We start from the raw sequence: 243,793 nt of genomic DNA, 5'->3' as shown, positions 1-243,793 counted from the left end.
TGCAAATTTCAAAGATGGCTATGTCTCTGATCACATATTGTTTTGGAGAGTGTGAACTAGGGAGGATTGCCTTTAAAGGATTAAGGATTGGATTTCTTCTCCTTCCCTAATGGGTGGCAAACAAGTCTTGAAAGTCCCTGATTCATAGGGGAAGCGAGCGACTCAGTTGGACTTGCCTCCTTGAATATGAATGATGATCAGAGGCACTTCTCTGTGCAACAGGCAGAGGGAGCTCTTCCCCATTGCTGAGTCTTCTCGCCAAGGTTTAATTTGAGTTCAGCTGAGCTGGCAAAACTACCCAGGAAAAAAGGTCTATTGATCATTTTAGCATTTCGCCATCCATTTTACCACACATCAGGTGCCAATGTGCGGTAAAATGTATGGCAAAATGCAAACAAGGGTAAGGGTACACATGGTGTGGAATGTCGTGATTAGTAGGGACCTGGGTTCAAATCCCCACTCCACCAAGAAGTTCACCACATGAAATTAATTCACATCCTAACCTACCTCACAAGCTTGTTGTGAAGATTAAAAGGAACTGAGATGAGTCATGTGGGCCACCCTAAGCCTCCTGATGTTTGTTGGACTACAACTCCCATCATCCCTGGCCATTCAACATGTTGGCTGAGGCTGATGGGAGTTGGAGTCCAACAGCATTGAGAGGGCCACAGGCTCCCCCTCTCTGCCTTATAACAATGAAAAGCTGATTGGTTTGCCCCCAAGCCTTGCTGCCCTGAAAACTCTGGGGTGCAATGCATCTTTGCATATCCATTATTCTTTGTCACTTGTGTGAATGATGCAAAGCAGGGTCAGGAGGCGCCATGCATTGGAACCAGAGACTGCCACTTATTCCCCCTTCAGTTCTGTGTCATATTAGCCAACCCAATCAGATTAGCAGTCCCCCTCCTTTGTATGGCTCATATCATTTCAGGTTAGTATTCATGAGCAGTAATATTATTGGAAAGTGACTTTCATAGCATATTAGCTAACGCGAATGCTAATGCAGACTGATGGAGGGGAGCTAATGTGAATGGGCTGTCAGGCTGCATTAGCCCTGCTAATGCCATGCCTAACTCAGGTTAGATGGGCCATGAGTGATGAGCAACTGGCCACATTTCAGTGTAAGCTTCACCTGTACAAAAAGGATGGTCAGGGAGGGTCAATGGTGAGTTTCCCTTCTCAAAGAAAAATCCATTGAGAATTCTCTGCGTGTTTCTCTTTTTTTTCAAATCAGTGCTTCAGGAGGAGGTGCTCTCTTCTCTTCACTGACTTCTGTGGTTTTCAGACTTTTTGCTTTCAGGGAATGCTTTCTACTAGGGCTGTTTCAAGCCTCCAGCCCCAGTACTGCAAATCCCTTTCTCTCCTCCACTTATGCACCAGACAGGCACTGTCTCTGTTGTCTTTTTGGCTCCTATCAAAAAACTTCTTTTTCCAACAAGCCTTTTCAATGGTGATCTTTAGTCTCGTCCATATATGTATTCGGGATATATACGGAATTGTTTTAAATTGTTAAAGAGAAGGGCGCATACATTGAAAATAGAATTGCTACCGAATTTCACTTGACTGAAAATTCAAGATGACTTTGGTAGGTGTTACTAAACACACACACACACACACACACACACACAACCATGACAATTTTGAATGAAGCTAAAATAACCCCATTCAGATCAGAGCAATTTCTCAGGCGGCCGAGTTTGTATATCTCAAATTGAGCTAAATTTCACCTAAAGTGAACAGGTTTGTTGGATTTGCTTTGCCCGAAACATCAGTAGGGATTTCAAAGGAAGGGATTTTGTAGAGTGGATTGCTTAATCCAATCAAAATAAATGTAGCTTTTAAACCTTTTGAATCAAGCTTCCATGCTCAGTTGCTAATGTTACCCTTGGACAAAGGTTCTGCTTCCCTCCAATTTGTTCTGTGACCTTTTGCATCCATTTTTAAAAGAGCGGACAGCAAAGAATCTGTTGAAAGGACTGAGCAACGAAATAAATAAAACAGATCAAATCTTTTTTTTTACCAGACAGAAATGGCTTTTCTCCCTCCCTCTCCCCATTAGCTGCTGATCATATGCACAGATCACGCATATACAACTTATGTGTGCACTGGTCCTGCACAAAAGTGAGAATGCATGTTTGACCATTCTCCTTCTGCCTCTCCACTAATTCACAATTGTCTTAGGCTGCATAAACCTTTAGAATAAGTGTATGTTAATCTGTAGAATTCTTTGTGAGGTGAAAGCAGGCAAGGTTGACAGGGAGAAAAGAAGCAAAGAACATCCCTGTTGTAGACTAGTGGGATTCCTTCGCTTTATATTGTACAGTAAAGTAGACTCAGAATGGATGGTTCCATACACAATCAGTGTTTCCTTCCATTTTGCCAGAATAGTTCTTGCATGTCATGAACAGAAGATAGTTACACTCAACTTTCCAACAATGGAAAGTTGGGCTTACCCTGAAGTTTTAGTCTAGTATACAGGCAGGAGACCATCCTCTGGTTGGAGAAGGTCCAGTAAGCTGTGCATCCTTTCTGAGGAGGTGTTTCCCATAATAAGGACATGACTTCAAGCATGCTAGAAGACGAGCCACAGACCCAGAGCAGGGAGACAGCTGAGAACAAGTGGCTCTCCAGATCTTGTTGGACTACAGCTCCCATCCTCTGTGATCAATGGCCATGATGGCTGGGGCATATGGGAATTGGACACAAGTATCCATCCCTATAGGGATGCGGGTGGCACTGTGGGTTAAACCACAGAGCCTAGGACTTGCCAATCAGAAGGTCGGCGGTTTGAATCCCCATGACGGGATGAGCTCCCATTGCTCGGCCCCTGCTCCTGCCAACCTAGCAGTTTGAAAGCACATCAAAGTGCAAGTAGATAAATAGGTAGCGCTCTGGCGGGAAGGTAAACGGCGTTTCCATGCGCTGCTCTGGTTCGCCAGAAGTGGCTTAGTCATGCTGGCCACATGACCCGGAAGCTGTACGCCGGCTCCCTCGGCCAATAAAGTGAGATGAGCACCGCAACCCCAGAGTTGGTCATGACTGGACCTAATGGTCAGGGGTCCCTTTACCTCTACCTTTATCCATCCCTATCCTTGAGTATGACATACAACAGTTAAGTCATTGCTTGAAGAGGGCTAATGAAAAAATACCAGAGGAGGGAAAATACAGTCAGATATGTAGTTATAGCCACCAATGTGGATGAAGTGGAAAGAAGTTTAGACAAATCCATAGAGGGTATAAATGTCTAGTGGCTGTGGTGATTATGTTATACCTCCATTGTCCAGGGCAGTATGCCTCTAACTACCAGGTGCTGGTGGGAATCACTAATGGGGAGAGTGAGGTTGCATTCAGTTCCTTATGTGGTATGGCTCACTGTGGTCTGGTTTTTGTAGGTTACTGTGGGAAGCTGGGGAACTGATTTATAACCAAGTCTCTTAACGAATAAGTTAGACTAGATAGCTTTTTGCTGCACCACTTTCCAGCTCTGTGATTCTGTGGCCTCCCTGTAGCGCTCACTGAAGGAAACTCGGCCTCTTCTGCAGTGACTTATCTCTAAAATTGTTTGCACACATGGAGAACTGAGTCCAGTGCTAAATTATAGCAATGGCTTGTGAGCTCTCTTCTCCAGATAAGGTTCGTTATCATTTGAGTTGAGACTATGGATCTCACGCAGCAGAAATACTTTCTCCCAGGACCATTGAGTTGGTGCAAAGGCAACCTGTGCTCTCTCTCACTCTTGCTCTCTTTTAATTTGCAGAGTATACTAATATCACATCTCACAATACAGTGGACAAATAAGCAGAGGTACCACATACAAAAACATTTTTATTAGTATATTTTGCTTCTTAATGCAATGCTCAAACTAGGAATACAACTTGGCAGAAGTACATACACATATATTGCATGTAGATTTTTGTGTGTGTGTCTCCAAAATATTTCAGATTCTCTTCACTTCAGCCCTACATGAGGTTTCTTATGTTGAAGCCCTGGCCTCTGAATGGGTTACAGCTCCACATGTCCTGCATAATGCATCGTAATGTCACTAATGCTGAATCCTGTGATCTTTCCTCCCATACCCTCCACCTTGGATGGATGGCAACGTTATGTACAGATTCTCAGAGGTATCTCTCTCCATCATGCTTCACTTTCTCTGCATGAATACTGTGTAAATTATATGTATATCTATACAGATTATATAAATATATATCTATAATATATATATGTATATTACGATGGTTGGGCTTTGCAAAGTCAACCATAACATTTGTGCTTATCTTATTTCTATGAGATCAAAGATACGGCATCATCAAGAATGCAGCCCGGACCCAGCAGCCTTGCCAATAATGATCTTAATTCAGCTCATTATCTTCCTTGCCGTCAGTGTCCACACATCCTTTATGAGTAATGCACTCTCTCATTCTTACAGTAGTTTTTAAGACAAGAATTCTAGCCTTTGTAAAGGAACAACAGGATTCTTAAAAAAGAAAAGGAAAGGAAAAGTGAAAACCCAAAACACAACCCAAAAGATCTCAGGAAGGATTGCACCCTTCCTCGTACATATAGTTTGAAGAGTAATCAGACATTCATTGTAGCTTTATTTACATTGTAACTCAAAAGTTCAACAATATTACAGGTGCTGTATTATATCTGTACATAGCCAAGTGATGGTTGGGTCATGTCAAAACACGTCACTGGTAGGTATTTACAGATGGTATTTAGCCTCTAGCTCACTCAACACTGTCCTCCTCAATATGGCACCAGTAGTTACAGATAAATTGTTGAAAGTCCATTTATTAATGACCCTTGACAGCCCCTTACTAACACTATTATGCAGTTCGGTACAGGATGGCCAATCTTTGGGGTGCAACTGTAAAGATGACATGGAATCACCTGTGGCATCCAGACATCCTGTATCCTCCCAGAAGATACGATAGGAGGGCATAAAGGAGTTTGTCTGCAGTCACTCTCAAGTTTGTCCCTTTGGCAGGGCTGGGGAAACACAGTTGGATCCCCCATTTCTCAGCTTTCTATTTCCAGTAATTAAACATCATTTGGTCAAAGTGTGAGTACATCAAACACATGATAAGATACATTTCTCCACAATGGATACTGGGACCAGAACTTTTCCAACATGTAAGGTTTTTCATACCACATTCTTGCCTGTGATCATATGACACAACATCCCTTTTTTTGTCTTGAGGATGGTGAGCACCTGCAGTTACTTATTGCTGGCCATGGAGAAGGGTGGGGAGGGAAGAACCCACTCTGGAGCATGGTTCTTTCCGTAATCAGCAATAGGAAACCATGTGTTAACTCTGTTCATGCTTGCTTCATTATTCCACCAGGATACTGGCTGCCAGGAGGTCCCCCCCCCCCAATGTGATTTGGAAGGCTGTCTCCATGATTAGGAGAGCATCTCACATTGTCCAGCTGAGCCATAATCATGCCAGAGAAGCCTTTTACTATAGGGAGTACCATGCAAGTATCCCTTCATGTGAATCGTGCAGCTTCTAGCTGCCCAGATGTTCTGTCTTCCCAATGCCCATCCAACCAACAGGATGACACAAAAACTGGGCCTTTGTCGCATTGAATCCAGTAGAATTAAACTGCTTTAGGTAGAAGTGAATAATTTTGCACAAAATGCCGATTCCTTTAGCAACTTGAGGGGCATGCAAGATGCTGGGCACACCCAGTGGGGTTTGGAGTTGTATCTAGAGTTGATCCACTGAAATAACTGGGCGTAAGTTAGCCATGTTCATTAATTTCAATGGGGCTATTCTGAATAGGCCCAGTATTGGAGACAATTTCTTTTCTTGAAGAAGTAGAGCCTTCAAGAGCCTCCTTCTCCCAATTCATAACCACACAAGCACCACCCTAGTGGCTGGTCACCCACCCACCACCACAGAAAGTTTGGGGACATGGTGGTGAGAGAAGGACTGGGCTGTGTGGCTGCAATGTTGCCCTCTTAATGCCCCCACAGTGCCTCTGGGCCCTGTTGCAAGTGTGTCCACACATTACATTCAACAAGCGTACAGTCTGTACACAGATGTGTACACAAACAGTTTGGCTGTCACAACACTCTTCACTTCTGATGGTTCATGAGTGTGCAGCCCGTGTACACAACCAGTGAGCTGTACAAATCAAAAAGAGTACACTCTCACACAAACACTTGTGCATGGGTAGAGACAGCTTATATTTGTGTTCATTGTATTGCCTGAACAAGCCTAGAGGAATGATGTGTCAGGGACTAGACCCAAAGCCAATGAAAGGAAGAAAATGGCTGCTACTATAGCCCTCAGCTGCAGTGGCCCCAGGCCTTGCCCAAACATGTTATGTGCCAATGCCAGCCCTGTCCTCGAGACAAGTGTTTCTCCACATCTTCAATATGCTTTCTGTTTTAGAAATGGCAGCTATGTGAACACTCAACCTGAAACGGATTTTACTATCTTGCTACATATATAAATATGAGACTGACTTCAGGTACAGTTGAAAGCTCTTGGCTTCTTGAATAGGGCCAACCTTGCCACATAGTAATGTCCCAGCTAAGTTCAGAGGTGTACACTCCAGCTCCCACGAGGCTGAGACCTTCAAACATTACAAGAATGAAATGCCTAAAGGATGCCTCACACGAGAGAGGCCTAAATTTGGTAAGCTGCCATAAGATTGCTTCCATCCACACCAAGTCCAGATTTGTTTCAATGCAGGTAGATGTTTTGTCATTCCACGCTGCAAAGCCTTTTAGGAATGAATCTACAATGTTTTGGTAAAATGTCCACTTGCCAGAAAATGGGTTTTCACATGATACAATTCAGACACATTGAAACAATATATGGAAACTGGAAAGAAGGTTATTGCTAGGGGAAACAGGCTGGGGAATCTATTTCAATTGCTTCCTCTTTCCTCAAAACGTTTCAAAGAGGGAAGCAATTGTAGGGGTTGTGTTGATGGCTTTGGATGTGACACTGAAGTAGGCAAAGGGGCTGAGGACAGGAAGCACAATTGTGTCACATTTCTACTTTTGTCTCACTCCCTTTATAGCATCTGAATCAGAAACTTGCACATATATCCCTCAGGGGAAAGACTCATTGTTTTTGCAGCTCCTCACAGATTTATATAGCTATTGCCTGGGAGTTAAAAAGAAGAAAAATGGGACTAGGAGCTGCCGACTTTTGAATTTCCCTGTTGCCATTCATTAAACATCAGTTTGATCTGTAGAAGTTTACAGGTGACCCCATTTATCTCCATCCAATGAAAAGCTTCAGCTTGATTTCTGGTATATGTCTTATGTGGCCACCTTGTCTCATTAATGCCGTTACTTTATCCCACGAAACACTTTTGATTTACAAATAGAATCATCAGAGAAACAGATGGGTGGAAGGCATAAGCTATAGATTGGTGTTCTTCAACACTGAGGCTCCAGGTGTTGTTGGACTACAACTCCCATCACTTCCAGCCAGCTCAGCCAATAGTCAAGCATGATGGGACCTATAGTCCAACAACATCTGAGGACCCAAGGTTGTGGCCAATGGGAAGTACTGAATGGGAAACATTCTTGCAAGTGACCCTTTAGAGTGATTTAGATGCTCACAAATTATTCCTGAATTATTTTTGGTGACAGCAGCAATAGGTGCAGTGGGAGCACTTATTTGACCTCCCATCACCAGTGTCACTGCACTGTACTGGGAAGGAGAGGCAAGAGATAGGGGTGAGGTTAGTGCAATGCAAACACACCAGCAGGAATGTCATTTGGATGTATCAGTGTATCGGCAGCACACTGACCTCACCCCTACTCCTCTTGATGATGGGAGCTCAGGTAAATTCCACCTTCCCACTGACCACAGCTGGTTGGTGATCAGTCACCATTCACGAATGATTGGTAGAGAACATCAATAGTGCATCCTCTCTTGGCAACATAGCCTAGAAATAACCTACTTCTTTTCTCCATACAAATCTCATTTGGGAAAATCATAGGCCTGGTCATCCTTCCTTCAATGAGTAAGGATAATTGATAGCTTAACCTTCCAATTTTGCCTTGTTTGCATGCAAGGAAAAGGATCCCAAGTAAAGGGGTGTGTATATTCTGCAAACAGAGGTAGGGTTTATTATTGCTGTCAATGATTCTATCGTCTCTTTCACTGCAGTGCCCAGTCAAAAGCTGCAGCAAGTTGGGAACACGTAATTGGCTTTGTCAACCTGCTAAGCAGTCAGGAGTCAAGTGACAAGCTCAAAGGCACCATTTTTTTAAAAAAAAGAGAAAAGAAATTGCATTTACATCCAACAGAAGCAGATTTCAAAAGGGGAGATGTCATGATGTGAATGCCAAGGGGCCATGTAGGCCTGAGACAACAAGGAAAGCCATGAGAAATTGAGCAATCCCCTTAGAGATTCCCAATGACTTAATCTTTACTTGAAAGGTGAAATCATTAAGTAGCCAGGAGGGATTTGTTTCAATGGTTCTGCTCTTATTGATTCCCAGCCCCAGCCCCACCCACCAGAATGAATTAAAAATCTATCAGTTTTTGAAGACGGAGGGAGAGAAGCATGAATCCTTAAAGGGTGAATAGTTTTGATTGTCAGACAAGGGAAGAGAGTTGGATTAGTATTGTACAAATATATGATACATCTATTCATTGTGTATATCTGCAGTTATTCTGTCTCATGTGAGCAGTGTGTAATGGAGGGGGAATACAGAAGAGCATAGCTTGAGATTGTTTTCAGAACAGGAGTGATGGTGTCATTTATCAGAGTGAAATTGACAGACCCTCCTTGCTCTGTTAAGTGAATGAAGTGATAACACTTTCAGATCCTTCTGCAGTTTCTACATGCTCAAACTTAAAAGGTAATATGTCTAACTCAGATCCATTGATTTTCAATGGGTCTACTCTGAGTATGATTTAGTTAGAAACAACTCAATAGTCTTAAGTAAATCCATTGATTTTAGTGAGTCTACTCTCACTATGACTAAAGTTGGAGACAAACCTATGACTGACAAGGATATGATGGGATATGTATGAAAATATAATTTATTTTCTGAATCACAGAAAATAACCTCCCTCTGGGATATATATATATATGGCATAGGGATGATAAGAACAAAGCAAGGGAAGAGAAAAATAAGGCAAAGTAAGATGCTGTTAGAACTTTAATTCAACAATTTTCCTTGTAAAGACGGACCTCACAGCCCTTAGTTTCTTATCTTTTAGGCATCAGCTTCCAAGCATTTTGGTTCTCCCAGGCATCTCCCATTGTTTGTACTTCAAAGCAGGATTGGGGAGAATTGAAGTACTGAGGCATTTGCTCTGTTGTTTTGGTTGCTATTTCAGCAATTGCCAGGAGGAAGAGGGATAAGGTAGTAGGGAGGTTGGTGCGGTGCGAACACACTGGCAGAGCCAATCTGGTGCTCCTGCCAATAGATTTGCACCACACCTACCTCACTGCTGCCTTGCTCCTCTCCCTGATGGTAAGCAATAGCAACCCACCTTCTGGGGATGCATCTTCAAAAAAGAATACAAATTAGGACTCTAATCTACATAAAATTTGCATGTGTTAATTTATATGCATAGGTACAAATGTAGAAAGAATCACTATAATTTAAATAGAAATATACTACATCTCACCATAGCAGGGAAGACTATAAACATGTGACTCGTGTGCCTGCTCAGTCTGCTGCCCCAGTGGCTACCTAGTGGCCTTTGCTGCTCTCCCTTTTTGTGATCCAACAGCAATTGATGCAAATGGAACTTCTGTGAATTTCACAGCACATTTTATAAGATGTGTGTAATAAATCAAAATTCTCTCTCTCTCTCTCTCTGGCTTGGAAAAAAAAATCTGAACCACTGCTGAATGCTTGCAGAACAAACCTATCATAGCTTTAAACTGATCTGGTCCCCAAATAACACCCACTGAATATGGATTTTTTGTGTTCCGTTTTCTCTTGCCTACTGAGCATTCTACAAGTCTTATTGCAATGCAACAAAGGCCTAGTTTGGGCTGAGGTGGTAAATGTTAATTCAGGGTGTACTGTTTTAGATGTTTGGGGTTTATGTGATTGAATACTCCTCTGTATAAAGCTGAATTCCTTCTACTTATAACATTAGATGGAAGACGATGCTAGAATCCTTTTTGACATGTCAGTTTTCTACAACTGCATTCAGAAGCCACATCCAAATAATTGTTTGCAGGAAGAGGAGCAAGCCTTGTCTTCAAGTGTTCCCTCCTGCCTCCCTGTATGCCCATCTTTGTCAAGTCACAGGATATCTGAAGTGATAAGATGTGGTTTGAATTATTCTTCCAAATCAGGGTTTGCATACAATATTTTGAATATTGTTTGCAGTCCTGGTACGGAGGAATCTTTCATACTACAGTTTGCTGTTTCAGATGTCACAGGCAATGTTTGTTTCACAAAATCTATTAAGTGGTGAATGCAAGGGGAACAGGAGGGAATTAATTTCTAAGCGTCCTAATTAGATGTAGTCAATGTGGTACCTCCAGATGTTGCTGGACTCCATCATCCCCAGCCAGTATGATCAATGGTCAAGAATGATGGGAGTTGCAGTCCAACAATATCTGGAGGACACCATGATTGCTGGGTACATGGCTCCAAACCATGGTTTGGAGAATCAGTGAATGTTTCATCTGAATACAACCTATGTGTAGGGATTCCCCCCCCCCCCCGAATGGATGACCTACTCACCCCACAACTTGGGATCTAAAGTGATACAGCACAGTCTCAGGTATACCACATCTGTTACTGAGAACTTGGGCTTGTAAACAAAGCCTACAAGGTGTGGTGCCTTAATGAAAAAGCTACTATTTTGAAATCTTACTTTGGAAGACTACATACTGAGATAACTAATCAATTTATTTGTTTAATGAACTTCAAACAGTTGGTGTTTTGTATCTCCCAAGTTTGGGAGTGGGCAGGGAGAAGAACCTGCACAAAGGTAGTTTTTGAGCAGGAAACAGAAAATTAAGAGGTGAGATGGATGGGCAAAATTCAATGGGGACCATTTTCCTTTCTGAAATGCACAGCCTAAAGAGACTCATTGGGATGTTTTGCCATTTCACAGACCAAACTGACTGGGCTGCAAATGCCCCCAATGCTTCATTTTCAAAAGCCTTTAGCTAGTCACTGTGGCTTGCCAAATGATAAAGGGGCCACTTGGTTCCATTTTCCTACTCCATTGAACTGCCCATCAGTGCTATGCGACTCCTGACCCAGTTAAAAAGGAAGAATCAATTACCATGTGGCACCCGTTAACCAATCACGGCTTCCAGTGGTTGCAACCTAGCCAAATCCCAGCACTTTTAAGTCTTCTTGACTTAAGATGGAGCAAGTGTAGCATGTGCTTAAAAGCCTGGCTGAAACCATGCCCGTTATGAGGTAATATACTATTTTTTTTCTGATGCAGATTCAAGCAGCAGGAGAGAGGTAAATAATTAATAGTAACATCCATCAAATCCCACCACTTTTTAAAATTATGGAATCTGTTGAGCTGATTGGATTGTTCCGTGTCTCTCTCTTCCAGTCATTGAAGCATTCCATATAGGAAGGATATTGTTGAACGATTCCCCCACCACCACTGTTTTCAAATGAACAGAAGAACTGACAAAGACACAACCCTCAGTGGAGTTGTCCTTCTCACTGAAATGCCAGTGCTTTTGTGCAGATCCCTTTCAGATGAAGCAAACCTAAACGGGCTTCACACAAGAGAACACTTCCCCAAAGAAGAATGGATTCAAAAGCCCTTCTGCATGAGACTACCAGAGATCTGGGCATGTTGCCTCAAGTTCATATCCTCAGCTGGCCTGCCCACCCTTTCCTGCCTCCTAGTGATTCACTGACAGAAAAGTGGTGATCTCTGAAGTGTAGTTGTCGGAGATGGAGCACATGTCGTCCCCCCCTCCACCCCATCAGTATGTGTCCTATAGCCTTCTTGGTTTCATTCTAGAGCATAAAGTGCTGTGGCATAGTTTTATAAAACTTTGAACTTCCTTCTCCCTTCCCCACACCCCACTTATTACTGTTTTACCTTGTAGCTCCTATGTTCTTGTAATGACACATAAGGAGGTGCTTAAAGGTTTTCTTGAAGGTAGCATTGCAGAGCGCATAGCAGGCAGGATTGATGGTGCTATTGATATAGCACAGCCAGTAACCAATGGTCCATACTGTGTTGGGGATGCAAGATGCACAGAAGCTGTTGATGAGGACCATGACATTGTATGGTGTCCAGGTAATGATGAAGGCCAGGAGAATAGCCAATATAGTCCTGGTTACCTTTTTCTCCCTGGAAGGAGGTGTCTTCTTTTTGGCAGGCTGCTTAGTCATCTTGACAATCTTACGTGCTACAATGTTCTGCTTCTCATCTCCATTTTGCCCATCGGGACCTACAATCTCCACGGTCGTGTTGGTAGAACCAGAACAGTCACCTTTTGGGGACTTTGTGAGTATCCTAATACATGTCAATTTGGAGTTCTCCACTTTGGCATTGACTTGGGAGGCAGAAGCCCTGGTGTCCTCTTTGATGGGTTCATCATCTTTCACATTGGAAGCCACAGCGCTGACAGAGGTGGAGTCATTAGAACTTTCCTTCTCCTCTGCAGTAACACAATTTTCCATCACTGATTCCCCTGTGGCTTTACCATTCTGAATTTTACCATGTTCTACCCCATCTTCATTAGTTGGAACATTGTTATTGTTTGGTTTTACTATTTTACCTTGGACCAAGCTTGGAGAAACTGGATCCTGGTTTTGCCCACTCCCCTTTTTGTCTTTTTTAATCCTGCTCTTACTGGCACGAGATATTTGCCAGTAAAGAATAGTCATGATGATAACAGGCAGGTAGAAAGCGGCAATCGCTGTGCCAAAGGTGACGGCTGCATTGGACAGGAACTGAATGTAGCATTCCCCATCGGGGACAGTCCTCTCCCCTACAATGAACTGCCAAAAAAGAATTGCGGGTGCCCACAAGATGAACGACAGCACCCAGGCTGCAGCGATCATCATACCTGCCATCTTAGTGGTCCGCTTGACAGGGTAGGTCAGAGGCTTGGTGACACAAAAATATCGGTCAAAACTGATAATGAGAAGGTTCATGACGGAGGCATTGCTGACCACATAGTCGAGCGCCAACCACAAGTCACAAACCACAGGTCCAAGCGGCCAATAGCCAATCACAGTGTAAAGTGTGTACAGGTTCATGGAAAAGACACCGATTATCAAGTCCGCACATGCCAAGCTGAAAAGAAAGTAATTGTTGACAGTCTGCAGGTGCCTGTTGACTTTAATGGACACCATCACCAGGATGTTCCCAATGATGGTCACGAGACTGAGGGAGCCAGCCACCAGGACGATGAATACTACCTCAACCGTTTTATAAGGACTCCCCAGAGGCATCACATCCTCCAAATAGCTTATGTTCGTCGAGTTATTCATGTCTGCGTCTAGCAAACTGGCAGATAAATATCACTTAAGCCTGCAGAGGAAAGAAAAAGAAAACAAAGATGGTGAGGCATTTCAGTTTATGCAATTTCTGGCAAATGGAGCTCAAGGAAAGGTGAGATGCAAAGGAATGAAAATCCCAAGGAAAATTCAGGAGTTTCATCAATCAACGTTCAAGTTAAAATGTTTCATCTTACATTGATTATAATGGGACTTTGGCCTGTTTAGTTTCCCCTGGATTATGCCTCAAGATGCTAAATATGAATTAAGTTATTTAGGGGAAAGAACAAAAGGGATAATGTTAAAATGAAACACACACATGGAATCGTATTATTTATTATTAAAAGGATGTACACTCAAAACTCTGAAGTGTGGCCTCTTCCTTGTAATGGTGTAGCTGTAGGGGAAGTTTGATAATGGCATGTGGAGGAAGGTTGCTCAGTTAAAGACCAAATTTAAGACACCTGCTGCCCTCTTACTGTATCAGGTAAGACTCCTTCTGGAGATATGCAAAACTCTTGAGAGACATGTTGGAGGAAAATCCTTTTATCCCTCTGCAAATTTTCATTGAAATACCCTGAACTGTCCCTTGACCCTGTCTTGTTTTGCTATTGCTGGCAGGCTCTCCTTCCATTGGGATGGTGTTTCCTACACGCTTTGGAAGATATCACTTCTGCCTGTCTGACCAAAATGTAGAAGCACTACTCTGCCAGTGCATCTGTGCAGCTGGAGTCTCCCCACTGTCTAAGGGTGTTTTTTATTTTTTACAAAAACACCAAATAAATACGATTTTTCAATTGACTTGCCTAAGATCCAGGACAAAGCACCACCTTTCAGAAATTCCTGGCAATGTCCAAGGAAATCAGCACATCTGGCAGCCCTACATTGTCTCAACCCTTCTAGTGACACTGCTGCCAAAAGGCTGTTGCTGTGACTCCACCCTGCAGGGTAAGCTGGACCTGATGAGAACTCTTCTTCTGTTCTATACTTGCTGACTTCTGCCTGCCTTGCAGAAGGTAGAGATCCTCGTCTACATCTAAAAAAACAAATCCAATATAGCACCTTAGGGGACAGGCTGGCCCAAGACATGTTGCTAATGACCACTCACCCTACCCCATCAAACATAGTACCCAAGAGTAGCTAAATTATTTTAACACCTGAAGTAGAAAATCTGGCAAGTGCCTCTCCCACTCCCTGGCAGAAAACATACAGTAATAATAAATCACATAGCCAGTTGCTGTTGGGTTTCTATTCCTCTCACTGTGCAGATATGTAGGATTGGTTCATCATATGTCTGTGTTATGCATTCCAGCACTGACTGTTGGAATCACGGGAGCTGATGTTTACCGTACTCTGTTTCCGTTCGTTTTTGCTTTCACTTCCGTCTTCTCTCCGAGGAAGACCAGAAAGAGGAGACATGTTTTCTTTTGTTCTGCCTTATGCTTAATAAAGTAGCTTTAGTGCTTACAACCCCAACCTAGCTCTGTGTGCGTTTATCTCTGCTGGACTCTGAATATGTGCTCAGGGTCTCCAAGACATGAGTCATTATAAATCGTCGGGGAAGGTGATTCGGAACTTCCTAGAGCTGAACGCTGATGGGAGAGACAGACTGGAATCATTCCTGTCCTATGCCTGAGGGTCATCCTAGCACCCAGATGACCCAACAGTTGCTGCCCTTTCCTCAACACTCAAAATCAACTGCCTGAGGTGGTCACCTCACTTTGCCTAATGATAGGGATGGCGCTGGAGGATGCAAGCAATAAAAATGTGTCACTGGAATATTTCTATGAAGTAGCCATCCTTTGCTTCTGACCTGATTTCTCGCCAACCACACTCCCATTCCTGACTAGTACATGACAAAAGGAAAGGAAAAACTCATCTGTCTGGGCGTAAGCACAGCAAAGTGACTTCATTTTGCATACCACGGGAGTGAGAAAATTGTATTGTGCTCCTAACCTGATGACAAGCACATTCCATCCCGCACCACATGAATCATACATTTTCACTGCCTATTTTGCCTTTTTAAGATAGTGGTAACAAAGGAGAAAGACAAAATGACACACACAGAGAGAGATAGGCAAGGGGGAAATAATGTGTGATTCTCAAGGAAGTAGATGGATCAGGCCAATGGTCTATCTAGTCCATCATCCTGCTTTTACAGTGACCAGCCAGATGCCTCTGGGAAACCCAAAAGCAGGACCTGAGCACAACAGCACTCTCCTGTCTTGCAGTTTACTGAAGCTAGTATTCAAAGGCATACCTGCCTGTGAAAGTGGAGGTAGAACATAGCCATCATGGCTAGTAGCCATTGAAAGCCTTCTCTTCCCTAAATTTGACTCATCCTCTTTTAAGCCCATCCAAGCTGGTGGCCATCACTACTTCTCATGGCAGCAAATTCTATAGCTTAATTTTCCACTATGCGAAGAAGTCCTTTCTTTTGACTCTCCATAACTCTCCAGCATCCAGCTTCATTGGATCCCTCAAAGTTCCAGTGTTATGAAGGGGAAATACGTGTGCAGATTATTCAACATACAGGGTGTGGGGAAATGTACTCTATGGCCCTGTAAATTGCATGGAAAGTTTGATATTTGAAATGTATATTTAGTGATGCTACCAGGGCAAGACTTGGGGGCAGATGTCCACTAAGCAGAAGGGGCATTAGGGCTTACAACTGCAGCAGGGCTGGCTAATTCATTACCATCTAAAGATAAGGGAGTGTAAGTTCATTGGGAGTGTAAGTTCATTAAGTCCATAGTAGGGATTGGGGAGAAATTTGGCTCTGTTTGCCTTTTAATGAGTAACGAGCTTAATTTGTACTTCTCAAATCAATACGCTAAACTGAAACACAGGTACCTTTCAAAATTCACACTTCTTTGACTTTTGCAATGCAGTTCTCCAACTAAATGTATACCAAAATACATGTATTAAGAAAAAGTTGGTATATAAATGCATGTATTAATGAAAATACAAAAAAATGTACTGTATTAAGGAATATTGCTAGTAAAATATCTATATTAGGTGAAAAATCTTGACATTGAGGCAGCAACCCATATCTACTTACCAAGGAGAAAACCCACTGATCTCAATAGGACATCATTCTGAGTATACATACTAGGATTGGGTCACAATACAATCCCAGTAATGTGTATTCATAATTCTTTTCGAGCTTTGCTAAGAATGCATTCTACATGTCTCAATGGGTTTCCCAGAATAAGTTCACTGAAATCTCAACTGTCACAAAATTTAACAAGGACTTGAAGGTTCTCCACAGGAGAAACATTTGAGGAATTTCAAAGAAAAGACAGATAACAATTCTGATGCTTATTTTTAAGTCCATGGGGTTAAGACTGGGCTCCTGCAAGAGTCAGCTGCTAAGAACATGGTAGGGAGGGAAAGACCTACCCCTAATCTGGGATCGAAATGGAGTGATCGCTGTGATCTCCTCTAAGGCCTGCAAGCAGGATGAAAGCACTACAGCACTCTCAGAAACATGACTGTCTCCAACATTCTGTATATCTATGGACAGGTGTATAGCTGTAACTGCCCTTTGTGCTCCTTCAGATTCCTACCCTGTTTTCCTAGCTTCCTGTCACCTAGAATTTCCTGCAGGATCCATAACACCAATGGCATTTACAACCCTGGCATTTTCTGACTACCCTAATGATAGGATTTTTTAAGAGCACAGCAAAGAAACTTTTGTGCATGCTTTGAAGCAGCAAATGATGATTCACAGTTGTGTAACATTAGCTGAACAAATGTACATTATGCCTCTGGTGAGAACGGAAATAATGCCAAATAAAAATATTCCCCTGAGAGCAACAGAAGCTAGTTTATTAATGGAAGGCTGTGGTCTGCCTCCCTATTACCTGCCTTTACTCCAGCCTGAGGAATTGCACGGCACTTAATTACTGCTGGCTCACCGCTGTTCTAATTGTCTGGAACTGGTTAAAAGAATGACTTAAGCACAAATTACTCTAGATCAAAGCTGCCCTTCTGAGCAATTTCAACATCACTAGCCTGACAATCAGCTATTTATCCATATAGTGGTGGGAAATGTGCTTTGAAACAGGGATTGAGGCTGCTCTGGTGTTTGTTAAGGGTTGTGGGACTGGATGCTCACAATACCTCATAGTATATGCTAGGGCAGTATATTCCAAACTTGGGTATACGGCTGTTGTTGAACTACAACTCCCATCATCCCTAGCTAGCAGAACCAGTGGTCAGGGATGATGGGAACTGTAGTCCAAAAACATCTGGGGACCCACAGGTTGAGAACCGCTGCTCTAGATGGTAGAACCCAAGGCAACGGGTTCAAATTGTGAGATAATTTGAGCTCAACTCTAGAAGGAACTTCCTGAGGGAGTGAGCTGCTTCACAATGGAGCAGACTACCTTGGAAGGTTGGTGGGCTCTCTCTCATTAGCAGGTTTTGAACAGAGGCTAGATAGCCCACTAACTTTGAGGTTGCTTCCAACTCCCAGCTCTGCAAGCCTGATTCTCCACTCCCCTTCCCTCCCTGCTTTTTAGCCCTCTTTCACAAGTTTGGGGAACACTGTCTAGGGAAGGGGAGCATCAGGCCCAGGAGTTAAATGTAGCCATCAGGGCCTCTTCATCTGGACTTTGGGCCATGCTGCCTCTCCCAGTACACCATAGTAACTCACCTGTCAGCAGGGTATCCCAGTGGCTCTGCTGTACCTGGTGAGCCATTTCTGATTGTCACATCTTGTAAGCCAGCACATTGGGGGGGGGGGGGGAGAGAGAATTCTGTCTCTCTGGTAGTACCAATTTCCTACCTGGAGGGCACCAGCTGTTTGTTTTAATGGAGCAATTCAATACTGTTGCCTCTCCTGCAGTCTGACGTGATACAGGCCACATTCACACAATACAGTTAAAGCACTAAGATATGATTTTAAACAGTCATGGTTTGCCCAAAAGGATCCTGGGAGCTATAGTTCGTTAAGGGGGCGAGAGTTGATAGAAGCAGTGCTTCCCCCAAAAAAAAATATGTTTAGGGGTACCTTCATTTTCCTACTCATATTGAAATAATGCCCCTCAATGAGGCCAGACTTAGATTCACAAAATGTTTAGGGGTACCCCTGCGTCCCTCCTAGAAAAAAAGTACTGATTAGGAGACCCCCATTTGCTTCACAGAGGTGCAATTCCTCGAGTTTCCTGGGAAGAGGGATCGAATGTTAAACCAGCGTGAGAATTGGAGCTGTGTGAGAAGTATAGGAATCTCCTAACAACTCTCAGCACCCTTAACAAACTTCAGCTTCCAGAATTCTTTGGGAGGAAGCCATGCCTGTTTAATGTGGTATCATAGCACTTTCAATGCATGGTGTGAATGTGGCTATAGTCTATGTCAGTCTGCATGTGTAAAACAGTTCAGCGGTTGGCAAGTGGGAAAGAGGCAAGCGACATACGCTGCTGGAAGTGACTAAATGCCGGAAGATTCAGGAGAGCTCCTTCCCACGGCACATGGTTAAACAATGAAATTTGCTTTCCCAAGATGGCCACTGACTTGGGTGGCCTTGACAATATATAGGAGACAATACAGGGAAGATAAGTTTATCAATGGATGCTAGCCACGGGGGCTATGTTCTGTCTCTACTGTTGGAGGCAGTATGCCTCTGAATGCAAGTAGCTGGAAAACACAAGTGGGGAAAAGCTATTGCACTCAGGTCCTGCTTGTAGTCTTCCCATGGGCATCTGTTTGGCCACTGTGAAATCAGGATGCTGGACTGGATTGACTCTTGGCCTGATCCAACAGGGCTGTTCTTATGTTAAATGAATGATAATTCAGAAAAAAAATATTCCAGGAGGATCAGAATTCTGAAACAGGAAGAGGCTGTGCAACTGTAGATTTGTGATTATAGATCTGGAAGCAACTGGAGCTGTCACTTAAAACAGAAGGGAGAAGCCTTTGTTCTCCTCCTCATGTCCTCTGCTCATTTTCTGTGTAGCATTTCACCTGACACTTCCTTCAGCTGCTAATGCAAGAGCCAGCAAAAGGAAAGGGCAAGTTAACTGCCTTCCAAGAGAAGCTCTGTCCATTTTCCCATTTGCATCTCAAAGAGAAGAGTGACAGGGAAATGCTCGAGAACTAATGATAAGAACAACCAAGAAGCAGAAAATGCTACTGTACCTGCTGGGATCATTTGAGGATAAATTCTGGATCAGAAAGTCCACAGTTATTGTAAGTCCAAGCTAGCTTGAACTTGGAAACATGGTTTACATATATTTTAAGTATAGCAACAATCAAGGCATTCTGTCACTAGACTTGGGAAGGCAGAAGGGATGGTGAGCATGGAGAACTTGGGGTTTGGTTTAGTTTGTTATTCCCAACTTTAAAGCTGGGACACAACTGAACTTAATTCTGATAAAGCATCCACTGGATTCGGCTGCTCTTCTGAATCAAACTATTAACAGCTTTTTAAAACACCAAAGTGGAAGAACATAAAGTTCTGGGCAGCAGTTGGGAGGAAAGTGGACCAGAAAAAAATCATAGAGTAGAGGAAGCATCCAGGGGTCACTTGAGGTCCTCCAGGCCTCTTTATCTGCCGCTTGGAACTCTCTCTAGGCCACACCCTCTATCATCATCCTGCTGCATAAACTCATGGAATGCTTTTGCCTGGCTGGAAAGTGCCTTTGAGCCTCTTGCCTGCCTAGATGGAAAGATGGGTGGGGATGGGTGGTTGAGTAGAAACCTCTGGCTTGTGTGTAGCAGGAGCACAGGGTATTGAGCAAAGATCATCACATCAATTGCACATTTTTGCCTGTGACCCCACTCCTCATTGGCATGAGGCCCCCATAGAAGGAAATGCAACCCTCAGGCTGAAAAATGCACACACCCCCATTCCTTGCCATAGAGTCTTACAAATGAAAGAGGCAAAATCATATTTGATTGCCAGACAGGTGTGGATTGGCTCTCTGCAGGGGGAAAATGGTGAGGCAAATCAGATGATTAAGGAACTCCCTCCCTGCCGAAGTGCAATGTCAACAGTCCACACCCCAAGCAGCAGCAGATGGCCTGGTGAGGCTGCAGCGCTCACTTGACCTCTGTCCACCTGACCTCTGAGTCACTGCAGTCAATGTCAGGACTTTGAACAGGAGGGGCACAACAGTGGTGAGGACAGGACACTGCAAATGTGCTGACAGGGGCACCAGATTGCAATGACTAGTGTCAGCCTCCATGTGCTGCTGGTGGGTGCCCATGATGGGCTGTTTCTTGCTATGCTTCAAGGCACTATCTGCTTGTGTGTGTGTGTACATGTTTGTGTGTGTTGATGGGTGTTTCAGAGTTCCAGACTTAGGCTCTGAAATCCGTCACCAATGGCAAACTTTCCTTAAGCACCCTTACCATGCATATGTGTGGTTAAAAGAAGGTTCTCTGTAAGCATTCAGATGGAACAATTCCAGATTCCAAGGATAGCATGCCTGAATAATCAGTCTCTTCATAGTCAACGTTCTTTTGCTGCCAAATGGGAAATTGATCCCAAATACCCCATTACCTCTGAGCTATTTATTCCTATGATTTAAGGAATAGGGGAATTACTTAAACTACCCACAAACTCCCAGGGACAGGCTGAAAAAGCAAAAAAACAAAAAACAAAAAAAGCAAAAGCAAATTTGGATTGCTGACTCAAGCTGATAGCTATTTCAGTTTTCAATGCATGCCTCATTCACACAATGGAAGGTATATTTAACAGCTGAAGGAGCTATAGATCACTAGTTATTTTCCTTGATTTTCTTTTAAAGCACAACCTTTCAATGGCTTCAAGGCTGTTTTGCAAAAAATAGCTGTTCCAAGGAATGACAAACGAAGGCAAGTGAGAGCTACAACTAAATGCTGCATTGCAGAGTGGAACCACTTATTTTAGTTTCTCCCCCAATTGCTGCAGGAATGAGGAGAACTGAACTGAAGGTAGGATACATGAAAAACCGAGTTAAATGAAATTAACAAATCCTTCCATCCCTCTCCCAGAATTTTCCTTTCCATACTCCCCTCCTTTATGATTTTCCATCCTGCAAATGTCTCTCATGTTTCCCCAACCACTCTATCAATGAATGAAACTGCCTTTATCAAATGAGAGATAAAATTCCAGTGAAATTCTCATGGTTGGCCTATAGACTGAGTTCACCCTACCTTCAAGATGGCTGGGAGATTTTGTGAGTGCCCTTTCTTTCATCCTGCAGGTCCTATTTCTGGTGATCTGCACTTTATAGCCTTCCTGGGTGTCCACACTTCCTGAATGACACACACACTTAGGCTTTTTTGTAAGTTTCAGAAGCAGGGAAGGCTATCTTTCATGCTCTTGACAGCTGTTAGGTTTTTTTTTTTTAGTGAAGTCTTATTTTACTTTTACATAAATCAAAGTGGGAATATTTGAAGAATCTCCTTTAACAACAAAATCAGCAACTGCGCCAATCTCAGGTGCTTAGCATTCAGCTTCCTCCATTTCAGTTAAAGCTTAGGAGAAGACCTAATGAAGTAGCAAACCATCCGAGTGTCCCTATTTTCCAGGGACTGTTCTGGATTTACAGAAGCCATCCCATTTTCTCATTTGATCCCAGAATGTTCCCCTTTTCCTTATGACATCCCTATTTTCATCAGAGCAATGTTGGAGGGTATGAGGTAATTCCTCCTAGGGGTCTTTTTGAGATCAGGAAAAGCAGACAGCTGCAGAAGAAGAGTAGAAGAGTTTGGATTTGATATCCTGCTTTATCACTACCCTAAGGAGTCTCAAAGCGGCTAACATTCTCCTTTTCCCTTCCTCCCCCACAACACTCTGTGAGGTGAGTGGGGTTGAGAGACTTCAAAGAAGTGTGACTGGCCCAAGGTCACCCAGCAGCTGCATGTGGAGGAGCGGAGACGCAAACCCGGTTCACCAGATCACGAGTCTACCGCTCTTAACCACTACACCACACTGGATCAGAAGTTTCAGAGTGTTGAATAGGAAGAAAAACACACCCATCACCCTCAATCATAATGTCAGCTCAAACCCATGCCCACAGAAATTCTATAGTCTCTCCCGTATATAAGACAGAAAAGCAGAAGTCTATTTAGCAGAGGAAGAAAACTTTCAAGAAACTGGAGATCGCATGTCAGTCTAGTACTAGTTGGAACCTCATGGCCATTACAACTGAAACTTCCTCTAGACAGTGCTTTCCCCCCTAAAAATATGTTTAGGGGTACTCTCATTTTCCTACTCATATTGAAATACCTCCCCCTCAATGAGGCCAAACTTAGATTCACAAAATGTTTAGGGGTATGTGTCCCCCTTCATCCCCCCAGAAAAAAGCACTGCCTCTAGCAAACCTTTTATCAGTCAAATTTGCCCCACTCTCATCTCCATTGACACCCTAGTGCTGCCCTACACAATCTTCATTAGGTATCCCTGACACTCCACTCCACCCCGCCCCTATCTCCTCTGTCTTGATTATGAAATGCAGGACTAATTCACACCTACACGATGTCTTATTACTTGATGGCTTACAGGGAAATAATATATGCAAGCTTCCTCTATTGCATAAATATTGTACCTGAGTTGTCACTGGATGAAATGAAAGCTCTAGCTGTGAAGGCTGATTCGCACATGCAAATCATTCCCCAGTGCAACACTCGGTAAGTGAATATACGAGACACCCTACCCATTACAAATAATCTAGGCTAGGACTGTGTGATTTTTGAGTGCTCTACAAAGCAGCAGTCATTGGAATAAATGTGCCTGAGAGTAGAAATAGCTAACAACTGTTTTAATTTTACCATGAATTTTCATTACTGACATCTCATCACTCAGACTTATCACTCAGCTTTGCTCAGCTGGTTGTGTGAAATGACTCCATCAAAAAACTCGGCATTAGTCTATCTTTGCTCCATGTCAGTTTTACATGTGTGAATTTGTAACTCCGTTATGTTCCGTTTCCAAATTAATATACAGTTAACTCACAACTTATGCTTATTTAACATATGCGGTCACAGCTTTATGTATGTTGCAAAAAAATAATAATTGTTAAATTTAAAATGATGCAGAAATGATGTACACAGGGGCAGTGGCCAAAAAATGGCATTTTAAAAGGTGGAGGTGGGAGAATAGGGGAGATTGGGGAGGAGGGGAACAGCCAGCAACCTTCATAAGAGTGCTTTGGTACAGAAGAGTCAGTTGGAGAGGTTGACTGGAGAATGGACATATCTAAAAAAAAGTAGCATAAACACCAACAACTGGGAAACACTGGGCTGTGAGCACTCCAATTGGAGAATGGCAAAGGCGTTGTGGACTTTGAAGAAGCACTAACTCCAGACAAAAGGGAGAAACAAGCTAAGAGGAAGGCATGTTTGGCAAATCCTCACCGTGATCAACTCCCGCCCAGAAACCTATGTCCCAACTGTGGAAGGATGTATGGAGCCAGAAGTGGCCTCCACAGTTGCTTACGGACTCACTGTTAAGACAGTATTCATGGAAGACAATATTACTCAGCTACGAGTGATCGCCGAAGAAGAAGAAGAAGAAGAAGAAGAAGAAGAAGAAGAAGAAGAGATGTGCAGAATAGTTTGGAGAGACATCAAAGGAGGTTGGAGCATAGGAGAGGTGGTTATACCAGTAAGTGCCGTTTTTTATGGTTTTCAGGGGATTTCTGGCTTTACGTGATTTTGCTTATATGTGCAATGACCAGGAAAATAATCCCCATGTAAATTGTGAGTTACTTATATTATTTTTAAAAAATCCCAAACCAGAAATATTCATATTTGAAGACTATTAACATATGTATTTTATCTCAATGCACACATTTCTAGATGTGTTTCCTCCCAAAACCACACATTTTTATGCATTTGGTAGATGGTTTTGATCCAAGAAATGCATTGCAAAATTCAGATAAATACAAAAACCTAAAGGATAATTACATTTCAATCCATGTTATTAGTTGAAGAGGTGCTTAGAAATGCAGACCCAAGAAAATACTTCTCCATCCCTATCAAGAACTATTGGGTTGATATGAAGTCCTTAGGGTGGTTGATCTGTAATAGCCATGAATTTCACACATAATTCTTCGGTTGATGTTGCCTGTATTCACTGAGTAAGAGAGCATATATGAGTGAATTCAGTCTAAATTTTTCTGCTGACTCCTTAGACTAGAAGGCTATTGGAGGCATGACTTTGCCAATTTTTAAGAAAGACACTCAGTGGGCTTTCTGAGTTTCATTAAAGGGCCTCTATCTTTCCTCCAAAACCTGAGCAATGTCCATAACTACAGATCCTCCAGAACGAAACTTAGTACTTGCCCATTGGACCAGGAATAGGGAACCTGTGTCCTCCCAGATTTTGTTGGACTCCCATTTCTCATGAGTCCCAAGCAGCCTGACCAATGACCGGCAATGACCTTACTGAGGCCCTATACTCTTCTCCTGCCATAAATCTACCTTTTCCTGGGATCGCTATAGTCTGAAACACCACAGGCCCACAGAGGCACATGAATATTCATATCACAATGTATCTGTGCATATAGCTTTTAAAATTCACAACAGTGACTCCATTATTAATAAATCCCTAAAACACCATGGGTATGTCACATTTCATAAGCAATCTGTACCTGTTTTAATTACAGAGGCTGCGGCTGCAATCAAATTGAATTTTAACTTCACCACATATTTAAAACATCCCAGCAGGACTAATGCTGAGCATGACACAAGCATGGGATCATTAGCCTTTGAATTTGGGCTAGCAAGCCTAACGATACCATTGGTCTGTTGGTGACTCATTCAATATGTTTTCTCTATGAACCAGACAGTCACAGCCTTCTGAATGAAGTAGCTGTAGAGGATGTAGATGGCGGCGTGCACAGGTATAAAAAAATCGAGACATTTCTCCCCATGAGCAGCTAGCCTCAGGCACTTCCTGCTACAGTTGTGTATATTTAAGAGAGGCGTTCCAGGGGTTAATAAAATCAATAATTGGCTGGCCCACCTTGTATCTTGTTTGTCTGCAGTAATAACTTGTATGTACTTATTAGCACCGAGGAACGGGCTAGCAATGGCTCACTTGAGAATTGCTGCCAAAACGAAATCTGATTTTTCCAATGGGTTTTTTCTCCGATCTGTTCCATCAAAATAGGCCAGCCATTCATTTCCCTTTTGACAGATCCCTCCCCCCTCCAATATTTAGGACATGCCTGCATTATTATTTTTTAAGCTCTTTGTTTTGTTTAATAGCATATTTCAGATGTCCTGGTTTAACATATGCAATGTTTGTGGATCTGAAATGCAAAGCACAAGACAGGACAGAGTTGGAAAATAGGCACACTACGAAAAGCATCACCAGTGACCAAGGCTGCATTCACATGGCAGTTTGTTCCACTTCCCCAACATTTCCATAACTGTTAACTTTCTTACCATTTTCACAGGTGTATCAAGGAGAACAGAAGTACACCTGTGCAGGTGTATGTGTGAGGGGAGTAGGGACCTTTCCAATGACATTCACTGTTGTGCTGCACCACACAACCACTGGTGTGAATGAAATCTAGCGTGACCCGATGGTATATTGAACAAAAAGCCAAAGATCCATAATGTCAGAAAATGAGACAGAAATGCTAGCACTATAATCCAGAATGCTCCCACAATACCTCCCACCCACATCTGAATGCACACCCACTGTGCATTATGGCCTTAGAGGTAATGGACAACCTTACACATCATCATCATTTTTGCAGGATGTTAACAGGACCTGGTCAGTGGCAGACTTTGGGCTTTCAAATTTCAGCGGTGCCCTGTGTGATGCTCAATTTTTGTGCCCCCCCCCCCACTTCTTGCCTTCCATCCTAAATCATTGTTGCAGTGTCCCGCTGGGCTTGGTACCAAATGCAAGTGAACTGCAGCAGTTCAAGATGCTCAATGTGGAAAGACTTGTCCAATGTGGTACTTATTTATTTTCCCTCAGGTGTCACTCTGCACATCCAGTTCTGTGCTAGGGCATCTAGCTACTTGGGCTACAGCAAGCAATGCCATTTTTTTTCGGGGGGGGGAGATAAAATTATGTGTTTTCCCATCCCCCAGAGAAAAAATGGATTGGGAGCACAACATGCAGGAATGGGGGGGGGGGAGGGTTCAATATTTCCACTCCAGTGTGATCCAAAAGAATGAGAATAATAATATTAAAAATCTCCCCCAAGGCAAGTGGATCCAGTGAGGATCCACTACATCACTAATTGCATGGGGAGAGGGGAGTGATGATGATGATGATAATTTATTATTTATACCCTGCCCATCTGGCTGGGTTTCACCAGCCACTCTGGGCGGCTTCCAACAAAATATTAAAATACAATAGTGCGTCAAACATTAAAAGCTTCCCTAAATAAGGCTGCCTTCAGATGTGTTCTAAAAGTATGGTAGTTGTTTTTCTCTTTGACATCTGGTAGGAGGTCATTCCACAGGGCGGGTGCCACTACTGAGAAGGCCCTCTGCCTGGTTCCCTGTAACTTGGTTTCTTGCAGTGAGGGAACCGCCAGAAGGCCCTCAGAGTTGGACCTCAGTGTCCAGGCTGAATGATGGGGGTGGAGATGCTCCTTTAGGTATACTGGACCGAGGCCGTTTAGGGCTTTAAAGGTCAGCACCAACATTTTGAATTGTGCCCGGAAACGTACTGGGAGCCAATGTAGGCCTTTCAAGATTGGTGTTATGTGGTCTCGGCAGCCACTCCCAGTTACCATTCTAGCTGCTGCATTCTTGATTAGTTGTAGTTTCCGGGTCACCTTCAAAGGTAGCCCCACGTAGAGCGCGTTGCAGTAGTCCAAGTGAGAGATAACCAGAGCATGCACCACTCCGGCACCCCTCCCTGCATGCTACGTTCCCAATCCAAGTTACCCCTGAACTTGGACTTTATTTACACAAATAACCCGGATGTTGCTGTGTACGTGACACTGAAATTGGGCTTGCTCGAAGCCTAGGTCTGAGCATGTCCTTAAACGGTCCCTTTGAACTACTTTTACTTTTATAATGTAAAAAGACCCATTCATTATATGTAACTGTAGGCCTGCTGAGATAACATCCTCCACAGCTACATCTTGTTAAAAAGAGAGAGAGAAAAGCTCTAGCTCGAAAGAACAACGGTTGCTCCTCATTCATATTTAACCACTGCAATTCTCTTTTCAAAATGTGTTGGAAAGCTGTGCGATTCCTTAAACTGGAAGCATGCCAAGTAGTTAACAGGCAAAGCTTTGCTTAGTTTGGGAAAGATGTGAATTGCTTAAAATAAGAAGAAATGGCTATGGAGATTCACGTGGGTTGTAAAGCTCTCTGTCTGTGGCTGAGTACACTCTATACATTTAAAGCACATGATCCCTTCCAAAGAACCCTGGGAACTGTAGCTTGTTGAGGGTGCTGGGAATTATAGCTCTGTGAGAGGTAAAATAAAGATCCCAGGATTCTCTGGGGGGAGAAATGCACTTGAGATGTGCTTTCATATGTACAGTGCATATGCAGGTCTACTCTCCTGTTTTCTCTGACCTTGCGGTGACCTAAGAACAAGACTGCAGTACTAATTCCTGATTTCTAGAAGGAGTTGTTTGCTGAATTGCTAACTTATTTCCACCAGGAGAGATGATGATGATGATTAAATTTATTTTAAATAATACAAATAATACAATAAAACAAAGGAATACCAAAAAAGAGAAAGGACAAAAGGGGGGGGGAGAGAATATAAATAAAATTACATATATAATCCCACCATCTGCCTTTGACTCCCCTCTGCCACATACTGATTTCTGTTATCTATTATATTAAATCTTAACATTGCATTCCTTATCTTAATTATCTTCGTATCACATTTTAGACATTATTCTTCTTATAAACTCTACAATCTTAATCTATACATATCAACATATTATTTTGTGAACAGTGTTTATCTATATAATCTTCAAAGCATTTCCATTGTAGTCTTAACTTTTGGTTTGTTTGTAACCTTACGGCTGCTGTTAGTTTTGCCAATTGTATATAATCACTTATTTTACATATCTGCTCCTCTTTGGAGGGAATTATTTCACTTTTCCATTTACTGGCTAATACTGTTCTGGCAGCTGCTGTAGAGTATAGAAAAATGACTTTCTTTTCTTGTGGAATATATTTCCCCAATAGAATCAGTAGGTAAGCCTCGGGTTTCTTCTCTATGGGGCTCCTAGGCATATATATTTTTAATTCCTTCTTTTAAAAAATTTCTTCATATTCCAGAACTGTTTTACCTTTTTGCAGCCCCACCAGACATGAAACATTGTCCCTTCCAATTTTTGACACTTCCAACATAGGTTGGATTTTAATTTGTAAATTTTAGCTAATTTAGATGATGTCAAATACCATCTGAAAAACATTTTCATAAAATTCTCTTTAATCATATAACAGGTGGTAAACTTTATGTCCACCCGCCAGAGTTTTTCTCACTGTTCCAGATATATTGTATGCCCGATGTCCTGAGCCCATCTGACCATAGTTTCCTCAGGAGATATTATTTTAAGGGTGTAAGTTCTATGAGGCACAAGCCTGACGCTTTTGCCTTTGCAAAAGCATAAAGCACCAATCAACAGCAAACAGTTGTGATGGAACAATGGCTGAAGCTACTGAGCTGATGACAAAATGCTACCAGTATTTGTTTTATTTCATGTAAGAAAACCACCTAAGAAAACCTAAGAAAAACAAATAGTTGTGTAGTGCCCCATCTGCCATGGTTCAGTCCAGAATTTTGACACCTCTTTCTACATCTCATTCTGTACATGTAGAACATCTGTATGCTCTAGGTAGATAGACCTCGGGGTAGAGGGACCTTAGCTTAGTGGTAGACACCTACTTTGCATGCAAAAGGTCCCAACTTCAATCCCTGGCATCTTCAGGTAAGTTACCTAAAACCTTGAACAGGTGCTGTCCATCAGCAACACTGAACTACGTGGATCAATGGCTCGACTTGGTTTATGGCAGCTTCCTTTGCTCCGAGAAGAGGCAGTGCCCCCTTTTTTGTGTCCAAAGTTGCACCACCACCCAGGAGAAAAACATGGGCATGTTTACTGTGATCTCACAACCCTCTGCATCTGAAACTGAACAAAGCCTTGACGATGCTGCATCCATTTGCAAGCTGTCATGGATCTCGGCAAGGGGTGCAATGCCATTGATGAAGCCTGTGACTGATTTTGCTGCTCCCTGCTTTCAAGCACCCTTGCCCTGCGCCGAGGACTTCAAAGAAGCACTTGAAAAGAAAATATTTGCAAAAAGATAGCACGTGTGCTCCATTTTCCCCCTTCCTCTCATGATAAAATCAGCTTCCAAAACATTGACATAGAATCATAGAATCATAGAATCATAGAGTTGGAAGAGACCACAAGGGCCATCGAGTCCAACCCCCTGCCAAGCAGGAAACACCATCAGAGCACTCCTGACATATGGTTGTCAAGCCTCTGCTTAAAGACCTCCAAAGAAGGAGACTCCACCACACTCCTTGGCAGCAAATTCCACTGTCGAACAGCTCTTACTGTCAGGAAGTTCTTCCTAATGTTTAGGTGGAATCCTTTTTTCTTGTAGTTTGGAACCATTGCTCCGTGTCCGCTTCTCTGGAGCAGCAGAAAACAACCTTTCTCCCTCTTCTATGTGACATCCTTTTATATATTTGAACATGGCTATCATATCACCCCTTAACCTCCTCTTCTCCAGGTTAAACATGCCCAGCTCCCTTAGCCGTTCTTCATAAGACATCGTTTCCAGGCCTTTGACCATTTTGGTTGCCCTCCTCTGGACACATTCCAGTTTGTCAGTGTCCTTCTTGAACTGTGGTGCCCAGAACTGGACACAGTACTCCAGGTGAGGTCTGACCAGAGCAGAATACAGTGACACTATTACTTCCTTTGATCTAGATGCTATACTCCTATTGATGCCGCCCAGAATTGCATTGGCTTTTTTAGCTGCCGCGTCACACTGTTGGCTCATGTCAAGTTTGTGGTCAACCAAGACTCCTAGATCCTTTTCACATGTACTGCTCTCAAGCCAGGTGTCACCCATCTTGTATTTGTGCCTCTCATTTTTTTTGCCCAAGTGCAATACTTTACATTTCTCCCTATTAAAATTCATCTCGTTTGTTTTGGCCCAGTTCTCTAATATGTCAAGGTCGTTTTGAAGTGTGATCCTGTCCTCTGGGGTGTTAGCCACCCCTCCCAGTTTGGTGTCATCTGCAAATTTGATCAGGATGCCCTTGAGTCCATCATCCAAGTCATTGATAAAGATGTTGAATAAGATCGGGCCCAAGACAGAACCCTGTGGCACCCCACTAGTCACTCTTCTCCAGGATGAAGAGGAACCATTGATGAGCACCCTTTGGGTTCGGTCAGTCAGCCAGTTACAAATCCACTGAGTGGTAGCATAGTCAAGTCCGCATTTTACCAGCTTCTTTACAAGAATATCATGGGGCACCTTGTCAAATGCCTTGCTGAAATCAAGGTAGGCTACATCCACTGCGTTCCCTTCATCTACCAGGCTTGTAATTCTGTCAAAAAATGAGATCAGGTTAGTCTGACATGACTTATTTTTCAGAAATCCATGCTGACTATTGGTGATCACAGTATTCCTTTCTAGGTGCTCACAGACTGTTTGCTTAATGATCTGCTCCAGAATCTTCCCTGGTATTGATGTCAGACTGACTGGGCGGTAATTAGTTGGGTCCTCTCTTTTCCCCTTTTTGAAAATAGGGACAACATTTGCCCTCCTCCAGTCTGCCGGGACTTCGCCTGTTCTGCAGGAATTCTCAAAGATGACTGCCAGTGGTTCTGAGATCACATCTGCCAGTTCTTTTAATACTCTTGGATGCAGTTCATCTGGCCCTGGAGACTTGAATACATCTAAACTAGCCAAGTATTCTTGTACTATCTCCTTAGTTATTCTGGGCTGTGTTTCCTCTGCTGAATCATTTGCTCCAAATTCTTCAGGTCGGGCATTGTTTTCTTTATTGGAGAAGACTGAGGCAAAGAAGGCATTGAGGAGTTCAGCCCTTTCTGTGTCCCCTGTTTGCATTTCACCATCTTCTCCTCTGAGTGACCCCACTGTTTCTTTCTTCTTCCTTTTGCTACGAACATACCCATAAAAGCCTTTTTTGTTGCTTTTAACCTCTCTAGCAAGCCTGAGTTCATTCTGTGCTTTAGCTTTTCTGACTTTGTGTCTACACGTGCTGGCTATTTGTTTGAATTCCTCTTTGGTGGTTTCCCCCCTTTTCCATTTTTTGTACACATCCTTTTAAAATCTTAACTCAGTTAAAAGTTCTTTAGATAGCCACCATGGCTTCTTTAGGCACCTTCCATGTTTCTGTCTCATTGGTATTGCCTGAAGTTGTGCTTTTACTATCTCCCTCTTAACAAACCTAAGAGACTTGCCATTGGAAGAAAGTGAAAAAGAATTTGGCAGGGGGGCAGGGTGAGAGAAACCACTTTCAGACATCTTAAAATGATGTATTTTAAAAAGAGCTCCCAATCCAAACGTGCAGACATCCCTTTGCTACTCTGGTGACCCACTGACACAGTAGTTTTCAACATTTTCAGGTCACGATCCACCTTTTACCTAAACATTTGAGGACCTATTCCTTTTTTTCATGATACCTTAGACTGGGCTGTGATTTGGTGCATCTGCAGCGGCAAAACCTAACTCTTTTATCTGCCCCACCTGCAATGAAACATGTCCCTCCACAACCATAGCAGGCACTCTAACCCTCCAATGGTTTGATTTTTACCCCTGAAGGCACACTCTTCCATTGTCTCCCAAGACAGACAGATGCCACAAATAGCAACAAAGGTTTGGTTGTAGGTCCTAACTCACCAATTGAAAATCAATGCACTGATATACAGATACAGTGGTGCCTCGGATTAAGAACTTAATTCGTTCTGGAGGTCCGTTCTTAACCTGAAACTGTTCTTAACCTGAGGTACCACTTTAGCTAATGGGGCCTCCCGCCGCCACGTGATTTCTGTTCTCATCCTGAAGCAAATTTCTGAACCCAAGAACTTCTGGGCTAGCGGTGTCTGTAACCTGAAGTGTCTGTAACTCAAGGTACCACTGTACTGTGAAGTTTGGCTGATCATTTCCCCTTTGATATATCTTTCCCTGGTTATATGCCCAATATGTGAAAGGACAGCATGAGTGATCTTGTGACTCACAGGTAAGAGTGAGCTGCAATTCTCACAATTGCAGAGGCGGAATCAATGGAGACTGTTGACATGCGAATTGCTGCTCACAAGATCCAGAATTTTTCACATGGTACGTTTCTCCCAAGTCTGAGGAACATTAGAGAGAAAACGGATTGTGTGAACGAGCCATAAGGAAAATGAGAATATGATTAAATGAACAATTTAATTCCGCTTGCTTTACAATTTGTCATTGTCAAAGCACAAAGAAGATAGAGCCGGTGTTCCCGCAGGGAAATGAATATACCAACTTAGTTGATTTTGTGTCTGCTCCCGGCAGTGCCAGGGCATCACAGATGTTACAGAATTGTTATAGCAGCTCTTGCTTTGATTGAGAATTTTGTGGGGCCTCTTTGGCTTCTGGTACAAAGTGACATAAAACCAAAATGCTAGAAAGCGACCAAAGGTTGTCCAAGTCCAATCCTTACCCCTGAGCCAGATGCAAACTAAAGCTAGTGTAAATATGGGATATCGTTTCCTAGCAAGTAACTTCTACTAGAGATCTAAGGTGGTGGCTGCTGACAGGATCCAAGCTAAGACAGGACAGATGCTGATACAAGGTGAATCTTGTGCCCAAGATTGTGGAGTGTATCCTAAGCCCAGGGTCTTAGGGGAGCTGGAAGGAGCTGGAGCTGTTGGACTCAGGTTCTGCTTATGGGCATCACACAGGCATGCAGTTGACCAGATGGTCCTTCGGCCTAATCCAGCAAGAATTTCTTATGCCTTTTAAATAAATAAATAAACTTGTTCCCACTTTTGAAAAGTGCCTCCTTTTATTAGTTTTCACGGGGGAGCAGTGCTACAGAGCATAGGCACCAGGTCACCCGCAAAGCTTTAATCAGTAGCTCCATGTTGAGACTCATTTCAGCCTCAGTTGGCCTCATCTCCAGAGCCATTCCACTCCACCCTCCTCCAGAGATCCCCTCTCTTTCCTAGAAACACTGAAATGACAAGCTGAACATGAGCGGTTGCTTGTTAACATCACTTTTAGGGTGTCCCCCCCCCAGTAGTTTCCTCACATTATTTATTTAAAAGCGTTTCTATAAATAATTCAGTAATGACAACATGGTGGGTGGCAGTGCTTGCCTGACCAGAGTGGCTCCACCAAAGGTCAGGTGAGTACCATCACCCTACGCCACCATACATTACTGCACTTTAAAAAAATATATATCCCTAAACAATATAGCAAAATAACATAAAAAATTAGAATTGTATAATAAAAAGTTAAGGTAAATGGACCCCTGACCATTAGGTCCAGTCGCGGACAACTCTGGGGTTGCGGTGCTCATCTCGCTTTACTGGCCAAGGGAGCCAGCGTACAGCTTCCGGGTCATGTGGCCAGCATGACTAAGCCGCTTCTGGCGAACCAGAGCAGCGCACGGAAATGCCATTTACCTTCCCGCCGGAGTGGTACCTATTTATCTACTTGCACTTTGACATGCTTTCGAACTGCTAAAAAAAAAAGGAAGAGGCAAAAAGAGGAAATTAGAAATAACAGGGTCCTATCATGGCCTGGACATCTTCACAAGGCACCTGAATCAACTGAGAGATGATGTTTCACATCCGTATGTAATGGAAGTCCGCTCACCTTTTCCCAGTGGGCGGCAATGCGGCTGGGCAGCAGGGTCCCAATAGCATTCCAAGTCAGGTTGCTGCCTCCCCCCTGTGTCAGGCCATCTGCATCATCTTGGCTGGGGGACTGGTCATGGGCTAGGACCATATCACAGCCCCTATTTGATGTAAGTCATAGGGCACCCCTATTGGGGGTTTACCCTTAAGTGGACTTCCTGCAGATGGGCAGGAGTAAAGATATAGCCTGACTTTACCACAATGCCTAAGCCAAACTACTCACATCTGTAAGCAATAAAATTGTGGTCTATTTGAATCCATAAGCCAAAATACTTCGTGCCTGGGTGTTTATTGTTCTCCCGGGAACTTTGGGGCAGGAGGGCCTTGGCACGCAATTACTTTTTGAAGGCTGAGAAAAGCAGTGTGGCCTATACCTTCCTTCCCCTAACTGCTAGGATTTCTGAATGATGATTCCCACAGAGCTCCATTACAATGATCCAGAAACTCTGCAAGTGTTTGTAGGCATAAAATTCAAATTGACCAGCTGTGTTTTGATTGCTGACTCCATTGTTTGAGGCTAGATACTCAATGAAGTATCAGAAGGGGAGTTCTGTTCTATGACAGCACTACAAATTTGGGATTGGGGGTTTTCAATAGCCCATCTGGGTTTTTTGAATGAAATGGAGAGAATGCAGACTGAGAGAGGTGCAAGAATATGTAAGACTGCAGTCAAGAAAGAACTCACTGTTCTTGCTAGGTTTATAACCAGAAAAGTTTTCCAAGCTGCTGTTAGTGCCGAATTCAACGCAGCAGGGATGTGACAGCTATATCCAAATCAAGTGGGAAGCAATATTTTTATCTTCTGTGTGAAGATTATATATAACACCTAACAAGGCCTGATGCTACTCATGCTAAACGCTGTTCCCATATTAGTGTCTATCATGGCTGAAATGTCCATAACTTCTATTACGGAATAGTGATTGGATGTCCAGTTCTATCACAGGAACATGGGAAGCAAGTCAGATAATTGGTCTGTCTAGCTTAGTACTATCAAAACTCACTGGCAGCAACCTGTTCTTGTGTTGCCATCCTCTAGACCTCTCATAGGGCCTCTGAAGATGATTACAGGGTCTGGGTTGCTTCGTATGAGGAGAGGCAGATCTGAGGAGGAGTGGAAGATGACTGGATAGCATCTTATACGACTCCTTCTGGCAACTCCTGCAGCCAAGCTGGTGTTAAATGTATTGCTCTGATTTCCATTGGATCACATCAGTGAGGCTGAGAATGGGGTCTTGTCATCTGGGCAGCCTGGGACCTCCATGCACACTGCCCAGGTTTGCACCCCAGGGAGGTCACTTTGGTGCTGCTAACCCAGTAAAAACAACACAGGAGGCAGCAGTTATGAGTTACCAGTTTCTGCAGCCACAGCACGTGCTGTGATTCTCCAGCAGTCTGACTTCACCCCTAGAGGCACACTCCATTGTCTCTCAAGACAGACGGATGCCAACAACAAAATGGTATGCACTTTTGTCTTTGCATATTGTAAACCGCCCTGCGATCCAAAGATTAAGGGTGGTATAGAAATTTAATTAATAAGGATAACAACAATAATAAAAGGTCCTGCAAATGTTTCTTTAGCATTGACAAATAGAGGCCATAGAATTCAGTGCAGCTCTGCCAGGTAAGTGGACCATGTCAACACAGAGGAGGAAATGAGCATGTTAGCAACATTGGAAGCTATCTGAATCCTTCTACTTCAGTCTTCTCTGCAATGACTGGCAGTGGCTATCCAGGTTTTCAGACAGTGGCTCTCTCAGCTGTACCTGCAGAGGCTGAGAATTGGATCTGGGACCTTCTGCATGCCAAGCGGGTGTTCTCCCATAATATTATGCTTCATGACTGGGTCTCTCATGTGTTGCCTTCCTTCTTAGGCTGAGTTATATTAAGCAAGGGGTATAATAACCCACCCCCAAGAGGCACCCACATTCCAGTAATGGATGAGGCAATGTCTCTGTATGTAATTGGGGCAGCACATTTTACATTTGCAAAGTCATTTGCCATTCTCAGTGAAGAAAGGCACTAAATGAGTATCTTTGTAAATAATAAAGAACCGGATAATTAGACTGTAAACAATATTATTATTCACACACGCACGAGGAAGAGACGGAGCCAAGGATTAATACTCAGACATTTTAATTTGCCTAATATTACGAACTAGCATAGCACAATCACAGCAAGCCAGAAAGTTCCCAGTTCAGATTGGCACCAATTATATCCAAAGGCTTCACTTCATCCATTAGATGCCTCTTGGGGGTGAGCTGTTATACCAGTTGCTTAATAACTCAGAGGCCGTAAGAATATGAATGAACTGGTCTTAAAGTGATGCATATCTTCAGCTAGGTAGCATAATCTGATCTTGTCTTTGCCAACTGCTCTGGGAACCTTGCAATAAAAGGATTGCATAAAATGAAGCTGCGCCATTTGCACAAGGACATCTGCTTGTGCAAAGGAACTTCCCCTTCCTCTCTTCCTTCACCCCCCCCCCCAAATCTGCTCTGGGTCCTCTCCCAGCCCTCTGGAGCAGATTTTTCTTCTTCCTTTTGGGGTGGGGTGGGGTAACAGGGAATGCACAGGAAAAAGTTCCACTGCATCAGCAGTTTCTGAAATGTTCTGTGTCTTTCCAAATTGACTCATTATTTGGGAAGGTATTAGATCTGTTAAAACAAGACTCTGTGCCATCCCTGTTCACTATAAGGGGGAACCTTAAAACAGCACTAACTTTCCCCTTTGTGCAGAAGTGGGTGATATTTGCAGGCATAGTATGGCTTAAGCCTGCCAAATTTTGGGCAGTTACAGTCAGGGGTTTTCATACAGGGTATCTTTAAATACAATTCTAATATTACCATATAGTGTAATAATCTATAAAACACAATAATACCAAATATAGGTAAAGGTAAAGGGACCCCTGACCGTTAGGTCCAGTCGTGACCGACTCTGGGGTTTCGGCGCTCATCTCGCTTTATTGGCCAAGGGAGCCGGCATACAGCTTCCGGGTCATGTGGCCAGCATGACTAAGCCACTTCTGGCGAACCAGAGCAGCACACGGAAACGCCGTTTACCTTCCCGCCAGGGCGGTACCTATTGATCTACTTGCACTTTGACGTGCTTTGAAACTGCTAGGTTGGCAGGAGCAGGGACCGAGCAACGGGAGCTCACTCTGTCGTGGGGATTCGAACCGCCGACCTTCTGATCGGCAAGTCCTAGGCTCTGTGGTTTAACCCACAGCGCCACCCGCGTTCCAAATATATCTTTCTCTAAACACTAACTTTCAATTCTTAGCATACTGCTTCTCAGCTAACTTTGTACCTCTTTTTTTGTATCTAGAATTGTCTGTCAAAATAAAATATCCTCCCCTGCACACGAAGACACACACATGCACACACACCTCCTCTACAGCTCAGGGTTTTTCCTAGTCAGCTCAGTTTCACTTTTTTTAAAAAAAACCCATCAGTGACTGCTTACCAAAAATACCAGTTATTTTTTTACCATTTAAGTCTGCAGCGTGACTTGGGACTTTAGAGAGTCCAATGAGTCTAGACTAATCTCTTGGTGTTGTTTAGCTAATTTTTAAAAAACATTTTATTTTGAGTACCACCAGAAGGATCTCAAGGTGGGTGCAACTTTTGAGTATAATACAAAGGTCACTAATTAAACATGCTGTGTTCCAAAGCAGTGCCATATAAAAGATCCTGGAATATGCATGCAAATTTGTCACTCCAAAATCAATGAAGCCCTGCAGCGTCTCTATAGCACGCCAGCGTTATGAGTCTCATCTTAAGAGCTGTGCAGCAGGAAAGAACTAATACAAAAAATCCCTGCGTTCCTATCAAAACTTTGCTGAAGCCTGCCCAACTATCTAACGCAGGGATGGGGAATGCAGCCCTCCAAGCCTCTGGCCCCTGGGACTCTCCCCCAGGCCACCCCCCCTCACTGGTCCAGACTCACAAGCTGGGTGGTTTTGCCTGGCTCAGAGCGTCCTAGAATTCTTATAATTCCTCTTCCTTTTCTGGATGGAGGATAAAGAGGGACACATGTAGAAACTATACAAAACCCCTCCAAGTGGTTCAACAATAAACCGCCAGCATATTTGCAATGCCAAGCAGGTTGCGGTATGCTTTCAAATTGGAGGGGGGACCATGTTTTCAGATTCCTGCATTGCAGGGTGTTGAACCAGAAGACCCTTGAGGTCTTTCCCAACGCTATGATTCTATGAAAGATAAGATTTGCATTTGTTTCTCTACCTGCTTTTGTTTTTGGCTATGCATCTGGAGAGCGTTTTCAGTCCTTTATTGGCAACCTTTTGGGGGATGCACACTAATAGTAGGTATGGCCAGAGGCAAAAATGGGTGTGGCAATGGATGTGATCTTATCTCAATATATGGCTATATTCCAGCCATATAAAAGCCAGAGGTATAAAAATATGCACACCTTCATCTTCCCTCCAGCAAGCCAGAGGCTCTATCTATTTGCAAGGACACATTCCAGCCAGGCAAAAGCAAGCACTCAAGGATGGTGCAGAGCAGGGCTGTTGAGTGGGGTGGCCTGGTGAGGGGGCATGGTCTGGGAAAATTCCAAGGGCCAAATAGGGAGATGCACCTGTCCCCTAGAGCAGAGGTTTCCCATCTCTGCATTTGACATGGTCAATGAAACCAACCCAAGGTGGGCCATGAAGATAATGACCAGCACCTGTATGCATCCCTCAGCATCCCTCTTGGGTAAGCAGCAGCCACTTCATTGCCACCCCTTTCCCACCGACCACTCCTGAACATGACATAAGAACGTAAGTAGGTCCATTTCGTCCAGCTCCTGTTCTCACTGCAGCCAAGCAGATGACCACGGGAAGCCAGCAAACAGGATATCAACGCACATTACAGAGGAAGGAGGTTGCGGAGGGTGAACGCAAGCCTGAGAAATGGCCCGGTGGCCAAACTTGTAGCATCGGAACCTGGTCCTTGTGAAAATACACTTCCACACATTAAAGGTGCAATCCTATGCAAGCTTCATTGTAAATGCATCCCATTGGACACAGCAGACGCAACTCCCACATGAGTGTGTAGCTGAAAAGAGATTTCAGGAAAGACAGAATTTCCACCTCACATAATATGACAACTCCAGGAATTTTTTTTTTTGGGGGGGGGTCATCAGGCCTGGCACCCTCAGCCTGCATTCGCCTGCCCAACCTGGTTACATGGAAGAGGCAGGACAGAGAAAGAGAATTGTCTTAGATTGCAGATGATCTTCTTGGATTCTCTCTGCAAAGAGGATATGGTAGCAGTGTCAGGGCAATAGGCCCTCTGCTGGTTTTGGGGAGCTGGCAAATGCCCGACCTTGCCACCTTCTGCAAGTGTCTCCCAGGTAGACAAATATTTAAGGGAAATACCTAGGCTTCTAAATTAGAAGTGCATGCCCTTTATTTTTAAATGGTGCTCCAGAACAAACCCGCTCCCAGGCCCCACCTCTATATTTAGAAATGTGCAGCAATTCTGCAACGGCAATCGGCGTTTCGAAGCACACAGGGAGATACCATTTCTTAAAATGCATTAGGGCCATTCTGAAAGATAAAGGAGAAAACAGGCGCTGAGAAAGGCATAAGGAAAGATAAGAGGATTCATTTAATACAGCAGCACTGGTCTAAAACCCGGATCAAAGTCTTCAAGCTATACAGTAATGTCGGCGTGAGTCTCATGGTACGGGGCCAAGGATGGCATTAAATAAAAGGTGATTCATTCCTAGCATCCCTCCTGTCTTTCATCTTTATGAGCCGAACAGTAAGGGACTCTTTATTCCCTGTATCTTTGTTCAATGAAACTGTAAATAAGCAGGAGCTAAACTCCAGCTGTAATAACAAAAGCTGGCAAGAATTTAACAAGCCAGCGCTGGCTTTTTGGTTTAAAACAAACAAACAAACAAAATCAAGAACGATTTGCTTTTTTATTATTTCTTGCAAAGATCTAAATGCTCATTCTTTGTGTGGGTCTCATGAAAATAGTACAGGTCCTGGCTTCCAGGTCGGGTCTTTAAGCACTGCCTTGGAAAGCAGCTTTGGGTAGCCATTAAGCCTGTGATTGTGACTGTCCAGAAAGGGGAAAGGCTGCAGATGAATGGTAGAGCACTGAATTTTTCTCTTCCCTTTGATAGTTTTCTCTCTCATACTAATTGATGGAAAGTGATCTAAACATTAAGCCGGTCCCAATCAAGGTCATTTAGTGAACTGGCCATGCAGGGATGTGAATCAACATCTCCCCAGCTTGCTAATAGCTGCACCAACTTTTGACATTTCACTATTTTAGGATTGCCAACTGGGTATTATGCAATGCTTTTCACTGCTGCATTTGTGTGTATTATTATTATATTACATTATTAAAAAATAAAGGCACCGCCTCTATTGGGCTGCACCAATGGGGTCTATTTGAAGCATTCCCACACTCCAGAATTTACTGCTATGCCCGTGGCATTTTATTATTACAACCTGTAAGCTGCTGCTTTGAGAATCATTGGCGTGAAAGGCAAGTCATAAATCTTCCACATATGTACATACATAAATAATATCTCCAGATATTGCCATTACACTTTACATTAGGGAGCAATTGAACTTTTGCTGTTGGACCTTCCTTGCTGAAGTAGTTTAGTACCAATACCGACCTTCACTCCAACTTTCCTCATATTTTAAAATATACTGCAATCAGAAAATAACTTTCTAGTTCTCCACCAGGTTTTATGGGATCCACTGTGAATAATCAAAGCATCAAACAAACAGATTTCTTTGAAAAGGAAAATATAATCTACTCTTTTTCCTTTTAGTTTTAAACAGTTTAAGTGTGGTGGCTCTGAACTGTATTATCCCAGATGAAAGAGGAAGCTACTTAAGTCAGGCTACTTCTAGATGACCTGTTTGTTGAGCATTCATCCTGATAGGTTTGCACCAGGTTTGCAGGTGATGCAGTTAGATGATGCTGGCTGTTTATTGAGCAGCCATTCTGAAACCTGGGAGAACAGTTGTCAGTCAGTGTCAGTAACACCAATCTAGTCTGACTCCCCTAGAAGGCAGTTCTTTGTGTTCCTAAGATCTACCAGAACGCGCTTTCCCAAGGACCTCCTCCAACCTGGAACCACTGAGAACGATTTAAGCAAGGGGCTCATGCAAAGTTATTCAGTCCCCTAATCCCTGAGAACAAATTCCCTTTCCATTCTACTCATCTTAAGGGCTGCCCTTTGTCCACTTCCATTGCTCATTATGTAGAACTAGGAAGGGAGAGAGAGAGAGAGAGAGAAATGACAATCTAGCAAATCTTACACATACGTATATACAGAAATGAGTGGAATAAACTGCATGGTAATAGCATTTCATAAAGCTGCCCAGCCAGCCAGCTCCCCTGGTGAGATGCTTTTTATTATGTTCAGCTCCAAGTGTCATTTCCCTAATGCTGCCCATACATCTTGCGCTGGGTTACAATTCTAATCTATATTCACCTGCTCTCCTCTCCTCGGTAAAGAGGCACGGAGGTGGCCCAGCTACTTGCAAATGAAGTGTGTCATAAAACTGCATGGGCTCCTTTGCAATTTACTCTCCTGGCTTTTGTCCTGTTGTTCTCCGGGGCTGCGGTGGACAGCAGGCAGCTGCAATAATGCATCCTTCATCTCCGCTGCTTGCTTAGCTCCATTCAGTGTTTGTGTGGTTTCGGCTTGCTTCTCCTAAATGTACCTGCGGGAAAGATGCCAGTCTTTGGAGATCCCACTGTGTGCCACTAGACAAGGCTTCCTTTCAGCAGAAAGCTGAGCGCTCCACTTTGGGGTGCGCAAGCAGAGAAGGAAAAATAAGCAAATTGAGCCAGCCCACTCAAACTCCGAGGAATGTGGATGGTTAGGGTTTTGGTCACAGGGATGTCTCACAAAGCAAGGTTGGGGCTAAAGAAGAAGAGTTTGGATTTGATATTCCAATTTATCACTACCTGAAGGAGTCTCAAAGCGGCTAACATTCTCCTTTCCCCTCCTCCCCCACAACAAACACTCTGTGAGGTGAGTGAGGCTGAGAGACTTCAGAGAAGTGTGACTGGCCCAAGGTCACCCAGCTGCTGCATGTGGAGGAGCGGAGACGCGAACCCGGTTCACCAGATTATGAGTCCACCACTCTTAACCACTGCACCACACTGGCTCTCAGTGTCACTGCAGTTTCTAGTGTCAGTGCGCTAGAAGTAACTAATAAATAATAATTCTTATTCTTATTCTTATTCTTATTCTTATTCTTATTCTTATTCTTATTCTTATTCTTATTCTTATTCTTATTCTAGAATGCCCTATACCTGTAGATCTCAGTGTTGGGATTTCATTCCTCCCGTTGCTGGATATGTGATTGTTTTCATCACATGTCTGTATTGACATTCCATACTGTTGGAGTCATGAGAACGGAAGTTCAGTAACCCTGTTCCGTTATGTTGTACCATTGCTTTTCTGCTCTCTCAGAGATGAAGGAGGAGAGAGGAGCCATGATTTCCTTTGTTCTGTTTTGTACATAATAAAGTAGCTTAGAAATCCACACCTCGAATGCCTAGCTTCTGCTTGGACTCTCTTTTTGTATTGCATGCATAAATCCTCGGATATATGTCATAGAAGCGCATCAGGAACGAAGAGTGATGAATCATCCTGAGGGTCGCTTGTGGGGGAGAACGCAGCTGCCTGGCATTTTCTAAATTGGTGCAAGAAGCCCAGTGAGGTCCAGCTTTGTGTATCCAGGCACCAACACTCAGGGTGGTTCACAACATAAAAAATTCAAAATACATAATAAAAATTAAAAGACAAATTCAATAACACACACACCACTTTCACAACATATTTTAAAGCGGCCTCAGATGTCAATCAGCCAAAGGCCTGGTTAAAGAGGACATGGCTGATTCAGTAGGTCCTTCTTACTCTCTTAAGACTTCTTGGTGCTTCTTTTTCTTCTTCCTGCCTCTCCTTCCTGCCCAGTGCCATGCCCCTAACAACTCTGGGTCAGTCTGCAGCTATCTCCACCCAACTCAGGCTAAGCCGGGCTGTCCTTGAATTGGCCTGATTCAGTTCAGGATTTAGATTTTGGCCAAATCTGGGCACAGTCCTAGTTATGGAGACTATTCTACTGTCTTAAATAAGAACGTTTGTAGTCCATCTATCTCACTATTGTCTACACTGACTGGCAGCAGGGTCTGAGGCTTTCAGACAGGAGGTTTCTGGATGTTCTGTATGCAAAGCAAATGCTCTCCTACTGAGATACAGACTTTATGAGTTTTGGCTCCTTCCCTAGGCATAGGGGTGGCATATCTCTCCCTCCCACACACACAACCCCAGTATCACATGTGTATAGGATTGCTTTGCCCATGGATCATAATTGATGTTTTCTCCCCATGGAGTTCCAGATCATTTGCTAGCATTAAACCCCACAACGCAAAATCCTTCCGACACAAAGTGGAAAGCGGGTGGGTGGAACAGTCAATTATACTTCAGATCTCATGATGGGCAGAAGGAACAAGCCAGCCACCATGAAAATGCTTTAATTATATACTTAATCTGGGAGATGGCACAGGTGATGAACAAAAATAAAAAGCATTTCTTCTTTTGCTGGATAAAATGATTAGAGACAGGGTGTGCCTAAATGTCAGCTGTCCAGGTGTCAGCATAAAGAGTGATCTTCCAAGTATATATTCAAACACCAAACCAGACAAGATGCTGTTTGTCCAATTCATGAAATGGTGAGAGCGGCATTTAGAAAGCCACTTGCAGATGTGATGTGCGCATGTGTGCTCATCCAGATGGGAACCTTGTGGACTTTAAACACTTATCCCTCCTTTAGTTTCAGTATGGATTGGGGTTCCTGCACCTGCTATTTGCACCTGAAGAAAAGGTCTCCATTGGTGCCCATGGAAGTTTTACTTCTAATGTAAATAGCAGGTGCGAGGGCCTCCATCTGGATTGGAACCACAGGGGCAGCGGGGAGGAAATGAGAAAGTCGCCCTGTTCCTTGATCTCTTTGTAGATCAGGTCCCCTGCGCCTGCTATTTACTTTTTAAAATCCATGCACACCAATGCTTCTAGGCCCATGCATGAGCTTCCTGATGATCACTGCTAGAAACAGAATGTTCAGCCAGACACAGCATGACACCTGGTCTGCACAAATATTTCATCACAACTTGTATGGCTTTCATAAGAGGATTGCATGGAAGAGGAAGCTATCATTAGGTCCCCAGCCATGAAGACTATGCTCTCTTGCCACTGTCGGAGGTAGTGTGCCTCTGAATACCAGTTGCTGGGAATCACAAGTGCACCAACATTTCCCTGTGGGTTTTACTTGTATTCCAGAGAGAGAAAAGAACCCAATGGAATGCCTATGGAAACATGGAGGGGGTCACCCACCCACCAAAATAAACATTGTTCAAGTCTTAAGAAATAAAAGGATTAAAATGCATTCCACAGAAATGTTCTCATAAGCCTGGTTTGACAAATCTCAATACAGATAACACAATAGGCGCTTTAAAAAAAAAAAAAATGCCTTGGCTGCTTAGTTTGATAGCTGTTAGGTTATGGCAGCATAATCTCAAATTGTTGCCTTCCAGCTGTTTTGGACTATAACTCCCATCAGCCCCAGCCAACATGGTTGAGGTGTCTGTGGCCAAGGCAGTTGTACTCCAAAACAGCTGGAGAACAATAGGTTGGAGAAGGCTGTCATAACCCTGTGGTCCTTGAGACCACAAGTCCCACCATCCCTGCCACTGGCCATGCTATTGGGGAATTGACAATAATGTGGAGGGTCACATTATTAATAATAGTGATGATGTTGATGATTATGATTTTATTTAAGGCAGCTAACCAGAAGTTCAGGGACGCGGGTGGCACTGTGGGTTAAACCACGGAGCCTAGGACCTGCCGATCGAAAGGTCGGCGGTTCGAATCCCCGAGGCGGGGTGAGCTCCCGTCATTCGGTCCCAGCTCCTGCCTACCTAGCAGTTCGAAAGCACCCTAAGTGCAAGTAGATAAATAGGGACCGCTTTCTAGCGGGAAGGTAAACAGCGTTTCTGTGTGCTGCGCTGGTGCCGGCTCGCCAGATGCAGCTTAGTCACACTGGCCACGTGACCCAGAAGTGTCTTTGGACAGCGCTGGCTCCCGACCTCTTGAGCAAGATGAGCGCACAACCCTAGAGTCGGACACGACTGGCCCTGATGGGCAGGGGTACCTTTAACCAGAAGATCATCATGGAATCAGCAGGGTTATCAAACAAAACAACAGATCCACCTGCAGCAAGAATCCATCCACAAGGTCTGAAGTGCATTCAGCATTAGCCCCATGTTATCTCAAATGGTTATTGATCCAAGAGGTCGCAAAAGCATAGACTAAGTGCTTACTCTCCAAGATAGGGAGCAGGCATATTAGTTGCAAACTAATCTAGAAAATGGCTTCCACACCATGGCAGAACATTTTTGTAGATTAATCAAAAGAGTTTTAATAAATGCATTAAGTCTATCAGATACAGTTGTGATGGAAACAATGGACTGCATCTAGGTTAAGGAACTTGAAATTAGGTCCCACTGAAAATAATTTGGGCATTCGTCATAAATTAATTCCCACTGCAGTGTGTGTATCCAACTCAACTGTTTTGAAAAGGGTTTGTTTTGGAATGGTGTCAGTATAGGCAAATTCATACCACAGATTTAAAGCATATTCAATGCACATTTTAAAAGCACCTGACTTTCCCCAACGAATCATGGGATCTCTGGTTGGTTATTGTAGCTCTGTGAGGGAGAAACTACAGTTCCCAGGATTCTTTGGGGGCAAGTCATGTGATTTAAAGGTGTGCTGGGTGTGCTTTTCAATCTATGGTCTGGATCTGCTTTCATAGTATGCAGCGTTTTAAAAGAGGTATCCCCTTGTGTGTGAGAGTGAAGCAGAGATGCCTCTTCTAAGACGGTGTTTGTCATCTGCAGTATTTATAAGCTCTTTAATTTTTTTTTTAAAAAAGAGGTTACCCTACGTGGTAAAGGTAGCCCAACATAAAATTTAAAAAGGGGAAATACATTCTAGGTGATTCTTTCTTTACCATCTTCAAAAATCACTTTTGTCTTTGGTGTTTCAATCTGCTGAGGGCTTTCACACTTATCAAGTAAGCTGGCCTATTTATGTTGATTGCTAATACTGCAACAATTATAAGCAGAGTCACTGGGCTGGTTGCACACAGGTGTCCTGCAGCTAGGGCATCAGAGGAGATGGGAAAGGGATTTTTATTTGATTTGGTTTTCCAAATGCAACATTAAGATGTCAAGGCTGGGTCAATCAGGCTACAAGTGCCGGAACCACCTGTCTGGAGAGCACAATGAACTGTACTCCAAGATTTATTTTTTGCTTAGGCTTTCAGCCGACATACTTTCCTGATGTTATCGAGGCACATGGAGAAATAACCACACAGAGACATCTTCTTTTCTAAATTGGAATTGACCTTGCAATCAGCAATATGACCCCGAACATCAGTCTAGTGTATTAGCCGCTGTGAGCCAGTTTGGTGCAATGCCAGAAGGTGGACTTTGATGTGTGAATCCCACGGGCAACTTGTTGCTCAGCTATGTAGCTTACTGGAGAGCTGCAAAAGGAATCAGGGGTCAGCATTGTTGGGAAGAATGGGAATGAGAAAGAGCCTTTGTGGTGCTTGTGCACTGGAACTCTCCTCTCTGTATAGACACAACATTTTAGTCTAGAAACAATGCAGAATGAAGTCTTAATTTTTCTACACAGTCTAGATCTATTGCTTTCTCTCTGTCTCTCTCTTGCCTCTGAAAAGCACTTCTTGAGAAATGGGATTCATCCTGAACATAGAAGCTCATTAATTCTGCATTACTCCACAGTATGCCCATTTGAAAACAGATGTATCATCTGTAGCTTGGATAGCTCACTTAGTTAGAATGTGCTGCTGATAACGCCAAGGTTGCAGGTTCGATCCCCGCATGGGACAGCTGAATATTCCAACTTTACAGTTCTATGGCAAGTGGTCCTGGTGGAACCTACACCTGCCCTATGACATTGTGGGTGGGCATATATCAAGATCGCAATCCCCGCTTCCTCCTACACTCACCTGGGGCATATGAAGGGAGGCAAAGATGTGGCTAACCTAATCCTGGGTATGATTTTGAACTGTGTATTAAGTAACCACACCCACTTTTGTGACCAGCAGAATTTAGAATCAATCTAGATGGGAAGCTGTATGTTGAAGATCAGCACGAATGAGTCCTGGTTGTAGCACCAAAATTGTCATTTTTAAATCAGACAAAGTATGTTGCCTGAGATTCATTTGGCCCTCTCTTTGTTGCCCTTCTGGTGCAAGGCAAAGACATTTTCATTCAGATAAAAATTCAGGTTATCAGGAGAGTCATAAAAACCCACCTTTCTCACTGCATGAAATTGCTCTTTGCTTTGTAGGACTGTGGATAATTTTTTGTCTGCATTTGAACAATTTTATTTGGGCTCAGCTGAACATTCTTTTAAATTGACTAGCTTTTATTAGGAGCATTTATTGTGATTACATTACACTTTGACCATGCAAGCTGCCCTGAGAGGGCTTTTGTTCTGAAAGGTGGTCTAAACATATTCTAAATAATGAAATATTCCCATGTTCTTCTTCCCCAGATGAGGTTGAACTATGACTCCCATCATCTCCAGCCAGTTTAGCCAGATGTAATTCAAAAACATCTGGGGACCCAAATCTGAAGATAGCTGAAATGATCAATAATGAGTCTTGTTTCCTGGTGATCATGTATAGGATTGAAGGCTGATTTATTTATATTTAAGTACTCATGCTATTATAACCATTTCCTGCATTTTGGGGGAAAAAATGCCCAGGGCTTTTGATTGTTTTTAAAAATCTTCTCTTTTATGCTTACATTTTAATGTTGCTGTGTTGCTGTTGTTGTTTGTTGTTGTTGTTGTTGTTGTTGTTGTTGTTGTTGTACAGTTACAGGTAGATGCCTTGAGTGTCACAGGCAAAAAAAGAGGGGGAAAGACTTTATTTATTTATTTATTTATTTATTTATTTATTTATTTATGTGTGGTGTTTTTATCCCACCCTTCTTCAAAGGCACTCAGGGTGGCACACATGAGTCCCCTGTCCAGTTTATTTTCACAGCAACCCTGGAAGGTAGGTTAGGATAAAAGAGAGGTGTGGGAGGGAGTGGCTGAAAGTCACCCAGTGAGGAGGAGGAGGAGGAGGAGGAGGAGGAGGAGGAGGAAGATGCCTCAGTCAACAGCTCTCTTGTCCTCCCACTTCTCCCAACATGAAACCATTTCAAGTTAGCTTGTCTCAACAAAGATGGGAATTCAGGACTCTCTGTGACAAAGTGAGAAGCTGTGAAGGCTTAAGGGTTTCTGTGATGGTCCTGGCATTTTCAGGGCGGTTGGAGATTATGCAATAGCCTTCCCGGCCACTGGTTCCCCACATTCCCCCCCAGCTCGCACCGGATGTCAGCCTACGGCTTAGCTCTGGCAGCTGTCCCTCAAACTCTAAGCATCAGAGGATATGTATAAGAGGACTCAACATAAGCAAGCTTTCCCGAGCATAACAGCAGGATTCAGTACTCATTTCTCTGTGCACTCTAACCACTATGCCACTTGTATATGAAAGGTATGGAGACGCCTTTTGCCTCTGAGAAACATTGCTGGCCAGATTCAGAACTGGTTTCGCCTCCATCAAAACATCACTGTAGGCAACATCGAGTCACCACTCAATTTGCCCTAAATTTCAGCAGCTCAAACGGCACAGAAAAGACTGTCATCAATGTCCCGGGTATGCCACAGTCTTGAGCTCCTTTGCCCTCTGAGCTGCCCAGATGCCCTAATTCATTCAGATGCCGACGTTCTGCACCACTTCCCAAACTAATGGCCGAGGGAGGTGGGCTGTCAACAAAGAGTCATTAAACCTATACCATCTAATTGAATTGCTAAAAATCAAATTAGGGAGGCCTAGTCGATATACTTCATCTCACTTCAACCCTACTACCCGTTCTCTGTGTTGTTGATCTTTTTTGGTGAAGTGTTTTCATTTTCGCAGACGCACTTCTAATCTCTGACCCTATTAACATGGTTTCTCTTGAGCAGTTATTTGCATTAGACTGAAAATCAACCAAGTAAGTTTGATTAAAAAAAAAAACCCAAACACCCACAGCTTAGCTTCTGAGCAACCAAATACATACTAAGCAGTAAAGGAACATGCAATAACACTCCCCCCCCCCAAGCTCTTCTATTTTTCTGGAAATAAAAGGGAAGGGACTTTCTTTGTTTTGTTTTGTTTTGTTAACCACTCAGGCTGGTTAATTGTAATGCTATGTTATCACTCAACCTAAAATTTAAAAAGGGGGGATTAATTTATTTTAAGCGTAACAGGTGGCAGATCAGAATAGAAAAACCAAGGCTATTCGAGAGTGCAAAATTTTACTGTGGATCCTTGCAGAACATTTCTGTAACTAGTGGAATAGTTAGGCATTTCTTGTTCGTTTGCTAAAAAGTTATAGATGGCTTCACATGAAACAAACAAACAATCTAAGTGGTATATAATAAAACCCATACAGCCTCCTAATTGAATTGCTAAAAATCAAATTAGAGAAGCCTGGTTGCTATACTTCATCTCACTTCAATCCTATTACCCATTCTCCAGACAAGAATTTTCCCCAGACACCAGGAATTGACCCTGGGACCTTTTGCAATGAACCAGATGTTCCACCACTGAGCTATGGTTCTCACTGGCACTTATTTCTGGGTGATAATTACTTCTGATTAATATGTATTATTGCACTGTAAATCTCTATCGCTCTTGACACACACACCGATACAGTTCAGCCACATACATTTATTCACTGCTGGTGTTACAAAATTTGCTTTCTTTTAAGTCAAACCCAATTACACCATATCTATATATATTCACCGCAATAATTACAGGGGTGAGAATTTCAGGTGCTATTCATTCCATTTGAAATTTCCTGTTGCACCTGGGGAAACACTGGGAATACCAGCTTTAGCTTTTTTAAAAACAACAACCCTGACAAAAATCTTCCCCTGAGGAGTGGGCAGTGGAGAGTTAAATAATGTCAAACAAATAGTTAAATGACATTTTTTTAAAAAAAGAGCTAGGCATTGTCTGACTCTCTCAGCTATATTCGCAGTCAGGTTTGTTTGTTTTTCAAAAATAAAAAATAAAAAAAATCAGATAGTGTAGGTGGGTGTCGCTATGACTAGTCTGATGGCCCAGCCCTGCACTACAAACATGTTACACTGATAGATGCTGGCATATAGTCAGGTGCTTAGGCTGCTGGAATTTTTTCACATCACTGTTTCAATTAGAATGCACTAGCAGATCTTTAACTAGGCACAGGACACCATTACTTCCGCTAAGGGCAAACTTGGTGCTGCTCTCAGGACAGATGGAATATAGATGTATTATTGTTGCTGTTACTGTTATTATCATTATCTAGGAGGAGGAGAAACAGAGTGTCACACAATGCTTCTTTGAATACATCCCCAGGGCTGATTTGGTGCATGAGTTCTTCCAAGGAACCCCAAGAGAGGCAAGTTTGTGGAAGAGGTTTGCAACGTTATTTGGCCAAAAAGGGTGAGCATTAGATTCGAGTAAATATGGTAAGTTGGGCGGGGGGGCGGGGGGGGGGGTTATAAACTAACTAAAACTCTATGGAGAGATATTGTTTAAAATCCAGGTGAATATTAATCTTGCTTCTCGTGGTAGGTTCCTTCCTTACATGGGTTCCTACAAATAGGAAAATAAAACCTTTGCTTTGGAAGGTTCCCCTATTAAGTGCTTCTAAATTTTGTTGGGGAAATGAACCAAATTTCATTAGCATTCCACCCCAAAATGGAATGAGTTCAGGGTCCTGCGAGTTTCAATTACTTTCCAGTAACTCAGTTCATGACCTCTCAACAGCTTTAAATGGAAAGTTTTTAACCTTGAGCTGGAAAATCACGGGTGGCTCTCATAGCAAATTTCTGCAGAAAGTCAAACAGGTGAATGGAGAAAGACAGGTGATGGTTTCACCTATAAGCCACCTGACTGTCTCAGGAAGGCTATTAACTTTTCGCCATCTGATAGGAAGCAACAAGGTGAGGACAAGCCAAATGATTAAGGAAGACAATATTAAACACATCATAAACCTGGACAGCACTGAGCAGACAATGTGTGGCGATATGAAGAGTCATCCTGCCTCTCTGAATCTATCACAGTGATTTCCCCAAACTGCCTAGTTTTGTCATCCTGTTCTGTTCTGTTTTTCATATCAATGATCAGGAGAGAGGAAAAGGAATGCAGGATTTTCACGCCTAGTGCTAAGTCAAAGTATTTGACCTAGCTTTAGGGAAGGGGATACTTTCGAGGTTGTGGGAGGTTGTAAGGTAAAGGTAAAGAGACCTCTGACCATTAGGTCCAGTCGTGGCCGACTCTGGGGTTGCAGCGCTCATCTCGCTTTATTGGCTGAGGGAGCCGGCGTACAGCTTCCGGGCCATGTGGCCAGCATGACTAAGCCACTTCTGGCAAACCAGAGCAGCGCACGGAAACGCCGTTTACCTTCCCACCGGAGTGGTACCTATTTATCTACTTGCACTTTGACGTGCTTTCGAACTGCTAGATTGGCAGGAGCAGGGAATGAGCAACGGGAGCTCACCCCATCACAGGGATTCAAACCACCGACCATCTGATCAGCAAGTCCTAGGCTCTGTGGTTTAACCCACAGCGCCACCCGCGTCCCTTGTAGAAGGTTGTAGCTCTCCCCAAATATTGTATTATTTGGGGGTACTCTGGGGCAGGGGGAAGTGTACTTACTTTTTGACATGGATTCTAAGAGTCCTTGAGGAGCTGAATGATATAGGGAAGATCTTGGTATGTGAACTAACCTTTACAGGAAGGGAGTCTGAGGAACTGAGGCAGATATTGGTGATGAAAGAAGAAGTTCTGGACATAATAGACAAAATAATGGACAAATTGCCAGGTCTGGAGGGCATCCACCTGAGAGCTCTCAAAGAACTCAGATGTGAAATTGCTGACCTTCTAGCTACAGTATGTGACCTGTCCTTAAGATTAGCCTCCATACCTGGGGATTGCCCTGGCCTGGGAAAAGCTGTGGAAAACAGTGTTAGAGATAAAATAACAAAGCATATAGATGGACAAGTGTTGCCGAAACAGAGTTTATAAAGTCAACATTGCACGGTTAAAGTTGAAAGAGAAAAGTTTTTTCCCCTCCCTCGTAGGATGAGAACTCATGGACGTTTAAATGAATTGGAATGCTGGAAGATTCAGGAGAGGTAAAAGAAAGTACTTATTCATGCAGAACATTGATAAACAGGAGGCAGTGATGGCCGCTGATTTGGATGGCTTTAAAAGAGGATTGGACAAATTCATGGAGGGCAAGATTATCCACTGCTACTAGCCATGATGGCTATGTTGCACCTCCACCAGCAGGGGCAGTATGACTCTGAATACTAGTTGGGAATCATAGGTAGGAAGGGTGCTGTTGTGCTCAGGGCCTGCTTATGGGCTTCCCATAGGCATCTGGCTAGTCACGGTGAGAAGAGGATTCTTATGTTCTTATATCTCTGGGTAGCGATGGATAAACCTGTCAATTTCCATTATTCTCAGTTTCTCATTTTCCCAATAATAAATTTAGTTCTCGCAAAAATTAAAAAAGTCATCATGAAAATAAACCAGCATTTTAGTGCAACTGTTTCCTGATCTGCACACTATTGCAGGTAAATTCCCCATATATAATGCATTATTATGTTAATTTTTTGAGAATATATGCATTTCCATGCACATTTCCCCCTAATATACATATTCTGCACACATGGTTTTGTTGGAGAGTTTTGCATTGCAAAACTGGAAATGTGCCAATTTCAAAGTGTGGTTTTGTTATGGTAATGTTTCGGGAGGTGCAAGTCAGGGAGTTTTGTATTAAAATGAGAAGCAATCTCTGGTGGTGGTGGTAGAATTTTGAGGGAAACCCAGCCTGATGTCTTTGGAGGAAGGGCTAGATGAAGAATTAAAAGAGCCGTCTTAACCATAGGCGCCAGGGGTGTGGGGCACCTGGGAGCCGGGCTCTCAAGGGCGCCAGGCTGAGAGTCCGGGGCCTGAGTTGGAGTCTGGGGAAGAGCCCGTCCGTCGGTTGGAGTGCTGTGGCGGGCTCTTCTACTGTGGGCAGCTCTGTGCCATGAGTTTGGGGGCAAGCGAGCCAGTGAGGCACTGAGGCGGCCAGCTGGCTCCGACCTCCTGTGTGCCTGGGATTGGTGTAGGGCCATGGCAAGGCTGCCCAGTGCATGCTGCTTAGATCACGAGGTGCCTGGCTTCACTCAGTCATTGACACCAACGCCTCGGGCTGGTTTGTTGTGCTGGGCTCCTTATGTTTCCTGTTTTCTTTTCCTGAGCAGAGATAAGCATGGTGTCAGCTCCCTAAAAAACGGTCAACAACTCTGGGCAACCTGGAGGGGGGACACAGGGCGGATCTTTGCACACAGGCACCACATATGCTTAAGACAGCCCTGAGAATTAATGTGTGCAATCTATGGAGACTGGCTTTTATTATGTACTGACTCCCAAACCACCCTCCTAGTGACAAGAAATCAGTAGAATACGCACACTATGCTGCATCTGATTTACACGGCATCTCCACGGGAGCAACCTAATCAGGGAAGGTTGCTTCTTAAGGAAATGACAGAGTATCACTTCGGTCCTCTGTGTATTCTCATGAAACTTCAAAGAAAACAACTAAGCTGGCTTTGGGTACAGTGAGCTGCTCCCTCCTGAGGCAGTGACGAAGAACATCCTAACTGTTTGAAACAAGGCAGCTGCCAGCCACGCTCCAAGAAGCAATAAGCATTGCACTGTATCCATGACTTAGTTTAATGTTCTAGGTCACAGCCTGCTTTCACAGGCAAGGTTGTGTGTTTAAAGATCTAATTATACTCTCTTTCTCTTGGAATATTTGCTCTAACCTGATAACAGAACTCTAATTTGTTTCTAAAAGCTAGAGATGGCTGTTCCAGCTAATTTATATTTGAGAAAGATCGGGAAATGGTTTTGTTGTGGTGGTGGTTTTTTAAAAAATGGGTACCCTTTTGAGGAGATCTGTGGTGTTGTCTTCTTGTTGGAGGCTGGTGGGTGTGATGTGACTTGAGTGACAGTGTGGAGAACTGAACCAGAGGCAAGAATGAGGCTAAAACTTTGGGTCTACATTGTCTTATCTAAGTTTATCTTAATCTACATTTTCCTTCACCAACCTGGCTCCCCTGTGATGTTTTGTTCTACAATTACCATCAGCTCCAGCCAACAGTGGAGCTTTCCACATTTACAAGAGACCTCTGGATCAGAAGGACGTGATGTTTGTTTCAGAGATCAGATGTGCTTTTGCATTAAATCCATATTATAGGGATCTGGTTCACTCCTGTTCTTTGTCATCCAGTTGTTGATAGTTTTACTTCCTGGATTTTCAAAGCAATTTGAAAATTGTTGCATCATAGCAACACAGAATGCAAAACTTGTCACAGAATCAAAGAATTGTAGAGCTGGAAGGAACCACAATGATGACCTAGTCCAGCCCCCTACAATGCAGGAATCATTCACCCAATGTGGGGCTTGAACCCACAACCCTGAGATTAATGAATGATTACTGAATACTTCACACATGATGATTACTGAATACTTCACACATGGCAGAAGCTGCTAGACTTTCCAAGCCTTAAGCAGGGCATTTTGACAGCCTACATGAAAGTTAATCTGCTTCCCCACTCCTCTCCATTTCATGTACAGAAGCCAAATGAATTGGAAATTAAATCTTGCATCAATACTACCAGTGAGATAGAGTCCCTTGCCACACCTGAGGGCAGCAGGGTGGTTACGGGGAATGCATAGGAAACATCCCTCTGTCTTCCCAACTGAAGGGCATGACTAGGAGACTCAAGAAGCATAGCTGGGGGGGGGGGCTCTAATCACTGTCTACACCCATCAGCTTTCACCTGCGGCTGTTTCCTCACTCTGCCTATGGGTAGAGCTGGCCATGCTTACACACATCACATACCTCCTGGTTCTTCTTTCTTGCCTTAAAATTCCATCCACTCCTTCAAGAACAGAAATAACAAAGTCAATGACAAGAACAATTCAACAGCGACCTGTGCTTTTGAGGACAACACTGGAATCACATCCCAGAGTGGCTATACAGCACCCCTCCGAAATCAAAGGTCACTGTTGAAAACCTTGCTCCTCGGCTCCCCTGCCCGCTAGCAAGGATACAACAGAGGATATTTCTAATCTAGACAGGCAACTCAATTAAAATCCTCTTCCCTTGATAAATGTACATGTGATTAGGGCTCGTTGGGAAAGCCGTCCTTCAGGCTGCACTAAAAGAGACGTTGTCTGGATATTGATGGGGAGGACACGCAGCATAGCTAATGAATGTCTTGTCTCTTCTCCTTTGGAAAGAGATCTGAAAGAGGGCTAAAAAGCAGGGAGGGAAGGGGAGTGGAGAATCAGGCTTGCAGAGCTGGGAGTTGGAAGCAACCTCAAAGTTAGTGGGCTATCTAGCCTCTGTTCAAAACCTGCTAATGAGAGAAAGTCCACCAACCTTCCAAGGTAGTCTGCTCCATTGTGAAGCAGCTCACTCCCTCAGGAAGTTCCTTCTAGAGTTGAGCTCAAATTATCTCACAATTCGAACCCATTGCCTTGGGTTCTACCCTCTAGAGCAGCGGTTCTCGACCTGTGGGTCCCCAGATGTTGTTGGACTTCAACTCCCATCATCCCTGAGCTCTGGCCTTGCTAGCTAGGGGTGATGGGAATTGTAGTTCAACAACATCTGGGGACCCACAGGTTGAGAATCGCTGCTCTAGAGCATTAGAAAACAAATTCGCTTCATCGCCCTTGATGATTAAATGGGATTCAAGACATACCACCTGATTTGGTTTTTTGTTTTGTTTCTGTTTTCTGATCTCATACAATGGCTCCTCCTGTGGCTTCCTGATTTGGTCAAAGTGGGATGATGCAAAACAAGCTGAATCACCACCTGACAGCCTCAGGACCTGCTGTGGGCTGGAGTCCTGACCTCATGACATCATTTTCAAAAGTTATGCAGACAGTTCTGTAGACAGTTCTGCATTTTGAAACTGGTGGCCTTTATGCTTTCTAAAAAGACATAATCTTTTTAAATACAAAAAACCACCCACCTTGTTTTCATTTCCTCCCATACCTGTTAAGAGGCAATCAATGTCTGTCAGCTGAAGTTGTCATCTTTCAGAGACACAAACAGTGCAGCCCAGCCAGGCATTCTTACACGGCTTGACCTCATTCATCACACGCCTTATTATGTCAGACCAATGGTCCTACTTGTTAACCGATGAATACAAATCAGTTTATTCTGTGATAGCATTCTCCTTGGGAAACCTTTGAGAGGCTGAGGGATGTCCAAAACCCATAACCTGATTGTTCTCTGCATAATAGTACCACTCCTTTTCTGCAGCTGCTATATATTTACAGGTAGCTCAAGCTATATCTTCCTAGGCAGCATTTCATTGAGCAGCCAAGTAAAATATTCTGGCACAGGTCTTTGAGTAAATGGAAGTATCAGCCAAATGTGCAAGCAGGAGGTCAAGAACTAGCAACCTCTGGCCAAAAAGAAGCTCTTTTTCCACACAGTGCATAAACTGTGGAATTTGTTCCCGCAAGATTTGGTGATGGCCACCAACCTGGATAGCATTAAAAGAGGGTTAGGCAAATTCATGGCAGATAAATTTATTAGTGACTGCTACCCAGTGGTGATGTATGGAAGTGAGAGCTAGACCATCACCGAAGAATGGATGCTTTTGAATTATGGTGCTGGAGGAGACTCTTGAGAGTCCCATGGACTGCAAGAAGATCAAACCTCTCCATTCTTAAGGAAATCAGCCCTGAGTGCTCACTGGAAGGACAGAACCTGAAGCCGAGGCTCCAATACTTTGGCCACCTCATGAGAAGAGAAGACTCCCTGGAAAAGACCCTGAGGTTGGGAAGGATTGAGGGCACAAGGAGAAGGGGACGACAGAGGACGAGATGGTTGGACAATGTTCTTGAAGCTACCAGCATGAGTTTGACCAAACTGCGGGAGGCAGTGGAAGACAGGAGTGCCTGGCGTGCTCTGGTCCATGGGGTCACGAAGAGTCGGACATGACTAAACCACTAAACAACAACAACAACAAACCCATGATGGCTATGTTGCACCCTCACTGTTGGCAGGGCAAACTTTGGTAATATGGCACCCTGATAAGGGCAAAATTTGCCACCCCCTCCAATATTTCTTATTTTCATGCCCTCTCCCCTCTCGCCTTCTGTTCTGTGCCCCCTTAGCTCAGTGCCCTGTGCGGGGGAACCACCTGCACTGCCCTCATTCTGGTGTTGCTGTCAGAGACAGTGCGCCTCTGAACACCAGTTGCCATTCAACACAAGTAGGAAGAGTGCTGTTGCACTGATGTCCTGCTTGCTTGCTCCCCACAGGTTGGTCACTGTGAAAACAGATGGTTGAAGTGATGGACCGCTGGCTTAATCCACTGGTGTCCTCCTTGTGTTCAGATGCACTCCTGTCTCATTTGCCAATTGGAAAACTGTATCATGAAAGGAATAGGAGTTGTGGTTAATATGTGCATGGGCTGGGAAGGGGTGGGGTCATCATATGTCAGGAGTACTCTGATGGTGTTTCCTGCTTGGCAGGGGGTTGGACTCGATGGCCCTTGTGGTCTCTTCCAACTCTATGATTCTATGATTCTATCCCCTTCCCAAAAATGGCCTCCAGCTAATGTGATTGCTGTCCAGGTAACGTAGAGTTAGACACAGCTGCTATTCCCCAGGATTTCTGTAAATCCCTGCCAGTGATGGGCCACAGCTTAGTGGCAGAGCATTCGCCTTGTACATAGAAGGTCCCAGGTTCAATCCCCAGCACCTCCAGGTATTTATGTGAAAATACTGCTGCCAGGCAGTGCAGTCCACACTGCTATGGTCTGATCTGGTGTAAGACACCTTCCAGTTCTCCAGCATTTTGCTTACTTGATTAAGCAAAGGATATAAAAAGACAAACATAACCAGATCTAGAAAAGTGTGTGTGTAAAGAGAGAGGGGAAGAGCAAACCTCAGCATGCATAGGTTAGTAAATAAGTTAACTAGCCCTGCAGATAAGCGAGAAATCTGCATCACTGTGAGTCCTTGCAGCTGCATTTTTATTGGAACACTTTGTATTCCAGACACATCTCTGAATCTTTTGCCAACCAGAAAGACACAGCTTAAAAGCCTCTCCTTTAATGACATCTCATTTGGGGAAGGGGGGGGGGACTTCTTCAACAGAGATGGATTCGCCCATGCATAAGGTCCAATAAAGTGCTGTTGGGTTTGTTGGTTTGTTTGCTGTTGTTGTTTTGAATTATAATTTCCCCATAACAAAATAATACAAAAGATGAACAGCAATGTTCTGTTAGCAGATACATGGCAACAAGCACACTCAAATATGCTGAATGCCAACTAGTGTATCATGGGTTCACTTGAACATACAGACAGGGTGATTGTGGGGTAGTTGTGGTGCATGAGTTGAGCCCTGTGCTGTGAGAGGGGGAGCTGTGTACAGCCCTAGGCAACCACAGTCAGCATTCTTGCTGCCTGGCCATCCCTGACATCTCCTATCCAACCAGCATGACTCTTCATCTCCAGCCTTCTTGGAGAGTGAAAGGCCTTTGCTGGTGCCACTGCTACAAAAGGAAAAATAATTAGATAAGGGTCGAGACAATGAACAAAGCAGGGTGGCGGCGGCATCCTTGAGGTTTGTAAAGTACAATACATAAACACTAAGGAAAAGCCTCATTAAAATATTTATTTTATTTTATTTTATTTTATGATGGAAGGAATGTTCGTTGCAATTTACGAAATGCAATTTTCATCCAACTATTACATTTTGTATCAGCATAAGCAGATTACTCTAATGCTCACAACCACTTAGAAACAGTTAATGGCTCGGGGATGAGGCTGATCAGTTCCTGCCTGACCCTCTATGCTGTTGCTGCTCAGGTATTCAATCCCAGGTTTGTCCGCAGATGGCATAAAACAGTGCTCTTCAACCTTGGCTCCCCATAAGTTGTTGGGCTACAGGTTCCATCATCCCCAACCAACTGAACCAATGGTGAGGGATGGTGGGAGTTGTAGTATATATAATAACACTTTGGGACCAAGGTTGCAGAACAATGACATAAAACTATAGCCAAAATGCATGTAAAGGAAACAATCATTTTCTCTTTAATACTGTCACTGTCCCAAATCCCTGCATCATTCATGTGACCTGCAAATGTTCTGACAGACCTCAGCAGACACCATCACAGCCATCATAATCTACAAGTATCATCTGAAAATATAGGTAGCGGGAGGCTAGAAGAAGGAGCCTTGGGAGGTGGATACAAAAAATGAGGAGGAAGAGGGAAAGGGAGCAAAAGAAACAGAAGGGATTGAGAAAAATGTACGTCCACCAGCAGTACCCTTGGCAAGCGACACAATAAAGTTTTTCCCTGAAGAGCTGCTCTAGTGGTTATAACTGGAAAAATATCAAATCTTTAAAACTTCTGAAGTTTCGATTCACTTTTTGATTACACTCTAGCCAGAAGCACTGCGGCTCTTTGCTTTTTTTCTTATTCAGGAAGAAAGACTGAAGTTGTTTTGCACTGAATGTGTGAGCGGAGAATCACTAATTACTCACCCCAACTGACTTTTAAAAAACACCACATTTTCATTGTTCATTTAAAGCTGATGAAAGTATAAAAGCAAGACATTGGATACTAAAGAGGACCCAGTGAAATGGAATTGAAGTTGGAATAATCTAATTCTGTTCTTCACCTAATTCTGAGAGCCAGTGTGGTGTAGTGGTTAGAGTGTTGGACTAGGACCTGGGAGACCTGGACTAGGACCTGGGAGACTAGGACCTGGGACCTTAGTTCAAATCCCCTCTTGGCTTTGCGCCAGTCACCAACTCTCAGCCTAGCCTACCTCACAAGGTTGTTGTGAGGATTATATAGAGAAGGGGAGAAACATGCATGACACCTTGAAGTCCTTGAAAAAAGGTTGGGGGGGGATGTGATAAATAGATAAAGAATTCGGTTCCCACTGGGCCATCATGAAAAGGGGAGTGTGCTACACTGAAATAAATATTTCCCAAGAATCAACAGTATCTCTTCCACACAAATACTAAATAAAAAGAACAATAGTAGCTAAGATATGTGTGCATCCTACCCCTGCCCTCCAGGTCTTGTTCATATATACAAAAAAAGATGGAAAGTAATATTGGCCACAATTTGGCAGCACAATTTGAATTGTGGTCCAGCAATAGTAATGGAGAAGTTCTGTTTTTGTTCCTAATTTAATCAGATCCTACCTAAACTGCACTTTCCAAAACAAAATGCAGCTATCATTCCAAAAAAATTCCTTCCAGTAGCACCTTAAAAACCAACTAAGTTAGTTCTTGGTATGAGCTTTCGTGTGCATGCACACTTCTTCAGATACAAATTCGCTTCAGATATAAATTCGCTTTTGTCTGAATTTTGCAATGCAGTTCTCCAACTCAAATATATATACAAATGTGTGCATAAAGTGCATATTTAAATAAAATATAGCATACAAAAATACAGTTTATTCCAGAATAATGACTCTCAAAACTGTGTATATTAGAAGAAATTACACTAAAATTGTGATGAATTTCCATGAGGAATTTTTAACTGCAAAAATATGCAAACTGATGTAGAAATGAGATAGATGGAACTGAAGATTTGGAAGCGGGGAGAGGAGAAATGGAGAGAACTGACAGATTTGTTTGACCCGCCTGAATAATGGTGATTTGTGTAATATGGAGTGGGGAAGACTTAAAACTCATCTACATTCTGAATGAAACTTGAAAGAAAGAAACTTGATCTAAACTCTTTCCAGTTCACGTTTCCACAAGTTAGCTTGTGCATGAGGAGGTGAGATTTGGAGCTAACCAAATATGATTCCATTTGCAAGATTAAGACCTCTGAGAAATATAATCGGAAGCAACCATTACTCAACAGGAAGCTTGAAAAGAGGCGAGGCAGAATGGAGACCTGCGAGCAATAGTGGACATTAATTGGATATAGGTTTTTCTGTGTGCTAGAGTGGCATCGGAAGAACGGCGCAATTGTCAACTACAATGCAGAGAAACATTTTATCATGGAGAAGAAAGGCGATTGCACATCTTGCCATAATCACACTGATGAGGCACCGTAGAGAGAAGCACATTCATTCCGAGGTGCCTCACACAAAGGTGTAGACAAAGATAGGGCATTTAAAAGAGAAGTGGGGGATAAGATAAATGGATGGCTGGATGATGGAGCCAAAGGGACATGGTGCACCATCTGCAATTACCAAATGTGGCAATATTAAGGAAGCAGGAGGATTTGCTTTTGCCTGGCTAAAAGGGCATACAAATGAGATGAAATTAAGATGGGGAAATGTAGCTTGAGTGCCTACTTGCAGTTGTAGTAATAGCGAAGGTATTTTTCTCCAAGGGAAGGGAGGGAACTCCACTTCCCACAGACATTTAGAACCAGAGTTTATAAAGGAATGAATTGAGGGGGGAGAAATGTGCAAAGAGAGACATAGTCTAATAAGTGTCTCCCTGCCTTTTCGTCATTATGATCCTCATGGTGAATTTTACAGCACTTTCATAGAATCATAGAATTGAGGGTTATCTAGTCGGACTCCCTGTAATTCAAGAATATCTATTTACTTGGTGCTCAAAAGCAGCTTAGTGGTTGTGCATCTTTTAAGCATGCAGAAACTCCCTGGTTCAGTCCCCAGGAAGAGAAGATGAATTCCCTGCCTCAGACCCTGGAGAGCTACTGGCCGTCAGTGTAAACAATACTGAGATATATGGACCAATGATCTGACTTGGTATAAATCAGTTGTGGAGTCTACTGTTTAGGACTTATTTTCTTCTTCTTCTTGAATATATTGTAAGGAGAATTGGACAGGGACAGCAACCCTGTGACCTTACAGACAGTGTTGGACTGCAGCTCCCATCATCTCTGACCAAGGCTGGCTGGGGTTGATGGGAATTGGAATCCAACAACATCGGGAGAGCCACAGCACACTCCTCACCCCGGTCTCAGATAAGAATTTGTGCCAAGTGGTAACTCAGTTTTAAGGGTTCAGTATCTGACTTCAATATGGGAGGATGAGCTATGCAGATTATTCTCTCTCTCTCTCTCTACACACACACACACACACACACTTACGTTATTATAGAAATAACATACTTAAACACACATATATATCATGAAACATTCTGTCATATTCTTAGGCCATGATCTTCAATCCAGCTCAGAGAAAGAGAAGGCAGTGCCCTTGAAACCATCACTTCCCAGTCCTAGACCATCCAGGCCAGAGGGTGTGTCCATGCCCAACTCACGTCAGAGTTTTCCAAACTTTTCATATTGGTGACTCCCTTTTTAGACATGCATCATTTCACGACACAGTAATTCAGTTTTACTAGCAAGCTGGAGGTTGAACTAACCTTTTTCCAACCCTGGGAGGAGAGCGGGGAGACTACATGCGACACACCCACACACTGCAGTTGACACGCTAACATGTTGCGACGCATGGTTTGGAAAGCTCTGCCTCGCCTAGACAGCTTTCACTATCCCCATGCTGTAGGAGCCAGCAGGTGCAGAATAAGATAGGCCTTGAAAGAACAAATAGTTTCTTAAAGGCGGTGGGAATAACAGGAAGTATCAGGTTGGCCAGGCTTTATAAAACCTCAGAAGGCCTCAGCACCCTGCTTGCAATGCCATTAAGGTTACATTGGGTGCAGGCTGCTGAGGCAACAGCACCGTCTGAGAGAGGCTTTGCAGGCCCTGAGTCACAAGGAGCTCTCTGGGACCTGGGCTCCTAGACTCTTATTTGGTCGACACTGTTCAAGTCTTAACAGCTTTGCTTGAAATGTGAGTGCCCTGGATTCTCCCTGACACATGCGCTCGCACACAGAGGGTGGCAGCCAAGGGATAGACAGAACCCTCTCTTAATGGGAGTTCTCAAAAGCCTAATACCACAGCGACAAAGAGAATAATTTCAGAAAGGAAAATGTCTTGTTATTGTGATGTAGATGGTCTGCTGCTTTTAGGCTTTAGGGTGTTGCTGTAATCTGCTCTGCAATTTTTATTTTTATTTAAAAAAACAGAGAGTGGAATGTAAATGTTTAAAATAAACGATTGGCTTATTTATTGGTAAATCAAGCATGTGCCAACACTTATAATAAACAACTCAGATAAAGCACCAGTTTACTCCTTTTCTAAAGCTTAGCTCATAACAACTTATTTCTTACCCAAAGAATCCTGAATTGTAACACCACAATAGCAACTCAGCAGCTCAGCAACAGAGCATCTTCTTGGCATGCACAAGGTCCTAGGCTCATTCCCTGGCATCAAGTAAGGATGGGAGATACCCCTGCCTGAACCTTTGGAGAGCTGCTGCCAGCCAGTGTTGACCGTGCTGTGTTGGATGGACAAGTGCTCTGATCCAGTATAAGGCAGCTTCCTATGTTCCCAGCACAGTACAAGATGGATGGCAGCATCTTCTTCCAAGTCTAGGATGTTAATTGTTGATTTATTTGAACAATTAATGTACCAGTTAACTACAATAGCCTCCACAAGTGGTTGCAAAGATACAATATACAAAATATAAAAAAACACTTTAAACTATAAAATCAACATCAATTTAAAACGCTTGTTGGAATAATAAAAGAAGCGTTCAGTAGGCGCTGGAAGTTCTGTATGGAGCAAGGTCTGTCTGACCCTCAGCTGAAAGGGAATTCCATAAAACTGGGGCCATAATACTTAACAGAGTGCTGCTGGCATATACAAGTTATGCATCTGAGCCCTGGGAGACCATAAACAATGACTCCCCAAAGGACCTGTGATTGAGCAGGGATATAAGGTATTAGGTGGTGCTAATAGTAACAGTATTACTATGACCTGATAGACTGCGGTAGGTGAGATTCACCATGGCTGCAAAGGCCCAGTTTCCTTGTGCTGCCAAGTTCTTTTCCCCAGTCCCCTTTGAGAAAAAGTTCTTTTCTCTCAGCCAGAGCCTAGTTTGCCACCTGCCTCTCTCCCTTCCTCCCCACCCCTCACGTTCACCTCCTCTGCCTCTTATCTTTTATCCCATTTCCTGATTTAACACTAGAAAAGAAAGGAGTGTTAAGACAGACATTCAATGTGAGGAAATCAGTTCAGGATGGATTTATTTTAAAATAGATTTAACCTTACAGCTGGTTCAAGTTTAAAAATTCACTTTGACATATTTGCTCACAGTTGCTGACAAAAGGAAAAAAGGACGACTTTGTGCTTGGGTATTTCTGGAAGGAAGAGATGGGCACTTTTTGATTCTGCGTCTCTGCCTCCCCCACCAAAGATGCTTGAAGGATTTGAGCAAACCCAAGCTCAAGTAGGGGATGGGAGGCAGAGCATGGTAGAGAACACACCTTTGCATGCAGAAGGTCACAGGTTCAATCTCTGTCATCTTCCTGCCTGAAACCATGGAGATCTGCTGCTAGTCAATGTGGGCCATACTGAGCAGTGGCTTAGCATGGGGGAGGCAGAGGGACAGTGGTGCCGGGTGCAAAATTATTAGGGAGTGCAAAATGTCAAAAGAAAAATTGCTGGCACTTCCCAGCTTACTGCTGTCCTCTTCCATACTGTGATTTCCAACTCCTCAGATTCAGAAAGTGCCCCTTTTAAAAGAAACAAGTCATTGCATGGACTCGCTACAAACAAACAAAGAAGCAAGCAGAAAGTTTGCTTTGCTTTCCCACCCGCTTCCAATTTTAGGGTTCTTATGGACCAAGTTTGGGAACTGTAAACTTGGTCCATTTAAGTGCCATGTGGGATCACCAAGCCCCACCTAGCAAAACTTCTAGTTCAGCATCCCGTTCTCGGTAGACAATTGGATGTCTATGCAAAGCCCACAAGCAGGACCTGAGTGATCTCCCTACCAGTGATTCCCAGAGACTGGAATCCAGAGATATGCTGCCTTTAACACTGGAGGTAGAATAGAACCATGATGGCCAGTAGCTATTCGTAGCCTTATCCTCTATGAATTTCTCAAATCCTCTTTTCAAATGACCAAATTGCTTTACTTTGTTTTAACTTTGGATTTTAGGTGACTTTGGTATCTGTGGGCTATTTCGTGTCACTCTTGAAATGTTCTTGTTCTCTTCTATAACTAACAAATAATAAACAAAACAGTCCTGTTCAGGCACTCAGAATATATAACAGTGGCCGCTGGTGCCCATTAGAAGTGGTAAGCTGGAAGGCAAGGATACAGTGCAACCTTGGTTCTTGAACCGTTCTGTTCCTGAACATTTCGGCTCCTGAACGCCGAAAACCTGGAAGTAAGTGTTATGGTTTTCAAATGTTCCTCGGAACCCAAACATCCAACATGGCTTCTGATATGCAAAAAGCCTAGCTGTCAGCCAATTGGAAGCCGTGCCTCGGAATTTGAATGTTTCGGAAGTCAACCGTCCTTCCAGAATGGATTACGTTCGACTTTCAAAGTTCCACCTGTAACAACATTCAGCGGCACCAGAGTCAATTGAAAAGCTGAGCCAACTGGTTCCAGTTTTGTCCCCATCTTTCTCCCTGCTTAGTTCCCAAAAGTGAAACACCAAGACTAGGGAGGAGAAAACTGACAGAGTGCTACCCCCAGGATTAGTTGTAAGTAAGAAGTCAGAGAGCATGGGGTGGTTAAGGTCAGTGGGGCAGCATCCCATTTGCCCTAATGGACCAGCGTGAATCAGGCTGGTCTGATTCAGGTTTTGTGTTCTTATCCCTCCCTACCCATAGGATTGCTTTGGCTATATGTCTTTTTTTCAGGGGAAGGGGATCATATAAAGAGAATGAAAAGCAAAGAGGGGGTTCAACTCATTTTACTCCCCGTTTTGAAACCACTCCACTTTGCTGCTGTAAGAGGTGTGTATATATGTGGAAGCAGGAAATCTTAGGATGGGAAGCAGATACTTTAAAGGGCTCTCTTGAAAAAAATTATTAGCAATTGAAAGAAAGATCATATATACCCTTCCTGTGCGCATCTTGGCTATTGAAACATAATCAGAGTCACTATAAAATGCAGTGGTATGATACGAAGCCCATTGTACATTAGCCCTACAGATTGAACACCAGGCTTCACGCTTATTGCAAAAGCAATTTCTTTCTGGAGATTTAAAATCTTGAGTTAAACTGTGGGGGCAGAGGTTACAATGGCTTGTCTCTTTGTGCAGCTTTCAACACAATGGAGCACTGATTGTGGCTTTTTGGAACACTACCATAATACAGATAAGAATAAGAAGAAACTGGGTTTTAGAGGATTGTAATGTTTGCTAGAAAGGAAGGAAGGAGCTTGGTCTATTTTGACATGACGGAGATTGCAAAGACTGTTGCAAAAGCAATCCAAGTTATCAATCATGAATGAAACATCAAAACTTCCAATTACTTCAACAAGGACCCAAATCACCCTGGTGATTTTTGCTTACATTTCATTCTACCAACAGAGATGGTATTTGTAATGCTTGCTAATTTTTGAATAAGGTACTGCAGTTATAGGCACATCAACACAACAACAAAACAGTGGAACTTTGTTCGGAAGGAGAAAAACAAACAAACCAATGGCAGCTTCAGTCCCTATAAAAAGGAGAATATGTAGTAATAAATTCAATGACCATGCAGGTTGTTCACACCAATGTCCAGGTGGGATTTTAGTTATGCTTGGCAATGTGCAGTGTGCATCTCCATACTTAGAATGAGAGGAAGGTGTGCATCACTGCAGAACCAATGCAATGAAAGGATGCACTGAAAGGTTAACTGGATTTGACCAGTGGTGGTCAGTGTCCTTTGGGACTGGTAAAGCATAAGGCAGGAGGCCAACACTAGGTGGCATCAACAACAAGCTGAACCAACTTGTTCTAGTTTCATCCTTGGTCTCCTCACTGCTGAATTCCAAAAATGCAACACTGAGCCTAAGAAGGAGGAAGCTGATAACCAGGTCAGGGTGGCAGGAACTATGTAAAAAGGAAGGCAGGTGGAGGCCTGATGGACCAGCCTTTGCTGGATTTGATTTGGCCCACTGCCCAACGCAAAGCTGCAACTCGTCTTCGATTAAGCAAAGAAGTAAATTCAATCTGTACTATCTCAGATAACTGCTCTGATGAACCAATGGCAGAGTCAAAATGTATTCGGCTAAATATCAAATTTCCAAGACATAAGAAAAGCCCTGCTGGATTAAGCCAAAAGCCCATCCAGTCTAGCATCCTGTTTTCACAGTGGTCAATGAGATACCCATGGGAAGTCTGCAAGCAGAATGCAGCTCTTCTAATGGAAAAAGGGGAGGCAATGTTTCCTGATTTCTCCCTCTACTTTGCAGTCCCCAGTGCCCTCTGGGAATTGACTCCCATGCCTCCCAGCACAAGGTGGAAGGAGGGGTGCTGCAGAGAGAATGGTGTGCTGGCAGAAATTGCTTCCTCTTCTCTTTCATCAGTGGAGGATTCTGCTGGATCCACAAGGACCAGGAAACCAAGTGAATTCCACCCATAGCTGAGCACAAGACGTGCCTGAGATGAAGGACCAGGTGATGCATCTTCTCCAGGGCTAGCAGTTGAGACTAATTTCAACAAACGGTAGCAGGGTAGTATTTTCCACTGCATTGAAGCAGCAGGCTAGTTTACAAAGTCCAGAGGGCCAGCCATGTAGGAGAACTGGAACCTAAATTATACTGAGTCAGACCATTGGACCATATAGCTCAGTATTGTCTATGCTGACCAGCAATGGTTCTCTGGGGTTTCAGGCAGGGGTCTCTCCCAGCCGTACCTGGAAATGCCAGGAAGTCCGTTCAGCTTTTATCTGGTGTATGGCATTGCAGCCAGTTAGCTGAGCCTCAACAGTTTTCCAGCATAGGGGGAGGTACACTGCCTCCCAACCCCCTACATTATGGCCAGCCGTGTCATCTGTGCTGGGGACAGTCCCAGCCAATCTGCTCCCAGGGTGGGTGTGGTCATAGGCCATTTAATCTCGGCATGGCTGGCTCCCTCTTCCTTGCCTACCTAGTAGCAATCGTCACAACTTTTGTGAGGTTAGGCACTGGGTAAGCCTTTGTTTGGTTGGAGGGGAGGTTGTTCTTTTCTCCTGCCCCTTCTCAGTAAGGGTATCCTGTTAAAGGGACCCAGGGTGTGAATACTGTCTGAAGCCAGGGCACAGGCTAGGGCCATGTCACAGCCCCTATGGGGACCCCTCGGGGTGGTGCCACTATCTGATGTAAGTTATAGGGCACACGCTATTGGTGGTTTACCCTTCCGTGGACTCCCTGCAGACAGGCAGGAGTCAAGATATAGCCTGGCTTCACCCCAATGCCTAAGCCAAACCGCTCACATCTGTAACCAATAAAGTTGTGGCCTATTTGAACCCATAAACCAAAATACTCCATGTCAGTGTGATTTACTGTTCTCCTGGGAACTTTGTGGCTCGGGTGTCTTGGCATGCAATTGAACCTGGGGCCTTCTGCATATAGCACACACAGCTTTATCTTCCACCTGAAGGAAATGGTCACTGGGTTTGGCAGAAACTGGGACTCCTGCTGCTATTTCCCCCTGCTGCCATCTGCCACCTGAGACAATCGCCTTGCTTTGTAATATGGTGGGGTAGGCCCTGATGAAACACACTGAGGGGTTTGCTCTCCTGCTTTTAAACTGCTAATGATATCCATCACTTTCTTTATTTGAAGTGTGGGGACCTGGTGGAGCTTGTGGGGAAAATCTGTTAGACAGCGGCATCCTGGGGATGATGTATTGGAAGCGTACAAGGATTTTCTCCTCTCCCAGGCTTGCGATTTTTCATGTCCACATCAAGATGCCCCAGGCAAGCAGACCAATAATCTCAGAACACAAGGGGCTACCAAGCTGCTATATACACCACAAACTTCTGAGGGCTTAGAGGAGGCCTAGAAATTTGTGTAGCTCAATCAAGATGGCTCTCTCCCCATTTTCCCCACCACAGCAACTGTCAGCTACAAGATCATGATGGATTTTCTGGCCTGGGTAGTTGGCAGCATAGCTGGGTTATTAATAACATCTGTCTTTGCAGCTGCAATGCAATAATAGCTCTTCTGTCGCTAAAATGGTCTTGCCACCACTACCTTCCTTCATATCTCATCATAAAAATGATATCAAGCATTATCAGGATGTGTCACTTTCGAGAAAAACAAACATTAATTACGTTAGTGGGTTGAGTTAGAAGAACAAGACAACACGGCCAGAATGATCTCCCTATTTTCATTAGGGAAAAGCCAACGGCACCAACCAAATTTGGAAAATTAAGGACAGATAAAAGGAAGTACTTCTTCATGCAGCGCACAGCTAAACCATGGAACTTGCTCCTGCAGGAAGCAACGAAGGACAACATCTGGGGTGTCTTTAAGAGAGGATTAGGCAAAATCATGGAGGATAAGGCTTTCAATAGCTGCCAGCCATGATGGCTCTGCTCGGCCTCCACAGCTGGAGGTATTAATGCTTCTGAATACCACTTGCTCCAAACTGCAGGAGGGGACACTTGAGGCTTTCCCACAGGCATCTGGTTGGCCTCTGTGAGAGGGCAGAGTCTGCAAAGTCTGGCATGTGACTCACAGAAAAGAGAACCAGTCAAGCCCTGCCAGATATGCTTTTACTTGTGTAGTGATGATGATTTGTGCTGATGTTGGTATAGGGGTGCTTATACGCAGATCCTGCTTTCAAAACTACATGCATCTGCAAAAGGTTTTCGGTGGTCATACTGCTTCCTTCCCAAGCAGCGCACGCCTTGTAACTTCCCAGTGAAGTCCTGCAACATTTCATACCACTGATGTTCTGGCATTGCTGTTTCTGTCTATATTTTGCGACACTACAGGGCAAGACGGCAAAAATGTGAAAAGCATCATGCAGCAACTAGTAACGTGGGGTGGGCAAAGGATTCCTGCATGGGGGGGGTTCACTAGATGACCCACATGGTCCCTTCCAACTCTACAACTCTATATCCATTATAAATCCACCACTAACATGCTATCATTGCGTCAGTGGTATGTCACAGAAGGCACCCACACAAAACCAGACTAGAGGTACCCACTGTGATCTCAAAGTACAGTGGTGCCTCGCAAGACGAAATTAATCCGTTCCGCGAGTCTCTTCGTCTAGCGGTTTTTTCATCTTGTGAAGCAAGCCCATTGACGGATTAGCGGATTAGCGCTATTAGCGGCTTAGCGGCTTTTAGCGGCGTTTAGCGGCTTAGCGGCTTAGCGGATCAGCTGATAAGCAGCTTAGCGGCTTAGAAAAAGGGGGGGAGGAAAAAAAACCCGCAGGAACTCGCAAGACATTTTCGTCTTGCGAAGCAAGCCCATAGGGAAATTCGTTTTGCGAAGCACCTCCAAAACGGAAAACCCTTTCGTCTAGCGGGTTTTCCGTCTTGCGAGGCATTCATCTTGTGGGGCACCACTGTACTGCCAGTGCCAAGCCTGAATCTTGCATAATTGCAGCAGCTCATGGCAGGATGGCTGGGAGACTGAACTGAGCAAAGGAGGGTGCGAAGAGGCCCTCCGTGTCTCAGAGCAAAATGTGGCGATGCAGCATGTTTCTGGCCCAATGTCACCGCAGCTTCCTCCATCAGCACCACCATTGTGATGATTGCAGCAAAATGTTAAAGCTCTCTTTCTCTCTCTCTTTACCTGCCCATCTTTGCAAGCCCAGCCGGGTGGCTGAAAACAGAAGCTTTTGGCTTTCCCTCTCCGTTCGTCAACACAAACAATAAAGCCCCAGTGATTAGAATTTAGCTAGCAATTGCGCTGATGGCATCAGAATAATACCCAGCTCATTCTTTTGGAGAGTATAATAGCTCTGCATTGCTAACAATAGTAAAAAAATTGGGTTTGGTCAGTCAATGGAGTGAAAATCTCTCAAGGACATGCAGAGCCTGTGTAGTAAGAAAAAACTGGCTCCGTCCCCCTCTTTATACCCCCCTCTTTTTTGCTTGGCTCTGATTTTCAACCAGATGCTAATATTTGAGGACAAGAAGGGTTGTCAAATTGGCTCTATTTAAGATTATGAGAGGCTCTTAACCATAATTGGCAGAGCTCTTGGAATCCCTTGGTTCAGAGCGGGATGGTGGGAATACCACTCTGAGAATGCTACACGCCTCTCCCAAAGGCCACTGACTGGGGTTCCCTCTCCGCTGACCCTGCCCTTATTCTGTTGCTAAATTGGCAGATGAGGCAAACTGTGGCTTCTCCCAACCCATTTTCTCTAATGATTGGGAAAGGACTGACAAATAATCGGGATTTTCCCTCCCCCAGTTTGAAATCTCATACAGCATTATGAACTTGACTGCAGATGCCTCTGCATTTGGGTTCAGCTGTTGATACTGTTCCTGCTGCTTCTGCTAGCCTGCTCTCCCTGCCAATTCCACAGCAAGCTTACGCTTGTGAAACACAACCACCAGCACGGAGGGCTCACAGGAGACAGCGGAAGCATGGTAGGCCTTTCCTAGTCTAGATGTTTTTCAGAATTTGATAGGAGTGTCACCTCCTATCAAAGTGCTTGGAAGCAATCCTATGCCATGCGTCCTACTTTACAAAGGGCAATTCTCTGCTTGAAGGACTGTGTGGTCCAAGTTTGGTTTGAAGATAAAGCAGCAATAAGAAGAGAGAGCAGCAGGAGCTCATTTGGATGGAAATATGCATGCCTATTTGGTACGTTAAAGCAGAGACATCACCATGCCAACAAAGGTCAGTATAGTTAAAGCTATGGTTTTCCCAGTAGTGATGTATGGAAGTGAAAGCTGGACCATAAAGAAGGCTGATCACCAAAGAATGGATGCTTTTGAATTATGGTGCTGGAGGAGACTCTTGAGAGTCCCATGGACTGCAAGAAGATCAAACCTATCCATTCCTAAGGAAATCAGCCCTGAATGCTCACTGGAAGGACAGATCGTGAAGTTGAGGCTCCAATACTTTGGCCACCTCATGAGAAGAGAAGACTCCCTGGAAAAGACCCTGATGTTGGGAAAGATTGAGGGCACAAGGAGAAGAGGACGACAGAGGACATGATGGTTGGACAGTGTTCTTGAAGCTACCAGCATGAGTTTGACCAAACTGCGGGAGGCAGTGGAGTGCCTGGCGTGCTCTGGTCCATGGGGTCACGAAGAGTTGGACATGACTAAACGATTAAACAATAACAAATTTGGTACCTTTTCATATTTTCCACTTTTCTCCTGCTAGTAATTTCTCTCTAGTTTTGTTGCATTGTTTCATTAAGATGAGCAATTGCGTTTCATAATGGGATGAGAAGCAACAGCAGTGATACTGTTGAACACAAAAGGAGCTCTCCTGGATCAGGGCCAAGGCCAATGCAGCCCAGCATTCTGCTCCCAAAGTGGCTAGCCAGATGTCCCTATGGGTAGTCCAATAGCAGGACATGGAGCCACCAGCACTCTCCGACCCGTGTCCCCCGTGGTAATCATAGGCATTCTGCATCCAATACTAGAATACTATAAGCCAGGATGGCAGGTAGCCATTGATAGCTTTACCCTCTTATCATCTAGCATGGACAGAGCCTTCTGGTCATATGGATGAAGTGCCCCTAAAAGGAACTGAACTCATCAGCTGTTAAGCGCATGGGTTAAGCTTATCACTTGCTAAATGCTGCTTCTGCTGCCCATGTGAATGGGCCCAGAAAGGGACGGAATGACAAGGATGAATGGCACCAGAGGTTACATTACATGAGTTACTACCATCGTGCCAACTCTGGCTTAGTAGCTTACAATCTACTCTTCACTGCTGGTATGTTTGTGAGAGGAAGGAAGGGAAAGCAACAAAGAGACAGAAGAACACAGCAATGTGTTGTTTCACATTTGTAGGGATGTTTAGCAAATATACTGAGCATGCAAAGCATAGTGCCCAACCACCCAGGATAGGAAGCTGATGGATAGTTTCTCATGGGAGATCTGGGACTCAGCTACATTAGTAAAGAAACAACGATTTGAATGGGCTATAAACATGCAACACCAAATGGTGCCAGAGAGCAGGAAATATTTTAACACCATTTTCCATAGGATTCTTTTCTCTCTCTTTTGTTATAATGATCTAATTTCAGACTTATTTATAGCATGTCCCCCCCCCCCCGTGTGTAGATCCACCCCTGGAGATGCAGAGAAGACTGGCTAAGGTCTATAAGGAAGAGGAAGTGCTGGGTGAAACTCAAATAGGAGTGGGACCTCTATGTAGAGAGACCAGAGGCAGGGCTGGGCTAGATTTAGGGAGCCAATCCGGATGATATCCCAGGCCTGTGATCTTGTGATCTGTGAATTTTAAAATCTAGGAATGCCCTTAGCCTTAGACAACAAGGTTGCCTTACATCCAGCAGTTCCTTTCTCCTACAACAACTTCTGATATTCCCAACAGAATTACCTAAGTGCAGTTAGGTCATTTTAGACTCTGGGCTTAATGGTCTCACGAGGGACCCCCTTTTCTGTGCAGTCCTGCTGCATTTGTGAACCCTCCTGCTCATCCTTACGACTGGGGCCCCAAAGTCCCACCCTGATGGCTTGGCTGAACATGATACAAGGGTTCCTAAGATTATGTATTGAGGAGGAGCTTCTCTGAAAGGCACAAGGTCTCTCAACAATCCGGCATTTTGCATGGAACAGGTTTGTTCTTGACTATATGCTGTCCTGGGCTCCTTCAAGGAATAAAGATAGTCACCATAATATATATGCCATGCTGTTTGCTAAGCCCTCGTGGCCACAAAGCAGTAGAATGTTGAAAGGAGCCATTTGATCAGTCCATTATGGCACATAATGTTTATATCACAACTCATCAGGCACCAGCTGCAATGAATTACCCTGCAAAGCAAGATCCATATGCTGCAAAATGCTATAAACAATGTTCGTGTGTGTGTGTGTGTGTGTGTGTGTACACACACTGTTAGCTTAACTGGCAGACAGAAGGGAGATATAGGAACCTATACAAATTGTTATTTTAGTACTAAGCCTAATCCAAATGGAGAAGGGGGGGGGGATAAGAAAAAAATAAAATATTTAAAGTTGCCCTTCCAGACTGAGGGTTTTTGGTTTTTGTTTTGTTTTGTGGTGTATACGGTATATTCTGCAACATGTTAAAAAACAGCCCAATCAGAACAGCCCCCACAATATTCCACAAGCACTTGCAGGAGTTATTTGATGCTAATCAGAAGGAGGATTTCCAGGTTTTAAAGAAGAAACTTTTGGCCCCTCTAGACTTTCATGTGTGCACCTAGTATATTCTGCAACATGTAATTGAGGGAATAATAGTGTATGAGTGGTGGATTTATATTGGACTGCCCATATATCATTCTGCTTTATTGTTCTATGAACACTATTACTCTATTGTTATCTGGTTTCAAATGTGCCATCCCCATCCCAGGTTAGTTCCTACAACATAACTGGTGTGCCTGTTCCATGAAAGCAGTAGCTTTTATGTCATCACTTTGTAATCACTGAATAACATGAAGGAAATTATTTGCAAATCCCTGCCCCCATCAAAGCTAATTTTTAAATGTATTAATAATAATGATAATGATAATGATGATAATCATCATCATCATCATCATCATCATCTTTATTGTCATTGCCCCCTCTCGGGGACAACGGAAATTACTTGGCTGCTCCATCCACCCAGGTAGGGCACTCCGCACAAAATCAGAACAACTATAAAAACACTAATTAAAACAATACAGTATAATACAGTTGGGGTTTTTTAGGTTGCTTTTCTGGGCAGATGACTATCCAGCTTACAATTAAAAATAATAAAAGGACACACACACACACACACACACACACATTTAAGTAAACACGTGTTGTTGCTTTTAACAGAGCAGGAGAGAATATAATTCAACCAGACCCATCATCTATTATTGTGCATGAGTAAGGTGGCACACGTACTTTACTCATTCTGGGCCCCATTGAACGCCAAGCAATTTTGAGGTGGCACAAGGCAAAGAGGACTCCTGGTATGCCCACTCCCTGAATATTTGTGAAGTGCCAATTGCTTCAGCATGGGCTCTTACCACTGCAAGCATCAGCTCAGCAGTATGCTAATAAAGGACTCCAGAGTGACTAATACACTAACACCACTCTGTGTGGTTAGCACCCTCTCTCCTTTCCCAGTCATTACAGGCAATTTGAAGAGCTCAGAGAAACAAATGGCCACTCAGCTGCCCGTCCTTTATGGATTTTCGCAGTGCATGGAATGTCACTCACAAAATATTGAGCCAGCGACCATGTAATTCTAAGTAATTGCACAATCCTGTCACAATGAATACAGGAGTATACAAACATATTGTCTACAGGAGTCAGAGTCTAACCCCATCCATCCATTATCCTGCCCGTTCTTCAAGGGATAAAAAAGAAAGAAAGAAATGAAAATCTCGGGGAAGGAAAAAGATGCAGAAGTTCCTCCATCTTAAATGGAATGCTGGTGTCAGGCTGGTCCTAGGAGGACAACAGTTTAGTGCACAGAGATGGGACATGTGTCTTTTAATTTCAGATGGCTCTTCCTCACATTTATCCTTCTTCCCAGAATCAAACAAACAGGTATCAGACCCCAAAGAAAAAGCTAACCAAACGTTCTACCCGAGGATTCATCCTGCACACTTAATAGCTGCAAGAATGAAACAACAGCTTTTTCCTAGGGCTAGAGGAGGGTTTCAATCAGTGCAAATTTTGTTCACTCCAACCTAATTTGCACCTCCTGGGGGAGGGAATACATGGGTCAGAACAAAATTATCCTTTGGATTTTGTACTTCTCCAAATTTTGTGAAACGGTGCTGGGTTAAAAAGAAAAAAAAAATAGTACAAGATAAAATGCATTCAAAGACTGAGATTAAAAAATATATAATTATTATGTGTTTTGTGATAAACTACATATTTAAACAAATGTTGTTACCAAAATCAAGCAATTTCCAAAAAATGGAACTCATGCCATAGACAATTCAGCGTTTCTTACTGCCTCTGTTTTGTCACGGGCAGCAGCTCTGGGAAAACTCAGTTTCTTATCCAGGATGAACCAGAATGCAAGTACATGGGTCTGTGTGTCTGGCTGTTAACCAGGCGGTTGGTGGTTTGAGCCCACCAAGGGACAGCTATGGGCAGGACTCCCGCGTTGCAGCGGGTTGGACCAGATGACCCTCATGATCCCTTCCAACTCTACAATTCTATGATTCTAAGATGCCAGCTAGTAAGCAGGTCACTCCATCACTGTCCTCCCCAAATATCCAAGGCTCACAGTGGCTACATCCAACACTGAGTTAGAGAGTATTGAAACCCTTTGGCGCCAGTTTCTTTACAAACATCATCCCACTCTGACCAAACAAAATGGCTTCGGCCTAGTATACCTGAAAAAACGTCCCCACCCCCATCGTTCTGCCTGGACACTGATGAGGTCCAGCTCCAAGGGCCTTCTGGCGGTTCCCTCAATGTGAGAAGCAAAGCTACAGGGAACCAGGCAGAGAGGCTTCTCGGTAGGGGCACCCACCCTGTGGAATGCCCTCCCATCAGATGTCAAGGAAATAAACAACTATCCTACTTTTAAAAGACATCTGAAGGCAGCTCTGTTTTTTAATGTTTGATGTTTTATTGTGCTTGTAACTCTGTTGGGAGCCAACCAGAGTGGCTGAGGAAACCCAGGCAGGTGGGCAGGGTAGGTATATATCTCTATCTCTATCTCTATCTATCTGTTTATATATATATATATAATATTATATCTCACATAGCAGCTAATAACTTATATTTAAAACAACAAAATACATTAATTAATTACAAGTGGGAAATGACGTTACATATGGAAAATATCACCCTTTTTCATTTTCATCTTCATTGCTCTTATTCAGAACAATCTGATACACAAGTTGCAAATACATTTCAGTTGTTTAACTGCTGTCCTTCTCAATACCATTTTTCTTCCATTTTTGGCCTTGTTGTTTTCATTTTCCCTCACTGTTGATCAATATGCATCCAAGTAAGTTCTGCTCAGGGTAGACCCACTGACCCTAAGCTAGTTTCAATGGGTATACTCTGAGTATGACTATTAATATTATTTATAAAAAAAATTATCCCACCCTTCATCTGAAGATCCCAGGGCGGTTTGCAAGAGAAAAATACAAAATAAGAATCTAAAATACACAATAAAACAAAAACAAAGCTAACATTGGATACAACCTGGTGATTTTTGTAATAACCCATGTGATTTCATGGATGTCACCTCTGTCAAAATGACATCACCATGAACCCAAACAACATTGGCTGTGTTGTCATCACCATGATTTGGACATGCTAATGACTGGTAACAGTAGAAGTGGGTGAATCTGCCAATTTCACTCTCTCATTTTTTCCAATCTTAAGTCCAGTTCACCACTTATCTGCATCAATTTGCATTTTTAAAAGTCCAAATTCAACGTATTTATATGTCTTTAGTAACAAATTAACAAAGTCAGCAAATTCAAGTGTAAAGCCCCAACTGGAAAATGGCAATCAGGAGATTAAAAGCCCCCACATCTGGATGAGAATATAACCTTTTTGAGACACTTCCACCAACAAGTCATTTCAGCTCTATCTATATCCCACATTTCAGTTAAACTGGTAATGGTATCAAAGCATTGTAATTATTGTGGGGAACTGGGAGAGGAAACTGTCACCTAAGTAGACAAACTCAATGGTCTAGTTCTCATTGACATGCTAAAGCTGTCTCTGGGCCTTACTACTTCCAACTGCAGGGTGGGCAGAGCTAATTAAATGCTCTTCCATACCATAAAAAACAAAGAAACCAACCCATCTACACAGAAAACTAGATGTCTGGGCTGCATTCCCCAATCTGTAGTCCTCCAGATGTTTGGATTTCAACCCCCATTAACCCTTACCATTGACCATGTTGGCAGGGGCTGATGGGAGTTGCAGGTTGGAGAAGACTGTGTTAGAGAGAAGGGTTCTAGTTTAGTCTTTCTCCCGATAGTTTTCTACATGCAATAGTTTATTTATGTAATGTTTAAGATTGCATGAGCCTCATCATTGAATTCTGATGTGATGGTACCCATACACACTTTCCCCCACCAGTGAGAACTAGACCACTGATTTACAGACCAACATTCTGGTAATAGCAAATATCATGAAGGAACATCACATGCTACAGTGATAACCCTTGTCCTTCTGTTGTCCTCTTCTAGTTGAGAGAATATGGATGCTTTGCACGATGACAGTCTGAAGACTTGTTTTGCTCCTTTGACTCTCAGCAATGTGGACAGAAAGAACAGAATCCCAATAGCTTCAGTACAGAGCAGAGAAATTACCTGGAGGTAGGCAGGTGCCGAGGGCCAGTTTGGTTTCTGCTGCTCGTGAACAGCTCAACAGCATGGAGTCCTCCAGGTTGGTGTTTCTCTATAATCTTGACCCACCTGGAGATCCATGGTGTCGAGTCATGAACGTATCACACCATTGTTGACTTCCAAGGCGACCTGGGACTGTTGAGTTCCTCTTCACACCAAAGAAATGAAGATTTGACAGTTTGACTCCCAGTCTTCTGAATCCACGCTGGCTTTCACACAAACACTGCAATCTTATGCACACTTAACTGAGAGTAAGTCCCATTGAACTAAGTGGGATCTACTTCAGTGTAAACATGGCTAAGATCAGGATGACAGAAACTCAACAAGAGGAGTCCTAATCAGGGTTGTAGAGCGCACCAGTTATTTAAATATGTCCAGAAACATGATATGATATAGATTATACCTTTAAAAACAAACACTGTAGTTGGGTGGGTGGTTAGTTTCAAAATGACACCAACGAAATGACACTTATTGGACTTTTTTGTATATTGGTGTTTCCCATTTTCTTTTATTTGCACCTGCCTGTTAATTATTTTCATAATTATGCCCAGTACAGCAGTTGACAATGTGGCACCTATGAAAGATCTCAGCAAATATTCCCTTAAAAACCCACAGTTCATGAGAGACTGCTTGCTCTTCCTCCGCAATTCCTGTTTGCACTGACTCAGGCTCTGTTACATTGAACACACACACCAAAACATGACCAGGAACAAGACTAAAAGGAGGGACCCTCAATGAGAAACACACCCTAAAATATGCCTTGCCCTAAACTTGTAGTATGGACTTGAACGGACAGACTGCAGGTCAAAGAGGACTGTGAGTGGGTGGGGGATTGGCTGGCACTATGAACCTCCCCTACCCTGCAAATGTCCCATCTAGAAATATGGCTGCACCACCTAACACTGATGTCCAGCTCCGAGGACCTTCTTGTGGTTACCTCACTGTGAGAAGTGAGGTTACAGGGAACCAGGCAGAGGGCCTTCTTGGTAGTGGCGCCCACCCTATGGAACACCCTCCCATCAGATGTCAAGGAAATAAACAACTATCTGACTTTTAGAAGACATCTGAAGGCAACCCTGTTTAGGGAAGTTTTTAATGTTTGATCTTTTATTGTGTTTTTAATATTCTGTTGGGACCTGCCCAAGTGGCTGGGGAAACCCAGCCAGATGGGCAGGGTATTTATTATTATTATTATTATTATTATTATTATTATTATTATTATTACAAGGAACGCTGTCTACTTCCAACTCTCACCCTCCATTTAGTCTGGCTATTTGCACACATTACATTCTTCTGATATGGTATTTTTCTCAATGAGATGGGTTTCCCCATTCCTACAGTAAGCTTGTGGCTGTTCGTGTGTGTGATGTGGCCACCAACACTGTGCTATGCAACCACACATTTTCATTCTATCCTTGTCATCGATGCTATACATGGTACCCTCAACAACATAGGAACATCTGCAGATAACATGCAAACTGGGCCTCAGAGTTTGTGCTCTAGGAAAACGGCAGCACCCTAAATGGATTTTTTGTACTTGAGCTTCGACTTACAAATATAAAGGTCAGTGCAAGAGATACAATGTTTTTAATGAGAAATCATTCAAGAGAATATGGCTTAGTTGAACACCTTCCATTTTGTGGCCATGTCCCTTGAATACGCAATGACTGAAACCACTTTTCCTTTACAGCACCAAAATGCACAGCGCAGTCGTTTTATCCATCTCACAGAAGATTATGCCAGGACACACACAAAAAGCTTAACGTCACATTATATCTCTACATGCTTATAAGCACTCAGATGAAACGATGCAATGTAATGGGATCTTGGTGGTTGCCTTTGGAGTGGGATCCTTGATGACAGAATGTATTTCTGTGAATGGGCATTATCCCCAGGTGAACACATTTACCCCGTGGAACAGTTCTGTTTAACCTTCAGGGTACAGCGCTCATAAGAAGAATTGGATTCTTCTTTTAGGTGAGGCCTCAAGAACAGCGGAATTGCATTTAATTCACTGGAAACAACCCCTAGAGACATGGTTCATTGCAATGGTCTCCTGGAGGCATACATTTCTCCTTGCTTCCTCCTTGCTCCAGGATTAGGCAGTTACAGTTTGCTTCTTAATCCACCCATTAAATGAATGTCACTGCATTTTAGAGGAAGACCGATGATGCCTCACAGAAAATGCTAAAAATATTTCATTTCCTAAAGGGAAATTCTGCTCCTCTTATCAGATATTTTTAGATAACTTCTCTCCCTTGGTATTGTATTGCTACGGACATTTGCTCAAAGGCAGCTTATGGGTTGAAGTTTGGGGGTATAAGGCATCCATATGTGAATACCTTATTAGGATCCTCATGACTGATCAGTGGGTATAGCATCTGCTTTGCATGCAGAACAACCTTGGTTTTATCCCTGGGATCTCCTAGAAGGACTGGGAATGCTCCCTGAGGAGCCATGGCCAGTTAGTGTGGACAATGCTGAGTTAGGTGGACCAGTGATCTGATTCAGTATAAGGCAGCTTCCTATATTCTTACAACGGAATTAGCATTTCTTATACGATTGTTTGGGTCACAAAGATGGCACTGAATAGAGCATCCTGATCCAGTTGAGATTTGGGGACTGATCTGCACATGCTCAAAACTGGAAACACCGAAAGGAGGATCGTGCTAATAACACAAATAAATGGAGCAGGATCAGGATGACACTCTATTCATCTGATGAATCAGACTCCAGCCCACAAAAGCTTATACCACAATAAATTTTGTTAGCATTTATAGGGTCACATGACTCTTTGGTACATTTATCAGATGATTCCAAATGCTTTTTTTTTTTTTCCAAAATGCCTTCTCTGGGGGATATTATGCAACAGTTAAATGAACATGACACTGCATTCCTTTTAAATTATCCACTTGTGGAAAGGCACCCATGTTTGGAGACAGATGCCTATGTGTTGCACATCATTGGTTTAAAAAAAACATTGACAGTGCCTGTTGCATTCAGCTTAGGGTGACAAAAAAGAGGAAATCCATCACTGGGGGGGGGGAGGACAAAAGATGAAATGGATTTGCATAGAATTTGCATGATGCAAATTTAGAAATAATTACTATAATTTAGATAGAAATGCATCTTAGCAGAAGAAGACCATGACCAGGTGACCTGTGTGCTTGCTCAGCCTGCTGTCTAGGTGCCAAGTGTTGGTGGGCAATTTCAAGGTGCCTGCTACTCTTCTTTCTCTCTCTCTTTCTTTTTTTCTTTCTTTCAATCTGGATTTGGACAGCCCTTCAACAGAGGATGTACTCAAAAAGAGAAATGTCCTCTATAAAGCACAACACAACCGCACCCTATCTGGGAACCTCTATCTATCCATCTGTCAATCACACAATTGTTTCTCACCTTTCCACCAATACAGATCTCCAAAGGTAGCTCACAAAAGTTAGCTAACTTGACCATGAAGATTGCAGTTGCAGGAGGTGTGGGGCTTCTCCTCTCCTGGACCCATCTCTCTTAACATAAAGCTGCTATCTCTCCCACTCCACAGTGATCTCCAGAAAACCCTGGGGTTGGGGCTACTCTTGGTCTCTCACACTTCTCATGCTGTCCATTAAGGATATTTGAGAAATCAGCACCGGTCCTATCATTAGGCAGAGTGAGGCTACCATCTCAGACATTCAGCGGTAGTGGCAGCTTCCTTCCAACCAATCCTTCCCAAGCCCTCTGGCCATTTCACTTTGCCTGGGACCAGTGTGTACCTTGTAGCCTCTAAGTCAGTGGTTCTCATAGGATGTAGCATGCCAGACTGGTGTGGCAGGAGAGGATGGCTAGTGCGGCAGTTCAATGTGTTCAATGTTACAAAAATGTCTTGGGCCATACCTGTGAGAAATGATTCCTTGATCCTGTTATGATCCTCTGTAATCATAAAACCGGGGCATGTAATGGCTTCTTTAGATCTACTGCATGGCTGCTCCCAGCACACACTAAGTAATTCATCAGCTGCCAAAAGGAGCATTGATTGATTTGCTTGCCCGTTGCCACAAAGCCGTCCAGATGTGTTTGGTTTGGTCTATAGCACATGCTTCACTCAAACAACATAAGTACATTCAAACATAATCTCCTTTTCTGCATTGGCCAACACTCTCTTTATCAGTAAATGCCAGACATTACCTGCTGGCACTGAAAGTCTCAACATTTGCCAACCACAGCCACATCAGAGTGGTCAATATTGGACTAGACAGGCAAATGGTGTATAACTGTGTGTCCCAAAACTGGGTTCAAATGCTGAATAATGTCTAGGAGAAGAGAAATGCTATTGATTTCCTTGCAACTTATGTAGGTTTATCACAAAAAGCTGCCCCCCATCAAACATGTATATTTTGACACAAAAATCAAAACATATTAATGTTTGGCTCAACTCTAGTGAAAAATCCATTGTACAGCCTCTTTGAATAAACCCTTAGCTTCTCTGAAGCTTTATGGCTTACAATAGGAGTCTTGCTTCATTTCTGTATCACTGAACCCTACACCTGAGTCTCTACACCTCTTTTTTATGCCAAGCGCCACATCCCTTTGGGGGTTAGCCTGTTGGAGGCTGCATACTGGTGGCAGTGGGTGGGGTTGGAGCCAGGGCTGGGAGGGGTTAAGACCAGTAGTGGGCAGGGCAGAAGGCAAAGGTGAGTTTGACTTCTTTGTTTTTTCATCTCTTGTTTTGCAGCACCTTCCATGTCCCTGTGCTCTCCACCTCTCATCCCCCCCCCCATCAAATGAATAAGAATAAGCCACGAGTGCCTGCCTCAGGTTTAGATGACACAGGTGGCATCTCTGTAGAGCAGAGATGGGGAACCCATGGCTTCCAGATGTTGACGGACTGTAGTTCCCATCTGTCAGGACTGAAGAATTCCCCCACTCCCCTGCCGATGGTTTCAAGGAGCCAGCAGAAAACAAGATGGCTTTAATTATGATGTATTCAGTCTCTTATGATAACAGACAAGAATTCATGTCTTGCCGCCATAATGATATTGCTCACTCTGACTCTTCCTCCTTCCCTCTTTGCCAGCAACACCTGCTTCTACGGAGTCTTCCCTTGGACAAATTCCTCTGCACACACTGCTCTTGTATCCTTACAAGACCTTTGCATCTGAGGGGAAGGCGTATCGCCTATTCTTTCTAATGAAGTGTCCGCAACCTTCCCCATTTCTGTTCCTGCTTATGTTAAATCCTCATAACTAGGCTGTTCGCCAGTTTATCTTGCTCCTGGCTTGGCTGTAAACCAACACTCCCTCCCTCTTCCCTGTTAGCTGCAGGAGAAGGGGGAGATGTTCTCACTCCAGTCTGCATTCCAGTCCCTGACACCATCCTTCATGACCCTTGGCCAGGCTGGTTATGGATGATGGGAGTGGGAGTCCAACAGCATCTGGGATTTCAGTACATGGAAAATCAAAAGCAGAAGACAAGTAGTCTTTGACATTACATCACTTCCCTACAATCTCTATTAAAAGGGAGCACTTTTGAAACTCCAGTCTAAGGGTCTGATGATAAACGCAGAAGAAGCATGCAGGCAGCCCAACCTAGATTTCACCTGAGAAAAAGAAATAGGCATGCCAAAAATTCTGCATGGGATTTTGTAACATGTGAAGACCCTCTTAAATTCAGCAACATGGATATCTGGTGAACCCAATGTCCTGTCTGTGCATGAAGATCTTCAACTGAGACCCTTATATGAGTGTTGTCACTGTTGGGATCTCTATTCGAACGAGCTGATAAAGCTCATCTTCCGGAATCGCCCTCTGACGTTATTGATGACCTGAGCCTCTGATAAGGCTCCAGGCACATCCCATTCAGCAGATAATCCAAAACAGCAAACGGAAGTGATGAGATTTATGGCTACATGCTATGCTCTATTACTAAGCTACGCAGAGAGCAAAGAAAAATACATCCTCTCCCTGTGAGAGCAAAGAGCAACTGAAACAACAAAGGAACAGGAAAACACTAATGTCACATCCGTCTCCCGTCTCCCGTGAGACTTCCAACAGCCTGGAAGGTCTCTGGAATGTAAACAGAGTCCTGTGACTCCAAAAGCACTGCTCAGTGGCAACACACAGAAACTAACAGTCACTTCCTGGAATTGCTTTATGTTTGCACAAAGGGCTCAGTGGAGGAGCATCTGGTTTGCATGCAGAAGGTCCCAGGTTCAATCCCTAGCATTTCTTAAGCAGGTCTGGGAGAAAAACCAGACCATCATGCTGGAGAGCCACTGCCAGTCTGTGTAGGCAATACAGACAGAGCAATGGTCTAACTCAGCATAAAGCAGCTTCCTATGTTTCTAAAGAAGAGGGCCTTTTCTGTGGTGGTGCCCCGTTTCGTGGCAAAGGATGTTTTTTTGCATTTTGTTGTTGAAGTTGTACACCACTCTGGAGTCTGTAAAGACCTCCTCGGTGTAAAGAAGGTCATGTACACTGGGAGAAGGAAATGCATATCCTAGATATGGAAATGGTTTTCGAAAGCTCTAAGGATGCAAGAATTGCCGTATTGGATCAGATGAAGTGATCCGTCTTGCTCTGTCATCCTGCCTCCCAGGAGCAGGCAGAGAGATGCTTCAGGAAGATCCGCAAACCAATCATGATGGCACAATCGATTCTCCGCCACTAACTGCCAGCTTCTGGCTATCAGAGGTATTTATATCCAAGTCATCTTGGCTGAAATAATGGAGCTATTTTGAAGAGTGCCCAGTGAACAGTTGCCTAATGAACGGTGACAAGAGTAGCCGAAGCAGACCCGTGGGAGAAATGAAGAATAAATAATAAAGCAGTGTCCAATCCATCAGCTAAATTGTACCTAAAGTGAGCGGTTTTTAACATTTTTCCCCCCATGAAGCATCAGCAAGAACCTGATGGATTTATTGAATCGCAGCAGAATGGATTGATTGCCTTCCATCCATTTCCAAGAGGCAAAACAGCATCTGGGAAACGCTGTCAGAGTTCAACGCCAGCACATTTGGAACTGGAGTTCCTACTATCAGATAGCAGCCGAAAGATTTTATTTTACTTTTTAAGGCTGAAATGCATGTGCTGTTCCCTTCGTCCGCATCCCTTTTTATTTCCCTTGGACTCCCCTATCTCCCTTCCTAGCCTGCGAGGAGCTGCAAGCGAGCACTTCAAATATTGCTGCAACAAGATTCCCTATCGCAGAAGAAAGGTAATTTGTGCTACTTTCAGTCACTTTCACTTAGATCTTGTCACTGTAATAGTATATTAGCCTCAAATGCACCAGCTGAGGCATATTGCTCAGAATTCCCTGCCTAGGGATGACACAGCAAAACGGAGAGAGAGAAAGAGAGACTCGCCACTGAAAAACCACAGAGCTTCCTTCCTTTGCCAATGGAACTTGTATCACGGTGTTTCTTTTCCTTGGTTCCGGTGGTATTAAATAACTTCAAGACTGTGGCTGGGGTGTCTCCCCACTTCTCCCCTCCCCCACATATGTGTACATATGTGTTCATGTGTGCCCGCATGCACACACAAGTTTACATAGAAAGCCACACAATTCCATGGTAGCCAACTGAAGTTTATGCAGCAGCATAATAGCTTAACAGATTTGGTTTAATAATAAATAATGGTTTAACTGAATTGTTCACTTTGGCCTGTTTGGATAGCCATCAGGTGTATCTTGCCCAATGCTCCGTGGCTTCCTTCTCAAAAAGAAATGGAAATATCGTAGTAACCCAGGGGATCACATATGCGATGTAGGCTTCTGTAGAACAACTACAGGTGTTTATTTAATCAACAGTAATAGCTAGAAAGTAGCACTGGTGGCTGAATATGGCTGGTGACTACAACGGACGCAATTGACTTCTCCTCTTTATGTTTGTATCAGTCACTAATTGTCACAAAGAAAGCCACACAATAAAAGGCTGGTCCAACCCCACCCCCGAACCTTCAAGGCAGACTATGAACTATTTCGTGGTGCAGTTTTGATGTGCAAAAAGTGTGTGTGTGTGTGTGTGTGCGTGCGTGTGTGCGTGCACACACACACACACAAACTCTTGTTTTGCATCAAGAATGCTGAGAAAATTCATACAATTTAAATTTCTTTGGGAAAGCTGCACAAAATGGGACATAATTGACCTGTGATTGAGCACCAGTAACACTGAAGTGGGATTGCAGAGTTCATCCTTTCACTCGGGAAGGTGAGGACAGCAAGAGAAGCACAAAACAATCCAATATTTAGAACACTTCCTATGTGCCTATCCCCACCCAACTGGTCATAGAAAACCAATGGACCCACACATCTTTGAACTTTAAGAATCTGTTTACTTGTTTTGTTTTCAAAAGTTTGCAGTATCTATGTCTCAGCTTTAGGTTCTTATATCTGCTGAAGGCCAAGCCAACTCCAATTGTATTCCAGCTCTTTGTTTCTGAGGAATATTGTACTAATGAGAAGTCAGTGTGACTTGAAGGGATTTTCGTTGTGCTGAGTCGCCTTCATTGTCTCCTCCTGTCAAAACCTGTGACGATTTCTCTAAGGGCGAGCCTTGGTTTTGAAGGCCAGCAAGAGACAGAGCTGCTCCAAGTCCTAAAGGAGATAGCAGATAGTACTGTTCATTTTAAGCACTGCCCAACTGGCTACCTTGTCATTTTACAAAATCTGTGTCAAATGCTATTATTCAAAGTACATTGTGATGGAATATTACTTGGCACTGATCACTGGTCTGTATAGTCTTTTCTCAATGCAGGCAGGTAGATAGGATCATGATAGGAACAAAATGTTAGCAGGGAAGGCGGATGCAAAGGTTGATGATCATTTGCACATGCTAACATTGCAAAAAGACTTTAATCCAAGAGCCTCCGGGAATATTTGGGCACTTCCAGATGGAGAGTTTTGGAAGTGTCAAATATGCTGAATCAGAATATATCAGAGCTTCTGGCTATGTGAGGCCTCTGCCAGTCTCCTTGCTCACTGATGCCAGTCCAAACCGACTAGTAGGAAGCAGTCAAATCAGCCACTGTGGTCCCAAAATGCTGTGATACTCAGTGCCTCTTCCAGGGTAGCCCCACCAGCTCTCGCTCACACTTTGAGCCATCGTAGATGGTATATCAAATGTGTGATGGGGACGGGGGGGGGGGGATAGAAATTCAGTGTGGTCCACATTGAAATGCAAATGTAATGAATTTGAAATTCCTGAAGCACTAAACTGACTGCAATGCAGCTATCCTTCAAAATTCATTTTCGTGATGCAGTTCTCCATCAAAAAGCTGCACAAATTAAACGTGTTTATTAGGGGAATGAGAGCACCAAAATGCATATATTGATGGAAAGAACATTTTAAATGTAATTATATTAGGTAAAATTACATACAGAATGAGGGGAAATGCTGATAATTTTCAAGAGAACTTAAAAAAAAAAAAGCAAACTGATGTTGAGATGTCGCAAACTAAACTTAAAATTTGGGAAATGAGAAACTGAGACAAACCAAAACTGGGGGATTTGACCATCAGTGTGTGTGATTCCATTTCATATATCTGATGGTGGTTATAGTAGGGATTATTATTATTATTATTATTATTAATATTTATTAAAGTTTTTGAATATGAATGCACAAATAATAAACAATCTTACTTCTGTCACAAACATAGTTTCATCACTTCTTTGGACTCCCTCGCATCTCCCGCTCCCATTTACATCGTTAAAAGGTTTTTCCAAACAAATTATCAACTTGTTTACAATCTCGTGTCCACTCATTCAAATATAATCTAGCAATTCTTCCAAAAAAATTTATATTTTCTTTAGTCTCACTTATCATCAAATTTAAATCTAATTTAGTGGTGGCCAATTTTTTATAATCTAGCATCCTTCTTAACATTCAACCAAATTACAATGTTTTTGTAGATACATCTTAAATTTCTTCCAGTCTTCCTCAATCCTCTCTTCTCCCAGGTCTCGGATTCTGCCAGTCATCTCGGCCAGTTGCATATAGTCCATCAGCTGCATCTGCCACTCTTCCAGTGTGGGTAGATCTTGAGTTTTCCAGTTTTTTGCGATGAGTATCCTTGCTGCCGTTGTTGCATACATAAAGAATGTTCGGTCCTTCTTTAGCACCTTCTGGCCGACCATACCCAGAAGGAAGGCCTCTGGTTTCTTAGTGAAGGTATACTTAAATACCTTTTTCAGCTCATTATATATCATTTCCCAGAAGGCCTTCACCTTAGGGCATGTCCACCAGAGGTGAAAGAATGTTCCTTCATTTTCTTTACATTTCCAACATTTATTATCAGACAGATGGTATATTTTGGCAAGTTTAACTGGGGTCATGTACCATCTATATATCATTTTCATTACATTTTCCTTCAAAGCATTACATGCGGTGAAGTTCAGCCCAGTGGTCCACAACCTTTCCCAATCCTGGGATTATTATTTTTTTAAGACAGTCAAGAGATCTGATCAAGACGAGATGTGCAAGGGTGTAATTACCACTTTCTACGTGCACTGTGGTCCTGATGAAAATTTTGCCCAAGCTCCTTCCTTAAATTCCCTTAGCTGCAAATGAAGCTACACCCAGGAGCTATTTTGCCTTCAAGGGAACCTTTCACCTGCCTTGGCTTCTTCAAAACTAAGGTTGCTTGGCTTTGGGGGAGGTCGTAACAGGTGGCATTGCGGAAGCAGGGCGTGAGCCCCAATTTGACATGGTCTCAGCTTGCAGAGAACTGGACGCGGCTCAAATTGGGGCTGGTTTATTTGAATGGGGGGGGGTTCATTTTGCACTCCCACCTCCTGAAGACTCTTGGGGACTAAAATTGAAAAACATGCACATGCGCGCACATGCACGCGCGCGCACACACACAAAGGATTCTTATGAATCTGACAGCTGCAAGATACCTGTGCTGGAAGTTTGATCCTATGGCCCACGATACACAAGATGATGCAAAGGAACTCAATCAATACATCACATCCTACGTTCCGTGGTTAGGACATTGCAAATACACACTGACCGCAGGGAATCAGCAGATGATGCAAAGTTTGAATAGGTTGTTGAAGGAATAAGTGCTTGTTAGCCATTGGGTACACAGCAGTTCACTATCTCTAGCTCTCTGGAGCAATTTGCTTGTTCCCTGCAAAATACCAGTTTTCTAGAGTAAACAAGATCTCTGGCTGTTAGGGTGGCAAAGGATCCTTTGGCTATGTGAACTGTGTGAGCCGCTACTAAAAACTGACTTCTTGGGGGAGGGGTTGAGGAGAGATGTAGACAATAGCTGGGACATTTTCTTACTTGTTCCAATCATCTCAGCAAGAGCTGGGCTCAGGTGTTGCAAGATGACAATTCGGATGCTGCTCTATTTAACTATTTCACTCTTCGCACCGAATGTGGGGTTTTGTTGCTAGCATCAAGAAATCATTTGATGATTCATGTGCAATCACTAAAGAACTTCCGATGGGAAAAAAATATATGGTTACATGCCTGGCAATGTTGTTGTTTAGTCGTTTAGTCATGTCCGACTCTTCGTGACCCCATGGACCAGAGAACGCCAGGCACTCCTGTCCTCCACTGCCTCCCGCAGTTTGTTCAAACTCATGCTGGTAACCTCGAAAACACTATCCAACCATCTCGTCCTCTGTCGCCCCCTTCTCCTTGTGCCCTCCATGTGCCTGGCAATAATGCTATATAAAAGCTCTAAGTGTGTTGAAAAATGGGATGAATACAGAGAGGGAATTCTAGCCACATGTTACACAATGTGCATGGCACACAGCTCAAGGATGCTGTTATGCAGACGTGAGGGAACTGTGCTGCAGGTAATCTGATGTGTGAGGAAGGAAGAAAATAATGTGGGGGAGAGCAAGAAATTGTGGGAGCAGAATGGGAGAGAGAGAGAGAGAGAAGACAGCAATTCTCCAGTTGTTGCAAGCTGTGCCCACTTTTGTCGCTGCCCACCTTCGATCTGGGTCTGACCACCACCAGATGAGTTTCACCCCCCCCCTTGGTCAATGGCCCCTTAAAGAGTAAAATGTTCTGCACCCCTGCTCTTTAGGTTTTGTGTTGAGCCATAACTCTGTATGCACTTACAAGGCAGTAAGTCCCACTGACTATATTGGGACTTCTGAGAAAGGACATGTGGGATCGAGCCACAAGATCATTAGTAATAGAAAACAGTAGGCACCTTGTTCTCGATTTGTCTGAGCCTCACAAAGCTGATTCACACCTGCACTGACATTGCTGGATGCCTCATTAAAGATGTGCAAGCTCTCCTTTCGGCTCTTTTCTTAAATGGGATGAATGTGTAAGGATTTCAAATCAAGGGAGTTCGACTCACAACGGCTGCAACTATTTTGAGCCGGGGAGAGGGGGGAAACCCCACCTTATTCCAAGCTATTATTTTTGGCTATTGGCAGCATTGGTGCTCATCACTCAATGAATTGCACCTGTGCAAGCGAATGGCCTCTGTTGAAAAGCGAGGAGACAAAAGCTCAGTCTGTTGTGACCAGGATGTGATGGCTATTTTGCAAACAATGCAGCAGCAATTGAGTGATGACTTGTAAAGGCTGAGAAGTTCCCTACTGCCTTCGCATTCTGCCCAGCAATGTCAAATGGTCTCCCTTTATGGATCCACCTTGTTCCACGTTTACTGACAATTGGGAATCTGGTGAACACCTGCCTGTTCTGCTAGGCTACCTGAAGAAGTTTATTATTTACTTGTAGATTGAGAACAGGGCCATACACCACTTGAGCTTCCAGTTTCAGGTCAAAGGCTCCCGCTTTCTGGTGGTTTGTTCTATATTTTATTTTATTTACTTATTCTCTACCCTTTAGGCAAAGCCACCGACCCTCTCTCAGGCAGAATGGATATCCGCCCTCCCCAATTTGCTATCTACAGTCACATGTGGGATATTGAACATGCCATTTTGTTTGGGGAAGGAGGGCAATAGAGATTGAAATCAGGGCTGTTTTCCAGCCGGAACTCACTGGAACTCAGTTCCGGCACCTCTCAGGTGGGGGCCATTGCCATTATAAGAAAACGAGGGAGCAGTTCATGGTGAGTTCCAATATGTATTTTTCTAGAAAAATGGGTTGAAACAATTTTAGGGAGGCTGCTTAATATGACAACTGGTGGCTTCCTGTCTTTCCTGTTGTGCAATTAAAAATAATAATTGGGGCAACCCCTTTTCTTTCTTCACCTTTCTTTTATACATTTTAAAAGCTACTGCACAAGCCATGACTGGTGACCAGAGGCATATCCCAGCTGCTGTCATACGTGCTTCTCCAAATGCCTCTGGAACAATGCTAGTGTGGCACAGTAATGAGAGTGTCAGACTATGACCTGGGAGACCAGGGTTCAAGTCCCCACTCAGCCATGAAGCTTGCTGGGTGACCTTGACCTCAGTCCAACCTACTTTGCAGGGTTGCTGTCAGGATAAAATGGGGAGAACTATGTGAGCCACCTTGAGCTCCTTGGAAGAGGGAGACAAATGTAATTAATAGTAAATAACAACAATAATTTTATTTTCTGGCATCTACAGCCCACCTTTCTTCTGCCTTTCAACCCAATGCAGACCACGTGTGGTTCTCAAGGGGTCTACCATCCCATCCTGGCCCAGACCTGTTTAGCTTCAGCAAAGTGGTGGCCACCTCATATCCATCCTCTGGGATGGATAATGTCATTCTAGGGACACTTGGAGGAGAAACCAGGTGGTGCTTGGAACTCTGTTCCAGCTGTCAGTGCTGGGGGATATGGCAGCTTTAACACCATAAAGAGAGAGAGAAATTGCTGCTGCCAAGACTGGAAGAGGCACTATTTTTAAAACTGTAAAAAAGAAACAGGAGGGGGTGGGTGGGTGGGAGGACACAGTCAGCTGCCATGGTAAGCACTCCCTTCACCAAGAAACAATTTGCAACATTTTGGCCTCCGTCTCAAAACACACACACACCCTCCTCCTCCTCCTCCTCCTCCCCCCCCTCCTCCTCCTCCTCCTCCTCCTCCTCCTCCTCCTTCTTCTTCTTCTTCTTCTTCTTCTTCTTCTTCGGCTGAAATGAATGTCACAGTTTGTAAAATCCACAAAACTGGGCAAACACAGCCCAGCACTAATGCAGAATGGCATTATTCCGTCCCTGTACAGTTTTCGCTAGGGGATCTCAGGAAACTGCCTTACACCAAGTCAGACCAATTGGTCCATCCAGCTCACGAATGTTTCTGCTGACCGACAGAAGGGCTCCCCTGACTGGGAGGAGATCTTTGCCAGTCCTACCTGGGCTGAACCTGCAGGGATCAACTTCTTCTCTACCACTTGGCTGTGGTCCTTCCACTCCTGCAATGGGACTGGCCCTCCTTGACTGCTTATGCTGTTTATTATAAATAGAGACTTTACTCTGATTGTTTTGTTTTCATTATTGAGAAGGGGTGGGAAAAGTGGAAGTGATAGATATATAATAGATGATACAGACAGACGGCTGATCCATTGGTGCAAATAGCTCACTGCTCTATCAATCTGCCCCCAGCTTCCTGTTTGCCTTCTTACATCTAGTCCAGGCATTAGCTGTCAGTTTACTTCTTCTTGGGCTGCGTTCACACATCAGCTTATTCAACTTCTCCAGTGTTTTGCTAACTGCTGTTATTTGCATTGCATTTGAGCTTTCAAATTATGTTAAAACCATTTCTGGAAAACTCATGGAATATAGTGCAGGTTTGCTGCTCGTTTCTGTGTTATCTGATCCTTTGCTATTTGATCCCAGAAAAATCCACTTGTAGCCCCCTGAACCTCCAAAATAGTGGGGGTGAAAGTTTGGGGTGGTATACTAGCATGTAGTTCTTTCCTGCCATTTTCATGAACAGAAGCACATGTGTATAGAAAGCATGGTAGGGGAGTAGCAAAGTTATCCAATGACACTCATTGTATCACATCGTACTCACTAGTGTGGATGAAATTTAGCACGACAAGCCAGTGTATTGGTTTAAAAACCACAGTTCCATAACACAGCAGGTACTGTAGTTTGAAAGGAATTTCAGAAAATACCAGGAAAATGAATGCAATACTCCACATGTCTGAATGCCCCTGTCGTGGACTGGCAGGACGCTGATGAGTGTGCACTGAGGGAGTTGGGGCCGGCGTTTGACTCGGGAGAGAGGGGCAGTGGTGGGGCCCCTGTACGAACAACAAAGCATTCCTTTGGCTGGGGAGCACCCTTGACAGCACCCTTAGTCAGGGTTGCCAGTCTATAACTCAGCATGGAGCAGGATTAGTCATCTCTGCCTGCCATTGGCTCTGGGTCCACTCCCTGTTGCGCTCTCTGCCTTCTGCCCTACCAGTGCCAGCTTGCAGCAGCCAACACTGCACACACAGAGAGATCCAGTTATAGCTTTGTTGAGCCAGCAGGCACGCTGCTCAGATCTGCTCAACGGAAATGCATGCCAAAAGGTCACAGCAGCATCGCCACAGTCGGAGTCTTATTTAGTGCCTGTGGTGAGATAAACATGTTGCATGGCATAGCAATGGCACAGTCCTTGCTCATAGGTCTTGCAATCTACCGTGGAGCTCATTTGCATTTTTCTTCTCTGCGCACCATCTGTCGCTGCATGGCATCCTACTCTGGTGACTCAGATGGGCAAAGCTGGTTTGGGAGGCGGAGCTTGGAACATCATCATTCTCTCTCCCTCCCCCCCCCCCCCCGTTCCTCCTGTTCTGAGTCAGGATCTAGTTGAAAGCCATCAGCCCCTTGTGCAATGAGGTGGGCATCGAGAGACCTGAATATATCTAGGTGTGATCATATGGTGAGGGGGTGGGTGGAATTCTCCTGTGGCAACATGACCCTCTAACAGGTACAGCCTGTTTAGTGTCGATCGAGGGGGAAGATCCATGTGCCCTCAGTATCTTTATAGGAAAATGCTTTATTTTATTTTTATTTTTTTACATGAAGCCTCTAGCTCTTCCCTCTCCATCTGCTCCTTACCCTTATTACAAGATGTCAGATTGCTTGGGCAGCAGGACACAGAGTGCATCTCAAGCACTGCTTGTAACATGGAAATGGGGAGAAGCCTCTCCAAATGAAAGACACACATCACAGAGAGGTCTGTGCACAGAAAGAACACAGCCCCCCACACCTGTCGTTCTATTAATATGAGGTAACTGATTCCCAGAAGGGAGCACAGATTAGTTTTTATGCAGATGAGCATTTAAAATGTTTGCTTCTCCCACTATGTGCATCTGCACCTTAATATGGTACGGTCTTGGAATAACTGTACCACATGGAGGAGGACCAGGGGCGCCGACTTATAAAAAATATTGGGGGGGCGGGGGCCCATACCGACTTATAAAAAATATTGGGGGGGCCCAAGACCTCAAAACCGCTGCTGCTGGGGGAACGAAAGGGGCGAGCCCCGGGCTGCCCCGACCTTAAGTGAACCTGTGAGGGCCCGCCCTTTGCGGCAGCCGATTGGCTGCCGCCGTGGGCGGTGAATATTAATGAGCTAGGGGGAATCCCCACTTCTCGCGGGGCTGACGCCAGCCCCGTGAGATTGTTGATGGGTCGAGAGCCCGCAACCCCACCCCCTCTCTAGATCGGGAGTGGCTTTGTTTTAACTCATTACTGAATGTATTTTAAAAGGTAACTATCGTCAAACAAGGAAAATAAAAAATACCAACATAATTTTGTGATTTTACAAAGCATAATATAACTAATAATTTTCTTAAATTATTGGGGGGGCGGAGCCCCCCAAACGAATTTTTGAGGGGGCTCGGGCCCCCTCAGGCCCCATGGAGTCGGCGCCTATGTGGAGGACTGTAACACAGGAGTGGGACAGCTGAGGCCAGCAATCCAAACATGACCCTCCATGCTTCCCTACCCAGTGTTCAGGACTCCTCCCAGGCCATGTCCCCTCCCCACCCACACCCTCCTGGCTGGAATGAGTCAAGGAACTCAACGCTTCCTGTGAGTGAGTGCAGACACTGGCCAATTATACTAAGGTCCAATTCACATTCCTGCTTCCAATGTCTCTGTCCCTACGCTCCACTTGAATGTGGCCCTCAAAAGATTTCCCAGAAGGGAATGTGTCCCCCGGGCTGAAAAAATGTTCCTCCTCTCTTCTCAAACTCTTCCCGTCTTTAATACTATTGTATGTGATGCCAACAGAATGAAGGGAGAACAGCGAACAGAAATAAACATTTAAGTATTGTTAACCATCACAGAGAAATGTTGTAAATGTTCAAAAAAAAATCAGAGCTATACTTGCAAATGCTGGTAGTCATCTAACTGTGAATGTCAGCATCTAGCTATGTTTGTCTGCCCCCAAAATGGGAATAATATCTAGCTATCTAGCTATCTATCATCTATCTATCTATCATCTATCTATATATCATCTATCATCTATCATCTATCATCTATCATCTATCATCTATCATCTATCATCTATCTATCTATCTATCTATCTATCATCTATCTATCTATCTATCATCTATCTATCTATCTATCATCTATCTATCTATCATCTATCATCTATCTATCATCTATCTATCTATCAGCTATCTATCTATCATCTATCTGTTTGGGGAATTTGGGAGTGTCATTACACACTGGTGGTGATGGTGTTGGAAATCAATATGCACCTAATTTTATATGCTGCAACATATATAATTGAAGATACAATCGCTATGGAAAGTGTTGAGAAAATACTCTCATTTTTTAATCTGTGCTGTGCAATTACCATTCTCAAGCTATATTAAAAACCTAAGCAACCTAAAGAGACTGCAGACTTAAGCACATTTATATGAATACAAATGGCAATGAAATCAATGGGATGCACTTCTATTTTTTAAAAAATGTGGTTAGGATTGGATTGCGTATCTTTCTTCAACACCCCTGCAAACCTACAGAAATAGCTTACTATCTGTAGTGTCACACATAAATTATTATGCACTCCCCAGTTCATATTTTATGAAGGAGTGTTTTTTTTTCTTTCTTCTATTTTAAGCAGGTGTTAATGCTAGCTTATCTTCACACTTGGCTGTATCATATGCTGAGAAAAAAATGTAGCTGTAAAGACATTGAAGACAGTAGAGCAGCAAGCAAATTCACAAGACGGTTGCAATGGTATGCTATATGGAATAGCTAACCCTAAGTCATGGGTTTTCTAACTGTGTTTCCACCCCTTGCAAACTTCTCAGGAGTTCCAGAAGCATCCTCTGCCCCCATCTCAGGCTACACTTGCAGTGGAGTGTGGGATGTCTTGTAGGAGGCAATGGGGAGGTGAAAGTGAGAGTGAATCCCAATAGGCTTAGTCAGTGTCCTGCAGAGCTGAGTAAGTGCTGAAGAACAAGTGGAGGCTGGTCCATTAGAAGAAAGAGGTCATTGCCCCATCAACCTCAGTTCATACTCAGCTGATTCCTCTCAGTCTCAGTAAAGGCTTCTTTTCAGAGGAAACTTACAGGAACTCAGTTCTGGCACCTCTCAGGTGGGCGCCATTACCATTCTAAGAGAATGAGGGAGGTGTTCATGGTGAGTTCCAGCACCTCTTTTTCTAGAAAAATAGCACTGGTCCCATCTGGAACTCAGCAGAGGAGAAGTTGGAGACCGATCTAGAATCAGTTGGCTCTGCTTTTCATTGACTCGGGCTCCACTTATGACTGGCTTCTCTGCCTTTCTGCCTTATCCACCCTAATGGGCAGCAGCCACTACTGCCTTGAGAATGTTCCACAGAATCTTCTACAACATATTTTGGTGAACCTGGAAGATGTTCAGAGGACAAGTCACATGAAAAGATTTATCTGAAGGCAGATGCAAGGAAACAGATGTGCATAGGCTTCCTTAATCACGATCCACAACTGAGCACTGCGTCGAGTTACCGGAAAGACAACCGAACCGACCTCACAGCAGCATAATTCCAAAAGCATCATATCAGCCTCAGCTAGTGTTATTCTAATACCGTGTTCTCTTGGAGTGCTGCATTGCAGAGATTCCAACAGTGGAATGAGAAACTTAGCAGGAGCCTCAATACATGGAACATGTTCAGCAAGGGGTCTACCATGGAGGAGCCAAGATACTGCACATGTCATACTCTCCATGCTTTACTTCCCAATGAAATGCAGTCATGATTCCCATAATATGTCAGGGGACAGGCTATAGGTCAGTGGCAGAGACATGCACTGCATGCAGAGGGTTCCCCTGGAATCACCCTGGCATCTCCAAGTAGGACTGGGAAACACCTCTCTGTGAAATCCCACTTGTCAATGCAGACAATATTCAACTAGATGGACCAAGGATCTGACATAGCATGAGGAAGCTTCGGCTGTGGCCCTGATTTGGTGGAACGCTCTGTCACAAGAGACTAGGGCCCTGCGGGACTTGACATCTTTCTGCAGGGCCTGCAAGACAGAGCTGTTCCACCAGGCCTTTGCCCAAGGCACAGTCTGACCCCCTCTTTCGTTCTGTAATCTTCATAGAACTCTAGCCCAAAAATTGTCATTAATTTGATTCTGAACTGATTTTAGAATGTATTTCAATTAATTGACTGTGATTTTATGTAAACGGTGCTATTTTTACTGTTGTTAGCTGCTCTGAGCCCAGCTTTGGCTGGGGAGGGTGGGATATAAATAAATTATTATTATTATTATTATTATTATTATTATTATTATTATGACACACTGGATACTTCTTGTAGCATCAAGATACAGCATTGGCTTCCTCTATGATGACATCATCTACCTGCTTCAACACAGACATTGACTTGGAAATAATCTCCATTCTTTTCAATGGAGCTTAACATACCATAGTTAAAACTGTAGCATCTGGCAAATGATCACCTGAACCTTGAATTAACAAATAGTTAAAAGCAGCACTCAAAGCAACGGAACACTGAGAGCAGCTGGGATTTTTGCTGCTCTCCCCTCATGGCTCTGTAGCTCTGTAGCAGTGACAGCTCTTTAACCCTGCTTAAGAAGAAGATTTGACCTGCATGTATACTAAGCAATGGTTAATATTAACTAATGTCTGGAAACCAACTGGAAACCTTGGCTTATGAGCAACCTTTAACTAAAATTAATAAATCCTACATAATGCTAAACCATGGGTTCATACATAATGCTAAACCACCATTTAGCATTATGTGCAATCCAGGCCACTATGTGTTTTCATTAAAACATAATTGCTTGGTCTGTAGTTGGAACTGTTGTTATTTCTCTGTACTTCTTCCCATTAGTCTTCTCTGCCAGTATAAATATGTGCACTGAGTTTGGAAATTATCCAAAGTTACTCTTGCCACAGTGAGACAGTCATGAACATGTGCACCTCTCAGAACATAGATGTACAACACTTCCTCAGAAGAAGTTTTATTGAAAATCCTTCCCTTAACACCCCTCCAGATGTTTTACCTGGTCCTTCAAATTCCCTTGGAATTTCATCCTGGGCAAAAATCCAAGAGCAAGTTAGAAACGCATCTATACCCCTGAGAAATTTTGCCAATCACACTGAAATTATTTTATTAACTTCCTCTCACTGATGTTTCACTGGAGCAATTCCTTCCAAATTAGCTTTGGATGGGATTCAGACACAACTCGATTTCACATTGCTCCCCCCCCCCACCCTTGCTCACCAAGGGAAGAGATGACCTTTTCTCTCATCTTTTTACAAGCAAACAGCTAAAGATGTTTCCTCAGTGGCCACCAATGGTTGGAAGACGTTTCTTCAAAGGCTTTTAAAGTCTGGCGGTTACTGCTATTTAAAAGTACTGCACACAAAAGGAAAATATCAGCAGGCTTAGGGGAACCCCACGTTTTGCAGAAAGGTTTGCAAAAGATATATTGGGGACCTTTTTTCAGAGGTGTAGATGAAAAAACAACATAGAATTGAGTTGCTCTTCTGGTACTTGTACCATGTATGAATATTGTTGGTGTGAGACAGAATGTTAAAGAGAAACTCAATATAAAGAGAAACTTGTACCATGTATGAATATTGTTGGTGTGAGACAGAATGTTAAAGAGAAACTCAATATACATTCTACATGATGTAGAGTCTTATGCACGTGCATTATGCATTTGAAGCACTATCACAACAGTCACAGCTTCCCCTAAAGAATCAGGGGAACTGGAGTTTGTAAAGGGGGCTGAGAGTTGTTAGGAGAGCCCTTTTCTGCTCCAAGAGCTACAATTTATAGTTCCCGGGGGGGGGGGAGGATCGACTGTTAAACCACTCTGGGAATTGTAGCGCTGTTAGGGGAATAAGGGTCTCCTAACCACTCTTAGAACCCTTAACAAATTAGGCATTTGCTGGTGAGTCCCCAATGGATTTATTGGATTGCAAGTCTCTTTTGCTTTATCACATTTGTCTTCCCAAATCACTAGGCTCAGTGGGAAATTAACGTCACATCTTAATGATGTACCCGAAGAGGCTTAGCAAACAGCTTCTGTATCCCTGCCTTGGATGTATATGTATGAGTTGATTTTGATTCATTGGCTGGTGCATTGATTGTAAGCTTACTTGGGTTTTCTTGATTTGTTTTGAAATGAATTCTTATAAAAGAGATCTTACATTGTGCTTCATGCCATTTATTACCTTGTTGTTGAGTCTGGGTCAATATTAAATATGCTTGTGGACCTGATCTGCACCTCTCAATTTAGTCTGTGGATTGGGATTTAGCTGTTCCCTGGATGTTACACTCCTTTGAATGCTGTGATGCAGTCCTTGACTATTCAGAAATGTTGGAAATGATGGGAAAATGTGTATTTTGAAATAAAATAGTTTTAGAAATTGGTATGAAAATCTGTACAGCGCTGTTCTTTAAACAACAGAACAAAACACAAATTAATGTGGAAGCAGGGCAGAATGGCCTTAGCATACATATTCAAAATTATCAAGAACATCAGCAGACTGATTAATGAATCCTTAGTTCAAGACTGTGTACAGATTTCAAGCTTGTGGGATCTACTTTGGTTTTTAAAGGTAAAAAAACAGTTAAATCCAGTTGCAGACATCTCTGGGGTTGGGGCACTCATCTCGCTTTACAGGCCGAGGGAGCCAGTGTTTGTCCACAGACAGTTTTTCCGGGTCATGTGGCCAGCATGACTAAGCCACTTCTGGCAAAACCAGAGCAGCACACAGAAATGTCGTTTACCTTCCCACCAGAGTGGTACCTATTTATCTACTTGCACTTTTTTTGCATGCTTTTGAACTGCTAGGTTGGCAGGAGCAGGGACCGAGCAACGGGAGCTCACCCCGTCGCAGGGATTTGAACTGCCGACCTTCTGATCAACAAGCCCAAGAGGCTCAGTGGTTTAGACCACAGTGTCACCCGCGTTCCACTTTGGTTTTTACTGGAGCCCAACGATCCACCAACCAGATAATGGTATCAGAGACATAGAAATAAAAAATTCTGAACCCAGGAATATTTCTTGAGTGTCAGAACTGAACTGAATTTGCATCCGCTCCATGCACAAATCCATTCCTTGTTATCCATTCTCCTTCCACATTTTCATTTTGTTGTTGCTGTGGTTAAACAGTCAAAAGTCAGAAATCAGCTAGAGGACTATCAGTATATCCAGATTTACATTTTGCCTACCCCTCTCTTCGGTGATATCTAACTTTACTAGTAATTTAGATTTTGTCATGTTATTTCTGTTGCTATGCTTTAATATGATGGATTGTCCAGTCTGATGATGTCTACTCAGAAGTAAGTCTCACCAAATTTAATGAACACACTTCCAGTTAAGTGCATGCAGGGAATTATCACCTTAGTGTAGTCTTGACTTGACCAAATGTGTTAATATGGGATGTGTTGATGGGACAATGAAAATAATAATTCCTCCTTGATTTAAGTTTTGATGACCTGAACTGCCTTGTTAATGAACTGCCTTGGAACACTGTTACATTTTATTAAGCATTGTTTTCTTCTCATACATCATTCTGATGTTGTGAGCCAGTTTGGACATTCTTTAGATTGAAAAAGTGCAATTCTAACAAACCAATCAGTGTGGGCAACTGACATTACCCTTTCGCTACCTAAAGAGTGAAAGAGGTAAACCTGCAACGCAGATTGCAATGCAATGCATTTCTGCTCAGAGGTTTGATGCCTATGCACCTCTGCACAGAAGTAAATCTCACTCAGAGCTTTCTTTGTGGTGGCTCCCAGGTTGTGGACTGACCACCCCTCTGAGGTGTGTCTTCCATCACCACTGTATGGTTCTCATTGCTTTGCCTCTGGTTGAATGAGTTGTCTTCCCTCCTCCTGCAATGCTGTTCTTTATTGCCTGTGTGTGTGTGTGTGTGTGTGTGTGTGTGTTAATTTGGCCACCCCCACCCAAGGTTTTATTTCATGATTTGAATGTAAATTGTGTTTGGTTTAATTGTAACATTTTTGTATCTCACCTTGTGGCCATTCAGTTAAGTATAAAATATAACTAAATACTCCCAGGTAAGCATGCAGGATTGTGGCTTCAAATTTCCTGGGGGAAATACTGCTTTTGGAGAAGTGTTGAGCTATTTTGAAAACTAAACAAGCACTAACCCTAGAGGGGTGGATGGATGTTGCCCTGATTCCAGCAGCTTATTTACCAACATCTCAATGAAATTTTGCATATTCATTTGAGAGGGGAAGAAGACGTGAAAGGAGGCAGGGAAAGAAAAGATACAGACAGAAGGTTTTGTGCATTTCACATCGGGGAAAAGAATAGCATTTTTTATAGGTGGCAACTGCAATAACTTGTCGGACTGAAACATATATATTTTGGATCTGGACTGCGTTTCTCAGCTTTCATTTCCCTGCTCTAAAAAGAAAAGAAGGAGGGGGGACAGCTTGAGAATGCAGAATAGCAGTTCTTACTACTGTTAACGTGGAGAGGCTTTTCTTGCCCACGCACAGCTGATGGCGTCAGTACTGACTTGCAGAAACTCCCCTGCAATTTATTGCTGCCATCCACCATCAGCAATTGTAATGAATGCCAAATGTGGATTAGTTTGCAAAGTGATTTACTGTCCTCGGGCTGCTCTTCTGCAAAACAGGTGGGGCTTGAAGGAAAGGTAGCTAACAGTGCCATCTGGTCCATGCTTACACAGAATTAGATCCCACGGGGTCTAGTAGAGCTAGAGAGGATGCTTTTTTAATATAATGACCACCCATCAGGGATGCTATAGCAGCAGATTTCCTGCATCAGTAGGTGCTTGGATTAGGTGACCTCTGAGGTCTTGTCCAGCTGTCTGGTTCTATTCAGTTATGCCTAATATATGTGCTGTGTGTGTGATGGATCAGGCCAAAGGCCCATCTAGTCCAGCACCTTGCTCTCACATTTGCCAAGGAGATACTTATTAGAAAGCGCACAACAGCACTCTCACACCCAGCCACCCTGGAAAACACAGGACATCCCGTTTTCTCTCATGAGAGAAAATGGCTGCCATGATCTTGTGTGATTTCAGGCTGGATTTTTTCCCCTGAGCTTGGCATGCAAAAAAAGAAGAAAAAATGAAAAAGTGAGTTTGGGGGAGGGCATTATTTTGTGTAGGTCATGTGACTCATGTGGGAGTGCAGACCCAGAAAACGGTGTCCCAGATTTGGACCGTGTCATGTTGGAAGGTATTTCCCCTCCCCTCTTGTGGTTTCTATTCTGAAGTATGCTGTCTCCATCAGTGGGAGCAGAGCACAGCATGCCCTCCAACATTTCTCCAATAAAAATAGGAATGTCCCATTCTGTAATGATAATTTTATTATTTATACCCCACACATCTGACTGGGTTGCTCCAGTCACTGTGGGCAGCTTCCAATGTATATAAAAACACAATAAAACATTAAACATTTTTAAAAATTCCTATACAGAATTGCCTTCAGATGGCTTGGGGGTTGGATAACTCCATATCATTCCTTGCTTGAATATATATACCAGCCCTATTCCCGGGGGTCTCAGGGCAGCTCACACAATAAAATCAAAATTTAAAACCACAAAATACATAATCAAAATAAAAAGAACAACAACCAGGCTGGGGAAAGCTAGTTTAATAGCAGTGTATTTTCAGATGTAGTCACATACTAAAAAGGTCAGTGTCACAAAATATGGAACTATTACCAGACTGCAAAAAAATTACGCTGGTCACACTAAGATTTGGTATTCAAAAAAACCTGGGGACACATTAGCATCGTCAGTGGATACTAACTAGCAGCTGCTCTCCAGAATTTCAGGTGGGAATATTTCCCAGACTTAACTGTAAATGCCAGGGATATTACTTGGGGCCTTTTGCATGCAACGCATATGCTTCACCATACCGTCCAACATTTCTCCAATGAAAATAGGGACATCCTAACCTAAGGAAAAGTGGGATATTCCAGGCTTGAAACCAGAACAGCTTCTCTAGATCAGGGACGTCCCTGGAAAATAGGAACACTTGGAGGGTCTGGTGCAGTCATCAGGGCAGATCGCCGCTGATGGCTTTATCTCTCGTGAATAAGTGGTACCTCCCTTTCTGACCTTGATGCCTGACCCTGTTGTGGCAGCATCCCATACTGGCATCTCTATATAGGGCTTGAGAATGATCCTGCCTGGAAGCCTGGAGAACTGCTGCCAGTTTGAATTGGATGGACGAATGGTCTGATTCAGTTCAAGGCAGTTTCTGAGGTTTCTTGACTTGATCCCCATTTATCATCCGATAAGGGGAATCTGGGTGGTTGGAACTACACTGGTACCTGGAAAGATATCAAAGGGCAGAGGCTCCCTGCTGGACCAGAACATAGGAAACAGAAGGCCAGAAGAGACATCTGTCAGCAATCAAAAAACTGGTAGTGAGAATGAGCAGAGGAAAGAGAGGCAAATTGCCAGGAGCTGCAGAAGAGAGAAGAAGTGAAGTTCACATATTGATCTGAATTAACTAGCAAGCCTTTGGCTGTAGGCCCCTAGTCAGGAGATTAATACCTATGAGTTATTAGCTGTAGTATTGATAACTCTTGGGGTGGCTGGGCAGTTGTAAATTTCTACAGCGCAAGAATAGCCCAGCTTGATTACTAGACATGAATCTTTCCAGGCAGCTCCATTTCGCTCTGTCCAGGAATTAATTAATTGTGGCAAGCTTCAGTGGGATGTCCTTTGGGAACAATGGGTTGCATTCAAAGCTAGCCCTACTCAGAGTAGACTCGTTGAAATTAATGACCCTGGAGAACTTCATTCCATTAAGTTAACTAGGTCTACACTGAGCAAAAATAAGTTGGCTACTTTCCTCTCCCCCTTAGTTTTGTATAGTACTGTTTTATTTCTGTGATGGACATTGCTCTCTCTACCATGTGTTAAATTCAGTTGCCTTGTTTGTATTGTTTAGTATAATGTTCCCTATAACCTTGTATGGATTTATTGTCTGCATTTATTGGAATTATGATTATTTTAATTGTTCTCAGTATGGTTCCCAACCCCAAATTGTTACATTTATCACTGTTCAATGGGTATATTATGAGTAGGGATGGGGGAAGAGATTCAATTCAGTTTGCATGTAAGACCCATTCTGTGCCCAATAAGCACAAAACGCCTTTGCCTGGTGGTGCTGTAGCCCATAGATTGCAGCAAAATACTGGGCAAGGTTTTGCCCAGTATCTTCTCTGTGTGATGGGCTCATGGGAAAAAGCTGTCCCATGAGCCCTTGCTGAAGAGGGGAGGGGAAAGTCTATACAAGACTGCATCCCCTGGAACTCACAGCCATTTTGCTTTGAGAGCTGCCCACCCGTCCATACTTAGGTTAGAGCCTTCACTGAGCAATTTTGGGTCATTGGTTGACAGAGCCAGAAATGATTTTTTTCTCTCTCTCAAAATGATTGACACTCAGTTGGGGGTTTTTTCCTGCCTTTCCCTCAGTGAAATTATGGCTTTCCTCTGTTAGGTGGAAGAACATTGTTTGTATGAGGGCGGAAATGGCATTGGTCAGGATCAACACAGTTTAGAGGGCCCCCATAAGGGGCCTGAGGGAAGGATTGACTATGGCAAACTCGAGTGTGGGCTCAGTATCTGCCTTGTTGGAATCTGGCTTGCACCACAGCAAGGTTCAACACTGCTGACTCCCGTTGAATAGGTTTGGAGTGATCCAAACCCAGGGGATCCATTCCATCAACCTAGGGCTTGTGGAATAATGGACTGATCCTGGGACCCAATGCCATGCCAACCCCAGCCCTGACTGCTGCTGTCAATAAAGATTTGGCCTGATTTTTCCCATCACCATTGTACAGTCTGGCTATTTTGCTGCTCTCATGAGTCACACAATGTGTCTGCCTGGGCAAAAGAGAGCCTACTTTAATTTGCACTTTCTGAAACCAGATGTGAAATACAGCCATCCTTCAAAATTCACACTTGCATAATGCAAGTTATGCAAGTCTAGCCAAATAATGCATACACACAAACTCAAAAATCTATTGGGGGGGTGAGTTTGCATAAAACGCATAGATTAGTGGAAAAAGCATACGAAATGCATTCTATTGGGTAGAATAGTTTTGCAAAAATGTGTCTATTGGAGGAAACTGCATTGAAAAATATATACAGTAGGAAAATTTGATACCAAAATGCTGATGAAATTTCATGAGAACTTGTTCTTAAAACTCTACACACAAACTGATATGAAAATCCAGAGAACCAAGAAATGACATATTTGACCCTCCCTACTTGTGAGCCACTTTCGGCTCAGTTTTGTGGGAAAGTGGCAAATAAATAGACTGATGATGACGATGATGATGAATTCTCTCTGTGCAGGAGGCAAAATTAAGCCCGGGAGAAGAGAAGTGAGGTGGAAGGAATGCTTGACAATGAATACAATTGGAACCGAGTCTTGTTTTCTAAATATAGGGACAGACAAATCTGTAATGGAGAGGAAAACAAAATAAACATTGACAGAGCTGGCTCTAGGCTTGCCTTAGGCTCAGGGTTTTGCTCAGGGGTGTTTAGACCTCTGAGGATTTGAACAGTGGAGAAGTAAAAAAAAATAAAGAAAAAAAGCTTTGGGTCCTCCTGATGCTCAATATCTTAAGTGGGAAGGCAGCACCCACTGTAAATAGAGGTCTTATTTTCCAAGGAAAGGCACTGAAGACCTGAGCGTTGAAATAGTAGTGCCTACATTCTACTCTTTTAAATAGTGATCAGTGTCAATACGTCCCTGGTGATCAGGTTGCAAAAAGCTCAAATGACAGCACCAAAAATGGAAAGGGGAAGCAGAAGAAAGAAGAAAGTGTGCATGCAAAAAGCCACGGCTTCTGGTGAACAAAATAAAGGGAACGAAGGGAACTGTCAACATTTACATGGTAAAGATTAGTCAATTGTAGCAAACAGGAGAACAAAGATAACCTCTAGCCTTTATAGGGACTGCTCAAAGAAGTACAGAGAGAGAGAGAGACATGATCCGAGAAGCATGAAATCACAGAGATGGAAACAAGCAGTGAACAGGAGGATGCCAGATGTACAGAGGACACTGGCCTTCTTTGGTGGAGCCCAAGAGCCATATTCTACTCCCACACAAAAAAGTTTTGATAGAGAGGGAAATAAATGAGTCTGCTCCACTAAAACTCCAAAGACAATGCTGGCAACCAGAATAGCACCCTCATGTATGTTGAGGGGCCTAGATTCTTTATATAGCCCAAAGCAGCTTGACAAGATCTCCACCATCTTATGATTTGTGGCTTCTGAAATGTTATGGAAGTGGCAACTGCAGAGCATGGACATCCCAGGGAACTCTAGTCCTGGGCCATTTCCAGAATGGACCCAGGACCTAACAGGGGCTTCTGGGTCCACTCCAATTGAAATGCTGGTGTGAATATGGTTTGTGGATCTGGACTCCTGTCTCCTGACACTAAGCTGTTTGTAGTGTCCACAAATCCAGTACAGTGGTACCTCGGGTTAAGTATTTAATTCATTCCAGAGGTCCATTCTTAACCTGAAACTGTTCTTAACCTGAAGCACCACTTTAGCTAATGGGGCCTCCTGCTGCTGTGCTGCTGGAGCACGATTTCTGTTCTCATCCTGAAGCAAAGTTCTTAACCAGAAGCACTATTTCTGGGTTAGCGAAGCCTGTAACCTGAAGCGTATGTAACCTGAAGGTAATAAAGCGAGAAGAGCGCCACAACCCCAGAGTCGGTCACGACTGGACCTAACGGTCAGGGGTCCTTTACCTTTATATTGAAGATTAGAAAGAACTGAGAAACCAAATTGACAGATTTGTTCATGTGGCGCTGTGGGTAAAACCTCAGCGCCTAGGGCTTGCCGATCGCATGGTCGGCGGTTCAAATCCCTGCGGTGGGGTGAGCTCCCGTCTTTTCGGTCCCAGCTCCTGCCCACCTAGCAGTTCGAAAGCACCCCTAAGTGCAAGTAGATAAATAGGTACCGCTTTATAGCGGGAAGGTAAACAGCGTTTCCGTGTGCTGCGCTGGTGCTGGCACGCCAGAGCAGCTTCGTCACGCTGGCCATGTGACCTGGAAGTGTCTCTGGACAGTGCTGGCCCCCGGCCTCTTAAGTGAGATGGGCGCACAACCCTAGAGTCGGACACGACTGGCCCGTACGGGCAGGGGTACCTTTACCTTTTGAGCCATAAATGCCACCTAAGTACTTCCTGCAACTCAAGGTAGGAGATTGTGGAAAAGGTTATAACTGTGGAAACACTGGGGGGGGGGGGTGATCAAGTCTCTTGGCACCTCCTGATATCCTCCTTTTGTACTCCCAATGTTGGGTGCCAATTCCTCAGCTCCCTCCTATGCATGGGCAGTAGGGCAAGAGGAGCTTCGCAGGTGGTATGTCTCATTTAGATCTCTCTTTTCCAATCATGCCTGTTGTTCTCTTCACTACAGCCAAGGTGGTACAGTGAGAGGACAGCTGGAGATGTTTTAAAATTACAGGAAAAGGGCAACAATCAAGAGGCTCATGGCTGCTCTTTGTATCACCGAGTGGGTTTTTGGCAGGCATATTGAGCTGGCCTGAACCCAAAAGGAAAAACAGAGTAAAGAAGATTGCTTGTGTAGGAGTGTAAGCCATGGTGTGTGTGTGTGTGTGTGTGTGTGTGTGTGTGTGTGTGTAATGCATCCTCCCAGAGACCCTATGATGATTTCCCTTCAGCTGATCCCAGAAAAAATAGACTGCAAGAATAAGCTGCTGCTTTGAGAAGCAAGGCATTCTTTTCAGAACTTTATCTCCCCTCTAGTAGGGGTGTGCCAGATTCCACCTCCTCCCCGCATTTAGTTATGCCATTCATTTTCATCATTGTAAAGTTCGTTAGTCATTTCTTCGCTTTGCATCGCATTCGTTTTCAAAACAGATTTGGAATTCAGTCGTTCCTTTTTCATGACTTCCATTCATTCATTATTTCCCATGGCTTTCAAGGTGAGACTCAGACCATCTTCTGCTGCCTATAAGTGTTGCCATCCAACTGGCATGACATTCCCAGGCATTCTAGTATTCCTTCATAAGGTCAGGACGGCCAAATTTGAGACAGTTTGGCAGAGGAGGCCCCATTTTAGAGGCAATTAAAATGGTACAATATACCGTATTTTTCGCCCTATAGGACGCACCGGCCCATAGGACACACCTAGTTTTTTTGAGGGGAAATAAAGGGGGGGAATCCCCACCCCAGCCGCGGATATCTGCCCGAAGCGTGGGGTTCTCTGCTTTGGCGCGCCCCATGCTCTGGGCAGCAGGCTGCTATCCGCAACCTAGGGAGCCCTGCGGCAACTCCCGCAGGGCTCCCTAGGCTGCGGGTGTCTGCCCGAAGCACAGGGCACTCTGCTTCGGTGCGCCCCGCGCTCTGGGCAAACGGGCTGCTATCCGCAACCTAGGGAGCCCTGCGGGAACCAACCCCTCTCGCTCTCCACGCTTCAGTGAAAGCCTGCATTCGCCCCATAGGACGCACACAGATTTCCCCTTCATTTTTGGAGGGGAAAAGGTGCGTCCTATAGGGTGAAAAATACGGTACATCCTAAAAGCTCACCATTGCTATATATTTTTTAAGTGTGAGACCTAGCTGATCTCATCCTGCTTGTGCACTCCAGCTGACACTCATTAAGTAACATTAGCTGCATTGCTACCTGTGGTACAACCCTGGCAGAGGCAATCACAACCTGTAGGAGATTATACTATTTGTTCCTACTCACTGAACACATCAACTGCTGGTCCGTGAAAAATGACATCCATATTTAAGAGAATCTCCGGCTGATCATCACAAAATATGAATGCAAATAAATCAATAAGTGGCGTTCTTTCTTCTCTGGTTATTTTTTCTTCCTCCCTCGTTAAATTAGTGTATGCCTTAGAAAATGATTCCCCTTCCTACCTAGAATCAACTGATATTTGGCTTCTCCTCTCCCAGAAATGCCTCCATCAGCAGTCATGTCACCTGATCATTCTCTAGCCATTATGAAGAATGATGAAAATGCTGGTCACTGATTTGCTTAGCTGTGATTCCTGCATTGCAAGGGGGTTAGACTAGATGACCCTTGGAGTTCCTTTCAGCTCTACAGTTCTACGGTTGTATGCTCCTTTGATTCTGTTCTTTTCTTCCTCCTCTCACACATGCTTTTCTTCATTTTATATCATGTTCTTTAGTCTATAAGTCATCATTATAGAATGTCAAGCAGATTGAGGCCTTTGACAGGGAAGCAAATGTATTGTATCAATTTGGATTTTTTATATCTAGAGAGAGAGAGCTCACTTTTCTATTAAAATAAGACTCAAGGTGGCTTACAGCACAAAACAAAAATCCAATACACAACAGCTATATAAAATACTGATTGCAATATAAAACACTGTATTACATATCCAATGCAAAACATGTGAAGTGCACTAAGATATTGCAGTTGCTGTTTCTCTTGCTATCCTCTGCAGAACCAAGGCTCCAGGAATCTGACCCAGATCCTGCACAAGACCCCCCTAAAATGCCCTTTTCCCTCCAGTATCCACCCAAAGGCACTAGCCCTCGGCAGCCATGGAGACTAGCTACCTGTATCTGTAGTGATATCATGCATGCACAGATACCACTATCTGCCTGTTTTCTTATTTTATGCAGATATCATTGCTTCTGGGTCTTGATGTATGAGATGGGACATATGGGGAGGTTGGACCACTTTTGCTCACTTGATAAACCTTGTTTATGTTGACTTTGCCTCTCTCTCCCTCTTCTGTCTCACACCTGAAATTGAAACCAGAGGATCTTTGCAAGTGATAAAATACAGGAACACACACACACACACACACACACACACACACACACACACACCCTGTTATAAAAGAATTAGGGACTGCTGGGAGGATAGCAACAGAACAGCAAGACAGATTGAAGAACAAACGGTTGTACTCATTATTTCTAGACGACGACCTGAAGAAAACCAACTGTTTACGAAGACTGCCTGATTCGTTAAATGGGAATGTAATCATGGGTGCTCCCTGACTTTACAGAGAAAGTGGGAAAAGAAATAAACAAAGCTTACTCATTACTATAAGGGAGAAGTTGGGAGGAGAAATATGCTTCTGATATATCGATGGCTTTCGGTAAGAACTGAATCAGTCCACACTGGGATGACTTGGATCTTAGATCTAAATCCTGGATCCTTCACAAATCAGATTCGAGAAACCATGCAATCCTTCTCCCCCCAAAAACAAAATCCACTCAGGTGTTCAAAAACATGTGTAGAGGTTCAAATCGTGCAATGCACCTGAAAATAGTCAAAGGAAAGATTGTGGTCACATTCAGCTAAACAAGGTCAGACTGTCCCTGCAGACCTTCATGCTCAATGTACAAATATGTAGGAGAGAAAGAGAGGCAGTACATCTGGGGACATTACGGACAAGGGTCTGGATACAAGCTCTGGTGCCTCTACACGGTAGCCCTCACAAGTTATGCCGCATGATTGAACAGGCCTGTCCTCTGCCTGTTATACATTCTGCTACTACTGGCACTCTCTCCATGCTCCCACCATGCAGTGCACAAGAAATGACTATGGTTCAAAGAGACAAGGTGGCGAGTGATATGCTAAGAACCAGAGGGAAAGCAGGGAGTTGGCAGAGTGTAGTAGCAGACCTCTGGTCCTCAGTGGGGGCTGAAGTGGGAATGTGGGAATGAAACCCCTACCACCAGAGCTACCCTGGGGTCAGAATCGCAAACTTCATGTCTATCCTGTGATAAGTGCAGTACCCAATGGTGGCTTGTACATGTAAATGAGCCATCATAAATCTAACCTAGGGATAGAGTGGTCATAGCTCCTCCAGCACAATGGGCTTTCTGTGGAAATAGTTCACCTATTTGGATATGAGATATTAAGTGGTGAAAGCAATAATGCACCAAACTCTTTCCACCCGTGAGCATCCAAAGTTGCCACTTCCACTTTCCACTTGACCCCAGGTACATTTCCAGTGGTGCTTCACCAGGCACTTGAGAACAGAACCCAGGTGGATCAGGCCAATGGCCCATCTAGTCCAGAACCTTTCTTCACAGTGGCCAACCAGATGCCTACAGGAACTCCACGGGCAGGACCTGAGTCCTAGCACATTCTCCCCATTAGTGATACCCAGCCACTGGTTTACAGAGGCATATTGCCTTCAACAGTAGAGGGAGTAGAGGGAGAACATAGCCAGTGTTGCTAATAGCCACTGGGCCGGCCCCAGAAATGTTGCTGTCGGATGCAAAGGACAAGGTGGTACCACAGTGGAACTGGCAGTTGAAGCTAACACTGCCACCCCTCACTGACCCTGAGGCAGGATGGGGGAGGGGGCATTATAGGCCATGTAGCAACAGATGGAAATGGATGGGAGGTTCAAGAGGAATCGCCATAGACTGCTGTTGCCCCAGGCAGTCACCTCACTCTCCCTAATGGTAGGGCCAGTCAAACTCACAAAGGCTCAACCCCTTTCAGAGAAAGAAGAGCCGCTCGTGTATCCTTAGGTAAGTCATCAAGGCTGTATGCATTTAGGTGTGTGAACCGGAATATTCATAGCTCAGAAGTACCATGAGTGAATTTTGTATTTCTGTGATTCACATATTAGCTCATTAGTGGAAAAGGCACTAGAGCCCTGAAGAAAATTCTTATTTCTGCTCTTTTTGCTCATAATGTAACATCTGAATTGGCCCCAAGCCAATAGCCTGGAGAGCAAATCTAAATCCCAGTATAATTATGAGAACATAAGAAATTGCCTTTTCTGAACCTAATGTAGGCCCATTTAGCCAATATTCTGTTTCAAACAATGGACAGCCAGAAGCCTCTGGCACACTCACTCTGGGACTTCCTTCAGATTATAGCTGCTTCTGAACTTCTTCTCATCTGAATTCAGAGTTATGAATTGCTTCCGGAGCACAATGATGCTTTTGGAATCCTCTATTCTTTCTTTCTTTTTTAATTTCTGAATTTTGTATGTACACAGGAACTGCAGGCAGTTTACAGCAAAGATGGGGAACCTGTGGCCCTGGGTATGTTTTTGGACTCCAGTTCCCACCATCCCCATCCAGCATGGCCAATGGCCAAGGATTATAGGAATTTCAGCCCGACTACATCTTGAAGGTCACAAGTCCCCCTTCTCTGGTTCCCAGTTCTTTCCTATCTCCCTCTTCCACATTACTGGCACACAAATGGGCATGTATAAAACATGTGCCGCCGCCACACCAGTGTTGATGTGATATAGCTGAACCAAACTTCTCTTGGTGTTTGATGCTTTACCACCAAATAGAAGCACATGTGTAAACGGTACAATAACCTTGATGCAATCACTCCCATCTTGAAAGAGGGGGAAGGAGGAGAAAGAGAACACCAATTCAAGAATGCAGGTTAGACACTTTCCTAGTGGAATGGTGTTGCAGGACCTTCATATTGCTGGCTCCCCCTTTATGGAACTCCCAGCTGAGATCAGATTGTCCCCACAACCACCTTAAAACATTCTCATTTCATCAGGCACCCAGTTGTTTGTGGCATACTGCTACGAAGGAAACATGTTGCTTGATGCTGCATTTTTGAAGTTGGGTTATTTTTTTAGATTGAATTTTAAAGACAGTCATTACCTGCCCTGGGAGGAGAGACAGGGTATAAGCACTTCTAATAAACAGCTAATCTAAAATTTCTTTTGTACTTGCTACTTTGGAATTTGATCTGTTCAGGATCACTCATGCTGTGGCTGAAGAGTACAGTGCTGTACCCATGAAGTCACCCACCTTTTTGGATCCATGAGCACATTTGCAAAGTGAGTAAACGGACACAGACCCCACCCAAACCTTGTAGCCATATGCATGCCACAACCTATTCCATGGGCCAAAACAGAATATTTCTTGCAAGGATTGCAGGAGTGGGCAGCAGGGACCCTGCAGGCACCAGGGAAGGCCACAGTGGGTACACATGTGCCCATGGGCACCATGTTGGTGACCACTGCCTTATACTGTCTGCATAGCTTAGAACACAATGCTAATGCAGCACAGTAGGCAGACCTGGAGGAAACAGTCATGATCTTCTGGCTCACCCCATCTTCTTTTGTATAACAGAGAGACAGGGAGAGAAGCTGAACTGGGGTGGGAAAATGCACAAGACTCTATCAACCCTGAGCAGAGGAAGAATGATGAGATTTTTTAAAAATAAAAAACCTAAAAAGATGGTGGGGGGAAGGATGGATTGCTTTTATTTTCAGGACAAGACCTGCACCAGCCAGCAGCTAGAAAATAAAAACAACTTGTGACAGGCAATAACCTGTTTCAGCAACAAAGCAGCCATTGTAATGAAGCCACAATCACTCTTCAGATCTCTCGTGGTCTCACGTCTTTCTTCTCTTCTCTGAGAAACTGACACTTCCAATCTATTGTAGATCTCTTGTTCCTGAGCAGGGAGTTATGCTCCTGAAGCTTTTGTGTGTGTGTGTTTTCTAGACGAGGAGTCAAATCAGGGTGGCCATTTAAGCATTGTTGGGGGGAAAGAGGACAAAAACTGACATTGATTTGCAGGAAAGGTGCACACAACAATTTAGACACAGAGTGACAAATTTAGGAATCATTACTACAGGCAGGATCCAGCAAAGTGCTTCCCCAGTGCAAGAATTTCTGTTTGTTCACCATAACGTCCCCTCCTTCTTTTCCCCATGTGTGCCCCCTTGCTTTTCCCAAAGCTGCTCTGGGGTGGTGGGACACTCAGAGCAGCTTTAGGAGGCATGTGGAGAGAGGAGAGAGTGGGGAAGGTTCATTGTGCAGTCAAAAGTCGTTGCACTAGTAGAATCACTATAATTTTCAAAAGAAATATAATACATCTCCCCATAGTGGCCAAGGCTGTGATCTGGTGAGTCATGGCAACTTCAAGTCTCCCTTTGGCTCTCCCTTCTAGGGGAACCTCATCATTAGATAGAGTTGCCATTTCCCAGACATAGCCAGGATTCAGCCACCGTAAACAGCATCCGAGCGGGAATCACTGAAATGTCCGGGAAAATCTGGACGTATGGCAACCAATGTTGGAAGTGTATATTTTGGCAAATGTCCTTAAAAATAGCTCTAAAACTTCACTTTTTGAAATATGGCAACCCTACATAAGAGTTGACTTGAATGGGACAGCCCTTCAAATAGAGGACTCCTTCAAACAGAAGACTGTCCTGCGTAAAGTAAGACACACAGCCAACCTAAGTCAAGCTTTGACTCACACATGGGCAACATTGAAAAATGGAGGACACCTTGGAATAAACACCAGCCAGGCTTTGGTGCAGCAGCCATCAAAAGCAACAAGTTACTTGTGCCAGTTGCAAAAATGGCCTCTTTTCAGCCGCCCACAAAGACTTCAAGCATATTTCATCCACAGAGATAGGTCAGACACATAGCAGTAAGCTGACTGAGCCACTGATGTTGCAATCCATATCCAAACTTACATGGGAGTAAGTCTCACTAAATGGAACGGGACTTCTGAGTAGGTATGCACAAGTTGACATTATGAGTCTTGAAAATGTGCCCCCTGGGTCTTGTGCACACTTGTGTGATTCAGCGTGTGAACCTTCAAAATGGGGCAATATTGATGTACACTGCAATATTGTATTATTCTGAAAGCTCTTAGAAGAAGCAACAGTGGACTATGTGATTTTGCGCTCGCCCATGAAAATGACACCCTCCTCCCATCATAGCTTGGACAAGAGATTCTTAAAAGAAAAAAGAAAAAAAGCCATGTGTCTTTTCATTAATCAGGCAGAGATATGCCAAGATTCTCAACACACCATTGTTCAGTTTTCAGGTAGACATTTTGAAAACAATCTTTCTGTGCAGCACTTTTCTTTTTTCTTTTTAATTCCCAGAAATGGTACAGCAAATGAAAACTGCAACTTGGGGACATCACACACCCTTTTTTTGTTCTCAGAACAATCAGTTGACAAGCCAAGAAGTCTGTATGTTCAGGAAGGTAAATCGATTTTATCTGATTTCTGTACCAAACACCTGGGCCACAGAGAAAGCTTTGTGTATTTCAACACTTCAAACAACTAAGTTAGCCTGGTAAAAAGCTATAACCATTGCTTATTTTATTCTAGCAGAGTAGATGTGTTATTCTGCAGCCCTCAGACAATAGAGTCTTACAGCACTTTTAAAAAATACATGAAGTGTCACAGGCAAGCATCTACCTTATCAGATCTCAGAAAGCTCATAGATCTTAGAACGAATATTAATTTTGAATATTTCAGTTGAATAATAATGCTGTTCTATATTCTACATTTTATATCTGTAGTAATACAGTGGTGCCTCGCAAGACGAAAAGAATCCGTTCCGCGAGTCTCTTCGTCTAGCGGTTTTTTTGTCTTGCGAAGCAAGCCCATTGATGGCTTAGTGGATTAGCGCTATTAGCGGTTTAGCGGCTTTTAGCGGCTTTTAGCGGCTTATCGGCTTATCGGATAAGTGGCTTAGCGGCTTAGAAAAAGGGGGGGAAGGGGGAAAAACCGCAGGAACTCGCAAGACATTTTCGTCTTGCGAAGCAAGCCCATAGGAAATTCGTTTTGCGAAGCACCTCCAAAATGGAAAACTCTTTCGTCTAGCGAGTTTTCCGTCTTGCGAGGCATTCGTCTTGCGAGGCACCACTGTGTGTATATATATACACACACACACACACACACACACACATATACATATACATATACATATACATATATATATATATATATATATATATATATATATATATATATATATACACATTCCATCAAATTTACAAATCTTCAAACTAACTACATAGCTACATAGTTCGTTACAAAACATCATTTTTAAAAGACCTCTGAAACAAAACTGATAACGCTTTAAGTATTTCAGCTTATGTAAATGTAAGCAAGGGATGAAATTAATGATAATGATATAACCAAATACCTTGCACAGGATTAAGCCTATCAAGCATATGAGCTTATTGAAGCCGGGTTTATTATATTCCTCCCCTTTAGGATTAAAAGAAAAGCCTTTTGTTTGACAGAAGAGTGAAAGTGCATACACATTTATTCATGCACCAGAAAGAATGGAAAGCAGAAGTTAACACGGCTGTCTTAATGTAAGCCAGGTATGTGGACCAGTGCTGGTGCTTCAGATGTTGCTTGACTGCAACTCGTATCAGACCCAGTTAGCATGGTCAGTGGTCAGAGATGAAGAGACACTTGGAGGTCCACAGATATAAGCTTACAATATGGGCCTCATCTTCACTATACCTTAAAAGCAGTATTGTGCCTCTATCTATCTATCACCTATCTATCTATCTATCTATCTATCTATCTATCTATCTATCTATCAATCATCTATCATCTATCTAATATATTAGTTTTTATATATATTTTCCAAACAAAACATAACATCTCCTCTCATCTTATACAACATTTTGGCTATAAGCCTAGGACTTCCATCAACCACATCTAATGATTTTCAACCTTCATCACTTAGCCTTGCATTTCATTATTTCCACTATTACTTTCAACAGCCCATAACTTAAAATCCATTCTCATAAATTTTCCCTGCAATATTTCATATAGTTCTCCTTACAAAACTTCTTGTAATCCTACAAGTGTAGTCAATTGATTGCAATTGACGCTCATGGCTCCCCACAAAAAAATCCTGGGAACTGTTGTTTATTGAAAGTACAGTGGTACCTCTAGTTATGAACTTAATTCATTCCAGAGGTCCGTTCTTAACCTGAAACTGTTCTTAACTAGAGGTGTGCTTTCGCTAATGGGGCCTCTTGTTGCCACTGTGCCACCGGCACACGATTTCCATTCTCATCCTGGGGCAAAATTCTCAACTTGAAAAAACTCTTTTAGGTTAGCGGAGTTTGTAACCTGAGGCGTTTGTAAACTGAGGCATTTGTAACTCAAGGTACCACTGCACTGAGAGAAACCCATTTCCCTCGCAGAGATACAATTCCCTGGGAAGAGGGCATGACTGTTTAACCACTTGAGAGCCCACCTCCAGGCCCCCAGATTCTGGTAAATGGAATAGCTGGCCTTGGAAGGAATCCTATAGGTCCCACCACCCTGAGCAACAAACCTAAGGCCCTCCCCATCACCTTAAAAGTGCCTGTGAGTGATCACCACATCCCTATCTGTCTTACACACACACACACACACACACACACACACACACACACGTATGGTGGCCAACCTAAAGCTGTTTAGATGCCCTCAACACAGCACTCACAACCAGTTACAAGCCCCTATTAAGCGACAATGTAGACACCTAGAGAAAAGTCACACTGGTCTGCTTGTCAGGCAAAGTGAAATGAAATCCTACTCATTCCAGTGCAACTGGTTCACCTACAATATTACAGTTGTACCTTGGGTTACATACACTTCAGGTTACAGATGCTTCAGGTTACAGACTCCGCTAACCCAGAAATAGTACCTCAGGTTAAGAACTTTGCTTCAGGATGAGAACAGAAATTGTGCTCAGGCCACGCGGCTGCAGCGGGAGGCCCCATTAGCTAAAGTGGTGCTTCAGGTTAAGAACAGTTTTGGGTTAAGAAAAGACCTCCAGAACAAATTAAGTACTTAACCCGAGGTACCACTGTAATCCTTTGTCAGCAGCCTGACATCACAATAACATCAGGCAACTTGGTTTTCCCCACACAGACAATCAGCTGATCGTCAGGACTTGCAAGTCTCTTTTAACCTAGCTGCATCTTTACCTGCTTCACACCTGTCCTCTTATATGAGGGCTGTGGCTTAGCCAAAACAACTACATGGGTCAAATAAGGGCACCTGGCAGGCTTCAATCAGCCTCTGGTCCAGAGGTTTCCCCACTTCTGGTCTAGCATAAATCAAAACTAGTGGCAACCAGAAAATGTAATATTATTTCATGCAGGTTTACTGGCACCACACTTTGCATATAATTAAGTACCAAACAAACTAATACATGCAATCATGGGCTGAGTTTGAAGTTTTTCCTGTTGAATTTTTCATTTTCAATGAGAGGTCCAAGAAGTGTGAAAATTATGTGCAAACTGATTATGTGAACACCCTCTGTCCTGGACACGACACACTGCAAAGGAGGGGTGGTGTCACAATTTTGTAAGCTCCCAAGTCTCCAGGGGAAAGTAATTTAGCCCCTGAGATAGCCCCCCAAAGGCTATCAGAGCCGCTCTCCAAACCTCCAAATCAAAAGTTCAGGCAGCCTCATTTTATATAAATTGTGTGAGTCAGCCCACCCATGTGAAGTGGAAACAGCAACACCCACCCACCATCACATGTGCATGGAGGGCTTACAAAAGCCTTCTCCACTGCTAGATCAAAAAAGATAGAAAGCAAGAGATGATTGCACATAATGCAGAGTATCTGAATCCTGCTGGAGCCTAAGAAAATGGGTGGGGTATGTTAAGAACATAATCGGAGCTTGTTGGACCAGGCCAAAGGCCCACCCAGGCTAGCACTCCTGATCTCACAGTGCTCTGCCAGATACATTGAAATACTTTATTGTCACTTGTACAACTTGTATACAGTGAGATTACACGAGCACCCCCCACTCAGCTCTCTTAGTCTTAATTCTCCTCGTTTACTGACGCACACCCACCAAACCCGGAAGTCAGTTGCCCTGTTGTTATCTTTTCATTCAGCAGCCTAACAGCCCATGGATAGAAGCTGTTCTTTACCCTGTTGGTGTGACTAATCATGCTTCTATCTTCTGCCCAAGGGCAGGAGATCAAGAAAGTGCCGGCCAGGGTGTGAATCATCCCTGAGAATTTTCCTCACTCTCCTGAGGCAATGTTCTTCCGCGATGTCATCCAGCGGATTCACGGGACAACCCATAATATCTTGTGCTGTATTCACCACCCTCTGTAGGCACTTCCTATCAGTTGATGTCAAACCAGCATACAACACCGTGATGCAGTATGAAAGGACACTTTCTATTGTGGACCAGTAGAAGGAGATCATCAAATGTTGATTGACATCATTATTTCACAATACTCTGAGGAGATGGAGATACTGGTAGGAATCCCAAGCACCAGAGCAGCCCCCCACCCCAACCCATGCTTTGCTGCTACTAGTATCCAGATGCATTACTGTCTCCAGCCATGGATCAGTTTGCTATGGAAAAATATGAGGAAGGAAAGGAGCTCCAAGCCATAAATGAGGTCAAGGAGTCAGCAGCAACGAACCTCTAGGTACACATGCACCCACAAAGGTATTGGCCAGTGCCCACAGCTGTAGTCCCTTCTGCCGCTCCTCTCACTGAAATTAGGCATGCAAGAAGCATTCATTCTTTTGTAGCCGGTAGAAAAGGTTCTGGTATGTGTTGACTTGGTGTGTGGGTGGGTGTCTGCTAGCCACAGAAGTTTCTCCACTTTGCAAATGTGTCTGTATGCTAAGAAAGGTTGGCAACCTCTGAAGTTAACATTGCATGATCTGGCTGCAAGGAACCATTATTTGCTCAGATCTGAATACAAAATACATTGCTAAATAAATTTTTGACTACTTTTAAACTCATCGCCCTCACCTCCACTCCTCGCTGCCAGATTTGTGAGGAAAACTCACTGACCCTTGCTAATTGGCTAAAATACATTTTTTACTTAATAGGCTTTCCATAACGCAGAGGCTTTTATTGAGTTTTCTGTTGTTAAATATCCCTTCCTTTCTTTCTCTTTGGGAGGGAGAAGTATTAGCTTCTGATTTCTGAGTCCATAAAGGAAAGATTAAAGTCCAATGGTGGCTTATAGGTCAGTCTGGCTGACATACAGATATGCAGATATTGTGAGTTATTAACTGGATAGTAAGTTAGGGCAGGAAATGGGTGAGCTAATCAGATCTCTGCTGTTGACCTCCTTTGTAACTCTGATCAAACTTTGCACTTCTTCAGCATAAAACTTTTAAGGTACTGTGGCAGCGGGAAGTATGAGATAGACAAATTGCTCAGCTTTCAGACTAGGTATAGACATTTATTTGTGTTTACATTGCAGCATGGCATAACATCCTGTCCTGACTGAATCCTTTATCTGGCCTTCCCAAACCTGATGCCCTCGAGATGCTTTGGACTACAACTCCCATCATCCCTGACCATTGGTTATGCTTGGACTGATGGAATTTGTAGTCCAATAATATTTGGAGGGCACCAGCTTGGAGAAAACTGCCTTAATGTGTTAGAAACACTTCATGGCGAACAAGTCAGATATAAAGAATGCTTAGTATCCTAGATGTACACACACATCAAGAATGAACAGGGAATACCTAGGCTGCCTTGTCAGTGAATTTTTCAAAGAAGTCGGCACAGAAATGGAAGACAAACATGAATGGTTACAGAAGATACCCACCAATATTTTGAGAGAATAAAGCTTAATCAATGGCCATCTTGGCTGAAGAGCAAGGGAGTGACCATAACCTTAAACATATTTTTTGGGGGGGGGGTGGAGAAATCCCCTGAAACACAGTTATCTTCCTCAATTTACATTTGCAATTTAACCAAGATACTCTACCAGAAGAAAGCTAACCAACTGGTCTGGACTCAGACCCACAAGGCCTATGCTTGGGATGTTACGTAGAGCACCACCACCCAGCTCTGGCCAAAGAAGGGTACTACAGGGTAACCAGCCAGGCAATAAAGGAAGTCTCTTGAACATCAATAGGCCAGAGCAGATTATTTATACGTTAAAGCCAATCCACAGCAAAACTTCTGGGTTAGAGCTGCTGTCTTAATCTGAACAAGGTGACTCTGCTACTGTTCCCCATCTCACCTTCTTTCAGCCTAACTACACCAAGTCCTGTCTTGTTCTCACACTTCCAGAACGTTGGACTAGATGAGCCTTGTGGTCCCTTCCAACGCTATGTTGGAATTCTATGTTGTCAGGCACATGGATGTTGAGAAAGGAACAGGTTTGAAGCACTTGCTCAGAGAGGGGAAAGAGCCATGCTTGGAGTGGGAGAAGTGATGCATTGAAAAGAGATGAGGAAGTGGGGTTTCCCCACAAGGGCCAAATCTGTGTTGCCCAGTACAGGAAGTTAGCTAAAATCATTAGATGATTCTTTAAAAATGTAATCTCTTAATATTGCAGGCACAGCGATGGCACTTTGCAGCAGTGCTCAGTGGGAGGAAGAAAGCTCATTAATTAGCAAAACAACCAAAAACAAATATATGGGGCAACCTGTGAAGGGGGTAAAAATGAGCCATCAAAATAAGTAATTGATTTTTGCCTTATTTACTTTCATCATTTTCCATTGCTGCTTAATCATCCATTTTCCTTCCTTCCTTCCTTGGCTATGGGAAAGAAATGTGACATAACGAGAGAAAATGCTGTCCCCGAGACTGCTGCAGTGAGATGTTCTTTTAAAAGCCAGGAACGCACTCCTGGGATATCCCAGCTACGTTTGCTGCCACCTTGTATTAACCCCTCCCCCATAACAACGCACCAAGCCAGCCAGCCCTCAAAGAAGGGCAGCAAGAATTCAAGCGAATGGGGAAGCATTTCATCTTTATTCATCCCGCTTGCCTAGTTAGAATCAAAGAGGAACTGAAACCTTCCTTTACCTTTGGAGACTTGGGTTCAATGTTCGGTGCTCTGGCTGCTTGTCAGGCGTAACATTGGCGTCTTCTAAGCCAACCGGAGGCATGAAGGGAATGCTTCTCTCCTGCAATGCTGCGTCGCCTGTTTTCCTGATGCCATCACCTGTAGCAAAGGTGGGAAATGTAGAATCTAAGATCCCCTCCAGATGGATTATGTTTGTGTGTGCGTATTCTGCAACATGCCATTGATAAAATAATTTGAGGCTTTTTAGTTTAGAGAAAAGGCAAGGAAGAGATGGATGACATGGTAGAAGTTTATAAAATTCTGTGTGGCATGGAGAAAGTGGGCGGATTCCCCCCTCCCTCTCTCATTAGACAAGAATTTGGGGACATCCAATGAAGCCAAATAGATGAAGATTCAGGAGAGACAAAATAAAATACTTCTTCACACAGTGCATAGCCGAACGATGGAACTTGCTCTCAGAAGAGGCAGTGATGGCCACCATCGTGGATTTCCTGTTAGGCCCATTATCAGTGATGGCAGGGTTGGAGGTTTCTAAGCAAAGGTTGCATGGCCATCTGTCATAGATTCATAGAACTGCAAAGGACTAAATGATCCACAAAGGTCATTTAGTCCAACCCCCTGCAGAACAGGGGCTCATTTGCCCAATGTGGGGCTCAAAGACATCACCCTGAGATTAAGGACTCAGCTGCAAATAAAACATTTTAAATGTGTTGCAAAGTGCAATATGCAAAGGTGACACTAGATGGCAACAGTGAGCTATGCAAAAGCCAATGTCTTTTTCAAAACTTTTTTTTTTAAAGCATTTTCACAGCACTTTTTATATGTGTGTAGATTCCTCCTAAGAGTCTCGTACTGTACCGACTGAACTATCCAGCTGTTCATGGATGCTTAAATTGAGATTCCTGCCTGAACTTGGACTAGACCACCCCCGGGGTTCCTTCCAACTCTACAATTCTATGATTCTGTGAAAAGCAGGACAATGCACATGTACATTTGTCATATAAAAATTGCAGAGATTCAACAGGTAGCTATCGTTCATGCACCGACTGGGAATGTCCACTCCACAACTCTTGTCTCTCTGTCTCACCCATAGGGCTCTCCCCTCGCCCTACCCACAGACCCTCTGCCCAGGCGCCCCTTGGCAGCACCTCAGAGAGTTTTTGCCTGGCTGGAATATGTTAGTGAACTCTGTTAATGCCTCTTGCTCACCTGGACAAAAGATAAAGAGGGAAGAGTGTAGAAACTAGCATACCGTACAAAGGTTACATCTACATCTGTCCACTTTTGCCTCTGACCCCACTCACCACTGGCATGTGGCCCTCAGAAAGTTGCCCAGGAGGAACTCTGGCCCTTCAGCTGGCAAAGGTTACCGAACCCGGCAAAAGAACGCTTGACAAGTTTCCCAATTAAAATATTTCACATTCTTTTTTTTTAAAAAAATGAATATTTATTGGCATTTTCAGGAAAAAACCCACAAAACAACAATTAAACAAAAATTAACAAAAATACAAAATCCAAATTTTAAAAGTAAAAAAAACAGTTAAAAACACATATAATTCCAATTACTTATTTTCATTTAACTTATTTCTCAGACCTCCTCACACCTCCCCTTCTTGTATTCCAATTTAAATTATTAATTCAGCAAATCCTTATTATCCAAATTTAAACATCAATACTTAAACATCATAGCTCATTCTTAAACATTTTTCCTAAAGTCGACCAAAATTTCCCTTCCACGACTTTCCCCAGTTCCAAACTAGTAGCAAAGCAAAATAAAAACAAAGCAAGTTATAGTTATATACCCTTTGGATTCCCAGACTCCACCCACCCCTTTCCTGGTTTCAGTCCCCAGAAGTGTTCATCAATTCAATATCTTGTCTAGCCTGGAGATCTCACGTCCGAGGCTTTTAAATCTCTTTCAGTTCCTCTCTGCCGGCCTTTTTGATAGTCCTTAATGTTGAACCCCAGATTTCGAAGAGGCTTCGGCCCAACAGAATCCATATTTTTTTCCAGCCAGCCCTCCATACTTGAAAAAAGATCCTATGGGGTACTCCAACATACTCCTTTCAAGTCCAAATGTCCCCAAAGCTCCGACTTCCACCTTGATCAAATTTGTAATCCTTCGGTCTTCAGATCTCCACATTAGGGGATCTCTCAGATTTAGACTCACCAATTCAGGCCAGGCTTTCCACATCAGATTGTTATTCTCCTTTATTACCTTCATGTCAGGCCACAAATTGCAACTAAAAATATTTCACATTCACCGAGAATAACTATTATATCATTTTTACAAGCCAGCGACATGACTTTTTGGCTGCACTGCTGTTCCCTTTTGTTCATTCCAATGCTGTAAGAATCATACCCAAGTTATGGTAAAACAAGGTCTTGTTCCTTTCCTCCCCCACCCCCTAAGGAGAAAGATGTTAACCTTTGCCAGCCGCTGAAGTGCAGTCCCGTAAGTTATACATCCATTCGTCTCCACAGGGCGATTTGAAAAATCACACCATTTTTCACTCCTGGGTTCAGCTCTTCAATTTGCTCAAGATGGAAAACGGAGAAACTTGTTTTAGGAAATAATGAATAAATCACACAGCTCAACTTTTTGTCCCCTCTCCAACGCTCCAGTTCAGCTTCTCAATATAGTTTTGAGAAAACTGCCAAGACCTTCCAAAAGAACCGTTTATTTCTATTCTACTTCGCAATGGCCTGTGATGGCATTTTTGCCGACCTTCTGGGAAATCTCTGACTTGTCTGTGAAACCCACCCAAAGCATTACAAGTGGGGATATTATATTGACCTAAGCATGGTGGCCCTGATCCTGGACCATATTCCACATTTTGAGGATGAAACAGAGCTAACCCCCCCCCCCCCAAAAAAAGGAGGGATATGCAAAGTCTCATCAGTTTTATTTGGAAGCAGCTCAGGAATATTTTTACATTAAAAAATAAAAATAAACCTCCCGCTGCCAAACAAGCTCTGATTCCCAACCCCCCAATCATTTTAAATTGATTCCTAAATTTCCCATCTGTTAGGGCCAATAGAACACTGAACAGGGGTGGTTCCCATTGTGGTGTAGCTCTTAGAACATTGGACTAGGATCTGGGAACTCGGGGTTTGAATCCCTATTCAGCCATGATGCTCACATGGTGATCTTGCTGTCTCTTAGCCTAACCTACCTCACAGGGTTCTTATAAAGATAAAATGGTAGGGGAGGGGGAAGAAGTCTGTATGCCACCCTGAGCTTCTTGGAAGAAAGGTGTGATATAAAAGTAATAAATAAAGACTGCTCTGTGAAGAAATAACTTAAGTCAGCATCATTCTCCCATTCTGCAAAGTGCACTGCCCCACTATAAATACCGGCAAATAAGCAGCATAATACAGAGCGTCTATACAGATTGTATATATTGGCTTTGGCATCCCCCCACCCCATTTTTTAATTATGCAATGTTAATCAGGCTTCAGGCGCTGAGTTACATGGCCTTCGATCCAAAGGTGAGAACAAAAAGCTGAGCAACTGCCAAAAAGCAAAGAAATGACACCGAGAAACTGTTCCAGAGGAACACACGGTCTCTCCCACACAAATGCGATTGCTGGGCGTACACATTCCCACAATCTGCATGAAGGGGTGACACATGGCAGCAGAAGAAAAGACATTTGTTGACTCAAACACGCAGCATAAACAGGCAGGGGGACAAGGAGGAGAAGGGATTAAATCTCCCAAGGTGAATTGCAACCTTCTAATCTGCATGTTGCTGTTGAACCAATGAAGGGTCTTTCCAGACGGTTGCCTCTAATGCAGCAGTTCTCAGATGTTGTTGGACTACAACTCCCATCATCCCTGAGCTCTGGCCTTGCTAGCTAGTTGTGATGGAAATTGTAGTCCAACAACATCTGGGGACCCACAGGTTGAGAACCGCTGCTCTAGAGCAATAGAAAACAAATACGCTTCATCACCTCTGATGATTAAATGGGATTCAAGGCATACCACCTGATTCTGTGTAGCAAACCTTAGAAATTTGATTCTGTGTAGGAAACCTTAGCAATTTGTACTTCTCCACATTTTGAGATGCAGTTCTCAACCCCCTAGAAATGCATTAAACTGTGTATAGTAGTGGGAAAGGTGCATAAAAACACATTAAAAAGAGAATTTTTTTAAAGTACTTAATTCGTTCCAGAGGTCCGTACTTAACCTGAAACTGTTCTTAACCTGAAGCACCACTTTACCTAATTGGGTCTCCTGCTGCTGCCGCGCCGCCGGAGCACAATTTCTGTTCTCATCCTGAAGCAAAGTTCTTAACCTGAAGCACTATTTCTGGGTTAGCAAAGTCTGTAACCTGAAGCATATGTAACCTGAAGCGTATGTAACCCGAGCTACCACTGTATATAAAAATCTGAAGCTGCATTTCACACCACATCCTCTTTCTGCAAGTATCCTCCTGTTGTGTTCATTTGGCAGCAGTTGCCCTGATCTCTTGACCTTCCAACTGATAGCAAGAAAATTGAGCATTAGCAACAAAAATGTGTCCTTACTTCTTCTGACAATGTCCCCATCATGCCGTGAACCTTTTTCTTTCCTATTATTTTATTTGAAAGGCTGTATTTCCCCCCTGTGATTGTGCAATGCACACCTCTTCTGGACATTTGTGGGGTATTTTGGGGGGTGGGGGTGGGGGTGGGGGGAAGCTTCATCAGTTTCAAAAAATCTGCTCTCTCTTAGCAACTCTGCCACCACCAGCTGCCTGTAGGTCTCCTACACAAAAGGCTGCCTTCTGCTGAGTCAGAACATTGGTCTGTCTAGCTCAGTATCGTCTCCTTGTCTATTCTGACTGGCACCAGGTTTCTAAGGTCCAAACCCTGTCATGTTGTTCCAATAATAGGGATAGGTGAATTTCACCCTCCCTTTCTCCTTTGCCTACCTAGTCTTAAGTTCAGTTCACCAAATTCAGCAGCATTTCAGTGCAATTTTCGCCTAATATTCATCATTTACTATGCAGTTTTCACTAATCTGCACCTCTTTGCAAACCTCTTTTCCTTGCTGTGGTGCACATTTGCATGTTACCTTCATGCATGCGTGAATTTTATTAAACGCTTCAAAGAATGGCTACATCTTCACACTCATTACTTGGCTGGACTACTGCATTGCAATAATTCACAGGAACAAAAATTGCAAAGAATGACTGTGTTTTGGTTCCTATATTTTATTTTAATTTTGTAAAGTGTGAATTAGGAAGATTGCCTTTCAATGCAAACTCAGTTGAATTCAAGGGTTAGGATACAAGACCTGATTCATTTGGAGCCTACAAATGAGATGCAGACCGTCTTGCTACCTTAAAGAAATCAAGTTTTCCTTGCTGGGAACATAGGAAGCTGGCTTACACTGAATCAGACCAAATGGTCGATCTAGCTCAGTATAACTTACACTGACTGACAGAGGCTCTCCAGGGTTTCAGGCAGGTTTTCCCTCAGTCCTACCTGGACTTGCCAGGGATTGAATTGACATACAAAGCAGATGCTCTACTGCTGAGCTTTTGCTTGAGACTCCCAACCCAACACCCACACAGTACCACTTCTCTCTTCCTCCCAAACCCTCCTGAAAATCCATTTTTTTTCTGTGAAGCCTTTGGCCAAAGGCCAGAACTAAAGCTGATGGACGGAAATGGTAAGAAAACAGATTTCATTTAAACATTAGGAGAACTTCCTTTTGGTCAGAGCTGTGTGACAATGGCTGACTGCCTTGTAGCAATTGTGTGTGTGCAGGGCTATCTTAAGCATATCCGGTGCCATGGTGCAAAGATCCCTCTGGCGCCCCCCCCCTTCCCAGAGTTTTCAACCTTTTTTAGGGCTGGAGGAGGTGGGCAGCCAAGTTCTGGAGGGCATCAGGCAAGAGTCCTGGGAACACCGAATGAGTGTGCTGAGTGAGCGTTGGTGTGTGCGCCGTTCCCGCTGAGAGTTGGCTTGGTTTTTTCCCTTTTAGCTTTCTGGCATCCCACAGAATTTGGCATCTGCTGGCTAAAAGGGAAAAAACCGAGCTGGCGCTCGGCGGGAGCAGCGCACGCACCTTCTCTCACTCAGCGCACTCGTTCGGTGTTCCCCAGACTCTCTCCTGGAACCCTCCAGAACTTGGTGCCATGGCACCCCGTGCCACTAGTCTCTATGGGTAAGATGGCCCTGTGTGTTTCTGTGTGTGTTGAACACAGAACCTGCCTTATCCCAAGTCAGACCATTGGTCCATGTAGCTCAGTATTGTCTACACTGACTGTAGTTCTTTGGGATTTCCTACAGGAGTCTCCCCAATCCCAACTAGAGATGTAAGGAATTGGACACAACTTTTTGTACAGGTTTCTTTCAAAAACAGATGAATATGGAAATGAGACAGAAGAGGCTTAGGCACAAACACATGACATCGACCAGAGACCGATGGTTCTATTAATTAACTCCATGAGAAATGTCCTTTCTGTTTTCGAAAGAGGTGATTTTCAAAAGAGGTCTATTCTGTTTTTTTCCTGGTTGCTTCAATATGACATTGCCACCTCTTGCTGCATGTTGATGGATTTGAGGTCACAGGGCAGATAAAACATTTGGACATTCTTCTTGAAGGAGCTTTCTTCTCTCATGCTATGACTTCTCTGCTAGAGTCCTCTAAGTTCCCTCCCAGTGGATGAGCCTTGGTAAATTACGTTTGCTTTAATGAGAACTGAATGGAGAGCCCTTCCAGTTCTCTCCCTCCCTAATGACAGCTAAACAGGTCAGTTATCATTAATGTCAGAAGCACACTGGACGCCCAGCTCTGGTGTTACCTATAAGCTTCTCCTCTCTGTCTTCCCTGTTCCCATGCAAAAAGAAGAGAAAAGGACTTCTAAGTGTTTGTGAAGATAGGGAGGATGATCACAAGTGAGGTGCCCGGTTTATTTTCTTGCCACAGAGGCTCAAGTGCCGGCCCTCAGCTGACAGTGTCAGGTTAAATATAGCGCACAGATTGACTTCGGCCTCCCCTTTAATGTCACTCTGACAGCTTTTGCCAGCTCTGAATGCATCATTAAAGCCATAAAAGCGGACATACTGGTAGCAAAGGATTCCGCTGGGACAGAGACAGGGAATTGCCAGGCAATGAGTAAGGGAAGTGGGAGAGCAAAAAAAACCTCAGACCCCCTTTTTTGCATCCCCGCCCCCAAATACTCACCCCCCCCAGCCCCGTTTGATTGAAGTATAGTCTAGCGATGTCATCAAATGCTGTCTTTCCTGGCTCAGAAATAAGATGTCTCGGTGGCTCCATAAAGCTTGCCCCAAATAAAAGGCAACCATCACAACCCTGAAAATTCTTCTCCGGCTTAGATTTCAACCCAACCCAAAGAAGACGTCATTTCCTCCCCAGTGGAGGCTGGCCCAATATGGCAGATATGACACTGCCCCAGCAACCTCTGTCTTCCCTCACCAAGACCCCAATTGCCTGCCTTTTTATTTACCTAAAATTATAGGGAGTGGCACTGCTTGCTAATTTCCTCCTCCATAGTTTCAGGATTGGCCTTTGTAGAGGAGAAAGGTGGGGACAAAACTAGAATCAGCTGACACTACCTGTCATTGGCTGTACCTCTGCCTGTCATTGGCCCTGGCTCCACTTTGATTCACTCCAGCTCCACCTGCTATTAGATTCTATTGGCTCCACCTCTACCTGCTGTTTAGCCCTACATACTGCTGACTTCCCTGCCTTCCAGCCCATCATTCCCAATAAGCACCGGCCACTACTGGTTCTCCCTCCAGTCTGCCTCCAAACCTTTCCCACCCCATCTCAATTACTTTCCTTGGTGCTGGAGAAGTAACAGGATGGTGGGGGGGGGGGGAGAAGAGATGCTTCTCTTTCCTCTTATCTCAGGCTTTTGTTTGAAATAAGAATCTCAAGGACTACATGAGGAAGTGCGAGAGAGAGCCATTGCAGGCAGATGGGTGAGAGGGAGAGGAGACAGATGTTTGGAAACTTGGTAGCTGGAAGGATTAGACACTGCTGCATCCCCAATATCCATCATCTGACGTGCAACTGAGTCATATGCAGCTTTGAATTGGGCTTTGTCTGTTTTGGTGGGAAGCAGTACAGGTTTCCAAGCATGACTGGTAAACAAGCAAGACAAGGCTCCCACTCTATGATAAAACCCTTTTGAATTCTGCACCCTAAATTATAAACTAAGACAAGAATACTTCTTTAGCCTGATCAGTTGTACACATAGAACCCATGTGCAAATATCCTTTTAAAGGTAAAGGTAAAGGGACCCCTGACCATAAGGTCCAGTCATGGCTTACTCTGGGGTTGCGGCGCTCATCTCACTTTATTGGCCGAGGGAGCCGGCGTACAGATTCCGGGTCATGTGGCCAGCATGACTAAGCCGCTTCTGGCGAACTAGAGCAGCGCGCGGAAACACCGTTTACCTTCCCGCCAGAACGGTACCTATTTATCTACTTGCACTTTGATGTGCTTTCAAACTGCTAGGTGGGCAGGAGCAGGGACTGAGCAACGAGAGCTCACCCCGTCGCGGGGATTCAAACCACCGACATTCTGATCGGCAAGTCCTAGGCTCTGTGGTTTAACCCACAGTGCCACCCGCGTCCCTAAATACCCTCTTAGTTGTGCATTATTAATTCTCCTTCTAGCTACAGCAAAGGGCAAGTAGATATGGAGAGCATTCTCTCTCTCTCTCTCTCTCTCTCTCTCTCTCTCTCTCTCTCTCTCTCACACACACACACACACACACACAGGTACACTAAGCTCAGTCTCCCCCAGCTTTGGAAATTTCACCAGACATTATCTACATAGATTCAAGCATATGTTTGCAACCATAAGCAATAGAAATTTTGTGGTGGTTGTTTTAAACACCTCTGGGAGTCTCTAATACAAGATGAAGCCCTATGGAATCAGACCAAAGATCTAGCTAGCCCAACACTCTAGTTTCTAGGCAATGAAGGCATGAGCAATGTTGTGTGTCCCCCACCTCACAGCATTATATACTGTCTCTGAATATGGAGGTTCCATTTAGCTGTCAGGGCAAAAAATAGTCATGTCAAGGATGCTCAAGTCTGTACAAAATAGTCTTTTGGAGGTCTAGTCACAGAATTACAAAGTTGTTCGACCTCCAGTTTAACAGGCTGTAAAGCAAATTGCCATATGCCTTGCCTTCTCCCAAGGACATTAAGGAAGCACAGGATATAATTATTATTCTTATTAACTCTGAAACCTTGGATGAAAAGTAGATGCTTGGAAAGGATGCTAGCAGACATCATTGGGGGGGGACGGACATACTTCTACTTCCCTGGTACCCAGTGAGAAGCATGATATGTCAAGTACCTTGTGCTCACGGAAAGCAAACATAAGTCTAATAAATGGGAGCTGCTGATTTCTGCTCTATATTTAAGTTCACGGAGCCAGAGAAGATGTCAAAGCAGAATAAGAGGCTCAGGTTGTTCATATGGCTGCTTTTGAGAAAGGGGAGTTCAACAACATACACACAGAGTTACAATTCTTGCAGCTAAGGGTGAATGTGCATCTTGGAGGGTGATTGCGAGCCTATCAAATGATGTAAACTGTTCTACAATTCATTCATTATTATATCACCCACATCTCTCTAAGAGGGTGAAAGAGAAGGTCAGTTCTGGAGGTCAGAGAGGCATGAAGGAATCTGTCCATTTCAGGTTTTCATTTTCCCAACCTTAGGTTTGGCACCAGGTGTCTCTGCATCAGTTTGTTATTTCCTTTCTCTTTTGAAAGCCTGCCCCAGAATTCATACACACTGGGGCCAGCCATACTCTCTCATCAGCCTACCTTACCTCACAGGGTTATTCTAAGGTTAAACTGGTGGGGGGAGATGGAGTGGATAATCAGTATCAAATGTGGATCTGCGATAAATTAAGCTGGTATGATGAGCTTGGCCTTGGGCAATGCCTAAGGCAACTGCCCAGGTTCATACGTTGACATCACCTCAACATACTGCATAACATTGGTACTTTCAGGACAATTGAGACCATAAATATGTTGCTGCATTTCTATTTTATTTTATTTTTTATTTTTTATTTTATTTTATTTTATTTATAAGAAAGATATTGACAAGCTGGAACGAGTGCAGAGGAGGGCAACCAAGATGATCAAGGGTCTGGAAACTGAGCTTTATGAGGAAGCCTTGAAGGAACTGAGTATGTTTAGCCTGGAAAAGAGGAGACTGAGAGGAGATATGATAGCCATCTTCAAATATCTTAAGGGCTATCACATGGAAGAGGGAGCATGCTTGATTTCTCCTGCTCTTGAGGGTCAGACTCAAGGCAATGGCTTCAGGTTGCAAGAAAGGAGATTCCAACTTAATATTCAGAAGAAGAAGAAAGAACTTTCTGACATTAAGAACTGTTGGCCGTGGAACAGACTTCCACAAGAGGTGGTAGACTCTCCTTCCTTGGAGGTTTGTGCTATCTGTCACGAATGCTTTAGCTGAGATTCCTGCATTGCTGGGGGTTGGACTAGATGACCCTTGGGTCCCTTCCAACTCTAAGATTCTATTATTCTATTATTTATATCCTACCTTTTCCTCCAGACTGGAACTCAAAGTATATTGCACCAATTAAAGCAATGCAGATAACATACAAAAAGCTGATAGCATGCAGAAGGTCACCATTAAAAAGCAAATAGAATTAAAACAATATAACAAAGAAATCTATTAAAATACAGATAATAAAAGTAGCACAGCACTATACTTTCCTTTTAAAAAAAAAGGCCTGTCAGAAAAAAACACTCTTCACCCACCAGTGGAAGGACAAGGAAGCAGCCCATCTAGCTTCTCTAGGGAGGGAGTACCAAAGTCTAGGGGCAGCCACCGAGAAGGCCCTCTCCTGCTTCCTTACCAAGCCTGCCTCTAAGGGGGTCAGAGAGAGAGAAAGTCCTTCCCTGAAGATCCCAGAGCCTGGGCAGTTTTGCATGGGATAATATGGTCTTTCAGATAGCCTGGGCCTAAGCTGTATAGGGTTGATCGGACGTAGTAATAATGCATGAAAGGAAGGAAGGGAAAAAACGAAGAAGAAAAATATGAGCATGCTTAAGGAGGTAAAGAAACAGAAAGAAAACGAAGGATTATTTGCATCTTGGCACAGAGCAGAGGATGTGGAACGGCTATCTATACCCTTCCGCCTTCTTTTAAAAATACACTCACTGATAGCTGTTGAGGTGTCCAAGAGGAGGTGATGGAAAAATCTGGGAAACTAAACAGGCAACCATGTCACAAGTCCTAGATGGGACAGCCAAGAATGCCAAAGGAATTCAGAAATGAAGTGGCCAGGCCTGATAAGAAAGCTGTGCTGTCTAGATCATTTGGAACAGACTCGGATGGCTGGGACCGGGTAGTTTTCAAAAAAAGAAAAGAAAAAGCCATCAGCTATTTAGCCTGAGGAATTGCCAGGGAGGATCAAAATGCCTTATACAAAGTCAGATCAATTGGTCCATCTAGGTTAGTACAGCCCCCACTGACCGGCAGCAACTGTCCAGGATTCAGGGCAGACTTTTTCCAGCCCTATCTGGAGATGCTAAGGTTTGAACCTGGGACCTTCTGCATGCAAAGCAGCTGTTCTATCACTGAGCTATGCTCTGGTTCACAGGTTCAACCAGCCGCACATTCTTTCAGGAGACCAAAGTGGGATTTTTGTTGTTGTTCTGCTATTGTTGAGCTTCCCCAAGCCAGCTTATACTTTCTGCTGGTGCATCAATTGTGTCACTTCGGCTACATAAAGCTCAGCAAACAGAGAAAGAGCTCATAGTATACAGGATATCTTTGTTGAAGACCTGCCTACCTAAAGTGGCTGATATAGCGAAGAATGTGAGAAGAGTCAATTTAATGTGTTTTATTCATTGCACTGGTACACTGTCATTTCTAAAGGTGCTTATGAAATTCTCACCATCCAAATATCTCTCTGATTTTGGGGCTTTGATTTACCTGAACTTGGTGTAAAATATGCGGCATTCAAATGACTGATGACTCAGAGGGAGATGCCTCCTGCTCTTATTGTGATGGTCCTCATATTGGTTGATTTAGAAGGTATGATTTGACTAAATGGGGGGGAGGCGCAAGCAGAAGACAAGGTTACTGAGTTTCATTAAGCGGTCCCTACCTCTACCCCAATAACTGGAGACTTTACAGCACAATCTTAACTATGTCTGCTTAAATCCTGCTACTCTGAAGCTTACTCTCAGGGTTTAGGATAACAGCCTTAAACAACCATTTGAGCAGTTGTTGTCCCATAATTAGGCTCTGAAGTAGGAAGGATCTTAACCAGGAACTTTTCAAGCATCCTCTTCTGTCAGGAGTAAGGGCACCTCTGACCTTCTAGATCAGGCACAGGCAAACTCCGGCCCTCCAGATATTTGGGACTAAAATTCCCATCATCCCTGACCACTGGACCTGTTAGCTAGGGATGATGGGAATTTTAGTCCCAAACATCTGGACGGCTGGAGTTTCCCTATGCGTGTTCTAGATGTTGTTGGGCTCCAGTTCCCATCAACCCCAGGCAGCATGGAAAATACTGAGGGATTTTGGCTGGAAATTGACATTTCCAGACGGAAATTCGCACTTCCAGATACCCCAACTTCTTGCCTCTCCCAGGATACTCTGCATGAGGCTGCTTTCCTAGCTTTTTTATTTCTTTATTTGGCGTGTGTATGTTGCCCACGTTTTGGATTTTTAAAAAGCGTTGTCTTTTGCTTGCTTATTTTCCTTTGGAGGGATTGTCCAATCTTTTGGGGGAGGCAGTTTTTGGGGGCCATTTACATATTTAGGCTTTGATTAGGGGTGTTTTGCCCATGGGGGGGAGCATTGCCTAATTTTGTCCATTCTTCACTTGTTTTTTGGGGGGGGTTGGTGTTATGTCTATTGTTTTAGGGGGGCACTATGAGCATCACCAGGTTTTCTTGTGTGAGATGGGTATTCTGTGGTGCCTACAGGGATTTCTCAAATTCCCCAATGCACCTCTGGGCCTAAAAAGTTGGGGACCACATGGTCACATTATCAGGGGGGTAGTTCAAGAATATGTGACAAAAAAGATGAAAGGCACTGAGGGTATGTAGAGGGGAAAGAGAATGCACCCTCATGAAAATAAAACGTGAGCAGACTTGTGGGTTGCAGAATCTCCAATAAAGCAATACAAGGGATGGCCAAGTCTGTCAATTTTAATTCTCTCGGTTTCATTAAGGAGCTTTAGAAAAAAGGTGGAATAAAGTTATATGGCTTTGGCAGAAATGTTAGAAGGAACTAGGTATAGATAGATTGTTAATGCATTAAAAGGGGAAAAACTAGGTTACAATATGTTAAAATTAACTATAAGACAGAAAATAGATGAAGATGGAAAGGACTTGCTGAAATAGTTAATTGAAGTGGAATACAAAAAGGGAGGCGTTGAGGAAGTCAATGAAACAAGTGTATGTTTTTGTTTTGTTTGGTTAATTTAATGTTTTATGTAGTGTTTTTGTTTTTGTTTCTGTTTTTCTATGTTTAACTTTTCTTTTTTCTTTTTGTAATTTCCAAAATCTTAATAAATATTATTTTTTTAAAAAAATAATTCTCTTGGTTTCTTATTTTCCCATCCTTGAGATTCAGCGGGTTTTACTCCTAGGCGAGTGACGTTGGCATTGCAGCCTTATCTATTTATTTCAATCATGTATCTTCTACCCATCTGCCGAAAGGCACACAGCCCAATATAACCACATAAAATTTTAAATGCACAATAAAAAAACAAAACAATTAACAACATTAGAGGACGTTACAGCAACACCAACAAAAGGGGGAGAAGATAATTGTTATCACAATGGGGAAGCAATAAAACTTGCAATATGGGAAGGACAAAGATATTAAAGCAGGAGAACTAATTAAAAGTCTGGGTAAATAAAAGTTGTACACTTCATTTGAAAAGTCTGCAAGGATGGGTTTAGATTGGCTCTTCAGGGATCACCTTTCCGATACCAGAAAGGGTGTCATCTCAGTTTTCAGCATGGTGACAAGAATTTTGACAAGAGTTAAAGAGTGTTTGTGTGGTGCCTTAGGAGCTAACTTATTCTAGTTATGTTGAATTACAACTATTATTTATTTATTGCCCACCCTTCACCTTAAACTCCCAGGGACAACAGAGCAAAACTGCAATATTAATTGCAGCAACATTATAAAAAGACACACTTCAATGGAATTAGTGACTTTGGGATGCAAACTACTACAGAGGTCTACTTACCGTAATTGTTTGCAACATTAGACGTTCAGCCCGTAGAAGCAGTGAACAGGTGAGAGTTATAATAGCTCCCATTTTGAAAGGGAGAAATGCGCTTTGAGGAAGACACATTTGGCAAATCCACACCGTGATCAACTCCCACCCAGAAACCTATGTCCCCACTGTGGAAAGACGTGTGGATCCAGAATTAGCCTCCACAATCACTCACAGTCTCAATTTTAAAACCATGTTTATGGAAGACAATCTTATTCTGCTCTGAGTGATCGCCACAGAAGAAGATGTCATTCCAAATCACAGCTGATGCACCCCAAGATCAGGATTAGTGTGTGAATGGGCAGCACCCTTCCTAGGAGGAGGGGTTGGGGGCAAATCACAGCGTGTGGGTCTCCCATTGTCTTGATGTTTTCCCTGACTCTCCTCCTCCTCTTTGTGGTGACAGTGGTTTACTTTCTGTTGTTGCTTTGCCGTCATTTTAGTGGCGGCAGCCTGTATCTACTTCCTCTCTGTGATACTGGCGGTGAGAAGCCCTCTGATTTCTCCTCCCTCCTTAACATTTTCTAGGGAGGGAGGAGGTTGGGATCCTGCTTGTTTATGGCTGCTTATGGCTGTCATTGCCAGACATGGTGGCCCCCAAAATATGGGGGCCAAGGTTATCACAGCTATTTCATTCCCCCACCCCTATGTTTTGGTGATTCAGACTTTAATAGATTGGCCCTTAAGACCTGTCAAAACAAATGAATAGCAAAGAAGAAGGAAGAACTAATATTTCATGCTAGCTAACAATGGTGGGAAAACTTGAGATTCAGGAAGCATACCAATATATTGACTTTTTTTGTATTACTCCGAAGGTCTTGTAATTAAAATGAGTTATTGTGCTGCAAATAACACTGCAATAAACTTGTTCTGTGGGATTCTTTAAATATTTTACACTGTCCTTTTACACGTTTTGAGGTCCTAAGAATGACTAATCCTGCTCTTGCCTAACCCAGTTGTGAATAGAAGGAGAATGATCCTGCACTGACTCCAATTGTGAAGCAACCAGCCAGCCATTTTTGGAATCTCTTTTATTTTTGTTTCCATGGTAGGGTCTCACCCTTTGAACTCCTTGCAGAATTAGTAAAGAGCTCAGGTGATTCCTAGTTCTCTCAGACATGACCGGGATGTAGTAAAGAGAGGCAGACATTAACCAACACACTTCTCATTACTCAGTTCTGCTACCCAATTCATTTTGCTTCAGCCAACTTATTATTCTGTAGCAAGAGGGTCAGAGGCCTCAAGCCCACCAACCAAATACAGCCATCCAGACACCTCTCTCTCTCTGCCTTTGGCCCTCAGAAATCTCCTCAGGCCACACCCTTTCCTAAGTCACACCTAAGAATGTAAGAATAGCACCGGCTAGCTCAGTTGGATAGAGTGTGGTGCTGATAATGCTGTTATAAGAATTCTAAGGTTTCAAATATAAATTAAATGTTCATAAATGCACAAGGCAAACACATACATACATAAGTATATAAATGGCTTCAATCCTGAAGCCATTTTGACTCTCCCAAATTGACCTCAATATATTTCTCTGAAAGGAGGGTGGGAATGGGGAAAGCCTTCCCTTTGTCTTTTTGCTTACAAATCCTCTCTTAAGGGCGTATTTGTGTATGAATTGGGTGAGCCTGTGACCTGCATTCAGGAACTAAAGTATTAACCAACACAAAAGAATGCCCAGGCTGCCCAAGTAATGCAATCAGTGACCATTATCAGGTATCCTGGCAAACAGGATTTCTGCTGTAGACCGCCTCCTCTAATGCAGACCACCTCCTTCTGTGATGGGTATGATGTTTTGGGGTTGGTTTTGGGCTACAGGGTGGACAACTTCAAAAGTTATATAAAGGGTTTGCACACCATGGTTCTGGGTTCCTCCTCCCTTCTGCATGTGGTGAGTGGGGACCCTGTTGCAACAGTTAATAAAGATAGGCTTACTAGCCGCTTTGCTTCTCAATATACTCTGGCTGGCCTCTGTTATTTTCTCCTACCAATAGGGGACCCACTCTATACAGACTCTTGAATACCCCATAAGGGGGAAAGGGCAGGTTTCTTTTCTTAAAACAATGCCAAGGTTATGGTTTGAACCCCATTTGGGTGCAGATGCTTGCATTACAGGGGGTTGGAATAGATGACCCATGGGGTCCCTTACAACACTATAATTCGATGATTTGTTGCTGGATCAGACTTCCTGGATGCTTCCTGAATTCTCCTCCTATGAATTGCTCTCTGGATCACGGGTTTCCAAATTACTTGGTTGTGTGTGTCCATTTTTTCTTTATTGGGATACTCGCTGAAATTGCTTCTAGTAACCAATTATAAAGTAACCAATTCTTTTTAAAAAATAGAGTCACACATAATGGCATATAGAGTGCTGGGCCCACTGTTTGCCACAGATTTCAATTCACGTATTTTCCTATTGCAAACATATATTTGTAGTTATGTGCATTGATAATACACCCCCCTGCCGCCACCCACCCCCCAAAAAGAGAGATTATCTCAATGAGATTCTGCATACTTATGCTGAGATTGCTTTCGTGAGGTATTTTACCTCACAATGGGAAGCAGGACATGGGCGCATCAGTAAAAGGACAAAATGTACCGGTATATGCTGTAATTCTGGATTGAATGTAAAAAGAAGCCAAAGTGGGAAACCATTTCAGATGCAAAACTGATATTTTAGTAATCTCAATCAAAATAAATCTAAGGAAATATGGAGTGAGATATAATAATTCCATCTGTGAAAATGTGGAATGTGGGATTGATATTATATCATTATATTTCATGCTGTGCTTTCGGAGATATTTTCTGCTTGAGAATAGTCAGGTATTCTGCACCTGTGTGGTTTTCCATCTTTTTTTCTGCTAGGTGGTACTGAATGGTAAAACATCTCCTATGTAGTTAAACTGAAATTGGGGAAGAGTAGAATTTCAGGAAGAGGAAACCCACAGAACACTTAAATATCAAATGAAGGATGTCCTAAGGAGGTAAGAAGAAGAAGAGTTTGGATTTGATATCCTGCTTTATCACTACCCAAAGGAGTCTCAAAGCGGCTAACAATCTCCTTTCCCTTCCTCCCCCACAACAAACACTCTGTGAGGTGAGTGGGGCTGAGAGACTTCAGAGAAGTGTGACTAGCCCAAGGTCACCCAGCAGCTGCATGTGGAGGAGCGGAGATAAGAACCCGGTTCCCCAGATTACGAGTCTACCACTCTTAACCACTACACCACACTGGCTCTCCACCACACTGGTAAGTATCTGATTTACATTGTGTCAGACCATGGGATTATCTAGATTAGTGTTGTCTCTAGCTACATTCAAGCCATACATGCCACTTTAAACAGTCATGGCTCACCCCAAAGAATTATGGGAGCTGCGGTTTGTTAAGGGTGCTGAGAGTTGTTAGACCACCTCAGATCCCCTCTCAGAGCTACAGAACTTTGAGTGGTTTAACAGTCAAGCCTTCCTCACAGGGAATTCTGAGAACTGTTGCTCTGGAAGGGGAATAAGGTAGGGTTGCCATATTTCTGAAAGTAAAAACCAGGATGCACCAAAAGCTGTTGAACTTTTTTTTTTAAGGAAACCCCTAAAGTTGTTGAGCATTTCTGCCTTTGGAATCCCAATAACATCTGGGAAAATCCAGAAAAATAGGGCCACCAAACAACTCTCAGCACGCTTAACAAACTACAGCACGCTTAACAAACTACAGCTCCCATAATTCTTTGAGAAAAGCCATTCACCCCTACTGGAAACCATTGTCCATTTGGAGTCTACTTTTTTTCTCCATCTCACAATCAAAAGAAAACATTCCTAGCAGGTGTATACATGCAGGGGGAAGTGAGGGGATCTTAAGACCCAGCTTTCATATCTTTTGTTGTAACTGAGCTTTTTGGTAACAGTGCATGTGTGTGTGTTCTCTCTCTCTCTCTCTCACACACACACACACACACACGAATACTGCATATGTGGGTCATCATATAAAGGAAGATAAAAATGTTTTGGTGGGTGACTTCAGTCAAGCTAACATGCTTGGGATTAATCAATAGCATTAAGAGGTTCCCGTCAGGCATTTTTAAAGGGGGGAAAAAAGGCAAAGGAAACACAAAGCTGGAAAAAAAATGAGTCAGAGGGATAAAAAAAGAACTCAGTGGTCAAGTTCATTGAAAGGGAACGGATGTGCAAGACTGAAGAGCAGTTGCCAAAGGAGGTTGATGTTCTTGAAAAGCTCTTATAGGATATAAGGTGATTTATCCAAGGGTAGTAAATGCATTTCCATAATTACAAATTCTGATGAGCAGTAGTTATGCTTGCAGATTTCTACTTTTTTGGAGGTTTTTAAACAGAAGTTAGACAGCCATCTTCCATGGATGCTTCAGTAGAGATTCCTGCATTGCAGGGGGTTGGACTAGAATGAACCTTTCCAGCTCTGCAAGTCTATGATTCTATTACTTGTACCAATCAAAGGGATTTGAGGTGCATTTATTCTAGAAAACCAATTAGTTGCAGGAGATCTACCAATACAGCACACCTGGACAACCTAGGCATCATCAAGCAAGCCTTCCCCAACCTGATGCCTCCAGATGTTTTGAGCTGTCATTCCCATTATCCCTATGCACTATAGAATGAGCTGTTAGTGCATAGGTATTTATGGTTGGGGTGGTTACAAATTTGTCCAGAAAACATCAGGTACAAAAATCACAACACCCGCTTGATGCTTACAGTTCCAGAGAAATTTTGGAAAGTACATCTGGACTTCCCTGTTTCGACAGATTAACAACCCATGTGTGCTATGTGCACAGAATGTGGCTATCTGGTTATGAAAAAGCGATACTCAAAATGTATGAACTGGCAGAATGGGTAGGTTATCCCTCCTATTGTCTCCAAAAATGACTGACTTCCTTGCAAATCTCTCTCTCTCTCTCTCTCTCTCTCTCTCTCTCACACACACACACACACACACACACACACTGAAATCAGTGGTGTGCTTATGGCAATTTAGACTCCAGATTTTTAAATGGTCTTGCGTTGGCTTATCTTTTTCAGCAGTAGTGTGTCTCACTTCACTTCAAAACGCGATAAACCAACCCTTCTGCTGAACTACATCCTGGATGTCTCCCTGCCAAAATCCTGCTATGAGTGCAACACAACAAGCATGATCAACAGAGGCTGTTGAGTCGAAGCTCTAATGCTGGGGAATGTAAAAGTAAAGGAACCCCTGACCATTAGGGTCATCTCGCTTTATTAGCCGGCGTACAGCTTCTGGGTCATGTGGCCAGCATGACTAAGCCACTTCTGGCGAACCAGAGCAGCGCATGGAAACGCCATTTACCTTCCCGCCAGAGCGGCACCTATTTATCTACTTGCACTTTGACGTGCTTTCGAACTGCTAGGTTGACAGGAGCAGGGACCGAGCGACGGGAGCTCACCCTGTTGTGGGGATTTGAACCGCCGACCTTCTGATCAGCAAGTCCTAGGCTCTGTGGTTTAGACCACAGCGCTAAATGCTGGGGAATGAATCAGGGCCAATAAACTGAGCTTTAATCCTGGGAAGATGAGGGCTCTCTGGGTAGGTGGTTCTTGTGTCCAGAAGATAGGCCAGTTGGCTTTTCTCAGTGGGGCTGCACTCCCTCCAAAGGAGCATGCACATAGCTGGTGTGTACTCCTGGACCCATCTGTCATTAGAGGCCCAAGTAACCTCTGTGGCTAGGATCATGAGGATCATGAGTCCACACAGTGGTAACCTTGTGGCTGAATTACTGCAATGCACTCTATGTGAGGCTGCCCCTGGACATGGCCTGGAGGCTCCAGCAGTTGATGGGGACAGATGTTCAGCAGCTCTGTTAAAACATCTGCACTGGCTGCCCATAGATTACTAGGCCACATTTGAAGCCCTTGCATTGATATGCAAATCCCTGAACAACTTGGGCCCAGATTACCTGCCTGAACCCTTATATCCCAGCCGAGTCAACTGGCCTCAACCAGAAGTCTGCTATTTAGTGTCACTGGTACCATACTGTGGACGACTCTTCCGTCAGAGATTCAGCAGGCATCCTTGCTTTAGACTTCCAGGCGTCTCTTGAAGACTTTATGGTGGCAGACTTATGCAGTTGTTTAATTTTTTCTTGAGGAGCCAGTCATTTTAATGATTTTTTGGTACTGTTTTTAATGGTTGTTTTTGTGTTGCTAGACAGTTACCCGATATTTTATGAGAGGACAGTATATAAAGACTTCTACAGGTCAATAAAAGCAAATAAATCCTACACATATCTGCTCAGAAGAAAATCCAACTGAGATTTTACTCAGTTTGACTTGAGAGTAAATCCCCTTTGTTCTCTAGTCAGTGCATATAGGAATGCAGTCTTACAGTCCAACTGCAACCTTATCCACTTGCTAACTGGAGTATAAATTTTTATCTATGTATTAAATAATTACATTAGGGCTGCAATGTTCGATCAACTGATCGATCAGATCAATCAGTTAAAAACTTTTAATTGACAGTGGTGTTCCTTGCTAATTGGGCAGCAGGTTTGAATACACACACACACACATTTGGTGAAAGTGCTTTTACAAACTGCAGATAGTGATCTCCCCCAGCACTTTTTCTGACAAAGAATATTTCTTCTAAAGTATACCTTCCTGACTCATGAATATATCATTTACAGTCCTATCCTATACATGTATGCTCAGAAATAAGCATCATGGAGTTCAATGGGACTTATTCCTATATAAGTATGAAGAGGGCAGCAGCGTTGAACACTTCCTGTTTCAGAAATATTGCTTTTACCCATATAGTAATGTATGTCAATTGAACTATCTGTTTAAATCCATCAACTAAAAGTCATGTAATCAATAGTGTGAAGTGTAATTCAGTGGGCAACAGCCTTAAATTCTATAACAACTTTGGGTGTTGCTACATAAAAACATTGGATTGTTTCCAATGCTGGATTTACTCAGAGTAGACCTTCATTTAATTTAATGAAACTAAGTTAGAGCCATATCCACTAACTTCAATGGGTCTAGAACAGACTTCCTCAACCTCGGCCCTCCAGATGTTTTTTGGCCTACAACTCCCATGATCCCTAGCTAGCAGGACCAGTGGTCAGGGATGATGGGAATTGTAGTCTCAAAAGATCTGGAGGGCCAAGGTTGAGGAAGCCTGGTCTAGAAGAACCGTGGATACAACCCATCAGTTCCCTGTTGTTGTTTTTACTTACTGCCATATCAGGGTATCATTGGCGTGTGTAATTGTTAGCAAAAGGTGATTTATAAATAGATAGCTAGATTCATAGTTAAAATGTTCCACATCTCAGGATTCCTTACAACAACTCTGTGCAGCAGGCCAGTGTTTATGTCCTGCAAATGGAGTTAATGAGTAAAGAGTTCTGAGCTGTTGGCTTATCTAAGGCAGACTACTGAGTTCAAGGACTGGGTGGAATTTGAAATATGGGCTTCCTGGATCACTCGCAACTCAATGCTCTTTGCAATTACATGCCAGCCACTAATTTATTTCAGATATTTATAGACCTATCTCTCTGCCAAATGGCACCCGGAGAGGCACGCAACATTAAACAGCATAATTTTATTTTATTTGTATTTAAAAAAACCCCACACATAAACAATCCTAGAAGCAGAAAGATCCAGCTGGACTAAAGCTACCATAAATACATCTGTGATGAGCTAAAAACATGGCCTGATCCCATGTCATCCCAAGAGACATTTTTCACCTGTCAAAGAGGGAGGGGAAGAAGCCAAGCAGATATGGCCAGGATTCACATTCTGTGATGTGGGCACTAGCTCTGAGAAAGCGGAGGTGTGTGTCCTCACGAACCTCACTTGGACAAAGGACCAGATGCAAAGCAGCACATCTCTAGATGGAAGAATCGGAGCCGGCATCAGAAATCGGCATTGTTGGGCCCCTGCCAAGAACTGCTACTTGGTAGAAGGTCCAATACTAGCATCCAGAGCTTCCTTCCTGCTTCTCCTTCTCCTTGTTGCTGCCTGTTCACTTGCTCTCTCCAGGTGAGCGACGGGAAGAGCTGTAGCCTCCCACAAGCTTAGTCCTCTACCCTTGGAGAGGTGGTACAAGTGTGTGTGTGTGTGTGTGTGTGTGTGTGTGTGTGTGTGTGCATTATGCCCTCCAAAGGACTCACTTAAAGCAGCTGAAAAATATAGACAAAATTGTGAAAATCACAGCAATTCCAATGTTAAATCGATTCCCAAATCCAAGCAAGGACTAAAAAATCAGTGTCAACGGAGGAGCACAGGAAGTTATACCGAGTCAGAACACTGCTCCATTTATTAGCATCATCGACTCCAGGGTTTCAGGCCAGGATCAGTCCTAGCTCTATCTGGAGATGCCAGGGATTGAACCTGGAACGTGTTCCGCATGCAAAATAGCTCAGTTGGTTAGAGCGTGATGCTGATAAAGCCAAGGTTGCAGGTTCGATTCCTGTATGGGTCAGCTGCATATTCCTGCATTGCAGGGGGTTGGACTAGATGATACTCAGGGGCCCTCCAACTCTACAATCTATGATTCTATGATTAATAATAATAATAAATTTTATTTATACCCCACCCTCCCCAGCCAAGGCCGGGCTCAGGGCAGCTAACAACCATTAATAAAAACAAGTTGAATGAATACAACTTAAAAACAAGATTAAATTAAAACATTAAAATGCAGCCTCATCACAGGAGGAGATAGGAAAAAAGAAAAAGGGGGAGGGAATCAAATTGACTCCAAGCCAAAGGCCAGGCGGAACAACTCTGTCTTACAGGCCCTGCGGAAAGAAATCAGATCCTGCAGGGCCCTGGTCTCATGAGACAGAGCGTTCCACCAGGCTGGAGCCAGTGTTGAAAAAGCCCTGGCTCTGGTTGAGGCTAATCTAACTTCCTTAGGGCCTGGGACCTCTATGGGGTTGCTATTTATGGACCTTAATGTCCTCCGTGGGGCATTCTAAGTGCTCTTCCATTGAGCTTTGGTCCCTTCTTTCAGCCCCTAAGAAAAGAGGGGGCAATAGTAAAAAGTGACCCATGGCACTCTCTCAAAAATCCAGATGAGCCAGTGGGCCTGCAAAGGTGAGCAACCCTTGATTTGGGGCCCTTAACAGCAATAAACATCCCATTGGGTCGCTCTTGGAATGGGGTCCAAAAGGGAAGGCAAGTGGAGTGGAAGTCACAAGAGTAGCGAGGAGGAGAATGTGAGCACACATAGGGACGGGAGAAAGCATCTTGTACAAGAGAACCCCAGAACCTAGAACTGGCATTTGTAGAGCATCCGGTACCCTCGGGGACTGCAAAGCAGACATTCCCATTAGCCCTGCCCACACTGCAGAACAGAAGTCGCTTCCCTGAAATGACACTTGCCGAGTGGCCTAGGTAATCCAATCTCACCGGGCCGCTAAATCCCATGGGGCACTTAGGTGGTTACGTGGAGCAAGAGCACTAAAAGCCAGAATGCAGTCATCGTAACTGAAAGGATAGTGAAGCTGATGTTCTCGGAACAGCAAGCCCAAAGGTTGTAGATGTGTCATTGAAAGGAAGGGGAGCGATGTCGCCATAAACCATGAGATGGAGGCATTCAGGTACTTAAGGAGGAAGAGATCGTGGGATACGTAGCTCCATAAAAGAAGAGCAAGGGACCTGCATTGTTACATCACTCTCCCCACTAATAGACTCAGTGCCGACAGGACTGGAGATTAAACAGGGCCACCGAGAACTAATAAGGAGAAATCAGCATGTTGAGGGAATGCTGGCTTTTTTGAAGCAGTACAGTAAAACACACACACAAAAACAAAACAAACAAACAAAAAACAAGGAGGAATCCTCCACCCACCGCAGAGCAGCCCAGTGAGGATTAAGCATATTTGGTCCAGAAGCAATGGAACACTATGTCCATTGCAAATGAATGATGTAAAACTGAAGGAGGGAGTGGGGGCGGAAAAGGATTTGGCCTGTCTGAACCCTTAACAGCTTATAATCAGTGCTGGCTGGTTCCTTTTGGGACTGGTAGGGTGGGAGTGCTAAAGGTATTAGTTTAATATGCATAAAATGTAATTGTTTCAATGTTCGAATTTAAAATGCTATGCAGAGAGGTGTCCATCCGGCAAGAGGTTTGTCTCTGGCGAATGCGGCTGGATATTTCCATTTTAGTCTTTAGACTAATTGATGACTCATCACCGGAAACCGGAGCTGCAATCTCTCTTCAGGAAAGTGAAACGGGAGTGATGAACAAGCATAGCGTCTCCCTCTGGGACCCGAAAGAGGAAAGTTTATTGAACTGCACCAAGGACTAAAAAGAAGATGGGACCACATTGCTTGTTTAAGAGCAATGAGCTATTTTGTATTTTGCAAAGTTTATTTGTAACCATCTTGAGACTGTTTCCAGTAAAGCTTTGAAAATCTTTATTGTGGTGGAAAGCAAATTCATTTTGTACTCTACACAAGGTCCAAATCAAGGAACCCACTTGCAGCAACTTTAACAGACAGGCCCACAGTAGGTGGAGCCAGAGCCAACGGCAGACAGATCTTCCACCTCAACTGGCAGTAAGCAAGGTGTCAAGCAGATGGGTGCAAACTAAGGTTGGTGGGGTTGCTTATAAGATTGCTTTCTTTCATTTATACCCCCACCTTTTCTCCAAAGAGCTCAAGACGGTGTACATGCTTCTGTCCCTCCTCATTTAATCCCTGCAACAACCCTACGAGGCTGGTTAGACTGAGAGGCAGTGACTGGCCCAGTGAGCTTCACCATGGCCATGTGGGTATTTGAACCCTGGTCTCCCAGGCCCTAGTCCATCCCTCTAACCACCACACCACACTGAAGGCATTGGTGGCTGGTCACAACCCTGAACAGGACCACTCCTATGAGTGGGCAAAGATTTTCTGCCGCATTTTGTTGTGGGTCCCACCTTGTTATATTCCTCTAGCATGAGGCTCTGGCTGTCCATTGCAGCGGTGCCATGTTTCATTTGCAGTTTTGAGTGTTCTCCCGTGGGAAAGCTGGAGAAACAGAACGGCTGCCCATTTCTCCCTATGCAACCATCAAGGTGTGTTTCATTAGCAGCCAAAATGGTGCCCTTCTTATCTGCTATCTGGATTTCTGTCTTATTCTGTGTCTTTGAGCTGTCTCGGTACATTGAGCGTTGCACAGCAGCAGCAAGTTTTATTTGGAAAACCTCTTTTACCCAGATGAGGACGAGTGTCTCCAAAAGTCTCAGATGCTTCTGTTGCATCTCCTCAAAGAGTGAAATTAAAAAGGAAACCAACTGTATTTTCTCCCCTTAAAAGGCCTCTTATTATTTGAGAGAGGGCTTGGATGCAGTTTTACTATGCATGCAGAGAGAAAGAGAGAGGTTTTAAGCTGCCTGCAGTTTTTGCATGCCAAGCTATGAAAAAACAAAAAAACTATTTCTGATGCAAATCTGCAATCACATTGGCCACTAAATACCCACTCACATACCAAACTTCTCTCTCTTTTCCACCTGCTTATTATTGAGGAACTCAAAAAGTGATTGAAGTCTGCCCCAAATTACATGGGCACCCCAATGTCCTAGGGTGTGTTCACATTACTGCTTTTGAGACATCAAAGTTTTTGTTTTCAGTGCATTTCACAGCCCTTTCTCCCCTAGCAGTTCACATCAGCATAGCTTCATTAGTGTCAGATTCATTTCTGTTGGTGTGCAGACCAGGGACATTGACAGGGTGGCATGTCTTGACCCTATACTAAGGTGTCCACACCTTGACTAGGGAGGAATTAGGAATGGCTCAAGGACTCCAGCTGGTGTGAAACTGGTTTGAGAAACAATGCATGAAACGGTGGTATTTTATAATGTAACGCAGGATCCATATGCATTTTGGATAACTGCCACATGAATGCAGATTTTAAAAACCAGCACTGTGAGTGCACATTAAAGGAACTGTGACCACGGGCTTGGAGTTTTGTGCTTTTCAGCAGCAAAAAAGGAAGAAGAAGACCAAGGGAGAGACAAACAGAAACATTTCAGAATAAAGCTGAAAGCCACAGTAGCCAAACATAAATAAAATGTGTTTCACACTGAAGAGCTTTCCCCCCCTGATGTCTCTTGGAGACCTCGCTGTGATCCACATGCTAGTTTCAAAGGTTCCATTAGGAAGAAAGCGTTGTTTCACTACAGTGGGATGCTGATTAATTAGGCTCCAAATGAGTGAATCTTTGATTTACTGCAACCAGGTTCCCCATTAAGCAGGGAGAGGGGGGTGGAAGCTCCACAGCAGCATTTAATTTGAGGGCTACCCCCACCCCCACACCTCAAGACATCTTCAGTGGGAACCAGCTTTCTGATGACGAACAGAGGATAAATAAAACTTCTTTGCAGTGATGAGGAGCATTCCCCCCCCCCATTATTATTTTAAGAACCAGCCACTCCTTCTTCCAACACATACAACAGCTTCCTGGGCTGGGGGCTGCTTTGGCATTTGGAACAAATGGACTATTTTTTTCTCCCCCGTCTTGCAAATGTGCTGAAGGTTTTCAGTTTGTGCAACAGCAGCTGCAGCGTGGAAAAAGTGGGAGGATTTCTCTAACATGAAGGGGACAGGGGATGAAATACTAACCGGTGACAGCCCCACTGCCCCATAGCAGAATTCCCTAAGTGTGGGAGTGGCCAAATGGTAGAAACTGGGACCTATTGGTAGGTCTTCAAATGGTCAGCAGTAGATCTGCAAGGGGGGTAGTAGGAGATCTACTGGGAGATCTCTGAGTGGTTTGCTGTGAGAGCTTCAAGGATGATAGATTGGGATCTATGGGTAGACCTAAGATTAGTTTGCAGTAGATATGCAACAACAACAACAACAACACACACACACACACACACACACACACACACCTATACTAGGCTGATGAGATTAAGGAATCTTGTGATGCGGAAAACCAGGAGTGAGCTTTCTGTGAGCTCTGCACTGCTACTCATGAGTGGACAAGCAGAACAGTACATTCCTGGTTGGAACATTTGCCATTTTCCATCAACATCCCAAAATTTCACCAAAGATAATTTTTAAAAACAAAACTCTTTGCATCAGGAGAAGTGGACTGGATCACCCACGGTCTCGGAATGGGCATGGATTAAAGGATTAAAGGATTTTCATCTACCACATTTAAACGATACATGCCTTCAAAACTGCATGCACACTGGGGCAGAGGAAATGTACTCTAGGCAAGAAGACTCTCTCTAAGAAATCATTCTTAAGGAAATATAGGAGAAACCTGCAAATGACATAGCTGCTCAACATTAACCAATGCTTCACTGGCAAGGAACCAAAAAAGAAATAGAAATAATTTCCTTGGCTGAATTTCCTTGGCTCTGGAAGACACTCTAGTCCTTTGCCCCCTCTCCTCAGCTCTGTGCTGATGGTGCATCATAAGAGGAAGCACATGATTACAGTCCTCAAGCCTATTATCCCAGAGCAAGCGCCTTTAAAATTGGTATGCAAGTGGGATGCTTGCAAGCTAGTGCTGTTCACCTGAACGGAGCAATACCCATGCACCATATGCTTGAGGAAGCCCTGGCGGGTGATCTACTGTATATTGGGGTGGGTAAGGCCCATAGCCCAGTATCAGAACATCAGCTTTGCATGCAGAAGGTCCCTGGTCCAAACCCTGGCAGCTCCAGAAAGGTCTGGGAAAAGACCCCTGGGAAACCACTGCCAGCCAGTGTAGATAATATTGTGCTAGGTGGTCCAGCAGTCTTAGTGGATACTGGGCAGTATCCTACGGAATGAGCATTACAAAGGCAGATGAGGTAGGATGGGAGAAAGGAGTCAAGTTTCCTCTAGACACAGAATCCCATCTCTTTCCAGTCTCCCGCCTGCAATTTCCCCAGATACCTGTTCTTAGAACCTGAGAAGCTCCCCCCACCAAACCACACAGTGGTTCAGTAGATTACAGACAGGCAGGGACTAAGCGCCACCACTTCTTTAAGAGCAGAGACAATGACGAAGTCTCTTGGGCTGCTAATCACCAACCCCCTGCATGCCAAAGCAAGTCGCCCCCCCCCCAAAGTGAAATGCACCAAACAGAGGGAAACGTAGATTACGCTAGCATGCATGGCTACATGTTTAAACCACTACTGTTGCTTTGAAAGATTCCAAGATCTCTTTATAAGGACCAACTAAAAGTGTCCCAAAATAGTAAGCAACCTTTTGAGCTTCTTGCAACTCTTCATTGGGCTGAACGTTAGGCAAAGTGGGAGCAGGGGAAGAAGAAATAAAACTGCCTTAGCATTGAAACCATAATGTCAGCATTTAGGCAAAAGTTTGTTTTTGTCCTAATATCTTAGAAGGGACATGGGTGCAGGAGCTCGGTCATGGGGATTGCTACACTTCAGAATTTACCACTGCTAAATATTAGGAAGCGCTAAAGCTGCCTTAGCAGGTGGTGGGTCTCTCCTTTGCTTATCTAAGCAAAGGCTGGATGGTCATCTGTCAAGGATGCTGTAGTAACACCCTGCATTGCAGATCCTGCATTGAGCTGGGGTTGGGGTAGATGACCTCTGAGGTCCCTTCAACCTCAAAGATTGTACAGGATGAGATTCACATGCCACTAATGGAGTTTAAGAGAAGATACCTCTCTGCGGGGGGGGGGGGGAGAGAGAGAGTGGGTGACAGTCAATAGGACCAGAGATGTATCAGTAGGACCAGAGATGTATCACTCCTATTGACTGTCACCCACTCTCTCTCCCCCCCCCCCCCCCGCAGAGAGGTATCTTCTCTTAAACTCCATTAGTGGCATGTGAATCTCATCCTGTACAATCTTTCTGCTAAATATTAGGAAGCGCTAAAGCTGCCTTAGCAGGTGGTGGGTCTCTCCTTTGCTTATCTAAGCAAAGGCTGGATGGTCATCTGTCAAGGATGCTGTAGTAACACCCTGCATTGCAGATCCTGCATTGAGCTGGGGTTGGGGGAGATGACCTCTGAGGTCCCTTCAACCTAGGCTTCTCCCTATTTGTTTCACAAGCAAAATGACTTACATGGGCAAATTCAACCCGGACGGAAAATTGGCTTGCTTAAAAAGTGATTACAAGTGGGAAAGGGGGAACCCACTACTACACAAATTATATTTTTCTGAAAATGCAGTGATAGCACAAGCTCCTGTGGTTGGCTACTCTTCCTCCACTCCACTGAATTCTGACCTGAATTTCCTACTGGGAACATCTGAAGCTGCCTTAGAGTGACTCTAACCATTGGTTCACCTACCCTTGTGCTGTCTACTTGAACTGGAGATGGATGTTCGGGAACTGGGACTGAGGCCTTTCCCAGCCCTTCTGTAACTGATGGTACTAAGAACTGGACCGGGGATCTTCTGCATGCAAAATATATACTCTAGCATGGACCTTTCCTACAAACAGTGGCGTAGCGTGGGTTGTCAGCACCCGGGGCAAGGCAAGTAATTTGCGCCCCCTAACCCATGCATTTGTGCCCCCTAACCAGTGGATTTGTGCCCCCTAACCCTAACTCCCAGATGTTGCACCCGGTGCGGTCGGCCCCCCCTGCACCCCCCACGCTACGCCACTGCCTACAAATACTACAATCCTAAATAGATCTGCTCAGAAGCAAGTGAAGCTTAGTCTCATATAAGCCCTTGGTGAGGCTTAGTCTCATATAAGGAAGTATACGACCACATCCTCATTTGTGCTCATCTAGAACTCAAGAGCCCTTGCTTAGAATGCCAGGCAAACTATGAGTACAATTTTTCTGACATGAAGTGCTTTTAATGCAGTGGTCCTAAAATGCACGAACTAAACTTGCTAGTAGGAAGCAAACTCCAGCACTTACTTCCAAATACTGTATTCGCAAACTGGATCTGGCTGAACAGTCTTAGCAATGGGATCAAGGAAGTTGAAAAGTGTTTAATACCAGCCAGGCTGCATTGTCCCCATTCCATCATCCTGTTCTTCCCCCATCTTCAGTCCTGTAATCTTCCTGATAAGGGATCACCCCTCCTTTTTTCAGACCGCCCTGATCCCAAACTTTGCTCTTTCAGCAATCCATTTTTTGAAATAAAATACACAAAGCATATTCCTTGGCCTTCCTGCCTGCGTCTGTGAGACAGGACTCAATGGGGCAAGCCCCTTGAGTTAACTGACACTGACTCCCGAGTAAGTAGATACAGGATTGCAACGTAAGTCCTACAAGCCAAAAGAACTTGGCGGAGATGGCGCAAACTCTAGTCCACAAAGTTTATGCCATAATAAATCTGCTGGTCTTTAAAATGCTACAACTATTTACTGCCACCCTTCCTATTTTGGAGCTACTCCAGCCTACCGTTCATAAGGAATGCATTCTTTTGAGGAGATTCGAACTGCTCTTGTTTCATGTAGAAATAGCCCTGTTTCACCAGACGATTGAACCTGGAAAGATTTCTAAAGTCAAGCCTCCAGTCCTCATGAATTTGGAAACAGGAAGAGGTTGGGGAGTAAAGGGTTTAGGAGATAAATGCAAGATAAACAGTAGATAAATCGCAAGAACTTTTTTTCAGGGGGGAATCTCCTCCTACCTGTAATCCAGTTTCAAGAAGTTTCATTCCTTTTCCACACTGTTGCAGATTTTTAGCAAATCGGGAAGTCCACAGAAAGCTGGGAGCGAGACGGTGAAGGAAGGCGACGGCGGAAGAGTCAGAATCCAGCGGTAGCCTCAGTATCTTGTTCTTCCATATCTTTCCAAAAAGGGGTGGGGGGAGGAGGAGGAGGATGAAAAACACATTAGTTGGGGCTGTAGAGGAGGTGGAGAGAGACGAGCGCTGGCTGCAGTCCTAGGCATGCCGGCTTGCGTGAGTAAACCTAAATGAACTCAGTGGCTCTTTCCCTGAGAGTAAGCCGTACGTGCACAGGATCTTGCTGCACAGCTAGAAAGCGAGGAAAGCCGCTAGCTCATCATGCCACAGACAACCACCACCGCTCGATCCTCAGCTTACCTGAGCCAATATTTAAACCCCCACAAACGCTGGAAACCTGTCTGCAATAAGCATCTATATAGGACTCGCCCTCGAATCCCTCGTCTTAGTTTAAGCAACGGTCTCGGATTCCCACCCCGCTTCACGAACTCGAACTCACAGCTCGGTGCTCACGCCAGCTTCGCCCGAAGACTCTGCTCCCAGTCCCGATCGATTCCAAGAGAAGCCCTCGCCTTTACACCAGGCTTGTGGATCGCTCTGTGTGTGCGCGCGCCAAGACAAGCCACCCGAGGTCCTGTCTTCCTCAAACCCGAGGCATCACGCCTTGCCATCAGCCAAAAAATACCCCGTCGGCCGCGGGGCAGCAGCTACCCACGCACCCCGCTCCGGAATTGGTGCCGCTCCTTGCAGCCCCACTGCGAATTGAAACCGCTTTCCAAAGGCACACAAGCCACATAAACATCACCACCACCCCTAGCTAGGAGAGACTTAGAAAATTCAGGCATGATCAACCCAAATAGCAGGAGTCCCTTATGCAGAAATGATGATGATGATGACAAATGACAAATAAATGGCTATTATGATGCTTGTCTCCCGGATTCTTCCCCTTCCCTTCCCCCCAAAGTTCCCCACGAACAGGAGACGCGCTTCCACCTTGGCAGGAGAGCGAGCGCCCAGGCGGTGACCCCGTCGAGGATCTCGCCTCCTCGGCATGGGAGTTGCGGGCGGAGCTCCGGAGCGGCGGCTGCCGGCTGGCCAGCTTCGCCCGGGCTTGGCTGTTTTCGACTGCGCGCCAGTCGCGACGCTCGGAGGCGGAGTGCGAAGGGGAAGGGGACTGAGACCGGGAGCGAGCAAGCAGCCGGCAGGCGCTGGCGTGCGGGGCGCTTTTCTCTCCCGCGGACGGGATTAGACGCGGCTCCTCCAATGGCCGTGGCGCTGCTCGCTGATTCGGCGCCACTTCCGAAGGGAAGCGGGGGGGGGGGAGCAGGTTGGCTTTCCAACCCCCATTTAAACACCCAAACAAAAACAGGGGAAGCGCGCGCGCGCGGGCGGTTGGGAAAGAATCTCAGATTTTCACATCGGAGATCCATTTTGTTTCTCTTTGCTTCTTTGGCCCTGTTCACCGCCTCCCCAATAAAGTGCTCCTTCTTCAGATTTCCTGACACCTTGGCTTCAAGGGGTGCATGATAGAGGTGTATGAAATGTTGTACAGTTTGCGGAGAAAGTAGATAGAGAGAAGTTTTCCTACCTCTCTCAGAACGCCAGAACTCCTGTAGCTGAATGAGGAGAGATTCACAGCAGGGAAAAGGAATTATTCACCCTAAGGTAGTTAAACTATGGAACTCACTCCCGCAGGAGCAGTGATGGCCACGGACTTGGGTGGCTTAAACAGAAGATTGGAGAAATGAATGGAGGGGGGCAGTTTCACTCAAGTCCTCCTTGAGGGCTTCCCATAGGCATCAGTGAGAACAGGATGCTGGACCAGATGGACCTCGGACCTGATCCAGCAGGGCTTTTCTTACGTTCTTACATTCTGAGCATGTGCAGAGTTCTTATTCATTTCTTTTAAAATATTTATAAACTGGCCCTTCGTGCATGCAGATACAAGGACCGGGTGTTAGAAATAAAACACTCATGCAGCAGCAACAGAAACAGAAACCGAGGCAGAGGAAAACAATAAGCAGATGAGGTTCAGAATTCACCACCAAAACTCTAAAAAAAAGTATCCTGGCAAACAAACCTGGTGCCAAAATGACAACAGTGTCATTTGGGGGACGGGGGACGGGTATAGAGCATTGCACAACCCAGATAGTGCTACAGAGAAGACTTGTTCCAGTAGATTAAATCTTCCACAGCCTGGTGTTCTTCTGCATTGAGGGGCTTCAACTCCCATCAGCCTCTGCCAGTGTGGTTGGGGAAGTCTGCCTTAGATGATGGAAACTTGGAAAAGGCCCCCTCTGAGGACCTTAAGGCATGGGCAGGCTGCTTTTCCGGTCAGGTATTTGGGTCCCAAGCCATTTGAGGTTTAAATGAGAGCTTGAATTGTGTCCCAGCCCCTATGCCATTCAGATAGATAGATAGATAGATAGATAGATAGATAGATGCAACCCTGTTCTTACTGTACCTTTCACATAGATGCTCTGGTTGGTACCTTCCTCAACTCCAGTGCCTTCAGCTACAGGAAGCCCTAGCTCACAAAGTGTCTCTGTCCTACCCTACAAAGTATCCGGGTGAGTTAAATACCAAGCTAGTGCAGCAGCAGCGGCGGCAGCCAAGGCACACTATTGTAACCCTCAGTTCCTTGACCTAAACCAAACCTAAGTTATTCAATAAGCTACAAAAAACCCACACAACAGTTATGCAAGTAGAAAGCCAGCAGTGTACGTCACATCTGTGACTATCTCCATGTTGGACAGAAGTTGTAGGTTTGTCCTCAGCGCAAAGAGCTTCTGACTCTACAGGAACAAGTGAGTTCCCTGGGGGCCAGAGGGCAGACCTGTAGAAGCTGAGAGAGGCAAAGAGGTTGGTGGGTGAGACCTTCATAGACACAGCAGTGTCCCACTTCTACAGTGATGGCTTCCTTGCTGTCAGGGAGAAGAGGAGACTCAGAGAAGGAGGGTGTCACTCTGAGGTAGAGGGAAATGGTTCCTTAGAAGGGACTCATTCCATGAGGGATGAGCAGCCATCATCTTGTGCTGAGGATTCTTCTCCAGCGTGTGAAGGAATCTGGTGGCAGGAGATTTGATCAGTAGGAACATAGATGGGTGTGTGATGGCCATGCAGACTGCAGGGTGAATTGCCTATCTGGTGCAAAAGTTATGGATGTTGTCCTGATAGTGGAGGACTCAGTGGTCATGATGTATGTTGGCATCAACGTCATGGGGAAATATAGTTGTGATATCTTGGAAGCAAAATGTAGGTTGCTGCATAGTGTGCTTAAAGCCAGGGCTTCCGAGGTAGCTTTCTCTGATATGCTACCAGTTCCACCTACAAGGCCAGCTAAACAGTGCAGCTTGAGGTCTTAGTGGGTGGATGAGAAGACAGTGTCAGGAGGGATTTGGATTTGCTGGCACCAAAGAACATTTGGGAACAAGCTGGACCTGTACAGGCTCTAGTTGAACTGTGATAGAACCAGACTGCTGGTGCTTAAAATTATTATTTTTTTCTTTTAAGTGGCAGAGAAGCTTTTAAACTGATTACAGGGGGGAAGGGGAAGCTGAGAGGAGCTGAGTAAGGATCGGTTCAGAACAAATCTTCTCCCTGGGATGAAGATGGGGGGGGGGAGTGAAGAATTAAATGTGGGAGGTGGGTGTAGAGCTAAGCACTGTGAGTTCAGCAACTTAGAGAGGCCAAAGTACTGCAGGTCAAAACACAAGCTCCAGAAACACTTGGAAAGAGACACTGTATATTTGTCCATATGTTAATGCTAGAAGCCTCTGAGCCAATATACCGTATTTTTCTGTCTATAAGATGCCCCCATGTATGACGCCCCCTATTTTGGGGGGACTCTGGTTTAAGAAAATGGGAAGAGATCTGTCTGTGTATAAGATGCCCCCAAATTTTGGATATTATTTTTTAGGGGGGAAACCTAGTCTTATACACAGAAAAATACGGTAGGTGAACTGGAATTCTCGGTCTCAGAGGATTGCATTGAGGTAGAGGGCATACCATATTTATTCGAGTTTAATGCACCACCAAACCTAATGCACACCTCAATTTTCAGAGCCTTGAAAATAATAATAATAATAATAATAATAATAATAATAATAATAATAATAATACCTTTATTGTCATTGTACAACCTGTGTACAATGAAACAACAAAAAAAGTATTTGCTGGTGAATGTAAATGTGCCATTGAATCTAATGTGCACCTTAATTTTCGCAATGTAATTTGGCCAAATAAGGTGAGCATTAGATTTGAGTAAAGACGGTAACAAAAAAATAATAATGGTGGACTAGAGAGAACCATTGGAGCAGCTTTATCTCTGGATAGTAACTCTATAGGAGGGGCAGGGCAGGGTGTCCTGGAGGTGGTGTCACTCTGCATGTCACAGAGGACACTGAGTCCAGCAAGCTAGAAATCCCCAAAGGGGTAGACTTCTCCATAGAATTGTTGTGGGTGGTGATACCAGGACCCAAGATGGATGTGCTATCCTTCCCCTAATCTTAAATGCTCAGAGATCTTGAGATTAAGAATGAAATCAACGATGCATCCAAAACAGGAAAGTTTGTAGTAATGGGTGAACTACCCTCACATAACCTATGATGGTTCTGATAATGAGTTTTTAACCTTGAATATTGAACTTAGAATATTTACATAGTGGGCAAATGCAATGTCTTTATTTAATTGATCAAGTTGGCAAACTTTGATAGAAAATCATGGTAGACTGTAGGTGTAAATCTGCTTTGGGGAAATGAAAGCGTTGGACTTTCCAGTTCCAAGCAATTTAACACCTCTTTACACATGATATATAACAATCACATTTCAACACACAAATGAATCTGATGGTCTGCCCCTTTGCAATTCTCTTTTGTTTCTTTTAATCAGGAAATCTATTCAAATACAGAATCCTTTGAATTTTGTTGCTGCAGGATGGCACAATGTGGAGATTCTGAACAATGATTAATTAAATTCCCAGGAATATATACAGAGTCAACATTTCTTTGAATCCTAGCTGGTGATGTCCAACAATCAAATATCATGCATTGTTTGTGGGTACCCAGAGCCACAGGTCACCGACCAAATAATTTTTGCTGGTTCCTCTGCCCTGAACATGCATAGAATTAGTTCTGAAGCAGCATTTTAAGTAAGATGATTAAGTAGAACAAACACAATCCCCATTACTATGCCTGCTCTTCTCATAGGGCTGAAGATATCCTGCCCCCTCCATAATCTCAAATAATTTAGGTGAAGCCAAAGATAAATATTTTCTTAGTTGACAGTATGTTCCATGGGCTTGTAATGCTTTGGCCCCCTCTTGGTTACTAGGGGTGGGGGAGAAATTCACTTCACTTCATGTTTAAAGGCAGGTCTATCATATCCATACTTTCTGAAATAATATGAAAACTACAACACAGCCATCCTTCAAAATTTGAAGTTATCTGAATTTTATGATGCAGTTCTCAAGCCAATGTTCTAAAAATAACAATCACATATTAGAGTGGGCATAAAATAAATATATTAGAGGAAATAGCATACAAAATATACCACTGCTTGCAAAATGTGTGTCAAAACTGCATACAAAAATGTGTTCGTTGGGAGAAATTTGCACTAAAACGCTGGAGAATTTTCACAAAGATTAAAAATAAACAAACCACAAATTGCTGTAGAATTGTGGAGAACTGAGTTTAAGATTGGGAAAAATGAGGAACTGGGGGAACTCAAACTCAAAGATCCTTCCACCTCAATTTGTTATATTTACCCATGGGGAATTATGTTGCCTGATCTTATCCATGTGTGTGTGGAGAGAGAGGCTGCTATTGTCTCTGTCTCTCAGCATTCAATGCTTGAAGCAGCTGGTTCACTTTACCTAGAAGACTCTCTGGAAAAGACCCTGATGTTGGGAAAGATGGAGGGCACAAGGAGAAGGGGACGACAGAGGACGAGATGGCTGGATAGTGTTTGCGAAGCTACCAACATGAGTTTGACCAAACTGCGGGAGGCAGTGGAAGACAGGAGGGCCTGGCGTGCTCTGGTCCATGGGGTCACGAAGAGTCAGACACAACTAAACAACTAAACAACAACAACAAAGGGCCAGCCAAATGAATGGGCTGCTGCTGGTATTTTCAGTAAACCTATTGTCAATTTCTTCTCCATACAGTATTGTCCATCACAAACTTGTGCATAAGTGGTTGCGTTTAGTGGAGACCATGTTGAAGGCAGCATGAAAAAAAAAAGAGTTCATCAAGTTAGAAATTCCAAAAGGGGCAGGATCCTCCACAGAATTATTTTGAGTGGCGTTACTGGTCCTCATGAGTAATTAACTCCTTGGGACATGCTATTATCTCCCTGATCAAAATATCTGGGGGTATATTGAAATGTACAAGATACATAAGTATTTATGTGAAAGACTATACACTAATTGATTTATACAGCTCAGCTCTTGTACACAGATTGTACATTTGCTGAACGGTGCATGTGAATGGCTGTATGAGTGTACAGTTCAACTCTTTGTGTGCACGGGTAACATGTGAACAGCCCTTCTGCCTCTAACAGTAGCCTCTAACAGTAGCCCTCTCCCATAATTTCTCCCCTGCCCTTCAGAAGCACAAAGCCTCCAAAAATATGCAGCTACATATTGCTGACTATTATCACTACCATGATCCCTTGACACACCTGCCCTCTAAGTCTTTGCCTAGTCTCCTTTCAAAGTCATTTAAGCTGGTGGCTTAAATAAATAAATAAATATTATTTATACCCAACACATCTGGCTGGGTTTCCCAAGCCACTCTGGGCAGCTCCCAACAGAATATTAAAAACACAATAAAACATCAACCATTAAAAACTCCCCTAAACAGGGCTGCCTTCAGATGTCTTCTAAAAGTCAGATAGTTATTTATTTCTTTGACATCTGATGGGAGGGTGCCACTACTGAGAAGGCCCTCTGCCTGGTTCCCTGTAACCTCACTTCTTGCAGGGAGGGAACCACCAGAAGGCCCTTGGAACTGGACCTCAATGTCCAGGCTAAATGATGGGGGTGGAGACACTCCTTCAAGTGTACTAGCCGAGGCAGTTTTTTTTCTTGTGTCTGTGGTTTCCATTGAGTATATTATGTGGAAAATCGTACTCTGTTCAGTTTATCCTGAATCATCTCCCAATCAATTTTATTCATTTACTTAATACATTTCTGTTAAACAATGCTTTCTCATAGCAGCTTGCAAGCATAATTAAAGCAATATAACACTTAAAAAACCCAATTACAAAACCAAAAGCAGCTACAGTTTAAAAGCCCAACGCACACACACTTAACGATGGACTGAAACACACACAAAAGTTTGTAATATTATTTTAAAAGCTAAAAGAGAGGTCGTACATATTTCACTTTGGAATGAGTGCCAGAGATATGGGGCCACCACTGAAAAGAGTCTGTGTCTGATGAACTTTTGCCCTTGTCAGTCATTTGGTCTTGGAAAGTGTGAGATATAAGGATGAGTGTAAGGCAGAAAAATGAATCTAAAAACAAGAACATCTTCCTAATTTGGTGGGAAATACCTGTTTTGATCAAGAAATGCAAAATTCAAAGAGCAGATGCCAAGTGACATTTTAAGACATGATGGGTCATAGCTTTGCCTGGAAACCAATCCTAAAAATGCTTACTCAAAAGTAACTCTGAGTTCACTAGTACCTAGTGTAGTGGTGATGGAAGAGGAGAACTTAACATTGAAGGTGCTCCCATGTTACCTTCAATGCATATATAATCTGTGAACCTGTATGCACAAATAGCTGAGGTGTCTAAATCAATCAGTGTCCACTTTTCCACACAAGCACTTGTATGTGTGTTCATTGCAATGTGTGAATAAGCCAAGAACTAGACCAGGACTGAGGACCCTGTGGCCCTCTAGCTGCTATCGAACACCATGTCCCATCAGCTGCAGCCAGCATGACCAAGGATGGTCAAGGATGATGGGGTCCAACAACATCTGGAGGGCCATGGGTTGCTAGATAAGCAATGGCTTCATGGGAGGGGACATTGGGCTAGATGCCCTTAATAGCCCCCCATCATGAGTGGACTGATGTACTTACTACTGTCACCACAGTGATGGGAGAAAGAGTGATATGGGGGGGGTGTCAGATGTGCCCCCCATGTGGGCTTTGGTCCTAGACCTTTGATCTGATTCAGCAGGGTTTTTCCTATAGAATATTTGACCCCTCTAGGTAGAGAGAAGTGTGGGGAATAATATGTTATTGCTCCTTAATCCAGTGGAGGCTTTTCTGAAAACCCTTCCTCGTGCTGAAATATTCATGAAGCCTGCCTTCTTGGCACCCCGACAAACGAATTAGGGTGAGGAGATCCATTTTGGCAAACAACAGTTAATTCTCCTTGGGTGAAAACCATTCCGTTTTAATTAATAGTCATTAGACTGAAAGAAGCTTTTACTTGGCTTTAGGGAATTGGCCATTTTGGCGGAGGAGTGAGCTAGATATAAACATAAAGCATTTGTTGTGTTGGTTTGGTCTACTCTCCCTTTTTTATGGCATGTTATTTGAAATAAAACTGACTCCCAAGAATCCCCTCCATTGAATGGCATTTATTTAGAGCACACAGGGGCTGTGGAGACCCTGCATAGCTTCACAGCTTGAATGAAGCCTCCGTTTGAAGGGGAAACATGAGGAGGCATGCAGCTAGATAAAGAAATAGTAACCTTTATTTGAATCGGAGATGGCCAGCAAGTTGCCTGTGAACTTCTTGCCTCCGTCTTTTGATAGAAATCACCAACTTACATCAGCGAAAGGGTACCTGGTGGTGGTGTGACATGCTACTCTTGAGTAGACCACCACTATGGTGGCAATGCAATATATCTATGTCACAGATGGGATAAAATGAATTTAGTTTGTCCAGTGTGTTAGATCAGGGATGGCGAAATGCTGGCTCATGGGCCAAATGTGGTCCTCTTCTGAGTTTCCTCAGAATTGTCACCAGACCACCTCCACTCTGTCCCCAGGTCACATGCCTCACTTTCACACCTACCCACCCCATGTCCTTAAACTCTGATAATGCTTATTGCTTGTCTGCATAAAGGGGGTGTGGGTGTGGAAAATAGCCTACTGCACAAAGGTAAAAAAATACATTCATTGCTCTGCCTTCTTTTGTCTCTTGCCTCACTCATCTCTTGTAAGGTTGCCTCAGAGGGAAGGCATCCCTTGAGTTGCACACCAACAATCCCATCCAAAACTTACCTTCTCTGAAGCAAGTCTTCTCAAGCTGGATGGCAATAGCCCAAGTAAACATGCTAGAGGAGCTGCAGATTTATTTTAATCCAGCTGATTAATTGTACCTGGAAATAATGCTATATAGATTTTTTTTCCTCCAGGGAGGCAAGCTTGTTTCACTTGTTAGGCTTACTTCTGAGCACCCACACATAAGATTACAATGCAGATGTCTCAAATGAGAGGTGTCGCAAGACATTGCCTCTCCCAACCCATGAAGCTGCACGCTTTATGACTTATTACTTTGGAAAGCTATCCTTCCCCAGATACAAGCAGTGGAAACTTGTATCATGAACTGGCAGGAGGATGGGGAGGAGGAAGAGGATCCTGGCGAGGGGTGTAGCCGGGACTGGGACACACCGGGTCAAGCAGGGGTGGGGAAGGAAGTATTCACAGGGTGACGGAGGGTGGCAAAGGAATGAGGGTCAGGATGGACTGTTTCAAGAAGTGGCAGAAAGATATTTCTAGATTTGTCTGGCAGGGCAAAAAGCCCAGAATAAAATTTAAGATTTTAACTGATGTAAAGGAAAGGGGGGGGTTTTGCCCTGCTGGACTTTAAACTTTACTATGAATCAGCAGTGTTTTGCTGGTTGAAAGACTGGCTGCTCCTTGAGAACACTGACATTTTGGATTTGGAAGGTTTTAATAATGCCTTTGGGTGGCATGCATATTTGTGGTACGACAAGGTTAAGGTACATAAAGCATTTAAAAATCATATTGTCAGGAAAGCATTGTTTAATGTTTGGATAAGATATAAAGATTTGTTGGAAAACAAAACCCCAAGGTGGTTGTCACCAATGGAAGCTAAAGCTTTTAAAAGACTTAATATGGAGTCCAAATGGCCAAAATATTGTGAGATTTTGGAACAAGAGGGAGACGAATTGACATTGCAGAGTTTTGAGAAACTAAAAAACAAAGTACGAGATTGGCTTCATTATTATCAGATAATGGAGGTTTACAAATTGGATAAAAAAATCGGATTCCAGGTGGAAAAATCAAAATTAGAAACAGAACTGTTAGAACCTAAATCTAAGATTTTGTCAAAGATGTATAACTTGCTGTTGAAATGGAACACTCAGGATGAAACGGTGAAGTCTGCTATGATCAAATGGGCACAAGATGTTGGACATAACATTATGTTTGCTGACTGGGAACAGTTATGGACCACCGGTTTGAAATTTACGGCATGTAATGCCTTAAGAGAGAATATTATGAAAATGATTTACAGGTGGTACATGACCCCAGTCAAGCTTGCAAAAATTTATCATTTGCCCGATAACAAATGTTGGAAATGTAAAGAGACTGAAGGTACATTCTTTCACCTTTGGTGGACATGCCCAAGGATTAAGGCCTTCTGGGAAATGATTTATAATGAATTGAAAAAGGTACTTAAGTATACCTTCTTGAAAAAACCAGAGGCCTTTCTCCTGGGCATGGTTGGCCAATTGGTGCCAAAGAAGGACAGAACTTTATTTATGTACACGACAACTGCAGCAAGAATTCTCATCGCAAAATACTGGAAGACACAAGATTTACCCACTCTGGAGGAATGGCAGATGAAGATGATCGATTACATGGGATTGGCAGAAATGACCGGCAGAATCCGAGACCAGGGAAAAGAGTCGGCGGAAGAGGATTGGAGGAAATTTAAAGACTATTTACAGAAATATTGCAAAATTAATGAATGTTAGAATGATGTTGGACAGAATTTAAGTGGTTACCAGCTGTAATGCAAAGGTTGAGCAACAAGCTAAAATAAGTTATATTAAGTTATAATAAGGATTTGCTGAATTAAGAATTTGAATTGGAATACAAAAGGGGGAGGTGAGAGGAGGTCTGGGATATAAGGTAATGGAAATAAGAAATGGGAATTATATTTGTTTTGTTTAGTTTTAACTGTGTATTTTTGCTTTTTTGTCTGTTGTTTTTCTTTTTGTATTAAATTGGAAAATTTTAATAAATATCATTTTTTAAAAAAAGGAATGGGGGTCAGGGCACAGGAACCAGAGCAGCAGGACCCATCACCAGAGCTGAGGGGTCCTGGTATCCTTGAATACGGTGGGCTCTGAGGCATAGGAAGCAGCGGGAGACTGAGGCAAGGAAGGGCCCATAGCCCAGCTCCCTAGATGGCCAGGTGAAGCTCACTAGCTCTGGGAGGAGGTGTGTGATTCCTTAGCTGCAGTAGGCTTGGAACAGGTGAGGATCACATGCTTCATCAAGCCCAGATGTGGCAATCAGCATGCAAAGTACAAAAGGGAAGCAGAGCTGAGGTGCTGTCTGCTCAACTGCCCATGTTGATGGAGCTCTGCTTGGATGCTCCAGGACCTCTACAGGACTATGTTTTGGGTTTGACTATGTTTCATGGCTGTTGGACATAAGACTTGGCTTTACCCTGGATTGCATTTCCTGACCTTTGGATTTTGGACTTGGCTTGAGTGGATTGACCATTGGACATTGGACTTGGCATTCTACTGACTTGCCGCAAGGTAGGCCAGGGGTTCAGGACAACTTGGGACTCGAGGAAGAATATTTTGTATGGGCTCAGATACAAACTCTTCTAGGGCTGAGATGCAGTACTGAGATGCTGTCATCTTTAAGGCACAGCCTTCCAACAATGCAGGGATATAGGAAACTGCCTTCTCTCACTAGTCCATCTAGCTCAGCATTCCCTGCACTGAGTGGCAGCACCTTTCTAGGTTTTCAGATAGGGGTCTTTCCTTGCCCTAACTGGAGATGCCAGGGACTGACCCAGGGGCCTTCCTCATGCAAAAGATGTACTGCACTGCTGAGCTGCCATCCGTTGCCAAAATGCCACATCATCCCTCATCTGCACCAAATTCCAGACTTTTGCCTGTGCCGTATTACTGTGTAGGTACAAAGCAACAACCACTTTGGATTTAATTATGCTCATCGCTGCAGAGCATTTTCACACATGAATCATAAAAGCACTTCAGTGATGATCTGGAATAGTTTGGTTACTTGCAGTATTTTTGTTCGCCGTAGCTCAGTGGCACAGCCCCTGCTTTGCATGCCGGAGGTGCAAATCCAGCATTACCAGTTAGAGCTGGGAACCAGCCTAGAACCCTGGAGGGCCAAGGGCAGTCAGTGTAGACCAGGGGTGGGCTAACTTCAGGTTTGTTGGATTTAGCTAGTTTTTTCACTAGAACTCTGAGATCTACCAACTGGAACCAGGTACAGATACAGTGGTACCTCTGGTTACATACTTAATTCGTTCCAGAGGTCCGTTCTTAACCTGAAACTGTTCTTAACCTGAAGCACCACTTTAGCCAATGGGGCCTCCTGCTGCTGCCGCGCCGCCAGAGCACGATTTCTGTTCTCATCCTGAAGCAAAGTTCTTAACCTGAGGTACTATTTCTGGGTTAGCAGAGTCTGTAACCTGAAGCGTATGTAAACCAAGGTACCACTGTACAGTTAAAATGAAATAACAGGGTATGGCTGGCAATAGATTAGTAAGGGATTCTGGTTCTCAATGCCAACAGCAAAATAAAGGACATTTCTCCCCTTTAGTTAGGCTGCTGAAATGAAGAAAGCTTGGATTAAACCAGGAGTATTTGTGTGAAACTTCAGTTCTGGTACACAAAAGTTCCTAGGCTTAATAAGCCGGAAGAGCCACCCTGTTCTTTCATTTTAACTGCATGTATTTTGTGGATCCCTATCTACCTTTTGCTCACTGCTGATGTAGTTAATACTGAGCCACATTGACCAATTGTCTGACCTGGTGCAGTATATGGCAGCTTCCAATGTTCTCAAGTTTTTCCTGACTCAAGCTGTCTCCCCACAGCCAGCATGATGTAATCATGGTTAGAGTATCAGACTAGGACCTGTGAGGCCACGGTTCAAAATCTCACTCAGCCATGATGTGCAAAGGGCCAGTCCCAGCCTCTCTACCTAACCTACCTCAGAGGGTTATTGTGAATTGGAGGAAAAGAACAAGTTGTGCCATCTTGAATTCCTTTGGGGTGGGGAAGATAGGATATAAACGCAATTAGAAATGCATAAGAGAAAGCACACACACCTGTCTAGCTGGGATGCTTGGGGAAAAGTTCTATGGTAATAATAGCACACTTTTTAGTACAGTACATCTGTTCACAGGTGACATGTAAAGCACAATATGTTCACAATGGAAGCTAAATCTATTTCCCTCTCGAACCTTCAAACATTTTTTTTAAAAAATATATGCTTTAGAACATTCAGAACGCCACTGCAGTTCATCCAAATAGTGGAAGACTTTCCCTTTCCTGTATCTTTTCTAGATCTGTGATATGATATCCTTTCTCCCCCCCCCCACACTATTTTTTTATAGATGGGACGTCCAGAACTGTAGCAGGCAGGCAGAATGAGAAGTACAGCTCCAAATGTACATTGGCAGCTGTAGTGTTTTGTGTAAGGAGACACAAGGATGTGATCAATAAGACTAGACAGCCCAATCTTATGCTCCACTGTGCCGTAGGCACACTGCCTAAGATGTCTTGCTAGCTTCCCACTCACTCTGGCACTGGAAGCCAACTATAGCTAGGTACCAGTAGCCATTGGTGCTTCTGGAGTAGCATAAAAGGTTGAGGATGGAGAGGAGGTGGAGGGGAGTGGCTGTGATGCTTTTAGCTGCATCAAGAAGCTTTGGGTGAAGAGGCAACGATCAGCATATTCATTCCAGCTTGTAAGCTTCTCAGGCAAACCTCCTTGCTGGAGACTGGAATGGTTAACTAGACATTGGTCTGATCTCACAAGAGGGTTGGTGTACTCTTATCCCACACTCCCCTTTTACAACCCTGAGACTAGGCACCAGTGTGGTGTAGTGGTTAAAGTGCTGGACTAGGAATTGGGAGACCAGGGTTCAAATCTCCACTCAGCCATGAAACTAACTTGGGTGGGTCATTGACTCTCAGCCTAACCTCCCTCACCAGATTGTTGTGAAGGGAAAAGCTATGTATGCCACACTGAGCTCTTTGGAAAGAAGGGGGGATAGTATATGAATGAATGAATGAATGACTGAATGAGTACACAGGCTTCCTCCCCAACCCAATGCATTCCAATGGTCATTTGTGGAGACGATGGCAAAGAATGAGGCCGGGGAGAGGCTGGCGCTGCAGCAAAAGGCTGGTTGGATGCCTACAGAGGGGCGTGGGCACCAGCCAGGTGAGGTGGAGGCAGGGGGCTAACGCCCCCTGCTAGGGGCGGTGCTCGGGCTCCCGCCCACAACCACTCCCCTCTCTTCCAGGGAGGAGAGTCTTTAGATGTCTCTCTGTGTGTCTTGTCTTTTGTGGAGAGTCCTGAAGAAACATAATAGAAGCAATTTCAAGTATCTGAAGAAGTGTTGCATGCACATGAAAGCTCATACCAATGAAAAACTTAGTTGGCCTCTAAGGTGCTACTGGAAGGAAATATTTTATTTTGTTTTGACTACAGCAGACCAACACGGCTACCTACCTGTAACTAGAAGCAATCAATTACTGTACTTTGTGTTTAATGCATTCCAGTGGCCATTGGGAGAGCCATTGTATACTGGTGGCCTTTTGGAAGAAAGCAAGGACAGTTCATTTATTTTAGTATGTCCGCTATAACAGTTCTAATTATATTGAAACAGAGGGAGCTGCCTTTATATGAGCCAGGTCTGAGACCACTGATCCATTTATCTTGGTGCTTTTTACACCAGAGGTAGCTGATGTGGTGCCCTCCAGATTTTGGTGGAGTAATTCTGGCCATGATGCTTGGTGCTGATGGGAGTTGTGGTCCAACAACACTGGACCCTGGTCAACAGGCAATGCATGTGTTTTAATGCTGAACTACAGTCCTTCCCCAGTGGCCAAAAGCTGCAAAAAAATAAGCAGCTTTTGCAGAGACAAAATATGAGAGAAAAGAGGGGTAGACGTGGGTAGCTCTTCCCCATATGCCAATGAAAAACAGGTTGCTGTGTTTGGTTATGTAAGACTCCATCTAAAACATAGGAGAGGATCAGGCTCTAAGTATTTTCTTTTCCTGGTAGAGCTCTGAAAACACCTATACATTTGTGCTATCACAGCTGGTCCGATGGACAGGCTAGATGGCGACAAGTTGATTTTTATATGTTTCAATCGTTCCTCCTCTTGTCAAAGCTCTTTATTCAAGGTCATCATTAAGTTGCTAAGGGGGCAGCAGTGGGGGAAACCACACTCACACTTCTGCTCTCTCCAGTGAGCACTGTGAATATTTGATTATGCACCTTGATTCCTGTAGAATTAATCATGCCTTAATAATCAGATGCGCAAATCAGTGTTTTCAACTGCAAGGTGGATTAAGAGCTACGGCAGGCCTACTCTGTTTATGTGCTCAGCTTCCCTTTCTCTCCGATGCCCCTGCGTCTTTTCTTGAGGGTGACTGACCTCTCTGCAGAAGTCCTCCTGTCCATACGAAATAGAGAAAGCACAACAAAGCAAAAGTCTGGTAGCACCTTAAAGAATGTGGCAAGATCCAGAGCATGACTATTTATTAAAATACATAGCTTGATGGTAAAAAAAAAAAACCCTCAAAGCAGTTTGAAAAAGCAAACAGTGAAATTAAGAAAGATTTACAACCCTACTTTAAAACATCCAAGAGTTAAAATACTAAATCAATCAATCAATCAATTAAATTTTATACCCTGCCCATCCGGCTGGGTTTCCCCAGCCACTCTGGGTGGCTCCCAATGGATTAAAAACAGAATAAAATATCAAATATTAAAAACTTCCCTAAGTTGCCTTCAGGGCTGCCTTCAGATGTCTTCTAAAAGTCTGATAGTTGTTTATTTCCTTGACATCTGGTGGGAGGGCGTTCCACAGGGCAGGCGTCACTGCCAAGAAGGCCCTCTGCCTGGTTTCCTGTAACCTCATATCTCGCATTGAGGGAACTGCCAGAAGGCCCTTGGAGCTGGACCACATCATTAAATGGGGTTTAATTTCAAGTAGGGATGGGGCAGAATTTCAACTCGGTTAGCATTGGAACGCAAACCAAATTCACACTTTCTTTCTTTTTTAAAAAAAGATGTTTTTACTAATTCACACTTTCTGAAACAATATGTGAACTGAAACACAGCCTCCTTCAAAATTTGCATTTTTCCAGATGTTGCAGTGAAGTTCTTTAGCTAAGTAATGTGTCCAAAAATGTGCCTTTTGGGTCAAAGTGTGCATATAAATGTGGAAATGACCTTTTTTAAAAAAGGATGATGATAGGGCAAATGGCATTGCAAAAAGTGTATATTAGGCAAAAATACATTATGTATATTAGGAGAAATCTGCACCAAAATGCTGATAGATTTCCATTAAGACTCGTTTTAAAAATAAATAAATTGCAATCTGATGTGGAGAACTGGATTAAAGGCTGGGGACATGAGAATCTGAAAGTGACAGGAGTACTCATTCACCCTCCAAAGTAAATCTGTTTATGATCAGTCAGGATTGCAATCCTACACATGTCTCACTCCTAGGTAAACATTTTGTAGCCTTGTAATCCTGTGTGTGTTTACTTAGAAGCAAGTTTCTCTGTGTTCAATGTTGCTTACTCACTAACAGGTGTGTAACCTTCACAGACAGCAGCTTTAGAGTAGGATCCCATCCATGCATATTTAGAAGGAAATCTCACTGTGCTCCATGATGATAGCGATGATGATTTCTCAAATTTATATATTGCCCTTCACCCAACAGTCACGGGGAGTTTTACAACATAAAAACACAGAATGCGTAACACAATAAAAATGAAACAATACCCCCCCCAATAAACTTTGCTTCCCCATGCGATTGCAGTCTCAGATTTTGAAATTTAGCAGAGAAGGAATAAATGTTTGCTGCTCTGTCATCCTTTGGGAGAGACTGGCTGGTCAGTGTGAGTAAAGAGTAGACCACCGTTCACCAGTGTGAAGCCCCTCAGATGATGTTGGACTACAACTCCCATCAGGCACAGCCAGCACATCTGATGGCAGTTGCGATCCAACAACATCTGGAGGGCACCAGGTTGGCAAAGGCTGGAGTAGACCTTGCGGACACAGAGTTGATACTTTGTGGTGTCTCTGTACCTGCCAGTCCAGCTCTTGTTCCACTACCATCTCCCAGCAATAGACTGCAGTCTTCCTCTTGGAAGAGTCACCACTCTGGCAATCGTTCAGGGATAGGTTCTCAGCTATCTAGAAGTTAACAGAACCACAGGCCTTGCTAGCAAGTGGGTCAAATCAGCCATGGTATTCTTGTGGGAAAGGAGTACGACAAGGCTGTATATTGTCTCCCTGCTTATTTAACTTATATGCAGAATTCATCATGCGAAAGGCTGGGCTGGATGAATCCCTAGCTGGAATTAAGATTGCCGGAAGAAATATCAACAACCTCAGATATGCAGATGACACAACCTTGATGGCAGAAAGTGAGGAGGAATTAAAAAACCTTTTATTGAGGGTGAAAGAGGAGAGCGCAAAATATGGTCTGAAGCTCAACATCAAAAAAACAAAGATCATGGCCACTGGTCCCATCACCTCCTGGCAAATAGAAGGGGAAGAAATGGAAGCAGTGAGAGATTTTACTTTCTTGGGCTCCATGATCACTGCAGATGGTGACAGCAGTCACGAAATTAAAAGACGCCTGCTTCTTGGGAGAAAAGCAATGACAAACCTAGGCAGCATCTTAAAAAGTAGAGACATCACCTTGCCAACAAAGTCTGTATAGTTAAAGCCATGGTTTTCCCAGTAGTGATGTATGGAAGTGAAAGCTGGACCATAAAGGCGGCTGATTGCCTATTATTATTATTATTATTATTATTATTATTATTATTATTATTATTATTAATTTTATTTATACCCCGCCCATCTGCCTGGGCTTCCCCAGCCACTCTGATGCTTTTGAATTATGGTGCTGGAGGAGACTCTTGAGAGTCCCATGGACTGCAAGAAGATCAAACCTTTCCATTTTGAAGGAAATCAGCCCTGAGTGCTCACTGGAAGGACAGATCATGAAGCTGAGGCTCCAATACTTTGGCCACCTCATGAGAAGATAAGACCCTGATGTTGGGAAAGATGGAGGGCACAAGGAGAAGGGGACGATAGAGGATGAGATGGTTGGATAGTGTTCTCGAAGCTACCAGCATGAGTTTGACCAAACTGCAAGAGGCAGTGGAAGACAGAAGTGCCTGGCGTGCTCTGGTCCACGGGGTCACGAAGAGTCAGACACGACTAAATGACTAAACAACAATTCTTGTGGAGCAGCTGTCCAAGTTAGGGATGGGTGGCACTACTTTGTCCTACTTGGATGGTCATTTCCAGAAGGTGATGTTTGGCGTGTTCTCTTCAGCCCCATGGAGTTTTGATTTTATCCCCCCCCCATGCTGTTTAACATCTACATGAAACTGCTGAGTGGGGTCATCTGGAGGTCTGGAGTACACTGTCAGCAATTTGCTGATGACACACAGCTCTACTTCTCCTTTGCATAGGCACATGAGGCAGTAGATGTGCTGAACCATTGTCTTGCCCTGGTAATGAGAGCCAATATCTGAAGTTCAATGCAGGTAAGACTGGGTGGCGCTGTGGCACTGTGGTCTAAACCACAGAGCCTCTTGGGCTTGCCGATCAGAAGGTCGGCGGTTCGAATCCTCACGATGGGGTGAGCTCCCGTTGCTTGGTCCCTGCTCCTGCTAACCTAGCAGTTCGAAAGTACGTCAAAGTGCAAGTAGAGAAATAGGTACTGCTCCGGCAGGAAGGTAAACAGCATTTCCGTGCGCTGCTGTGGTTCGCCGGAAGCGGCTGGCCACATGACCCGGAAAAACTGTCTGCGGACAAACACCGGCTCCCACGGCCAGTAAAGCGAGATGAGCGCCGCAACACCAGAGTCATCTGCGACTGGACCTAATGGTCAGGGGTGCCTTTACCCTTTACCTTACTGTTAGTGGGTGGTTTCCTAGGCCAGATGGATGGGAGGTTGCCTACTCATCATGGGGTTATACTCTCTCTGAAGAAGCTGGTACACAGTGTGGGGATGCATCTGGATCCATTGCTGTCATTTGAGGCTTGAGTGGCCTTGTTGGTGTGGAGTGCCTTCCATCAGCTGTGCCACTATCTGGACAGGGATAGCCAAACTTCTGTTGTCTATGTTCTGGTAACCGCTAGGTTAGAATTCTGCTAAACATTATATGTGAGGCTGCCTCTGAAGACAGTTGGAAGCTTAAGCTGGTTCAGAATTCAGTGACCAGGTTGCTCACCAGTACAAGTTTGTTTGAGCATATAATGCCAATCCTGGCCCAACTCCACTGCCAATTAGTTTCTGGCCCCAATTCAATATGCTGGTTTTGACCTATAAAGCCTTGAAGCAGCCTGGACCCTGCATTCATCACCTGAGGCTCTTCATGGGCTTCTTCTGTGAGAGGTTGGCAACATGAGAAAAGGCCTTTTCTGCAGTGACTCTCCACTTGTGGAATGCCTTCCTAAGGGAGGCTCGCCTGGTACCTTTGTTAAATGCTTTTGCCTGGTGTCTAAAGATATATCTACTCCCAGGTCTTTGGTTAAGTAAATAATCTATCCCCTAGATTGTGTGTGTGACAGGGTACTGATTTTGTTTGCTATTGTGGCATGTATTTATGTGGATAGATAGATAGATGATAGATAGATGATAGATAGATAGATAGATAGATAGATAGATAGATAGATAGATAGATAGATATAGATGATAGATATAGGAGACATGGTTGGTATAACTGAAGCATCAGAACTGAAATCGGAAGAGAACAATTGTGGTGTCCTGGCTGGAGTGAAAAATGAGACATGCAAAAAGCTGCATGCTGTAGTAAGGAAATTGCCGTTTTTTTTGGGGGGGGGATTCTTAATGTGCTTCCTAGAGCTACGTTTAGCATTGCATCTAGCTTGAAACATATTGATAGACCTTAAAGATTCTAGTTTTAAAAGGAAAAGAAATATGAGACCACAGACTTTTAAAGCCATCTAACTCTTGACTTCATAGTCCAATTTCTGGACTTTGCAGTACTTTTGTTTGTTTTTCATTAGAACACACATGAGCTCCTTTGCTGCCTTCTTTGCTGCAGCATTCATATCAGAAGCAATTAGGAATTATGTTGTATTAGTAAGCCATTTCTGCAGATCTCTCTCTCTCCCTCTTTTTCTTTCTCTGACATCCTGTGGCTCTATGGTAAACAACGTTCTTTTAAATCTGGTATAACATCTGTCATCATCAAACTCTTTTTTTTATTTTTTATTTTTTTAAGAACAGAAAGTGCTCAGGACTCTTGAAAGCTCTCCTGGAGCTGATACAGGGGAGTAGCTAAAGCTGCAATCCTATGTATGCTAATTTGGGAGTGAATCCCACTGAACTAACTTCTGAATATACAGGCATGAGGATTGCACTACAAGTCTGATCTATGAATCAGGTAATACCTGGTTTTTGTCCACCCCTGCATGCATTAAGAGGCTTTAGGCAAGCTACTCTCTCTTAACCTCAGTTTTCTATCTTCAATAAGGAGATAATTGCAGCATACACGCCATACATTTAAATCGCAGTTAAAGCACATGCCTTCTCTCAACGAATTTTGGGAACTGTAGTTCACATGCACAGAGTGTAATAATTAATAATAATAATAAATCATCATTCTGTGCAAGCCCCAGCCAAATGGATGTAAGTGTGATATTATCCTTGCACAGCATTCCTAGATTCTGGTGATGCTTGTTCTGGAGAAATTCCCAGGAAAGTGCAACCCTAGGGTCACCTGGGACCATGGGCCCAATGGCACCCCTAAGAGCTTTCCCTGGGGTCCTCACAGCTTCTTTACCGCATCACCACTCACTGCTCCCTTTATCATGAGATGGCAAAACTAACTATGTCCATCCCCCTCCGTCCCTGCTCCTGGAAAGCACATAGAGCAGAATAAGGAAGTTGAAAGAGTGACACGCTTTCTCACATCTTTCAACTCTATGTGCTTTTGAAGAGTCAGTTTGGCATCTGAGTAGCTGGGCAGAAAGCAAAATGACTGAGAGGGAAGTAGGGGTGGGAGGGGAAAGGAGGCAATTTGGGAGACTAGGGGAGGTAAATGGAGTGACTAGGGATAGGGAGAGAAAGTGGAATGGGAGGAACATGCATTCATGGATCCAACACAGGCTGGATCCAGTAAAATGGAGCCTCTTGAAATTTCATATATTTTTTTCCTAGGGTTGTCCACTCTTACGAAGTTCACCAAATTATAGATTACATTGATCTCCATTTACTGAACCATAAAAACTACAAGATGTTGGCAAGCATAAGATCTGGGACTTTTTATGGTGCAATGTAAGGTTTAATTGGATGACCTTTTGCCGGGGGCCAAGTAAAATTTATTCAAATGCAAAAGGATCTGTTTTAATTACACCGGACCCCACTTTTACCCTGACCCTATGGGAAAGCAAATAATCTGTGGTGCCCACCTCACTCTCAAAATATCCAAATGTGCTCCACAAGATTGGTGGCTCCTGGTGTAGGGTTACCTTTCTATAGACCAGGCATACCCAAACTCGGCCCTCCAGATGTTTTGGGACTACAACTCCAGTGGTCAGGGATAATGGGAATTGTTGTCCCAAAACATCTGGAGGGCCGAGTTTGGGGATGCCTGCTATAGACACTTGATTGAGTGTATACACAACAGGACATTCTTCTGCATAAATGTCAAAGATTCTGTGTTATGTAAGCCAAAGAAGGTGAAGGAAAGGGATGGTTTGGATCCAAGGAGCTATGAGTGGAAGGAAAATAATTGCCAGTGGTGTTCCATAAGTTCTTGCACCAGAACTTACACCAGAGTAATTTCAAGCAGTGCTATAAAATTATCTAGAATATCTAGAATCTGATGTTTCCATGGGCACAGGTAGTTGCACAAGATAGAAGAACATTTCTGGATCTGGTTTCATTCTTTTGTAGCCTACGCAGCTTCCAGACATCCTGTTTACTCAGCATTTATCCTGATTTGTCTGCCCAAATCAATGTTTGTGGGGAGAGTCCCAAGGGCCAGATGGAGAGGCTTAGAGAGCCACATTCAGCCCCAAGACTTGAGTTTCTTCACCCCTCTTCTAAACTTAAGTGAACTTAAAATGCCAAACCGCACATGCTCAGTGTATGATTAGGGTTGGCAAGCTGTGTTTTTGTCTTGCGTATCAGGATTACAGAAGCAGTTGTAAAGCATGGAATGAGGGGGTATGAGGGGAAGAGAAATGTCAGTTGTGTGCTTTGCAATTGCAATAATACTCATGGCAATCTAAATCCCTTATAAGACTCTTAAGTCCAGGGTCTAGAATTACCTAGTAACACCACTCTGCCTTCTGCATGCAGCAGAATTATTATTATTATTATTATTATTATTATTATTATTATTATTATTATATAGTATACCTTTGTCTCAAACCACTTGACTCTGCTAGTTTAAAAAACCAGAGCTTGTGCTAGAACACTGAAATGGGAATGGGGTATTATGGTATGTGGGTGAGAACTCAGATTTAGAAATATATGACCAGCACACAAACAGTCAGAAGGCAAAGCCCACATTTGAACATGGAGCATGGAAGACACAATCTTGGGCACACTTGCTTGGAGATAAGCTCTCATGAACAAAGTGGGATTTGCTTCTGAGTAAACATGGTTATGGTTGGGCAGTAATGCATTGTGCTGAAACACTTGTCTGCCGAGCCTATGCATATCTGAGCAGGAGTCATTTTCACTGACTCCAATAGAACACAGAACTGCTGTCTAGACATGCTTACTGGGGTTTTAGTTTCCCTGTCAACAGAACTCAATTGGAGTCATTTCCAAGAAAAATTGTATTGTATCGTGCAGCATGACTAAACCCCTTACTAGTCCTAAACCCCTTACTTAGAAGAAAGTTCTTTTGCAGGTATTCTATTTGCAGGTATTCTTTTGCAGCTTGTGGACCATTAGACATAAGGATGCCACCCACCAAGAGACATTTTTTTATGGTGACACATAAGGGGCACAATAAGCCTATTTGTTTGGTTGCTGTCTCAGACAGGCAGGTGATAATATTTGGTGGATGTTCAGACTTTGCTGGGTACCAAATTATGCATTGTGTATTTTAAGACTAGCCTTAAAGGATGCCTCTCCGTTCCCTGTTAAGGAACTGGTCAAATAAGGAAACAGCAGTGACAAAATGTTAGACGATGGGCCCGTAGGTGACGTTAATTCATGTGAGGATCATCATTACAGAATTGTTTTCAGTGCTGTTATCATCGTTATTAGTATAATAGCACAGCACCATTCATCGGAATGCTCCAGGGGACATCCAAGACACTCAGATAATTGAATGCTCAGTTAAATGAGGAAGGTTCTTTTCCTTACACATGCATTGGCCCTAGTCTAAAGCATGAAGAGTTCAAGATGGGTTTTAATAACTCTGCACCCAAAAAATTATGGACACTTTTGCACAGTGCTAGTTCAATTATAAGAGCAGTTTTTAGACCGGCAACTGTAACTCGTGAATGTCTTTTCATGCAGTATAGAAGCCAATTTCAAACTGAATGCACATTCTAGGCTGCCTGAAGATTTTCATTTGAATCCCCGATGCAAGAAATGAAAAAAGCCAATGTAAGCATCATTTGTGGGAATGGCCTGAAAGTTCCAGGCAAGAGACATTTGGATAACTGGGCAATTTCTGCAGTGTATTACCATTTAAACACTATTTTGTGGCAGTATCTTCAACAGCAGCAAAGCAACTTAGTCTCGTTTAGAAACACATCAGGAGCTTCAGACCACCGAATTTCTCACCTGAAAGGTAGTAGCCACGGCATTTGAAGGCTTATCCATGGTGTGGACTTAAACTAATTTAACAGTTACCCCTTTTGACTAGGGAACTTGGTGAACTGTAATACTGTTAGGGCATGGAGAGGAAACCTATAGCTCTCCAGATTTTGCTAGGCTAAAACTTCCATTGGTTATCTGGTTGATGCTGATGAAATCCAGTAAAATATGAAGGACCACTGGTCCCTATTCCTCTGTTTTAGAAGGAGCTGAGCTCTCCTGCAGAGAATTATGGATGTCCTTACCAAATGACTAGTCCAAAAAGTCTTTAGTGAGATGCTGATATATGTGTGTGTGGTATGTGCACTTTTGAAGTGCAGATATGTCATTCCTATATTCCCTAGAAAAACATGAGAGTTCAGTGAAAAGGTCTGGTGGATTTGGAGAGATTTGGAACGTGACTAGGATGGTACTGAAAAAAATCCTCTTCCATAGTGGGTCTTGCCTTTGTTGTAGGAGTACCTACCACAGAAACTATGACTCTGCTGGCAGAAATGACTGGCAGAATCCGAGACCAGGGAAAAGAGGTGGCGGAAAAAGATTGGAAGAAGTTTAAAGACTATTTGCAGAAATATTGTAAAATTAAGGAATGTTAGAATGATATTGGATAGAAATTAAGCGGTTTTCAGCTGTAATGTATAAAAGAGATGGAAAATAAGGTTTTGAAATAACTAAAAGAATCAGTGGTGAGGATTTGCTAAACAAACAAATTGAATTGGAATATAAGAAAGGGAGGTATGAGGAGGTCTGGAAAATAAGTTAAATGAAAATAAGTAAATGGAAACTTTATGTGTTTTTAAATTGTTTTTATTTTTTGTATTTTTGTATTTTTGTTTTTTTGTTTTTCTTTTCTTTTTGTTTTACTATGTATTATCTTTGAAAACCTTAATAAATATTTTTTTTAAAAAAATAAAAATAAACTATGACTCTGCAACTTGCCTCGGGGCTGTTGGGAAGTGGATCTGGGTAAAAGAAGTGGAACTGCTGAGCTATTGTCATGGATCGCAGGTCAGTAGTACATAGCATGCTTTCATTGGTGCAGAAAAGGGTCTAGGGGTCTTAGCAGACCACAAGCTTAACATGAGTCAACATTCTGATGCAGCAGCAAAAGAAAAAACTGGTGCTATTCTAGGCTGCATCAAGAGAAGTATAGTGTTCTGATCAATGGAAGTAATAGTCCCGGTCTATTCTTCCTTGATCAGAACACACCTGGAGCACTGTGTCCAGATCTGGGTGCCACAATTTAAGAATGATATTGACAGAGTGGAATGTGTGCAGAGGAGGGCAACCAAGATGACAAAGGGTCTGGAAACCAAGGTTTATGAGGAACAGTTGAGGGGGAATGGGTATCTTTAGCCTGGTAAAGAGGAGACTAAGGGAAGATGTGATAGCCAAATATCTAATGGGCTGTCAAATGTAAGATGGAGCAAGCTTGTTTTCCCCTGCTCTGGATGGTAGGACCTGAGCCAATGATTTCAAGTTACAAGAAAGGCGACTCCCAAGTAAGCATCAGGAAGATCTTTCTGATGGTGGGCTCTGCTTCCTTGGAGGTTTTTAAGCAGAGGTTGGATGGTCATCTGTCATGGGTGCGTTAGCTGTGATTACTGCATTGCAGGGGTTGGACCAGATGATCCTCAGGGTCCCTTCCAACTCTACAATTCTATGATTCTAAGAACATATTGAAAGCTAACCTTGCTGCATCTGGGGACCTTCCTGCTTAGCAGGACCTGGGCATCTGCCCTAAAGTTCTACTTGGATGATACCACACCATGCTTAATATGCAGGAACACCCAGCTGTTACGATTCAATGGGACTTACTCACAGGTAAATGTTTTCAGGACTTGAGCCTAGTAGACTCGTGATGGTTCTAACTCACTTAAACAGGAATAGTCAGACTGGCTCCTCCGGTTTGGTTTCAGGCTTGGGAGACCCTGGAGGGAGAGCCATGGCCCCTTGAATTAGACACAACCAAAGATCTGACTTAGTATAAGATAACTTCATATGCTCGTGTGTGTGCATAGCCTTGATAAACCTCTGTGTCTATCCAAGGTAAGAAATAGCTTCTGATTTTGAATTGGCAATGCTGGCTGATTCCATTTCCCCAGCCTTGGAAATCAAACCAATCCGTTTATAAATGCGACCTGAGATTTCCTTAAAAAACAACAACTTTGCTACCAAAGAAAATCAGAGGTATGTATAAAAAGGGAAGCGCAGCAGGGGCAAAAATGTAGCTGATTCAAGGGCATCCGAATGACCATAAAACTCTGGAAATGGTCCCTTGATCTGAATGCCTGGAGCTCTTGACTGCAAAACCCCAGAGCAGCCAAGGCAGCACTATTAAGGCTATCTAACCGGAACGTAAGCACGATCTATTGGAGGGAGAGATATTTAATAGAGTTTCTGACTAGAGCTTAGCCAGGGAATGACAGTCACCATCTCTCTTCCCCCCCAAGAGCTGTCCCATCTGACCTTCCCAGAAGTGTTTTCTCAAGACCTCTGCAATAACTGTTCTGAAGGCATCCCTGATAGGCACCCACAGGGGCACAGAGATGCGTTTCTGGAGCATTGCTGCACTAGGGAGGCTGTTCAGAAAACATTTTCCTATGTTATGGTGGCGGGGCTGGAGCTTGTCGGTTCATATTTTGTCTGCCCACATTAACTCTGCCATGTTTCTATCTCCCCTGTCCAGTCCCACCCTCCAAATTTTACTTTATAGCTGTAACTAAATCTCAATGCCTGATCCCATCAGTACACAGAACCCCAGCATTGGTTTTAACTTATTTGTTGCATCTAATTCCAGCCCCTGCCAGTTTCCATCTTTCATGCTTTGGCTGCACTTTACTCCACTCCTCCTATGCATAATAATCCCCTCCTGCAAGGCTGAAAAAAAAATGCTATATAGAAGTTAACTAAGCTATTTTTTGCATTATTTTTCCTATCACTGCATTGAAGGCTGCAATCCTATGCACACTTAACTGGGAATAACCTTCACTGAACACAGTGAAATTTACTTCCGAGTAAATGTGGAAAGGATTGCATTGTCCATAAACATCTTCCTTACATCAACTGTGGTGCTTTTTGCACCTGTGTTGCACTTGCTTTGCATCTGGATCCATACTCCATGCTTAGAATAGACCCATCAAAATCAGTGTGGACTTAACAGACTTGTTTCCCCAGAATTTCAGAATTCCCACTGAATTCAATGGGATTTGCTCTCAGATAAATGGGTATTGCAGCCTAGGTTATTCATGACTATCTTAAAGTCCCATTGATTTCAATGGGTCTGCTATAAACATAACTAAGGCTATGTACACACTGCTGTTTACTGCACACCCAGTACACTCCCAACGATGGTTTAGGAAGTTGTGTGTGCACATAGGACAATCTACACCTGTGGCCACAATCTACACCTATCCTGTTGTTTCTTATGAAATACTGTATTCTGATGCATTTCCCCCCAAACCAGCTTCAATCCAAATGGAGAAAAAGAATGACTTAGCTGTGTTTTAAATTGGTAATGTCTACACAGCCTAAGATTGCCATCCTAACCCCATACTTGGGAGTAAGTATCATTGCATTCAACGAGGATTACATCTGAGTAGAAATGTTTAAGGTTGCCCTGTAAATCTTGATCCAATCCTTGGTACTGGCTTTGGAATCTAGCACTCCCTTTTCCTTCCTTTACTATACATAACTCGTTCGAAGCACCAAACTCCCACTTTGATTTAAACTTCTGCATCTATTTTATTGTACTCCCCTTCATGAATAAACATCAGCAATGACAAACTTCTTTGCGATCCGTTCTCCTCTCTACCTTCACTGCCTTCCAACCTTCATGCATCTCAGTACCTCCACTGCCTCTCGCTCTCCCGGCGCCAACCCTCCTTGGGAAAGATGCTTCTGTGGGCTCCTCCACACATGCACTTCAACAAGTTCAGCATGTGTGAAAGAGCCTTCTCGGAGTACACATCTGGATGGAGAGACTTTCCATATTTATTTGCCGTATCTACCTACTTATTTAAAGAATGTGTACCCTGCTTTTCACTATATGTCCCAAATGGCTGACAGAAAGATAAAGAGAATGTAAATTAATCAGAAAATAGAGCCATTAGAAATACTACAAAATAACCCCCCTTGCGTCCCTGCAGCCTAGCTAACTCACACGTCTGGCTGCCTCCAGTACTGAGTGCATCAATTGACTGGAAAATTAAGTCAGGGTTAGGGACCCAAGAGGAGTGGGCCCCCTTGATGTTGCACACCTCCCATGTTCCCTGACCATTGGCCATGCTGGCTCTGTGAGCTGATGGAAATTGGCAACCAGCTGCAATGGAATTAAGCGATTTACATGGAAGGTAGCCAGATGCAGAAGAGCTTCTACACCTTCAATAGCCGTGTCGCAGAAGAGGGTCTTTCACCGGCGGGACAAGCCATCCCTGGGAACTCCCCTCTTTCCCTAGGAGACGACTAAAGGTGTAGGACCCCCGTCCTCTTCTCCCACCCCTGGTCAATGCGTGGCCATCCAGAGCCTGCACTACCAAAGTGTGAAGTTCAAGGGGGCAGAGACGAGATTAGTCGCGCAATGTGCGCAGTGAAAATAATCTACATTAACGCGGATGGGAACAAAAGACGAGCGAGCCAGACGTTCTTTGAAAAGCAGCGGGTGAAACGGCGAAATGCCCTACCTTGGAAAGACAGAGGCGCGCGCTGGGCTAGCTGCGGGTCCATATCAGGCTGTCCGTTGCAGAAGCAGAAAGTGCTCGACCCCCAACCTGGAAGGGGCCCTAGACCATCGTCGGAGGGGGAAGTGGGGTGCGCTCAATCAGGGGCTGCGTTCAGTCAAGCCGCTGTTCAGAAAAGCGCCCCACCAGCCTCTTTCGCTGCCCAGCCGAGAGCCGCTCAGGGCGCCCCCCAAACCTGCTCCTCGCTGGTGGAGACGCGGCGTTGTTTTCCTCCAAATCTTTCCAGAGGCGTTCAACGCGGCATTAGTACTCGAGAGCCAGGCGCTCTTCTCCACACCCCCTACTCCACCCCCACCCCGATGACGGCTGTTGGCGAGACCCTTGAGTGCCTAGCAGCCCCCAACGCGCCAGCAGAACGATCGGAACCAGATTGTTAGTGATGCAAGTGACAAGCCGGTCGCAGCTTTCGGAGAGGAAGACTGCGCGAATGTCTCGGATTTCTTTGGGAAATCTTTTGCTTTGCAGAACCCAAACATAAGCAAACACACACACGCGGTTCAGGGGTGACATAAAAACAATAGCTCTGGGTGAGATCGCCCCATAGTGTAAAACGAGACCATTCCAATGTGGTCAAGCGATCTGGCCATAGGGGAAGTCCGCTAGGCTGCAATCCTATGCACGTTTACCTACGAGTAAGCACAGCGGAATGCAGGGGGGACTTGATTCCGAATAAACGTGCCCGAGACGAGGTTTTGCTCAACTGCCACCCCATCTCCATTTACTTGGTAGGAGTGACTAGGACTAAATGGACTAAGCGAGGCTGATTTCCGTGTTATGCATGCACACGTTCTCTTAAATTGTGGATCTGGTTGTTAACATGCATGCAGTTCTCCCCCCCCCAAAAAAAAAGCAAAATGGGCGTGGGGGGAGTAGGCAGGTGGGTTGGAAGCCCAAGGGAAGAGGTTTCCCCTTCACAGGTCACTCGAGAGTGGGGCGTGAAGGTTTTGGTTAGACATAGCTCTGTGAGCAAGCAAGGTGTTTGTGTAGCCTGACAGATCGTGGCCGGCTGCCTCGGTACACTCGGTATTTGATGACATACTCAAACATCACGGGGACTTAAGTGAGCGCGAAAGGTCGCAAACGCTGAGAATGACCCCGAGGACCCTTACAGATTTAGCCTCAAAGCATATTTACAGAGGCTGAGATAGCAGCCCTTTCGATAAACAGAATTTTCCATGGATGTACTGCGAGCGGGGCTGGAAGTTCTCTTAGCAAGAGGCTATGCCCTCTCCAAAATCCTCCGATGAATATACAGCTGGGGGAAGGGGTGTGTGTGTGTGTGTGTGGCCAAGGAACACATTTACGACATGCATTTGCAAGAGTTTAATACACAATCAGTTTCCCGCGGTTGTTGTAACTCCAGTTGCACCTAAATGCCTTGCTTTTGGAAAGGGGCCAGCAGTTTAACAGTGTAATAATTACCGGATTTATTGAGCAGGTTACTGCGTGTAGAAGCGCAGCCGCATATGACCTAAACTCCGGCGAATGTGAATGCCAAGGCTCAAAGTCAAACAGAGGCAATGAACGTAAAACGTCTTCCTATCGCCCCCGGGATCGGGACAACTTTCACGGAGCAATTTCAGCACGCTGGACAGCTCCATGCCTCCCTCCCTTGCCTTCTATAGCTTGGAAGGTGCCCCAAAAGGACAGCTCCTCAAGGAGTTTAGCAGGATGTATCTTTCAAAGTCTTTATCTTGCTCGTCATTATTGTTTATAGGGGACAAACTATGGTTTCCCTGTGAGTTGTTTCTACATAAATATGAGCTTATTTTTTTTTCTTTAGGGTTGATAAACTTGGATCCCATCTCCCTTTTCTCCTCCCTCGCACCATCTATATCCAAAGGTGGGGGGGGGGGAGTAGTCCTATTAGTTTGTGATCCTCAAAACTGTGAGTCTTGTAGCGCCTTAAAGATTAACAAATTTTATTACAGCATAAGCATTTGTCGTTTAGAGGCCACTTCATCAGATCAGTACTAGTTCTGGAAAGCATATTCCTTTTCAAATTCTCCAAACCCTTCTTAACTTCGGAAGCTCTATCTATAAATATTTGTCTATGGGAAAAGGATAAATAAGTTAATTTGGTCAGACATGCTGAATTAGGGATCAGGCAGTGTTTGCAGTTTACCCTCTCAGGACATGGATGTGTGTGTGTGGAGAGAGAGAGAGAGAGAGAGAGAGAGAGAGAGAGAGAGAGAATCAACAGGAACAGTCATTTCAGCATCCCCAGGAATCATCTAAGTACCTGGTGTACATGCTTGAGATATTTTAAGAGAAATTACTCACCAATTTTGTCCCATTGTGCTCAAAATCAGAGCAGCCATTTCCCATCCTTTCAATGTTGGCATAAAGGGAGTGAGGATTCTACTCTGCATTAATGGTTTTATCAGAAATAGAGAGAGGATGGTAGTTCATCTAGATAACTTCATACTGGATACTCAGATCATTTGGTGTGTGGCACTGGATGCCAGAATGGTTAAGAATTGCTTTGATGGTTGTAGGGTTATCGGAGTGCACTAGTAATTTGAGATAACCAGTAATTTCAAATATCATGATTGAGATGCTTAGCATTCCTTTCCCCTTCCACTCTCTCAGCATATTTATAGCTGTGTATGTGTGTGTGTACACACACACACACACACCAATTAGTCATGATTGGAAAATTGGTACTGTGGACTTTCACTGGAAATGCTATTCTTTTTCTTGAAGTACCATTACATTTCCTTTATTCTTATTTCTTTCTTTGCTTTCCATCTCTGTTACCATATACAATTTCTCCTTTATTTTCCACAAAGCAGAGCACTTAAATGAGCAGTAATTATGGTGGTTATTAAATCAGATTTTTGTTGTTGTTGAAGAAGAATGCTCTCTTAATGCATGGGGAGAGGTGTGTTCTAGACCCTAATAACCTGGGAAAACATAGTTAAGACTAAAAGAGGAAGTATCAAGGATACTTAGCTTGCAAAAACCTCACCTCATAAACCAAATATAGGCTGCGGGTCAGCTGGGGGGGGGATATAGTAACTTAAATGGGAAGATCCATTGACAGCTTTGAAGCACTAACAATGACTATTTCCCTTTACATTCATACCTCTAGACTTTTTCTCTTTGGACACCGCTGCATATAGCCTTTAATGAAAAATCAGTACCGTTTCTTTTTAAATGGTTTACTGAAATAAAGGATCTGCTCTGCTCCTAGAATACTGGTTGTTTGCACAGTGCAAGGATTAAAAAGGCTTACCTGCCCATGCTTGTTGATCCCTTTCAAGGAAGGGGCAATGTTGATTTATAGAGCATGCATAGCTCAGTTGGTTGAAGCACGGTGCTGATAATGCCAAGGCTGCAGGTTCGATCCTTGTATAGTACAACTGCATATTCCTGCACTGCAGGGGGTTGGACTAGATGATCCTCAGGGTCTCTTTGCAATTCTATGGTTATATCACTTGGGGATGTTAGACTTACTGAAGGCCTAGTGTGCAAGGTTGATGCTAATTACAGATGAATTGCACTGGGTCTGGTGGAATAGTAGAATATTGGTCAGCAGAATATTGGTCACTCACCTCTCCTATTAGTAAGTGGGTATACCATGTGCTGGGGTGGGGTGGGAAGATATCAAATGTAAGATGGGGGAGCTTCTAGGTGCACAGAAATAAATTTCTTAAGCCTAATACATTCTTCAAGTGCATTCTCAGATAGGAATGGGCAAATCTGTCAATTGCAGTTCTCTTGGTTCCTCATTCCCCCCAGGCCTAAATTGAGTTGTCCACATTTTCAAATCAGCTTGCAATTTTCCTCATGAAAATTTGCCAGCATTTTGGTGCAAATTTATCTGAATAAACACATTTTCGTGTGCAGTTTTGCCTAATTTACACATTCATGCAAGCAATTCCCCCCAATATACACTGGACGCTCGGGTTGCGAACATGATCTGTGCGGGAGGCATGTTCGCAACCCGCAGCGCTGCATCTGCGCACATGCAAAGCGCCAAAACCCGGAAGTAATCTGTTCCAGTACTTCCGGGTTTGGTGTGGTGCGCAACCTGAAAATGCACAACCTGAAGCATCTGTAACCCGAGGTATGACTGCAATGTGTTTTTGAATGTTATTTTCAACAATAAATGCATTTTATGCACAATTTATCCTGACATATGCATTTGTGTACACATTGCTTGGCTGCACTGCAAAATTTGAAGAAGTGCAAATTTCGATCTGTGCTTGTCTTTCATTTCACTGTTCGCATTTTTGGCTCCAAAAGTGCAAATTTGGTAGATCCACCTTGAAATGCAAACTGAATATAATCACCCCACCCCCATGTATCCCTGCTCTCAGACACAACCAACTATGCTGCAAAAGAATCTTCACTGGTGTAAAACATGTCATACCGGCAACACATTCTTCCCATCTTATCATCCATTGCATCACAGACCACTCCACCATGCTGGGTGAATCAGTAGTGCTTTGCCAGTTCTCATTTAAATGGCTGGCACTGGAATTGCATTGAAAGTCCAAAGAAATGGAATAAAATATGCCTTTCAAAATAGATGGAAGGATACCAAAGAAAACACTAGAATGCCACTGTTTTGGCAGCAACATTGCATGGATTTTCCATAGTACCCAAGTATGTGGGAAATGTCACCTCTGGTGCAAATGACTAGAGTGGAGATAAAACGACAGAGACTTTATCACACAATCAGCTGTGTAAATGAAGGTAACTTACATACGAAAAGCAAGACTATTTTAAAAGTCTGGGAAATGGCCAATGTAACGTAGGGACACATCCACACCAAAGTGTGTGCCGGCAAAAGCCTTGACTGAATAGAACGGGGTGGCATTGCAAAAGAAATCAGATTCATTGTGGAAATGAGAACAAGGCACACGCTGAACAGAATTCACGTTCATCAAGTAGAAATCATAATGTAAAAAAACAAACAAACCCAAAGCAGCATGACAGTTTAATAGCTGAGCATGAGCAAGCAATACTCCTTTATTTATTTATTTTATCCCTCCAAAGGGAGAGGATCCCTACAGAGTACAAAATACATCATCAAGTTTGATATAGGTCAGTACTGTTCAGACAAATGTCTCGGAAGTGTGACGATCATTATATAAACTGCTCTCATAATGGAGAGATTCCTGTATAATAGAGTGTTCAAGAGGGTTTTTTTTGTTTCTGTTTTCAACAAAGTGTCTAAACTGGCGAGTATCATTTTCTAGAATGTTTTCAAGATAGCATTTTTCAGTGTAACAGTCTGCTTTCTTTCATATCAATTTACAAAGCTCTCCTTGGACATGGTGTATATTGTTTTCAAATGCATGGAATAGTGTATCAGGACAGGAATACTATAGCCTGTGGACAGATGTGTGTTTTAGATAACAGCTGTAGCTGGAGATAGCTGAGAAGTGAAAACACATTCACAGTCCAATACAAGACATAGCTACTTAGAAGCCAATCCCATTCAGTTCCATGGGAATAAATCCCAGGTAAGTAGATGATTGCAGCTCTAAGTCTTGACCATCCATGCTGGGTCCATTGTTTACTACTACTGCCTCCTCCTCTCACTCTGGGGTGCTCTGTTATATTTCACCTGTCAGAGCCAGCAGAAGTCAGCAGATGCAGTAGTGTACAGGAGGAGGCAGCTATGGTACTGATCAGTGGAGCCACGAATAGGACTAATATCAAGTGTACGGTAGCCTCTGACCACAGTGAATGGTTCTGGGCACCTGTTAGCCATTTTAATTCCCCACAATGCTATGGAGCTACCATTTGACAGTCAAGGAAAATGTCAGTGCAATACATGATTTAGGGAAACAGGCTAGCTATCCCTGTAAAATAAAAAGAGAGGTAGATTGCATTAAACAATAAAATTCATCTTTTGGGGGGGGGCAGGGAGTTATGCTAATCCACTGGATGTTCTGCTCTGCAGAGCTCAGAGAGAATCATTAAGGACAAGGGCACATTGTACAGGTTTCTCAGTTTCATTGAGGAACCTATGCATCAGGGGTGGGCAACCTTTTTGAAGCTGAGGACAGTAACACAGGGAAGTTCATAGCTGTCTAAGCATAGCACGCCATTCACTGTTTCTATTGCCTACCAGGACAGATCCAGATTCAGCGAGCAGATCCAGCAAATAACAATTCCCCTGCTCCCTGTTCAACTGTTTAGTGACCATGTCTTGGAAGTAAAAGTAGGGCTGCTTGTTTTTCTGACCAAGTTTCACCTATAAATCTTGCCCTTCTCTCCACTGACAAAAAGAGGAAAACTAGAAAGACCAATCTTGGAAATGCAATCTATAACCCCTTTTCACCCAGTCCATAAATACTACTGTTGATATTAGCTTACCTTATACAGTTGTAAGCATTGCTTGCATTGCTGATAAAACTGTGTTTTATCAATATTTTTCATTACAGCGCGCGCGCACACACACACACACTGCTTAGAAAGTTTTGTAATTAAGCAACTACTAAATCTTTCTAAATAAAATAAACAGCCCACATGGACTACTTTGAACGAAGCTTATCATATCTTGAGCAATTTCAAGTCTCCGTCTGAATCCAAGTCTTCTTTTTTTTTCTTTTCAGTTTGAAAAATAGCATTTCACACACATTCTTTTTTAAAAAAATCAATCTTCTTTAATATGATTATTACAGAAATGATTTGAAATGCCCTGAAGAGATCTAATGGCTTTGCAAATTCCCCACCTTTATTGAAATCTAGCCTGTTTCTTTCCAGAAGAGCAGAAATCTATCTCAAACAGGAGTTTCACAACTCATTTCCCCCCTATCTCCTTTTCGCTTTCCACAGTTTTGTGTAATTAGGCTGCATTAAAAGTACATTGCTGATGCAGGTAACCCTTCAGGCATAAGATATATGCAACCTTTCTGGTATTGCTTGATGAAACTGTCTCTAAAATGCTACCTAAATTCTGAACTCCCCCTCCAGCAATACATCACCTGAATTACTTTACAAAGCTAGGAAGGGCCTCCCTTGAAGAGGCTGGCAACAGCTTACAGGATCCAAAATTGGGTAAGGGAACTCTGAAGGGAATTGGTAAACAGAAATAAGCTATGGAACACTTAAACACCAAATGGCTTGAATATGCCAATGTGGTGGACATGCATGTGCCAGTCTTTAATATGGGCTGCTGGTGGTGATTGTCTACTGTATTTAATGGTTGTTGTTGTTTTTTAATTCTAGGCAATTTTGGGCTTTTATTGAAATGATTATATATTTATTAGCTGTTTTGTTAATTATTATGATTAAGAGGCAGGATGCAAATATACAAAACAAAGAACCCAATCAACCTTTGACGCCAGATCTGAGCATTCACAAAAAGTCATAGAGCCAGCCTTGTTTATATTCCACATTTCAACTGGGAATGGGCTCTCATGGCGATCTGTATATAAATATTGTAAAATAAACGCCACCAGAAGATCACTGAAGCATAATGTGAAACATGACAATAACGATGACCCTGGGTTGCCTAATTATGTGCAGACAGGATATTGAGTGATTGTCAATGAAAAGCCATTCGGATTCGAGCATGCTTATGGCACATTTTTCATTATATTGTAGAAAGATAATGAAAGTGAAACCCTATACATTAGCGGTTCTCAACCTGTGGGTCCCCAGATGTTGTTGGACTACAACTCCCATCCTCCCTGACAACTGGTCATGCTGGCTAGGAATGATAGGAGTTGTAGTCCAACAACATTGGGGATCCACGGGTTGAGAAACACTGTTATACATGTCTACCTGATTTCAGTAGCATAAATCCTAATTGATTTCATTCAGCTTAGTCCCAGGTAAGGTAAGAAGGCACAGGGCTGCAACCTGAGACATAGACCCTGTTAAGCCTTTCTCCATCCTGCCAAGTTATCAGAACAAGTCATACTGTGCAACATGCCATGAACCAGAGATAGGCTTTGGATATTCCCAATGAGGGAAAGGAAGTTTCCATTGTCCACACTGCTGCAAAATTCAGAGAGGGACTTGTGTCTATGTAAAATGGCCAGTGGGGGGGGATGCAAACTCATGGTACAGATACTGGAGTTGGACTGAAACCCCATCACTTCTGACCATTTGCCATCCTGCCAGGGGCTGCCCAGCAACATCTGGAAACCACAGCCTGTGCATCGTTTCATCCTAATTCCTTTTTGACGTTGCAGAGGAAGTGAGAAAAAATTAGTTAAAAACCTTTTAACTAGGTATTATCACTTGATAATCAACTTACCAATTACATGTAGATTTGTGCATATTAGCAAACCCCCTTGTATAAGTGTATTGGGAAGGGGATTCTTCAAATTTAAGGCAGGCAGCATTTATTGATGATAAGGGGGCGGGGACCCTGCTCATTGTTAGAAGGAAAGATCATGAGTGGCTTTTAGAAAAATTATTGTCTTTTTAATTTGTGTTGTTGGGCTGTTGACCCATATTTCATATACTGAATATGCGAAGCTTTCTGCCTTGTGTTTAACACCAATACAAAAAGGTAATTTTAAATATTTTCCTTTGTGGTCTATGAGTGTAACATACCAGAACAAAAAAGCTGTGCAAAAAAGTAGTGCATTCTTAATTTGGTGATAATTGAAGCAGGACAGGTTTTGTGCATCATTGACTTGGGATCCACCTGCAGTCAACATGTGGCCCTCAAGAGCTTACTCAGGAGATAATGTGGCCCTTGGTTGAATAAATGTTACCAAATGTTTTAAGGAGGTAGCAAAGATGTAAAGACAGAATTCTAATGTTAGCTTTGCAATAATACCTATACCAGTATTTACAGAGATACCATGGCAGAAGGACCTCTTGCAGGAGAGAATCAGTTGGTGAGATCAAGCTGGTAAAGGCCAGTCAAAGCTGGCAAAGTCATTGGAGGCCAAGTTAGGTAAAGGTCTGTTCAAAAGCTTTCCTATGTGAAGGGCAGAAGGAAAGAGCCCTTGGACAGCTCCAATATGAGCCTTATTGTCTCCTACTATGGTAGTTAGAGAAAGAGCATAAGACATTGAGAACGTGGGGAGCTGAACCCAACCGAGGGACGCGGGTGGTGCTGTGGGTTAAACCACTGAGCCTAGGGCTTGTTGATCAGAAGGTTGGCGGTTCGAATCCCCTCGATGGGGTGAGCTCCCGTCGCTCGGTCCCAGCTCCTGCCAACCTAGCAGTTCAAAAGCACGTCAAAGTGCAAGTAGATAAATAGGTACCGCTCCGGCGGGAAGGTAAACGGCGTTTCCGTGTGCTGCTCTTGTTCGCCAGAAGCGGCTTAGTCATGCTGGCCACATGACCCGGAAGCTGTACACCGGCTCCCTCAGCCAATAAAGCGAGATGAGCACCGCAACCCCAGAGTTGGCCACGACTGGACCTAATGGTCAGGGGTCCCTTTACCTTTACCTAAACCCAACTGAAGATTTATGCAAGCTGGCAAGATGTGTAGTGTGTTTGATTTCATCACCATCAACCCAATGGTGCTGACTGGCTTCACTACCATCAACTCAATGAAGAGTCATTACCTGCTTTCATACATGGCCAACTTTTACAAAGTTGGGAATATGGAGGTATGTCTGCATCTGTGTCCCCTCCCCATCAACGAAGAGAAGGAAGGTTAAATCCTGCAGGGAAGACACTTGCAAATGAGAGCCCTGAACCCTGAAGGATTGAATCCTCTTCTCAGCTGCTGGGATCTGCCTCCTCAGGGCATTCTCTGCAGAGAACATGCAGGTAAAGCAGACCCTGCAGTTTTCATACCCAATGCCATGCCCCCTGACAAATCATTCAGGGCTGCCCAAACCAGGGCGATCCAGAGCTGTCTCAACCCAAATTGGATCAAGCCAGGATTCCTCTGCACCATCTCAGCTCAGTTTGGAATTCAAGCTTTGGCCAAATCAGATGCAAAGCCCCAATAAGAACATAAGAAGATTGCTGCTGGAGGTCCACCTAGTACAGCATCATAATCTTGCACTGGCCAACCAGATCTCTATGGGACACATGCAAACAGGACCTGACTGTATTCTCCCCACTTGAGATTCCTAGCATGCTACCTGGCATGACACCAGAGAGAGATGGCTCTTGTGGTTGGTGGCTTTTTCCTCCTTGGATAAGTTGGTGGCTATTACTACATTTTGTGGGAGGCAAGTCTGAAGTCTAATTATGTGCTATGTAACCCCCCTCCCCCCCTCTCAAGCTTACCTCTGGTTGCAGCAATGTTTAAAGCAACTCTACTGGCACAGAGTTCTTCTATACAGCCAGTTCTTTTTATTTATTATATTCATATCCCTACCTTTGTTCCATCAGACTCAAGGCAGGATTCCCAGGTGGTCTCCCATCCAAGAACTGACTGGCCCCAGACCTGCTTAGCTTAGGAGAGATTGCTGAATTATGTGCCTTGAGACCATGCCCTGGGACCATTCTTAATTTGCTTTGCTTTGCTGCCCTTTTTTACAGCGCTGGGCTCTACACTTTTTATTCAGCTTCAGAATACTGAAGCAATAACTGAGAACATGGATAATTGAGGAAGAAGTGTAGCTGGTGCCTTTGTTCCACTCTTGTCAGTGGGTATTTCCCCCACAGAAATGCTTCCTTTGTACATATTTTATACACACATCTTTCACTCCAATTAATTTGTTCCTGAGCTTGAGCATCTTTCCAAACTTTGTATATTATACTCAAGGCTTCATTGATGACAGGCCCTTCAGCTTCTTATTGACATTAAAGGAAGATATTTGAAAAGATTCTGACAAGCCCTAAGCAATAAGAAATAATCCCTGGAGGTGGGGTGGGGAGAGGAAGTCCAATTACTAGTCCCAGGTAATTTTTCCAAGCTTTTTTCATAACCATGCCAGTGGGGGGAAACATCAGTGTGACAGAGCAAAAGGTTAAGGGTGCTATTCAACTAGGTTTTACTGAGAAATGAATGGTCCTAAATTAGCTTTCTTCATTAATTTCAACTGTTAAAGCTTAGCTGAATACCATCATTAATCTGTTGCTTTCTGCTGTAGGATGTTCCACAACAAATGGCTTCTACATCCACCCATGAGGTCCTAATACACTTGCTAAGAAACTCCATGCAAGCAGGGGGTTCTCTGGGTTACTTCAGTGCCTACATGCAAGTTGAAGATTTATTAGACTGTAAACATGGAAACAAAATCTGCCTGCCCTAGTTCTTTGGCAGAATGGTTCTCATGCTACTTTCTCTGTGTGGATACATCTGATTGGCCACTGGGAAAACAGGATTCTAGAATAGATACACCATTGAACTGATCTAGCAGGCTTTTTTTTTCGTTCTGGCATATATCCAGACACAAGATATAAGCAGATTGTTTTGAGGGCGCAGGAAGCTGTAAAATCTATCAGGAGATCATGTGTGCCTCAGGTGAGAAGGCACAGGACTCTCAGAAGCCCAGTTTAGAATGCTGGCAGGGTTAGGTTCTCAGCAGCTAGAGAAGCTGCAGAAGGTAGGAAAGACTATTTGGACTAAAATCTGTAGCCCTGAGAAAAGGCCACCTCAGAGCCACAGTTCGGGGGGTGGGAAGGAAAAACAGTGGGCCAGGAAATCAGTCAGGAGGCAGATGTGGAGGGCAGCAGGAAGACACCAAAGAATCAGATCCAGAAGCTGTTTGGAATCACAGAGGCTTTCCCACCCACAATTGCATAGTGACATATACCCACTGCATAATAACATAGGAAATTACCTTATACTGTGTCAGATCATTGGTCCATCTCTCTCAGTATTACCTACATGGACTGGCAGTGGAATAAGGAGTAAAGCTTACACAGTGAAAAAACAAAACCCCTACATTAAGTTCCACCGGGTTGCTACTGAGCAAAATCAAACCTTTCACTGGAATCTGATAAGTGCTGGTACATTGGGCAGGTTTTTCAGCATGGCGTGGACTAACGTTGCTCACCAGATTAACACAGGCATCCATATCTGCCCACCCCCAAAAAACATGTATAGTATAGGTCTACAAGAACATGAGCACAAAAAATGGCTTGTGAAGAAGCTATTAAATTCATCATATTAAAAAGTGGCAGTGAATATTCATCATAAAATGTACTCCATTTGAAAATAAATGAGAGGTTTGGGTTGTTTTATTCTCATTAGTAGTAGCCTTCAGCTCTTCCTGATGAAGGTGTTTGTATCATCACCATCCTTGATTGTGCTGAGAGTGGTCCCCCTGCCATTGTCCAGTTAATAAAGCCCCTTTGAGTGTGAGGATGCGCAGGAGCAGCAAGGCGTTTCATGGCTCCAAATGTAGATGGGGAGATCAGAATCCAGCTTGCAACAGGAGACTTCTCCATGCCTACCTGCTCCAGTCTCCCTGTGAGCTGAGCCAGCTGACTGAACTGCATTTGCTTTAGGGCTCTAACTGTAAAAACGACTCTCCCTTGCCACTGGAAACCATTCCAGCGCCATCAGCTGCATGAGTGCTTTATTGGCCACACAGAGATTTCAGAGCCATTAGCACAGAATAAGACCTCACTAACTTTGTTTAATCACTCCCAGGCTCCTCTCAGTTCATGCCAAGAAAAGGAGAGTAATGAATCACTGCTATTTATGTAATGTTTATTACCGGGAGAAATAAATCAGTGAATCTGGTTCTGGATCTGGTTTGGGTGGGGGTGAGTGGATCCAGAAAATGGGGTGGAGGCATTCAGCCATTAGATTATCCCCAGCCACATTGGATGATATCCAGATTCCTGCAAGGTCCAGAAGAAATCTGAAGTGGGTGTTTTCTACAGCTGATGTTCCCAGAATCACTTACTTGGTTTTATGCATTTATTATGGCATTTACCTTTCCTCCAATGAACTCAAGGTGGTGTACAGGATTATCCCCCAAATTTATCAGAACAGCAGCCCTGTTCTGATCTGACTCTCAATAGACAAGACTTCAGAGCACTAGAGTGTTTCCTTAAACATTTCACCCTTCAGTGCCTGAACCAAAGGCATCTCAAATTATGGGGGGGGGGGGGAATGACCAGACTAAAGTTGGGTAGACTCCCCTCACCTCAAACGTGAATTTGGGTTGATCTAATGAAAATTTAGTGATGGTCAGTGGCCATTCAGAGTTAATCCAATCTGAAATCAAACACATTCTGACTTGCTAGGTCCTCTAGGTCTTGCTGTACTGCTGATGACCTCATCAGCTGCTATACCCAAAAGCCACTCTTTGCCTTTTTTCCACTGAAAGCTCTCTCTGCTATACCCCCTTTCTAAATACTCAGAGGAGAGGAGAGAGATTGGAGCAATAGTATGACTTCTGACACTGCTATCCATGCCTGTAGCCGTGTCCAGGGCCTGAATCCTAATTCTAATTCATGCTTAGAGAAGGCTCCCCATTGAATGCAATAACCGAAACATCATGGCCATAGAGATGGGGCCCGGAGGAGGAGCTTTGTGACTTTGGGGGCAGGGCTAAGTGTTCAGCCTTCTACACATGAGTGATGCATGAACAGGGCTTATATACTATTTGCCTCTAGGATTGCTGGCTTTTGAACTAGCACCTGAAACTGTTCTTTTAACGTATGTTTGATCTGCAGACATTAACAGTGTTTCTATGCCAGGAAACACTGCTGCTCAAAGCACAAGAGCAGGACAGACTCGTCAGTTTTCTCATCAGTTGGCAACCCTATTTACTCTGGAGCCTTGCTCCTGCCTCCTCCAGCAACAAGTCAGTTTGCAACTCTAAAAGTTGTAAGCATCAGTTTCTTTTCTTTTTACAAAACCAACTCTGTACTAATATTTACTAATTAATCTTTCATTGGGATTAAGTAAAGTATTTAGCAAGCTGGTATGCTTTAGTTTATCCTACTTTGTAGATAACAGGGGGAAACAGATAAAATATGTTAACTAAGGCATCCTGACTTGCACATTAGTCCCTATTTTCTTGCTAGATAACAGTTAGCTACACATAGTGCTGAATCTCCATTAAAGGCCTCTTCTACCAGAAAACCTTTCACCCAAACAGATCACACTAACAGATTGCTAAGGTTTCTGTGACACTCCTGTTTAATGTTTAGTTAAAGGGTCGTTCCACTAGGCAACCAACTGGCTGCTCAGGCAGGTAGCTGAAAGGCCATCCAACATCATATTAGCCAACAGCTGCTGAAAGAACTAATGCCAACTGAAGTCTAAAGCCCTGTAAAAGCCATGCTAGGCTGTTCTCGGAAATGTTGCCTTTATCGGGGGTTACAGACACATTAGGGAAACTTAGCAGGAGAAAAGTACAAAAGGAGAGAAATGGGTTCTCCAACCCAGACGGTAGCACATCAGCTCTGTGCTGAACCTTGGCAATATAGATCGTTTCCAAAGAATATGGATCTCCCATGGCAAGCCAGAGAGGTTCAGATTGTCCTTAGAATCCTGGCAACCTGGAGAGCTGCCAGTCAGAGTAGGTAATACTGGGCTGGAGAGGCATATTGTCTGACCTAGGATAAGGAAGCTTCTTGTGCACCTTTGGGACAAAATCCTGTAAAGGGCTGTCAGGTGTTCAAAATGCCATTCATAAAGAGTCAGAATAAGTAGTGGATAGAGCCAGGGATGTTGCGTGGCGAGTTCCTGCCTCCCCCCATAGAAATAAAGACACAGGACACAAGAATTTGAGTTAATGGGTCAAATTAGGCCACAACTTTATTAATTACAGGATTTGAGCAGTATTGGCTTAGGCATTGGTCCTACAACTAATGGCCTGGCCGGTGAGGGTTAACCACCAGTAGAAGGAGTCCTGCTGAGGCACGTCAACTAGGACCTCCCCTGGGTTCACCGCGTGGGGGGGTGCCGTGGGCCCACACCTCCATAGGCTTAGGACGAGACCACTCCCCCCCCCGAAATCCTTTACCGGTGTACCCTTTATTTGGGGGAAGGTGATGGCGCTCCTTCCCCCCTTCATCTGCATAACAATAAAACAGTACCCCCACCAATGCCTAACTGCCAACACCGTGGAGTTGTGACGGTTTGCTACGAGGTAGGCGAAAACTAAATGGCTGGTGCCAATCTGCCAGTTGGAAAAATTCCTACCAGGCCCCTTGACGGCGACCAACCGAGGTTCATAGCAACGTCAGAGAACCTAGCTTAACGGGTGGGAGGGGAGGAAAAACCAGGTCAGCTGCGGCGCGGGAAAGAAGGAGACCCTCGCCGCGCCAGACCTAAGTAGACGAGGCCATGCCCCCCATGCCAGCCGATTGGCTGGCTCGGGGTATGATGCGTCTGAGGATTCCCTGCTATCGTGTGGGGCTGGAGCCAGCCCCCGCAAGTGTGGGAGGGGCGTGAAGCCCGCAACCCCACCTCCTCCCTAGCTTGGAAGTGGATTTCTGAAAAATTGATATTGTCTCTACTGAAATAGACCACTGTCCCAGTAGACAGTGTCTTATTGCCCCAGGTTCCTTATCACTCAGCTGATTCCCACTTGCATGCCCCTCCTCCAATGTATTCATTATGAAATAGCAAATGCACTTCAGAAGGCACGAGAGATTCAAAATACTGTCTTGTTTATAGGGATTATTTTCAGATGTTGTTGACCATCCATGTGTAGAAGATGTCTGTAGGAATGAAATGTCAAGATCTGCTTCAACTGACAGGAAAAACAACAACTCTTAAGTCTCTCCACGTACTGCAGAAGCTCTCAGATTGGGAGCAAGAACGAGGAGGGTTTTGGTCCCCGCCCCTTTTGTATCATAATTGCTATATAACTTTGGGATTCAGTGAAACCTGTTTGATTCCTGTAACCTGTACTCCTCTTAAAAACATTCTCTTTATGCCATATCTATGGATCTGAAGGCAATGCAGCTCCTACAGACAAAAGCAAAGGAAGAAATGCTACAATTACTAAGTCATCTTTTTCAGGTTGGCTCAGGGCTAAAGTGAAATATAGGCTTTGGAGACAAAGAGGGTCTCGTTGTGCTGATGTGAGTGTATCCACGAATAGAAACAAGAAATGTGTACCTTTGTTCTTGAGGATCTAATTCATATTTCCTAAAAGAGGAAATGGATTAAAATTCCATAGAAATTAAGTCAGATTTTCCAAAAGTGTGCTTGGTTTAGGCTGCAATTCATAGAGTTGCGTGCACCCCAATCTCCAAGCACTGAGAAATCCCGGGGGTGCCAGCACTTATCCAAGGGTCGGTTTCATGAAAATAAATGTCATTGGAGACTGTGATGTCTTTAGGATATATGATTTTATTTACACATGTATACAACTTGAGCATTAACACTCCTGGCCACTAATTAGCAGATAAACAAAACCTCCACCCCCTCCCTAGCCCAATACCATTCACAGCAATCTAAAACCTGCCCCTTTAACCTCCCAAAGGCAACCAAAAGTCTGGCATCAGGCCAGCTGCTGCAAATCAGTGGTGGTTAGATGTCTTATCTTATCAAAGCAACATAGGATATGCTCCACCTAAGGCTGCACAGTTGCCCATCAAATGGGGGGAAAGGGAGCACATACTTAACTTTCTAAGTGAAACTGATGAGATTTTAAAGGGCTTAGCTTTGAATGTGAGAAGGAAATTGGGGGCGGGGAGTGCTTTGTAATTGTCTGTTTAAAGTTTAACTTTCTATGTAACGTCAGAGTAAAGGTTGCTAGCTTGTCTTGCAAGCAATCAAGGACATTGTGCCATGTGTGCAGTTGGAAACCTTGCATTTGAACAAAGATTGTTAGATTGGACTTTGTGCCACATGTATGGTTGGTGCCAGTTGTCAAATGCAAAGAGAATCGATGGGCACATGTACCTTATTTTGATTGGTTTGTTGGTTAGGATCATAGAATTGGAAGGGATCTCAAGGGTCATCTAGTCCAATTGCCTGCAATGTAGGCAAGTTATAGAGATGCATAAAAGTATGTTGTTGTTGTTGTTTAGTCGTTTAGTCATGTCCGACTGGACCAGAGCACGCCAGGCACTCCTGTCTTTCACTGCCTCCCACAGTTTGGTCAAACTCATGCTGGTAGCTTCAAGAACACTGTCCAACCATCTCATCCTCTGTCATACCCTTCTCCTGGTGCCCTCAATCTTTCCCAACATCAGGGTCTTTTCCAGAGAGTCTTCTCTTCTCATGAGGTGACCAAAGTATTGGAGCCTCAACTTCAGGATCTGTCTTTCCAGTGAGCACTCAGGGCTGATTTCCTTAAAAAAGGATAGGTTTGATCTTCTTGCAGTCCATAGGACTCTCAAGAGTCTCCTCCAGCACCATAATTCAAAAGGCGATCAGCCTTCTTTATGGTTCAGCTCTCACTTCCATACATCACTACAGGGAACACCATCACTTTAACATATAAAAGTATAGAGATATATAAAAGTTGTGGAGACCCTTTGCTCAGTGCGGTTCCCTTCAGACTTGCTTCAGTCTTACTGCGCAGTCTAAAATAAATCAGGGTGCTTGCCAGGTGCTTTGCTTTAGATTCCTTGTTCTTGTCTTTTATTCAAGATTCCTACCTGGGAAACGAACCGCTTGAATGGTTTCTCATGACAGATGGATTATGCCCACACTTGTTAAAAAAGAAACGTACCTGGGTGGCCCATTCCTATGCATGTTTCTTTGAAAGCCCAAATGAGTGCAGGAGGGCTTGCTCCCAAGTAACTGCAGCCGTAATTGTACCACTGCTCTCTATTTAGCAGGTCTTTGAAAGATGCTTAGTATTTTCTGTCTAGCCTTGAGAACAAAAACTTGAAATGAAAAGCAGACACTGTCATTAATTGGATTAACTTCTGAGAAACTCAGAAGCAGAAGGTCCAGTTCCTCATCTTTAGCATTACACAAGAACGGCTCTATGGACTGCAAAGAAGTGAATTAAAAAAAGAAGAAGTTTAGAGTGTTCTATTATTAGATCAAAAGATTATTATAATTAATGCTGGGTAATTACTGTAAAAAATGTTTATATTCAGCTATTTAGACATATTCCTGAACCTCTCTTTGAAAAGATTATTTGAAAGGATTCGTTTCCTGTTTTATTCATCCCCGCCCCCCATGAGTAATTTATTTTTTGTAAGGGTATTTGCAGAACATAAAAATTGCGGCAATGAAAGTCCACACAATGTAGGACTAGAATTATTTATACTGGTATATTGAAATCTCTTTAATCACAGGTTCACAGGTTCTAACCCCCTTTTAAATCCATCCAGTTTTTCAACCACATAAACGGAAAGCAGCAAAAATAACACAGAGCAGGATGTATCTTAAACTGCAATAGAACCAACAATTGTTGAAAAAGAGAGGAAAAGGACACAAGGAAAGAGGCCGCTCTAAACTCTTGGAGCAGTGAGTTCCATAAATGGGGTGGACCATAGATTAAATCCTTTCACTCATTCCCACCAACTATCGACCCAATGGCAACAATATATGCCAGAGGACTGTGTAAATGCATCTGAATGGATGATCAGATTCACATGGGAGGGGACAACCCCTTTGGACAGCTTGGTGCTAAGCCAGAAAGGGTTTTAAAGGTAAGGTGATGAAGGACAAGGTCGAAAGATGGTGATTTACCTGTCGTCTAGCACAGATATAGCCAACATGGCATTGTCAATATCCGTGCTCTGGGATGTCAGGAAGTATGGCAATGGGAGAGAGAATCTGAGTAAAGGGGGCTTGTAGCTTTACTAATATTTTGAAAATGATCCTCAGCAGCAGAGCAAAAATAAATCATGTTGTTTCCATACCCTCAAAACAAATAATTTCCATTCCCCTTCTGAGCTGTTCAGTAATAGTACATAATTATTCTCTTGATTGCTCACTTCAGAAATTGTCACTGCTTGGAATATAGCAAATATTCCCCCAGGTAATGGGATTAAGCCTGAAATGATTTTCTTAACCGTGTCACACATATACTTCCTTAAATTCTGTATTTGTTCAGGGTGTTTTTTCAGATCTTTCTGCAGAACCAGAGTACATTCCCAGGAATAAAACACTTTCAACTATTACATGCTGCTCAAAAAAGAAGGAAAAAAAATGCTTGAATTACAGGTATTATTATTATTATTATTATTATTATTATTATTATTATTATTACAACCCTTTACAGCCAGATACTGTGAATGATTATTCAGAAGCAAATTCAAGAGAGATTAAAGGGACATACTCCCCAGGAAGTGTGCAACAGGTCACAGCTTTAATCTGAGAATTCCCTTCCTTCAACTCCATATTTGAAAAAACATTTTAAAGCTTTTGTAAATGCACACACATTATTAGGAGCAATGATACAAGATCTAGTCTTTCCAAAGGGGTGTGGAGATTGAGTGGGTAGAAGGGAAAAGGAGCCCAGAGAAAGAGTGCTGAGATCGGGTAAGTGAGTGGGAGAAAGGGTGTGGAGCAAAAAAAGAGATTTGGTGGTCAGGATGGTGTGGTGTGTGTGTCCCAATCTGCCCTCCCAAAATGTTGGAAGACATGTGAAGGGAATTCTAGTGCACTGATGTCTGAAGGACCATGAGTGCCCCACTTCTGCTCCAGATTCTTGTGGTCTACAAACAGTGGTGACTAAGGCCCATTGGAACTGGTAGGGCAGAAGGCAGGGAACCCAAGACTAGGTGGAACCACAGCCAATGACAGGCAGAGCCAACATATACTAACTTTGTCCCAATCCCCCTACAAGGGTAACACTGAGACGAAGGAGGAGGTCACTGATGAGTAGGTCTACTGATGAGTAGGTCTACTCACTGGAGGGCAGATGTGTGACAGCATGCTGAGGAGAAGCTGAAGTTGGTGGAGCTGTGTCCCATTTCCCTAATGGGTCAATTTCCTCTGGGGAGAGAGAAAGAAAGAAAGAGAGGGAAGGAAACCCAGACCTTCTTTACTAGTTGCTGGGAACCACAGGAGAAGAGAGTGCTCTTCTGCTCAAATCCTGCTTGGAGGTTTTCCACAGGCATCTAGTTGGCCACTGTGAAGAAGAGGAGGAGTTTGGATTTGATATCCTGCTTCATCACTACCCGAAGGAGTCTCAAAGCGGCTAACCATCTCCTTTCCCTTCCTCCCCCACAACAAACACTCTGTGAGGTGAGTGGGGCTGAGAGACTTCAAAGAAGTGTGACTAGCCCAAGGTCACCCAGCAGCTGCAAGTGGAGGAGCGGGGAAGCGAACCCGGTTCCCCAGATTACGAGTCCACCGCTCTTAACCACTACACCACACTGGCTTTCTTCTCACCACACTGAGAAGAGGGTGCTAGACTAGATGGGCCATTGGTCTGACTCATCAGGTTCGTCTTATGTTCACACTTTTTGAAATTCTGTAAGACAGCACTGTGGGAGAGCATCTCTCATGTGGCTGAGTTTGATTATAGAGGGGGTTTCCATTATTTTTCCATTCCTCCAAGCAATTAGTGCTTTCAACTCTGGCATATTTCAAACTCTGCCTAACTTTATATGGAGATATTGATGAGCCCAGTATGGGTGGAAGCATATCCACCACACACAGATACCATATAGTTGGAGGTGGGATTTCACATCCAGGAGGGCCCTTGCCCATTCTCCACTTAAGGTATTGGTAGCTAGCCATTTCTCGACATCCTGGCAGGCTTATCTCTGCTTTGCAGTTTCTTGCTCCACACACAGTTTTATTTTCAGCCTGAATTAATTGAGTTTTTTAAAGAAAAAAATAAATAAAAACCAGGCACTCTCCTATATTAGAAAGCACCCAACAGCGTGTCCACGGCAACAACAAATAAATAAATATATACGGCAGCAGGCATTTGCAGAGTTGGGTCTGCATCTTCTGTTTGTTTGTTTTAGAAACAACTTTTTTCTATGAAAACAGGGCAGATTAATAATGCCACCCTTTTCCCCGCCATACAAACAGCACCAAGAAGTCCATAGAAGAAAAGTTTGCAAGCAATTAAATGCGTGCCTCAGGGAAGTCGACATGCAGGTCCTTGAGTAACGGAGCTGGAGGGTGAATGTAGAGGAGCAAATAATTAAAACTGAGAATTGTTATTTTTGCAAGGTAATAAATGGAGATGCCGGCAGCAGGAGAGGCATGGGGAAAACATGGGGGAGCTTCCTCTATTTTGCAGTTGGCCCTTCATTATCAACCAACCTGTATTTCACTCTGCATTTTACCAGATGCTGGAAGCCACAGGAAGAGAGACTGCTCTGGTTCTTGGGTCCTGCTTGCCAGTTTCTCACAGGCATCTGGTTGGCCACTGTAAGAACAGGATGCTGGACTAAGATGGGCCACTGATCCAGCAGGCTCCTCTTACATTCTGATGCTCCCTCATGCTATGTGGCATTTCATGGTAGCACATGTTTACAAGATGGAGATGAATTAGGACGCCCATCGGACACTTAACTAGAAAGTGGAGCAAAAATTTCCTCTAATGTTGAAGCAAAGCAGTTTGAGGAATATCAAAATGGTTGGGTCAAATGTTAGCATTGGACTATTGTCCTTCCGTTTTGAACACCCAAATGGAAATTATGCTGAAGTGCAGTCATCCATGTAATGGATGACTGCAACAATTTCAGGGCATTGTTGGGTATGAGTAATTAGGACATGGTAATTGATTGAAAATGTCCACTTCTCTGCATCTGCCAGGAACATGTTTTCCCTAAAAAGAAGATTCTCTGCTTTGCATGCAGAGGGGCTCCAAGTTCCATTCTGAGCATCTCCTGTTGGAGCTGGACCCCTTTCTAAAACTCTGGAAAGCCGGTGCCAGTCAGATGATACTGAGCTAGATGGACCAATAGTCTGACTCAGCTTAAGATAGTTTCCTATGTTCCTAAACTCTGAGCAATCCACATTATATGTATGTATTCAATACATTTATATACCGCTTAATGATTAGCATTTCTACATAAGACGTGGGTGGCGCTGTGGGTTAAACCACAGAGCCTAGGCCTTGCCGATCAGAAGGTCAGCAGTTCGAATCCCCATGACGGGGTGAGCTCCCGTTGCTCAGTCCCTGCTCCTGCCAACCTAGCAGTTCGAAAGCACGTCAAAGTGCAAGTAGATAAACAGCGGGAAGGTAAACGGCATTTCCGTGTGCTGCTCTGGTTCGCCAGAAGCGGCTTTGTCATGCTGGCCACATGACCCAGAAGCTGTACGCTGGCTACCTCGGCCAGTAAAGTGAGATGAGCGCCGCAACCCTAGAGTCAGTCACGACTGGACCTAATGGTCAGGGGTCCCTTTACCTTTACCTTTTACTGGTGAAACACTACATAAAAAGAATCTAAATCCACTTGGATAATATGATCATATCATGTCTGCTTTTTTCCCCTTAGTGTTGCAGCAACACATAGATGTACAGGTATGTGTGGGTGTGTGGGTGTGGGTGTGTGAGTGAGTGAGTGAGTGAGTGAGAGCAAAACAGCACCAAAGAACTGAAGGAACCAAAATCTGTGGTAAACTCTGCATGTACAAAGTTTGGAAATAACAAGGAAGAGGATTCCAAACTTTGGGTGACATCTGGCTAAGCGATATTCAGAGCTGACTCATTGGGTTGTATCTAATGTTAGACTCAGAGCTGAGCCTTTGGAATCAATGAACATGACTAATTTAGGACCATTAATTTTAATGGGTCTACTCTGAGTAGGATTTAGTTGTACACAATCAACTAAAGTTAATGTCGTTGATTTCAGTGGGTCTACTCTGAATGTGATTAACATTAGATATTCCCTATTGTTTCTACTTTGGCAACAAGTTCTCATTATTTGGAAGATCCCAATTCCAGGGGAAAATTCATATTAAAGTGGTACCTCGGGTTAAGAACTTAATTCGTTCCGGAGGTCCATTCTTAACCTGAAACTGTTCTTAACCTGAAGCACCACTTTAGCTAATGGGGCCGCCCGCTGCCGCCGCACCACCAGAGCACGATTTCTGTTCTCATCCTGAAGCAAAGTTCTTAACCTGAGGTACTATTTCTGGGTTAGTGGAGTCTGTAACCTGAAGCGTCTGTAACCCGAGGTATCACTGTACTGGAATTTCAAACACAACTGTAATTTAAATAGTAAGACTAAAATCCCACTTATTTGGGAGAAAGTCCCATTGAACTTAGTAGGCGTGTATAGGATTACACTTTATTATGACAACTTGCAGCATTTGCTTATCATAGAATCATGGAATTGTAGAGTTGGAAGTGACCCAAAGAATCATCTAGTCCAGCTTCTTGCAATTCAGGAATCTCAACTATGGAATCATCCATGACCGATGGCCACCCAGGCTCTGCTTAAAAACCTCCAAGGAAGGAGAGTCCAACGCCTCTCATGGGACACTGTTGAACAGTGTCAGAGAGTTCTTCCTGATGTTCAGCTGGAATCTCCCATCCTGCAACCCGAATCCATTGGCTCAGGTCCTAGCCTCAGAGCAGGAGGAAGCAAGCTTGCTCCATCTTCCATTTGACAACCCTCTTAACACTCAAAAGTGTTCTAAGATTAACATGATATCCCCCCCAAAAGACATACCTCCAACAATACTTCCCTGATGAATAACATGTAACTGATAACCATTCCCTTCCAGTAGCACCTTCTTTCTCTTTCTCATTCCCTTCCAGTAGCACCTTCTTTCTCTAAGAAACCATTACCTGTTAATGTTTAATAGTGTATACTAGATTGTTCCTTTTTTCAAATTATTGGTACACGTGCATCATACCCATTCTTTTTTACAAGGTTCTGTGCAATGACAAAAGGTTCTTGATTCTTACCAATTTAAGTCAGCCCCATTCATTTAAACAGATTCATTAGAATTTCTGTGCTCTCCCTAACAATAAGAGATGTTCAGCCACTCTCTGAACTTATGCTGTGAAGACCTTTTTTCTTTCCCTCAAAATTGCTCCAACATTTCACCTTCAAATGTCACTTTAGGTAACATTCAGTGGGAACTTTATTAAAAGAGACTTTTTTTAGCTTTTTTAATTAAAAATATATATATATTAAACCCAGTTTTATTTCATCTGGTTGGTATGTAACCACATTTGAAATAAAACAATAATCAGTAACTGATTATGCCCAGGCCCTGCCTATGTTTACACAGGAAGTGCCATTTGATTCGATCTTTAAGTATTTCACCCCAGTTGCTATAGTATCTATTCATATTTTACATAAACCATATTTTTATTTTTGCTCCTGCCTGCGTCTACAAGATGGACTGCTTGTCCCCAAGGAACGTACCTATCAGATAAGGAAGAAAATAAGCATTCTGTAAGACTTATGCATGCAAGTTGCTCTGCAGAAATGAGATGCCACAGGCTTGGTTATTATAAAGGGAAGTGATTCCAAGAAAGGACAGATTATGCCAGGTGGGATCGTGGAGATACGAACTTACACATATTCACCCATTCATCAACCAAATACTGAAACTGAGATGTCTTCAAGAGAGAGATGCCCTTCACCATAAAAATGCTGCCAAATTTGATGAGGTCTAAGTCAAAACCCAGGGACGCGGGTGGCGCTGTGGTCTAAATCACTGAGCCTCTTGGGCTTGCCAATCAGAAGGTCGCCGGTTCAAATCCCCATGACGGGATGAGCTCCCATTGCTCGGTCCCAGCTCCTGCCAACCTAGCAGTTCAAAAGCATGCCAAAAAGTGCAAGTAGATAAATAGGTAACGCTCCAACGGGAAGGTAAAAGCCATTTCTGTGTCCTGCTCTGGTTTTGCCAGAAGTGGCTTAGTCATCCGGGCCACATGACCCAGAAAAACTGTCTGCGGACAAACGCCAGCTCCCTCGGCCTGTAAAACAAGATGAGTGCCGCAACCCCAGAGTTGTCTGCCACTGGACTTAAATGTCAGGGGTCCTTTACCTTTCACTTTAAGTCAAAATCCATGCACATATACTGCTGAATTAAAACCAGTGAATTAATAATAATAATAATAATAATAATAATAATAATAATAATAATAATTTGTTATTTGTACCCTGCCCATCTGTCTGGGCTTCCCCAGCCACTGTGTGTGGCTTCCAAGAAAGATTAAAAATACATTTAAATGTCACACATTAAAAACTTCTCTAAACAGGGCTGCCTTCAGATGTCTTCTAAATGTCAGGTAGTTGTTTATCTCTTTGACATCTGATGGGAGGGCGTTCCACAGGGTGGGCACCACTACTGAGAAGGCCCTTGGTGCTGGACCTCAGTGCCCGGGCAGAACAATGGGGGTAGTGACACTCCTTTAGGTATACTGGGCTGAGGCCGTTTATAATCACAGCAATATTAATTAATGCTTTCCAGAGGGAAAGCCTGTTAGACTGTTGCAGCAAACATAACAAGTATTTGCTTTATTTCAGCCAGAGCTTGCATGTATGCAAAATTACCTTTCATGTCGGCAGGAACTGGCTATGACCCAGTCATCATAGCACTGCTAAGAAAAGTGACAATATAATTAGAGCTTGGATGTATGCAAACTGAGCCCAGTGACACTCAGGTTCAGCAGGTGATAAGAGAAAAGGTGATAGCAGAATAATCTTTGCGCTGCTGAGTAAATTAATACCTGCAGCAGGACTGGAATCATTGTCCCTCTTCAGACCGAAATGATTAGAACTGAACTCTTTGACCATCTGCACTCCAGTAGTTTCAGAGTTTCCATCTGAAGTTCCTTTAAACGGCCATGTCAAGATTACAGTAGTCACAGAGTGGCCTTTTAGGCTGAAATGTTTGACTCCTGGTTTCTGAATATTGACAGATTAGTGTGTGTTTATTCTTTTATACAGGGACTGGCCCATTTGTCCTGTGGGAGACAGGTTTGTTACAGGGTCTGTTCCCTGTGCAAAGCAGTAACACTAACATTTTGCAAAATGATTCTATACTGCTTTACTTACTTACTTACTTACTTACTTACTTACTTACTTACATGTTGAATTTTGTACTCTTCCCATTCATCCAAGGGAGCTCGGGCTGGCAAACACCAAAACATAAAAACAGTTCAATTTAAAACAAAACAAAAAACATTTTCCAACACTTCTAAAAACAATGTAACACCATCTAAAAACATTTAAGACAATTAGTTTTTAGATGAGCATTTAAAAGAAATCACATATCCTCACAGTTATTAATGTCAGGGCTGCTATCTCTGAGGCATCAAATGGCTGAGTAACTTTTAAAAATTCCTCCTGAAACAGAGGTGACAGATGACAGAAACAGACACAGCTCATCAGAGAAGCTGTTCCTCAAACAGGGAACCCCCACCGAGAAGGCCCTGTAATGGGTCATCACCAAATGGGCAGCAGCCAGAGGGTCATCTCTTTCAACCATAGGGCCTTAGATGGCTGATATCGGGGGAGGATCTCTTTTATGTACTTGGATCTGGAGCTACTTCTAAAAAGTGGCCATGTAGACTTGTAGCTGAGCTGAACTGTATCTCAGAAGGGATTGTACTTAGAGGAAGGGCCATAGCTCAGTAGTAGAGTTCGTGCCTTATGCACAAAAGGTCTCTGGCTCAGATCCTGGCATCTCCAGAGAGGACTGGGAGGTGTCAGGATTCAGCTCAAATTCTGAAGAGCCACTAACAGCTGGTGTTAACAATACTGAGTTAGGTTGTGTACACCTCATGCTTTTAAAGCACACACACAGCCAAAATTCCTGGACTCTATAGTTCTCCACTACAAAGACCTACAATTCCCAGCACCCTTAATAAGTCACAGTTCCCAGAATTCTTTTGGGCAAAAAATTGTGCTTTAAATGTATGGTGTGTACACAGTCTTAGGTGGACCAATGGTTTAAGTTAGTATAAACCATTTTTGTATTGAAGGCTCTTTCATATGTTCCTTCTGTTTTCCTGCACCCTCAGAATTGGCTCAAATGTTTCAGCCCTCTCCAGAAACTTGGTCCCCCACAATGGGTGCAGCAGGTGGTGGCTGTGGCATTTGAAAGCCCCTGTTCATGTGGGTTGACCTAAGCACATAGACACTCGCTACACCTTCATAGAAAGAAAACAGCCTTTTCATTCAGGGAAGCAGAGGATCAGACACCTGGTTGTTGAGATGGAGAGCAGCCCTCATTACCCATGCCAATCACATCCCACCCTGCTGATAATTGCCAGAGTGTGCAAGAAGGTACATGTAATCATAAAGTGAATTAAACATATAAATAAGGTTCGTGCTGGTAATTGCAAGCGAAATGAAAAGGAGTGAAACAGAAAGCGGAGACGAAAAGAGAGAGCTAAATGAGAATTTGATGAAAGACTTTGAAGAATCTTCTGTCTTAATTGATGAATTCTATTCAGAGTTATGCATTCATGGATAAGGAATTGACATAGGGCAAGGGACGGTGGGAATTGAAAGGCATATATTTAAGATTAAACACATATGCACACAAAGACACACTTAACCTGATGAGCCAAAAATTAGTTTGCTTCACTGATGTGTCCTGTTTCTTTTGTTCGGCTGGTCAAAAGAACTGCTTGTTACCAAATGACCTTCTCTGTCTTCTTTCTCCTTGGGCTTTCAGACTTGGGCTGCAATCCTAGCCCCACTTACCTGTGAGTAAGCACCACTGAATTCAGGAGGGCTTACATCTGAATAAACACGATTAGGGCTGCACCTGTAGAGCTTCCTTGAACTCACTGGGGCTTATCTCCACATAGGCATTCATGGGATTGCATTGCAAGGCTGGAGTAAGACTGTTATGTAGACTTACATCTACACAACCATGCTTTGGATTGTCCCCCACAATCTGAAATAAGGACATATGATGACAACTTTATTAATGACCTGCACAAGGATTTGCAGTGAGGCAGGAGTGATTAATTCAGTCCATGTGGACAACCTTACCTGGGAGGGCTGTTGGAGCCTTCTTCTGATTCAGATCACTGGCCACTCCAGCAAAGTACTGTCTACTCCAATACCCTACCTGGAGATGCCAGGGATTGAACCAGGGACCTTCTGAATGCAAAGCACTTGCTCTAATGTTGAGCTACAGCCCTTTCCTTGGACAGATGGGAGTAGTTCGCTCTGTCTCTTCTCTGAGCACCGGATCAGAAGATGGGCTGACTCTTGCCCTTTCTTGCCTGCTCACCAAAAGGGAACATGAAGAAGCACCTGATTCATCTCCCTTCCCTCTGTTCAGAAGGATGAAGCCTCCAGGTCCAAAAGGATGCTCTCCTTTCACCCCCTTTAGCTAACAGAAAAAGAGAGGTAGGGGTAGCCAGCATCTCTTCACCATGCTGGTGCCTCAAGGTGACTACCAGGGTAGCAAACTCTGCCCACACTACCTAGCCATTGCAGTGAAGTCAGAATGTGAATCAGCCAAATGAACCCACCATATCCATGATTACAGACAGTACGGAGCAGGTTAGAAAAGACATTTCCCTCCGTAAATTATGGGAAATACCACTCCCAATTCTACTCCGTCTCCTAATGCAGAGCCCCCAGAAGGTCTTCAATCTTGAGTTTCCAGATGTTCTTGGACTGCAACTCCCATCATACCCAACCGTTCGCTAAGATGGCTGGGGATGATGGGAACTTTAGTGCAGTAACACATGGGGACCCAGGGTCAAAGAACTCGGTCCTGATTGGGTGACTGGCTACTCCCGTACTCCCCAAAGAAAAGACTTTGTTGGGTGGTCTGGTTGTGCCACCCACAGCAAACAAGAAAAGATTTTACCTTAATTAACAACAACAAAAACCCCTTCTGTGTCATTCTCTCTCAGACTAACTGACCTCGCAGGGTTGTTGTGAGGATAAAACGGGGAGGAGGAGGAGAACTGTGGATGCCACCTTGAGCTCCTTGCAAGAAAGGTGAGATAAAAAGATAATGAATATCTCCCCCTACTAAGCAACTGGATTTGTAGTTTTTCACAGAGATCAACCAGAGTTTACAACAAAGGGTTGACTTAGAACATTTGCTGACCTGCACCTAGAAATCAGCCCAAGTATTCTCTGTGCATGCGCAGAAAGGAATCACATTTTACATCCTGAGCTATAGAAGACATTCAGGGGAGGGGGGAAGCATTCTGAGCCAGACACATTTGTATTCCAAAGCAGATAATGATGAACTTGGGTGACGTCTCTTTGTTCCATTTCCTTCTCCCCCTGCCCTTCCCCACAATAGATCAAGGAGGAGAAGCCTGTTGCTGGGCTGGGCTGGAGGATTTGATTTTCAGGTCTGGAGTGTCTTTATCAGTAAAGTAAGAGTCCAGAAAAAGAGAGAAAAATAGATTAAGTGTGCAGTGGGAAAGGATTTCTTGGAGCTCTGATGGGGATACAGGAGGATCAAAAGAAGCAGACAGCTGCAGAACCAGCCCAGCTTAGCGGGCTATTAAGAATACAAAACATATTTATTTTCATAGCTCCTTTCATACACATCTGCAGCCCAAAATGCCTCGCAAAATTAAACAACGCATGCTGGCTGATGTTAGATGGTGCAAATTGCAGGAAGGTGGGGGAAATGAGTCAAGCGGCTCGCAAGCGCAGCATGGAGAATATATTAAGCTCAGGCAGCCAACAAAAACTAATAAGAGTCAAATGAAGAGGTGAAGGCTGAAGAGTGAAGGAATGTTTTCCTATGGCAGAAGGAAGTTACCTGGGTCTTCTTTTTTCCTCCTTTTGAAGATGGGGACAACATTGGCCACCTCCAGTCTGCAGGGACCTCTCCTGTTCTCCAGGAATTCTCAGTGATTATAGACAGAAGCTCTGAAACTACATCTGCAAGCTCTTTTAGCACCCTTGGATGCAGCTCATCAGGCCCTGGGGATTTGAACTCATTTAAAGTAGCTAGGTGGTCCCTTACCACCTCTTCCTGTCTTGGGCTGCAGCTCCCTCCTTACATTGTTTATTCTGTTATCGCCAGGTTGGGCATTGCTTTCCTTCTGGGTGAAGACAGAGATGAAGTAGGTGTTGAGCAGTTCCATCCTCTCTCTGTCACCCAATAGCATTTCTCCATCTTCTCCACCCAGAGGACCTACCATTTGCTTGTTCTTCCTTTTGCTTTGAACATCGCTTTTAAGCAAGAAACCTTTAAAAATTATTTGTAACATCTCTTGCAAGCCTGAGCTTATTCTGAGCTTTGGCCCACCTGCAGCTGTTGACTTCTAGTGCATATTCTTCCTTCCTACTTTCCCCTTTCTTCCATTTCTTATAAATGCCCTTCTTAGGAACTTAAGAAGAGCCTGCTGGACCAGGTCAATGGCCCAACCTGTTCTCAAAGTGCTCAACCAGATGCCCACGGGGAAACCTGCAAACAGGACCTGACAACAACAGCACTCTCCCTACTTGAGATTCCCAGCAACATGGAGCACATTGCCTTCAGCACTGGAGATAAAGCATAGAAGCTACTGATCCTCCAGGAATCCTCTAGTCCTCTTTTTAAACATTTATTTGGCCACCAAGACACCTGTAGGGTACCTATTGGGGGGAGGGGGAGGACTGGAGTAGATAATGCTGGGCTTGATGGGAAATCAATCTGATCCAATATAAGGTCACTTCCTACATTCCCCAACAGGCAGATGTGGCATGGATTAGATAGATTCCTCCTTCCCACTGTCAGGTGGAGAAAGGTCAGTGTCATTTGGTCAGAACAACACAAATTGCCTTTAACTGACCTAATGAGTTACATGGATTTCCACTTGCACTGGTGTTTCAATTAGGTCTGTGTTTCTCAGGCTTTTGATCCCTTAGAACACTTGTTTTTGCAAGTGGAAGAATGGAAGTAAGTGGCAAGGCAAGAATAACATGGGAGAACTAGGACCCTCCCCTTTTTGTTGGTAATTTTTATTAAATTCTCAGTTTTGCAATTCCAAATAAACTTTAAAATATCCAGCGACTTTCCTTCTTCTCTTTCAATGGTTCATTTTACTTATCACACATCCCTGAATATTTTGCTATAACTATTCAAATCAGTTTTACACTTTTACATCCATCAAAAATTATTTACTCTGTTGAATTTATCTTAATGCTGCCAATGTTTTCAGCTGTATACAGTTATTTTCCATACAGTCAATAAATGTTTTACACACTTCTTTAAATGTATGTTCTTCTTGCTCTCTTATTCTATATGTTAAATCTGCAAGTTCTGCATATTCTGTCAACTTAAGTTACTAATCCTCTTTGGTGGAGACCTTGCTCATTTTCCATTTTGGGGCTAACAAAACATGGGCCGCAGTTGTTGCATACATAAATAAGCTTTTCTGACACCTAGGAATTTCTGTCTGGGTTATTTCCAACAAAAAGGACTCTGGATTTTTTAGGGAAAGTAGTTTTAAACATTTTTTTTTCAATTCATTATAAATCATTTCCCAATACACTTTTACCTTCTTATATGCCCACCACATACAAAAAATCATTCCCTCCGCTTCTTTAGACTTCCAACAAATGTCTGATTCTGTTTTATAAATCTTAGCCAACCTACTCAGAGTTAAATACCATCTATGAATCATTTTCAAATAGTTCTCTTTCAATGAATAACATGCAGTAAATTTCAAGTCGCTTTTCCAGAGTTTCTCCTAGAGACTGAGATCTATATTGTGTCCTATATTGCCAAGTGTGTCACTGAATATTTAACAAGTTTGTCTTTTGTTTCCCATTCTAGCAGAAAATTATACATTTTTGACAAAAGTTTATCCTTATTTTGTAAAAGTTTTTTTTCTTCAAATTGTGAGCTTTGGTCTAGAAATCCATTCTTTCTATCTAATTTAAGCAAGTCATATAACTGGTGATATTGTAACCCATCCGTAACATGGCTCCTTAAGTTTTCCATTGATTTCAGTTTGGGTTATACACACATACACATACACATAAAATCCAGCAGTTCCCTGTAGGTTGTCCATTGTCTGCCCATACTAACTCTCTTAATTGTAATTGCTTCAATGGGAGATAGCCATAAAGGGCCCCTTTTATTAATACAGAACAGATCTGTGTGTAAGGAAAATGTTTGGGAATCTAATCTGCAAGTAGCTCCTAAAGTCACATTCACACCATACATTTAAAGCACATGAATTCTCCCAAAGAATCTTGGGAACTGTAGTTTGCTGAGGGTGCTGGAAATTGAAGCTCTGTGAGGGGTAAACACAGTTCCCAGGATTCTTTGGGAGAAGCCATGCACTTTAAATGTGGGTGTAATCTAAGCCCGATAATGTGGGCAAGCTGATCCCATTGCTGAAGGTAAGGGGTAGTTGTGTCTCATCTTCTTCAAACCCCCACAAGGCTGGGGGAGGCCTTCCTGCCCATGTCTCCTTGGTGGCCCACAACTCTGCAAGGACAATACAAGTTTAATGATTTAATTGATTAACTTCATTTATATAGCACTTGCGACAACCTCTAAGAGGTTTACAACATATCAGGAATAAAACATTACAATTCTTGATAAAAAACCCCGGGTATTTTAAAATATTCAAAAGGTGATTAAAATCAACAGCAGATAAAAAGAAAAAATGTCAACCTGTCTGGATAGGCTTGCGTAAACAAAAATGTTTTAAGTTGGCATAAAAAAGAATAGAGTGACGGCAGCTGCCTGGTGTCAATCAGCAGCCTCGCCACTGCATCCTCCACCAGCTAGAGCTTCCAGACCAGGCCAAAGGGAAGCCCCATGTAGAACACATTGCAGTAATCCAGCCTTGATGTTACCAATGCATGGACTACAGTTATCCTGATTCGGTTATCCTGATTCGGATTCAGCCACAGCTTGCATACCTGGTGAATGTGTTCTCATGTTCAATCTGCTGCTCAGGTCGTTTGGGCTGTCAGGCCAGTCCTGATCCAAAATAACAAAAAGCAAAATATTCAACAGAAGGACCAAAGCTTAGAGGTTGTGACAAAGACACAGCAAACAACAACAGCAACCAGCACAACAGCTGCCCATCAGCCTTTATAGCTCTCTGGAGTGCTTCCCTTTCATTTCCACTTCTTGTGGGGTTGCAGTGTTTTTGCATTCTGCCACTAGAAATACCATATATATATTGGGGTGTGTGCCTCTTTAATTGACCCTCCCAGCTTTTTGCCATGCTGCTAGAGCCAGTCCCCTAGAATGAAATCAATGTTAATGTCTTCTGAGATGCTGGCATGTTCTTTTTAATTGATGTGCCCCCTTCCTTCCAACTCGTCCCTCCTCCCCCCCCCCCGTTTTATTGTGTTCAGGTGGAGGGGGGGATTGATGAGCCAGTCAGACCCAATCAATTACTTTTGCTCCTTTCTGCAATAACTAAATTTAATAGTGCTTTGCTGGCACAGTTTAATTACTGGCACAAACACCCTAAAATCTGCAAGCAACATCTTGAGTGACAGTGATGGAAAGCAGGTGGCCTGTCTGTGCTGAGCTCCAAGAGGCAAGGCACATTAGGTCAGCACAAGCAAGCGATATGGGGAGGACCTGTGAGTATGAACACAATTCTCCCTCAGCTCCTCAACCTGGTGCCTTCCAGGCGTTTTTGGATTAAAACTCCCATCGCCCCTGACTATTGACCATTTAGACTTTGTCTGGTGAGAGCTGAAGTCTAAATATACCTGACAAGGCCGTGGGTTACTTGTTGCTGACCTGAGCTTGCCAGATGTTTTACTTTGTCACTTTCTTAGCTAAGTTGGCTAGAAAGCGGCACTGGCAATTTCAAGGTTGTGGGTTCGATTCACCTGCAAACTCCTGCATTGCAGGGGGTTGGATGAGATGACCCTTGGGGTCCCTTCCAACTCTCCAATTCTATGCTTCTATGATTTCCAAAGCACCACACACAGTGTTATTGGGACAGGCTGAGTGAGCAGCCAGCCCTTGTGCTCAGGTGATGCTTACGTGTTTCACACAGAGTCGATTAAGGTTTGGCAGACAGCCAGAAGGCAATCTGAAGGAGTAAGTCTGCCTGGTGATAACAGAGACATGGAGACCGTTCCCTGATTGGTCAAGCTCTCTCAAGGGAGTGATAATTAATGGCCTACTAACTGGAATGTGTTAGTTCAGTGTTTGAGTTCTGAGTTCTGTGTCAGTGTAGGAGTTGTGAGTCGTGTCAGAGAGAGCTAGCAAAAGATCCGTGTTCTGTTCCTGTAAATAGTCCACTGTATATAATAAACACCTAACTACAAGTTCCTGGTTCCTGCTTCATCTATCCTGTCTGCAGCCAAGTCGCCAATTGCTTCCGTGGATTCTGCGTGTACTCTGCTAAGGTCCTGCAACTAGTTAGAAAGTTATGAAACACCAAATAGGTTTTGCCAATAAATGCTTCCCTCCATGCTGCAACCCACATGAAACACAGTAAAACATGCAAGTTAGTAATGTTAAGCAAATGCACCCTGCACTTGCAGTTTATTCTAATCATCAGTGCATGATATGTGTGTTGTTTACATCGTCGCCAATGTTTCTTTGTTTCTAAGACCTAGTCCCTCTTATATACAATATTAAAGGCTGGAAGTAGATCACTATGTGCATAGTCTTGCCTCCAGTAATAATACCAGCTTTTGAAGTAGCCAAGCCCCTGCATGAGTTCTTTGTCTTATTAAGAACAGGAGACAGATTGCATTGTCACATGTGCCCTTTTCAAAATATCTCAGAGGATCTGTCCTTCTATTTTTGGTATCACTTGAACAGCTAGGCATTAGAACTGAAGCTGAAGTAGAGATTTGAAGGTGCTAAGGATCTAGTCAGATGAAAGTAATGGGGATGGGAAACCCAAGACCAGCAGCCTGCTTGACCTGTTCTATTTGGGGGGTATCCATTGCTAATCCTAGTCTCAGCAGAGGCGTTGAAATGAATGAATATGACCAACTTAGGTTCATTGATTTCAATCAGTGGTATTCAACATTGGCCCTACTCAGTAAACCCATTGAAGTCAATGGACACAACTAACTTATGCACATAGATTTCAATAGCTCTACTCTAATTAGGACTTAGTTGAATACAGCCCAGTGAGTCTACTCTGAGCATATCTTAACCAAATTGGATACAATCTTTTATTTTATGTTATTCCTCATACACCCCAATTTTCTTCCATCATGGAACCCAGAATGTCTCCCACCCAGGAACTGATCAAACCCAGACCTGCTTAGCTTCAGCAAGGTGGTGACCTCACAAGCCTTCAAACCATATCCTGTGATCCATTATAAAGACATCAAGCACCAAATTAGACCCACCATAGTCTACCTGGTTCATCCACCTACCAAGCCAACCACACCATATATGTGACAAAAGTGGACTCTAGTCCATGAAAGCTTATACTACAATGCTGTTTTCAGGGCAACAGACATTTTGTGGCTCCTCTGTTCACAGAATCATGGAACTGTAGAGTTGGAAGGGATCCATGACAAATGACCATCCAACCTCTGCTTAACAATCTCTACCACCTTCTGGGGGAGTCCGTTCGAGTGTATACAGTTTTGAATGTTAAGAGGAAGCAGCAACAGAAGGTCTATGAGTTACATCCATTTTTCTGAACTTCCAGTAGAGCTTCTGGAGCGACCACTCATGTATTCTTCACCATGCTAAAATGTGTGTGTCGACCACATGACTAGAACTTGCATGTCTTACTTTGTATGTTACACAAAAAGTGTTGTTGTTTAAAAAAGGAAGTTCTTGTAATTTTGGGGGATGAGCCATAGGTCAGGGTTAGAGTGCAGAGTTTGCATAGCATCTCCGCTTACAAGGACCACAGACAGGTTACAGAGCTGATTGGGGAAAAGACCTCTGACTGGAACCTCGGAAAGCCTGTGCCAATCAAAGTAAATGGGTCAACGTGCTGACTGAGTATAAGCTACCTGCATGAATCCAACATCTGCCAGGAAAAGGGACTGTGGAGACCAGGGTATTCATTTGCCAGTCACTGCATTCAGCCCACATCAGCAGAGAAACAGAGCAGCTGAAACGATGCTTCTTTATTGGACTCACTGATTGTTTAAAAGTTATGAGGGTTTGAAGCAAAGATGGGCTGGAGGTGGAATTGACAATTTTATATGATTTTGTGCTTGATCAGAACAGCTGTAAAATGACAAAGTATAAGAACATCCAATAAACTTGCCTTTGCTCTGAATACTTATGCCTGAAGTATCAGAACATTTAAGTGGCCAGGTGGTACAATAAAAGTTACTTCACCATGCTTCTCGGTAACAACAATGCAAAAGCAGGCATAATTTAAAAAGAGGAGAAAACCTCTGCTCGCCCGCCCCCAGATGTTGCTGGACTCTAATTCCCATGACCCTCAGCCAGCATGGCCAATCAATGGTCAGGGGTGATGGGAATTGTAAGCCAACAACACCCGGAGTCGGGACTCAGGTGGCGCTGTGGGTTAAACCACAGAGCCTAGGACTTGCCGATCAGAAGGTCAGCGGTTCGAATCCCTGTGACGGGGTGAGCTCCCGTTGCTGGTCCCTGCTCCTGCCAACCTAGCAGTTCGAAAGCACGTCAAAGTTCTAGTAGATAAATAGGTACTGCTCCGGCGGGAAGGTAAACGGCGTTTCCGTGTGCTGCTCTGGTTCGCCAGAAGCAGCTTAGTCATGCTGGCCACATGACCTGGAAGCTGTACGCCGGCTCCCTCAGCCAATAAAGCGAGATGAGCGCCGCAACCCCAGAGTAGGTCACAACTGGACCTAATGGTCAGGGGTCCCTTTACCTTTACCTTTTAACATCCGGAGTCAGAGGCAGATTTAGGGGAGTGGTCCCACTGGGCACAGAGCCTTGGGGGCACTGCAACTATGATTTAGAATGGTGTGTGAAGGGGCCACTGAACTGTTGCATTGCCAGGGCACCACTGAAATTCGAGACCCCAAAGCAGAGCCGCAGCTACAGGGGAACTAGCCAGGGTGTTTTTTTAACCTGGGTGAAATAAAGCATAGTTTCACCACTTCCCCAAGGTTCACCACTAGAATCATAGAATCATAGAGTTGGAAGAGACCACAAGGGCCATCGAGTCCAACCCCCTGCCAAGCAGGAAACACCATCAGAGCACTCCTGACATATGGTTGTCAAGCCTCTGCTTAAAGACCTCCAAAGAAGGAGACTCCACCACACTCCTTGGCAGCAAATTCCACTGTCGAACAGCTCTTACTGTCAGGAACTTACTACTAGAGTTGTCACAAGATCTCCATCTATGACTGAAAATTAGGAATTGACATTTCACCACACAGATGATCCTGTCTGCAGCTTGTTCAGCTGTCATGACAATTGCGGGTAATAGGTTTGATTCTATGAATTTGTCTAATCCTCTTTTAAAGCCACCCAAGTTGGTAGCCATCACTGCCTCCTATGAGAAGAAGTCCTAAACCTTCCAACATTCAGCTTCAATCGATATCTCCTAGTTTTAGTGAGAGAGGGATAAAAACGTATCTCTACCCACATCCATGCCATGCATCATGTTAAAATGCCCTTCCAGGCAGAAGCATTTGCATGTACTAGTATGCTGAATCAGTGTGCCTGATAGTCACAATCCACATGGGAACTTTGCTAACTCCCAGGCAAAATGGGCTACACCCAACACAGATGACATGCCCTCTCTGGTGCAAAATATTGGTCCTATGAAGTACCTTCTCTCTTTTTTCATGAATTTCTTGTTCTCCTTCCAATTCTGGAGCCATGTAATCATCCTGAATTCCTGAGACTGTAGAAGGGATTCAAAGCAGGTACTGCCAGCTCATAGCTAATGCCCTTAACTACAAAGCAGTTATTGCTTTATTATCTTTTTTATATATGTTATATATGCCCAGAGTGACTGGGACAACACAGTCAGATGGGTGGGAATTATTATTATTATTATTATTCCTGCTTGGTTAGAATCAATGATCTCTTGGTTTATTCCAACACTTTGTGGGGTTGTTGTTTTTTTAAAAATACACATAGAAGTGAAATCAGTGTGATCTTCATTGAAATGAATGGAGGCTGCACACAGCATGGCTCAAGGGACAATAGCTCCCATGGTTCCTGTTGTTACTATTTTACTTGGAGTCCTGAGTGCTGCCTATTTAGCATTCATCATAGTTATACACAATGGGCTCCCGCAGCTATCTGCACTGCTGCATTTAGCAAAGAAAATGCAGGAAGCACTGAAGGAAAAAAGAATAAGCAAAATCCGTCAGATCTTAGCAATCTGAGAAGAGTATCTCAAAGCCTGGGGTAGCATATACCAGAATCCTGGTGGTTCCACATTGTCGTCGTCATCATCAAACCTTTACTGGCATCACTTACAAACATTCAGAATAAATAGGCCAATGTGATCTCGTCGCCATTTCAACAGTACAGTCATTTGCGAAAGGGAAGAAGACGCGAGCAATCTATTTCACCTCTGTGGGACTCCAGCAAGGGCAGGGTCCTGTAGCGTACTTCGGCGGCAGAAAATCAAATAGAGGAACTTGGCTACTGTCTTGGTGAGCTCCTGCCATATAACCTCTGTCTCTGGTTTCCATGTTGGGAAACATAGGTGGTCTACGAATTGTTGGCGGAGATCACTGACATTCAAAATTAGCCCTGTCCCTGGAATTTTTTGGGACCAGATCCAGGGTGGGCTAGTATTCCACAGGTTGACCCAAGATGGATCAGCCTGATGCCCTCTGGATCAGGGCCACAGGGTGGGTTGGGGCAGCTTCCCTGTTTAGGGAAGCTTTTAATGTTTGACAGACTATTGTATTTTAATATTTTGTTGGAAGCTGCCCAGAGTGGCTGGGGAAACCCAGCCACATGGATGGGGTATTAATAAATTATTATTATTATTATTATTATTATTATTATTATTATCCTGAAAGCAAATCAGGATAACCACCCCACAAACAAAATGAATGCTCAATAAAGGCTAGATATAGGGCTTATCCACATTTCCTCTTGTCTTGCTTTCCCTAGGGGAAACCTTTCTTTAGCACTCAGTCAAAACAAAGAGCAATTCATGTTTTCTCCAGATTGATGTTTGCTCTGATTTAGCACCAAAGAGTGTGTTTTCCTTGAGAAAGGAGTGGGACAAGGGGGAAACCATTCACAAATATACGTAGACATGTGGGTCAAGTAGAAAACCACTCTGACTAGGCAATGGACAAGCTATAGTTTGGAAGAGCCCATAGTCTCACCTCCGTATGTTTGTGCAAGCAAATCAGGATGAATGCTTAATACACAGGTGCCTTATTTTGGAGCTACCTCTGTAGCTCTCTAAATTTACCAGATAGTGGAAATAGTAGTGCACGGTAACTACTTTTAACAGAGCTAACTGCTATCCCCAAGGTCTGTGTGTTGCAATGATACAGACATGTCATCCTGAAAGAAAGGCAAGTGACAAAACAGGAACCCATTAAATCCTCAGTTGGCTTATAATACAAAGCTAGTTAAACATAAGCACTAAACGGAAGGGGGGGTGCAATCCCTCGGCAGAGCAGATTAAATGTTCAATTCATTCATTCCACCCAACACCCCCAACACATATGTATGTAAATGGAACTGAAAATTGCCATGGTGGTTTCCCAGGGCTGTAACGAGCCGTAACAATAGGTTCTAAGGTTTTCCCCAAAAGCAGCTAAAAGAGAAAAGAGAAGAATTAGCTTTTGTTTAGGGGCTCGCTGGCACCCTGCACTGTGATACCTGCTTCGGCAAATTTCAAAGGAAGGAAAAGGAAGATCATTGTGGGTTGATAATAGATTGTCTCTTGAGAGCTCCTTTTCCTCCTGCTTATCAAGGACAAAGCCACATAGTTCGGTGCTATCTCTCTCTATCTGATTATCTCTCTGTCATGATATAAAACCCAGTAAAAAGAGATGTACGGTAAGTGTTTTTGTGTTATGACAGATTGGAAATAAATAGAGCTGAGCTGAAACAGGGCTCTGTGTTCTGCTTGGGCACCTGACTTCCTGTTTCCTGTTTGATCGTAGCCTTTTTCACCCATTCAGCCAAAACACATTATGCCCATTAAACCAGTAGGATCAATATGGAATTACTCAAGCATTGCTTTCACTTTTTGAAAAGAATGATGTGGGTTCTGGGAACATACAGCCTAGCTCTGTCCAAACTGCTGTAGCATCCAGCATGTCTGTGGACTACACGTCCACTGGTAGGTATTGCATAAACAGTGGTACCTCAGGTTAAGAACTTAATTCGTTCTGGAGGTCCATTCTTAACCTGAAACTGCTCTTAACCTGAGGTACCACTTTAGCTAATGGGGCCTCCCGCTGCTGCTGCTGCTGTGCGATTTCTGTTCTGTTCTCATCCTGAAGCAAAGTTCTTAACCCAAGGTAGTATTTCTGGGTTAGCAGAGTCTGTAACCTGAAGCCTCTGTAACCTGAGGTACCACTGTAGTGGTTAAGGATTGGGGGCAGGGGGAGATAAATTTACTTCTGTTCACATTTAAAGGTGAACTGACCTAATTCACACTTTCCAAAGCAATACAAGGACCAAAATGCAGCCATCCTTCGAAACGTGCAATCCTCTGAATTTTAGAATGAATTGAATACCCTCCAACATTTCTCCGATGATAATAGAGGCGTCCCATTCCATAATGATAATTTTACTATTTATACCCCACACATCTCACTGGGTTGCCCCAGCCACTCTGGGCCTCTTTCAACACATATAAAAACATTAAAAAAACCATTTTTTAAAAACCTCTCTATATAGGTTTGCCTTCAGACAGCTCGGGGGTCAGATAACCCCATACCCTCCAACATTTCTCCAATGAAAATAGGGATATCCTAAGGAAAAGTGGGACACTCCAGGATCAAATCAGGAACTGGGACAGCTACTCTAAATCAGGGAGATCCCTGGAAAATAGGGACATTTGGAGGGTCTGAGAATGCAGTTCTCCAGCCAAGTTATGTGCACAAAAAATGCATATCCTGGGGTAGATCATAAAAATACACATATTAGTGAAAACTAATACGCACACAAATTAAATAAAAATACACACAAATGGACTATATTGGGGGAAGGTGCTCTGAATAAATTTGTACATTATGCAAAAATGTACACAAGCATGAATATATTGGGTTAAATTTGCATCAATATGTTGATGAATCTCCATTAATATATATATATGTGTATTTAAAGTAGAATCACAGAGTTGAAAGGGACCTAGTCTGTTCCAGCCTCCTTCAATGCAGGAATCACAGCCAAATCCACAAACTAAATGCGGAAATGTGGAGAATTGAACTTATGATTGGAAAAATGAGAAGCAGAGAGCACTCACATTTGGGAGACTCACCCATCCCTATCCACCAGCTGCGCGTTTAGTGAGTGTGAGACTCTTCTCATGGAAACAGAGCTCCTTTATACATGCTGGGAAAGAGGAATTATGCCAGGGCAGGATCAACTTCATGAGATGGAGCTCTTCCTGTGTACATGAGTAGGACCCCTTCTGATACTTGCCGCCGTAAGAGGGTATGGTCAATAGGATGCATGTTCAATAGGAAAACAATAGCACGCCTCTCTCAACACATGAGGGCAGTTCATGTCAGTCCCGTTTGTTAACTAGGGAACTGTTCTATGGTTTCAGAGGAGAAGGAGGTGACAACAGCACCTTAGGCCTTGCAAAATTTGCCCTGTGTCTCTGTCCTGTGTCTACTCTAGTTCCAACATAAGTGAACTGATAGAGGGAAATCTCAGAGCTGAAGAGATGGAAAGCACTATCTGTAGGCGAAAGACTTCCAGAAGATGGAGCCCCAAAGGGTAACTTTGCTGTGCCTTCAGACTAATGAGAAGATTAGGACAAGAGTGTCGTTTCCCTGAAAATGATGAGTGTACAGCTAGTCTAGCTTTGTCATTTTAATGGCCTGGAGCTGGAGCAAACAGCATTAATGTATTGATAGTTTGGCACAACAAGGAAACATTTTTCTCTTTCGTTTATTTAATGGCTTACAGATTAATTGAGTTTGAGGCAAGCTTGGACATATTTCAGGTAATCTGGTGTGTATTAATTCACCAAATAGTGTTCCTGTGCAAGCTCATCCAAATGTGTGCATGTGTGCATGCCTACATAGTTAAATATTTAAAGCAAACCTCACCTCTTTGAAAGAGGAAGAGAAAATGTGCATGCCATTGATGCAATAATCTCAGAAAAGAGGTGAAAATCATACGGGAGAAAACAGTATACTCCTTTAAATGTGCTGAAATCGTCATGGGGGTTCCTTTTGCAGTGTACTGTCAAACCTCAAAGCAATCTAGTAGCTGATTTAATGCATGTCCCATCTGAAACTCAGCACATCTTCCTGGTTCAACTCAATTTCCAGTGACTTTCCACAATGCTATCTGCAGTGATCTAAACACCAGGGTGACATGTGCAAATCTACTGAAAAGGTCAGCTCCTGTTGACGTTGATAGATGTTATTTGGCATTAGGGGACAATTTCAAAGCTGGGCAGATGGAAGGTAGTGTCACGTGAATCGGTCCTGAGATAAAATATCATCCATATAGATTTCAAAATAGGAGTCAGAGAGCTGAGCTGGAGCCAAACTAGAAATGCGAAAGCAGACTTTAAAAACAAAAAACATGATTTGCATGTTTCCAATAAAAGAGTCGCTTCTTTGATTCCATTCATGAATTGCTTCCTATGCGAGAGATATCTTTAACAATGAAAGCATCAACAACTGAAAACATTTATAAAACAATTTCATATATAAACAACCAAAATAATTCCTTTAAAAAAACACAATTTGGAATCCAAGATAGATACAGAGTGGCTGGGGCAACACAGTCGGATGGATGGGGTACAAATAATAAATTATTGTTATTAAATTATTTTTAAAACTTGAATAAAGATGTCAGCTTAAAAGGTTTCAATAGGCAACAAAAAGCACCTGTCTGATAGGTAATGAGACAAAGTGCCACACTAAAGGCCTGATCCTAACATCATGCAGATGGGATATCCTGGTAAAAAAAAAAGGGTAGCTAATTGAAAGCCAGTGAAATTCTTTCAGCAGATTCATGATGGTGACTTGCGCTGTAAGACTATGCAAGGTCTACTCAGAAGCAAGGCACACTGTGTTCAGTGGGGTTTACTTTCAGCGTGCATAGGATTGCAATGTCAATCTGCAATCTTAGGTCTATTTACTTGGGAGGAAGCCCAGCAGAAGAGAGTTTACTTCTGAACAAACACACACAAGATTGCACTGTTAGACTTGGCTATACAATATTTTTAGATCTTTTTCTTCCCCACTCCCAACATAAGGTCACCACTATCACTTTATCTTGCTTTACCCTCGTCAAAACTCTGCCAGCGTCCTTGTCTCAAAATAAACTCTCTGTCTTTTCATTTACAACAGGTAGAATTCCCACTGCATGTTGCCTAAAGCAAAATCTCGAGGCACATTTACAGCTTCCAGCTCAGATAAGACATCTGAGGAATTTCAAGGGATGCGGGAAGTGTTTCAATGAGACTGGTTAGGATGCATCTGGGAAATAGGTTTGTGTGCGTAGTTTCTGCTCTTATTTGAGGACAGGAGCCAAAGGTGATGTTGGGTTCCTGTCTTGTCTGCATCAGGGGTGGGGAATGTCAGGACTGGGGCCAAATGTGGCTCTTGAAGCCTCTCTAGATAGCCCTGGGAACTCTCCCCAAGCCACAAACCTCCCTGGCTAGGCTTCACATCCAAGTGCTTCCACTTGCCTGTATGATTTATTTATTTATTTGTTTGTTTGTTTGTTTGTTTGTTTGTTTGTTTGTTTATTATTTATTTATTTGTACCCCACCCATCTGGCTGGGTTTCCCCAGCCACTCTGGGCAACTTCCAGCAAACTTTAAAAATACACCAAAATGTCACACATTAAAAACTTCCCTGCCTTCAGATGTCTTCTAAATGTCAGATAGTTGTTATCTCTTTGACATCTGATGGGAGGGTGTTCCACAGGGCGGGTGCCACTACCAAGAACTCTGCCTGGTTCCCTGTAACCTCACTTCTCACAGGGAGGGAACCGCCAGAAGCTGGACCTCAGTGTCCAGGCTAAATGATGGGGGTGGAGACACTCCTTCAGGTATACTGGGCCGAGGCTCATGACTCTTCCTTATCAGGGTGGAGGATAGAGAGGGGTGCATGAGCATGAATAAAAGTGGGCCTACTGTACAAAAGCTGCTCCGCCCACTTCTGTTTCTCTCCACGCCCAACTCTGGCATGTGGCCCTCAGAAGGTTGCCCAGAAAGAATTGTGGCCCTCAGGCTGAAAAAGGTTCCTGATATCTGATCTATATAAGCCTGATGGGGGAGGCTTTCAGTGGGCTGATAATATCCAGTTCTATCTGTCCTTTTCTTCTGGTTTCAAAGGGGCATAGGAAGTCCAATGGGAAGCCCCAGTCGAAGCACATGGGAACCACAACCATGCTGAAGCTAAGCAGATCTGGGTCTGGTCAGTGTCTGGGAAACTGGGCTTAAGAGAAGCATGTTTTTGTGCTTAATTGAGGTATATGTTGCCCAGGACAGTTTCTCCCCTTTACAAATATGCCCAGGGGTCAAAAAGACTTGGTGAGCCCTGTGCTTTTTGAAATATCTCAGAAGGGCTCTTTTGCATTCATGAGAGGAAACAGCATTCTTTGAGTTATTTCAGTGGCCAACAGAACATGTTATTTAAGATATAATGATGCTGTCACTGAGCAGAAATTGATGCCTGATCCTTCCCAGAGTTTGTGTACTTCTCCTGGGTGGTATTGCCAGCGTGGGTCATGTTTTCTCTGAAAATGAGGCTATGGCCTTATTTCTATGGAACACAAGGTCCTATATGACTCGTACTATTTAGCCTGAAGCTGTGGACTGATCTTTTTTCGCTAGCTGTACTTTCCCAAGGGAGCCAGAGCAGCACCTCAAACAACTATGGACTTGCTTGGACCTTAAGAGTAGACCTAACAAAGGAAGACAGAACTGTGACAATATTTTACTTCCATGCCCCTCTGTTCTGAATTCTTCTTCTATCACAGCAAAGCAAAAGATGTTTTCTGTGAATGACCTGAGATTTTCGAGGGCTTCTTGAAAGGCACTGCAGGAACAGATAGCAAGGTCTGTAGTGCATCTAGTAGCTAGCTTCAATTGAGGTTTCCAGACTGTTTTAATAGAACTCTTAGAGAAACCCCCCTATATATTTACAGCAGCAGCACCCCAACCCTTAAAAACAGTGCAATGAAATGTCTAAGCCTTGATTAATTTTTTTCTGCCGATAAAGTCTTGTGGTAAGAGGACTTAAGGAATGATCTCATTGCCAGTTCAGTCCCTGCCAAGAGAGGTTTTTAGACATTTCTTTTGGTGAGGAAACTTTCCTAAGCCTAAGAGGAACCAAGTGGAAAGCTCCCAAAAGCTGGTTTTAAGAGGCTGATAATTTGGGGGAAAAGAGGCTGCGGGTTTAGACCCTTCTGTCCCAAGCCCTGGTTGATCAGGATGGAAATCCTCTGCATTCAAAAATGGTTTCATTTCCATTTTCTGGTCTTAAGGGGAAAGAACAAAATATTGTTGGCTGAGGAAGTTTTCATGTTTTTCCAGAAGAGATTTGGTGGGCTTTTGAGGCATTCAGTGGATACTAAAGTTCATTTCCTCAGTGTTAGAATAACTGTATTACAGTAAGTGCTTGGAATGAATTAGTTTAGTTCAACAAAGTTCACTGAATTTATTCAAAAATCTCTGAACTACACATGAAAGTAGTGTTAAAATTCCTGCTCCATGATTGCAGTTATGGGATTGTTGTCTATCACATGACAGTATATGTTCTGACTCCACAGAGTGGGAAGTGATGGAGACAGAATGTTTGTGTTACTGTGTTCCGTGAAGTGGGACTATTGTCCTTTGTTCTTTTTCTGCTAACTGATGCTAGAGAGAGAGGGAGCCATGTTGCAGTGCTTTGTGTGTATTTATATGTAAATAAAGTAGATTAGCCAAAATGCTGAGTTGCTGGGGTTCTGTTACGCAAGCTGCAAAGACTCTGCGGATCCCTAAGTGTGCCGGTGTCTGTTGGCATCAGTCGCTGTGATTTTTGGGCTGAAGAAAGCTAATGAAGCTCCTGAACGATTGACCAGGAGGGAGAGAACATGCCAGTTGCTCATGTGTCTCTGCCAAGGTCCTACTCGAGTGTAGGACAAGCTCCTGACAAGTAGATCCCATAATTGCAAGATGCAAGCTTAACTGAATGTGAATTAAGTTCATTTGGGCGTAGAACTTGAAATGATTTGTTGTTCATTCTTTTATGTATGGTGTGTGTGTTTTTTTTAACTTTTGAGAGGTTTCAGCTTAAAAAGCATCTGCAAGTAGGGCATGGGTAACCCCTGTATGAAATCCTGGGAGGGCCATAGCCAGTCAATACAGATAATATTGAGCTAGATGAAGCAATATTCTGTTATTTCTGTCATCTTTCCCTCTCCTTGCCACCCACCTGAAATTAGTCCATGGACTAATTTATGCCATCGCAGGTCATGACAGGGCCTTCTCGGTGGTGGTTCCCACTTGTGGAATGTCCTCCCTGCTGAGATGCATCGGTCTCATTCATTATCAACATTCAGGGAGACTTTAAAAGCATTCCTTTTTACCCAAGCATTTAATGGCTGGAAGATACTGTTCCTAGAAATGTTGAAATTATTTGTCGTGAAGGTATGTGCCAGTTTTAAAATGCCTTTAGACGTTCTTAGTTATTTTTAATTGTTTTGAATCTATTTTTATTTTATTTTTAATGGTATTGCCTTTACTGCTCCGTTGTCTCCCTGGACTCTTTTGGGAGGAACAGCAGAATAGGAATTGAATAAACCATCCTGATCACTGCAACCTTAGAGCCCCATCCTCCGATACACTTTCTCATCATATAATGCAATCAGGAAGAAAAATAGATCTACCTGCGCCTGCTAGAAAAGGAAAATAAAAGTCACAGTGGCACATCGCTGATTTAGAGTCATGCTTGAGCAAAGACAAGAACAACTTAGTAAGGATTTAGCCAAGCATCTTTTATTTTCTGCTGGGTCATTTTCCTTTTGGACTCAGCAATGAGAAGAATTGTCTATTGATTTCGTGAATATTCACTGCATAGTGTTCAGCAAATTCTCACTTGCTGAGTCGTACTGTTAAAAAAAAAAGAGCTAATAGGGAAAAAGTAATTGGCACTGACTCGGTCTGCACATTTCACGTTTCCCTTTTCAAAATAGGTATTCTGTGTAAGGTTACTGTATGGCACAATGTAATGAACCCTGCCTGAATATATCTTCAGAATTAGACTTGTCGTTAAAGAAAACGAGTGGAAATCTTCTAAAATGTGTGAGATGGAAGGAAAAAGTTCCTCACCTCAGGAAATGTTCCCTGCCTTGCCACCTGTCTTGCTTACATCACCCCACAGCCTCCAACTTGACTCACTTTTCATTGCATCCGCCATCACTCTGCCCCCCTCCTATCACCCACAACCCAGAATCCCTTTCATTTCCCCCTCCCTCCCCCCACTTTCAATACCTTGAATTCCTTCACAACCCTAGTCTTCAAAAGTGCCCTTTCCTCTGACCTCTTCACTTTAGCCGCATCTACACATTACACATGCTGTCTCTACACATGGACAAATGTTTGTGCGCAGGAGTATACACTTGTTCGTTTCTATGGCATGCAGGTACGCCGACTGTACACTTGTGGGATGCAATGCTTGAACCCCCTTTACCTCCTTTGATGAGATGTGAGAGACTTTTCACGCTTAGGAGCTGGACTGAGCAAGCAGACCAGCATGTTTTAGCAAACCAGCCCTTCGTTCACCAACTCTCCCCGTGAAAGAACATTTCAGCTATCTCATGTGAAATCATAATTATCCCCATGCCCTTTCAGAAAATGAACCTGGGCTTTGCTGTTCCATGGATGCAAGCAAGAGTCAACACTGCCATGCATTCGGAGTTCAGTTTGAAGCTTATGAAGTAAAGCTGAGCAAATAAGCCACAGCAAATAACACATTGTATGACTCTCTCTCTCTCTCTCTCTCTCTCTCTCTCTGCCCATACTATTTCTACCCAAGACCTTATGGCTTTCTCGGAATTAATTTCTTCATCATAATTATTGGTGGAACGCATTCCACCGAATAGATCTCCATCTGCAGAATAGATAGGGTTTTTTATTTCAAGCATTCAGCTCAGGTAAGATAGCTGCTCCGACCAGAAGCATTTCATTATCTTTTTCTTACATTCTGTGACCAACGCTTTCTTGGGGAAATACTAGGCTTTCTGTCTTATCAATATGAGTCCTACAGCGCTGTCGCCATCATTACCATCACCGCAGTGTTGACACATCATCAATATACAATCCTTATCCCAGGCACCTGAAGTATTTTTCATTAAAAATTTAATACAAGAAGGAGGAACGATGGTTAACTCATAGCCTCATCTTCCATGCCCTCTTTCTCAGGAGTGCTTCCAAAATTCTCATTCAAATATCTTCCAAGATCCTGAAGTTCAGAATTACCTGATTTTCTTTCTGGTGAAAATCATGTGTTAGGAATTCTCACTTTCCACCAGAAAGAAGTCATGAGAGAGTATTTGGGATCTCCAGCATCCCCCCCCCCCCATATATATATGTATGCATAACAATTGTACTTTGTCTTTTATTCAGTTAATTCTTTTGATTTGTTAGTTTGGAGATCCTGTCTATTGTTATATTGTGAAGAAATATAACCCATTTTCATGGCAGTTTGGTCTGCCATGTGTCTGCATTTTGCAGTACCTAGGGGATTGCAGATGGTATGGAGCCAGTGTGAAATTTCAAGCGGATTTTGATGTTACTCCTTAGGAAGACACTGGAGGCTTTCAGGGAAAGCCAAGAGCCTTTTGATGTCTGGCAACATTTCTTGGGGGCGGTAATGGTCCTACACAACCCTTCAAAAATATAGAGAAATTTGTCCCTAAAATAAGAACTAGAAGCTGACGTCTTGTTAACAAATGCACAAAATTCTTTCCCAGGGATCCACTGGAGACCTGGGATGGTCTGTGACCAATGATTAAATGAGGGTCTCAACAGCCCCTTCTCCATTTAAGGTTGTTAATAGGTATCTTTCTCTTCCTTCAGCAATATTCTATCTCCTCAAGCTCCTCTTAAATCAGAAGCTGCCTGTACCTAATCATTATATTCATCCTACAAACTGCCTTCCTTTCCTCTTGGTGTCATCCTATCTAATGGGAAGAGCCACTTGACATCCTGTGCTCAACAACTCTGCATATCATGTACTCATCTATTGGAGTCAAATCAGTATTTCTCATCTGCCAATTCAAAGCAGTGCTAAAGTTGCTCATCGGATATGCTCTTGCCTTCCTTTCAGAGAAACATTCTGCAACTCTGCATTTACTAAAAAGAAAAGGCAATCCTGAATTGTTGAATTTGCTCCTGCCATCGTGTTGCATCCAGCATTCTTGTTGTACAACTGTACAATATATGCATGCTTAGGACTTACCTCTGCTTTAAATTATATAGTACAATACATAAAGTCTTGTGAAATATAAATATAATTTCATATCATGCATCCATATGCAAAAAGTCAGTTATGACTTAAGGAACATTGCACCCACTTATTGGGTGTCCTTGGTTACTATTCTATTTAAAATAGAATGTCAAATGTGAAAATAAAATACAAGGTTGCTCCTCATCTTGGAATTTTAAAGCCCAGTAACAGACTCCTTTTCTTCAGTAAAAGAAAAAAATGTGTCTGGTGCATGTCCTTCAATATCTATTTCATAATATGTGAGGTTTGTCATCAATGCTACATTCCAGGGGTGGGAATATGGGAGCAAGGCTAGTCACTTGCAGTTCAGAATTATACTACATGGGAAGCTGCACACAGACCCAGCAGTCCTTGACACATGGATATCAAGGGGGTATCTGGCAAGTGGGTGATTAGTCTGTGGACCTGGGCAGACATAGGTCTGCCACAGCCCTGCTCTTTGTGTTTAGCTAATCTCATGCCATCTTGGACATACGCTTTTTATCTTTTGCTCCTTCAAAAAACTGTGCTGGAATGATTCCAGAAAAAGTTCCCCACCTTGTCTTTCTTTCCAAGGGAAATATAGAGCTCCTCAACAACCATACAACATTTAGCCTTAAGGACAGAATGGTTCGATAGTCTAATAGTGACTAAAGTCTGCTCTTTATTCTAACGGAATCAATAGTCACATCTTGAGCCTCCTCCTGCAACCCATAAAGCTGAGTTACTTGCTGCAAATGGAAATCTTTCCTAAAATGCCCTTGCGTTTTAATAAAGTGAAGGTGTCAGTGGGCTAGTGCTTAACAGGCATTAATCCAATTCCTGAATGGAAAAGTTGACAAAGCCTCAGCCAGCAAACAAACTGGATTAAGAGCCCTGTCCGATACCATTATCTTTGTGTCCCCGATTAGATCGGAGCTTGTTTGCTGTATAGATTCTTGCATATATAAAGAGGCGCATGGAGTGACATGCCCAATGCATTATGCCATTGTTGATTGGGCCCCTGTTGCTGCCTCATAACTTCAAGGCTGCATTTAGTTTCTCTCTGGAATTCAGAAGATTGTCAGGGCATAGATTGGAAGGGGCTGATGTGCACCAGCTAGTTGCATACCAGAAGTCTTAAACTGGAGGGCCTTTGTGGCAGGCACCGCAACCGAGGTGCCTTATTCACTGCACCATCATGGCAGCTTGCCGGAGGAAGGAGCTGCAGCCTCATTTCGGCTGAGCTGAAGGCAGGGATTGATGAATCCATCAATTTTGATTTCTGCCTAATCGACACATTTTTATTTTTGCAAGCAATTTTCCTTGATATAACACACTTTGTACTTTGTTTTCGTAAACTCATATGCATGCTTTGCACTAATGTACACATTTTGTACAGCTTTTTCAGTTGGAGAACCACGTCACATAATCTGGAGAAGTGTGGCCATTTTGTTGGTTTCATATTGTTTCAGGGAGAGTGGATTAATTTGGTTCACTTCCGCAGCTCTGCCCCACCATACACACTGTGATTGGTTTTTTTCCCCCTTCTGTCTTACTCAGTAGGATAGTCCTTGATTCCTGGAAAGATAGGCAGTGATCAGTTGCTTTAAGCTGGAGAAGAGTCAGTGTCAACAGGATGAAATTCTGTGATTTGATCACAGCTGAATCCAGGCATTTGAAACTAGGACAGAAGTGCCAAGCCCTGCTGTTTTCATACTATCAATTCTCTGCTTGCAAAAGTATTTATGCCAAGACACAAGGAAAGCTGCAAAATATTTATGTGTAAAGGTGGGCATCTCATAGGCCTGAGGACAAGCACTGCAATAAACTTTTTCAAGGTGTAATCATCACTTTGGGTAGGCTGTCTGACAATCTAGCAGAGAGCAGCCAGGGGGGCAAGGGAAATGACAGGGGACACTTGTGCATCACTGCACATTTCCTTAGGCATTAGTGAGCATTAACAAAACAATGCCTGTATTAATATGGTTAGACCACACAATATATCCAAGAGAAATGCATTCAAAGCTCATTTGCTAACATAAAAGGATGAAGACAGTTAATCCCCTTCTCGTGGCCATTTTTGGAGCTATAATGCATGTGTGATCAAAACAAATAGCTCCCCCCCCCTTTGGGATTATCCTGTGGAGGACTCCATTACAAGGCACCAGTACCTTCTCAAGAGCCTGATATGAGTGGCTGGGTTTTCAATAACTAGGATGAAGGGCAATGACTTTGCAAAAGCCCAACTTTGCAACTTATGTCATCATGTTAGAATAGTAGGATGATATAATTGGCTTCCATTGGAGAAGGTGTGCATTGGGGCTCAGTTGGGTTATCTGAACTATGACCATTGCATGCAAAATCCAGATAGGGATGATGCATTAAAGCAGGGATACCCAAAATGACTCCCTGAAAATGTTGTGGGACTTTGACTGTTATCATCCCTGATCTTTGACTGGGCTTATAGGAGTTGCAGCAACATCTGGAGGGCCACATGTTTCCTATCCATAATATAAAGGCATCTGAAAGGTATTAAAGTGTCAAATAGCCTCACTGCTATTTTCCTTAAAAGTGAAGCAGGGAAGTAGGGAATAAAACAAGCACATATTGCTTAAAATCAACCAAGGCTCCAAGAGGGACAGGTTTCATGGGCTAGATCCAGACCATAAATGGCCAAGCAATGGCCCACAAACCACATCTGGGTCCAAAGTAACTTTATTTTTTAATTGAATTTATACAAGTAAAATCCTAGAATCACTTTTCAGAGGTCCTATTCCTGATTTTCTTACAAAAGCATATTCCTTTCACAACCATAATGCAAACCCCTCTTGTATTAGCAATATTTTGCTAGAGAGTCCCTACACTGAATACTGATGTAGAGCGATCAGCTATATACAGCCATCACATTCAGAGCAAAAATATTGTTGAGCAAAGTCAGGCTTTGGACAAACAGTAGACGTCAGTAGAAGGTGGCCATTGATCTTCATGCCATAATTGTTTATGGCAGTGAAATAGGGCAATATATTATGATCACCAGCCATGTACAAACATTAGTATCCATGAACAAGAGTCATAATAATAGTTTGAGATGTGTCTTCTTAGAAATAATCACCTTTGAGTTGAATGGGACCTCTTCCCATACAAATGTGTATAAACCACAATTCTATTCAGCAGAAGTCAGGAGCCTTAGGGTTGGGGGACCAAATTTAGCTCTAGGCCTGTCTATCTGGCCCTGCAGACTCTGCCCAGGTCACATCCCTCACCAGCCTTCCTTTGCACTCTCCTTGGGTGTTTTTGTCTGGCTGGAATGTGCCATTGAACTCTGATAATGCCTCTCGCTTGATTGGATAGAGAGGGATGTGTGTATGTGTGTGTAGAAATCAGTGATTTGCATTCATTGCTCTGCTCACTTTTGTCTCTGGCCCTCTCTCCCACTTGCATGTGGCTTCCAGAAGGGAACATGGCCCTTAAGCTGGAAAAAAATTCCCTACTCCTGCTATACACCCAGTGCCGGATTTACATATAAACTAAACAAGCTATAGCGTAGGGCCCCACTCTCTCTCCCCCCCCCAATTTAAAAGTATTTCACTATTAATATACTTCTTAATTGTTTCTCAGTTCAACAATTACTTTGATAAAATACATATTTTGTTATGTGCAAATGGCTTTAGATACTTATTAGAAGGTCGGCGGTTTGAATCCCCACAATAGGGTGAGCTCTCGTTGCTCAGTCCCTGCTCCTGCCAACCTAGCAGTTCGAAAGCATGCAGTGCAAGTAGATAAATAGGTACCGCTCTGGCGGGAAGGTAAACGGTGTTTCTGTGCGCTGCTCTGGTTCACCAGAAGTGGCTTAGTTGTGCTGGCCACATGACCTGGAAGCTGTACGCCAGCTCCCTCGGTCAATAAAGCAAGATGAGCGCCGCAACCCCAGAGTCGTCCACGACTGGACCTAATGGTCAGGAGTCCCTTTACCTTTATATATTCAACACACACACACAAAAAACAGCAACAATTTGTTGTTGACAAAGGAAAGCTGGACATATAAAGGGCCACATTACCTTCAGTAGCTTAGGGCCTCATCAAATCTAAATCCGGCCCTGTATACACCTGAGAGTGAGCTCCATTCAATTCAGTGGGCAGAACAGTGATTGTGCCCCTCCTCCAAAAAAACTTGCATCAATTTTATACTAACTTAGTTCACTTGGCTTCCCACAAAGTAACCTGTGGGTTGTATTTTGGTGACATTACTGTGAGCTTTCTGTTCGATCCCTCCTCCTCAGAACCACCACTCATGGTTAGCTGAACATTAAACCAATTTAAATCTGCAGAGTTTATGCCCTACTGATTGTGCTAGCCACCTTGTTCATCTGCCAGGAGTATAAGAGCAGTGGCGAGAGATTTCTGCAGGGATCCTTTAGGGTTAGAAATGCAGGTTAACTCAGAGAAAGTATTTACAGCATGATTGGCACGTCTCTTGTTCTTCGAAGGAACAGTGGTAAATTGACTGACCCTTTCACCCTTCACTAGCAAGGCATTTTAAAGCAAACCTGCTCTATGGTTTCCATGACATACTCATGCTTTGGGGCTTGGCCGGGACTCCCAAATGGTGCATTTTTAAGCCACCACACTGAGGATAATCAACCCTCTGCAACCAGTCAGCTATTCATGTTTTGTTCTTTGGAACAACGGGAACAAGTGCATTAGTGAGCCAACGGAGCAATCAAAGGCAATACAGAGCTTTCATTTGAGTTGCTGTTGGTGGGGAAATAATTCAGCAACGGAGGCCAAACTATCTGCATCCAGGAGTAGGACAAAATGCCACATCATGGGTTGACTTGGATTCGTGACGTGGGCTCGTGGACACATGATTTCTGATAAGGTAGGCAGTTGTAATGGTTCACCCAAATACCCCCACATGCTCCTCCCACATAACCACATACTTCCAGCATTATGAGGCAGCTCCTAAAGGATCCAGGTTGCAGTGGTCCCAAAGGCTTGGTTGGTTGGTTGGTTGGTTGGTTGTAAGTCATTTTGGGCTGCATTGGGCAAGATAAAGTGATGAGCAAATTTAATTTTAAAAAAAATTTAAATCGTTTCAGCCAAACAAACAAATAATGTTTGCATTGTAATGTAATTTAATAAATAGTAATAAGAAATGATAGCTACCGATCCAATCAACTCGAGCAAGCATGGCCCATGGCCGGGGCGATAGGAGCAGGAGTTCAGCAACATCTGGAGTGAATGTTCCCCACTTATGCTTCAAACCCTAAATGCCTGGATACAGATATTTCTATTCCTCTAAGAGATTGCTTCACATGCTACTTTTTCTCACACAGAAATAATAATAATAATAATAATAATAATAATAATAATAATAATAATAATTTATTTATACCCCCGCCCATCTGGCTGGGTTACCCCAGCCACTCTGGGCGGCTCCCAACAGAATATTAAAAAACACAATAAAACATCAAATATTAAAAACTTCCCTAAACAGGGCTTCCTTCAGATGTCTTTTTAAAATAGGATAGCTGCTTATTTCCTTGATATCTGATGGGAGGGTGTTCCACAGGGCAGGCACCACTACCGAGAACGCCCTCTGCCTGGTTCCCTGTAACCTCACTTCTCACAATGAGGGAACCGCCAGAAGGCCCTCGGTGCTGGATCTCAGTGTCCGGGCTGAACAATTGGGGTGGAGACGCTCCTTCAGGTATACAGGATTGAGGTCGTTTAGGGCTTTAAAGGTCAGCACCAACACTTTGAATTGTGCTCGGAAGCGTACTGGGAGCCAATGCAGATCTTTCAGGACCGGTGTCATGTGGTCCTGGCAGCCACTCCCAGTCACTAGTCTAGCTGCCGCTTTCTGGATTAATTGCAGTTTCTGGGTCACCTTCAAAGGTAGCCCCACGTAGAGCGCATTGCAGTAGTCCAAGCGGGAGATAACTAGAGCATGCACCACTCTGGCGAGACAGTCCGCAGGGAGATAGGGTCTCAGCCCGTGTACCAGATGGAGCTGGTAGACAGCTGCCCTGGACGCAGAATTAACCTGTGCCTTCATGGACAACTGTGAGTTGAAAATAACTCCCAGGCTGTGCACCTGGTCCTTCAGGGGCACAGTTACCCCATTCAGGACCAGGGAGTCCCCCACCCCCTGTCCCCCCCAAACAGTACTTCTGTCATGTCAGGATTCAACCTCAATCTGTTAGTCGCCATCCATCCTCCAACTGCCTCCAGGACATTCGCCGCCTTCACTGGTTCTGATTTAAAAGAGAGGTAGAGCTGGGTGTCATCTGCATACTGATGAACACCCAGCCCAAACCCCCGATGATCTCTCTCAGCGACTTCTGCATTCAACAAGTATGTATTTGTAATATTTTAATGGTATCATGAGAAGCCACCTGGAGAGTTTTTTTGTCACTGGACTAAAGCATAAATTAGAGAATGAGTGAACTAGGTAACCTTGGTACAATCTGTGTATTTCTCAGCCCATGTATCCACAGAGGAAATATACTGTGCGCTGCTATTCAAAAAATACCCAAAACTTGCCACATTTTGCAAGCCACAAATGAATCTTTTCATTAATAGAGGAAACATGGAGTAGTAGTAGTAGACTTGGTAAGTCAGTATTAAGGATCTGCAAAATGAGCTTTGTGAAAGTCCGTTCACCTATCTCACAACCGTTCCTTTCCGAATGATATCTTGCAACTGTTGGGGCCCGCTGTCATCAAAGCGTGCACTTCAATTTCTTTTACTGCACACATTTTCTTCAGAGAGGAATGGAATGCATGAACAGCTACCTAATGCTAGCCTGAAAGGCCCACTCCATACTTAGAACAACTGCAGGAGAAATCTCTTTTTTCCATTGAACCTCAGAACTACCTTGTGGCTACATGCTTTTTTTGAGATTAAAACCAGCCATTTAACAGCTTCTGCTCTTCTCACCGCATGGCAAATCTGAGTGCTATAGGTGAATTTTTAAGCATTTGTATCTGAATAGTCATTGCTGAGATCACTGTTTCCCCAATTCTGTCCCTGTGTGAACAGCATTAGTACCTTGTTTTATCACTAGGTGGTAGTAGACTTAGTTGTATCTGGGTGGAGTCAGACGTTTCTTCTGTCTGTTCTCTTCCTGTTGGAGAGAGATAATAAAGTCCATGCCTAACTTCATGACTGGTGTGGATATTGGAAAGGAAGATTTGTTATGCATCAAAGGTGGAAATAGGATGAAAAATAGTAATAATGAATGTCTACTAGAGCTGTGCACCAGACATGGCCAAGCCCAAGCTGAATCAGTCCACATTGGAGTCAAACTGCAAGCAATAGTCAGAATATCCCCAAAAATTTGCAAGGTGCTTGTGGGGAATTTCAGAAGCATATACCCTAAGCATAAGGTAGCGTTCTACACACAGGGAAGAGCAAAGCACACACAGAAAAGTACATTGAGCTATGATGGATCTCTTGCCCTTCACACCTTTGAATCAGCCTTGGAAGGATTCCAGTAGTCTTTAGGAGCATAAGATCTATGCTTACAAAATGTACACAGTGTCGGTTGGAGAGAAGGTGTTTGTGTGTGTGAGAGAGAGAGAGTGTATGCTACTTCAGGACCAGAAGATTTATGGATGACTGAGCTGGCTTCAATTTTATTCTGCACATCGCTAATTAATTTGTCAGGCCAGTTTTGAACGCAGGATCTTCATGATGAAAAGTTGATGTAGAAAGAATGCAGCTTGATATTCCAAAGTCGGAGAAGCAAAATTGCAGAAATGGCAGCTCCAAATTGAACAGTGTTTCATAAAGGAACATATGCAAAGTGAACAATAATTTTGCTGCTGTTTTGGTTTGTTTGTTTGTTTGTTTGTTTAAAAAAAGAACAAAACACCCACCAGTGTGCAATTATGACATTCTTTATTTGAAATAGGAGCTCGGGCCTGTGATCTGCACTCCAAGAATGTGTGAAGTGGGAATTGAAAGACACTGTTTCAGAACTTGTGCAGAGTAGCCATGTCTCACAGCTGATCAGTCACAACTAGGGTCAAATGTGGGAATGGAGAACATTGGCACTAAAAGTTCTCTGTTGTGAACTCTTGCATTGAAGTTTGAGGGCCGAAAAGAAGAAGAGAAGAGTTTGGATTTGATATCCTGCTTTATCACTACCTGAAGAAGTCTCAAAGCGGCTAACATTCTCCTTTCCCTTCCTTCCCCACAACAAACACTCTGTGAGGTGAGTGGGGCTGAGAGACTTCAGAGAAGTGTGACTGGCCCAAGGTCACCCAGCAGCTGCATGTGGAGGAGCGGAGATGCGAACCCGGTTCCCCAGATTACAAATCTACCGCTCTTAACCACTACACCACACTGGCTCCTAAAACTGTCGAGGAAAGGCTTTGGATCAGTGGTAGAACATTTGCCTTGCTTGCAGAAGGTCCCAGGTTTAATCCCTAGTATCTCCAGGCAGAACTGAGAGTGTCCTCTGCTTGGAACCCTGGAGAGCCGCTGCCAGTCAGTGTAGACAAAACTAAGTTGGAAGGACAAAGGCAGCTTCCTGCATCACTATGTACCACTGCCTGTTTTGTGGTCTCTATGTTCTACCCGCTGCCGGTGATGAAGTGCTGGCATTGATTGGCAGTGGCAATTCCCTTGCTAAGATTAAAAATGAACCTGACTGTAAACACAGGAAATACAAATGAATAACAGAATATATTGTAGCTTCTGTGATGTGCAGTCTAAAATTATGTGCTGTTGATCTGTGCATGAACAGAAGCTGCGCTGCGGAAAGTGCCTATGGAAGCTAGATAAGGACAGCTGAAGTGTTTTGGATATGTGGAGATCTGGGAAATGCAAAGCTGGAGGCTATATGCTAGTTAGAAGAGCTTAAGATATGTCTAACTAAATTCGCCATACTGCTTTGAAAACCTAAGTGTTTGCCTCTGTAATTCAAAAGGCCACAAAACAGACATTTATCCTACCATACAAGATTATGGGAAGGATAGATTCATTCATGTGCCTAAATTGCTTTCAGTTCATTGAATAGAATGCAAGCTTTCCCCCTAACTCTCAGGCATGGAATCATTGTTGCACTGGCAAAGGTTTCAATACCTTAGGGGGTGAACTCACAATAATCTAAACAAGAGGTAGTTAATGGGATGCCTTCCTTATATTTTGAACTACAACTCTTGTCAGACCCAGCTGAGGATGGTGGAAATTGTGTTCATGGCCCTTCACCTGCATGGGTGACTTGGGGATGGCTGGCTAGGCCAGGAAGGGAAGATGGTCCCAGGCTGATTCAGTCTAAAGAAGATGGTAGTAAGATCATTCCTTAAGAAAACTTTTCTGGATTCTCTCTGGTCAATTTCCTCATGCCTCATGAGTCTTGCATTTCATCTGCAAGCAATGAGAAGCCTCACAGAGCATCTATCATCCCCAGGAGAGTCTTCTGTTGCCTGTTACTGCACCCAGCTGATACCCCTGAAATGGAGGGCATATGGAGAACCGTCCAGTTGCCCTTCTTCCCCTGGCTGTTTGGAGAAGGACACTGTGGGCTCTGCTACATGAGGAATAGCCAAGAGGCGATGCCCAGATGTTGATGGACCACAGCTCCAACCATTATGGACCACTGGCCATGATGACTGAGGCTGATGGGATTTGTAATCCATCAGCATTTAGAGGGCACCATGTTGATTACCATCCATACTTAAGGGGAGGACAATGTGGTCTCCTACTCAAAATAATAATAATAGAATAATAGAAATGTAGAGGAGGAGGAGGGGGAGGAGGAGGAGGAGCAATAATAATAATAATAATAATAATAATAATAATAATAATAATAATAATTGTAACCTGACCATCTGACTGAGTTGCCCCAGACACTCTGGGCAGCTTCACACAGAATATACACAAACACAACAAAACATCACACATTAAAAGCTTCCTGAAACAGGGCTGTCTTCAGATGTTTACAAAAGGTCATACAATTATTTATCTCTTTGACATCTGATAGAAAGATGTTCCACACATTTTAATGTGTTATAATGTGATTATAATGTGGCTCTTAAATTCTGACTGATAATGTTTTTGTTTTGACTGTGTTATAATATTTATATTACTGTACTTTTAATTTGATTGATTTTGGTTATCCATATAATTTTGTTTGCTGGGTTCATTTTTATTGAAATGCTGGGTGGGAATGCTGAAAATACATACGTATAAAAGCTTAGTCATGTCCTACTAATATAATACCACCTCAATCTGAACATTGGGTCATGAAACTCCATTAGCTTTCTATTCCCACCCAGACTAATAGTCAGATGATGAACCATGAATAAAATTCAACATATGTGCAACACTCTGTAGCTGGGAAAGCCTGCCTTGAGGATTCTTTCCTCAGACCTCATCTTCTGCTTTTGAAAACATCACAATGATTTGTTTTTCAACCGCAGGAGGTACGCAAAGTACAGATTAATCAATTAAAGGCTTTAAACAGCTGGATGTTTCTTAGATGCTGCGGGGGGCGGGAAATATTAACGACCTACTTAAATAACAAAACAAAAAAAGATTTGCAACTGAGGTCTTGTCTGCACTGTATACATTTAAATCAGTATCCTACAGCTCTAAGCAGTCATTATATATCTTCAATAGATTGAGCGCATGCAGTGGAGCAGGATCACACCCACTGGCTCTGCTTGCAACCTCTGTGCTAAGAATAAGGCAAGCATTCAGTTTAAGCAGGGATGCCTAACTATGTGGATAATGGATGCTCACAGACCCCTCATCTCTTTGCTCAATCCTCCCCACGCACATTCAAACTTATACATAATGTTATATATGTGGGAAATTGCATCAAGCATAACATGATGTTTTATCATGTTTTTAATATTCTGTTGGTAGCTGCCCAGAGTGATTGGGGAAGCCCAGCCAGATGGGCAGGGTATAAATAAATTATTATTATTATTATTATTAGACTAGTTAGTGCATGAAGGGGTTAAGAGCACAGGGTTAGATTCCTAAGTTCAGCTAGGTCATGCCCTCTCTCATCTGGAGAGGGAGAAAGTGAAACCTTTTCTTCCTTTCCCTCACTCACAGACTCTGTATACACCATGTAACCGACGTAGGAGGACTTGTGTAAGCTTCCTCTCAGGCTTAGAGCATGTGCTTGGAACTATATTCTGTATTATCTACCCAAGTGTATTTTGCCTGCGTTCTCCTTGCAGCTGTATGGGACAATGCATGTATCACGTTTTGAATCTAGGCACCCAGTCAATTCTTTTTTTGTACACTCAGCCACACGGGATTCATATACTGAATCCCCTCACAACATAGACACACAAAAAGCAAATCCACTTTAGATGTTGAAGACAGACCTTGGATCCATTTAATTATTCTCTCTATATCTGTTCTGATCTATGAGTAATCTTTTTTATTTAAATTCCACTTTGAAAAAAACCCATTTAGAAGCTTTGTCTAATTTTCTTCCTCTAAGGAATGGCTAGGTTTGAATTAAAGAATTTGCTTGGCATTAGTGTTTAGCAAATATCTGTTGTTTTAAAAGAAGTGTAGTTAAAAATATCTGTTAAAAGAGGGTGTTTTAAAAGAAGCTTAAAGTCCTTCAGATAAATATTTCAGGCCCTTTGCAGATATTCAATGGAACACTCTGATCTGTGTGATCAAAGATAAAATACCATGCTCAGAACAACTCCCTCTATGGCTTTATTTAATTCAAATTTTCTTGTTGCTAAAGCCTTGTCATGTGTTCTTTGTAAAGGAAAATTTACATAGCCAAGGGCCAAATGTTATGGACCTGGAATTGGGCCATAATGATTCAGAGAAGTGGTAGCCAGTATGGTGTCCTCCAGAAATTGTTGGACTACAACAGGCATGGGGAACCTTTACTCCTCCAGATGTTGCTGGACTCCAGCTGCCATCATTCCTGACCATTGGCCATGGTTGCTGGGGCTAATAGGTTCCCCACCCCAGGACTAATGCTCCCATCATCACTGACCACTGACCATGCCAGTTGGGGCTGATGGGAGTTGGAAACCAGCAGCATCTAGAGGCACCATATTGGCTACTCTTGACTCAGAAGACAGGGAAGACTTGCCAGAAATCTCTAGAAACACCTGTCTTGTTGGAAACTCTGTGAGTGGAGCCCATTGAGCCAGCTTTACCAGCATCTGATCTTGAGAACTCTTCAACATCAAAATCTTCTGTGGTTTGGGAGGGCCTGCTATCACTACCACCACCAGAAGTGGGCAGCAGCCCTGCTGGAGCCACATCTGGGGAAACCCCAACAGCTTCCCTTTGAGGTGGCAGAGGTAGCAAGAACATCCGGCCTGTGAAATTATTAAAGCACTCAGTTGAACACAGACTGTTGGTCTATCCTTGATCTCAAAGAGCTGACCAAGGTCCTGATTTCTGACATCTAGGTTTACCTTCT

General features: G+C 43.5%; 1 protein-coding gene across 3 annotated transcripts; it reads right to left on the bottom strand.

The window, feature by feature from the left end:
* Positions 1 to 11,603: 11,603 nt before the first annotated feature.
* CHRM2 (cholinergic receptor muscarinic 2) lies at positions 11,604 to 182,997 on the bottom strand. 3 transcript variants are annotated; one of them, XM_081878962.1, is made up of 4 exons: positions 182,182 to 182,997; positions 153,384 to 153,542; positions 122,593 to 122,731; positions 11,604 to 13,475 (listed from the first exon to the last, which is right to left on the bottom strand). In XM_081878962.1, the coding sequence occupies exon 4, from the start codon at positions 13,433 to 13,435 to the stop codon at positions 12,029 to 12,031; it is 1,407 nt and encodes a 468-aa protein (XP_081735088.1). In that variant the 5' UTR covers positions 13,436 to 13,475; positions 122,593 to 122,731; positions 153,384 to 153,542; positions 182,182 to 182,997; the 3' UTR covers positions 11,604 to 12,028. The 3 variants fall into 3 exon arrangements, with proteins under 3 accessions (XP_081735088.1, XP_081735087.1, XP_081735089.1); XM_081878961.1 differs by lacking the exon at positions 182,182 to 182,997 and adding an exon at positions 154,434 to 154,618; XM_081878963.1 differs by lacking the exon at positions 182,182 to 182,997 and adding an exon at positions 153,940 to 154,227.
* Positions 182,998 to 243,793: the final 60,796 nt, after the last annotated feature.

This window comes from Podarcis erhardii, assembly GCF_964252035.2.
Source record: "Podarcis erhardii genome assembly, chromosome: 10".
Classification (NCBI taxonomy): domain Eukaryota; kingdom Metazoa; phylum Chordata; class Lepidosauria; order Squamata; family Lacertidae; genus Podarcis; species Podarcis erhardii.
The sequence above is the reverse complement of the archived record's forward strand: the minus strand, read 5'-3'. Positions and strand labels throughout refer to the sequence as shown.

Excerpts from the sequence above, each read along its gene's own strand:
- CHRM2 (XM_081878962.1), bottom strand. The coding sequence starts at position 13,435 with ATGAATAACTCGACGAACATAAGCTATTTGGAGGATGTGATGCCTCTG.